This window comes from Gopherus evgoodei, chromosome 1 (genome assembly GCF_007399415.2).
Source record: "Gopherus evgoodei ecotype Sinaloan lineage chromosome 1, rGopEvg1_v1.p, whole genome shotgun sequence".
Classification (NCBI taxonomy): Eukaryota; Metazoa; Chordata; order Testudines; family Testudinidae; genus Gopherus; species Gopherus evgoodei.
Window position 1 is genome coordinate 199,044,212 of NC_044322.1, and position 279,552 is coordinate 199,323,763.

The 279,552-nt window shown below is 42.1% G+C and overlaps 1 protein-coding gene across 1 annotated transcript; it reads left to right on the top strand.

Moving 5' to 3' along the window:
- The first annotated feature begins 7,617 nt into the window (after positions 1-7,617).
- CBLB (Cbl proto-oncogene B) lies at positions 7,618-219,914 on the top strand. Its single transcript, XM_030582314.1, is given in 24 exon segments — positions 7,618-8,214; positions 8,815-8,994; positions 20,920-21,170; positions 107,847-107,993; positions 128,817-128,973; positions 135,824-135,945; positions 138,854-138,991; positions 142,369-142,456; positions 146,399-146,530; positions 150,948-150,962; positions 150,964-150,981; positions 150,983-151,156; positions 166,024-166,209; positions 173,117-173,138; positions 173,141-173,205; positions 173,207-173,248; positions 173,250-173,483; positions 185,988-186,082; positions 196,709-196,852; positions 201,222-201,310; positions 201,419-201,550; positions 203,683-203,823; positions 209,682-209,801; positions 218,055-219,914. Coding segments are annotated over 23 exon segments (2,943 nt in total). The 5' UTR covers positions 7,618-8,214; positions 8,815-8,826; the 3' UTR covers positions 218,318-219,914.
- The last annotated feature ends 59,638 nt before the right edge of the window (positions 219,915-279,552 follow it).

Sequence of the window (279,552 nt, forward strand, 5' to 3'; positions counted from 1 at the left end):
ATTAGAATGACAAGTCTTGGTTGCAGCCCTTTGTACCCACTTCAGCAACTGGATTCAATTAAAACCAGAAACGAAACATAACAATGCATATGTAATTACTCCCTCAGGGGTGGTTTGTTTCAAAATTAAGCTGACATACATTTTAATATATTAAGGTGAAGTGATCTGAAGTAGTCTGTCTTTTTGTCAAGTTTACAGCTACCAGCTCAGTGAGGTGTAGCCACACAGGTCTTGCTCTGTATTATTTAGTTTTCATTTTCAGTATCTTGCAAAGAGCTGCTATATTTTATACTGTCTTGTAGTAAAGCAAATTAGAAAACAATATAATAACACTTTGGTTTGTCCATTTAACTTGCACCAGACAAAATGGAAGGAAATGCAATCCTTGTGAAAACAAAGACCTTAAGCCATAGGACTTCTAACTACAAAACAGGTACAGCATAGAATGTGAAAGCACAAGTTTTATCACTCTGGCTTGCCACTCTGCCTTAAACTTGATCTTCACAAATCTCCTCTTAGTGGTTCAGGCTCCAAGTCTATGTCCATTTGATCAGTGATGTTTTGTTGAGACTACCAAGGACCACGTCTTTTAGCAGGGCCAGCCTTAGGGAAAATGACACCCTGGGTGAACTTGTATTCTGATTCCTGTGGCTCTCCAGACTCCCCATCCTCCCTTCACCCCTAACTCCTGCATTGTGCTCCGAACACCTGCATCTCCTTCCTGTGCCCTCATGGGGAAACTGACCTGGATGCATGGAACAGCTGGCATTGCTGCCTGTAGCAAAGCGAAGGCTCACCGACACAGCATCTCCTGCTTGTCATCCTGGGAATTAGCTCTTTTCCAGCTCCAGAGCACCCTCTGCCTGCTGGTGTCTCGCCTGACTTAGGGCCCCCCTGTCCCTCTTGGACCCCAGTGCCCTTTACCTTGGGTTTCTACCCCCGCAGTACCCCTGCTCTGGGTCTCCCCTCCCGGAGAACCCCTACCCTCTACACCCCCCATGCCTCAGTGGCTACTGCCAGTCATCATCTAGCCCCCTCTCACTGGGGCAAACTGCAGCCCATCATGGCCACTCATCATCAGCAATGGGGTTTGGACCAGCTGCCTCTGTCTAACCCCAGACTGCACCTCTGCAGCCTCAGTATCTTCTCTAGGCCTTGTACTTCTCTAGGCCTGCAGCCTGGGGAGTTGCCAGGCTGGAGCTCCCCAGCTCATCTTGCCTTTCCCCAGTACTGCTCTACCTCTGGTACCTTGCTCCCAGGCAGCTAGGTCCTTCTATCTCCACAGCTAGAGCAGGGGTGGGCAAACTATGGCCTGCGGGCTGGATCCGGCCCTTCAGGGCTTTGGATCTGGCTCATGGGATTGCCCCCATGGCGCCGTGAGCCCCATGCCACTCTCAGAAGCGTCCAGCACCATGTTCCTGTGATTCTGGGGCAAAGGGCTCCCTGCGTTGCCCTTGCCTCCAGGCCCCACCTCCTTCAAATGTTTCTCCTCTGCACCCCCTTAGGGGGCTGTGAGAGGGGGAACGAGGAACAACATCATATGCTCCCTGCATCCAGGTCACTTTCCCCACCTGGGTTGCATAAGGGGAAGACAGGAGGAGAACCCAGGTGGGGAAAGTGACCTGGATGCAGGGAGCACATGATGATGTTCCTCGTTTCCCCTCTCACAGCCCCCTAAGGAGGTGCAGAGGAGAAACATTTGAGGGGCAGTGTAGTGGGGCAGTCAGGAGGGGTGCGGACTGTGGGAGGGGGGCTCAGGGCAAGGGTTGGGATGCAGAAGGGGTGCGAGATGTATGAGGGGGCTCAGGGCAGGCTGTTGAGGTGTATGAGGGGTACAGGGTATACAAGGGGGCTTAAGGCAAGGTGCGGGAGAAGTTCGGGCTCCAGCCTGGTGCTGCTTATCTTAAGCAGCTCCGGGGTGGCAGCAGCACGCACCGGGGCCAGGACAGGCTCCCTGCACTCCTGCCCTGTCCCTGGCCCTGTGCCGCTCCAGGAAGTGCTGTGGCCCCTGGGGGCGGGGCAAAGGGCTCTGTGTGCAGGAGGAGAGCCCAGGTGGGGAAAATGACCTGGATGCAGGAAGCACATGATGTTGCTCCTCGATCCCCCTCTCACAGCCCCCGAATGTTGGGGGAGTGTGAGCAGTATCTGCGTCATCGCTCGGCCCTCCCCACGCATGTTCCACCAGGAGGACACATGGAGAAATCTGGGTGCCCCCACACTCGGTGCTCTCCTGCCAGCCTGAAGCAGCTTCAGACACTACACCAGCAGTGTGCACCTCTGCGCTGCTGCATGGTGCCTTCTTGATCATGGCGTTCCTGGCCGTTCATCCGGATGACCCACTCCTAAGACTGGCCCTGCCAGTGAGCATCAAACACAATAGTGTTTCGTGATGTGGATAATTGTACCTGATGAACCGGACTGACAATAAACTCATTTCACATAGGTGACACTAAACACCTATGAGACAACAAGTTTTACCATCTTGAATACAGCTAGAGTTCACCTACAGGTAAGAGGATCCATATTATAATACATAGATAAAAGACTCCTGAATTTGACCCAACATCCCAGTCAAGGAAAAGGGAGGCAAGTGAGTCTTTATCAGAGGGAATTAATGTTGCATTACTGTATTGATTATTATTATTTGCATTTTAGTAGCTTACCGTGTTGAAACAAAAATGGGTCCCTATTGTGCAGGCCAATGTATACAGATTAAAAGAGACAGCTTTGATGCAGTAGTCCTGTGGCAAAGCTTTAGGCCAAGCTATAATGAAATATGCTGTCATTGAAAGCCAGCTTTGAAATTTCTGGAAAGTATTAAAAACACAATTAAAAAAAAAAAAGACTAGAACTGAATATTTGAGAGCCATACAGGAGAAGATGTGCCTGATATTTAGCCCAAGATTTATTTTTAACAATTTGGTTTTAATACTTATCAAGTTACTGTGGCAATGTAAAGCCAAGTTTACCATAGTTATTACTGGATTTCTCTCTTGAAATATTAGCGTCTGTAATAGACATTGAGTCTATTAATAATACCAGCATTAATAATGGGTAAGAGATAATCCTTAATACCACAGGTGATTAGTTTTGTTTGCTGTCTCTGTAAATTCAGTGCACTAAAACATGTAAATATGTTCCACTCTAAATGCATAGTCAGGTATAATTATACTTAATACTGGCTGGCAGCTGAACTACTCCCAAAACCATAAATAAACAGATTATATTTTCTTATGCCTTTATAGGTCTGAATAAATCTAGCACAGCTAGAGGCATTAAAAAGTAGTTAATGATATTATAAAGTGTTTTTTTGTTACTTACTGAGCCAATTAAAGGTTCATAATGGTGACTGCATGACTAGACACAGTAACGTGACATATGTACTGTTTATGGACACAGTAACATATTATGTATTTTTAAGTTTAAGACATTACATTATACCTTTTTCTATAACTGAATAATTAAAATATATTTGAAAAAAAAATAGTTCTGGAGCTGTAAAACACCTGTAAGGAGAGTTCCCTTTCTTGCAGAAAGGTGGGAAAAAAGCACTTATTTATAGTCTCTCTCTTGATCTGGAATCTGGACTCATTAGTGCACAATGACGGGTCAGTGTAAAGCACTGTATAAGTGCTTGACCTTGTTAAACATGTAACCCATTGAGCGGCCATTGCACAGTGCATTGCAGAATCCATACATCCTAAAAGTGGTACTCTCATGGTTGCTTGGAAATACTCCGCATATCCAGTCAAAACATTGACAAATGCCTTTAAAAGTTTAAAGGTGTTTGGATGCTTAATGGAGTAATCAGTGTTTTAATTAGAGAGGAGCAGCTCATAATATTCTGATTTTGAAATAATTGATATTTGTTGTACAAGAGTAACTCTCATAAAGGCTTAAATCAATCTACTATATGCTAAAGTAGCTATGCTCTTTGGGAAACATACACAGGGCCAGCATACAATCTTATTTACAGGGGTATGAAGCCCCTTCATCTTTAGTTGACTGTACTTGCCAAAAGCTACCCCATCAGGGCTGGGGACAAGGAGGAAAGGCTTTCAAACCACATACACTGATTTAGTTGCACCTAGTACTTTAATAGCATTTTAGACTGCTGGTGAGAGGATATATTTATCTAGCTCCCCGCCACCTTAGAATGTATCTGATGAGATATAATCTCTGATGAGATTCACTCAGGAATACAACTGTAAATCTTAATCTTTCAGACTAAAGAGATCACAGAGTAGTCTCAGAGGTGGTAGATGTTATGGGTAGAGAAGAAAAACATTGAGGTAGTGGGAGAAAGTTGAATGACTTCTAATGAAGTTATGTTCACGCCCAAGGCAGCTATATTACTGCTGCAGCTGTGGAGAAAGTAACAAGGCTGGCCTACCTCATCTAACATCAAGTCAAATTTCTGAGCCTCAGTTCCCCCTTGCTCTTGAACAGTTGAATATTTCAGTCAGGCAGCAATTTGGCCCTCCAGCCAAGTGGCCAAGTCACGAGTCCTCTGCACTCAGGCCAAATAAGAAGTTAAAAACAAGGCTTCTACAAATGCTCCCTCATTTTCTCCAGTTGGAGTCCTTCCCTTTGGTTGCAGGGTTCCATCAGTACCCTGGAGTAGGTGAAGATCTCTGCTGGCAGGTTCCCCAACTTTTTCACTCCTGACATACAAAGGTTTCTGCACTACCACTCTAATTGGCATTATAGGCAGGACTTATGTTCTCCTCTGCTACACAACATAGCCCTGGACCCTTCCATCACAGAGCTGGTCTCTCCAGCCATCTTCCTAGCAGTCCTCTACCAAGCCCCTCCAGTATGCCTATCCCACAGGGGAATCACTACTCACACCAGCTACTGCTGTACCATCTAGCTTTCCCACAATGAAACAAACCAGATCTTGCCCCATCTCTAGTTTCTCTTGTGCATCTTTTTATAGGTTAACTCCCATCTCCCAGCAGGCCTTGCTTCTAACCCACATTCACATGACCCTCTGGGGACTGCACTTTCAAGACCAGAACACACAGCTGCGATCCAATGCCTGTCCTAAAGTGGACAGTACAGTATACGCTGTTTTGCAGTGAAAAGTAAGTGGCTGAGTCCTTGAAAGTCACACACCTTGTAGCAATCCCACAGGCTCTTCTAATGAAGCTGGTAGTTCTCCTAACAAAGCAACACACAGGTATAGGGCTGCAGCCCACAGAATCAAGTCTCTTACCTTTTCTGCCAGGTGTAACGCTGACAGACTCTGGTTGTCAACTGGCGGGATTGAACCTGGGGGCTCTGGAGCTTAGTGTGTGAGCCAAAAGCCATGGGCCTATTAGCCAAGCCTGTAGAGCAGAGTCATTAATCTCCCTTTCTCTAAGTGGTCTCAGTTCCACTAGCTGGGACAGAACACCACACCCAGGAGATGTGTGGGTTACATAGGCACTCATATAAACTGCAAAGGAATATGACCCACTTCTACGGAGCTAACAGTTGGCAACCCAGAGCATGTAGCTTTTTTCCTGCAAAGAGAACATGAAAAGAACCACAGAACCAAATTGCACAAGAAAACAGCAAAAAATAAAATGAGGCCAAAAATATATAATAAATTTTAACCAAAACAAGAGATGGTGATAGTTATAATAGCGGGTGGTTATGAAAGGTGCCACCAGTCAGTGTATCTTACGCAGGGCTCCAAAAGGGGGGGAAAAAAAAGGTTAGAAATTACATCTATAGAGAAAGTCATAAACTGGCATTTCAGCACAGGAAGCAGAGTTATTTGCAGAGATGACAGTGAAATGAGAAACCTTTCAATGCACGTAGGACTGTGTTCCCAGTTTCCATTTTAAAAATGCAGAGAAACAATAACCACTGAGCACAGATTTTATTAACAGGATTGTATAGTTGTACATGTGCCTAAAGTAATAACTAGACACATTTTAAATAAACAGAAAGGACATCTGTATTTACAATATTTAATAAATGATAATGTAAATAAGAATGATGATGAGGCAGACCTCTATTTGGAAATACAGCTGTTATTAGGAGCTGCCTCCCGTCGTTCTTCCTGTCCAATATTACTATTTTAATAGCTAAATTGAGAAAAATGGCAGAATGGTTTTTAATCCTGAGGGAGGGGGCAATCAGGAAAGAACATATTTTGAAGTTGATTTTCAGAAAAAGAAAACTAAAGCTTGGAAATAAGTCATCCCTAAAATAATTGACTTCCATGAAAACAAAAAATTGAATCAAAATATTGAATGTTTAACTTTTAGTGTCTGTAAGGGATATTTCATCCTAAGAGTAACAATCTAAGGAAACAATTCTGCTCTCAGATCTCCATGTTAAGTCTGAATTCCAATATTCTGCATCCATCCTATGCATGAAGCACATGTTTCAGAGACATACAATTTAGTTAATGTGAGGATAAGAAACTTTCACTACTAGTACTAAACCTTCAGAGAGAGCTCTGGTGAAAATCAAGGGGTATAGATGTAAGAGAGATACTTTCAAATAAATTTGTGGAACAAGTTTTCAGGTATTCACTATTACCTATTAAGATTTTTATTACAAGTCTCACAGTATATGATGTTTTTCTTAATTGTCCTGGAAGTTATAATTAAGGGAGACTCTCAGCTTTCATTTTTTTAAAAGTAAGTTTCTAGCCCTCATAGCTGTAAAGAAATACCTGAAAATGTGACACTTAAAGGTTCAAAACCTAGCATGCCAATATAAATATCCCAACTGATTATTGTTAAAAAATCTCATGACTTTTTAGCACCTAACTTTTTGAACCTAGGGCTGGAAATACAGTATATGTCAGTAAAACAGGCACAACAAAACCCTTACTACCCCAGGGGCAGATTATAAAAAGTTCCTCCTAATCTGAGGCAAGAGTCTTAGTTGCTGTAAATCAGCAAAGCCCTCTCCCAATGCATCAGAGGGCTTAGGGCTGATCCTCTGGGCCTGGCTCACCACAGGACTGACTCCCACACCCTACAGAAAACCTAGATCTATCCCCATCAACTCCTTCCTCTTTCTTTCTGTCCCCTCTTCCCTAATTCACCTTTCCCTCTCCTGCAGCTGCCCAGGCTCTCTAGTTCACTCACCTACCCACCCGTCTACACCCTTCCTCCCCCTCCTTCCACTTGCCCCTTCCCCCTCCCCTTATCCCCTGCTTCTTCTCTCCCCCCAAATCAAAAAGCGCAGAGATAGAAGCTGGGGGAGAAAGGTGTCACCGGAAGCCTCGCCTCTCCCAGGCTAGCCCTTTCATTGGCCCCTTCCCTCATCAATCCTACGCTGGGGGCCAGCCTATTCTCCCCCCGCCCCCTCTTGCCTTCCGAGCAGCGCCAGTCCGTTCAGCCCAGCCTTGCCTCCTACCCATTTGCTGTCTGACCTGTCAAGCAAACCCTTTGCCCTTTCTGATTGGCTAACGTTCAGAGCCTTAGGGTCCCGCCCTCCTGGAAAGCGCCTGTTCCCCGCTCCCGACCGCGCACGCGTGGGAGTGACTGTGGGGCTCGGGGGCGGGGTGGGTCAGTGGGGGTGTTTCAAGGAGCGCAGCAGCAGCGGCGGCCGGAGGGGGAGGAGGGCAGAGCGTTCGCTGTAGCCTGTACGTGCGCGCGCGTCCGCCCCGCTTTCCAGGAGCGGGTTAGCCCCGGCTCTGCGGGCGCATTGCTGTGCGGTGCCTCCCGTTGTTCGCACGCCCCCCGCGCCCCCCAGCCCTGCCCCCGGGGGGGCTGACTAGGGAGACACGGGTCGTGATGAATTAACTCTTCGTGTTTTCCTGCGGGGGCAGCGGCCGCCCCCGCGCAGCAAGCGACAGCCCGGAGAGTCCCACTGCTCTGCTGCCTGCCGGTGCGTGCCAGGAGGTGGGAGCATGTGTGGCTGCAGAGGGGCGGCGAGCTGAGCTAACCTCCGGAGCCAGGAGCGCGGCTGGGATTTAACACGCTGCTGGTGGGGTGGGTGGACGAGTCCCTGCCTCTGGGACTGAAGCCAGGCGCACGAGGTGGGAGGGAGAAAAGAAAGAGGGGAAGACTTACCGGGGGCACTTCTCTTTTGGCTTTCTACCCCCCACCACCATCCGCTCAGATTGGACAGAGAAGGGAATAAAACTCTCTCTCCTATGAAACGAAGCTTCAGGGAGCTTGGATTTACAGAAGAAATTTCCTTCCTGCTCCTTAAGGCTTTCCCCTTCTTCAGTTTCTCGCTCTTTATACAAGATAATACACCGTATGTATAGCTCATGTTATCCTAAACATTTGCTCGTCGCAGGCATGTTGGCTTTTCTTTTTTTTTTAACGTGGCAAATGGAAGTCCATATGCCTTTGTTGTCTGGTGACAAGCTTGTGTCCCTGGTGAGCTGTGAGTGTACATGATCATTTGTATGTTTATTGGGGTCTGGAAAACCAAACGGGAGTGTAAGTGATCTTCATTAGTGCTAGGTTCACCAGTGGCTTTTATTTCTTTATGGGGAGACTAGAGAGGGTGGAAACAGAAAGTGTGTACTCCCAATTGTGTATGTATGGGTTTTTGTTTTTTGTTTTTGTTTATGGGGTAAAATCAACTCTGTGTCTGTCCACTCGCAAGTGTAAATTTACCTTTAACTTATTTATGTATACATTGACGACAAATCCAGGGTCACTTGTCAGTGTAAACTCAGCCCAGATGGTTTTAAACTCTTCATCATAAAAAGTTAAGCCAGTTCCCAAACATACTCTTCTTGTTTTCTGACCGGGGAAAGCAAACGGTATTTCACTGTATGCTTTTGTTTTTTATGACAAAATGTCTTTAGGACACCTTATAATAATACTTTTATTTATTTTTGTTAAGATTGGATCCCAGATGGCCAATTCCCTGAATGGCCGGAACCCAGGTGGCCGAGGAGGAAACCCCCGCAAAGGGCGTATTCTGGGCATCATAGATGCTATTCAGGATGCCGTGGGGCCCCCCAAGCAAGCAGCTGCTGACCGCAGAACTGTGGAGAAGACTTGGAAGCTAATGGACAAAGTGGTAAGTTTTGTGTGTGTACATATTGTATTCTCCTGGTTGAGGAAGGAAGTTATTTACATGGGTCCATTTGAGAATCTACATCTTCCTGCAGATTTTATTCCTTTGCCATGTGTGTCCTTCTTTGAAAAGAGATGGACTTACATTTTAGTCAGATAAACCTATTTGTGCAGTTGCTGGCCTCTGGCTATGTTTTTTTAAAATAGTGTTTGAGTGAGGAAATGTACATGTTTGTCTGAAGTCCTGCTGCTCTTGTTGGTCAGAGTCCATCACAATAACTCAGACTTGTAAAGCTGTTGGGAGAAAACTACTTCATTTATTTCTTGTGCATCAAATATTCCTTATGTTTCAAAGTGGATCCCATTTAGTCAGTCTGCAAACAAAACCTCTTGAGCATGAAACTTCAGTTAAGCTAATCATCCTATAAAGCACTCTCATGACAGTCATATGCATACATGTTTGTTTGTTTGTTTGTAAGAATTGCGCCCAGAAGGAAATCAGTCTCTGATTATCCCTTAATGGAGTAAACAGATTAGTAAGCAATCCTTTTATTTTTAAATCTTTTGTCTGCATTTTTCATGGATTTTTTTTTTTTTTAAAAAGTACTCTTACATCTTTGCTTAACTATTTATTTTGGGACTGGAAATGTATTTTATTGACAGTTATTGTGGGTTGGTTTATAGATCTTGTAGCATCTACATGTGCAACTTTGAGAAAGCAACATTTTATTAAATATTACACAATGGAAGAGACAGCTTTCTATAAACTAAGTACAAATTAGCTAAAAAGGTGCTGTGCTAAAGTTAGGAATAGTTTGCTTACAGTCTGGGTAACAGTCTCAGGAGGCAGAGTGATTAGGTAGGAAAGGGCTTGATCAGCACAGGGAAACTTCCCTTTGAGATCACTGAGGATTGAGATTTTAATATCTAATGGTATCAGGCCCTAGAACCAAGGGAGACATAACCCTAAGGCTTGGTCTACAGTACAGAGTTAGGTCAACATAAGGCAGCTACGCTACAGTGTAAGTGCGGTGCCTGCACTACAGCCTTGCTCTTGCAGATATAAGTGCCCTGCTATGTGGACATAAAACTCCACCTTCACAAGAGCCGTAGGGCTTATATTGGTGTAGTTAGGGTGACACAGTGTCATCTTTATATCAGCTGTTGGGTGTCATTCTTGTCAATTTTATGGCTCTGGGCCGGGCTGTTGTCTCTGCTCCAAGCCAAGCTGCCACCCAGGCTCCCTGCTTGGGCTGTCACCCAAGCTCCCCACTGGGAGCCCTACTGGCCTCTCGGATCCCCGCTCCCTGCCAGGAGCACAGCAGCTGGACTCCAGCTGTGGGTCTCCCCACCAGAGATGAGAACCCCCCCGGTAGCTTCTCCCGTCTGGGAGCAGGAAGGCGAGAAGCCTGGAGGACGGCTGGGGTCCAGGCAGGCTCTCGGGCCCCCCCTGCTCCACACTGTACCTTGTAAGTTGGTGGAAGTGCTGTGGTGGCTGTAAGTCAATCTAACTTAGGTCGATTTAAGATTGTAGTGTAGACATGTACTAAGGATCTGACTCTGGAAAGTAACTAACTCCCTGTGGTTCAGTTCACTTATTTTTAAAATACAGACTTTTTAATGTAGAGGTCTGTGTGGTGGTGGTAAATAATTTGCATTTATATAACTTCAGGAAATCTTGATGCATCTTGCTAAACTAGAATGATTAGAATCATTTGTTGGAACCTTATTTGCCATTCCATGCTGATACCACTAGGACAGGCGTTCTCAAACTGGGGGTTGGGACCCCTCAGGGGGGTCACAAGCTGTCAGCCTCCATCCCAAACCCTGCTTTGCATCCACCATTTATAATGGTGTTAAATATATAAAAGTGTTTTTAATTTATAATGGGGGGATCGCACTCAGAGGCTTGCTATTTGAAAGGGGTCACCAATACAAAAGTTTGGGACCCACTGCACTAGAATATTACTTGTATTTATTAAAATTGCTGCTAAAGCTAATTCTAAACTGTGATGTAAATGGGTGCTACTCCAAAGACTTAGTGGAGTTGTTTCTATTACTGCCAGATCTGAATTTGGTTGAGTTCTGTAAACAGGGAATGTGTCATAATTAATTTCACAAATGTAGGCTCTTGGAGACAGACACTACTCTTCAGCAGGAAGATGTTTTCATCTTGAAAAGATGACATCTGTCTATATCATGTTTGAAACAATAGAGGGAATGTACAGTTTAATATCTCCCTCTTTGCAATAGTACGTCAGGCCATGCAAAAAGCCTTATAGTGCATTTTTCCTTTGGTTAGTTTGAATTTTAATCTCATTGTTTGGAATTATGGATTGCTGTCACTCAGTTTTCATAGAATAACGTCATTACTACATCAGTGCATCAAAACAGACTATGTGACCTGTTCTGCAGAATTATTTGGAAAGGCTGCACTTGTTTTCTTTTTGGTTTCACTGGATAAGTGTCCTCAATTTTGATCTTCAATGTATCCTCTTTAAGATGCTGTCAGTTAATCAAATTTTATTTTATTTACAAATTGCATTAAAGTATACCAGACAGGGTGATGTAATGGTGTTCAAATGCTGTAACTTGCTTGAGTTAAGCATTTGGTACTTGTAGTGAAGAGAGCACATTTGAATAAACATGATGTTAAGTCGTCTTGCCTTTCTCAGCAGTAGGCAATGGGAGGTAAATTTCTCCTCTATATAAATCAAAAACGGGGATTAAAACCAGAAGTAGTTAGAAACCTTCCCAAGTAACTGTTGGTTTAAATACTGTTGTGGGCCTGTATCCTGCAGTCTGGTGAACCTTAGCATATGCATGCCCAAAGTGTCCCAGTGAACTCAGTGGGTCTCTGCATAATCATAGGGGTCCCCACTCAGTGATCAGACTGCGGTTTCAAGGCCTAAATTACTAGCGGTAATATTTGTCTTTACCTATAATCTCTCCTCTTCCTCTATCTGTATAGAACAAGATAGAGAGGTTGTTTAGCCCAAGGACACAGGGGTCCACTGTCAAGACTGGGTTTAGATCTCAGAAATTTCTGGTTTCTGTTTCCTATGCTCATCGCCATGCTGTCCCTGCTCTTTCTCACTGGTTGAAATTTCATATCTGAAGTAACTTGAGTAGCAAAACATATTTGTTGCTCTATTTACAAACATTGTGGGATTATCCCAAACTACAAATCACTCTTGATAAAATCATGCAAAGTAAAATAACTGTATTGTGGGATTAGGGTTTTTGGAGACTATGTAACGGTGTATGTAAAGTTCATTAGCAACATCATGCAAATCTACATGTGCATACTACCTGTACTTGGAAGTACATATTACCAAGACTTGGAATTGTTATAGTTAAGGGTCTGTCAATTTTGAGACTTTATGATTACTCTGTATTTCATGGCTTTATATTTTAGCTATGAGAACAGGATTAAGGCTGCAATTTCATATACAGTATCTCATCTTGAAATCTCTTTGGTACTAGTTTAAAAAAAACCCACAACTTTCCTTTGGTAGTTGAAAGAACTTTGTCATAATTGATAGAACAAAATGTGATGGCATGACATTCTAGATAAAATCCCCTCTGGTAAATATTTACTTCTGAGAATACTTGCAAAAAATACAAAATTACTTGCTCCTGATCCAGTCTTGGCTGACTCTTGTAGTTACAAGTAAACACATCGGTGCATATGGGGCAGTGTCAAGCTGAATCTAAACTTACTTTTTATAAAGTTTGCTGATACACAATAAAGAGAGTTAAGTTATATGTTTAACAACTCCTATTAACAATAGATTTAATATCAATCAATTTTTTCGTATTTCTGTACAAACTCCTATTTTTGAATGGATAAGCAGTAGTTGCATCAAAATGTTTTTGAGCGTTGGTTTATTTCATTACCTCGCATAATACTAAGCTTTGGGTGATGCTCCTGTTTCATGTTCCAAAAGCTGGACATAATTTCCAGTGGTAGTTTTGTGCTAGTGAATACAGCATCTTTGGACTCATAATAAAGTTAATTCTTTGATATAGTGGATGACTGTTTTTCCCAAAATAAAATGCAGGACCTACATATGAGAATAAATTTCAGATTCAGTTAATATTGGTGCGATAGTAAAATAATTACAAATCGTTAAAGTCTTTCTATAAAGCATATTGAAGATACATTGGAAAGGCCTTCTAACATCTGATATTGCGGCAAAATCATAAGCATAATAGATTTCAGAATCTAGAAAACAAAAGTACATTCCTATAAGGAGCATGCCTTTATCTCAGAGGTGGGCAAACTAAGGCCCACAGGCCACATCCAGCCCATGGGACCGTCCTACCGGCCCCTGCGCACCTGGCTGGGGAGGCTAGCCCCCGGCCCCTCCCCTGTTGTCTCTGGGCGGCAGAGATGCGTGCTCCTGCCGAGCAGAGCAGTAGTGTGTCTGGCTCCGACAGGTGCGGCAGCCAGACATGCTGCTCTGCTCGGCATGGTAAGTGGGCCAGGGGCTTGTATAAGGGGCTGGGGGCCCCGGGAGCGGTCAGGGGATGGGGAGCAAGGGGTGGCTGAATGGGGCAGAGGTTCTGGAGGGGGGCGGTCAGGGGATGGGGAACAGAGGGGGTTGGATAGGTGTGGGGTCCCAGAGGGCCTGTCTGGGGGTGTGGATGGGGTCGGGACGGGGAGCAGGGGGTTTAAATGGGGGTGGGGTCCCAGGGGGCAGTTAGGGGACAAGGAGTGGAGAGGTTGGATGGGTTGGGGATTCTGAGGGGGGCAGTCGGGGTTGGGAAGTGGGAGGAGGTGGGGGTAGATAGGAGCAGGAGCCAGGGTATTTGGGGAGGCACAGCCTTCCCTACCTGGCCCTCCATCTGTCCAGTTTTGCAACCCCAGTGTAGCCCTCAGGCCAAAAAGTTTGGCCACCCCTGCTTTATCTTGAGAGTAGCAGGGGAAATACCTGCCATGTAAAGTGAGAGGAGATTATTGAAGGTGTTAGTCTGGCTATTCAGAGCTCAGAGTTCACATTAATTTTGGGTGTTTCAAGTTATGAAATTGTGAAATGTTTTGAAAGAAGATTGTATTTGTCATCCCATGTATGAGTGCTTCAACTTTCAATCACTACGGGATACTCTGAAGTACTAGGGGGAAGTATGGTTGTTAAGCAGCACGATAGAAAGTAAAATTCATGTATAACCTGTATTTTTGTTTTATCATGGTCCACACCGTAAATTTTATTGAGATAATGGAAAGCAGGAAGAGCAATTTAATTTGCTGTTTAATATAGTCTAAGGGCAAAGCACAATATGTACCCAAAGCTTGTAGTATTGGCATTGTGATTATGCAGAGCCACATTACTAAAAGAGTTATAGAAGTGATGCATTTTTTTAAGATGAGGGGATGCCAAAATCCAGTTTTTTCTGCTAACATCCAGTGTCTCTATTGAGTACAGTTAACAAGTGTGAAACCCAATGTATACATTAGTTATTCTTTATAACACGCAGTAAACCTTTTGAAATGTATAACCTTCCAAATCACTTAACTTCACAGTACCACAAAGGAACCAAGTAAGTAAATCATAACCACAGAATTCTTCAGTATATGGCACTGTCTTTACACTGTGTTTTAAATATTGATTGAAAGTCTTATGGTCACACACCTCTCTTGTGGAGAAGAAAAGTATCAAAATAAAAAAATAGTCACACAGAAAATCATGTGAAAAACCAGGGAAGCGTCCCTTTGCCTGTTTCTGAATATCTGTGTGGCAGATACATGGCACGAACAGTGTATCACAGCACTTCACCTTTTGCTTTTAAAGTAACACTGCTACATTTGCATCCCCGTGCCCTTATTAAGACAAGCACCGGTACAGTATGGAAGCTGTCGAATGCGGGATTTGACAACTCACTGTTCTCTCAGATGGCAGTCACCTAACAAAGTCCTCTTCATCCATTCTGGTAAGATGGCCTCTTTCAGATGTCTTCTTCTACCTCTTGGTAATTTATCTATCTGCAATGTACAGTGCCAATGCATAGACAGTTAATGCTGTCTTGGAGGCAGTGGGCTTTGATGAGTGATTCTGCACCTTGTGATCTCCCCTTGTGATCTCCCAGTAGCCAATCTGCCATTTCATTTTTCAGAATTTGTTCTTTGGAATTGTGTGTGCTGTGGCTTTCTGGAGATCAGAAGTGTTACAATGTCTTGCTGCATAGCCACTTTCAACTGTGTATGGTATTCTGAGCCAATTTGTTTGTATCTTGTGGTGTTTCTGCACTTCGGCAGAAGATGCTGGTTAAGTAGAGCCTTTCAAATGGTAACCTTGGAAATATACTAGTCACTGATACTCTAATTGTCACATCCATTGGGTTCAGCTGATTAGAGAGAATTTAGTAGGAGTCATAGTCATCAGATACTTATTCTGTTGCCATTAGTAACTTTTCTCACATGGGCCTTGACCAGCATTGTGGCATTTAAACATATCCTGGTGTGTAAGTGTTGCTGTGCTTTGCTTGTCAATGTAAAGCTGTTTTATCAAAGCATTAAACCTGTGACCTTTAAAAACAATTTTTCAGAAAGATCATCATGGAACAAACACACAGTTTTCTACATGAAATCAAATGGCTAAATAAGTGCAATGGAAATCTCTTCCCTCTAATGTGAAGATACTTTAAACACTGTCTGACTTAGTCATATTTGTTTAAAAATTTTTATCCTACTACTTCAAAGTGTTATCTGTCTAGGTACTTACTGTGTATGCCCCTCATCAGCATACTTACTGAGCGCCTCTCATGCAGTTAAAGAGAAACAAAGTGAATGCTCTTTCTCCCTTCCCTGCTAGTAAGATAGAACTTGAATAGATAACACCTTATTTTTGTATGTGTAGGATTGATTTTTTTTTTTTAAGCAGCTATTGGGAGGGAAAGCTACATAGAAGAAATAGGCTTTGCATTTGGGCCTATGGCCCTTGAAGTTTGTATTCCTTGTCTCTTGCAGAGACAAATTCCATAGTCTAGGTCCAGTTCCCCTGAAAGTTTGCCTCATGAGGGTCTCCCACACTGTTGACTGTTTGTTTGAGCCAGTGAAGGGAAGTCAGAGTGGTGGATAAAAAGGATGTGATGTCTAGGGTAGCTCTGAGCGATCCCATGGAAACGTTTGAATTTAAGGACCCCATTTAATTCTGCACTTTATGTGGCATCTTACTAATAATGTAATCATGTTTATTTCATTGTTGGAGTTAGGATACATCTCAATGTGAGAGACGATATCACAGTCTGCCCTTTATATCTAATGGAGAATTGTAGTGACGTGTTGTTCACAGTGATCCAAGTTGATGAATAGATGAGTTGTTGCATTTTTTGTGCTAACTGGAGATGGTTTTTTAGGGTGAGAGTTTCATTCCATGTGAACTGCAGTAGTCAAACCTGGAGGTTACAGATATAAGGATCACTATGATATCTGTTTCTGGTAGGATGGGTTGCATACTCTGGCCATGCACTAGAGGAAGTAGATGCCCCAGTATCACAGTGATAAACATGGTATAATATGTTGATATCCTGTTATGCATAGGATACCTCAAGGATCTTGTATACGCATTAACTTGTCTCAGTCAAGGAAAAGTTTTTTTTTTCAACTTGCTGAATGAATGTTTGTTTTTTCTTTGATAGACTAAATGCTTGCTAAATGCCTAGTCACAATAAAAAAGTAATCCGTGGTCTGATTCATACCCTATGTTATTGCTAATGTTAGATTTGTGTAATAAAGCTCAGCGTGGTGTGACTTTGTTTTTCAGAAAGGTATGTACTACGAGAGCTCCTTTGCTTTAGTAAGCCTTTTACGTCAACTGATGTCATTTCTTGTTGCTTACTGTTAATGTGAACCCTTGTGGTAAGTCTCAGGACATCCTGACTCTAGGTGCCATATGGTTTACACAACCATCTCTTTACAGACACATTTCCTCCATACTGAAATCTGGTCCACTATAAAAATAAGTGTAGAAAAACCAAGTGGGTGCTTGGACTCTTAAGCATTTGAACTAAACTCCAGCACTTGTTTTGTGATAAACTTATTAAAATGATAAAGTTAAGAGGAGTTGAGTTTTATTGTTGAAATATTTTCATATAACTGAAGGGCTAGTGCTAATCTTGAGGTGTCTAGTACTGTTCTGTAATTGTTTTCCATGTAGTCTGCAGAAAGTGAAGCATGGTAAACCAGACTGACCACAGAATCCTGTTGTTAGCTATATATGACTGTATTGGACTGAAAGAGACTTTCTAAAGCACCTGAAAGAGGAACTTGAGTCTTGTTTTTTCACAGTGTCCCCTTTGTTCAACTGTCTGGCCATCCAGCCATAGAAAATCCTCAACCAAAATAAGCAACTTGTGTATATACACGCAGCATACCCTGTGAAATAATGTGTTTACCTTTCTGGTATAAATAAAGCCACCTTTCTTTCACTTATACTAGTATGACTTTTCTCTTTGTGCAGCATGTCTTTCCACTTGAGAACTAATTATTTTAATCATCCAGTTTCCTTAGGAGGAGTTAGGAGTTAATAATATCAGTTTAATTTTTAAAAAGTGGATCAATTTTTAGCATGATTTTAACTTTCTGGGTTTGTTTTTTGCTGATATTTTGTCCGAATAAGCACTTTCTTGGGCTAGATGCTTCAGGGACGTCATCACCCTCTATTTGTGATTCTAAAATCCCTCCCATAAAAAGTAACTGGTGGCACAAATCATTTTTACTTCAGATAAAGTGAAAGGGCGGAAAGAGGAAAACTGCTGTTGAAAAATACACAGTGAATGAGGACCAAGAAAAATAAGGGAGAAAACCCATACAAATCTTATGTTTAAATGTTTCCCCTCTGTAATATTAAAAAATTCTCTTCAACAGTTGCCAGTTTGAGTTCTGTTGTTGTGTCCTACTTGGGCTAGTAATAAGTCTTAAGTTGGAACTGAATTAAATTTTGACCTTGTATTACCAGTACAAAAACCACTCTAGACCTAATTACAATATGTGTATATAACACTGCAGTTTTCTGGATGTAAATGTGCTTTCCTTCTGTCTCCGCTCCTGCCAAATATGGAATTTTCCACTCTGTTTATGTTGCAACATGGAATTAGTGACAATGTAAAGGTATGGTTGGTATCTCAAGACTTTGGAGGGTTAGGAATTCAGGCTTTGTACCACAGGAAATAGCTTAGAGTTTCTAGGGGGATGCCTCGTCCTCTGGCATTGTCCAAGATATTGGACTTTGAAATCATGACATTAGTATGAATAGAAAATCTGTCCCAGGCAATATTTGAAGGTTACTGTAATAGGGTCAGCACCTGCCTTTCGCAAGCACCCTCTTTCTTGTGAGCACTCCCTTTCTCAGTGCCTGCAGTCTTTCAGTTCTATTCAGCAGGGCGGCACGCATCTCTTAGCAGGTCTTCAGCAACTCAGTCCTCTAACCCTGCCACCTGCACTATCCCTGTAGGCCTCCCTGGGCTCTGATCCTCAGCCTGATCAACAGGGCCTATCTCAGTACCCTAGTTGGTAAGCTTACAGATGAAGGTTCCTACTCTGGGATGGAGCAGCACCCCTGTGGTTTCCTCCCTTGGGGCTTGGTGTCTGCCCTTCAGTTCTAGACTGACACAGTTGGAGAGCCAGGGTCAGAGATCAGTTCCCTTCCGGGGTTAGCTGTTCTACAGACAGTCTTTTCCCTGGGTCTGTCTTCAGTGGGTCCTGGTGGCTAGCCAGAAGCTATTCCCTTGCTTCCCTGGTCCTTCTAGCAATATCTACCTTAGCCCTCGCAGCCAGCCAGGAGCACCTCTTGCTCCCCGAGTCCCTGCAAGCAGACTGCACTCGCTCTGGCCCTACAGTTCCTTTTATATGAGCCTGCTGGGCACTCACTGGTTGCTCCCTGCAGCCACTGTAGCCTGCTCGGAGGACCTCTCCACTGCTCCTTTCCTGGGATGGGTGTGGCAGGCCCCTGAGGCTCCAGCAAGGGGCCTTTGGGCCTAGTCCACCCCATCCCAGTTACATATTAGTGATTTAGCCACATTACCCCCAAAAAAAGCAATCCTCAACTCATGCCTATAAAACCTGTATATCACACTACAATTTATTTTCTTATAAATATTTTCATTGATTTACTACATATACATATGTAGAGTGTGTGCATATGTACCACAGTAATTCTGTATAGAATCACACATATGGGGACCACTTAGTTCATCAGTGAAATACAACCATCTATAGGGTGGAATGCAGCAGCTCTAGGGAACTGTATGTGAAGCCTATATAATAGTTTAGAACAGGAAGATGAAGTAAAATACCATCTTCAATTAAAATTGCAAGAGAATTTAGGTAGCCAGAATAGAACTGCCTTTAATTGGTATATGGTCAGAACACAGGACTAACATTCTGCTCTTTCAAAGTGGATAGTAAGGGTCATCTTGAAGTTGGCATCTTTAGTGGCATAGTGTCCCCTGTGAACATATGGGACATTAGTTTAGTTTAGTTCTAGGTTGGAGTGAAGAATGGTGCTCACTGGGTCATTAACACAATTTCTTACTGCACTGGGATTTACCTGGATTTTTTTTTTCAAATCCAAGACTGGTCAGGCCTAAAACTACTTAGTCATGAGATCTAACAAGATCACAAAACAGTTCAAAAAAGTCAATTAAATTTTGAAGGCAGTAGTTTAAATAAGTGCATACATTCCCCATAAAGGAGCAGGCTGTCATGGTTGGTGTAAGAAGCACTTTGTATGGTAGTGTGACAAAGTTCCTCCTCTACCTTGATGGGTCCTGCGCTTATTGGTAGATTTGCTTGCCTCAGAGATCTTCCCCTCTGGTGGAACACACAGTCTGGGTCAACTCCTCCTGTGTCTGATCAGGAGTTGGGTGGTTTGGGGGGAACCCGGGCCCGACCTCTTCTCCAGGTTCTAGCTCAGGGCCCTGTGGATTGCAGCTGTCTATAGTGCCTCCTGTAACAGCTGCATGACAGCTACAACTCCCTGGGCTACTTCACCATGGCCTCCTCCAAACACCTTCTTTATCCTCAACACAGGATCTTCCTCTTGGTGTCTGATAATGCTTGTACTCCTCAATCCTCCAGCAGCACTCCCTCTCAGCTCCTTGCACCTCTTGCTCCCAGCTCCTCACACACGCACCTCACTGACTAACTGGGAGGCTTTTAAGTAGTTCCAGCTGGCCCTTGATTGGCTTCAGGTGTCTCAATCAATGTAGCTATCTCCACTGATGTCTAGAAAGCTCTTAATTGGCCCCAGGTGTCTTGATTAACATGGAGCAACTGCCATTTGGTTACCATGGTACCAGGGATTTGTTTAGCCTAGGGATAACATACCTGTTCCTCACTAGTTTACTGTAGAAATCTGGCCTTGCCCCATCAGAGTAGATTTGATTAAAATAAATATGTACAAAATAGAAATTTAACTATTCATTTGAAGCTTATTCTGTTTATTTGTTTTTAAAAGGAAATTAACTGAAGTGTTTATAATGGGTCCCATTTAAAAACTTAATGACTCAAGGTGCATGTAAATGCCATCTTCTTGTAGAATCCTGAAGATGCAAATGTTGAGTTTATAATAATGTATTTTTTGGGGTCTCTGTAGTATATGTGGTGCAGAGCAGGCAGGCAGAGGTGCTCCTATTAAAAGAACACATGCATAAAATGTGGAGAGAAATGGCTAGGACTACTGGATAGTTCTTACAAATGCCAATAAAAGGTTAAGTTCTCCATAAAGTAGACAGTAACAATGATGTCAGTGGCATTGCATGGGATATAAGTCAAAGCAGAATTTTTAGACCTCCCTGCTTGGAGGCCTGAGACGTATACTTGCCACTGCTTATTTCAAGATGTCAAATCACTTTTTGCCCTATGTATTTCTTTCAGATGTGCAGTGATCAGAAAGTGCCTTTTTAAACACATTGTTTTTGCTTCTAGGTCAGACTGTGCCAAAATCCCAAACTTCAACTGAAAAACAGCCCACCTTACATACTTGACATTTTACCAGACACTTATCAACATTTGCGACTTATACTGGGCAACTGTGATGACAACCAGAAACTTGCACAACTCAGTGAGAATGAATATTTTAAAATCTACATCGACAGTCTCATGAAAAAATCAAAACGGGCTATAAGACTTTTTAAAGAAGGCAAGGAGCGGATGTATGAGGAACAGTCTCAGGACAGGTAAGAGAAATATTTACATATCAGTGCAGATTGTCTTGTTTGTCTGCATTTTTAACATTGTTTATCTATATGCACAATGTTTTGACATTTTACTTATTTAAAGAGGAAAATATTTATTGTTTGACTTGCAGGATCACTGCATTCAATCAGTAATTCACTGGTTTTGTTCCACTAGGTACTCTTTGTGTCACTGTACATGAATTTAAAAGTAAGGGCATTTCCTGTATAAAACATGTATTTCTTTAGAATTACTGCTTCAGCTGACCTACAGTATGTAGCTCCTTTCCTGAGAGAGAGAGAGACCCTCTAGTTAGAGCACTTCCAATGTAATCTACTGCTTACAAAGAGAAATTGAGAGACCCACTATGGATATTAACTGACATTTTCCCCAGCAATAAAATGGAACAAAACTGCGATGCTTAGAACTTTTGGAGAGATCACGGGTCGCGTAGGGTGCTGATCCTTCAGAGTGGTGCTAAGAAGCCTTTTGAAAGGTCTAATTGATTTCTGCTTTGCTGAGAGTTGGTGCTGTTAACAGAACAGTGTTGTCCTGTTTGTGTGTAGCAGTCAGTATGCAACTTGTTAGCTTTTAGCTTAACTTATTTTTTCAGTTTTACTAGGTACTCACTCCTGATTTAGAAAAGGTTTGTATAGTGGTGCACTTGTATCATGGGTCTTTGCTTTTGTAATGCAAGATTCTTCATTGGAATATTCTTTAGATTAATACAAACAAACACAAGATGTTGTATTTTTAGAGTTGTAGCCTACTGGGGGAAATGAAGGATTGCCTCCCTGCAACTCTTTCTGCACCTGAATTCAGGACCAGTGCTGCAGTATAATACTTTCACTGCTGATGAAACTCTATGGATAGAAGCAGTGAAAATGAAAAAGTTTTTGTAAATGTGTCTCTGCTGTTGCTACCACTAATTTAGCGGGTTGGTCAGGAAAACATTCTAGTGTTAAAAGACCACAGCTTTATGATATACCGCAGTCCCATATATTAGCTCAAACTTGGTTAAATTCTAGAGAATAAAAAAATACCCTACTCCCATACCTGCAGTTGATTGCGTTTGAGAGACTCTATGTCTATGAAGACTTTCAGACTAATTTACTGAAAGAAAGCAAATGTGATATTTGGCTCATTTTAGTGGTAAGGAAGTTCTGTCTTAGCCATCTTTAGTATGGGTCCATAAGCATCTGAAGGGATGTTTTCACTGGAGATAATATGTGACCAGAATGCAACAGTGATTTCTTCTTTTAGTGTTCCATTGGTAGCGTATGCAGAAGTCATTGTGCTACAAAGGAAATGAAAACTTTTATGGTATGGGAGATAGGACTTAAAAAACTGCATTATGTAAACAGATTTTATTTTGGCTTCCCCATAGCATTGTTAGTTGTGGGTTTGCTACAGTACTTGCAATAAATTAAAGCAATTTTCAGTGTCACTTCAAAAACAAAGCCTGATTTGGTTTGTACAGGCTCTCAAACCTTCCCTTAGGTACTATATAGGTTAGAATAGATGTTAGAGAGGTTTCCCTTCAGTTTTCTACTTCAAATCCTGATGGCAACACAGAAATGTGTTTTGTGAAGCAGGTGGTGTATCGAACTCCACATTTCCCTCTTCTATCTTTTACTAACTATCGGGGTTTTTTTGGTCACTCTTATAAGTTGATCTAGGAAAAAGTATTTAAAAGTAAGCCATATCAATGCAGTGTATTGGCCACCAGTAGTTACTCAGGGTTTTGTTGTGAGTTAGTACCTCTGGAAGTAATGATTCTCCTCTTCTGCTTGTCTAATATGAAGTGAAGGTAGGAAATGGGACGACTACAGTATAGACGAGTTAAAAAAAATCAAATCTTCAGTGGTACACCCGTTACTCGTATTTAAATAGGCAGTGCTGGCGTGTGTACATTAGACATAATGGGAATTGTGGTCTGCATGCAATTTTTGTACTGATTTAACTATTTCAGTTAGGGATATGATTTTTCTACCTAAATAGCTAAATTGGTTACTCCCACAGCAGTATGGTTCTAGCTGTATTGGTGTAAAGGTGTGTCTTACTGGTATAGCCTATTCCCCTTGTGTGGCTGGAATAAGCAAAGTACTGTAAGCAACTTAATACTGATATGACTGCATTCACACTAGGCAGTTGCATCACTTTTTTCCTACACAGACTTAATTCTGAAATACTGTACAATTTAAGACATTAAGCTTTTAAATGCTTTAAAGATTGATATGTCACTTCAACAAGTCATGCTTCATGGAGCATTTTTGTTGACCATAACATAAATAAATGGTAATCTACATTTCCTAAACTATTTCAGTGCACACTCTATTCTATGAGTGCATTGCTGTGTATGTGAACATCTACCAAGAAGGTGTTAGCAATGATATTTAGTTCCATATATGAGTGTCCTGCTTAAAAAATTGAATGAAAACAGCTTACCTTGCCAAGTCCCATGTTCAGGGCTGTCTTTCCCCTACAATAATTTGACATACCTAACAATTATGGTCTTGGCAGGTAAGTAAAGGAGGCTGTTATTTTTAACATTTGTTTTTAAATGTATTTGTTTCAGGCTAATATAGGACTTATCAATGCTGTGAGAACATAAGAACATAATGTTTTCTATTCTCTCCACTCCCCTCACCTTTTTAAAGGACATTTTCAACTTGAAATCTAGTCAGTTCTCAGACAAGCAAACCAACAGCAAATAATTAAAGCAGTTTGATGATCCTTGGCCAGTTGGCCAATTTTTGTGGGTTTAAGGTCACACTTTCTCTTTTCTAATCAGTACATGTCTCCCTTTTTGCTGTAAAAAGGCCCTTGTGAAAAGGGGAAACTGACAGTTTGACAACATATATGTGTATTTCTTTGTTTACCTTTAATATAAAGGGAAACTCACTGGAGAAATAACTTTTTTCCTGATCTTTCAGTTTTAGTAATATTGTTACTTGTAATGATACAGTAGACTTAAGAAAATGCTGATAGAAATAATGACTTTTTGATCTGAGATGAACACTGTTTATAATGAAGAACTGGTAATAAATATTAGCCGCACTGTTTATAATGAACTGGTAATAAATAAGATCCTGTGAAGCAGGTAATATAGTCACCCTTTTGGATCATATGCTGCCATCTTAAATAAAAATTCACAATGAAATTCTAGTATCTGGTAATCCAATTATATCATACCAAATTCTACATGACCACTGTGTAACAGTTTTTGACTATCGTATATATTTTGATTGTCCTCTGGGATAAATGTCTTGCTAAACATTGATGGTAAAAGAAAATAAATGGCTTATGTTCACTAATTAGTTTATAATTTGGTGTATAATGATCCTAATCCCTTTTCTCTCTCCCTCCTGTATTAAACAATTATTTTCTCTTCTTCCTCTTTTTTATGAAGTAGGATATACAACTCTCTTTTCATCTAAAAGAACTTCCTGCTCAGTCAGCATCTAAAATAAGGGCTCTATTCATCACAATTCACTATGTACATTGTATAACTTTTCATATAAATTTTCTTTCATAATTTTAAAAGGTTATAAAAAGCCTATTAAAATTATTTGGGTCAGATACAACTTTAAAAAACAAACACACACAAAAAATATGGTAGATTCCTATGCTGCTTTGAGCCTTGTTTTTGCTTTTCATTTATTAGGAAGCTGACTAAAACTGGAAAGCATCATTTATGTGAAATATAAGCTTCCATCTGGCTTGCTGCATCCTAGAATTGTCCATCCAGAAAAAATAAGACTTCTGCAGGCTGCCTGTTTTTTCAGACAGTTATGCGTCAGGCACAGAATTTGAGTTATCATAGAAAGAAAGAAGAGGTTTGGAGAAGGGGTGAAGGGCAAGTTATATTTATGTTCATTAAAGATGTTGAACTGATAGGCCTTAAGGTTAAAACCACTTAGTTTCAGTGTAGTATATGAGATGACAGGATGAGTTTTCTCCAGTACCCTGCAAATCATGTCCTGGAACAGATGCCTCCTAGTGATATAGGTTATTTAGTCGTTCAGTTTGTGCTGTGTGTGCATACCTGTCAGTCTGAGAGGACAATAAGCAAATGAAGGGTAATTGAGAGGGATAAACTATACAGTCAAAATATATAACTGTTTTTATAAATCGTTCACTGCCCGTCATCTAGCCCAGTGGTCACCAACAGGTAAGTCATGATCGACTGGTTGATCATGGAGCCTCTGCCAGTAGATCGCAGTCTCTGGCCACTAAAAGTCCAGCAGTGCTGCAGGACTAAGGCAGGGTCCTGGAAGTGGCCGGCATGTCCCTGCATGGGAGTGGGGGGTGGGGGGAGGAAGAGTGGGAGAGGAGAGGGAGCGCACTGCTCCTGCCTATAGGCACCACTCCCATTGGCCAGGAACGGGGAGCTGTGGCCAATAGGAGCTGCGGCGACTACCTGCGGGGGTGAGTGGGTGCGTGGAGACCGCCCCCTAGACACACAGAGATGTGTGATCAGCTTCTGGGAGTGGCGTGGGGCCAGAGCAGGCAGGGAGCCTACCTTAGCCCCGCTGTTCCGCTGCCTGGCGGGAGCCTGCACCCCAGCCCTGAGCTCCCTCCTGGAGTCAGCACCCCATACCCCCGCCTGCACTCCCTGCCTCAGCCTTGAGCCTCCTCCCAGAGCCTGTACCCCAAGCCCTCTCGTGCACTCCAACCCTCTGCCCAATCTTGGAGTCCCCTCCTGCATCCAAACTGCCTCCTAGAGCTTGCACCCCAACCCCTGCCCCAGGCTCAGCCCAGAGCCCCCTCCCACACTCAGAATCTCTCAGCCCTAGTCCAGAGCCCACGCCCCAGCCCGATGAAAGTGAGTGAGAGTGGGGGACAATGAGTGGGGTCTTGGGAAAGGGGTGGGGTAGATCCTGGGTTGCACTTAAATTTAAAAAGTGATCTTGTGCGTAAAAAGGTTGGAAACCACTGGTTTAGCCAATGTCAGCTACTAACAAAAGTGGGTCTGGAGGAGAGGCAGGTGGCCTTTGGAGATGAGCTGAAATAGGGTGTCCCCAGTGTAATGGGAAGGTGTGAAAATGGTTGAGATAGATAGGGAGACTGAGTGAGAGAGGGTTGTGGCTGGTGGTATTGGTAGAGAAGGCTGGGTGAGATGAGAGGAGGCAAGTTAGTAACTAGGGAGGAATAGAATTGTGTAGGACTTCAAAGTTGAGGACAAAATCCCTTTCAGTTTCCATGGCCACTTAGTCTTTTTGCTTCTTTGATGAGGCTTAGCACTTTGACAGGCAACCCACTTGGACACTTCAGTTAGTGCAGAATGCAACTGCTTATTTGCTGGTGCCTTTTCATTATATGTGATGTTCATGCACTAGAAAAGCTTCCATTTTGTTTCTGGATGGTAGTGTGCCCTATAAAGAGGTCAGTGATTTAGGGTCTTTGCAGTGTATTCCTTTGTAGTGTGTTCCTCTTCTCTCCATGCTGTCTCTATTGATAGTTGAGATCAACTAAGAGTATGTCTACACTGCCCACGTTATAGTGTTGCTGCAGCAGCACGGCCATGCTAGCGCCGTGACGTAGGCAGTATAGACACTCTATATTGCTGGGGGAGAGCTCTCCTAGCGATTTTAAAAAAAACAAACAAACCACCATCCTCTTCCCCCCCCCCCCCCGACCCTGAACGAGCAGTGGTAGCTTTTCAGTGCTAAAACTTTTGTTGCTTGCGGTGGGAGTGGGGGTTTTCCACGCTCCTGAACGACTAAAGTTTTAGCGCTGAAAGTGGCAGTGTGGACACAGTGTAGGATGGTTGAATAGACCTTGAACTGGAACATCCAGATATTGATGACGTGTATTCTCAGTGGAAAGCTTTCTACTCTGGACATAACTGTCGTCCTCTCCTTCCCTATTGTGACAAAGTCAGAGTTTGGTGTTGGGATGTTTATGAGGGTATCTCAAGTTTAGGGGAGTTCAAAATTCAAGTTCAAATTGTTCTGGCTGGTGGTTTTCATTTTAGTAAAGGCACCTAGACTTTGATCAACAGATTCATTATATAATTTGAATACAGCCATTCAAGAAAGACACTAATTGGGAAGCTCACAGCTATCCTTAGGGAAATAGTCTTTGGCCACTAGTTCATTTCACATCGACTGCTGAGCAGCTGTTGAAAGATAATGAAATTTGGTGTCTGCCAACCTAGGCTGGATTTGAATCTGTGACCTTGAGGTGAAAAATTCCCCATCCTGCTAGCAGTCCCCTGAGCCATCCAGTTTTGCAGACAGTTGATGTCTTTTGTCTTCAGTAAATCCTGGACTGAACTTTTTAGTCCAGAGTTACATATCATAAAGTAGAATGAATCTGTGCTCTGTTGTGATCTGGCTATTCCTATATTGAGGCTAAGTCTAAAAATTAAATTTTATTTCTGAAACAAATATTTTATTCTGATCAGTTCAGAAAGAGAAGCTTTGAAAAGAAAGCGGAGCAGCTTTCACTGGAATCTAGGCTTCAGAGTCCTTCCCTGTGATTTAAGCAATCATTTGCCATTTTTATATGTTTATCTCAATTGTCCTCCTCCCGCATCTTAGATATTTATCAACATCTTGAATTTGTTTTCAATACCACAGGCAAAATTTTCTGTATCCATTTAAAATAGATTAGTAACTGGAAGATAATTAGCAATGTTACTTTGTAGAATAAAACTGCAAGGTGAAGAAAACCTCTTTTGAGGTAGGAGGGCAGGTGGGTGGGTATGCAGGAGGTGAAAATGGAAATGAGATTCGCTGAAAGCTTTTATGTTGCAGTGAGATTCCACTCCCTCCCTCCCTCAAGCCTGACCTGAAACAAAACAGTGTAAGAAAGCATTTTTGCATACCTTAAGCATGTGAATAATTGAACTTGAATTTTGCAGAAGTAAAAATCGCTTGCTGTTTTCTATAGCACTAATCTAAATTAAACAAGAAAGGTTATTTAGACAAAGACCATGTCTACACTAGCTGCCTGATCGGCGGGCAGTGATCTATCGGGGATCGATTTATCACTCCTCATCTAGATGCGATAAATCGATCCCTGAATCAACGCCCGTACTCCACCTCTGCAGAAGGAGTAAGCAGAGTCGACGGGGGAGCCGTGGTGGTTGACTTGCCGCCATGAGGAAAGCTAGGTAAGTCGAACTAAGATACTTCGACTTTAGCTACGCATTTTAGATCGATTTCTCTTCTCTTCCCCCCCCCCCGTGTAGACCAGCCCAAACACCCTCTTCAGAGAGCCAGACAAAGAGAGTTTTATTGCAGAGGGCAGGTGAGAGCATGTGGAGGCCACAAATAGTGACTTAGAGTATGACTACACTTACAGTTGTACAGCACTGGGAGTTACAGCTGTCTTCGTGCAGCTGTGTAGGGAAAGCGCTGCAGTGTGGCCACACTGACAGCTACCAGTGCTGCAGTGTGGCCACATTTGCAGCATTTGTAGCGTTGTTGGGAGTGGTGCATTGTGGGCAGCTATCCCAGCATTCAAGTGGCTGCAACGTGCTTTTCAAAAGAGGGGGGTGAGGGGGAACGTGGGGGAGAGAGAGTGGATTTTTATCTGTCAGCTCCCTGCCTTCCAAGTTCTAAGGACTGAAACATACACATCACCAACCTGCAATCAATTTAAAAGTTTCGAGCCCTTCCCCCACCCCTCTCTTATTCACTAAATGCAAATTATGCACTCCTAAATAGCCTTCAGACCACATAAGCAGCTGCTCAACACAGACTCTCCCCTCCCCCTCTGCCGTGTGACTTCTCTCTTCAAGCAAACAGCTGTGAACCTTCCAAAGCAATTCCCCTGCCTGCCTCTGCTCGATCGAGCAAACAGGAGCTGTGTTTATTTTTTAGATAAGCAGCTCGAGAGAGCTCGGAGTTCAGCCATTCTTCCGGTTTGTTGTGAGCAGGCATTCTGGGATACCTCCTAATACCCTGGAGGCCAATAACAGTGCTTTTGGTGGCCACACTTGCGGAGCAGCGCTGCATCACCAGTGCTGCAATTGTTACACCCCAAGCAGCGCTGCAGTCGTTACACCCCAGGTGTACAGCCAGTGCTGCAGCCAGAGAGTTGCAGCGCTGGATGTGCCTTGCAGGTGTGCACAGTTACTAAGTTGCAGCGCTGTAAACCCACCACCAGCGCTGCAACTCTCCAGTGTAGCCAAGCTCTTAGTTTTAAGACAATTTCTAGCTTAGGGTATGGCTACACTTACAGTTTTGCAGCGCTGGTAGTTACAGCTGTGTTCGTACAGCTGTGTAGGGCCAGCGCTGCAGTGTGGCCACACTGACAGCTACCAGCGCTGCAGTGTGGCCACATTTACAGCACTTGCAGCGCTGTTGGGAGTGGTGCATTGTGGGCAGCTATCCCACACAGCACTTCATCCCATTTTGGTGCTGTGGCTTGTGGGAAGGGGAAGGAAGTGTGCGGGTCTTTCCGCTTCCTGTTCCAATGCCCCGTGGTGCTTTGCTACACATTCCGAGCAGTTTGGCGGCATTGTGAGTCTACAGCGCGATTTCTGAGATTTCTGTTACAAATGGAGCCTGAGCTGCTGAGGACCTTGCTGATGAATATTGCCAGCACATCACGCATGGCAGTGGAGCTATTCCTTCAGCTGCAAAGTGAAGTGAGGAGTCAGACGATGATATTGAAACGCCTGACGCTCAAGACACTCAATTGCTTGTGGCAGTAACAAACATGCTCAGCACCGTGGAACGGCGCCTTTGGGCTCGGGAAACCAGCACTGAGTGGTGGGATCACATCGTCCTGCAAGCCTGGGATGACGAGCAGTGGCTGCAGAACTTTCGGATGAGAAAAGCCACTTTCATGGCACTGTGTGCTGAGCTCGCCCCTACCCTGCGGCGCAGGGACACGAGATTGAGAGCTGCCCTGCCAGTGGAGAAGCGGGTGGCTATTGCAATTTGGAAGCTGGCAACTCCAGACAGCTACCGATCGGTGGCGAACCAGTTTGGAGTGGGAAAGTCCACCGTTGGAATGGTGCTGATGCAAGTTTGCACAGCCATTAATCGCACCCTGCTAAGAAGAACTGTGACTCTGGGGAACGTGCAGGACATTGTGGATGGCTTTGCAGAAATGGGTTTCCCTAACTGTGGAGGGGCAATAGATGGGACGCATATTCCTATTGTCACCACCCCACCTGTCATCAGAGTACGTTAATCGCAAGGGGTATTTCTCCGTGGTTCTGCAAGCGCTTGTGGATCACCGTGGGCCTTTCACTGACATTTACTCAGGATGGCCTGGAAAGGTGCACGATGCACGCATCTTTCGGAACGGTTCCCTGTTCAGGAGGCTGAGGGCCGGGACTTTTTTCCCAGACCACAAGATCACAGTAGGTGACGTCGAAATGCCCACTGTGATCCTTGGAGACCCCGCTTACCCCTTAATGCCATGGCTCATGAAACCGTACACAGGGAAGCTTGACAGGAGCAAGGACCGGTTCAACTACAGGCTGAGCTGGTGCAGAATGATTGTGGAGTGTGCTTTTGGCCGTTTGAAAGCCCGCTGGAGGTGTCTTTTTATGGGAAGCTGGATTTGGGGGAAAGCAGCATCTCCGCTGTTATATCCGCGTGCTGTACCCTCCATAATATTTGTGAAGGGAAGGGTGAAAGATTCAGTGAGGAATGGACCTCCGAGGTTCGACGCCTAGAGGATGAATTTGCACAGCCAGAGAGCAGGGCTACTAGGGAGGCCCAGGAAAGGGCTTCAAGGATTAGGGGTGCTTTAAGGGAGCAATTTGATGCTGAGAGCCAACAGTAATGTTTGATGCCTTTGCTGTGCTTTGTTCTACCTTGGGGTACAATATTTACCACTTCCTGCAATAATAAAACGTAAAAGCCGTAAAATCCTTTATTCAAAGTACAGTATATAAAAGGCCACGGGGGTTAGGGTGGTGCACTGTACATTCAGAGGTTTGAATATGTCCTGTTTTGATTACTGTTCAATGTCTGCTGCACTTCAGGATTACTATGCTGCAGGGTAATGGAGGTGGAGTGCACAGGGTAAGAATTATAGTTATCAGGGCTGATAGGTGATCGTACAGTTGTTGGGGGCAGCTGGGGGTAATAAGAAACTGGCTGCTGGAGAAAGGTGTTTTGTGCAAATACTGGGAAACAAGAAAGAGAGCTTTGGGAGGGGTGTGGGTTACCACGGTACAGATCTGCCTGCATGGCTACGAGAGACTCGAAAGACTCAGTTTGGCGAGCCAGGAGGCTTATCATCTGCTTTGAGGTTTTTTTGATAGCCAATTCCTTTCTCCTGCTTTCTGTTTGCCTCCACTCATACATTTTCTCTCTCCATTCCTGCATCTTCCTACTTTCTCTGTTGTAGTGAATCATAACTGCTTTGATCAATTCTTCTTTTGATTTTCGGGGATTTTTTCTCAAGTTCCGCAACCGACGTGAGGCCGGTGATCCGGCTGCATTAGTCAAGGTCACTAAAAAAAACATAGATAGAAACGTGTAATACACAGAGGCTACATTGTTTATTATCACACAGTGAAGGAGTTTTTAGACTTTTTGTAGCATCTTTCCCACATACCTCACATAACACAGAGAGGCCAGGGAAGCGAAGGCATGGCGAGCAATGGGGTGAGTGTTTCTGCCCCGAGTGCACCTGGGAGGGGGAATTGACCGATGGGTCACTGGGGTTTATCTGCACTGGGTACAGGAGGTAGCTGGTGTCCTGCATAGGGGACAGTAGTGAACAGGAATGTGGCGAGCTGCTGGCGGGGGGGCGCGGTCCGCGTAACTGCCGGCCTGCTGGTGAGGGGGGGGAAAACACACAGCTGTGCTGGCTGCCTGCTGGGAAGGGTGGGGAAAAAACGGAGGGCACCGCGGGGCTGGCTGCCTGCTGGGAAGGATGGGGGAAGACCGGAGCGCACCGCGGGGCTGTTTACGTGCTGGGAACGGGGGGGGTGGGGGAGACCGGAGGGCTCCGCGGGGCTGGCTGCCTGCTGGGAAGGGGGAGGGGAGACCGGAGCGCACCGCGGGGCCGGCTGCCTACTGGGAAGGGGGTGGGGAGACCGGAGCGCACTGCGGGGCTGGCTGCCTGCTTGGGTGGGGGGAAGACCGGAGCGCACCGCGGGGCTGTTTACGTGCTGGGAACGAGAGGGGGAAGACCGGAGGGCTTCGCGGGGCTGTTTACGTGCTGGGAACGAGGGGGGGAAGACCGGAGGGCTCCGCGGGGCTGGCTGCCTGCTGGGAAGGGAGTGGGGAGACTGGAGCGCACCGCGGGGCTGGATGCCTGCTGGGGGGTGGGGGGGGGGGAAGACCGGAGTGCACCGCGGGGCTGGCTGCCTGCTGGGAAGGGGGTGTGGAGACCGGAACGCACCGCGGGGCTCGGGGGGGAACGCGAACCTGGCACCCTGCACTCAAGTATCCCTAAATTCTCAACAGGGTTTCCTACTGCCAGATATATCACTGCTGCGTGTTACCTGGGAAGAGAGGGAGGGTCTTCTACAGCAATGTGGATTCCGCCCTGGCCCCTATGCAGCTTGCCTGTGTGCAGCCATGGTCCCCACACTCCTCGCTGCACAGTGGATCGGACGAGTTAGCCTGACCAGGACAAGGACCACGGTGGCTCTCCCGATAAACTTGAGAAAGCACATTGCGCACGCTCTGGCTGCAACTTTTCAAGAGATTACCGAGGCAGATTACAGAGACGTGATAGAGCAAATCAATGGGCTATTCCACGTTTAGGCATGCCTGCAGGCAGCCATAACCCAAACCCTCCGCTCCCAAAACATAAAAATCTGCTTACCCCGAGCATGCTCCTGAGTTTCTTCCTCACCAGCAACTTCCAGCTGCTGCGACTGGCTAGCCTCCTCCTGGCTTGAGAAGAGCTCCTGGCTGCATGTGTACTGGGACTCCGGGGTGTCTCCCTCCACACCAGTAGCCTCACTGTCTTCTTCCTCTACACCCTCCCCCACTTCTCCCTGCTCTGAACTCTCCATCGTGGTCCTCGGATTGGCAGTGGGGTCACACCCAAGTATGGCATCCAGCTCCTTGTAAAAATGGCAGGTTGTGGGGGCAGCTCCTGAGCGGCGATTTCCCTCACGGGCTTTGCAGTAAGCACTCCTCAGCTCTTTTATTTTGATCCTGCACTGCAACGCGTCCTGTTCATGGCCCCTTCTCAGCAAGGACTTTGATATCTGCCCATAGGTATCCTAATTTCTCCTTCTGGAGCGCAGCTGTGCTTGCACAGCTTCCTCACCCCAAACACTGATGAGGTCCTGCAGCTCGGAATTGTTCCATGCTGGGGCTCGTTTGGGGCGTGGAGGCATGGTCGCTGATTGATTGAATGATTGATTGCACTCCACACCTGGCTGAGCAAACAGGAAGGGGATTTTTAAAATTCCCGGGGCATTTAAAGGAGGGGTCAGCTGAGCCCAGGGCAGTGGAGTGTGCACGATTACCAGAGAGGCTTCTAAGGTATGCTGGGATACCTCCTTATACCCCGGAGGTCAATAAAAGCGCTGGTGGGCGTCCACACTTGCTGACCAGCGCTGGATCACCAGTGCTGGAATCCCTACACCCAAGGCTCGACCGGGTGTACAGCCAGCGCTGCAACCAGGGAGTTGCAGTGCTGGCCGTGCTTTGCAAGTGTGGCCACATCCTAAGTTGCAGCGCTGTAACCCCCTCACCAGCGCTGCAACTCTCTAGTGTAGCCAAACCCTTACATATGGATAAGTAGGCTACATTGCCCCAGTTAAAAAGCAATTTTTCAGTTCCTCAGTGTAGAGTTTTTTTATCCTTTTCGCTACTTGGAGTACATTACAAAATGAGAACAACGTATTAATAGCAAAAATAACCAAATGGTAGGTATTAATTCAAATTGGAGAGAAGGAAGAACAAAGTTTAAAACCACAGAACTTCTTGATTTGAAAATGGTTTTTTTTGCTTTAACTCCATGTCCAGAAGGGCAGATGGTACATTTTGCCTAATTGCTGTTTTCATATGAACTTTATTATAAACATGAGGCAGCATTTTCAGCTTTAATATAAACTCTCCTTTAAGAGTTTTCCTGAATATGATACTGATGATCAAAACTGAGCACAGTTCAGTCATCTGTGGTGGGAAATCCAGGGCCTAATTCTCCACTGGTTGCACCTTGCGTAGTCACTTATACTGTGCAAAGTGGGTATAAAAATGCTGTCAGATCAGAATGGTAGCATTATACACCCACTTTGCACGGGTAGAAATAAGTGTTCTCACACACAGCAGTGAGAACAGTCTGGGCCCTGGCTAGACTCTCCATTTGCTGTTTGTTAATCTCCTTTAATGATAGATGCAGAGCTGTTGCTTGCTTTAGGATTAAGAAAGGCAACTAATTTGATGTCTGTCCTAGTAGTGTAGTTTCAGCAGAGAAAAGGAGGTTGTTGAGAGGGTTTCAGCTGGAGAAAAATGGGTGGTTTTCTGGGGTCTGACTGTCATGCTGCCTTGAGTGGCTCATGACAGTTGGAAAACCGTTCCCAGAAAGTAGTTATCAGTGAGTTCACAGTCAGACTGGAAGGGCATAATGAGTGGGATCCCACAAGGATTGTTCCTGGGTCCGATTCTTTTCAATATCTTCTTCATGATTTAGATAATGTCAGAGAGCGCGCACACACACACAGTTAGCAGATGATACCAAGCTGGGAGGGGTTGTAAGTGCTTTGGAGGATAGGATTAAAATACAAAATGATCTGGGCAAACTGGAGAAATGGTCTGAAGTAAATTGGATGAAATTCAATAAGGACAAATGCAAAGTAGTTCTTCCTAAGTGGAGTAATCAATTGCACACATACAAAATGCGAAGTGACTGCCTATGAAGGAGAACTGCAGAAACGGACCTAGGGGTCATAGTGGATCACAAGCTAAATATAAGTCAACAGTGTAACAATCTGGCAAAAAAAGCAAACATCGTTCTGGGATGTATTAGCAGAAGTGTTGTAAGCATGACACGAAAAGTAATTCTTCCACTCTACTTCATGATAAGGCTTCAGGTGGAATATTGTGTCCAGTTCTGGGTGCCACAATTCAGGAAAGAGGTAGATAAACGGAGAAAGCCCAGAGAAGAGTAACGGAAATCATTAAATGTATAGAAAACACGATCTGTGAGGGACGATTGGAAAAAAATGGGTTTGTTGAGTCTAGAGAAGACAAGACTGAGAGGGGACATAAGTTTTAAAGTACATAAAAGGTTGCTACAAGGAGGAGGGAGAAAAATGGTTTTTCTTAACCTCTGACAAGAAGCAGTGGGTTTAAGCAAGGGTGGTTTAGTTTGGACGTTAGGAAAAACTTCCTAACTGTCAGGGTGTTTAAGCACTGGAATAAATTGCATAAGGGGAGGTATTGGAATCTCTGTCATTGGAGGCTTTAAAGAGCAGGTTAGACAAACGCCTGTCAGGGATGGTCTAGATCAGCAGTTCTCAAACTGTGGATCGGAACCCCAGTTTAATGGGGTTGCCATGGCCAGCATTAGACTACCTCGGATCCGAGGCTGAAGCGTGAGTGCTTTAGCTTGGGGCTCAAGCTCTGCCCACACCCAAGGTCACACAGTAATTTTTGTTGTCAGAAGGGGTTCGTGGTGCAACGAAGTTTGAGAACCCCTGGAAGATGGTGCTTAGTCCTGCCATGAGTGCTGGGGTCTGGACTAGTAGACCTCTTGAGGTTCCTTCCAGTCCTATGATTTTATAATTGAGTGTGCCAACCTTCGGGCAGACTGTCAAAAGCAGGGCAGACATCCCAAACTGGTGCTATGTTCTCTCTAATTAGATTTCACCAATCCAGTAATAAATGTGAACTCCTCGACCACAGTAACAGTTTTACTATGGAGTCACAGTCTGCAGATCCCAAGGAGCCAGACAAGATGGACTTGGTGGTAAATGGTCCCTTGCACCAAAAATCACAAAATATTCAGGGTGCATCTACTCTCAAGAGACTAGTCACTTACCCAAGATCGATTTGTACCTTCCATCTCACACCAAAGACAGTGCTTGTAGCTAATCCTGTAATTAACTAACTATAGATTTTGTAACTGGGGAGGAGAGTAAAAGTAGGCAACATATATGCACAAATGAGTTCAGTCTATGGTTCGAAAAGATTACAGAGATTTATTGATCTGTCAATACTGAATGTCTTTTCATGGCTTAACCGGGGGTCTTCCCTGGAGATCTCTTTTTGTTTCTTAGCTCCCTCCTGTGAGATACTCCAAACAGCAAAGAGATGTAGAAGTCTTCATGTTAACTGTTTTTTTATTTCCCTCTTCCAGCATTCAGCCTAATGGGACGAGGCCTTTTGCATGTACTTGCCCATGGGCGTATGGATCTGTCAAAGCTTTTGTCCTATAATCGCCCATTTAATTTTTGATAGTCCTCTTGGATGTGCAAGGGGAGTTCACAAGTTCAGAGCAGGCATTTTTACAATTATAAAACAAGCTTATATTTTTCCTTCTGTGGAAGGCAGACATTACAAGTGAGATAGGTGCATGCAGCAATTCACAAGCATTTCATAGAGTCTAAACACTAAATACATTCTTATAAGACAGATGGCTCTTTTGAACTTAATCAAACCAGGTCACCTATATGTTTAGTTTTCAGCTTGGAGTTTCAGTTCTTAACTAAGCCTATGGCCTTGGCCAGAGCTAGCATTTAGCTTACCAGTGTCACAATGACACTCTCTTGGTTACTCAATTATGTTTAAATCTGCTTTGGGGCTTGAAGTGCCCATACCCGTTTCTGATCTGTGGCAGCCCTTGCTACCTCTTCCCATGGCCCACACTGGAATAGCCCCATCCAAGACTAACCTGTGCTTGTGCAAATGTGCCTCTACCTAGAGTGACAGATGAACATAGGAATGGCCACACTGGTTCAGACTAATGGAACATCTAGCCCAGTATCTTGTCTTCTGATGGCGGCCAAATGCTCACTACAAATACTGTTTTGTGTTCTGGGATTTGGTCAGAGCGGTGGTGACGACATACTGTGGCCTAGTAGTGTAGACAGAACTGACTTCTAAACTTATCAGAAACTGGAGCAGGCCCTTGGGTCTTCTATCTGTCTCATGAAGATAATCCCTTCACCCACAGTCAATTGTGTGGATGATTTTTGTGGAAAGACTGCTTCTTGTTCTTCTACCTCAGAAGATTTTTGCCTTAGGCAGTGTTCTATGTATAGGCCTATGATATCTTAATGCTGGTCAATGAGTGCTAGTGAGAGCACCTAATCCTGCCAGACGTCAGGACACACTGAGACAACCCATAAGAAAAGAGAGCCCAGATTTATGAAAAGTATGTGCTGAAATATTTTTAGCATTATCTAATTTTATCTTTAGGCTGTTTAAATGTTTTCCTTCACAGCCCTCTTCTTCCTCCCCACCCTCTGCATCTTGATACTGTTCGTAATTACAATTTAGAAACATGAAAGAATGACCTCTGTTTTTATTTAAAAAAAAATACAAAGGAAGTTGGTGAACAATCACTTTTCAGTGGCACATTTGCTGTATAGCTTATAAAAGCTCTTTTGGTGCTCTTCAACAAAAATAAAGTAAATATTGTTTATAAAAGCAGACTGCAATGATAATTCCATTGCCCAAAGAATTCCTGGTCAGAAGTCAGGCTAGGAATATACTTTTTTTGTTAGAAATTTAACTGATCAGAACAGGTGCCACCAGGAAGCCATACAAAGTCCAAAATAACCCTTATCTGAAAAGGAATGGAATTATATATCACCTGTTGAAATGATCCGTACAAATGGAGAAAGAAAGTTTGGGGAAAAAAATCTAATGATGGAAAATGTTAGGGATTGACTGTTCTGTTTATTAAAATATAATGTGCAAGAAAGTTTAAAGGTACTATTAAGTATTATTTCTTAATGTCCTATAATACTGTGAAAAAACATTTCCCCCCGTTATGTCCTTTAACATTTAGTGAATGTTCTTTTCTTTTATCATTTTTTTTAAAAAGGGGCCTGAGTTATCATAACTGTTACTGTCCAACAAGTCAAATTCAAAGGATTCTTTTATGGCAGAGCAACTTTATTTTGTGCATCTGCATTATTGATGATGTCCACACATTCGCAGGGTAGCCTTGTTTTTGTAGGTCTTACCATTGCATCACATTTTAAATATTTATCTAAGAGTCTTTTCTTGTGTTAAAATTCGGAATATCAAGATGTAATAACATTTTGTGTATAAAACTGACACTATCTCTTTTACACAGATGGTGAGATTAATATGTTGGCATTTTTCATCCTTTTCTCATTCACCCTTCATTTACTTCGTTGAACAATTCCAAATATGTTTTTTTTTTAAACAATGCAATTTGTCTACTAGGAACATTGTTTTGTTTGCTAGATCAGCATTAAAGGGGAAAGTGCTATTTGCAGAAAATAATGAAAAGAGTAAGGAAAGCAACTCTTAAGAATTTTCTCTTTTTTGAGTATTTTTAACTATATAAAAATGAAAAACAAATTGATAATTTGTCCCTTTTTTATGGAACAGAGAACATAGCAAGCAGTGAGCCGATTTACTGTCATCACTGTTTCATTTTGTAATGTACATGAATAATACATTTCAGGGCATTTTTGTTTTGCAGCCAATGTGGTGCTAAAGGATTTTTATTATTTAGATGTTCTTGGATTTGTCTGTGGCATGTGATAAAACACTTCATTTCAGCCATAATTTGATCAGATTACCTGTGCGGGTATTGTTAAGTGGTTCTGTATTATACTAAAAGACTGTTAACCATGATCTCTGTTCACCACCTAAATTCTTTTCAGTGTGTACTTCCATATGACTGAGTTGGTACAAAAAAGTGGACTGACCTTGTGAAATTAGTAAGATTTTGACATACCAGAATTAAATTAAAACAATTGTTTATTAAATAATATTTGGTCATAAAATAATAAAAATAACCAGTTTTTACCAATTTTCTAGCATATCTGTAATTCATTTGGCTCGTTTCGATATGTAGTGTTATACACTGAAGAGGAATCTTAAATATTACAGGTATACATTATTAGTGAGAAAGACAAACCTTTTGAGACTATGCACTGAAACCTGTGATAATAGGAGATTATGATTAAGGGTGGCAGATATTTTTATCCAGCTCAACTAAATTTAATAGGGCAGCTTCTGTGCAGGTGAGATTTCAATGGGCTCATGTTCCATTTTCCAACTATAGGGATATTTGTTTAGAAAGGGCTCTTGAGCAAGTAGAGTCGTCTTGGAACTATCCAGATGAAATGTAATTTCAGTTTAGTGTCTAATGCGCATCCTCTTCTGGGTGAATACATTGTGTGTGCCCTCTGAGGAATGGACTCTGACCTAGCTGGTCTCTTTCATCTCGATGATACTATAAGAGCTTTGTAATTGTACTGGCACAGAAAAATCTCTCCCTAAAACAAGCAATCAGGACTGTTACACAGTTTACTAGAATTGGGGAGATAATTCACAAGACTCTTCTCTCCCTTGTCCTAGGATAAAATAACAAAACTACATGGTTTTGAGGTTTTAGGTAAAAATTAATAATTATCATAAGAATTTTGTCTTCAGAATTGCCCCCCTCATTCTGTAATCCTAGTATGCCTCTACTAAACAGATAAAACTGGCTTCAGATACTTTCTTCTGGAGCTTTGGTACTAAACAGATTACGTACAAAATCAAACCCACAACCTTATCTTGTTTATCATGCTGGCCTTAGATTTGCATTGAAATGCGAGATTATATCATATAGGAGGGAAAACAGCAGCCAGAGTAATAGTTCATGAAAGTCACGTGATCCCTAGACAACTGGTATTGATCCTGTGCGTGGTTCCAGGCCTACAAGGTACAGGGCACCGTTCATTCTCATGAGTTTGAATGGAAGTTAAGAATGACCAGCATTTGGGAAGTATTGTGCAGTTTGCAGGATTGGGCCTTGAGTTGCTGCTGCCTGATGAAGGAAAGAGTCAACACAATTGATTAGAAATGGGTGAAGTAAGCTCATGTGAATGTTTTGGGTCTCTACAAGCCTGGCTAATTATATCTGGGCTCCGGTTTTCATCTGTTTCTAAATATACACAGACTAAACTTGTGCAGAAATCATATTTGGGTAAAGAAATGAGCAATTTGTGTATAGCTCTGATAACTGAGCCCTAATGGCTTCTGTATTTGGGTAGGAAAAATTTTGCTGTTGGAAATTTTAGACTCACCTGAAAAAGAAATTGAGAAACCTTTTAAACAAGTTTACTATGTTCCTGTTTTTGTTTTGTTTTGTTTTGGTACCAGATGTCAGTGGTATCTTATCTTCTACCAGCATCTCTTCTTTGTCCAATAAAATAATTATTCCTTGTAGTCTCCACATATAAAATGTTCAACACATTTAAGGAGGTTTACTTACATTATACTGTTAGGAACCTGATTTCAAGCTCTAGAAGTTATTTTGCTTAAAAAGGACATTTATCTGTACTGAATTGTTTCCAAAATGACTAAACTAGAAAAATCTGTGTATTATTATGATTGCCAGTTAAGAAGAATGAATGCATCTCAGACATGCTTGTATTCATTTCTGTTGTTTCTGGACTATTTTGCAATGGAGTAGGTTAGTAAACAAAGCATTCAATTTATCCATCTCAGAGTTGGTTCCTAGTCATGAATATCAATGGCAGAATAGTATAAAAATGTAAGATTAATAACAAAACCTGTTTTACTTAAACATCTAGGATTTGTTTTAAAGTAACATTATCACCAAACCAAATCTTCTTTCACATTAGTGGGATCTGTAGATGTGTACCTGAGGGCAGAATTTAGGCTATTTGTGTATTCAGTTTTGACACAGTGTATAATTAAAACCTGCAAGTTGAAGCAAACCCTCAAAGGGTATAATACATGAATACACTTAAAATGATATGTTATTGAATAGGTGGGGTTGATGAAACATCCAGAAGTTATTTGGTTTTGTGTTCAATTTTTAAAGTAGATACAAAAGGTTAAATGTGAGATGATACATTTTTTTATGTAACATTTATAGAATCATTCTATTTTTTGCTTTTTGAGTCCAAATTTGCCATGCACTGAATCTTTCAGGCAAACTATCTTTCATGAGATCTAGTACCTAGTTTTGAAGGAAAAAAAGCCAACAATTCTTGCAAACTCAATAGTTTTAATTTAGCCAAAATAGTGGGTGGATCTTTTTAAAGTGATTGCTGGATGTAGGGATGCATAAGTTGAATCTGCCCAATAGAAAAGCCTGGTTTATGCCTGGAGAGTTTAGGTTAATAAATGGTTCAGCTAGTTTTGAATCCATAGAACGTACAAGCCTTGATTATGGCAATGGAAGTACATTGGGAGTCTCTTATCATACTTTACTAAGGATGAAATCCTGCCAAAAGTAGACATTGCAGTTTAAATGTAGTCAATTGCTTTTGGACTCTGTTCATAGAAAGGAGATCCTGTTATCTTTTCTTAGCTAATCCCCCTTTATATTCATGCAGGTGCATAGCACTGAATGGACTTTTCTGAAAGCACTTTTTTCCTTTGTGGAAATCTAAAAAAGAATATAAAGGTGATAACTCCTAGTTATGCATTCTTCAGTGTTCTTAACTTAAGCATATTTGTGAGCTCTTAAAATACTGTCAGCCACTACATTGTTGCACTCATCTCTGGTGCAGCCGCATATTACTAATACAGAAGACAATGCCATTGCATTTTAGCTTTTAATTGCATCCATTCTCCCCATTTACCAGTTGTTTATTTTACCAAAGTGTTAATATGAGGGGGGAAACTATTTTTAACCATTAAATATTGTGCTAATTACTTTCATCTATTAAAAATTGTCACTGGAAACTGCAGGACATGTGTATAGTTGATACATTGCCCTAATTATTATTCTGTATTATTTATAATAGAAAGCAGAAGGGAGCGCTGTCTAATTGTTAGAGCAAGGACTCTGGACTCCTGTTTTTTTTCCCTAGCTGTGCCACTCGCTATTTGAGCTTGGACAATCACAGGTAAATCTGTCTATAAATTATCCCTCTGTAAACCTAACTATTATTATGAGGCTTAATTGTTTGTAAAGCACATCTAGGACCTCATATACGGAGTGATAAAAGTATTTTTATTAACACAGTACACCTCTACCCTATTATAACGCCACCCGATATAACATGAATTCTGAATTCATATAATGCGGTTTCACCTATAAAGCGATAAGATTTTTTTGGCTCCTGAGGATAGCATTATATAGAGGTAGAGGTGTATTGTTTTAATAAAGTACTCCTGGATAGAGTGGTATACCACATGTGATGTGATCATTGCTGTGGTAACCAAATAGTAGGAGAAACAGGCACAATTTACACAATTCAGTCCCAGGACTGTAATAAGTTCACAATTTTCACATTTGCTTTCCTGCTTAATGAATAATCTTCCAAGCAGGAACTAGCAGCACCTCTTTATTGGCTGAATTCTTCAATTTTTTAGCATGGTGTATACCCTATAGTCTGTGTGATGCATGTTGTGTGTAGCGTAAAACAGATTTTCCATAAGGAAATAACATGGGGAACTATATTCTAAACTGTTTTTTGTCTAAATGAGAGAGTTGCCTTTCACCAGACTTAAATAATGTTATGTTCTGTTTTTAAAGCAGGATAATGGCAGGTTACAATTACTTTATTTGATTTGCAATTTGGTTTGCATATCTCTTTCCTCTGTAATTCGCAGTATAGGCAAATAAGCCAAGTTTCAAAGCAAAAAGTAAGCAACATCCTGTTCATGTGTTTCCTTTCTGTTAATCCTCTTAATGAATGCCCTATGAAGAATGGGTTCTAATCACTTACAGAGCACAGTAATGTAAAAGGACAGTGCTCAAGTGGGAGGTGTTCAGCAATAGGGTTCACTAGGATACCAGCTGGTAAACAGCTGGCCTCCAGTAGGCTCATAAATGTGGCCATTAGCCATCTAGTTATATGCTTGTAAAAGCCCAGCAAGGTTTGCCTGAAAAACATGCCTTTTTAAAAGTGTGATCCTGCAAAGAGAGGGCTCAGTAGGTTTTCCTTACTCATTAAGGCAGATGACTGATTTTCCCATTCTTGATAAAGGGAATTGGCAGTGGATGTCTCTCTCTGCGGGGTGGGCATAGGGGAGAAGATTTCAGGTGATTGCTGAGCAGCCACTCCTGGTCAAATAGATTGAGCTAATCTTTAATCAAGACAAACTCCAGCAAAGGAGTGAGTTTGGATTTAGCATGGTTTTTAAAGCTGGCTGGTAAAGGTATCTGCATAGTGCCCCTCTGAAAGATTTATAAATGTTAGGGTTTTTTGTACTTGTCCTCTATATTGTGTGAATATAACATGAATAAGCAAAACTCTCACATTGTCAACATATGAAGCAACTGTTGCTGCTCTTTTTATGTTAACTGTGTGCAGGCACATGATTACTCTGATGTTTAAAAAGGCAATAAAGTTAAAATTAGGGATTTCTATAGCTGTAATGCATTATTGGAGGGGAGACTGAAAGAGGTTTGTTATAATTAGATTTGCTGGAATTAATTATGGGCTCAATCTAGCTACAGGAGAGTGAGTGGGAGGGAAGGTGATCAAAAGTATTAGGAAAGGAGGGGAAACATACACAAAACTTAGAAGAGAGAAAATGAACACTGGCATCTGTCAGGATATGGTGGAAGGTACCCATGTGCCAATCCATGGAACACAGGAATGGTGGTAACCACTGGTATGTGTAGCAGTTTGAGCAATGCTTTTGAATGCATTGTGGCTACACAAGTGTAAAATCAGTATCGGCTTATACTCTATTATAAACGTATGTGTCATCTGTTCTTTATATTTCTCCTTTTCCAGGAAATCTTCAGGCTATTGTTTGTTAGTGCTTGACTTTGTCGTTGACAAGAAATAGTATCTGCCCTAAATATTACCCTGTACAAATAAGCAGTGTTGTTTTTAAGAGCCTTGTATGGTGCCATCAGTTGACAACCGTGATGACATTGTGCTGTGTAATTATGCAACACCTGTAAAATCCATGCATGATCTTTCAACAGAATTATGCAGATATCTGTGAACTGACCCATTAAACATGAAGAAATAGTAATTTGACCCTTTCTGTCTTAATTGCATTTCTTCTCTTCTTTGTTTGTTCTTTCATTCTTCAAAGAACACGTCCTCATCTATTTTATCTTGTGCATTTATGTCTGGAAACTCATGACCTTTTCAGTTTTTAAAGCTCAGCTGAGATGGGAATCTTGTGTGGAAGAAAATGTACAGGTATTGCTTATTGTATTGGTTCTGCTGCACTTAGCGTGGGCTATTAGCAGAAGTACTGTAGCTCTTGGCTTTTCAGTTTACTTTGTAGCAGATGGTCTTTCTATTGTTCCACTAGGCTTCTGGGAGTCTGGCCCACTGTAGTGGGTGTGTACTGTAGCAAAAACAACGAAAAATAACAGAACTTCATTTATTTAACGGATGCAGTTTAATTTAGTAAACTGTACTGATTTAGCTGAAAAATTACCTTTCTGATTTTTTTTCCAATATGTTTAATGAAGATTGACACTTTTAAGGCTTCAAAATGCACCCACAATCAGGAAGGCACCGAAGTATCAAGGCTAAATCTTAATTCAAACGGATTAATTGTCATGCCCACTCTTTGTTGGGCATAATTGTAGCATATGTACTGGAGATTCATGTGAGATTATGAACTGGCCAGATGAGTGTTTTAAGAGGCATTCCTGCTGTCCCACATCAACCAGCTGGACTTTGAGCTAAACTTCCCATGAAGACAGCAACGTGTGTACACAATGTGTATATTGTACTGGCGCCCACTCTCACTCCTAAAGATGTGTCAGCATTTCCAGAATAGCTCCCTGTTTTAAAAGCCTTGTTTTTAGTTACAGAAATTGGCTCTGGGTTGATGCTTGATGTACAGTCACAGCCATCCTATCTTTGTAAATCTTGTTAGATTATGTAGAGACTAGACCTAATCTAATCTAGTTTATTTGATTGAGACACCCCCAAACAAGGGGGCAGAACTGGTGATTCAGTAGATGACCCTCTTCCTGCAGTTTAGTACTGAATCAGCACACCTGCATCTATGTGAAGGAAATTTGTAAGAGATGCTATCTTCTCAAAGAGCTCTAAAACACTTTTAGCAGAGAAGGCGGCATTATCCTTGGTGTTCTGCCCAAATTCCAATTGGGAATTGCATTGTGCCTTCCTAAAATTCCTCAGTAGACTCAGGTGGATTCAGTGTTTGTCACTTTCTGACCTCAACTTTCTCTGGTAATGTATTAATGAAATACTGTCATCTTTCATTCACTGCTCCCACTCTCCCGTGTTAGCTATATTTCTGTGGTGATTGTGCAAAGGGGATGCCTGTCTAGTGTGCAATTGGGTTGTCCAGTGTTTTGGAAGGGTGTCTCGGGATGAAAGGAATTGCATAAATTCCAGTAGCTACATTTCATCAAATCTTCAGCTTTTGAATATGCTGAGGTAAGATATGAGTGAGTCCTCAAATTAAATATTTCTTTGGTTAATACTGAACTCATGCCAATGACTGGCATGCCTAATTAATAAGATTTTTATTTGTTCTAGAGGAGTGTATTGATTCTCTAACAATTGTATGTTATATCTGAGTCTCAGGAACTTCAAACTATGTAAAATAACACTGAGGATTCCACTACTGCTGATTTACTGACATGAAGGACACCTTTTATATTTATCATATCAGTAGTTCATTAATTGACATCTCTCTTGCACATCAAATTAATTGTTAGAAACTCACTGAATAGTGAGAATTTGTTCTTTAAAAAAATCATTAATATCCTAAAAAGCCTTGGCATTCTTTTGATACATTGCAGAGATCTTTCTATATGAGAGAGAGTCTCCATATAGATTCTGCTAGGTTATCTTGATGGAATTAATACAGTCAGCAGGGCAGTTTAATTGTGGCAATTTAGTTGAGTCTGTAATCTGTGGGTGACTTAAATGAGAAAGGATTAAGGCTGGTTTTTTGCTGTGACTTACTCAACCAACCTTCCAGCATTTAATTGTAGATCATTTTTTAAAATACCATAATGTGGTTTATAATGGTCTATCTGTTCTTACTTATATGAAGTCTTACATCTGGGAATTGCATCTATCTGCTTATACTTGCTCAAGTGTTTTGTTTTAAACTAGTATGGCTTTAGCACTGTTTGAAGTGGTCTTTAGGTGGGTATGGATTTCAGCAACAGCAGGCAGACTGGACAAACGTGATATAATAAGTAGATGAAGGCTTTTCCAGTTTTTAAAATCTTTTTAGTTCAGAGTTGACACTGCTGGAAGCAGCTCCTCTGTAAGTCTCTGATAGGAAAGGCTGGCTTAGCAGAATGCAGCATCTGCAGGTAAGATCCATTCTGCGATACAATCAGTATGTTCGCATTACTAAGTATCTTGTTGGGTGCTCCCATGTTGCAGTATTGTTGCATATGGAATGAGTTTTTTCTGGACAAATGTTGCATAGGTTGCTTAAACCCTTGAATGGAGCTGAATGTGATTTTAAATCCCAGAACAAAGAATAGGGGAGTCTCTTTGACTGTAACTTTAATAGAGGAAAAGGATAACTGGGTCTATGGCTATGGCTACACTTGAAATTTCAAAGCGCTGCCGCGGCAGCGCTTTGAAGTGTGAGTGTAGTCAAGAGCGCCAGCGCTGGGAGAGAGCTCTCCCAGCGCTGCACATAAACCACATCCCTTACGGGTGTAGCTTGCAGCACTGGGAGCCGTGCTCCCAGCGCTGCGGCACTGATTACACCGAGGCTTTACAGCGCTGTATCTTGCAGCACTCGGGGGTGTTTTTTCACACTCCTGAGCACAAAAGTTGCAGCGCTGTAAAGTGCCAGTGTAGCCATGGCCTGAGACCACTTAGGTTTTTAATGACTATAACTTGTTCTCTGAACTGCACAGGGAAGTGACTGGGTAGCCAATTCAAGTCACAGTAAATCGATATTCTGTGCTCACAAGCAGATTGCCCTCTGAAGTGAGTGAATCTCTGTATTCTGCACTAGTGAAAGGTTGAGTCCCTTTCAGAGAGAGCCCTAAGGAGAACACATGGCAGTAATGTAGTCTGATAGTCACAAAGGCACAAGATTTTGTGTAAAGCTTTGTGTGGTAGATTCAACCTTAACTATAGATGGGAAAAGGCACTATATGCCACCGCTAATACTTACGATCACAGGATTAGCACCACACATTTAGGCAGTCTGTATCCCAGTTTCCCCATCTGCAAATTGTGATATACTTAGTTATCGTGAGGCTTAATTCATTCATGTTTGTAAATGCTTTGAGCTCCTTTTAACAAAAGACTGGTATAGAAATATGACTATATTGGAATACCGCTATATAGTTAATTCTTCTCAGATGTATAGTGATCGTATTTGCATACATTGTCCCAGAATCATCCACTACAAAAACATCACCGATTGACAGCAATCTCAAACAACATTAAGACTTTGCCATCGTGTTATTAAAAGATAATGATGGATTGCTGCTGGAATACTGCTGAATCGCACCAGTGCCAAACGCGGAGATAAAGTAACTCCTTCTACTGAAGATTCTTATGGTTATATATCCCAGGATCTCATTAACCCTTGTGGCCACTTTGCCTCACTGTGAGCTCATGTTCAGCAGAGGATCCACCACGACCCCCAAATCTTTTCAGTCACAGCTTCCCAGGACAGAGTTCCCCACCCTGTGAGTATGGCCTACATTCTGTTTTAGATGTGTACTTTTACATTTAGCTGTATTAAAACACAGTTTGCTTGTGCCCAATTACCAAGTGATCCAGATGTTCTGAATCTATGACTTGTCCTCTTTATTTGCTACTCTTGCAGTTTTTATATCATATATGCAAACTTTGGCCGTGATGATTTTACGTTCTCTCCCAGGTCATTGATAAAAATGTTAAATATCTTAGGGCCAAGAACAGATCCTTGTAGGACCCCACTAGAAATGTACACTCTTGATTCTGATGCTTAGGTGCTTTCTTACACTTCTGAGTTAGAGGTGAGCATAGTGTTACCAACTCTTGGGACATTATGTGCAAAAATCCATAAGTGAACTGCAAGATTGTAGCTACTTGGCACAGCCTTGAAATGTACACTCTCTCTACATTTTCAAGCCAGGGAGGGAGAAGCAGTATATTTGTTTTAAAAAAAAAAAAATTCTTTCTCCAAATATAAGAAACATATTGCTACAGTTGTTAGCATTTTGACTTATTCTTAAGTTGCTATTTGATTTTTCTACGAAGTGGGCATGGTGGCAGATGAGTTGTCAGTAAATCTAGTTTTCAGGTTGTCTGTTTTAAACACAAAAACGGTAGAGCTAGTTCTAGCATCATTAGTGTCACGTATAGCAAGAGTTCTCTGTTCTGTACCCATTCCCCACCTCATGGAAAACCTCTTGGAACCATATGTTTCAGATCAGAGGATCCTTTACAAGTTAATTTAAAAGAGAAAAAATCTTCATTTTTGGCAGGCTGTTTTAAAGATTTTAGTTTTTGAGATAGCCTAGGTCTTGCTACGCTTAATCTACAGCATGGGAATGCAAGTGTCCTGTAAATCAGTGTGAACAAAATTTCTTTCCTCCTACTGTTACTGCATCAGGAGGAGGATGAAGCAGAAATTGTTAGGACCCCTATTTTCAAAGGAAACTAAAGCTGCTAGACCCGGTCAGGAGGATACAAGAAATATATATATTTTGAATATCAGGGTTGGAAGGGACCTCAGGAGGTCATCTAGTCCAACCCCCTACTCAAAGCAGGACCAATCCCCAGATGGATTTTTGCCCTAGATCCCTAAATGCCGCCCCCCCCCCCCCCAGGATTGAACTCACAACCCTGGGTTTAGCAGCCAATGCTCAAACCACTGAGCTATCCCTTTAAAACTGGTTGGTTGTTCCATTGTGGGCATCTGTGCACAAGTCTGCTGTGTACCTGCTAATTGGTCTGACTTAATTGGAATTTCCCCAACAATCTCTAGTTAGGATTGTTGACTGGTGTCTTTCTTTGTCTTTCCATGTGTGCCTCACTGTAGAGCTGGCTTGATGGAGGACTCAGCCAGACAAGTTGAGTGTGATGTCTTGGGGAATAGGTCACAACTGGATTGATGCTATCAACCCACTCATCCTTTGGATTGTTGGAATCTTTGAAGCTGGGGGTGAGGGACAAAACCTAGTGGTGAGAGGGAGAAAGAAATGTAAATAGGAAGACCTTGTTAAGAACTGTAACTAGTGGTTGTTGCTAGATTTTTTTTGCCCATATTTTTGCAACTAATGCACAGTGATAAATTTACAATCAAATAACCTGTAGATCTTTGTTCCATTTTAGAATATTTAGTAAATGGTGACTCTACATCTAAATTTAGCTTTTATTAAATTTTATCAAGATTCATGGGTACATACTGTCTACAATATTACCTTATGTTTGCTTTTTTAATTTAATCTGCTACAAAAACTGATTTGAAATACATAATTTTTATTAGACTGCTTTCTTACCATATTACTTAATTATAGTAAATTCATTAATATCTAATAACCTTGAACTTGTTGCAAAAAGTTAAATTGTTTAGTTCTTCAGTATATTTGATATCTCGAGTGAGGGACCATCCATTAATAACATATAAGGTGGAATACTGGCCTTACTGAGGTAAATGGAACTGTGAATTTGCCCATAATTAACTTTTTTGTAGCACTTTTCATCCTTAAATTTCGAAGCATTTCACACTGGAGGGTAAAGTATTCTTTTCCTTATTTGAGAAATGGGTAAACTGAAGCATAGAGAGATTAAGCGATTTGTCCAAGGTCACAAGCAGGTCAGTGGTTCAGCCAGGAACAGAATGCAGGTCTTCAGATTCCTAGTCTAGCATCCTACTAATGGACCATGCTGAGAATTTTTTTTATCTACAAAGGTTTAGGACATAGAAGGACAAGATGAGTTAGGAGTTACCTGCTTTTAACTAGGAATACTGCACTGGACAAACATTACTGATGTAGATTCTGATTATAAAGTGAGTCCAAAGCAAAACTCTTTACAGAAGGGTTAGAGAAGGGAATAGAGAAGCACATTAGATATATCTTTAGCAGAGGAGAATTGCAATTTATGTGAATGGTTGCCAAAAATGTAACTTAATTTATACACTTGCATATATAGACTGTGGCTGTAAAGTGCCATGTACACACATGGTGGTGTGTAATCATTAAAAGTAGAACAGCAAAGCAGAAATTACGGAGAACCTGTGGATTTTTCTAACATCTGCCCTTTAGCAGCATAGTGAGATGACTTGGGATGCATTTTAAAGTGGCTGGTTTTAATTGTTATGCAAGAGGACTTTAGAGAGTGTCAGGGGTCAGGCCAGCTACTGGCCTGCTCCCTTGCTAACTTTGCTGCTAGGCAACTGATAGGTCCAGCTGGAGTGCCCTGGAACTCTGATTAATTGCAGTACCTGATTGACTACAGGCTCAGCTGCCTGATTCATACGCCCAGTGCAACAGTAGCTCAGCACCAGATGCTCAGTGTACATGCCTGTGGATTCTCTGCTTTCCTGTGCTTGTCTCACTCCTAGCGGTTCTCCTTCCTTGCTTCTCCCCTGCTCCAACCTAGACCTTGCCTTGCTACCAGCCTTGCTACTGCCTCAGCACCGGCCTTATGTGACTCTAGCTAACCTGGTTTTGACTTGTAGCTCTGATTCCTGGATCTGACTCTCTCACCTCTTGGCTATGATTACACTTCTGACCCTTGGCCCTGGTTCTTGGTTCCGACTCTGTCCTGGCTCTAGCATTCATACTCTGACTCTTATTCTGACCTCCTGCTTCGACCACTAGGACAGACCACCTACAAACCAGTCCTCTGAGAGGGAGAAGCTTTAGTGTCTGTTGCAATGAATGAAAGTCCATCAGTTTTGGTGTTAAATTATATGCAGTAGTGGAATGTGTCTTTTAAGCTATACTTTGTGAAATTTTCACACTAAATGTGTACAAAACCTTTACATATTAAGGAAACAAAGTGGAGCAGCAAGCGTTGACAGCAGTTCTTTTTATGATGAAAACTGTAGCTATTGACCTTTTACAAAAGCAAACAGATGTCTACAGAGGAAGAAAAAAAGTTTTAAAAACAAATGGTAATAGGTAAAAAATATTTTGTGGTGTCAACTTGCTTGAAAGGTCTGAATTCCTAAAATTATATTGGGTTTTGACTTTGCCAACCACATTGTGAAAAGCAGTGGTGCTATCTAGTCTGATTTTTATGGTTAGCTTGTCTGAGGGTAGGTCTTAAAACACTAGAGCAGCATAGCCGTGCCATTGCAGCTGTACTGTTGCAGTGCTTCCATGTAGACACTACCTAAGCTAATAGGAGGGGTTCTCCCATTGTCATAAGTAATCCACCTCTCCACGAGGCAGTATCTAGTCGATGGAAGAATTCTTCCATTAACCTAGCACTGTCTACACAGGGACTTACATTGGCTTAACTACACTGCTCAGGGGTGTGGCATTTTCACACCTCTGAGTGATGTGGTTATGCCGACCTAATTTTCTAGGCCTGAGAAACATTTAGGGTATGTGTACATTGAGAGGGAAAAAAACCGAGCCTCCCTGGCAGAGAGTCCGAACACAGATCAGCTGACTTGGGTTCGCAAGACTTGCGCTGCGAAAGTGTAGATGGTCCTGCTCAGGCTAAAGCCCAGGCTCTGAAACCTAGCGAGCGGTGTGGGTCTCCAGAGGCCAGGTTACAGCCTGAGCAGGAATGTCTGCTCTGCTATTTTCAGTTTTGTAATGTGAGCCCGATTCAGTTGCCTGCCAGTTTGTTTGTATGTATGTATGTATGTATGTATGTATGTATTTATTTTGTAATATAGATGTACCCATAGGCTCTGAGAGCAGCAGTCTTTATCCCTGTTTTAATTGCTGAAAACATGAAATTGTTTGAAAGGGTTTGGGGAGTTGCAGTTTCTCATTCTGGGCCTGAATGTCTTCTATGAGAATGCATTCATGAGGGACCAAACCCCATACATATGTTGTTCTTTAATGAGGGGGAAGAGGGAGGGTATCCTTTGCTTCCACCATTCTTTGCGGCTTCAGAAATAATGAGGTCCTAGAAGACACTCTTGGTGCTCTTCCTGTACTGCGCAATGGCCTTTTGAGGCTGTGCCCTGGGATAATTTATCAGGAAGTCAGTGGGGTTTTCCCTGCAAAGGGAATATTTTACTCACTCTTCAGATGTTAGTGCTGCCCTCAGTACTGAGAGGGGACACAGAGAAACCTGTATTTGGGTTTTGGCAGACACGTAGGAGGAAAAAGTATCATTTATGGGAAGAGGGAATGTGGTGTAATGAGTAGTACGGAGAAGAAAGTTCTGGGTTTTAATGTTATGCCACTAGTTGTAAGACCTGGGACAGTCTCTCAACCTTTCTGTACTTAAGTTTACATATTTTTGCAATGGTACAATGAGAGGTGGCTGTGTCCAAAACTTAGATCCTCATAACCTCTGCCCAACTTCAACCTAACCGTATAGTTGGCTAATTTCTCTAAGTGCCTAAACTTTTGCTAATATGTATGCACAAAGCCCCCCCAATGTAACCAAGCTGCTTCGGTGCTTTCTCTCACCTTTGGGGCCTGATCTTAGGCCCCATCGCTCTCCTCTGCATTTTCTCCTGGCTAGTTTAGACAGCTCACCAGTCAGCTTGCTAGCTTTTGTGAATCCCATTCTGAGGAGTCTAACTTTTTGCATGGACTTGGGATCCTGGGCACCTAACTTGAGGCTGTGAATTCCATTGGGCAGCAGGTGCTTAAAGTTACGTGTTGCAGTGCTCTGTGAAGTTCCCTTCATGGATTTAACCCTATGAATGAAATTAAATTCAGTTTAGTTCTTTTGAAAACCATTATGGGGATCTTGAATATTACTGTCGCTAAGATTGCTGCTATAATCTTTTTTTAAAGTCTAGTAAATTCAGAACCAAAGTTTACACCATCTGACCTTCTGCATGGGAGGAGAGGATAGTGGGGTTTTAAACTTGAATTCAAAGCTTGTGTTTTCAGCCCAGTGTGACTTAAGATGACTTTTTTGATTGGAAGTTTGTCCATTCCACACACACACACCATTCCTTTTAGTGCTGGAGAACTTAGTGTTTCCATTCTGCATTGTGGAAGATTTGCATTTCAAATGTACATGCTTGTGTTAGAGCTCTGTATAACTGAGAATGAGTTGTCTTCCTGGGGGTGGGGAAAGAATCCAGTGCTTTCACATGATCTCATTGCTTACAAGGAACAGTTTATAGTGCTGTATAAATGTGTTCGCAAATATTGGCTTTTCAAATGTACTGTGTTTTGTTATAAAAAAAATAACACCAGCCGGTCCTCAGACTGAAGATGTTCATAGAATTTGGATCTCTGTTTAACTCTTATTCCAACTGTGTATTATTTAGACTTGTGTGAGTGAGGTTAAACAGGATGTAGTCTATTGATAACAGAGATTTCCTGTCTCTTTTCTCCCTCCCTTCCCCTGCCCGCCTGAGTAGAGAGCTTGGGGTTGACGGAGGACTGTTGTAGCCTTCGCTGACCAATCATCTGTTCCATGTGTTAATAGAGACCAGCTGGACATCAGTATTCCAGCATACACATACTGGTGAAAACTCACTTAACCACATGGGGATATTTTAGGCCTGAGCTTCAAATGGCTGGATAGGACCCCTTCACTGCAACCTTTAGACTGACTAATGTGACTTATGAGAAATGAGTGCTGTGGGAACAGAGGAAACTGTTATGTGTGGGGGAAGATGTGTTTAAAAAAATGTTCCATAGTGATGAACAAGTGGCTCAGGCAGCATAATTCTTATGCAACCTACAAATTGTAAAAGCTGTTAAATATTTACAATTACATTTTAGAGGGAGAGGCAAGTGACATGATTTTTGGATAAATTGATTTTTGTCTGTTGCATACAGAAAAGTGTATGCACTTTAATTCAGGCAAATCCATTACACGGGAGTTACAATCAGTGTAGTTTTCATACATTTTTGATTGTGCAGTGTGTATGTGTGCATGCAACCTTAAACAGGATGTCATGTCTCATTGTCCTGAACTGGACTTCATATTTTCCAAGAGCCAGAGGTAGAGCAAGAGCAGTGGAACAGAGTAACAGTTTCCCTCCTATAGTTCAGAGAGAAAGGAATTGTGTAAATCTCGTTTGTGCCCTGAAAGAAGTGAGAAATTTGGACTTTGGGAGATGCCAGTTTAAATTTCCCCTTCCTTTATTTTATTTTAGTTTGAATTAAATTTTGGAGTTTTTCAGGGAAGGGAATACTTGAGGGTAAGAAATGAGTTTGATAGAGCAATAGCCATTGAGAGCTTTTGTGGGAGCCCTGCCCTGTTCAAAATAGTTGTTTAATTTAGAAAAAATGTGATTTGAGATTTAAGAAATGTCAAGGTCTGACCTATAGATGTTCCAACTGTTTTGGTTGGTGGGAGGAAAGAAGACATTTTAAAGGGCAAGATATAGTCTATTGTGTATACTGTAATTTTTCATTAAAAATCAATAAATTCATAAAGGTTTTGAGCTTGCAGATTTGTTTGAACTTGTACTGACATGAGATCACAACAGTCTGTTAGATCAATGGTTCTTAACCAGGGGTCCAGGGTGCACCAGGGTGCCACAAGCAGGTTTCCGGGGTTCCGCCCAAATAAATCAGAATAGGGCAGGTGTTAGACTCACTGGGACCTGGGGCTGAAGCCCGAGCCCCACTGCCTGGGCTGAAGCCGAAGCTCAAACAACTTAGCTTTGCGGGTCCCCTGTGGCGTGGGGCCCCAGGCAATTGCCCTGGTTGCTACCCCTAATGCCAGCTCTGGCTTTTAATCTACCGGATATGCAGAAAAAGAGCTGTTGTGGAACAGGTGGGCTGTGGAGTTTTTATAGCATGTTGAGGGTGGGGAGGGGAGAGGGCTCAGAAGGAAAAAGGTTGAGAATCCCTGTGTTAGGTCATTGATCATCACAGAGCTATGTACATAACATATTATGGTCATTTTGGTCAAAAATGCATTTGGTTAAGAAAAATTAAAAGCCAGCTTTTCAAAGCTACACCTGCACAACTGAGTGCATATTTTTGCAGGTGCCTAATTTACAGTGTGTGCATGTCTCACTATTACCTTCTGTTTCCCCGTCTGTCTTTATCGATGTGTTGTACCTAGACATGTACTGAAATTCAAAGCTCTTTGGGGAAGGAACAATCTCTTCACTACATATGCGTGTGGTGCCTACCACAATGGAATCCCTGGTTGGAGTTTATAGAAGCTTCCACAATGTAAATAAGTGTGTAAGAAAATCAGTTTACATATGCTCATGCATTATTGGCGAACTACCAAATTGGCTGTATGTATGGACAAATATGTGACTTACATTTGTACACACGTTGGGGGGGGTGGGAGCGGGTGTAGGCATGTGTGTGTCTGTGTAAGTTAGGTGAATACAAACATACATGCAACTTGTAGGAACTTAACTTTGAAAATGTGCCCACAGTAAATTAATTATTGTAAATTACATTAATTTACATTAATTTTATTTTCTTCCATGAAGAAATGTACTTATTCTGTCTCATTTTCTTTATTTAAAGCCAGTTAACAGGCTCCTCTGTTTAAAAATAAATATACCTTTTACCGATTATATTCTACTCCAAATGACATTTTTCCTTAAAGATTCCTAATTTCCGGATGTAATAAAACTGAAGGTCTCTTTCCAGCCAATCTCTGAGTACCTTGGGCTCAGCATATAAGGTGACGTTTTCCTTATGCTATAATGCTATAAAAATTCCTTCAACTTGAATGTTTTATTACAAAGAAAAAATGCCCTTTTTGCTATCAGATAGTTAGGATCAATTGGGTAGAAGCATTTTTCTTTCTCAACGCATATGCACAGAATAAATAATAATATAATTTAACACTTTGCTAGTTAAAAGCTATGAATTTTTTAAGAATCAACACTCCAGGTCTGTAGCTGCCGTTGAGTTTATTTTTCCATCCTTAACTTGAGAAATTTAGTACCCATCTCCCTGTTTGGCAATCTGTGGACAGTATAATGCTTACAATATCAAACATGGGACTATACATTTTAACAGGATTTTATGTGCTATTAAAAGGAATTTGTTCTGCAGGGCAGGCATATTTTTCAGTCTTTGAATAAATATAACCACTCAGGCTACAGAATAGAGTTCTAGTTTAATGCTTATTGATATTGTGTGTTGTGGTGTGTTAGAACACTTTGATCACTTACAACTTTATTTTGGTGCATCTTTTAATATAATTTTCCACGTTCCCTGAAAATATCTGAAATCTCTTGTGCCTCAGTAACTTGCAGGCTTCATTACTGGTGCTCCCTAGCAAAACACTCTTCTTTTAAAATCAGTAGCTCTTCTGTTGTGTACACTCACTTTCTAAGCAACAAATAATCACAATAATTGTTTATATGGTTCTTTTCGTAAGTATGAAGATGCTTTCAAAATACACTGCAACAAGCAGATTATTCGTGCAAGCAGGTTGTGAGAGACTCCATGGCCTAAAAGTGCAGAGCTGACTAAAAAAAAAGTATGAGTGATCACATGTGCCTCCCAGTGCTGCATCTACTCCCACTAGAGTAGGAGGGTAAGTGAGCAGGACTGACATCTGCTGCTCCTGAGTGTCTTCAGCTCCCATACTTGCTGGATGATTCTGTAGCCTGGACATGATCATTTGGGGTTGTGTATCAGCCTGGGTCTCATCACTGCTGGCTCATCTTAATTTCATATTCAGTGTGTTGTTGACATGCCGTTAACGTTGTGCTATTTGCTTACATTTCATTGATTAAAATAGTCTGTTTATAGAATCTCTCCAGTGTGCTTTTAATTCTAGAAAAAGGTCAAGTTAGTTGAAGCTGGAGAACTGGTGTTTTACAGACACTGAAATTGTGCCAAACAGCAGCACAGAAGAAGTTATTGCAACTTCTTCTGCCTTTTGGAGAGGTCACACAGCTCAGAAAAACTCTTGCGTTCCTTCTGCTACTGCCTAAAATAGAAGGCAAGTTTGTACTTCACCACAACAGCTGTTCATCACTATGTATGGTGCCAGTAAAAAGAGAAATATTTTTCATGGTTGGCTTCCTCTCTGTAACATGTTTTGGTGAATTCTGCTAGCACTGCAGTTAGCATTGCAGTCCTAATACTGTTGTGTAAATCTTGATGCTGTAAGGACAGCCTTCTATTAATCCGTTGTTATGGTACATACTGATCCTAATGTATATGTCTCAGTTCCTTACTTCCTCTCTCCTAGTAGAACTGGAAGACAAAAGTCAGAACTATGTTGTATTTTAACTGGTCATTCAGGGTGAGATTGTGTTGTCGGGATGTTGCACAAGATCTAATTTTTTAGGCTCATAACTTTTTTGAAAAGGTGCTTACTGTGTAAAAAAAAATCTTTTGGGGGCCTGTGATGAGTGCCATTTGCATTTGTATATTTGCTACTGCCACTTTTCTGTGGATAATGTAAAGTCTCTTTTATAATATTAAGAAGTGGGTAACTCTGATCTTTTACACTCTCCCTTTGACTAAAGAAGTCAGTGTAGCTAATTTACTCTGTGTTAGCTAGGGAAGTGGTATTGGATGTCTCCATAGCAATCTGTTCCATATGTTTCAGCCTGATTGTTTCTGGAAAGGTTCTAAAGCGGTTTCCCTGGCCTAATGTATCATTTACAAGCCACCCAAAATTTTGCTAAGCCTATAACTAGATAGGTGTATCTACCTTAGAGATTATAGTTAAGGCTGCGAGTCTCTCATGGAGGCTGCAAAAGTCACAGATTCTGACTTTCTGTGATCTATATGAAATTCCACAGCTGCAGTGTCTGGTGTGGCTGAGCCCAGGGCCACCAGAGCAACTGGCCGGGGCCAGCCACACTGGCCGGTGTGCCTGGCTCTGGGGGCTGCCTAAGCAGCGGCTGGGGGACTTGTCTCAAGGCCCCCCTCAGAGCAGTGGCGCTCTGGGGCAGCTAAGATTTAGTCAGAGGTGTTTATAGTAAAAGTCATGGACAGGTCATGGGCCATGAATTTTTGTTTAAGGCTCATGACCTCTCCATGACATTTTATGAAAAAATAGCCTTAGGGTCTTAGCCTTAATTACATTAAGGCTATATTTTAGTCACAGGGGATATTTTTAGTAAAAGTCATGGACCAGTCACGGGCCCATGACTTTCTGTTTACAGCCCCTGACTGGTCCATGACTTTTACTAAAAATATTCACTGTGACTAAAACTTGGGGAGTGGGGAGGTTTGGTCTGTGGGGGTGGCTCTTCCGGGGTGCCAAGGGTGCTGGGGGAGAGGTGGGGCGGGTTATGGCACGTGACCTGGGACACCCGCTGGGGGAGGGTGTTGGTGGGGCTTCCTACTGGCTCTGTCCCTGCAGCCGGTAGGGCAGTGGAGGCAGGGGCCAGGCCAGGGGCTCCTCTGCTGCTTCCGCCACAAGCGTCGGCTGCCGCAGCTCCCATTAGCTGGGAACCGCAGCCAATGGGAGCTGTGGGTGCGGGGCCTGCGGGTGCGGACGCTGTGTGGCGTGCAGACCCCCCTGCCTCTGCCTGGGAGCTGCATGGGGGCTCCCACTCCAAGTAAGCACCCCCCCTGCACCCCAAAGCCCCTGCCCATAGCCCTGACTCCCACACGCCCAAACTGCTGCTGCTGCTGGCCCAGGGCACCAGCTACTGCAGAAGTCACGGAAAGTCACAGAATCGGTGACCTCCGTGACAGACTCGCAACCTTAATTACAGTCGCTATAGGTGAAAGAAACAGGGATTGAAAAATGTTAAACCTCACTTCAGTTTAGACTGGTTGTGTGTGGAAGGGACACAGTAAATCAGGGGTCAGCAACCTCTGGCACACAGCTTGCCAGGTTGCTTACCCTGGCGGGCTGGGCCAGTTTGTTTACCTGCCGCGTTGTCAGGTTTGGCCAATCACGGCTCCCCCTGGCTGTGGTTTGTCATCCCAGGCCAATGGGGGTGGCGGGAAGCCACAGCCAGCGCATCCCATGATGCTTCCCGCCACCCCCATTGGCCTGGGACGGCGAACCATGGCCAGTGGGAGCAGCGATCGGCCGAACCTGCCGACGCAGCAGGTAAACAAACTGGCCCGGCCGTGTGCCAGAGGTTGCCCACCCCTGCAGTAAATGCTTTATTGCTTTCTCTTCTTCCATCAAAGCTATATGTTCAGTATTTAAGAATAATAATAAACTAGTAAAGTTTGCTTGTGATGGAAGAAAACAAATAATTTTTTTATAGTAACAAATTATATTATTGGAAGCCTTCAGAGAAGAACTCTTTAATCCGTTTTTTTTAAACGGAATGTGTCTGGTGTAAACTGAACATACATTCTGCATGTTGGTGTTTATTCAGACTGCAAAATTTTGTGTATCCACCTTAATTTAAGGTCCACCAAAATTTAAACAGCCTGAGAAGAACTTTGTAGTACACTAAATATTTTCCCTTTATCTCATTTGTACTTTATCAGTTCCTTCTACCAACAACTTCTTCCTATTAGAACTTTAAAAATCTTTGTAAAATAGCTTATTCATTGTAATGAGGAGGAAAATTGATTGAATTTAAATAAACTTCCATATTTTTTTAAACAAATATTCTTCTGGCTTTTTTTTTTTTTTTTTTGGCTAGTAAATTCATGCCTGTGCACAATGTAACAAAATTCTCTCCAAGTTTGGCCCTTACTAGCACTCCACTCCAAAACCACATGACCTGTAGAGCTTCAAATTTGAAAGGGGACAAGAGACATTTTCCTCATCTTAAGATCTTTAAAATCTTAAGTCTCAAGAGCAATAATTTGAATCCCTTCCCTAGTGTTGTGAAGTAGTGGACTTTCTTCCAGAAAAAAAAATGAAGCTTAGGAAACACAGTGAATGGATAAATTAAAATAGAAATCTTAACCCAATGTGGACAGGTTTGGCTCTTCCTTTTTCCTCATGTTTCTTTCATGAAAAATTCTTTTTCATTTCTGTATTCCAGCAAAGCATCCCTGTCCACGTTTTCTTTCCTCTTGTAACTCTCCTTTCCCTTGCTCATTATCTCCTAGATTAAGTCCATTTTCATGTCTAGTGTTCATAAACAGTCAAAGGTTTTAAAATATAATGAAAACTAAGATCTTGCTGATACGTTTGATTCATGGCTCCTCTTGAAGTGAATTAATGTTAAAATGTTCTTAATATTGGGGGCAGGAGCGAGAAGGCTACAGGAAAGCTGAGATTCAAGGTACACACGAGGGATACTGCTATTTTTTAAATGTCTCTTTGCTGAATTAAGGTCTTAATTGCTAAAGTATTTAAGACTTTGCTTAACTTCAAGCATGTAAGTCCATCCTTCTTTAGCAAGACACTTAAGCATATGAGCAGTCCCATTTGAAGTCAGTTAGCTTGCTCACATACTTAAAGTTAAGTACATGCTTTGCTAAATCGAGGGCCTAAATAAAATAAATATCTCTTCTGACTGAGGCTCCAGTCCTGCAAAAACTCTCTGATGTGGGTAAACGCACTAACTTCAGTGGGACTATTCATATGTATGTATGTGGGATTAGGTCCCAGTGCGCACTGGACCTTTGTTCAACATACATTTATTTACACAAATATTAAAATAATTTTCAGTCTTAACTCACTTTGATTCCCCTTCCCACCCTCCAAAAAACCAAACAATACAAAAGAAAAAAAATCTCTTGATATAAATATTTATGCTTTCATCAGTTCTCTTTTGTAACAGCCTCAGATCTGCAGTACAGTTACCAGCAATGCCAATTGCTATATATAACTCATCAGAATCGGGGCATACTCATATTTATTTTTGTAATTACTGTTGGAGTGAGTTGGTGATCCAGTTGTGTGTGTTTATTCCAAGAACTAATACATTCAAACCCCAGTTTGCCTATCTCGCTATCTCTATATTGGTACTAAATGGCTCCATCTCTGCGATATCTGAGCCTTTGACAGCCATCCAATGTACTTACCTCACTGGGTTGATGGGAGGGCAAGGAAGCATTTTGTCCTATTTTACAGAGGAGGAACTGAGGCATGGAAAGACGGCCTTGGCTACACTCACACTTTACAGCGCTGCAACTGGGGTGTGAAAAAACACCCCCCTGAGTGCTGCAAGATACAGCGCTGTAAAGCGTCAGTGTAATCAGGGCAGCAGCGCTGGGAGCACGGCTCCCAGCGCTGCACGCTACACCCGTAAGGGATGTGGTTTACATGCAGCGCTGGGAGAGCTGTCTCCCAGCGCTGCCGCTCCGACTACACTCATACTTCAAAGCTCTGCCGCGGCAGCGCTGCCGCGGCAGCACTGCCGGGGCAGCGCTTTGAAATTCCAAATGTAGCCATACCCTCAGTGACTTGTCTAAGCTCGCACAGGAAACCTGTGGCAGACACAGGAACTAAACCTGATCTTAGTCCTAGCCAGTGCCTTAGCCACAAGACCTCCCTTCCACCAGCTTTCTTTTTCATTATATATTCTTATAAAGATGAACTGTAAGTACATATTTTAAAAATCTGACTAAACATCCAGTTGTATGTTGGAAGTGCCGTAAATAGCAGGAGTAGAAAAGGTATTGGAAATATCTTAAGCCAACCATTTTTCTTTCTGGCCCCCAAGTCATGCAGTGTGGCTATGTGAAGTGATGCCAATCCTGCACCAGTTCACTCAAGAAAGATTTTTCAAGTAGAGTTACTTTATATCCCATAGGAAAACATGCTTATACTCTTTAAAATATGAAATAACATACTTTTTAAAAGAATGCAATAGAATTAAAGTGAAAAATGTACTATGGCCTTGTAGGCTATAGTGAAGATCTGATGGAATCTTCAGACTATAAAATTGCTGAAGGAGGTAAATGATAGCTGAATAGGAATTGGAAGGTTTGTCGATAGGGGAGCTGAAATTAAAAGGTCACGTTAATGTAAACTTGTACTGAAGGTGGTCTGTCTCCGTAGTGGTTTTTTGTTGGTTTGTTTATTTTCGCCTCTGAGAATTAGTTCTGCTCCTCTTTTGTTTGTTTTTGTCCTTTATTGTGAGAGAATGTGAATATGATATGAGCAGAGTGTGGAAGATACATTCTTCTTTTGTTAATCATTCATATTTTCGTGTTTTGGAAATAGAATTAGGATAAAATGATAGAAACAAAACTTCTTTCTGTCCTTGGAGGGCAGCGTGGTTTGTGGTGAGGGTGCTGGGGACCCAGGAGTAGGATTAGACATGGGAGTTCTATTTCTGGTTCTGCCAGTGACTTCCTATGGCACCTCTCTGTACTCAGTTTCCCCTCCCACCATTATTTTAATTGTAGGGTCTTTGGGACAAAGACTTTCTTACTATAGGTTGGTATAATACAGGGGTTGACAACCTTTCAGAAGTGGTGTGCCGAGTCTTCATTTATTCTCTTTTAATTTAAGATTTTGCATGCCGGTAATACATTTTAATGTTTTTTAGAAGGTGTCTCTCTATAAATCTTATCTATTATATAACTAAACTAGTGTTGTATTGTAAAATAAACAAGATTTTCAAAATGTTTTAAGAAGCTTCTTAAACAAGTAAATTAAAATATTTATCTTATGCCACAGGGCTCAGGACAGGGGCCTGGGAGGTGTGCGGGGCTCAGGGCAGAGGACTGTGTGTGTGTGTGTGTGTGGCGGGGATCGGGACTCAGGGCAGAGGGCTGGGGGTGTGTGTGTGTGGGAGGGGGTCAGGGAAGAGGCCCCTATTCCACTCCTGCGGCCCCCAGCCGGCTCACCCACTTGGGACCCCGCACCGCACGAGCGCAACTAACGCCCCTTGGCAAGAGTCCCTTCTGGCTGTGTCTGGAGGAGCCATTCTGGCCCCGCGGTATGCGAGCTTCTCTCCCCAGGACACTCTGGCCACCACCAATTCCTTCTCGTCCACACCTGCTACGCACTCAGCGCTGCCCAGTTGCGGGGCTCTCCACTCCTCCCAGCTCATAAACAGCAGGTACCAATCCATGGCCACAGCCAGGCACCTCCTCCGAGGGCCACCCAGCAACTGGTGCTGCTGCCGCTGCCAGCCTCTCCCGCCTCCACTGTCCCCGCTTCCGCGTCCTGCTGCCGGGAGTTGGGACCGGGTCCCGCAGCGAACCTGCTCCCCGACGTGCCGCCAATCTGCCATGGCCAGCTATAGCAAGTGGCCCAGGTGAGTGAGCCCCTCCATGCCCCCGGGCAGGGCTCCTTGCCAGGTGAGGGAACGCGGGAGTCCATGGGCAGGCTGCTGAGGTGGCTCCTCTCTCGGAGGGCACTGGCTTTGCCCCTCACCGGCTGTGTGTCCTCGGGGCTCCAGCAGGCAGCAGCATGCCATTAAATATTGGCTTGCGTGCCATCTTTGGCACGTGTGCCATAGGTTGCCCACCCCTGGTATAGTACCTAGCAAATAGGGCCCCATTTCAGCTGGAGCCTTATGTATGCTACCTTAGTACAAATAATAATCTTATAAAACTAGGAAAAGGGCAAACTTGTGTGTATAAAAGCTAAGGTTGGTTGTCAAATTATACACATGGAAGAAACCTCGCCTTGTACAGAAGAACTAAATGAAACGTGAAGCTAGAAGTTGGAACTTTGGATACAGTGGATTGAGTTTGTGAAGCTTATTTTGTTTTTTACTGCAGATATTAACAAATATTAACTTCAGTTTTTCCACATTTAAAGTTACTTACCATTTTAGATGTATTGGTGACTAACATGTAAACGAATTTACCCATGCAGACTAAATCATGTATTCACATTGCTTCCTTTCTAGAAAAGTGGTTCTTGAGAACTAATTAATTTTTTATATAACAAGACTGATATCTGTAAAAACTGCTTTGCCTTTGGGCGTGGTTGATGAATCTCTGAAATTTTATCAGCTTGCGTGGTCAGGCTCAAGAGCCAATCTCTTTCATAGCAAGATACATACCATATTATAAAATAGGAATTATTTAAAATAGGTACTGTCCAGTAGACTAATAGTTGGATGGAAAATACTTATTTGGTTATAGCATCCCTCTCCCTGCAAAGGCAGGGTATGGTTCCATGTGATTATTTCAGGCTGAGTATTTACATACCTTATGTTTGAATCTTCTTTAAACAAAGAGAGAAAGGGGAGGTTTGGATCTTAAAACACTGGATTGAAACCCAGGAGACTGCGGTTCAAGTCCTTGCTTTGCCACCGACTTGTATGTGAGCTTTAGTAAGTCAATTATCTCTTTATCGTGTAATTTCCCATCTGTAAAATGGGGAAAATAATTTTTCTCCCTCCCTTTGTCTTTTTAGAATGTAAGCTGTTCAGGGCAGGGGCTGGCTTTTTATTATATGTAGGGCACTTTGCACAATGTGCCTCTGGTTTTGGTAGGGGGTTCTCCTATTGTAATACTGTTTTTTTTAAAAAAAATGTGAAAAGAGCATTAAGGTTGCAAAGTCAAGTACTCAAAACGTAGGAAATACCAGAAATGAGGTTGCCTGTTCAATCTTAATTCACCTGATTTTATAAGTATGCATTATGATCCAGTCTAAAATTACATGAACACACACTATTTTTTCCACACTATCCCTGCCTCGTTCAGTGACTGGTTAGTTACTGAGTACTTTATTTTCCTCCTTCAGTGTGTGGCCCCATGTCTTATTTACAGCATACCATCCAAACCCTGCACTGAATATGAAATTAGTAATTTCCTCATGGAGACCAGACGGATGAGACCTAGGACCAACATGGCTACAATGAAGCTATATACAGTAATTTCCTTATGGGCATATGTCTGGCATTGTCATTGTAATATCTTGAGTGCTTAACAAATGTTAATGAGTTTATCTTCACTACATCCCTGTGAGGAGGCTAGGTATTGGTATTCTACCCATTTTGTAAGTGGGGAACTGAGGCACAAAGAGATTAAGGGCAAAATTATCAGGTGTCTGCTAATTTTAAAGGCCCAATTAGAGCAGTGGTTCTCAACTCACGGGCTGCTTGCAGCCCAATCAACACAAAATTGCAACTCATGTGACATCCTCAGGGCCTGTAAGGTAGTATATATATTTGTGTGGATGCGCCCCACGTAACACACAGAAAGCTGAATATGTGGCCCACAATGGTAAATAGGTTAAAAATCACTAAACAAGAGTCTGTCTCTCCTCTCACCCTGCAACCTCCCAGTTTAGAATTTTTATAGCATATCACATATTCAAACCATGGCTCTAATTTACTTCAGTTGTAGTTGAGAGTGCTTGGCTCTTCAGCTATTTTGGCCTGAGGTGTCTCGTATTTGGTATACAAAAAACAAAATACAGTGACCATCTGCGAAAACATAACTTTTTAAGTGACTTACCCAGCATCACATGGGAACTTCTGTGGCAGGGGCAGGGATAGACTAGAAGTCTGCAGGGCAGATCCCCTGCATGGTGTACTGTACACCTCCCGACTTCTGAATCATGTTAGACGGGGCCCTGTGAACAATAGCCTCCTTCACTGTGCAGCCTTGATTCATCTCCAGAGTACATCTATTCTGTGAACTTACTGAGGCAGAGGCCAAAGACCCCGGTGAGACTTGGTGCCTCTACATGTTAGGCCCTGTGGAAGCACGTGGATAGACATCATTTCTGTCCTGAAGAGTTTACAGTCTGTCTTACTGACCTTAATTTTAAAACTATATATTTACTACTAGAGAGGTGAACATATTGAGACCCTGTAGTTTTATTGGTACAAAATTTTTAAGGGCTGAATTTGAGGGCCAGTTTTTCTGGGTAGTATATGGTGCAGTGGTTCCCCACTTAGGGTTCGCGAAATGTTACAGGGAGTTCTCGGGGAGGAAAAAAAATCCCTAATGGCGGACATAGGCGTCGCTAGGGACTCTGGGCAGCACACGACCAGCAGCCCGGAGCCCCTGGACTGCTAAGAGCGAAGCAGATCAAAGCAACCATATCTATCACACTGAGGAGATTTAAACTTCAAGGCTCCTTATAAGAAATGGAAACGGAGGTGGATAGTTTTTGCTGTTTTTAAAATTAAATAGGCAGCTACTATTGCTTTTAAAATTATTATGAAGAACAAGTTTAAGATTTGTTGTAATGTGCGTTGTTTGTCTGGACTGCTCAAGACCTGAATGCTTGTGTAGGAGGAACTCTTTGAGTTAGCTTCTTAAATATCTTCATGCTGTTTCACATCTGATATTCCTTGATGAAACATAGGAGCCTTGTCTTATAACAAGCTTATTCAAAGTGATACAAGCCACGAAAGTGAGATCTTGGAAGAGTGTTGTGTTTTCATAATGTAATAAACATACTGTAATGATAAAAATTAATAAAATTTGTTTTTATGACATGCTTATTACACACTATTTATATTTCCAGGATCACTGCTTTTATAATTTATGCTCCGGTAAAGGAGAAAATCTCTGGAAATACTCATTTTTAGGAGGGGGTTCGTAAGACTTGACATTTTAGTGAAAGAGGTTCACAGGTTGTTAAAGGTTGGGAACCACTGATATGATGGAACCGGAAAGTAAATGAAGACACCAAGTTAAAACAATATTCATAGCAAATGAGTGGGAGCACTGTTATGTCCTTGTGAGTACTGGGGCAGGAGCTTCTGGAAGTCTGTCTTTAATGTGCCAATATCATCTTGGTCCTGAAATGGCGGAAGTGGCTATGGAAATCTGAGGCATGGCCAAGAGAACAGGGTTCTGCCACTCATGATGCTTAGCCAAGTGGCACAGAAACTTGTACAGGCTCGGATATGTTCACACCAGAATATGATATAAAGGAGCTTGGAGAGTAAAGCACGTTCAGGCTGCTGTGAATTTTTTTTTTTTGTTAATTTTATTTGACCTCTCAGGAAGTATATAAGAGCTCTGCATTAATAGTTGCAGTTGTGGTGTCTGGCTGTGCTGTTGTACAGATACTGGTTCCTGGCACGACTTCTGTACTGGGTACCAGTTCCTGGCACAACTTCTGTAATGTGTACTACTGCACAAGTCTGTTGGCTAATGGCACCCTCAGTGGATGTGTCTGATTCTGTACTACTGTGGGCACTGTTTCTTTTACACCAGGGTCTAGAGTGCTGCCAAGTGTCTCACTGCAGCTTGCTCCCTTTTCTAACAGTGACTTGAAAACAAGCTAGTCAGGGGAATTTCCCCATTGCTGATATCTCTTCCCCTACACTGTCCTCTATACTTCCATAACCATGGAAAACTACTTCCAGTCACTCCCATTGAAGGCTGGGTAACTGGCTACCTGAGCTTGATGCAGGGAGATGTATATAATGTTCCCCTAGTATAGTACATCCCCTCTTCCCAGCATACCTTTTCATGTGAGAGTGAACGATTAAGTCTGCGTATATATGAAGTGTGAGAGTATGGGGGGCATGATTGCTTTCTAATGTTGCTAACTGCTTTGCATTTAAAGAAATAACCTATTAATAAACACTGATCAGTAACTTCAAGGAAGCTAAATATCTCACATGTGCTGTGGAAACCTATTCATGTTATGAAAGACCTCCACAGCTTTTTCTGAAGAAGCATATGTAACAGATGTTTTGTGTAGGAGGCTGCATTGTGGTATAAAATGGCTTTTAATCTGGTAGACAGGAAAATGTTTATTTCATTAGTGTTCCTCTTTTTTTTTTTTTTTTAACTTTGATACTGGCCAATGAACAGCACAAGTTTACATTTATGAAAGAGGAAGTAAATAACTACTAATGGATGCAAATAGTTCTAATGAAAAAATGGCTTCTCACTAGGATCCACAAATTAAACTAAATATTTGTTGTAAGCTAAACTTAATAAATTAGGATGAAAAAAGAGAGAATGTATTGAAAAGGAAAACCTGTGCTTTGCTGTCCTATCAAATTAGTTCTAAAAATGGCGTTGATGTCTCTTTCAGAGGAACTGTCCTTATTTATTAAGTAAAAATATCTCAATTTTCCAATTTCTCCCTTTGAAAAGCTCTGTTAATCAATGGATTTCAGAGCGATGCTTTCAAATACTAGCAGATATAATTATATTTATTTTTTAGAAGAAATTTGAATGAAAATACTCATGTTAGAAGACTGGAAGTCACTTAGCATTTCCCAAAACTTTAGACAGAATAGACAGGTAAGAAAGGGATTAATATGAAGTTGTCTACAAAAGTTCAGCCAGAGGAAAATGGATCCCCATCCCAGGGATAGCATATGACGACCTGCAGACATGTGAGACCAAATGTCCCATTAGAAATGACAGAAAATGGCAATCCGAGACTAATATAGAAAATATGCCAATAGCTTTATTATTGAGAAGGAATGTTTGTTGCTGCTGCCATGGACAATGGATTTGATAATTTTTTTTGCAGGGGAGGGTGAAGGGAGTAATCAGATTTAAGAGGTGTGTTCTTTGGTGTGTGACTTAACAAGTGAACTGTTACAGAGTTTTGGAGTCTTGGAAGGGCAACCTACACAAGAGATTAGAGAACAGAATCAGTGATATTTCTGCAGGAGCACTCTTGATCAGAATTGTGGACTCGTTCTATTGATCTAAGCATTCCATACTTAAGGAAAAGAGACGCTAGCAGCAAGGTATTGTCTGAGAGTAAGAAAAGTGAAAGAATCCTTGGTGATGCTAATATCCGAAAGAATGGAAGCATGAAGTACCCAATGTATAGTGCAATATCCTAAAAATATTGTGAGGCAACCTGGGAATGCAGAGATAATTTTGTACGTGTCAGATTTTCCACTTTGTTACATAAACTTTTCTGAGACCAACTTGCAGGCCAAATTACTTTATTACAAACGTGACAGTTATAATGAACATATATTTTACATTTCAGCTACTGCAAAGCCCTTTTTCACCATTATCTATCTACCGTTTAAATAAAGGATACAGGAAAGCTTATGCTTTGGCAGGAAATTCAGCAGATGCATGGTGACCTTGGCTTTTACTGCAGAAGTACCAAATATCAGAGGGGTAGCCATTTTAGTCAGTATCCACAGAAACAAGGAGTCTTATGGCACCTTAAAGACCACCAGATTCCTCATTTTTGCAAAAATGATGTAAATCCTACCAAAATATGCAGGTGGGAGGTTTCTGAAAGGAAAACTTTTGTGAAGACTCCCTACAGGGTCTGCAAATTGTTTCATGTTTTAAAAGAGAGGAACATCCAAGCAACTGTCAGAAGCAGACTTTGTCTCTTAGAAGGAAAATGAATGAAACGTAGTTGAGAGGTTCCATTTTTGTTTAGTTTGAATTTGTATTACATACTTGTAATAGCATCCATTAACATAGCTTCTGAGCATTTCACACTCTGTAATGTGTTTATCTCCCCAGGGTGTTGGGAGGATAAACCAGAAAGAGTGCTGTAATCCCCATGTTACAGATGGGGGTCAAACTGGGTCCCAGACACACTGAGGGTATGTTTACATGGCAATTAGAGACCTGCAGCTGGCCTGTGCCAGCTGACTCGGGCTAAGGGCTGTTTAGTTGCATTTGTAGATGTTCAGGGTCAGGCAGGCTCTTGGACCCTACCACTTCGCAGGTTCCTAGAGCCCTGGCTTGGACCCAAGTTCAAATGTCTATGCTGCAATTAAACAGCCCTGTGAGCCCAGGCCAGCTGTGAGTGTCTAATTGCAGTGTAGACATACTCACGGTGACTTGTGCAAGGTCATGCAAGTCTATGGTGAAGCAGAGAATTAACTCTGGGCCTTTGTGTCCCAGTCTAGGGGACACCCACGAAAGCTTATGCTCCAATACGTCCCTTAAACTATAAGGTGCCACAGGACTCTTTGCTGCTTAGTCTAGGACCCGAACTCCTAGGGCAGGGGTAGGCAACCTATGGTACACATGCCAAAGGCGGCATGCAAGCTCATTTTCAGTGGCACTCTCACTGCCCGGATCCTGGCTACCGGTCTGGGGGGCTCTGCATTTTAATTTAATTTTAAATGAAGTTTCTTAAACATTTTAAAAACCTTATTTACTTTACATACAGCAATAGTTTTGTTATATATTATAGACTTCTAGAAATGAGAACTTCTAAAAACATTAAAATGTATTACTGGCACCTGAAACCTTAAATTAGAGTGAATAAATGAAGACTCGGCATACCACTTCTGAAAGGCTGCCGACCCCTGTCCTAGGGCAACCTTCCAAATGAAGTACAAACACTGATGCAGCAGTTCCCATCACAGATTGAGGGTAGGCTGAAATGGCTCATTGTTTTCTCTGTAAACCTTCTTGCTACATAATTTAATGTATGCCAAGGGCTTTTCAGATATTAAATATTCATCTTGCTTCAACTATCCAGAAGTATTTTAATGAAAGGAAGTTTTACCCCTTTTCACATAACTTTGACTGAATACTATACGTATTAGACATTTCTATTTTAACTTTAGATGCATTGGACGCTGATGATTTTTAGTGATCTGTTGCTTTATTACCAAATAGTAATATGATAAGAGTTTTATTGTATTTCTCTTTGGGAGGTAAACATTTTTAAGAGATTTAACCCGCCAGCCAGTTATTTAGGTGGATTTTTTTATGGGACTTTAATCCGTAACAGAGCTCAAGAAGAGAGGGATTCAGCATTATCAAATTAAAATTCACTTTGAATGTAAGTATTGTCTGCAATACTTTTGTAAAATATTTTAAAATTAATGATAGCAGCAATATTGTGACTAATTTTTTCTTGATCGTAAATTTGTCACAACCAACTACAAGTTTTAATTATCTACCTCAAACAATGGATGATGAGTTTTCTGACATTTATGCTGAATGTTGCTGAGGGAGACCGTGTTACATGGTTATGAAGGTGAACATCCTGTTTTATAGAATTGTTTTGTCCTCTGCTGTTTCGTGCTTTCATTTATCACATAGAAGGAAAAAATTGGTTATTATGGCACAAGTTTGACTAAAATGAGTTCCTTTTTTTAAAAAAAAATTAGCCTATCTATTGCCAGAGCTTCCTCTAACACAGAGAAAAAGTTAAAATAAGGGAGTCATTCATTTTCTATGCCAAACTTTGACTGACTTAACAGAGATTTTATTTTCTTAAAGTTAAAGTAAGCATGTCTAGAGAGCTTATTCATATAGGAAACTGATTAATAGATTGATATAAGTAAAGAAGTGCTGTTTCAGCTAAAACAATATTCTATTCCTTTTAATGCGAGGCAAGACCTGTTATGTGCTAATCAGATAGAAAACATTTCTTACCTCCCTCTCTCTTCCTCCACCCGCACCCCAAAAAGCCACAGGTCAGCCACATCAGGATATTTCAAAACAACTGTTTGAAGAAAGTTAGCTATTTTAAAGGGCAAATATAAACAAGATGTAGTTGGAGCTTACTTTACGTTCTTTCCTATGATTCCAAATACACATGCAGGAGCCCTGAAATGCTGTTAGAATAATTAAGTCTGTACAAAAAGAATCAAGCTCTAGTAGTTAATACTGGCTGTTTACAGGGTAATACCCTGCTAATTTCAACCTCATATAAGCAGTAATATTAGTGCTAGCTTTACTTGAATCACAGAAGTAACTTAAGTACCTGAATAATTATTTCACAAGTTATTGAAATCAGTAGACTAGAATTACACATGCAGTATAACTTTCAAATAGAATTTCTCATCCAATCTAGATAAAATGGGAGTAGAGGTCAGGGGCAGCTCCAGGCACCAGCACGCCAAGCGCGTGCCTGGGGCGGCAAGCCGCGAGGGCAGCAGGCAGGTTACCTTCAGCGGCATGCCTGCGGAGAGTCCGCTAGTCCTGCGGCTTCGGCAGACCTCCCACAGGCTGCCGCCAAATCCTCAGGACCGGGCACCTCCTGCAGGCAAGCCACCGAAGGCAGCTGCCTGCTGTGCTTGGGGCGGCAAAAGACCTAGAGCCGCCCCGGTAGAGATTTTTAAATTGAACAGAGCTCAGGGTAAAAAAAAAAAAAAAAAAAAAAATCTAAAGTTTAATAGTATTTCTGGCAACTTGATTCTTATTTTGCAAGGAAGCCCCCTGTATTTGCTCACCATGGAAACTGTTTAAGGCCAATAAACTTCTAGTACTTAATATGGAATAAATAAAGGTACAACTTTCACTAGGACAAATATCAGTATTCACTCAAATATACATTTATACATTATGTGCACTAAATTCAGAGAAGGCAACCTCCCTTTTGGAAGTTGTTTTAAGCACCAAAGACTAAAAGGAAGGAAACTGAACTAAAGTTGCTACATCTTATCTCGCTCTGTATACAGCTATAGGTCACTTCTGACACTGCATGTGCAGTAATACATAGACACCATAGGGTAAGTTAAGAATACCATGAGAACTTTAATGTATAATAAGCATTTCACTTTTTTCCAGATGAAAAGTTGTCTCAACATTAACATTATTTGACTTGTTTTTGTGTAAGTTTATTACAGTTATGTTTCCTAGAAACACTCTTGGACTCAATGTTTAGAGGTAATTTATGAAATCGCAGTTCTTAAGTGAACTAATAGTCCTTGGAGACTCTTAAATACTTACTGTTAAAAAAAAAAATCTAATAGTTGATAAAATTGCTACATTTTGTGTGTGATTGTCCATTTATATCATGTGCAGGATACTGTCACTGCCTGAGCTCCATCTACTGCTCCACAACAGTAGTTAACTAGGAAACACACACAAAAACAAAACAATAAGTTTTCTGTGTGTGTGAATTGGTTAGTACATGGCTGAGATTGTGGACATTTTTGGTGACCTAGTCTGACATCCTGGAACAAAGCAGTAAGCCCTAAGTAATTGTTTCTGCAGCTAAAGAAAGAAAATAAACAGCAAAATTATAATGTAATTTGTATCAAGAAGAAAATTCTGAAGGGTAATTGCTCTTTTCAGGTCCCAAAAGTAGACAATGGTATTAAAATAATTAAACATACTTCCAAGAAATAAAAATATCACCCAGTTTTTAATCTTGAAAATGGATGTGGACATAGTGGTCCCATTACAAAAACAGTTGTACCATTCAGACATACGTGTGTTAAAACTGTGCAACCACTTAATCATATCCATAGCTCCTGCCCTTTTCCTTCCTGGTTTACATTATAGCCTCAACAGTCTGCCAAGTCTATTGAGTAGGTCAAGATTGTGTAATCCTCCTTTATGCTAGTGTGCATTTACTCACATGAGTAGTGTAAATTAATTCAGTCATGAGTAAATGTTGTACAGTCTAGTCCTTAAATCATTCTCTTCACGTGGCAGGAACATGCCCTTTCTGTGAATCACCTACTTTGCAGGTTGGTTCTATAAAGTTATTAAAACTAATTAAATTGTGTTGTTTTAATTCATTAATTTAAACTGATTTTTGACTGTGTAAGAATGCTGCTGCAGTCTTGACAAATAAGTTATCCCAAATTCTGAGGGGCGTACTAGCCCCCTAGCTTCTCTGTTGTAGAGCTCCATGATGTCCTGAGTAATCTTCAAGAGTCAGTATAGTGTGGAAGGGGAAATGAAGTGCATCTGCCACAGCATGTGCAGGCAGGTCTTTGTACTTCCTGTCCACACCCCCAAACTGGGTGTGGCATGATATGTAGGCCCATCACCCCATCTGACAGCGTGTCACCTTAGACTAGATGGGGTAGTTCAATTGCACTGTGGTGGAATTCAACGCCACTGAATTCGGGAGTCTTTGCCTTCATGCAGAGATGTGGGAGGGTGGGGGTGGAGGATGGAACATTGAATTCCACCTGTGGAGAAGTGGGTGGGTGTGGAGGAGAAATTTTAGCTTTGGAGTTGTTTTGCGTGTGCTGCTGACTGCTGGGATGGATGAATTTCCCACCGTTTGATTTGACTTTGGGAGTGGACTCAAGCCAAGCCACAAGGCCCTGGCTGGGCTCTTTGCTCATTCAGTGCTGGATTCATGATTTAGCTCAGTAGCATTTAATGGCACTAATTTAAAGTTAATTTTACATATTCCAATGAGATCACACTTTATAAAACGTGCACCTGCAGCTTGATCGCGGTTGTACTTTTTGTAGGGTTTTCAGAATGGCTTTTTTAACTTGAAATCTGAAGCCATAATTTGACCTAAATGAACAGGTATGGCTTATCAAAGAACAGGTGCAGTTATAAGGGTATTCATGGGTATTCATGTAACTAATAAGGGATCAGTATCAGATCACTAAGTGATTTGAATAATTTGCTATATTTAATCTTGTTATACCCTCAGTAGCTGCTATTCCTGTTCCCTTATCTTTTTAAAAACTTTGTTCTCTTGCATTAAAATAGCTAGATGCTTGTTATAACTTTTTCCTTCATGACTATTAAAGGACATGATGAAAGTAATATATAGTTAATGATTTTGAATAAAATGAAGTATTTTTGCTTAACCTGTGATGTAGAAGCCAACATATGAAAGCTTGTGAATGTAGTTTGACTTTCTCTGATATTTGTCTTGAAAACCTTTTGTTGTTGAAGTGGAAATAACAGGAACGTTATCAGATTTGGCTACCTTAACTATCTAAAGCATCTGTTACCTTAATATGTGAGCATCAATTTAATAATCATTTAATTTTATTTGAGGATATTTTATCTTTTAAAACTCACACCGTATGAGTTTATATTACAACATGGGTAAATGAGATTCCCACTTGTCATTTTGATTTTTTTTTAAACTTTATATAAATATCAGAAATTTTCCCATTGTTAGCATTAACACACTAGTGACTAGATTCTGGCTGTCATTCGCAAAGGACAATATAAATTCTACTTTTCTTTTCTAGTAAATGCTGCTAATGAGTAGAGCACTGGACTGGGACTCAAAACACCTGGGTTCTATTCCTGGCTCGGCCACCAGCCTACTAGGTGACCTCATGCAGGTTGCTTCACTTCTTTGTGCCTCAGTTAATGGTAGTGATACTGACGTCCTTTTGTAAAGCGCTTTGAGATCTACAGATGAAAAACATTAGCTAAGAGCTAGGTATTTATAGTAGTGGTGGTACTGGGAACTTTGCTTTTCACTTGCTGGATTATTTTGTGGTGAGCATCTCTTGAAATTGTTGTGTTCACTTTCATTTTAACCTCATTTTGACTGAAATGCATGTAGCTTATTTGCATAAAGCAACAGTAGTTTGACAATTCTGTTTTAGGTCAACCGATAAGGTTACTTTCATTTAATGCTTTCTGTATACAAACAGGTGTGGACATACTATTCTTCATATATGGATACATATTTCCTATACCAGTGGGAACTTTTTAGGCTTCTGTTAAACAGGCATCCACAACTTCTAGCTAAGTGGTACCTAATTGGCTTCTTCCTTTGGATCTCTGGTCCTTTTTCAGTCTCTGTGAACATTAAGCATACTTCATATATCATGGTGAAAAAACAGCTTTACAGGGAGTGATTCTTTTTGCAGGTCAGTGCTCAGTTTTCAGTAGTGAGGGTCTGAATGCCCTATAAAATACAAAAAGAACAGGAGTACTTGTGGCACCTTAGAGACTAACACATTTATTTGAGCATAAGCTTTTGTGGGCTACAGCCCACTTCATCGGAAGCCTCCAATGAAGTGAGCTTATGCTCAAATCAATGTTAGTCTCTAAGGTGCCACAAGTACTCCTGTTCTTTTTGTGGATACAGATTAACATGGCTGCTACTCTGAAACCTATCAAATACAGTCACTTTTTTCAAGATTAGGAGCATAGAGCCGTCAGGTTCTCCCCAGTCAGCCTCCGGGCAACTCTTGGTCAAGCTTTCTCTGTAACAGTGGCATCTCTACATCAACATTCATGGTGGGACCAGTGAAATCCATTCATTGGCGCTTTGCTCCTACTGGAATGTAGACTGGAATATGCAGACATGGGCATCAGAACCATTGGCCCCACTTAGATCTTTTACCTTAGAGGGGAGATTCTGTTAAATAGCTATAAATGAGGCAAAGAATTGGAATGAAGGTTAGTTTATTTTACTCTTTTAATTCTTTTCTGAACAATTTGGAACCTCAGCTGCCCCAATGGCAGGAATGTCACTGCTTGATGCTTGTTGCTTGTAGAACACAAATATTAAGCTTTTAACCTCCTTCCTAGAGGTTTAATGAGGGAAGACCTTCACCCTTAACTGCTTCCCATTCCCAAGCAATTCTTGATTTTTCTGAGAGGTGTTTCCTCTCCTTTTTGGTCACTAGCCATTTTTCACTTTGGCCTGTTCCATTCTGGACATCACTAGGCCGCCTAACGTTCTAGAGCCCCTGGCTGTTCTTCTGGAAGTAAAGGTTTGTCTTTCCTTGTTTCAGGGATCTGTATTCAAATGAAGCACTTGTTTTAGACCAGTCTCCAAGCTTCAAAGAGTATTGTCCTAAGGAGATTTGAAAGGAAATTGTTTCCGATGCCACCTCAGCTTGGAAAAATGTATGAGTGACTTGTCAGTCTTTTGCCACATATTCCCTTTCTGAAATATTGGAAAACAATAGAGTTTTTTGTGGGGATGAGAGAAGGATTTCTCCTGAAATGGACGTTTTAAAATTATCTCCTGTTCTATCAGTTTCCCTGGAGAATGTCTGTCATCCTAGGGATGAGACAGCAAATGGAGCTGTCAGGGATAATACTAAACTTTGTAGCTGCTCTAGACCAGCCTAAAACCCCTTACATTACTGCACTTGCTCTGAAGACTTTGCTGGGGAAATCACCTGTATTTACCTGTGTGGTAGAGCTGACCCACTCCAAGGGCATAAATGTTTCAGAAGTTTGTATTCTGCACTGCCTAGTGCTATGAGACTTGAAAACATGCCTCTTGGAAGCTACCGATAGTTACAGTATGATTTTCTATTCACACCACTTCAAGATACTTTTACCAGCTTCTTCAAGGTAACACAGACATGGGTCATTTCTACACACTGGGGACTATAGCAGCATGTAAGTATGCCCACATAATACCAGAGAGTACCTGTAGCCTACAGAGATGGAAAGGGGTTTTCATCATTGTAGGAAAACCACTTATCTGAGTGGTGGTAGCTGGGTCGCTTGAAACATTCTTCCATTTACCTAGCTGTATCTGCAGGGGTGAGGTGGGCTTAACTGCCCTCCTCAAAGGTGTGGATTTTTCACATCCCTGAGTGCCATAGGTACATCTACCTAATTTTTTTAAGTGTAGAGTAGGCCCAGCTCTGTCCTTTTGAGTCAGTCTAGATCAGATTTAAGGACCTTCCTAAATTCAAGATGTCAATCAGTGTAAAAGGAATAAACAGAAAATTCTACCCAGTTGGGAGTCCAAACTTCAGACATGTTCTCCCCTCCCCCCCAATGCATTTTTCCTATACCTCAACTCACTTCTGTTGGGTTGCTGTGCATTTCTTTTACGTGTGCTCTGTCAGAGGAATAAAAAGTAGATTTTTAAAGGTCAGCTTTTTTAAAAAGATTTCAGAAGTCAATTTAGCATTTGAGTGTACTAAAAAAGTGATTCAAAATTTTATTTCAGTGGTACCTTTTTATTGCACACAAATCAAAAGACTACATAGGAAATTTTTGTGTTACAAAAATTGCTTTAACTCTGAAAGTTCAGCTATGAGATGTCAACAGGAAGTTCAGCTGCACCATAAATGGTGTTCTGTGTTCTGAGATAGTAGCTGTGTTTGTGTGTGTGTGTTTTTTTTCCTAAGTAAACACTGATTTACAAACACTGATATGTTTCAGTCAGAATATAAAACAGAAAAGCAACTGCATGGCTTTAGAGCAGGTAGACCTTAGAATGCCTTGGCCTGCTTACATAGCTAACGCACAGTAATGTTCATGTATTTTTTGTCATAGAAACAAGGACTCTGCAAAATATATATTTCTAGTGATTGTCTGTGTCTCATTGCAAACTGACAGTACAAGTGGGAACCATCTATTTTTCATTTCATAATAATAGGTATCTTTCTGTGTACACAAAGATGAGCAGGTTTAGGATGCTCCTTAACTGATCAAAGGGCTGATCAAACTTTTAAACATGAAAAGCAAGTCCATCTCTCCCTTACGTGAGTTTTAAATGCACTGCCTTCACAGCCATATCTGTGCATAAAGAAGGTATTTCAAAAGAAATCTCCAGTCAGGATTTATGAAAGATTAGAAAACTAGTAGATTATCTCCTTAGATTTATTGGTAATTGAATGTGGGAGAAAGCCATGCTTTAGTTTTCACTGCCTTATATTTTCTACTAAATGTTATAATTTTTATAATTATTCATTGGCAAAGGCAATCATCTTCTAGTTGGACTCTAGTTTTATTTCCTGATATGGACCGAGACCTTCAGCAATGAACACACTCACAAAGTGATCCACCGTTTGGTGACTTGCTGATGCAATACATGTTTAAGGAAGTATTCTCCTGATGGTGTGTAGGAAATTCATGCACATCTCTTAGATTAATATTAATAGGAATCTCACGTGTAAATCCTCAACATGGACTTTGAGAGCCTATTTCTCCACCATTTAGAGTTGGTAACTACATTTGTGCAATTTGGGCATATAAAACCATACTATTTTAAATTGACAGTGAGTGTCTTACATCCTCTCTGTGCGCTCATGTTGTACAGGAATGCAGGGCAGTAGAGGATCAGATCCTATTTTTCTCATTTCTTAAGGCTAAATATATGCATGAACACATTCAAATGTCTTTATTTATAAATATAAGTTTTTTTGGTCTGTATTATAGCCCTCAACCTGCCTGAGGGCAAAAGCACTATCAACGATTTTAAACACAAAGAAAAATAAATGTCCTATGGATACATAGGACTTTACAGAGAAAATCTTTATGCATGAAGGAAGAAAACTTCCTTTAAATGGAAAATTCTCATAAAGCAGTATAGCCAAGCTGTCCAGTGTGGCTGTAATTAAGGGTATGTCATAGTTTCCATTAGATACTTCTGTATTCTGAAGTCTGCAACATGGTAGTAAGCCTACAGGGAAGAACAGTTTTTGCATTGCTTACAAAAATGCAGAAGGGAAAATTTGGAAGTTGGTACACTCAAGCATTCACTGTAGCACAGAAATGTAAATAACATTTTGTTTCAATTTAAAATTTTTCCTTATCCTAATTTCTTGTCTTGACATATTTGTCTCTGATGGTAAAAGCCCAATCTTCAGAGCGGTTTTCTTTTTACTATAGACCATGTTGTGACAACTTCAATGTGATTTCTGGGATGTGCCTGACTCATTTGGGGTGGGAGAAGTCAAGGGAGCTGTGCACTGTAATTTACCCATGATAGCACTCCGTGCACAGTGGTTTTTTTGTTTTTTTGGTGTGGTGTTTTTGGTCTGGAGCACTTAAGAAGTTGTAAATATTATTAATCAAAAGAGAAATATAGATGCCTTTTAAGCATTTTATTTGGGCTGAAAGCTCTTAATAGTGCCATATAACACATACATTGTGACTTAACAGGTGATTAGTTGAAGCTTTCTAAAACCTTCAGGTATTGTTTGAAGTTATTTCATATGGGAAAGTGACTAGCTTCTTCTGCAGTGCTTACCTTCCAGTAAAAATGCATTGCTTGGTATATAACATACTGAGTGAAATCCTGACCTTATTGAAGTTTTGCTGTTAACATAAATGGGACCAGGATTTCATATACTATGTTTCAGTATGAAAACTATTATTGATTTACAATGCTAAGTGTCACAAAGAAGAATGTCGTATTTCTCAGGCCCTGGCTACACTGGCGCTTTACAGCGCTGCAACTTTCTCGCATAGGGGTGTGAAAAAACACCCCCCTGAGCGCTGCAAGATACAGCACTGTAAAGCGCCAGTGTAAACAGTGCCGCAGCGCTGGGAGCGCGGCTGCCAGCGCTGCAAGCTAAACCCCATCAGGATGTGGAGTACATGCAGCGCTGGGAGAGCTCTCTCCCAGCACTGGCGCTGCGAACACTCTCGCACTTCAAAGTGCTGCTTTGGCAGTGCTTTGAAGTTTCAAGTGTAGCCATACCCTGAGTTTGTTTCAGCTGCTAATACAAGTTGAAGTTAAAGTGATAGGCAGTGGGCTCTGTGATCGTCTTTCTTGCTGACTAGTATTATCTCATTATTCACATGCGCTCTCCTGTTTGTCTGTATTCATCGGTTGTCTCTTGTAAGCACTTTGCAGCTAGGACCATCTATTTTGTTCTGTTTGTACAGAACCCTCAACCAGGACTGGTGGTCCTAGGCACTACAGTCGTACAAATAATAAATGATCATATTTTCAAAAGAGATTCAGTTTGAGCTGGGTATCTAATTTCCTTGATCTCCCTTGGAAAGCCAAGCCTTTGTTACTACTACTTTTTAAATGGTATGTGTTTTCAAACAGCTTGCATGTCAGGGCAAATTGTTGGAATGTGGACACTGATAAGTGTGATGTGATTAAATGACCGTGTCATTTTGGAGGAAGAGGTCTTGTTGTTCTTTTCTGACAAGTGTTCCAGTAAATGTGCTCCAATAACATACAGCCTGAACAATTTAAGAACTATTTTATCTCATAATGTTGCTTTTATAATAACTCTTATGGTAGGTACTGTTGCTATTTAGTGTTTGGTTGCATTAATCCTTTTAATAATTCATTAAGGATAATTGGATCAGAAATAGTGGATGTGTATCTGTACGTCTAATGGAGAAAATATCTATCCATTCTCCGTTTTAGGATTTTATACTGCCACCCATTGCTATATTATCTGTGCACCTTCCATGTAAAATCAATAGCAATAATGAATCCCATATGGACTGCTTGGAGGCTTGACATTTCTCCTTTTTGATGATAGAAGCTGGTCTGGTTTAATTTAAAGCAGAATTTAATACAATATAAATCCTAGAATGTTTCCACCTTTATAAAAACCTGATGTTTTCCTCCTGGTTTTGATAGTTTCTTTCATAATGTCTTGATGAGATACACATGTAATTTTACTTACAATACTGCATATTTGTGTCACAAAACCTACATTTTATCTTAACTGGAATAATGCAGTATTTTAAATGGATACTTAAGTGATGTTTAGAACAAATATTAAATCCTCTCTTGCACTGGAGAACTTCCAGTAGGTTTTTATTGGAATAGGTACATGCCAGCATTTCACACCCACTAATTAAAAATACAAGTTGTCTCTTCCCACCCTTGTTTTATTTTTTTTTCTATTGATACCAGTACTGTGGGTATGAGCACCACGAGTTGACTCAGGACCTACAGAAGTTTGAGTTGAATTAGTATTTACTTTGTTACAGGTGAGTCTGGAAGTTTTTGCACTTTAATTCAGTAAACCATTTAAGCATATGTTTACATTCATCTCTAGCTGTTAGCTCTATATGCTAAATTCACATTGAAATCATTGAGGCATGTGCTTAAGTACTTTGCTGAATTGGGGCCTTAGTGCTCAATTCAGCACAGATGTATCTTCCATAGTTTTTCACTATCCTGGTTTAATATTACCAAATTGTTAACTTGCTTTAACTGTTGAAATCTTGTTTAAACTCCTCATTTCCATAATGTTTAGGAACTAAATATTTTTATTATTATTTACTCCAAAACATATCAAAAATACTGGAATCAATGGTTAGCTGAAACTGGTATCAGTGTTTAGCTAAAACAAATGTATTTATCTTGACAAATTTTTAAACCCTTTAGTTTCAGCTCAATGTCACTGGAACTGTTTCAGAATATAGAGTGCTCACCACACTTCAGATGTGTTATCTATATAATTATAAGAAGAATGTTATATGTAAAATGAGTCAAATTTTCCTGTGAAATCTTTTAAGGCCCGTTAGGTGAGATGTGTTCCCCGATGAACTTGATTCTGTTCCATGATCTGTTGCAGGGATGGAGCTATAGGGCCCTGACCTCCTTTTGGTGCCCTTCACCCCTGGAGTGAACATAAACCAGCACCTTGTGCTTCCAAAAGCATATGTACTGCTATAATGGTTGAACTTTGTACAGAAGTACAGGGAAGAGGGGAGTTTTCTTACTTTTTCATGAGTGTTTTAGGTGCATTTCCAATGCTTGAGCATTACATGACCTACAGCTTTGAAACTGCACTATGCAGAAGAAAAATGATACTTTTAACCATCTTAATTTAAATGAAGCAAGCACAGAACATTTCCTTACCTTGTCAAATCTTTTTTAACTTTCCCTTTGTTTTTTAGTTGTTTACATTTAATACGGTATTATATTTGCTTTTTTGTGTGTCTCTGCGGCTGATGAGTATGTGCTTCCGGTTCCAAATGAGGTGCGTGGTTGACTGGTCAGTTCGTAACTCTGGTGTTCTACTATATATGTATGAATAAAGACTGCAGGATTATTATGGTGAAATCCTGATCCTGTGCTAAACAGGAATGAAAGACCTCTTATTCCCAAGTACAGGAGAGCTTTTCTGGTGTCACGTATCTCTAGGACAGTAAGGCTGGTACTGAAGGGGTGCACAGTGTCTCTGTGATCAGATCCTACAACAAATGAACTCCTCACCACTGACTGAGCCTTTGTGCATTTGGTCTCCCTTTTCCCATGCAGGCTCCTGCAGAACTGTGTGGGTAGTAAAGAGGGGATTGAGTAGTGAAGATGGTATTAGAGATGAGGGAATTAAGTAATCCTTTACTGACATAACAGAGAGCCTGGGGACCTCTTCTTCCTTCTGATCCCTTCTCTGGTTGCCCTATGGGACATTGCAGTAGCCAGCTGGGCCTGCCGTTTGGGCATTGTGGCCCTTTCAACAGTACTGCAGCTGACCAAGTCATCTTTGAGGAACTATCATTTTGGAATCAAGAGACTCTGCACACGCATTGTGCCTTCCAAATGTTATCCTTTAAGGGTCTGAAGGGTGCTGACTCATGGACTCTGCCTTTTCACTGTGGAAAGTGGAGGCAGGGGATTGACTTGCCTTGTACTGGTTATGTACGGGGTGGATTTCAATGGCACGTCTTTGTGCTGTAGAACTCAGGCTAATCTTGTTCCCACAATCTCTTTGCTGTCAAAAAAAAGTGGGGATTTTACGCAAAATAACTAAGGGGAAAGTTACCTCACTGTAAAATCCTGGTGGAGACAGAGCACCTGTAGATTTTAAGGTCAGCACTACACCGTCTCTCTCCCATCTGAGGTTGACCTTGCCTAGGTATTTACTTTGTAATAAAATCTACAGCGCCTTGACTCTACTAGGAACTTTACTGAGGGATCGGTGCTGTAAATTAGTTAACCTGATGTGAAACACTCCTCCTGTTTTTTTAACAGTGAAAACAAAGCCTCATACTGCACATTTGTCACTGAAATACTTAACCTCGAATCCCTTCTACATCTCCTTGATTTCTGGCTGCCACTAAAAGAGTCAGGTTGCCCCTATCCGCTTGATCTGTGATTAAGCATATTCTCTTGTGAACTATCTGTGAGGCATTAATCATTGTTTGTTTTCTTGGATAACGTTTAAATTGCAAATACTATCATCACTACTCTATTAGTGGAGTAGGCTCTAAAGTTGCATACAGTTGTTGAAATCTTGCCCTCACCAGAGTTTGTCTTTGTATTTGAAACTGTTCACAAATATTTCAATGATGAAATGAGTTTGTAAACAGGGCGTGTGTACACACAAATAAGATAAGGCTCAGAAGTGGTGTCTTTCTGAAACTTGGGAAATAGCCTATACCATGGCTTCAGCTAACACAGTTCTTTAAAAGAAAGATAAAGCCTGTATACTGAAACTGTGTTATCAGTTAGAAAGCTGTCAGCCATTAGCAATCCTTGCAGGTAGCACGATTCTGTAGTAGTTTCAATGTGGGCAAGGCTTCATATTTGATACATGTTACAGGTGTCATAGGCTCATTCTGGCATCTAGCCTGAAGCCCAGAAAGGCCAAACACCATTTAAAAAAAATTAACTTCAAAATAAATGTACCCAGTGTCTTCATGTTGAGTGAGTTTTTCTTACCTACCTGTACTTGAACTAATGGATTGTGCTAAATGGGTGTTTTCCTTCATAACGGGATTCTTTCCACTAACTTCAACTATGTTTATATTTCCATTGCTGTAATACCCTCCTCAAAGTGTGAAAACAATTTTCTTGCCTGTTTTGAGTTTGTTTTTCCATTTACCAAACATGCACTTGCTGAGCACTACATCAAGTAACTTGCATCATACCATCAGTAGTGCTTTTTTTTTTTTGAGTGCATGGATTTTCAGAAAGCGCTGATCAATCACTACCTCATTTCATGTTGGTGAGAGAAGTATGTAATCTATATTTCTAAAAATCCTGTTCAAGATGTCTAGCTGGGTACCCAAAAAATTGAAGTACCCAGAATTTCTGGTCACTGATGAAAATGTTGGCCTAGACAGTATGTCCTACCCAGATTTAGTTATACTGATTGAAATATTACAAAATATAACTGATACAAGTAATTGAAAGGCCTTCTTCAACACTTTTTCTAAGGCTTCCTTAAACTCGTAGATTTAACAAGCACATCTAGACTGCCAAAATTAGTTTTGTAAATTGTAGCTGGAGTGTGTAGCTACACCTGTATTTTAGTTTGCCTGATCACTTCCATCCTAAAGCCGTCTTCTTATTTGCTTATAACTTTCTTCAGTTTTCACTTGTTTGGCCTGAAATTTTCCAGACATTTTTTTTGCTTAAGCAAAAATCACCTGTCCATTTTTCATGGGGGAAGCGGTATGGAAAAACTTAAAATTCCTTTTTTTTTTTTTTTTTGGTGTGGCAACGCTGGGTTGGGATAGAAAGCTGAAGTCCACCAAGGAGAAAATCTGCAATTGGGATATGTGCCTTTTCATGGTCTTCTGAAAAATCTGTTCTGATTTGGGTCAAGAATAACTTGCAGCGTGCATGTGTACTAACTTTTAAATAGATTTTTAAAAAATTATATAGTAGTATAATGACATTGGTCACGTGCGGAAGAGTGGAATTATAAATCAGACAAAATATGAAAAATTTGGAAAAGGTGCCTATTGAAAGTTTGGGTTCCACATTGTTTCTATTCAATCTTTTAATATGTGTATTCAATAAGGCAGAGATTCTTCAGGAAGACTTGACTCAGTGAATTTGCATCTTGAGTATGATGGAATGTTCTAACGTTATCTAGCAAATAGTTCCACATTATGGAGTAACCCAGCCCCTACTGGGTAGGACGTGCGTTATGATATAGTTTTCAGTTACATCATCATATACTATAATTTTTGCAGTACCCTGCTTCATTCAGTGCACAGATTGGATTTTACATAGTGAATGAGGCAGGGAATATGTAGTGGAAGAGAGACTTGATCTGCAAGTGTGCATATCATTTTGAGCCACACCTTATGTGCAGTGTAAACAAGTGCAAACCAACATACTTAGAAATTTGCCATGCTGTAAATGAAAGGAGATTTGGACCTTCAAAACTGTGCAAGTTGGACAGACTGCTGAATAAGTCCAAGGTCCACTCATTGAGCAGTGATGATGAAAATTGTATGTATTTAAATATTCACTGTGCACAGTCCAACATGTGCACTGAGTGAGGAAGGTTCCTGCTGCAACAGTAGCATGTGGTCATGCACTCAAAAGACTCTGTACAGCTGTAAATAACTACACAGGTGCAGCTTAGTGGAGAATCAGGCCCAAAGTTGGAATGGTAGAGTTTTACATTTGCTTTGCACTCATTTGAACAGGTGTAAATGATTGCACAGGTATAAGGCAGTGGGGAATCAGGCCCCCACAATACATAATCAAGAACCAGATCCTGCAATGAGATATGCATAGAGGAATTCTGACAAGTTAAGTTGTTTCACTTTGCAACTGTGACATTCTTTAATGTAGTTTTAACTGAAAAAATGTATATGGATAGCTTGATTTTCTTCCCTCAGTAGGCCTGCGGCTCGGGGCCAGAGCCTGCAACCCACCACCCAAGGGCTGAAGCCCAAAGCCCAAGCCCCAACACCCCCAGGAAGGTGGGGAACTCACACTGGTGGTCTGCTCCTACAGTGTTTGTGCCTCCAAACGGACAGGGACCAACCTCTGCTGACAACCGGGGGGTCCATTGCTCCATCTCCCCATCACTACCCATGAGGCTGTAGCCAGAAGAAAAGTTCCTGTTGGCCTCATGCGGCCATGGTGGCTGCATTTGAGAAACACTAGTCTAAACACCAAGGCATAAAGGTGGGTTCCAGAAATTCAGAAGTTTTCACACTTGCCTCTGACTCTTTCTGGCTTTGAGCCGGTCCCTTCACATCTCTTTATCACAGTATCCCCTTCGGTAGAATGGGGATAATAGTTACCTACCTCAGAGATGTTATGAAGAGTAAATTATTATTTTCACAGTGCTTTGAAGTTGCAGAGTTCTATATAAGGCTATGTATAGCTAAAAATGCCCTGATCTCACTAACAGAACAGTAGTACATTTCCAACAGTACAAACAGCTCAAGAGGCAACAGGCCAGGAATACAGGTTAGCTTTTTATCTTTATTTAGTGTTTGCATGCTTATTATAATCACAGTTTGGCATTTCCTGGATGTTAGTTCATTACATCACAGGAAATGCCCTGCACTGTGGTTTTTGCTTAGTTACTTCACAGATGAGTGTTAACACAATGGAAAATAGGATAAAATATTTAGATTGCCATAATCAAACAACTGTTTGAAAATATATTAGGCAAAATCTTGCCCTTTTGAACAGAGTGGTTTGAGCTGTGATAAAATTCCCAGCAACTGCCTGTTGACATAGGGAATGTGTGATGTAGTCTTATTTCACCTCTGTACCAGAAAGGAGCTGTGCTGGTTCCTACTAGTGTGTACTGTAATATATGCACAGTGAGTGGCCATTATAATAATATATATATAAAATATTACACTATGTCTAGACGCCCACCGAGGATCAGAATCCTGTTGCACTAGGCACTGTATAAACACATAAAAAGAAACAGTCCTACCCCAAAGGGCTCACTGACTAAAAAAGGATGGGAAGGGAAACCAGCATGGAGAGGTGAAGTGACTTGACCCAGGTCACACAGCATGTGCACGGGAGAGCTAGGAACAGGACCAAGGTCTCTGTGTTCCATGCCTCTTAACTGGCAGATCATCCTCCTTAGCATGCTAACCAACCCCCATGGCTCTCTTGAGCAGTATCTGGGAATCTTGCACTGCTGGTGCACTAAGGTGTAAAATATGCTGTCGTCCCCTCACGGCCCTCGTGCATCTGCCATGATGCAAAAGCCTATTCCAGACCCTCATCTACTTTTCTCCTCGCATGCAACAAACATAGTGGCCTTCCCTGTATACAAAGTAAATGCAGGAATTGAATGCACAGTGTAAATGGGGAATTAACATTCCTTCCTCACCCCAGCAGTGATGCCCTGAAGCATGATACGCTCCTGTTAGTGCATATAACTGAAAATGTTGATCATAAAATTATTCATCGCCTTGTTACTAAAGTGCGCACACTTCTTTGCTGCTTTAATCACAACACAAAAGCAATTTGGAGAAATTGCAATGAAATTGCTTTAAAAAATAGAGCAATACTACTTGCTATAATTTTAACCTAAATAAAATGTTTTCCCATACTTTGCAGGTGGCGGGAAGTAGTTCTATGCAGACTGTGCAAAAGAACTAAAGCAAGCTTAAGGTGATCCACAAAACTGTTGCTGTTTAGAAACTGACTGCTAGATTTTACAGTATCTAGAGATTTCATATAAAGAACAGGAGTACTTGTGGCACCTTTAGAGACTAACACATTTATTTCAGCTTGAGCTTTTGTGAGCTACAGCTCACTTCTTTGGATGCATAGAATGGAACACACAAACAGGAGATATTTATACATGCAGAGAACATGGAAAAGGTGGAAGTATGCATACCAACAGGAAGAGTCTAATCAATTGAGATGAGCTATCATCAGCAGGAGAAAAAAAACTTTTGAAGTAATAATTAAGATGACCCATAGAAGGTGAGGATAACTTAACATAGGGAAATAGATTCAGTTAGTGTAATGACCCAACCATTCCCAATCTCTGTTTAAGCCTGAATTAATTGTATCTAATTTACATATTAATTCGAGTTCAGCAGTCTCTTTGGAGTCTGTTTTTGAAGTTTTTTGTTGCAAAATTGCCACCTTCAAGTCTATCACTGAGTGGTTAGAGAGGTCGAAGTGTTCTCCCACTGGTTTTTATGTTTTTTCATGTTTTCACTTTTAGGCTGAAGCACATGAATTGATGTCTGATACTTTCCCTGCTGTTGTTTGCCTTGGTAGCGAGAGCGAAAATGTTTTGGGCTTTTGACAGAAAATTCCGTCATCCTTGGTTTTAAGGTCCTGTTTCAGAGTAATTTGTGTTGATTGAGAGAGGTTAGCTAATACATCCAGGAGTCCATAATCACCACAAAGTGTTTACTTTTAAAGGGAAGTATCAAAGTAAAGTTGAATGCTGACCAAAACTGAAATAGTGTTTTACCGCATGGAAGTAAAAATTAGATGCAACTCTTACAAGTTTAATGCTTTTTTGATTTTTATTGAAAGAATTTTATTCCAGGTAACTTTTGTGGCTTTTTTAAAAAATGGTGTTCATATTAGAGCATATCACTTTTAATAACGTCACATTAGAATTAGCAATGGCTACAACTCAGAAGTTCCCAGTTAGTAACTCAGGATTCTTGTCTGCTCCTGACCCTCAGGCAGCAATTTTTTCTCCCTGTGGTTCTTGGGACTCTGTTTTCCCCAGGCAGCTCCCTTTCCCAGCAACTCCCAGCTACTCTATCCCTTACCATCATGTATCCCCTTGGTTTGCCCACTATACCTATCACTTCGACTGTAGGTATCTCTTGGAGGAAGTAAAGCTGGTCAGTCCTCTTTCCTTAATGCTGCCCGTTTCCCAGGTCTCAGATTACAGCATGTCAACTTGCTGCAGCTATTGTGTTCAAACATGGCATACGTGTGTTTCTTCTGTAGAAATCTTCCTTGCTGGTTGCCTCATTCTACCACAGCCTTCTGAAACCCTGTTAGATTAGGGAGCTCTCATGAAACATTGAATGTTATGAGAATGGCATGTAGATTTTTAGGGTGAAAATTACAGGACAATTTGGCAACTTGTAGGAGAATTCTGTTGGCCATGCCATCATAAAATAACTTTTTAGCTGATGTAGCTTGAAATTGTCGATGGCTGTTGAAACATTTCAGTTACTATCCTTGGTATGCTGTGTCTGTAATGCTCACAGTGGAACCTGGAAGCAACATTTGTGATTTTAAAGATTTAAGTAAACTTCAACATCTGAAGGGATAGGAGAATGGTACACGGTATATCTGTTCAATATAACAGGGTAGTAACAATCTAGCTGATTCAGATTGTTGTTTTGGTGGAGAGAGCTGTAACAAATATTATTCATTGAATGAGAGCCAGTTATATTCTTTCAGCAGAAATATATTATGATCATTCTGTGACCAAAACACAGTTCTTACCCTAAATATATCTTTTATTTAGTGCCTTTGCATGCAGTACTTGTATGCACAAGTCATAGCTTAGATATGTAACCCATAGATTTTTGTTACTGAATTTAACACACACACTTGAGCCAAACCCCATAAAATGTAATGGGGAAAATGTTTGTTTAAATAACTGTAAATGAATGATTTCAAGTGGATTTGATTAATAAATAAATGTAGATCTGAACAATGAGAAATTTTATGTATATTTGATAGCTGTTTTATAACCTTTGACTCTAGAATGTAGGAGTGTGGCTTGCTGGACAGTTGCATTTCTATGAGGTAACATGGCAATATTTTTTACTCATTTGGACTATTATTATGGTACATATAATGTATTCTAGACCATGGGAAAAAGATGAAGCACTCCTATTACAGTACCACATGTGTAGTTCATTGGCTGAGTTGTCTCCATGATGTGAAATAGGCACAGAGGAATTTTGAAATAAAAATGAGCCTCTTGAAATGTAACAGTATGACTGTAAGTATTGAAAATTGTAGTATAGTGATGGTGCCAAAACAGAATCTCTGGTACTTAGACATAGGCCACTAGTACTCTTATATATGTAAACATTGATTAAAAATAGAATAAACATAAACCAGATTCCATGTAAATACCTCACAAACTACATCCACATGATGGGTTATATCATTACTATGTGTAACAAAACAAACGGTAGTAAAAGCTATTGAAAGGAGAATGACTGACAGATATTGCTATAATTTTCAAATTGGTAGCTGCAATACAAAAGTCCCTTAATGGAGGGAAGTAATTATATATTAGTAGCAGCAACAATTCTAAGTAAAAGCAAAATCAAATTAATTTGATCTATTAAATCTCCTCTGTTGGGCTAAAGATAATGTATTCTGTAAGGTTTCAAAATGTTTTCATACTTACCAGAACTCAGACAGACATTGGGTGCAATTCAAGGGAGCAGGTGTTATACCACAAACATAGTACTTTTCCTCTTGAAAGCACAATACAAAACTGGTCTGGGTGAAAACAAAGATTCTAGCTCTGGTGTAAGCATTTTTAAACTCTTCGAAAAATATGCAGCAATCAAGAATGATGCAAAACACTTAGAATTGTAAGGGGCATAGATCGGGGAAGGGGATGATAATAATAATAATAATAATAAAGTAATAATTGGAGATATACCAATCTCCTAGAACTGGAAGGGACCTTGAAAGGTCATTGAGTTCAGCCCCCTGCCTTCACTAGCAGGACCAATTTTTGCCCCTGATCCCAAAGTGGCTCCCTCAAGGATTGAACTCACAACCCTGGGTTTAGCAGGCCAATGCTCAAACCATTAAGCTATCCCTCCCCCGCCAATGTATGTATTTGCTGTCCACTTACTGAACATAGGTGCATGGAAAAAAAAAAATCTACTAGATAGATCTCAGTGATTTAAGCACTGTACATACCTCTGATCCTGATTGGAGCCTCCTGACACTACTGCAGTACCACTTACTACTAATAGAGACTTACACCAAAACCTTGGAACTTTGGAGAAGTTCAGCTCCCAAGCCAAAATTTGCAGCTCTGATCCATCTCTAGATGGATACTCCCATAATATTCTCTTCAGGCCAGGCCCTTAATGTTGAATAATTGCAAATCCTGTTAACTTGAACTCAGTGGAAATTGTAACTGCAAACAACAGTGGGTTATCAGAACCTTTTGGATAACGCATATATTTATTTTTTAAAAAAGGCCCACCTTCCCAAATATATACCATATTGTAGTAAGGACTTGTATAAAAGTAGATCTTTCAAAACTGAAGAGACTATTATGGATGGGAGTATTTCTTCCACCCAAGCCTTACTCAGAACCTTTATTGAGGTCAACCAGTGTATATGATTTGGGTAAAAGAGCTATTATAATTATTATTACACATTCTTTGTTAATAGAATATTATGGTTACAAAATCAAGTTCTCAAAAGTTAGGAGATGCCAGAGTTAAGATTGCCTGTGCAACCTTTATTTGCCCACCTTGTGCATATGCATTATGATAGGGTTCAGTTGCATGATGTCATACAATTTTTACCTCTAGGAGCCTGCCTCATTTAGTTCCCAGGATTCAAGGTGCTCTACTTATGAGCAACTGCTAGATTTTTTTTTTCCCCCCTTCTCGTTCAGTGCGTGGGCCCTAGGCTTATTTACTGCATGCTATTCAAACCCTGCTCTGAAGTTAATAATTAATTTTCTCATGGACTTTTCTATGGTGCTGATGATTATAGTATCTGAGTACCTCACAAACATTAATGAATTTATCTTCACAATATCCCTGTGAGATGAGAGGGTTGTCTTATCCTGACTTTATAGACGGAGAGCTGAAGCACAGAGCAATTGAGCTCAAAAGTTTTCGTTAACTTTGGGGCCCAAATTTGAGATGCCTAGGACCTGACTTTTCAGAATATCTAGAATTAGATAGTCCTTTATGTTCAGAGCACAGCTCCCATCAACTTCAGTTTCAGCTGTGAGTGCCCAGCACTTCTGCAAATCAGACCTCAGAATCTTTGGGCACTGAAAAAGAGGAACACACAACTAATTACCACCTGTGAAAAGTTCTATGCCAGTATCACAAAGCATAGATAAGGAGGGAAGTCAGTTCTCCAGAACAGCATTCAGCTACCTTATCCATGAGATTTTCCTTTCTCTTCTTGAAATGCCGTTCCTCATTTACTGCACACCTTCCAGATTCTGCAACAAATGAGGCTGGGGTCCTATAGAGAACAGTCTCCTTCACTGCATTCTCTCTGATTGATCTTGTGTGCCTGATCCATCGTACACATTGAGTGAGGCAGGGATCTTGTTGCAAAAATAGTACGTGATCATATAATTAAAGACACTATCATAATATCTATGCACAAGGCACTCCCAAATCCTTTTCAGATGTGACTCTCCTGTCCTTGGTCCCCACACCTGCTCCCACTTTCCTTGCTCTATTCCCAGTCCAAGTTGTTCTCTCCTCTACCCTCAGCCCATTGTCATTAGATTTCTTGTTACAATCTCTTTTCCCTCCCTCCTGATCTGTGTTTTCTCTACTCTCCATTTGAATCAAATGGCATCTTTCTCTGTGCTGCAAGAGTGGTCACTGAGAACACAAGAGAGACAGGTTCTCTGCTCTCTGTTCCAGTGCCCAGCCCCACCCAGGCCTTGAGCAGCTGAGAGCCACCATTACTGGGAAAATCTGGCTTCAGCGGTATAGCCTTGAGCTGGAACATGTTCAGTCACTCTGTGGGGATGGAACATGAGTGATCTGGTCAGCATTAGGAACTTTCAGAGACTTTGAGCTTCCTCAGTCAGGAAGGAATCTTTGAAGGTCACTACAGAGTGTGTGTGAACTGCAGTTTTTTAAGAGCTTCTAAATTTGACCAGATTTGAGCATATTGTGTCAGGGATGGCAAAAGACACACCCCTGACACAAAGGCCACTGACTGCCAAACTCCAGGTCCTTGCTGCAAAGCTTAAATTCCTCCACCCTCCCTAACAAACAACCAGATTTTTTGTAAAATGATTCTTTCATTGATTTAAAAACTTTCATGGATTTTTAAGACTGGGACCATTGTGGTAATCTAGTTTTACTTTCTGTATAACACAAGTCATGCAACATCCCCAAAGTAATTCCTAGAGCAATGGTCCACAACCTTTTTGTGGCCAGTAGCACATTCGTGTTTTCAGAAGAGGGTGGTGGGTACCAACAATTTTTCAAAGCTTATTTTGCATTTGTACATTAAATACAAAAATCATATTTAATATTACATAATATATGAATCCATAAGATAAATAGGTAATTTTACATGTAAAAGGTATTAACTAAATTATTCTGCAATTACTCTTTCACCTTACCATGTGAATTTGCTCTTTTTTATCTACCGGTAAGAAAAATTAAGGATTTTTTTACAAAATAAATATCATGAACAGTTTTCATCTTTTTTTATTTTTAAAAAGTAAAACATTGTTGAACTGCTGGTCCAAATATATTTATTATTCTTACTTTAACATAGAATGAAACCTTCAGCCGTGGAGTTCTCTGTCCCCGGCAGGTGTGGGGCCGCGATTTCTCTCCGTCTTAAGCCGCGGCCCTGTGCCTGTCGAGGGCAGAGAACTGTGCCCGCAGCCTGCAGCCCTGGAGAAGCCGGAGAGAAGTCGCAGCCCCGTGTCTGCCGGGGCAGAGAACACTGGCATCCGCAGCCTGCAGCCCTGGAGTTCTCTGTCCCCGGCAGGTGCCGGGCCGCGGCTTCTCTCCCCTGCTGGGCACTAGGCGGGCGCACATAAATGCCCCGGCGGGCGCCATGGCGTCCGCGGCCCCCGCGTTGGGGACCACTGTCCTAGAGTGTATTTTATTGAAAAATATCCAGTCTTGATTTAAAAACGGTCAGTAATCGATAATCAACTACAACCCTTCGTAAATTGTTGCAATGGCTAGTTACTTTCACCATTAAAATTTTACACCTTATATCCAGTCTGAATTTGTCTAGCTTCAACTTTCTGACATTGTTATACCTTTCTCTGCTAAATTGAAGAGCTCGTTCAGTGTTTGTCCCTGAAGATTTACTTGTAGACTATAATCATGTCACCCTTTAATATTCTCTTTAAACTAAATAGCTTGAGCTTCTTGAATCGGTCGCTGTAAGGCATACTTTCTAATCCTTTAATCATTGTTTTTGCATCTTCTCTGAATCCTCTCTCATTTATCAACATCCTTTTTGAATCGTGGACACCAGAACCGGATACTATTCCAGCAGCAGTCGCACCAGTGCCAAATACAGAGGTGAAAAAACCTCTTTACTCCTACTTGAGATTCCTCTGGTCATGCATCCCAGAATCACATTAGCTCTTTTGGCCACAGCATCACACTGGGAGCCACCCCCATAAATCTTTTTCAGTCACTGCTTCCCAGGAAAGAACCTTGATCCTGTAAGTGTAGCCTACAATCTTTGTTCCCAGATATATGCATTACATTTAGCTGTATTAAAATGCCTATTTCCTTATGTCCAGTTTACCAAGTGATTTAGATCACTCTAAATCAGTGAACTGTTCTCCATTATTCATTACTCCCCCAATTTTTGTGTCATTTGTGAACTTTATCAGTGATTTTGTTTTCTTCCAGGTCATTGATAAAGTTTAAATAGTATAGACTAAAAACTGCTCCCTGTGGGATCCCTCTGGAAACAGACCTCATCAGTGACTGTTCCCCACTTACACGATCAGTTAACCAGTTTTTAATCCATTTCATGTGTGCCGTGTTAATTTTATATCGATCTAGTTTTTAGCACCAAGTCAAAACATCTAGCAGAAGTCTAAATATATTATATGAATGCTATTACTATTATAAAAAAATCAAGTTAGTTTGACAGAATCTAGTTTCCATAAACCCATGTTGATTTGCTTTAATTACATGACCCTCCTTTAGTTAATTATTTATCAAGGCCCATATCAGCTGCTCCATTATCTTGCCTGTGACCCATTTCAGGCTGATGGTTCTATAATTGCTTGGGTCATCCTGTTTAGCCTTTTTCCAAATTGGCACATTAGCTTTCTTTCAGTCTTCTGGAACTTCCTTGTGCTCCAAGACTTACTGAAAATCAGCATTAATGGTCCAGCAAGGTCCTCAGTGAGCTCCTTTACCTTTGCTGCATTCTTGGAAATGACTTAACCATTTTGGTTCAAATTTTGCCCCAAAAATTTACTAAGGGATACACTTGGCCTGTAACATTTTTGAGCAGCTAATCTGACAAAATTATAAGCAACTGATTCTGCCAGCCCTGACTATAATATATTGGTAGCATGTATTATTTATAGCACCCCAGTCAAGATCAGGGCACCATTGGGCGAGGCACTTACTGTAAAAACACATAGGTAGACGTTGTCTCTGACACGTCAACATAATTCACTTCAGCAATGCTGTTTGAAAGGTTTTATATTGTGTTTAGTGAAGTACAGCTCTCTTGTGAGCTGAGAGCATGTTAGGGAAATCATCTCTTTTTGTTGGTCATAATTGTAAATAAACATATTTAAAGCCCACTGAAAACAACATGATTGTCACATCTCTACATATTCATTATTTATTCAATTAATATATAAATAGAAAGCACCTATCCTAATTTTCAGGCACTTTGGACAAACTTCAGAACTGTTTATAGATACATCATTTGGCCTATAACATAAATCAATATTAAATTAATGCATTCAGATCTTAGTATTCATTTTAAAGGCTGTCTAGAGAAGTGCCAAAGGAGCAGAAAGAATGATTCTAAGCAACTATTCATGAGTAGAAGGGTGTAATAATGGTGGTTGGGTGAATAGAACTAGACAAATTAACATCCACCGTGCTTTGCTTCTAGACACATCAGCTTTAGTTACATTAAATCATGTTTTTTCTGTAGACAATTTAATAGCTCAATTAAAAGCTACTGTGGTAAAATCAATAAATGTTAGTGCTTAGTTTGTTGTTACCGATAATGTAATGAGATTAACTGTTTACAAAGTATTTAGATTTGTAAATATTAAACCATTTATTTAGTCAGTATTAATTAGTAGATTTGAGTTTGACTCTCTTCTCTCTTCCCCCATTTTAACTAAGATGTTAATTTTGGCTGATCATCAGCTGTTGTCTTTGTAAACTGTTACTTACCTAACATACTGACTTACTACGTGTACTAAAGTAAGTCTTTGGGACTTGTTCAACATGACTGTGTCTGGTGTCTCTTCAGCTATATAGGGAATGGAGGGGTGTGTGTGTGTGTGTATGTGTATGTATGTATACGCACATTAAAGCTACAACACATGTCATGGCATTGTTTGTTTTCCCCACCTTACTCCATCATTGTTTCTTGGTGTGACCTGAGAGATGAGCACACACTTTGGTTTCCATAGACATTCAGTGTTTGTCGTCTTTGCACTATTGATATGGGTTTGAAGACTAATCAGATTTTATTGATGTGGATGCTTACCATTACACCGAACTGAGGCTGCTAACCAGTATCACATAGAACATCAGATAGGTATGACACGTTTTATGGGCTGGATTTAAACTGGAAACTTAAAGATGAAAGAGTCCATATGCATTACCTAGTACATGAGCTATGAAGTCTGCCCACAAAATCAGTTTTAGTCAACACGTCACATTTATTTCCATGGCTAGTGCTCTCTAGATTTTTTTGTTAGCTTGATGATGAGCTTGGTATAAGCTTACAGAGTTTATGGCCACTTGTGGGAACATGATTGAGGTTTTTGGATAATAGCACAAAACTGATCTCATTTTAAAAATCCAATTCCTCTGAATTAGCTATTCTATTTTGTAAGGACTCAGTTTAACTTTGGTTATGGTTCTTTCTTTGCGAGAATAGTGATTACATATTTTTCATCCCATGGATAGTCTTGTGGTATAGTGGCAATGAGACCTATTCACATAAATATATTAGGCATTGCCTCAACAACCTCAATTTTTGTACTGGGGGAGCTGTGTAATGTTTACTGTCTGGGTAACCAGCTTTTGGGCTTGTGGGCTGCACAGCCTCAGACTTCAGGAGAACCTTTAGTGCTTATTGTTAACAAAGGTCAGCTTATTTTGGGTATGGAGTGGCTGCTTTTTAGCCACCCCAAATATAGTCCACTGATAAAAGACCTGATTGGAAACTAGACAGTTACATATCACAGCAGTTTCTAACTGAAGAAGAGGGGAGAGGGGAAGAGCTGCTAAGGAAAGAAGCAGTACTCTAGAAGTAGTACTTGTGGTATAAGAGTTTCCAATGGCAAGGATTTTCATTCTTTGCTTACCTTGTTTGTTTCTTTTTGGCTTTCTCTTTTCATCATTCCTCCTATAGAAACAGGAAAAGGGAAGGAACACCAATAGGGGAGTCTTTAAAAGTGGTTTTTAAATTATGAGGGGAAGAATGAAGGTGTGAGGTAACACTGGTGAGCAACTTCTTTTGTTTCAGCAATCCCCGCCCCCTTAGGAAACTTCCAGTTCTTCAAGCACTGAGATTGTATGATGCTCGCTCAGCGTTTGGCAGAAAAGGACTGGTTAAGCATTTACTCAGGGGATAAATGTATGAGTAAGTTCTTTCCTGTTATTGGCAAACTCAACTTTTCCAGGATTCATGAAAAAAATGGTAGTTACTTGTGTATAAATGACTGGTTATGCATATATGAGATGACACAATACAATTTACATTTATGCAGTGCTCAGTGTATTTATTTGTTTGTTAAACCTCACAGTACCCGAGGTAAGGAGGTATTCTCATTTCCACTTTACAGGTGGATAAACTGAGGCAGAGAGAGTTTAAGTGACTTTTCCATGCTGTTTTGGCAGAACTAGGAATTAGTGCCCCAATTATTCTGACTCCCAGACCCATATTTCAGACATCGGACCATGCTCCCTCCATTCCCATGCTTTTAAAAGTGATTTCTGTGCATATCTCAGAGTTGAACTGACCCCCAGAGGCTAGAAACAATTTTCTCTCACAGGGCATACTGGCAACAATCTTCAGTTGTTTTTACTTCCCTCAATGCATTGTATAGTGATAATTTGTTAACATTAGATGGTTGTATCCCATGTAACCAATCATCTACAGTTACATGGAATGGGACACTGGTCCACTTTTGATTTTGTCCCCTGTTGTCCCCCCACACACACTCATTTTCTGTCTATATGACAAGAAGAAAGTTCTAGGGGAGTAGGAGAAAGGAATGAGGCTGGGGCCAGAGTGGCATCAGGTTGCAGAAAGTGAAATGTTACTGTCTGGTATCACAGACATTGGCAGCCCCATTATGTATGTCTTCTGACATTCGTCCTAGGTAATGTATGGATAAACTCCAGTGCAGTCCTGATCATGGCATTTCCTACAGTATTGGCAGTTGATTGACAGCCTGGCACTCATGTCAGAAGGAGACAGTATTTCATTCTTTGCAGGAGGAAAGCTGTCAGGTATTGAAGAAATATGTTAATTTGGGATTGAAGGGGAAGGAAGAGATACTCAGCATTTATAGAAGAGGCACAGTTAGTTTTACTGGCATGTCTGTGGTTCTAACCACCATGGTAACGGAACATCTAAAAATACTATATTAATCAAGAGAGACAAGGTGGGTGAGGTAATATCTTTTATTTGACCAGCTTCTGTTGGTGAAAGACAAGCTTTCAAGCTTAAGTCTCTCAATGATTTTGCAAGATAAGGAAGTGTTATCTCCTCTTTACAGATTGGGAAACTGAGGAACAAAGGCTAAGTGACATACATGGTCACACAGGAATGGAGCCAGGGAGAGAGAACCCAAGCCTTCCTGACTCCAAAGCCTCTTCCCTAACCCCAAGACCATCCTTCCTCCATTACTGTTGCAGAGTGCAATACCCTGTGAGTCTTACTGTATTCAGAACACATAGATCTGAAATGTTTATTTTAAATATGACTGATCATGGGAAAATTAACTTTGTGTGCGCTTTGGATTTTAAAGCTTTATCAGCTTGCTTTTTATATTTTAGAGTTTAAAAAAACCATCAGTTCATCTTATGAATGTTCTCTAAACTTGCTTCTAAATTCATAAACACTTATGACTTGCAGGTTTCCAAGTTAACAGAGCTTTCTTAGTGTATGTATATATTCCAAATAAAATTATTATACAGTGGCTTATTTTTCTTTAATAGTAGATTGAACTACTTTTGGTTTAGACATGATTTACAAGAGTGTTTGCTGATTTAGTCTTGATCTAAAATGTCTTTATATCTAATAGACTTCACTCTGGTGCTTTCCTTATGAAAGAGGGATTGTGTTGCATTTTTTAAACTTGAAAACCTGGCAGTATGAGTGATCACATAACTTACTGTGGCAGATTGCTGCCTAACAAATATGTACTCTCGTGCAAAGATGAAAAATCACTTATTAAATGCATCAAAGGAAGCAATCTCATAGTAATCTAATTTTCGGCATGATGTAACTGCACAATTAAACAGTCTGTCATTCATGTTATACCTCTTAGAGATTCTGACTTCTCTTGCACATGATTAGAGATTTCTAGGACTATATAGACGTTTATTGCAATAGGAGAAGCAGAGCAGTTTCTTTAATCAAGAGGCAACTAGTCGCATACAATAAAAGCTGTCTGCATAGAATGGACTCTAAAGAAAATAATAGGCAGGCAGATGGGTGTTGTTTCAGTTTATTTGCATACGTTTAAGTACAGTTTATCAATGTGTCTTTGTAATAAAAACTGTCTGATTTATTTTATCGGTCATGCAGTGATTACAATGATGGAAGAAGACATGGGGACCTCTGTTTCACTTTGTATATTTAGGTACATAATGGTCCTATCTAATGGCTATGATGATGAATGTATTCTCTGGGGCTTTTTGATCTGTAGATCTCAGAGTGTTTATCATTATTCCCATTTCAGAGACTGGGAAACAGAGGCACAAAAGTGTACTAGTTTATCAAACATACAGCACATCAGTGGCAGGACCAGGAATGGAACTCAGGTCTTCCAACTCCAAGTCTACTGCTGTCAGCTGGACTGCACCACTCCCATAAAATAAAATTTGCTTTCATGTGCAGCATGAAATGTTGGCACAGCCAAGTTTTTAATGTTGTTCCATGCCAAGCATGCTTTAATTTCCTATTTTATAGAGACTGAGGGGTAGAACTTCTCTTTAAAAATCTTTATTACTTGCTAGTGCCACTCTAGCTATTACAGTTGACATACCATAATATTTTCTTTATTAAGCCCCATTTTCAGATGATTATAATAGAGTGGTGAAAATTCCTTCTGAGCTGAAGTGTATGTATCTCAGATGGCTTTGTTTTAGAAAACTGCTTCTGACAAGCAATTGCTTCTAATGTAGGCTAATTGCTTTGAACATTTATATACTCTTACAGTTAGAAATGGAAAAAAAGTATAGTCTCTGGAGAAGATCCTCAATTGGTGCAAGTCAGCAGAGCTCCATTGACCATTGTGCATATCCCTTGACTGCGCTGGAACGCTACCAACTGAAAATTTGACTCTCCATAGATTATCTATTAGATACCTATACCGCTACCTCGATATAACGCCACCTGATATAAAATGAATTTGGATATAACGTGGTAAAGCAGTGCTCGGGGGTGGGGGGGAACTGCGCACTCTGGGGGATCAAAGCAAGCTTGATATAACGCAGTTTCACCTATAACGTGGTAAGATTTTTTGGCTGCCAAGGACAGCGTTATATCGAGGTAGACTTGTATGTGTTCAGTGTGAACAAAATACAGACTTTACTGCAGCATACAGGGTTTTTGTCAAAACACGTTTCCAGATGCTCATTGACTCTGTCAATGCTTTAGGACTCTATCTCTGCGTAGAAGTTGAAGATACTGAGTGGGTTCAGGTGAGCTGTGGAAACTCAGCCTGAATGGGGAATGGAAAAGTCTAATTGCCTATGCGTTGGAGATCAGGCTGACCCAGCAGAGGAGTACTTGCATCTAAAGTAGGTGCTGAGCAGGTGGCAGATGGATATGGGGGAAGAGTGAGTCATGCGGCCTATAAAATGCAGTCTATATACAGTTAGTTAGTGGCAAGATATTCCTAAGTGTTACCACAGAGTAACTGTTTTCTGGTATAAGATGACTGAAATTTTTACTTCTGATTTCAATGTGGTAATCCAGAAAAAAGGATATGATCCCTTCCTGCATCATGGCTTCCTCTATTCTGCCATGGATTACTTGGTGAACACCTAAAACTTAGCTTCACCTGGCAACGTTATGGAGGGCTGTGAGAAATGTCATACCCTGTGCAATGTAGTTAGGTCAACTTCACCCCCAGCGTAGACACAGCTAGGTCAAAAGAAGAATTCTTCCATTGACCTTGCTACTGTCTCTCCGGGATGGATTTACTGGAGTGATGTGAACCCTTTGTCGCTGTCGTAAGTGTATGCTACAGGGCTACAGCAGTGTGGGTGGAGTGCCGCAGCTGTGCCAGCGTAGTGCTTGTAGAATAGACATACTGTCATGTGCTCACTTGCACCGTGCCTTCTGTGAAGTACAATATGGGATTCCTATATGAATTTGGGACTTTGGAAAGAAGGGCTGCCTGGATCTATAGAGAACTTAAAAACCCAAATGTTATCTTCTACACCAGTTGAGTATTTGGGCCCTTAGCATTTGAGCACCTCACAGTCATTAATAGAACTCTTCATAACACTCCTGTGAGGTAGGGATGTATTAAAAATAAAGTGATTTGCTCAGTGTCATACAGGACATTGGTGGCTGAGGTGGGAAATGAAAACAGGTCTTTGGAATCTGTTCAGTCCCCTAGCCACTAGACTACCTTCCTTACACTATGGTTTATTAGCCCTAATTAATGCAGGGGAACTGCTGTCATGTATTATAATGAACTGTGCTCTGTTTATAAGATGACAATTGAGTTTTCTAGCCATCACCACAACTTCAGTTCCTGAAAGAAGAAAAGACATTCGCATACAGAGTGAAATTCACTGCACTCAAAAGCAGGGATATTTAGGCTCTATACATGTGGAGTGTGGGACAGTTCAAGAGGGAGTTAACACCTCCAAGCCAGTACCAGGGTGCCCATATGCTTAAATGGTAGCTGTAGACCCTGCAAGCCAGTTACTTCTGGAGCCATATAAATGTGGTTTGAAGCCTCTTTTCTGGTCTGCACTTAGTACTATACCAGTGTGGCTTCTTGGCTGTCACGGGGAGTGCACAGCCAGCATTCAGGGAGTGCGCAGCCACTTCGGCAGAGCAACTCCACAGGGAGATCCTAAGTGTAGCTCCTCTGTGGGGGGATAAGAGTGGTAACAGATTTTCCAAATCAAGGTGAATTGCACCCCCTGAAAAGAAGACAAGAAGCACTAAAGTCCTACTTCCATGCACCACCCTTAGACAACACATTACACTCCATCTCAGTTTCAGTTTCTTATCCTTCAAATATAAACACCATAGGCAAGATTCTGGCCACCTGATCCATCTGCTGAGGGCTGCATTGGTGGTATAAGGCAGGCAGAAAGCCATCTTATTCAGCTTTTCCCCTAGCATAGAGGAATCCCCAGATGATGTAGAATCTGCATACTTGGCTTTGTGGTGCCTCTTTCCTTCTGGCCACAACATAGGGGGCATATTGGGAGCGTAGTGGTGAAGTAATGGCTGAAGTTCTGCCACACTCTGGCAATCCCCTGCTGTAGTAGAGCCTATTAGGAGGACTGTGCAGCTGAGCATGATTTAGAGCTGCCCCAAGATTGTTCCTTAATTGGTACACATTTCTTGTGTAGTATTTCAGGTTTGTTTTTCCTTCATTGTTCAAGTTGGTTAAATTATTAGAAGGGAATTGACGTTGGTTTGCATTTATCTGTGTAAATAAGAATAAGATTAGTTTGCCTTTTTTTAATATAAGGGAATTCATACCAGATTTTAAGTGAGACATCTTACATTTATAACCCTTATGGTGCTGTCACTTTGGGGGAAATATTATATAACCTGAAAAGTTATTAACGGAAACATCTTTAAAGTGAATTACAATCTCTGTTGTGTTTGGGTCCATAGAAATATCGCTCTAATTTTGGTATAAGATTACTAGTCCTTTATCATGCAGTGATGGTGACAATGTATTGCTTTCTTTCATATGATGTATTTGTTGATGTATGTGTTAGACAATTTTACCTGCTAATGTTACTGTTTTCTCTCTCATTCCAATACCCTGACCACAAGTTTTTATTTAGAATCATAGAATCGTAGGATTAGCAGGGATCTCGAGGTCTTCTAGTCTGGTTCCCTGCATTCAAGGCAGGACTAAGTATTCTCTAGACCATCCCTGACAGGTGTTTGCCCAACCTGTTCTTAAAAACCTCCAGTGATGGATACTTCACAACGTCCCTAGACAATTTATTCCATTACCTAACTACCCAGACAGTTATGAAGTTTTTCCTAATTGTCCAACCTAAACTGAACTTGCTGCAATTTAAGCCCATTGCTTCTTGTCCTATCCTTGTTCTTCTCCCTCCTCCTTGTAACAACCTTTTATGCACTTGAAAACTGTTATGTCCCCCTGTCAAGGCTGATTTCCCACTCTAGCACTTTGAGTGCAGAAGGTGGGGACCCGCAAGGACTCTGAAAACTAATACTGGTCACTTCTGGCTTGTATTAAACTCCCACAGTTACAGCTTTGCTCTGACCTTGGATTGGTAGATGCTGCCACCCCACAAGTGCAAACCCAGGAAGGTGCACTTGAGAATTCCTTCCTGTGGGGTACCCTCAAGCCCTTTCACCCCTCCTCTGGGGAAGAGCTGAGAAGAAAAACGAAGGAAATTAGCTGTTGCCACCAGCTAATTAAACACATGCACAAACATGTTAGGACATGCAAATCCAATTCTCATTTAAAAGTAAATTTTATTAATAAACAAAAAAAAAGAAAATACATCTGGGCTTTAGGTTTTGGCTAGATTAAAAAAAAACAATTACAAGGATTAAGCATCAAGAACAGGTCCAGCTTAAAGGTTACAAGCAAAACAAAAGCACCTGGGCTTAGCACAGATGAATCCACAAGCCATAACTAAATAAAAGTGATAAACCTAATCACGTCTTCCTGGACATTTCCTGATTGACTTACATATCTGGAGTTTTAGATGAGCAGTTTCTAGGTATGATACTGATAATTTTTCATACCTGGCCCAAGCTTGCTCCCTGTCTGCCTCTCCCTGAGAACAACAGACAGACAAAAGAGGAGTCTTTATTTGAATTTTAAAAAGTTCTAGCCTTCCCATTGGCTCTTTTGGCCAGGTGTCTACTCACTTCCTTTTACCTATGCATAGCAGTGAGACTTTTTAACCCTTTACAGGTAAAGCAATTAGAGAACCACTACTAAGAGGGATTTTTATAGGTGCTGGCTGGGTGTTCGTAAGAGGGAGCTCCCTCCCTTTCATTTATCACACACTGCCTCAGTCTTCTCTTCTCCAGACTAAACAAACCCAGTTTTTTCAATCTTCCCTCATAGGTCATGTTTTCTAGACCTTTTAATTGTTTTTGTGTCCCCCCCTCCCGACTTTCTCCAATTTGTCCACATCTTTCATGAAATAAGGCACCCAGAGCTGGACACAATACTCCAGTTGAAGCCTAATCAGCATGGGCTAAACCAATGGTCTCCAACCTTTTTACACCTAAGATCACTTTTTTGAATTTAAGGGCAATCCAGGATCTACCCCACTCCTTCCCCAAAGCCCCTCCCCACTCACTCCATCCCCCTCCCTCTGTCACTCACTCTCCCCCACCCTCACTCACTTTCATTGGGCTGGAGCAAGAGTTCGGGGTGCTGGCTCCGGGAGGAGGTTTGGGGTGTGGGCTCCCACCTGGTGGCACTTATCTCAGGTGGTTCCCAGTAGACAGCGCATCAGGGCTTAGATAGGCTCCCTTCCTGCCCCATGCCACTCCTGGAAGGAGCCAATGTTCCTCTGTGGCCCCTGGGGGGAGGGGTCATGTGGCTCCGTCTGCTGCCTCTCTCTATTGGCACCACCTCCACAGCTTCCATTGGCCACAGTTCCTGGTCCCGGCCAATAGGAACTGCGGGGGTGGTGCTTGCAGGCAGAAGCTGTGTGCGGAGACCCCTTCCCCCCCGCTGCGGGGGTGTGCTGGCTGTTTCTGGGAGCAGCATGGGATCAGAGCACACAGGGAGCCTGCCTTAGCTTAGGCCAGTGGTCACCAACCAGTTGATCAGGATCTACTGGTTGATCCTGGAGACTCTCCTAGTCGATCGTGATTTCCGGTGGTGCATTGGGGCTACTGCTATCTACTATAGATTCTTCTGTAAAATATGTATTAAGTACCTGTTGCACTAATTGTGCTTCAAAGTTTATTTTATGAAATAATGACTTAGCTACTGATTAATAATAATGATCTGTAAGTATATTTTAAAAAAACCACTTAAACTGAGAACTCATCAACTTTAAGTAATTCAACATGTCCATGTTACTTATTATGTCCAATCTATTTCAGTAAAAATATGAAGTTTAATAACTCTTACCAATAATAACTTCAGGTTTTTGGGAGGTTTCATTGTGGATAGCAGATAGAAAATGCATAGGGGCCAGCATGGTGTAGTAGATAGGACTTTGGACAGAAATTTAAGAGACTTAAGTTCTATTCCTGGCTCTCCCGTTGGCCTACTTGATTTTGAGAAAGTCACTTCACCTCCCCATGCCTCAGTTTCCCCCATATTTAAAATGGAGATAATGATACTTACTTCCCCCTGTAAAGTATTTGAGGTCTACTGATGAAAACACTAAATAAGAGATGGGCCTTAATATATTTTTAATGAAACCAAAGAAAAACTTTTTCCTTTGAAAATAATGCCTCAGACTACTTACCTAATTTTTCTGTAGCTGAGTTGTTTGCAGGGCAGAGCCACTGTTGTATAATTAAATGACTACCTGATCATAGAACAGACACTAATACTTGGCCTGTGTTCAGCATGATACTTTATCACTGGCCTCACTTTCAACGCAGCTGGTCCTATTGAAATCAGTGCACTGTTTGACCATGTCAAACTTTCTGTCCACTTAACTGTTCCCGAACTGGTTGAATCTGTAATGATATGGACATCAGTCCTCCAGATGTGGAGAACAGATGGGAAGTGGGAGGAGGATGTGATTTAAAAAATATAATTTACTCTGGGGTGGACCCTGGTGATTGAAAAGGTCACTGTAGATGGTCGTTGCTTGCACTGTGTTTCAGGCCTGAGTCCTGAGAAGTAAAAATAAAGAACATAGGGATCTAATTAAAGAACAAAGGAACTAGGGAGTGGAGGAGAGATGGAGGGGAACAAATCCAGAAAATAAGAAACAGTTGGACACCCTAATTATAGGCATCTGATTTTACCGGATTAATTAAAGACTGCATAAGAACTAACCCCACAGCCATTTTCGGGATGAGGCAAGGCAGTATATTAATTATACTTTTTTAAAAAAGACTTGTTTTTATTATTCTTTTTATCATAGCTTTCCTGATAGGAAAACCTATAGTAAAAGCTTCAGTTCAGCTTCCATTCTAACTCTCTATTTTCAATTGCTCATGAGTTCTTCAGTATTCTTCTATTTGGGCTGAAATTTTCCATGTTTATTTCAGTCCTAAGTTGCATTTCCTTTTGGGACGGCTTTTGGAAATCAATTCAACTATTTGAGTTAGGTGAGCAGGGAAAATTTTTTTTCTTGTTCTGAAAAATATTTATTTTGTCATGGAACTTCATCAATTGTACTTCTCATGTATCTAGAAAAGTAACTTTGTAACTTAAGAAACTTTGAATTTTTCTCTTTAAAAAAAAGCTACAAGCAATTACAAAATAGTTACACATAGTAAATATATTTTATTATGTTTTGGTTTAATTGTTTGCAGCACTATAGAGTTGTAAGAGAAGCTTTTAATTTGTGTAGTTAAAATGGTTCTTCCCTTTAATTTTAAAGATTAATTTATCCAGAGATCTGCTGCATTTGTGGGCTGACCCTGAGGCCTTTACCACAGAGTTAAAAACCCTGGATCTTTGTAGGATGATAAATGATATCCCCACATGAAAGCCATGAGGGGAATTTTTCTTCCCAAAGCCTCTTCTCACAAACTCTTTCACAAGAATGGATGATCTGATTTGAAGGATGCATTCATTGTTCTTTTCACTATACTAAATGGGATTTTTTTTCACCAAAACTAAATTGCTGCTGTTAATGAACGGATGTGAAACCTGAAAATTTACAGAAGTGAACTAGTAGCAAAAGTCTTGATTTTGTTTGCCACTGAAAACTTGAAGGAAACATTAATACTAGAGGAGGCATGTTAAGGAAAACAAGAAATAGGACATATCTGCAAAAAGAGAAAAAAAGTGTCAGGTAGAATGAGTGGGATGAGTGGACAGTTAACACTGTCCTTACACCTCTGGAAAACTGGATTGGAAGGTGGTATGTCACACATGAAAAGATATTTAGTGATTATCCAAGTCCATAGTAGTTGTCTGTCTGATATTCAGCAATTAAACAGTACAAGGATGGGGCTTATAGGCAATCCTAAAATACCTTTTGATTAAAGAACTTTGAGATCCCATGAACTATCACAAACAGTTGCTAAACAGAATCAAATTCTATTCTTTTGTTGAAAGTTGTAGCTTAAAGCGAAGTATAAACTATCAGTGGAATGTATGTGAATACTTGCATTGCAAATACATGTTAAAACATATGAAAAATATAATGTGTTAGTCACTTAGTTACTGGGGCTTGAATTGGAGGTTCTTTTTCCCTTTTATCAGACAATAATATAAACAGCAAGTTGAAAGACCTATTAATAGTTTTAAGGTTTTCCCTCTTTATTTTTCTTATAATTACAGGCGTAACCTTACAAAGCTGTCCCTGATCTTCAGCCACATGCTGGCGGAAATCAAAGCAATATTTCCTAATGGCCAATTCCAGGGTGACAACTTCCGTATCACAAAAGCAGATGCTGCAGAATTCTGGAGAAAATTTTTTGGAGACAAGTAAGTATTGCTGGTTAGAAGGATTGTGAATTCTGTCTTATAACATGCATACAGAGAAGTACTGTTTTAAAGAATGCAAATAGAATAGATACAATTTTTTTTTGCCAGAGATGCCATAAAGATGATTTTGCATTTAATTTCTTTATGGTTGTTAGTTTCAAGAATTAAAGGTTGTGTGCATTAGTTCTGCTTCTGTGGGTAAAAATACACAGAAAGAAAAATGAACTATGGGCAGTCTGAAGGGAAAATTAGGAGAAAAGTTTTTTGTTTTCCTTTTAGTCTTTAAAATTGTGTTGCTGTAGAGGGTGCAAAACCCATGACCCAATATTTTTTTCATTTTCTTAAAATTACTATGAATTTTGATCCTTTTCTCCAAATCCCATAAACGAGTCCTGTCTGCTTTTCACTTTCCTGGTGGTTTCCATTTCTAGTTTATCCTTCCATGTGTTAAGCAAAACCTTAAATTTGGAAAGTAACGTAGGCGAAGACCAAATTTTCAAGCAAGATAGGAATATAAATTTTTGTTCTTAATCTCTAGGCAAGAGAGTGGAGAATCTAGGGTGACCAGCAGAAGATGCAGGTGCTGCTGTCATGTGCTAAGTTGCATACTGCTTAAGTTGTTTTGAAAATACTAGCCTATACTTCTGCTTCATAGTACCATGTTATAGAAATTATGGTTCTCTCCTCTAATCTCAGACTAAAACCACTACTTGCCTCAAAATCCTCTTCTGCTAACCAGTGTAACATTAGAGGCCCCATAGTGAAAACAATAGCACACTTACTGTCCTTAATCCCTTTCATATCAGTTTAAGGAAATTTTTTCACTGAAACATTGACACAGTATGTTAAATTATTTCATCATTCTTTTACATCTGAGAAATTAAATTTGAAGGTGAATATGAATGTTGGCTCTGATCCTACAAACACCTACTGCTGAATGTGTCAAAATGAGAGGAAGATGCACTGGTGGAGGTGAGATGATTTAGGTCCTTGAAGGTGAGAGTGAGAAGCTGCTGTCTCATTACTCCAGAAATTTTTTCTATCCTTCTAGTAAACTAAAAGGCACTTGCTCCAAACCATCAGAAAAAGATAGTTTCACCTTAATTAGATACTGGCACTCCAAAGATTGTCTAAACTATATAATTTAGGTTAATTGAGACTCTTGAAGTAAAATAAATACAGTTTATCATTTTTGATGGGCCATTGCATCTAAGGTGAATTTTAAGATCCATTGGGTGGGGTGAGGGCAGAGGACCACAATGCATCGTATAATGTATATTATTCCTGCCTTCATGTCCTGCTACAGGAGAATTACCATAGACTGAATTAGGAACTTTAACTGAATCTGATGTTCTCTCCCCATATTGTTACATTTTCAGTGAACAAGTTTACTGCCTAACACATACTCACAGATTAGTAATGTTTGACTATATTTGTGTGCTACTTTACAAATATGTTAAGATGGAGTTTCTGCACTGAGAACCTTAGAGTCCAATTCTGATATGACAGGTGGAATAACAGTTAAAGTGCAGGGATAGATGGAAACAACACATCTGTGTAGATGAGTTCTGGGAGGCGTAATGAAAGAAGCGAGTTTTTAGAAGAATACGCTGAACAAGGAGGAGGGGATTGTGACCATACAGGATTGTTTAAAAAACTGGCAACTAAACAGAACACTTTAAAAAATGTTAGAATTGTATTTAAACACTTTATGGGCTTTACACTGGCTGTAGATTAGTATGTGAACACAGTCTTGTCATGCCTTCATTATCAGTATTTATCATTACAAAACACTTATAGTGGCAGGAACAGAAAGAGGTTGGCGAGCTTCATAGATTTTTAAGGTCACAAGGGACCATTATGATCATCTAGTTTGACTTCCTGCATAACACAGGCCATAGCATTTCACCAAGCAGTTCCTGAGTCAAGCCTCTAACATCTACTTGAGCTAGAGCATGTCTTTTAGAAAGACACCCAGTCTTGATTTAAGACACTTCAAAGGATGGGTAGTCCACTATGGCTATAGGTAATATATAAATAAAATAGTCTTCTGTCTCAAATCGTCTCCCCATATAAGTACTTATAGACTCTGATCAAGCTACCTCTTAATCCTCTCTTTAAGAGAGGTGAACCTGAGCGTGTTTTATGCTGCCATTGGCCCTGCTCAAAAGATCTTTCAAAACATCATCAAGGGTCAGAAAATTTTTTTTAAGGATTTTTATTTTCAAAACTTCCTGTGATAGAGCACTCCCTTAAAAAAAAAAAAAAGTCAATTAAAAATGCCTAGTTGTAAATATCAAGTTTTTAACATGCCTGCACATTTCTACCTTTCATTTAGTGTGCCCTTCTTTTCTTAGTTATCCTTAGAATTTGCTCCTTGGTCCCTTCCCCTTTTTCCTTTTGTGCGCTATCCTTGGATAAGTTTACCTGCTATCCTAGTTGGAACTTCCATTTCTTTGCTGGATACTTGCAGATCACAACCATAAATCTAAATCCAGCTCTGAACTCCACCAATGCCTTGTTCATTTCCTTCTGACCCCTTCTCTTTCTCTGCTTTTCCTGAGCCACCTGATTTATTGCCACTCTTCTCTGTCTTGACTCTTATCTTCATACCTCTTTTTGTGCCACACTTTCCTGGTGATCTAATTTCTCTGTTTAAAAAACAAAAACAAAAAAAACTTTCCAGGTGGATTCTAATTTAGACTGTAAATTCCTTTGAGCTGGGACCATGTGTGTTATGTTTTGCATGGTGCCAAGCATAGACAGACCTCAATAAATAGCTGCTATTGTTAGTAGGCTGACTTTTTAAGAAAATGCGACTCGCCCATGATTAACAACCTCACTTCTCAGTAGTAAACAGTTAATCTGCACTCAGTGTCCTTGGCATTCGCCCAGGTTTAGTTAATTGTGTTTAAGTAACAGTAAAGCATGTAACAGCATGAATGTTGAATACACAGATGAGTAAAAGTTATTGTCTTGCATTCCCATTTAATCTCCTTATGAAATGAAATGCCTGAAGCCTTTTAGGCATGAATTGTCTTTTAATTCATTGAGTAACACACGGTGATATGCCTTTGGGGGTCACATCCTTTTAAAGTGGGCGTGTTATGACAAATTGGTCTGCAAGTACTTAAGTATCCCTTTCCTAGACTTAATGCATGCTTCGAGTTTTAGGGTGTTGCACGCAATGTAATAAACGATAAAATCTCCAGTGTTCATACTGGTAAATATGTTCAATATTTAATTCATTGCTCAAACATAGACAGTATTTTCAAACCAGCCTGCCGAAGTTTGGCCCCTTAGACCTAAATTTAGATCCAAATTCTGCAACTGGCTTTCTGCCATCAAATTCCTGTGTCAATGCTGAACCCTACTGAAGTGAATGGGGATTTGCATGTGATCAAACGTCTACCTCTGTAGAACAAATGACAGGATTGGGGCCTTAGAGACTTAAATACAAGTGATAGGATTTTTCAGGATTGCTGGCCACCCAAAAATCCTATTGAAGTCGGCGGGAGCTGAAGGACCTATGGAAAAACAGCCCACATATTTAGGTTACCAAATACAGCTTTAGAAGCCTAACTTTAGGCACCTAGATCTGAAATTTTTGGCCCATATAACCAACTTCAATGAGGTGCCCTTCAGAACTGTTACAGACATATGCATTGTAAGCATATTAGTATGTTGCTTCAACATAGATACAGCTGCCTTGATGGGTACTGGTTCATTGACCTCCTGTGTCAAGCTCCTTTGGCATCAGCACTTTTAAAGAGAGCACATTGTGAGTGAGATTCTAATTGCAGAGGGAAAAATCCCAGTAACTTCTTGAACAAAAATCTTATTTTTTGTTTAAACAAATTAAAATTTTGGAAAACAGCACTATTCAGGGCAGCATGTATGCACATGCTTCATGGTAAGCATCTGTTTAATTGCCTTCCTGAATTAGGGCTATCGGATACCTACGAGGATTCCGGTATGTGCATAATTCATAGAATGCCTTCTCCGGAGATCTTTTACTCATTTTTACTTTACTTTATTCTTATTCTGAGGACAATGGGAGTTGGCTCAGGTAAACACTAGGTAAATTACCTAGAGATTTGGCTCCTAGAGAAACGTGGAAATAATTGTCTTGTGTCACCTGAGCGCACAGATGGAATTATTTTTGTTTATAGCTGATCATGTTATGATTTTTCAGAGAACAAATATAAATATTTTCTAGTTTCTCTGAAAAAAATAATTGGAAACCATCCCACAGTCCTTTCTTCACCGTTTTTTGTTGCTGGAAGCACATCAGGGTTTTTTTTCCTGACTTAAAGCTTCATTTATGATATTTCAAATTAACAAAAGTCATGATCCATTAAGTCCTAGGCCTGCTCTTTAGATTATTGTGCCTTTTGGGTTTTGTCTAGCAGCAAAGACAGACATGCTGCTCTTCTTTTTTAATGTGGATATACAGTAAATTCTCAAAGCTCAATTCCTGGCATCCAATCTGTGCTGAACACTTATTTTTCTCTTTGACTGCTCTTCCCAAATGAATTCGAAACTTTTAATTTTGTTGCTCTATAACAGGGGTGGGCAACCTTTCAGAAGTGGGAGTCTTCATTTATTCACTCTAATTTAAGGTTCCACGTGCCAGTAATACATTTTAACATTTTTAGAAGATCTTTCTATAAGTCTATAATATATAACTAAACTATTGCTGCATGTAGAGTAAATAAGATTTTTAAAATGTTTAAGAAGCTTCATTTAAAATTAAATTAAAATGCAGAGCCCCCCCGGACCGGTGGCCAGGACCTGGGCGGTGTGAGTGCCACTGAAAATCATAACCATACGTTGCGTACCCCTGCTCTATAATAAGCAAAGTGTTATTTTTCCAAGAACATGTGTTGCTGTAATTATTCTTTTACAACCATCAGGGCCACTACAGCCACTTTAAGGCACATTCTGCGAGTTACCAATATATGTATCATAGCATGCTTGTCTTCCTTCAGAATTTACAGCGAGCTGTATGCACAGCTAGATGGTTTCAAATTGTTTAATTAAAAATACATTAATAGCTAAGTTAACCATTAGAAGTTCTTACTGACCATTTATCTAGCCATCATCAGTTGACAGTTTCCCTTACCCACCACAGAAGTGGGTCTCACAGGCGTATTTGAAGGAAGACAGGGTTTAACAGATTCATTCATGGAAGGCATTCCATTAATTTCTCCCTGTGATGGGTTGGATCACAGAAACCCCTTTGGGGATGCCAAGACTACTACTGCCCCTGCTTTCCCTGCCAGTTTGGGACTCCAGAGCCCTGCCTGGTTGTGCCAGACACGCTTGCCGGCCACAAACACAGACCCAGGCCTGAACCACATCCCACAAACTGCAAGCTTAACAGAAAGCAGCTTAAGGAATGGTCCTGTCTTCAACACTTAGATGCCCAACTTCCAATGGGGTCCAAACCCCAAATCGTTTACCCTGTATTGTTTGCCCTCTATAACACTGATAGAGAGAGATGCACAGCTGTTTGCCCCTCTCCCCCTAGGTATTAATACATACTCTGGGTTAAATAATAAGTAAAAAGTGATTTTATTAAATACAGAAAGTAGGTCCTAGTAGTAACAGACACAACAAAGTGAATTACCAAGCAAAATAAAATAAAACTCGAAAGCCTATGCCTAATACAGTGAGAAAATTGAATACAGATAAAACCTCACACTCAAAGGTGTTCCAGTAAGCTTCCTTTTACAGACTAGTCTCCTTCTAGTCTGGATCCAGCAATCTCTCACACCCCCTGTAGTTACTGTCCTTTGTTCCAGTTTCTTTCAGGTATCCTTTGGGGAGAGGCTATCTCTTGAGCCAGCTGAAGACAAAATGGAGGGGTCTCTCAAGGGCTTCAATAGACATTCTATTGTGGGTGGAGGCCCCCTCCCCTCTCCTATGTAAAATCCAGCTCCAAGATGGAGTTTTGGAGTCACATGGGCAAGACACGTGTCCATGCATGACTGAGTTTTTACAGGCACCCACATGCTATCTTGAATGTCTCCAGGAAGACTTGTTATCTGGATTGGAGACTTCCAAGATTGTTCATTAGGTGTTTCTTGCTTGGGCACTTAATTTGCACATTCCTTTCTCAAGAAGCTGGCCAAATGCCTTACTAAGGCTATTTAAAATTAAACAAGTATACAGCCAATATTCATAACTTTGAATACAACAATGACGTGCATACAAATAGGATGAATATATTCATATGTTACATGGCATATGTAACATAAAACATATCCCAGTTATGTCATAGTTACATTCATAAGCATATTTCCATAAAGTCTTACGGGGCGCACCATCACACCCTCCTCCTGAACATACTGCCAGAGATTTGGACACTGTCCACGGCGGAGGCAGTACATGTAAAATCCCTGTTTCTTTGGTCTCACTCCCTTTCAGTGCCTTTAAACCATATGATGTCATTCATAAGTGTTCTAGCTATTTTTGGGGTTCCTGGTCCCCGGGTGCCTGAAAACAGATTGGAGTGTAGTATTGTTAACAGAATGCAGACAGCAAATCTGTTAAAGTGTAGGTGTCATGGCATTTAGCCACAGATGCCATGAGGTGGTGTGCCTCAGTTTCTCCTTCCACACAGCAACATGGGCCTGTTGTGCTTTTGCTGCTGTGCCAAGTTTCCAGCCTGTTTACAGGTATAAGCTGAAAAGGCTCAGAAAACTGTCTTGCCACCACCCCTAGCATGTGCATATGTTTTTTTCCACAAATCAGGTATGTTCTACATTTTTAAAGGGTCTACCACTAGTATTAATTCCTTTGTCTTGACCCATAGATGTAGTAGCAAAAGACATACTACAGTGTGTCAGGCTTCGTTCACACTATTTAGCTTGTTTAGTGTCTACTGCAGTTTCCCACTTCTTTGTGCACCCTGATTCTTCTACCTCTTTTTGGGGAAGGCGTTTAATTTAGGCATGTGTTTTGAGGCTTTGGCAAGGAAAGGGTGTACTGCAACCATGTCTGCCTTCGTCCCCTCCCTCTGGAATTTCTCTGGACCCCACTCTCTTGTGACGATTTACCTATGCAGAGATTTTTTCCTTCCTGCCTTGGACACAGTTTTATCTCTTATAAGCATAGCAAGAATAACATATATTTCAATAGGGTGCTTTGGATTGGTAAGATCCCCTTGGATACCCCATTCTCTGTTCCCAAAAGGTTAGCTGGCGGGGGCACTCCCCTCCAGGAGACCTGACCCTCAGTTTTCCCTTAAAGCCTGATCCACTCCGCAAGGACCATTTATTCCTCAGGTGCTCAGTGGACTTACAATGATAGCACCTCTCGGGCTTCTCTGCTTGTACAGGAGATTTGGGATGAGTAATAGGGCAATGGGAAGGTGAATGCCCAGCCTCCTTTTTCCCAGGGGTAAAACGGTGATTCTGCTTTCCACCAACCCTGTACCCCTTTGCCAGTGGTTTAATTGCAGCTTGTAACTGCTTGTAAGAGTCTGAAAACTCAGCTAATTCTCCCTCTGCAACCACCTTTTTCCCCACAAATACTGTTTTACAACTTCACTGCACATATTCAGGAACTGTTCCTGAGTAACCAAATCGCACATTCCTTCAAAGCTTGTAATGTCTTTCTCCCTCACTTACTTATCTACCAGATCTCTCATTTTATTTACTTAAGCCACATTACTCCAACCAGATCCCCTCTTAAGACTCCTGAAGTTAACCCTGTAAGTTTCAGGTGTAATCTGAAACTCTTTCAAAACCAGTTCCTTAAATTTATCATAATTTGAAGTATCATCAATAGGCATCTTATTGACTATGTCCAGAGCTCTGCCAGTCAATTGTGTTATCTATGTGGTCATCTTTTCATCTTCAGGGATTGCATGGAGGGTACACAGTCTCTCAAAGGTGATGAATTATTCAGCAGTATTGCTGGATTCATCATACTGTGGACATAGTCGCTCCCATTTGTGGATTTTTGGGGCAGTGGCACCAGCAGCTGGAGGGTTTTGTCTCTTCAGCTCCATAACAGCCAGTTTATGTTTCTGGCCTCCACCTGGGCCTGTATTTCTTTCTCTCTTAAATCCAGGGCTCTTTTGTGGGCAGCCTCCTCCCTAGCTGTTTCTGCCTCCGTAGCTCTTCTGTTTGCAGTTGCCTCTGCTTCTTTGAGTTTCAGTTGAAACTCCCAATCCTTTGCCTTCTCTTCTGCTTCCAGTCTAGCCAGCTCTAGTTTAGTTGCTTCACTGGTAGTCATTTTCCTGCTTTCTTTTGCTGGGCCACACCCCTTCTGCAGTTCACTGAAACTGGGATTTAATCAGCTCAGGGGCTTCTTAGTTAACAGAGATTTTCCCAGTGCCCAGTGTTCAGCCTTTCTGGGCAATTTGCAACCTGTGCAGTTCTAGCTTCTTCTGATCTTCACTCTTACTTATTTTGCTTCCTTTTCTGTCCCTATTTCCCTTACCTGAAATAAGCAAACAGAAAACAAACAAACAGATCCCTCCTCAAGATCCATTTAGATGGTTCCTAAAGGAAACTGCCAAATGATAGTGGCCGGACAAATGGCCATGAAAGACTTCCGCATGGAAGAATGTGTGAAGATGCTTGTGAGAGAAACAGGCAAATTGACAGTGAAGGCTGCCATCCTCCACGGACCAAAGTGAGTGGAAAGTTTGTGGCACATTAAATAATAGACAATTACAAATCAGGGCTAATTATTGAAGGAGCCTAAATGTAAGGGTCAGAACCTTTTATATGACACAATGGGGAAAGTCAAGCCAGTGCAGGGACTCAAAGGGTTGACGTGGTCAGAATGGGGGCAGGAAGATGACCTTAGTAACAGTGTTTTGGAATGGGCCTTCAGGGAGCAAAGAGGGTGTCAGGCAGGCCAAGGAGAAATAAGCTATATTAATCAAGATAGCAGTTAATGAAGGTGAGAATTCTGATATGTGGAGAGAAAAGGCTGAGTCTTAGAGGTGTTACAGAGCAAGAAATGACAAATAGGCATATATTTATATATCTTAGGCCTTGTCTACACTACAAAGTTGCAGCGCTGGTGAAGGGGTTACAGCGCTGCAACTTAGGATGTGTACACACCTGCAGGGCATTACCAGCGCTGCAACTCCCTGTTTGCAGCGCTGGCCGTACACCCAGTCGTGCCTCGGGTGTAGAGGATCCAGCGCTGGATCACCAGCGCTGGTCATCAGGTGTAGACACTCACCAGCGTTTTTGTTGACCTCCGTGGAATAAGCAGGTATCCCAGCATACCTGAGGAAGCCTCTCTGGTAATCAAGCAAACTCCACTGCCCTCCAAGCAGGTCTCCTTCCCCGCGGTGTGCTCTGGCGTTCCCCGACCCCCCCCTCCAAGCAGGTATCCAGCCCCGCGGTGTGCTCTGGCGTTCCCCGACCCCCCCTCCAAGCAGGTCTCCTTCCCCGCAGTGTGCAACAGCGCTGCAGCGTGGCCACATCTAACACCACTTGCAGCGCTGGTTGCTGTAAGTGTGGCCACTCTGCAGCGCTGGCCCTATACAGCTGTACTAATACAGCTGTAACAACCAGCACTGCAAAATTGTAGATGTAGACATACCCTCAATCTAGAAAAAGAACACAGTCAAAGCTGGTATCCAGGTTAAGGGACCGAGTCACAAGGATGATGGTGATTATGTCCGTGATGGTTAGGGTGAGTTTTAGGGATGGAATATCAAGAGTTGTGTTTTCCATAAGTTTTAATGATAGCAAGATATCCAAGAGAGACAGGCTGAGATGCAGGATTGGATAGATGGAGATAAGTCATGACTGGAGAGAGCAATTTGTGGGTCATTTGTGTGGAGATAGTTGAAGATATGAAGAGTTAGCCAAGGAGAGGTCCTTGTGGAATACCCATGGAAGTTGGGAGAGAAGGAGGTGGAGAACTCCTGAAAGGAGCTGATGGAGCTGTCAGGAGAAGAACCAGTGGACAGATTCACAAGAGCTAAGATAGGACAGTATTTCAATAGGGAAGGTGTTTATCGATTATGTCAGTGTATGATAAGGGTGGAATAAAGACTTGGTGATCCAGGGGATAGTTGGAGATCTTGAAGCAAGTAGTTTCAGTAGTGTGAAAGCATCTTTTTCCCTAGTTTGTTTTATTTACAGTGAAGCTAAATGTACAGCTTAAATAGTAACATTAAATGAAACTGTGAAATTGTAGGGCATGTAATCAGCAGTTCCGTTTGTTTACAGCAACTTTAGTAACCCCAAATGGGTTGTAAACATGCACATAAAACATATTCTGATATTTTTTTCATTATCCATATTTTATTGCTCCATAGCACTTTAAGTTAATATTTTCCAGTTCCTCACTCATTTTAATAGTGTTTTTGCAGCTCTTATTTAGTTTCTGCTCTTTTCAAAAATGTTCAGAACACGGTAGAGAGCAATCCTGCAATGACAAGGAAAGTGGGCTAGATGACCTAACAGATTTTTTTCAGTTTCCTAATTTCTAAACCACTATGAAGTCACACATTGCTTCCAAGTGATTTGAATGCTGTGATTTGACTCTTTATATTGCAGAACTAATCAGTAGCACAAATGTAAGTGTTCTTCAGATTTTCATTTCTATAATTCTATTATTTGATATCTGTTCAGCTTTCATCTTGATTGCTGAACCTTCACAAAAACCTGCATTTTAGTTATATGGATTTTTGTTATTTTTTGTGAGGCAAATAGTTATTTCCCCCTTCTTTGTGGTTTTAATGGAAATGGAACTGACTTGGTTCTTTGCTCCTTTGGGCATGTACATTACTGCTGCCATTACAGCTGTGAGCAAAATAAGTAATTGCCACTTCTATGAGACCAGATTTTTTTCCCCATGGGACTAGAAAAATTGTGGTTATTGACTTCTCAATGGCAGATAAGTGGGGTCTTTTAAATTGATATTTAAGGCTATAAGAAAATGGTAGGCCACAATTTTGTTGCAGGAACCACAATTTAACACACGCTGCAACTTTTTATAGTTTCTGCAAGTTTGAGTGGTATTGCGACCTGGTGCACAGGATTGCAGTGCCACTCAGATGTGGGGTTTGATGGTTTGCAGGGTTTTTTGTTTTTTAAATAAACTTTTTTTAATGATACTGCAAGTTTAACAAACTGGCTGAAACTTCTCAACCAAAAAAATCCCAAGTTTCGTGCAGCCTTCTCGATACTTAAAAATTGGAGTAAATATTGTGTTGGTCACTGTATTGGCTGAAGCATGAGATGCTACATTTTAAGCTATATCAGACTTATTTCTTCTATGAATTGGGCACAGAGGGGAACCTGTAATGCACCAGTGTGTTGTTTTGCACTATGTTGCTTGAATTTGACAATGTTTGTAAAACCAGAGAGACAAGCCTCAAACAAATTTGTTTTAGCAAACTGCTGCTTTGACTAAGTATGACTCGGTCTGTTAGATGTCGTTTCCCAATCAGTCATTGCACTATGGTCTTGATGTCACTAGGCCTATAGCAGTCAATTCTGTGGGATGGGATGGATTCCTTGTTGAGGCCATGTTCATGTAAATTAACATGGAAGCAGGTAGCATGGCCTCTTCCCAATCTTTTAAAAAAACTTTGTACTCAATGAGTAGATCAGCCACTAGCATGGGTTCCCCAAATACTTTCAAATGAAACAGGAGTATGGTCACAAAAGCACCGTGATCTGAGATTGACTTTGCAGAAGGCCTAACTTGGATCCCTGGTAGCGTGTGTTGCAATTCCTGATGTAGACAGAGAAAGGAATTTGGAGAAATGGGGACTGACCCCACGTAAATATAGAAGGCTCTTTTTTTCCCAGCCCCCGGCTGTTCCAGAGCATGCCCGCCCACAGATGATTGTGGCCCTTGATGACTGTGGGTGTTTGGAAGCCATTGTTCACTAGTGAAGCCATGGTGGGTAGACTGCTCTGTGTACAGCTGTGTGCTGTGCTGCCTCAGGAAATACTGACATGTAGTCTCCAAAGAGAGACTGCTTAGGCAAGGGATACATAGTCCCTTACTCCTTAATTCCCAGAGCCTTGCCCTCCTTTCCCTTCTCTACCCTCCTGCATTAGGCTTCAGTTGTATTTCTGACACATGGGGTCATCATTGTAACTGTTGTATAGAATGGGACGGCATGATGGAGCAGAAGTGCTTTTTCCTCCTTGTGACTGATCTTCTCAGGCCTGACTTGTACAGTAGTTTGCTCTGAGCTTCAGAACCAATGGAAGCATGAGGTCCATTTTTCATACTGCAGGGCATTCAGAGCAATAATAGGAAAGCTGTGTTCAATGAAACCCACATCAATTGCCTCAGACATTCAAAGAATTTTGTTTAGATCTGGGTGACTTAATTTAAAAATTCAAGCATTCGCTTTGGGCACAGTCATGCCCCTTTTGTGTTTGAGTTCTGCAGCATTTCTGAAAGAGTCATGCTGGTGTGGATGTTGGCAGAATGTCAGTTTCCAAGTTACACATTCACACCAGATGTGCTTCTTAGCTCCTCTATTTTGAGAGAGGAGAAACAATGGCATGTGCCCATCTGACCAATGCAACTCAGATATTGCACATTGAAAGTTCAGAGATAATTTAGATTTTAATCCATAGTTGTTGGTTCTTTTAAGCAAAACATGCAAATACTTAAGTTTCAGAAAATCTCGGTCTGCTCCTGGATATTCCATGAGCAGAAAAAGAAGCTAAGGGTATGGCTACACTTGAAATTTAGCGCTTTGAAGCATGAGTGTAGTTGGAGCGCCAGCGCTGGGAGAGAGCTTTCCCAGCGCTGCACGTAAACCACATCCCTTATGGGTGTAGCTTGCAGCGCTGGGAGCAATGCGGCACTGATTACACTGAGGCTTTACAGTGCTGTATCTTGCAGCGCCCAGGGAGGTGTTTTTTCACAACCCTGAGTGCGAAAGTTGCAGCGCTGTAAAGTACCAGTGTAGCCATGGCCTAAATCCATCTGTTAAATTATTTGTTGTGAATTACTTGCTGAGCTCTAATCCTGTTGCTTCAAATGGCTTGGAGGAAGCTTGGCTTGGTGTTTTAGAGTATGATATATCTTGGAATCCTGAATAACCCTACCCTTAGGGGCAAATGCTTACTGAAGCTCCTTTTTACATAAGAAGGTGTCTAAAACAAAGCTTTTACTCTGCCCAGAGCACACCTCGTGCCACCAATTTGTTTTAAATGCAGTTACTACTGACACTCTATCAGAGAAAATAGAAAGGCAGTCTTCTCCACTAGGAATGTTTTCTTCTGGTGGGAGCCTCAGATGAGAGGAAGACCAAAGGTGATTATCAAGATACAGTCAGGTCTGCAGTGAGGGACAGTGTATATGAGAAACTTTTTCTGCATTGGGATCAAATACAAGCTTCCTGAAGCTTGAAAGAGGACCATTTTGTTGTGGTTAAACCAGCATGGGTACGCTCTGACTGCAACTGAAAGGGAAATCAGTGCAGAGATTCCCACTGATTTCAGTGCGAGTTGGATCAGGCCCTAAACGAGCTTTACATTTTTTCAGTTTAGAAAAGTTCAGTTTCAAATAAATAAATAAGACACACCTAAATACATAACAGATGGCCCTCCTTAGCTCCCTAGTGTTTTAATTCAGGTGTACGTTTCAAGCCACTTCTCATATTTATTCCTTTCTTATATATTTTATCTCTGATTTTAATTAATTGTACAACAGCACATCCAAGATAACAAAATAGCACATGTAATACATGTTTATGTAAACAAACGAAAACAAACATACAGCCTGATACTTCCTGAAATTAGTACTGCTTCCCAGAAGACATCCGAAAAGAGACAAACTGTTGCTAAACGTATATTTAAAAAAGAAAAATCCCATTTTTTGAGCAACAGTTTGAGTGAATTTACAGTGAGGATAGTATATTTGTACTATCTTCTAGTATTCCTAATATGAAATACTCCCTAGAATAATGCCGCATTAACAGTACATCGTACAGCCAGTAATCACTTATATAATTCTTAAATATAAGAAACAGAGAATGCACTTATTCAGCCTAATTCTGTAGAGAGCCTAACATGGTACGGGGTTGTAAATTCAATCCTTGAGAGGGCCATTTGGGGCAAAAATCTGTCCGGGGATTGGTCCTGCTTTGAGCAGAGGGTTGGACTAGATTATCTCCTGAGGTCCCTTCCCACCCTGATATTCTATGGTAGGCGGTGTCATGTTGCATCTGCCTGATGGGTTACGCACCTCTGCTGTGTTCCTCTCTCTCCAGACAAGTTCCCACTGCTCTGCTTCATCTCATCAGGTATGTGCAGAAATACCTGTCAACATCTAATGCTGGTCATCATTAGTAGCATGATGCAACAAACAAAACAAAGAGCCTGGACAAAGAGCCTGGAAAGCATTTGCTGTAAATACCTTGTACAATTCAAGGCAGAAAAGAGGCAGACTGCATTTGGTTGTAAACCAGATCCTGTTTTCTTTTTTTGTAAAGGCAGCAAGTTTTCTCTAATGTTATTTAGTAGACTTGAGAAACGTACTGTTCCGTATAAATCCTTACCTCAGCATTCATTTCCTCAGTTTCCGTACCAGCATCTGAAGTAATATTTGGATTTAAATAATAAAGACACCTGTACAAAATTGTAGACCCCTAACACGTAATAATATACCTGAAATCACAACAGCATGAAAATGATCATTCAAACAGGAACTCAGCCACCTACCAAAGCTCCTTTTCACTGCTTTTCTGTTGTGGGAAGTTTACAGTCAGCCTTTTCTGAATACTCTCATATCCCCATCTTTTGCAGTGTGCCTGGGAGGTTGCAAAATTCAGGCTACGTTGGACTAAAGTGGTGGTGCAGGTGGTGGTGGGGAAACAAGTTTCATAGTCCTGGAGACCTCACAAAGAACACCCTGCTAGCCAACAAGGAGGGCTCTAGATCAAGGACTTCTGTTGACCTCAACTGTCAGTATGGCATAGGGAAAAGAGGCAGTCCCTCAGGTAGGCTAGTCCCAAGCTGGTTAGTGCCAAAAGCTGCATAGTGACTTTATCAGAAGCAGAAATGAGAATATTTCAACAACACAGTTCTCAGCCTTCCTAGGGACAGTAAATGGTGGTCAAAGCACAACAGGCCAGATCCAAAACTCATTGAAATAGCTGGAAGGGCTCAATCTTATTTTTATTTTTATTTTTTTAACACCTGTTCTGGAAGATTATCACAAAAAAATTCAAACGTTATTTCACTGGCTTAGTCTCTCGACTGTGAATATTTCTGTCATAGGCTGAGTTGAATTGTGCATAAAGGTGTCTGACCTTGAAGTTTTGTATCTATTTAATTTTTTAATCAGGTGAGGGGTAATAGCATTAAGTGAATAGAGCATGGTAGGTCCTGTACATCAGTCACATCTAATAATAATTTTCTTCATTAAACTATTGCAGATGGAGAGCAATCCTGACAATCCTGTCATCACTAGTTTTTGCTTGCATTGTATTGAGATTACAATTGCATATGAGATTAATTTTAGCTTTAACGGTTTGGATTTCCTCTTCTAAGACTTGCTACTCTAGTACTGTGATCTTGATGCTGTCACCATTCAGAAAGTTTAATAAGAGACTCAGAGGAAGTCTAATTTATGATTACCGGTTTAATTCCTGTAATTGTGACACCTAAATTCATACATAACTGTAGTTTTTAACACCACGGATGCACAGAGGTTTTCCATCTTTGTACTTTAAAGTCAGTGCAACATTTTGTTCTTTCTTTACTGTGATCAAAATTTGATGTGCATTGTTTTTTAAATGGCATCTGATGTGGTATCTCTCTTCAGTTCTTTGTGGTTTTCCTGTTTTTCATACACAGATGAACATATCTGATGAGATCTGTTCAGCTTTATCATATATTGTGATTTATGATTTTCTCAATACAAGCTTCAAATTAACATTTAGATTTCTAGATCCAAAGGCTTTTATGAATATAGTAAAGGCCAGATTAGGGTTTTTCCCTGCAGCAGAAATATGAATTCAAGTCCACAGCATTCTGCTTTCAGCTGAAAGCTCCTTTTAAAAATTTAGGTGAATTGGCAAGTATTTATTTAGTGTGGAGCAATCAGATACACCGCTGCCCCGATATAATGCGACCTGATATAACATGAATTCGGATATAACGCGGTAAAGCAGTGCTCGTGGGGTAGAGGGGCCTACATGCTCCAGCGGATCAAGGCAAGTTCGATATAATGCAGTTTCACCTATAACCAGAGGTGAAAGTAAGCAGGTACGGAGGATCAGTAAGAAAAGGAGACTGCCTGAGGGAGGGAGAAGCCTGCCCCCTGCATAAGAATAGTTTAAACTCAGTTGTTCCCTGAGTGGCTTGGCCCTTGGGGTTAGGAGTGGTTTCTGGCATCTTTGGCCATGTCTACATCTAAAATTTTGCAGCGCTGGTTGTTACAGCTGTATTAGTACAGCTGTATAGGGCCAGCGCTGCAGAGTGGCCACACTTACAGCAACCAGCGCTGCAAGTGGTGTTAGATGTGGCCACACTGCAGCGCTGTTGGGCGGCTTCAAGGGGGGTTCGGGGAACGCGAGAGCAAACCGGGAAAGGAGACCAGCTTCGCCGCGGTTTGCTCTCGCGTTCCCCGAACCACCCTGCAAACCGCAGGGAAGGAGACCTGCTTGCTCGGGGAACGCGATAGCAAACCGGGGAAGGAGACCAGCTTCGCCGCGGTTTGCTCTCGCATTCCCCGAACCACCCTGCAAACCGCAGGGAAGGAGACCTGCTTGCTCGGGGTTCGGGGAACGAGAGAGCAAACCGGGGAAGGAGACCAGCTTCGCCGTGGTTTGCTCTCGCGTTCCCCGAACCACCCTGCAAACCGTAGGGAAGGAGACCTGCTTGTTCGGGGAACGCGATAGCAAACCGGGGAAGGAGACCAGCTTCGCCGTGGTTTGCTCTCGCGTTCCCGGAACCACCCAGCAAACCGTAGGGAAGGAGACCTGCTTGTTCGGGGAACGCGATAGCAAACCGGGGAAGGAGACCAGCTTCGCCGCGGTTTGCTCTCGCGTTCCCGGAACCACCCTGCAAACCGTAGGGAAGGAGACCTGCTTGTTCGGGGAACGCGATAGCAAACCGGGGAAGGAGACCAGCTTCGCCGCGGTTTGCTCTCGCGTTCCCAGAACCACCCAGCAAACCTCAGGGAAGGAGACCTGCTTGCTCGGGGTTCGGGGAACGCGAGAGCAAGCTGGGGAAGGAGACCAGTTTGATTACCAGAGGCTTCCTCGGTGATGCTGGGATACCTGCTTATTCCACGGAGGTCAAGAAAAGCGCTGGTAAGTGTCTATACTTGATTACCAGCGCTGGATCACCAGCGCTGGATCCTCTACACCCGAGACAAAACGGGAGTACGGCCAGCGCTGCAAACAGGGAGTTGCAGCGCTGGTGATGCCCTGCAGATGTGTACACCTCCTAAGTTGCAGCGCTGTAACTCCCTCACCAGCGCTGCAACTTTCTGATGTAGACAAGCCCTTTGTTAATTTCACTCACAGTAGCTGGGGGGAGTGGGGATGTTGTCCATGGCAGGGGCAGTCCTTATCTGCCCCCGGGATGAGCGGCTCTTGTCTCCAATATTAATATACATAACAAATACAAGCATTTGGCTGCACAGCTTAAATCCAGAGCTAATAAAAGCAGGTAGAAGGGGAAAACTCACTGTCACATTGGTTTCTAGTCTCCTCCCTCCCCCTCCTCCAGCCAGGCTGCAGATAAGACTCTGCATTCCTCTCCCCCCTCCCCAGCAGGGGTTCTCCTCCAGGCTCTAGCTTGCAGTAGGGATACTGGCTGAGATGCTGGCTGCTGCTGCCTGCATAAGAACAGTTTAAATTTAGCTGTTCCCTGCACAGTTCAGCCCCCAGGTTTAGAAGCCATTTCTGGCATCCTTGTTAATTTCACTCCAAGTTGTTGTTGTTGGGGGGAGGGGGAGGGTGTGTGTGACCATGGCAAGGGCAGTTCTTTTCTGCCCCTGGGATGAAGGGTTCTCCTATACACAAAAAGCACAATGAAAATCAGGAACCATTTCCAAGTTCAAATCTATCCCATTCCCTCCCTAGCAGAGGATCATGGTTGTGATGTCCCAACTACTTGCAGGTCCTCTTTGAAATGTTACTGAACTGTGCAGGGAACAGCTGAGTTTAAACTGTTGTTATGCAGGAGGCAGGCTTCTCCCTGCCTCAGCCAGTCTCCCTGCTCCCTGCTGCAAGCTAGAGGGAAGCCCCTGCAGCTGCTGCTCGGTGCCAGGCAGGGAGAAAGCACGGAGCCTAGTGTCCGCAGCCTGACTGGAGGAGGAGGGAAGACATGGAGAAAAATGTGACAGTGAGTTTTCACTTTTGCAGGCTTATTCCAATAGTAAAGTTTTATTACAGACAGTCCTGGTAGTAGTAGTAATAGCTTTATTTTCTTTATCTGTCATGCAGTGGGAGGGATCCATGAAGTATGTAGGAGAGGTGGGTTGCTTGCAATTGGACCATATGGATAAGAAATGTAAATTACTTTTACCCCTGCCCAGACCCCAGAGCTCCCAGTCACCTCTGCAGCTGGTAGCTCCGGGGGATGATTTAAAGGGCCCGGCTCCTAGCTTCAGCTGAATCCCTGAGCCCTTTAAATCCTGATTTAAAAGCCTGGGGATTTAAAGGCCCTACCTCTTCCAATAGAGGCCCGCCTCTTCTGGTTGAGGCCCCTCCCCCTCCGCAGGACTCTGGAGTACCGGCAAGTCCTTTAAGTTACTTTCACCCCTGCCTATAACACGGTAAGATTTTTTTGGCTTCTGAGGACAGCGTTACATCAGGGTAGACATGTATAACTATCATTTTCTTATACAACTCCATATTGCTAAGTAATCTGAATTACTTTGTACATGTGACAAGGAGATGTGAAAATATCTGTGGAATAAAAATGTTGTGGGGCTTTTTTGAAGTTCGACAGTGTAAAGAGCCGAAGCCCATCTGTAGCATGTGTGAGGGTTGTGTCTGTGGCTCTTTAGACTTTTTTAGCATCCATACACACACAAACACGCTTTAAAAACACAAAAATCTTACACATTTTAAAGTCTTGCAAATAACTACAGATCACCTAGAATGTGATCCTGTAAAGTAGGCCATTCTCTACTCCTACTGGGCATTGAGGTCAGTCAGGGGTTTAATGCCTCACGGAATTTAGACAGTAATCTTTTATAAGGACGTCTGGGGGAAGAGGAAGCAGCAGCAGCTGTTGACAGGTGGTCTGCCATGGCTTGTAAAGGGTTCCACACCTCCCAAGTGGTGGGCATCGGGTGGGGTCTCAAATCTCACCATCTTCATTGATAGTGGTTGGCAGAAGAACCTTTCAGTTTGATGAGTTTGAAGGGACGTGGGATACAGAAGGATGGGGAGGGGAACTGAGGTGAACAAAATGCGACTTTACAAAAGAGAATCAGTTTATCATGTCTTTGTTCTGAACTGCTCTTTCCACACCTGCCACACTCTGCTCCAGAGCTACAAATAAAAGCAGGGGCAGGTACTGCCAGTGGCAGAGGGGTAAGGGGCTCATTCCCTGTTAACGCTGACAGGATATGTCAAAGCTCTCAGCCGGCCTCTGTCTAGCTGAATGAGGCCTTTGTTGCATTTCAGCTGTCCTTCCACCTTAATGGTAGCACCTGTTCATCCTCCGTTGAATTCATTTTCAACAGGCTGCTTTTTCTCCATGCTGCTAGGATGTGGGCTGAGGGGTGCCTTCCCCCAGTTCTTATTGCATCCTTCAGAAAAGAGGCAGGATTTCCCCCCACCCCAGTAGCAGGCTCCCAGCCTAGTAGCATCTTGAACTGTTGATTCCTCAAGTACCAAATCCCTTCCTTAAATGCTCAAGTAGACCTTGTTTCTAGTCTGGAGAATAGAGCAAGATGATTGAATAAAGTCTCAAACATTGCTTCAAAGTTAGCTACTAAATTGGATTCAGAAATAGTTTGGATTATTTATGGAAGAGCTTTCAAATTTGTGGAGCTGTAGACATGGTAAGAGCTGCACTCCAATATCCATGTAACTGTTCTAACTCATTACCATTGCTGTTGTCCTGCAGTTTTTCCTTTGTTTGTCACTGCTACTCAATTCTGTAACAATTTTCTCATTTCTAAAAGCAAATTCTTTGGGAGGAGGTGGGGGTTGGGAGAACAGCCATATAGTCAAATAGAGCAAGCCACACTCGTGGGCAATAAGTTAAAGAACCTTTCCCTTCCTTAGGTTGCTGATCTGAACTAAGCCTTGAGTAATAATGTCATAGCAGTTATTATCTGAAGGTTGTTAGCCTGTACAAAGTGAGCTGGTATAAATGAGCCTTAATTACAAAAACTGAACTCACGGTAGGCACTAAGTAGCATGCTTGTTAGTCTGCACAGAGGCCAAGGACGGTGAAGACAGAACTTCCTGTCCATTCCAGAGGTGTTTCCTTCAAGTCAAGATTGGGATCATGTGGGGTGGTTTGCTAGACCTGTTCTGTGGATAAATAGAGGATTTCAGTCTTGGCACCAGAGGCTCCATCAACTTTCCCTTGCACAAAATTCACTTACAGTAAAAACAAACCAACAACCCCCCCTCCCCCCCCACACACTATTTTGGGAAATAATTTGGCTTGAATATTTAGCATAAAATAAGAGGGAGATGAGCAACATCATTTTAATGGAAAATAAGATGTACTAGCGTTTGATTGAATCCTTGCAAAAAAACTGAGCTTTGGTTTTTGTAGCAAAATCAAACATAATTAAATTAATGTCAATCTTGAGTTGTGCTGTCTAAATAAGAAAATGTTTTCAATATGCCATCTTATTAAATCATTTCTCTCCCCCTCACAGAACTATAGTGCCATGGAAAGTGTTCCGGCAGTGCCTTCATGAGATTCATCAGATAAGCTCTGGTTTGGAAGCAATGGCTCTTAAGTCTACCATTGACTTGACCTGCAATGACTACATTTCAATTTTTGAATTTGATATCTTCACTAGACTATTTCAGTAAGATTTTTAAATATTCAGCATTATGGAAGAACTTAGGTCTGTAAGTCACCAAATGAACAACAAAAGTCAGATGGTTGGAAAATCGTGAATAACTCAAACATTAGACCGTGGAACTAACTTTGTTTGTTTATTTTTTTTGGTATCAAAGCTTACATTTTAAAAGATACACCCATGAAACAATATGTGCATAGTCTGTGGACATGGCTACCCTAACTGTGATGCAGTTGTGGCAACTCATGCATTTTTTTTCCTGCATTCAGATTTCTCTAAAAAATGTGGGCCTGGGTTGCTAATCTAAAATGTGTATATAAATGTATAATTAATGTGGCATATACATCATATCTATTCTAAATGTGGGCCTGATTCTGCTCCTGTTTAATAATAGTATTTTTGCCATTGAGTTGAATGGGAATAGGATCAGGTCATGTGTTTGGCAATGTCATTTTAGTTGCTGAAGAATTGTTGAGAGTTTTACTGTCTGTCTGAACTAAACTAATACAACTAATTGTGTACATATGCTATACAACTTTTGTATATGTGTATCCATTCTACATTATGTACTTTTAATGTGGACACCATTCTAATGATTGAGTTTTCTGAGGACTGGATAAAAATATCCATATGGACATATTAATTCTTCAATTTCCTCACTTTAGCCTCTCCTTTGTATAAAGGAGTAATTATTAGGATGCAATTCTGGTAAATGAAGTCTCACTTATTTAGGCATTGGCTGTTTTTTTTCTTTGTCTGAAGTGTGCATTGACAATTTAATGCATTGTTTGTGAAAAATTTTGTTCAAGATGTACTCAAAATGTGAAAATTTGGATTCAGATCTGTTGAGTGTTTTTGAACACACACAATATTCTGGCATGTTCGTTTCTGGGGATTTGGTGTAGTCCATTACTGGGCTAGGGACCGTTTGCAAAAGTTGGGTGATAGTAGGGTATGTTGATTCCAGGGCTTTTGTTTCTTTATCATCTCTTATTTTCACTAAGTGAAATTGCCAGAACCAATATAAGTCAAAATTAAAATTGTTCAGGTGTAACCCATCTCTGTTTAAGCTGAGAGTCTCAAAACACAGTCAAAGCATTCCCCTTACAGAAATAACCAAATGCATCTTTTATCATTATATTTCAAGATTTTTGAGGGTTGGTTGGTTTGTTTGTTTGTGTTTTACTGGTGCCTTTGCTAGAGCTAGTGCAAAACTCAGCTATTTTGGATTTCAAGGATTTGTGTGAATTTTTGTCTCATATGATTTTGTACCTTCTGAGCTTTGCGTTTGAGTTAAACAAAACACTCATGGCAAAATTCAGTTGAAAAACTAAGCTTTGCCTGGTTTGAATAAGTTTCTATTCCACACAAAAACTTCTGTGTTCAGTAGAAAGTTCTGAAACCTTTTTGTTGAAGCTGAACATGGTTTTTCAGATTGGTAACTGTAAAAAGCTCCCTGGGGGATACCAAGAGCTGTGGGGGCATTGTATTACCTCTCCTGCTTCATTAAGAATGAGTTTTGCTAGCAATTACTTAGACTGTCAGCTACCTGCCCCTCCAGTCTATCTTTCCACCAGCAAACCTCTCAAGGCTCTCCTGGCCCAATGTTGCTATTAGGTAACAATGGGAGCATTCCCAGCCCATGAGCTCCTCAAAGAGGTTTCTCTGCCTTCTGCTGTGCATTTACAGAATATATTAGGTTTCCTGCTGTGTTAGTCAGTACATCACAATTTATTAAATACACTCTTCCCTTCAAACACAGCACTGAATTGGCCTCTAGTAAAAGTAAATCAAGTTCAACAAAAGAGCAAAGATAAAGTGATACCAAGTAAAAGAGATAAAGATAGAGATGGTTACAAGCAAATAAAAGTGAAAACACATCTAGAAGTCTAAAACTTCATCTAGCAAGATACTGCCTTTGTTCAAGATGGTTTCTCTCACAAACAGTCTCCTTTGCAGCTTTTTACTGTCCATCCAGGCCAGGAGCCAAAGATCAAATCACCTGGCTTTGTCTTCTAGGTGAAGGATAAAGATGGAGTTGAGACATTCCCCAGGATACAAGCTGTCCGATTTAACAGAGGTGTCCCCTTAATTCTGTAGCCTGGTGTGCCTTTTATGCAGCCACCAGCATGTAAAATCACTCCCAGCTGTGTTACACGAATGCTATCCCAGCCATTCATGAAGTACGCACAGGATGACACCCACATATTCTTTAGTCCAAGCCTTGTTCCCCAGAAATGTGCATCTTACACTGCTCAATACCCTCCTGGACTGTATAAGCTCATAGTAACTCCATCATTCCAACACTGGGTAATGATTATGTACCAGCCTAAGTAGAGATTCCCAAACACTTCAACCAAACTACACTGGTTTAGAGAAAACCATTAAAACAAGTTTATTAATGATTACAGGTAGCAATGCATATAGTCAGGATTGCTCACAAAGAAAAAATGGATAAATACACAAATTAATTCCTAAACTTTACAGAGGCTAATAGGTTTAAAGCAAAAAAGGGTTACCTCACATCAGCAGTAATACATTTCACATGCTGCATCCCTTTCCAGTCTGGGACCACTCTTCCCTTCCCCCTCTTTGTTCAGTTCTTCAAGAGTCATTGTCATGAGCAGAGAGATGGAGAGAGGAGAGGGGTTACGTGGAGGTCACTGTCTCTTATTGTATAATCTCCTTTCTTTGAGGATTACTCCCTGCTGGGGTGTAGACAACCAGTTCCCCTGTGTACTTGAGATTTGAACCATATCTTGTTTTACATCTCTCATTGCTGACGGATGGCTTCTTAAGTAACACGATAGCCCACTTGACTTTGATACCTGTCTGGGGATGCTAGTATGTCTTTGTCTCTGAAAACTGTTACTTGAACTCACAACATTTTTCAGTAACAATGATATAGCAAAATATCATAATTTTATATGCAGTGATGTTACACACTTTTCAACGGGATACTAATATTCAGTAGATTGAGTTTTCACATGATACCTCACAAGGCATACTTTGTACAAAATATATCATAACCTTCTAGATATAGTGAACATGAGATACAGGATATCACAGGATTCTCTCTCTTTTTTCCCCAAGGGACTGCCTTTGTCTTACAAGTCAGGAAGGCCGCCTGGGGATTCAGGCTCTGAGTCTCTAGGATACAGGAGCCATGTCAATTCTCTGGGCTTGGCTACACTGGCACTTTACAGCTCTGCAACTTTCGCGCTCAGGGGTGTGAAAAAACACCCCCGTGAGCGCTGCAAGATACAGCGTTGTAAAGCCTCAGTGTAATCAGTGCCGCAGCGCTGGGAGCGCGGCTCCCCGTGCTGCAAGCTACACCCGTAAGGGATGTGGTTTACGTGCAGCGCTGGGAGAGAGCTGGCGCTCCGATCACACTCACACTTCAAAGCGCTGCCGAAATTTCAAGTGTAGCCATACCCTCTGTCTCTTGAGTTCAGGCAGGTTTAGCTTCAGAATTTTGTTTATGACTAATATGTAAATTGAGGTAAACCCACACTCCTTTTATCTACGACAGATGTGTTCATCATCTTTACTTAGGCTAAACGGTCAAGTCTTAAACATGTTCCAGTAACACAATACAGAGAAAATTCATAACTTTATATATAAGGTTAGCACATTCATTTTACAATGATATTGATAACTACCATGTTACTAGCTTTGATATAATACCGCACAAAACATATTTTGTACAAATATTGCAGTAGTGTGTAGGGCAGAAGTGGGCAAACTATGGCCCATGGGCCACATCCAGCCCACGGGACCCTCCTGCCCGGCTCCTGAGCTGCTGGTCTGGGAGACTAGCTCTCTGGCCCTTCGCTGCTGTTCCCCCTTCCCCGCAGGCTCAGCTGACTGCACCAACGGTGCAGTGCTCTGGGCAGCGCAGCTGCTAGCTCCTGGGGCAGCGCAGTTGCTAGCTCCTGAGGCAGTGCAGCTGCAGAGCCCAGCCTGACCCAGTTTCGGTGCTGCGCAGTGGCGTGGTTGGCTCCCGCTGGGCAGTGTGGCTGCCCGTCCTGCTGTTCTGGGCAGCACAGCTGTAGTGCTGCCAGCCACCAGTGCTCCAGGCTGTGTGGTCAGGGGGCAGGGGAGTTTGGGGTTGGTGGTGGTGGTCAGGCAGTGGGGTTGTGGATTGGGGTTGGGGCGGTCAGAGGGCAGGGAACAGGGGGGTTGAATGGGAATAGGAGTCCCGGGGGGGCAGTCAGGAAAGAGCGGGGGCGGATGGGGCGGCAGGAGGCAGTCAGGAGTATGAGTTTTGGGGACGATCAGGGGACAGGGAGGAGGAGTGGTTGGATGGGGTAGGGGTCCCGGGGGGCTGTCAGGAATGAGAGGAGGGGTTGGATGGGGTAGTGGGGGGCAGTCGAGGCAGGGGTTCCAGAGGCAGTCGGGGGCCAGGGAAGGGGGGGTGGATGGGGCAGGGGTCCGGGGGGGTATCAGGGAACCGGGGAGGGTGTTGGATGAAGCAGGAGTCCTGGGGGGTTGTCAGTGGAGAAGAAGCAGGAGGAGTCAGATAGAGGTCAGGGGCCAGGCTATACCTGGCTGTTTGGGGAGGTACAGCCTCCTCTAACTGACCCTCCATACAACTTTAGAAACCCAATGTGGCCCTCAGGCCAAAAGTTTGCCTGCCCTGCTGTAGGGTGTGAATATAGGGATGCCTAGGGTCACAGTAAACAAACCCAAACCTTGGCTTGGGGGTTTGACTACAACAGGTTCTAAGAGGAACACTCCTACTGGCTATACCATAAATTAATGTAGTTTGGAGTAACGTACAATTATTCTTCGTAAGAAAGCTGTCCTGTTTTTTCTGCTCTGCTTACAAATCTGACGCACACATTCCTTTTTGCTCTTTTAATCTCTATATTAGCTATAATGATGAAAAGGGAAGGCAGTGAGCTGAGAGATACATTTTGTTTCGGCCCCTGCGGTGTCTTGTAGATTGTGTTACACTGCGGAGTTGAGTCTGAAATAGGATTTATATTCCTTGATCCATATACCAACAAATAACCGATTATATTAGTTTATGTTTACTATATTATCTGAGCATTGCCTCTGATTCATTACCTTGCTTAACTGTTAGATAAAGTGGATCAACAAGACCAATTTCTGTAAGGACAGAAGATTGGTTAGGATTAATTTTTAATTTAAGTACAATCCTTTTTGAAAGAAGCAGAGAGAACTCTTGGCTTAGAGGGGTGAGATTCTCAGCTATTGTATATCTGTTTCATTTTATTGAAATCAATTTACGCTGGCTGCGAATCTGGCCAAGAGACTACATGTACTTCCCTAGATTTTTTTAGTAGATTTTTAAGATACTTCTCTAACTTATTTGTATATGTATCAACAGTGTTAAAAGTTAAGTTGCTTTTTTTCTCCCCATGCAAGAGTGTCACTATAAGTGTAGTGCTACAGTTGGTAGTGTAACATTTGGATGCTTTAAAACAATAGAGCCTTTATTCTGTCATTGTAAGCAGGTACCACGAAGTATAGTCTTTTTGTAGTACAAAATATTTGCATATCCTTCTTCCCTTTTTTACAACTAACTTTCTCCTCCTGATTAGGCATGATAGCACTCAACTTCTGCATTCTGCTCTCACTGAAGATAAGGATGTAGGGAGGAAGACTGAAGTTGGACAAAATGCAAGAACTTTTCTCAGCATTGCATTTGGATTATGGAATTCTCTTGCATGTGTCATTTTGTGCAAATTTATTTTTAAAGACATTAATCATATTGAAAGCATTTAAACTTTCTTAGGCATCTATTTAAAAAATCCACAGTTTCATCTTGGAATATCCAGTATGAAAAGTTCTAAATAAAAATGTTTGTGTTCTGTTGTTTTAAACAATGGGAGGATAAGTTTGATTAAGAGCTCTTTGACTTGTGAACTGGAGAGTTGGCCTGAAGAATTGTTACTCTGACAGAGAGAAGCTACCAAAAACCTTCATAACTGATACATTTTATCCCCACTTTTCTAGCATAAGCAGCGTGTTTCTAAAAAACCTGTAAATGGAATGCATAAGAAAGAGTTGAATAGACTGTCTCATCCCGATTTCCCTCTTCTATTCTGTTCCTCAGCATGCCTCAATCCACCCACGCACCCCCACAAATTCTTTAACCACTTAGAGGCACTACTATCTTTCAAAATGTTGGTTGTTGAACACTCACTATTTTTATGTTGGTACGTGAAATACCTAAATAAAAGATGTTTTATTTTGATTGAGGTAATAATCTGGCCGGTCAAGTGTGCTTCAGTGCTAGCTCTTTGAAGTAATTGTAACTCAAGTGAAGTGGCAGTGATAATTCATCAATACCCTGAAAGTAATACTGTCACTATTCATCTCATTTCCTGGCCATAATGCTAGTATGACAACAGACAGGATCAAGAAGTGTAGAATAATAAAAAGGATGACAGTTCAAAAATCAGTGCTTCACTAGACTTAGTCTATTAGTATAATAATGCAGCGTCTTGTATGGAAAAGTAAAGCTGTAACATGCTTCTTTGCTGTGCATTCATACAAACTGTGCAGCTTTCATGAGAGACTTTTGATGCTATCTTGGGGCCCAGTTCTGCGAACACTTATGTCAGAACACTTAACTTTACTGGGACTACATATGTTATTATCAGTGAACCCTGAGATACTGATCCTGCAAAGATCTTATACAAGTGCTTAACTTGACTCATTGAAGGACTTTGAAGGACTCCTCACAATGCATAAAGTTAAGCACATGTGAAAGTCTTTGAAGGAGCAGCGCCTTAAACAGCATCAGTCTTGAGTTTTTTATTCTAACACATACTTATAATTATCTAACTGGATTTATCATTTCATTATTTGTGTGTTCTTTTTAGCCTTGGGGTTCAATCTTAAGGAACTGGAACTTCTTAGCTGTAACACACCCTGGGTATATGGCATTCCTAACATATGATGAAGTCAAAGCAAGGTTACAGAAATACAGCACCAAACCTGGGAGGTAAGAGGTTTCACTCATTACTGCTTTACAAATAAACTTGCTGTTTCTAAAGCTAAGTAATTCTACTGGATCCATATTCCTGGATCACATCCATTTGTTGTCTGGTTCTGGGGGAGTGAATTCATAACTTGATTAACCAACATCTTTTTTTTCCTTGTCAAAGTAAAGCTGTATGATCTCGATTACATAACAGTTTCTATATAAAGACTGTGTAGCTGAAGCAAACTTCAAGCCCTTTTTTTTGTAATGGGATGCAGTTTTGCCACCCCGAATGCTCAAAAAGCAAGAGTGAGGCCTCAAGCTTTTTTTCCTTTGCACCCTCAAGGGCTGGAAACTTATTTTGAGAAAATGCTGAGATTCCCATCACTTTAAGAAACACAAAATGAATCTGTGTAATATAAATAAATAGTAACAACATCTTGAGGCTTGGGATAACATCAGGAGAGTTAGTAATATGAGGGATGACTGATCATGCATCTGGGGTTTAAAATGACAACTTGTGTTGAAAGCCAGTGGTCCCCAAAACTTTTTACTTTGCACCCTCCTCACCCATCTGCGTTCCCCCACCCTTCTGGAGCCACGACCCAGTCCTGGCCCCAGCTCTGGGGAGAGGGGGCTTGGACTGGTGCAAAGTAAAAAGTTTGGGGACCACTAGCTTTCAGAACCCCCACTGTGAAGTGTTCCAGCGCCACTGTTGTAGTTTAATCAGTATTACTTACAATATGTTGTTGTCAAAAGCGCATACTTGCCTCATCAGTAATTGTCTGATATCAGAGGAGCTGTACATTGACAAAGTTAAAAAAGATCAAATTTGTGTGTGTAATTTTTAAATAACTTGTCTTACTGTACCTGTTGAATTATTCAGCTGAGCTAACTTTCACTATTTTTGTTTATACTTTGTACTATTTGTGCTTTCCCTTCACTCAGTTTTGGCAGATGCAAAAACATGAGTCATTTCATTCTTGTTCAGTTGTTTTCTAGCCAGTTTAGAGCGACCATATTTCCCAAAAGAAAAACAGGACAACACATGGGACTAGCCCAGGCATCCCCACCCCACATGTGGGGCTGGCCCGAGCTGCTTGCCCTGAGCCCTGCATCCTCCACCCCTCTGCTGGCATCATTTCCGAGCATGCCTGCCCTTACATGGTGTTGGGCTAGTGTCGCTGCTCGCCTCAAGCCAAACCCCTGCCTGAGCCCGGGCCTCTCCTCCCTCCCCTGCGAAGCTGGCATTGCCACTCGCCCCCCTGCACCACTTTTTTTGACAAAACTGGCATTTGTTCCTGTTTGCTCTTCCGAATCGATCACCATTACATGAGCAAGGGACAATGCCCATTTTTGCCCAGATAGTCAGGACAGCCGGGATAGGTCTTAAAAAAGGGACTGTCCCCCAGAACAAGACACATGGTCCAGGCCAGCTCCAGGCAACCGGCAAGCAAGCAGGTGCTTGAGGCGGCCAGCAGAGGGGGCGGCATGTCTGGCTCTTCAGCAGCAATTCAATGGCAGGTCCTCACTCCCTCTCAGGCCTGCGCCCCTCCCCCCCACCTTGGGATGGCAAAAACACTGGAGCCGGCCCTGTATGGTCACCCTAAGCCGATTTTCACATTCTTTTCTCACCTTTCACGTTTAATGTTTAGATTTCTGACACTTTAGGGGCACACTTATGTCTGACGAAGAAAACAAGAAAATCTGAAAATGGCAGGATGAGGGAATGTATTGGAACATAATTTCCAGTATTGGATTTTCTCTTTTAACAAAACCTAAATGATCTCTTGTTACCTGGCCTGTAAAGGAATCTGCTTTACCAGTTTAAATAACAAGTTGATGATCTCATGCATGTATGATAAAACCCAAAGAAAGATTCATGATGATTTTCAGAGTAGTGTGTTTTAGTTGATCATTAGTGAAGTAAAAATAGACTGTGGGATTATGAAGCAAAAAATGGTCTTTAAAAGATGCATAGATTTTTAAGGCCAAAAGGGATTATTAGATTATTTAGTGTGACCTCCAGTAGAACACAGGCCACAGAATTTAATCGTTATCACTTTAAAGTGTGCAATAACTAGTGATTAGCTAAAGCATATCTTCCAGAAAGGCATCCAATCTTAAACTGAAGACTTCAAAAGAAAATCTTATCCAAAGGTGCTTTAATGTTCATGTTACATAGAATTAATTTTAAGACAAACTTCTCTCTCTCTGATTAGTATCACTAGGGAACTTGTTAGGTTACATACGTGAAATATTAAACCTTCCAGAGAGAGAGAGCTGATATAAAGTAAAATTGCTTGTTCACTTTAAAATGTTCTGGCAATTCTGAAGTTTTTGTTCAAAGCCAGTAAGAAACAAGTTACTCTTCCGGTGAAATCTTGGCCTCACTGAAGTCAATGGCTGTTTCCTCATTAACTTCAATGAGGCCAGGATTTCACATTTTTTATTTATTGTGGAGGAGGTACAACTTTCAGTGGTGATATTTCGCACTACAAATCAGTTCACCACTCTGTGGCTGGTTTTCCTGTTTGAGCAATTAAAAACTGGGTTGCTGTCAGACATTGAAGATTCCATATATTTTAGTAAGAGCAAGAATTTGCTCCCACATTCTTGCCTATAATTTTCCATTCTTTTCTATTGTGCAATGTGCTGTGCATGGTTTTTACTCCTGGCTGCCACCTGTTCTACACAAAAGTGGCTGAATTTCAGTCATGCTATATATATGTTATCAGAGAAGCTCTTTTGAGTACAGTACTTCAGAACAAAATAGGCTATATAAACATTGGGGCTGATCAGGATTTTTTGAAGTGAATTTTAAGTCCTAGAGTCCCAATCTAGTGCCTTAAACACAAGACCACCTTCCTTTCCATTTGTTTGCCAAGCATTTTTATTAGAATTGACTTTGTAACCCGTTGTCCTCCAGCTACATTTTCAGACTGAGTTGCACTCGACTGGGGCAGTGGGCCATTGGATACGTAACTGGTGATGGAAACATTTTACAGACTATACCTCACAACAAGCCTTTATTTCAAGCTCTAATTGATGGCAGCCGGGAGGGATTGTGAGTACAAACGATAACTTTCATTTTATAAAATATTGATGTATTGCTTCGCTAATTCATAATTTAAAGCTTCAAAAGATGCTTTAAAGTATTAGAAGTAATGGATGATATGGCTGTTTTGTAGTCATTTGGAAATCCATGACTATTACTTTTATTCATCTATAAGACACTTATTTCAAGGTAATACAGTTAACCAAAGTTGACCATATTTTATGGCAGATAAATTCCAGGGGAAATGAGATTGGGGAGTTATAATTTAAATTTTGTTTAATATAAAAGTCACAAGTGCGTAAGCTGATCATGCAGTTAGTTCTGTTAATTGCTCCTGTGTAATACTGGACAATGGATATTAAATATATTTGATAGCTTTGCCTATGCCTTATAGGCCAAAAATATCCCAGGTTTTAATATTTTTGTGTGTGTGTGGTGTGTGGTGTGTGTGGTGTGTGTGTGTGTGGTTGTGTGTGTGGTGTGGTGTGTGTGTGTGTGTGTGTGTGTGTGTGTGCACGTGCACCAAACTTCAGGTTTTCTGGAGTATTCCCTGAGAAGTTTGATCTTTTAATAAGGTCTCAGGAATTTAAAAGTTCTTTGCAAAATTGTAACTTTTCTAAGAGTACATTGGTTCTATGTGGTGGTGCCACAAATAGGCATCTGTGTCACTCTTGGGGGGTGTGTGTGTGTGTTTTTACACATATGGATTACTTTTAAAAGTAAATCCGAGGTTGTTGCTCTACTTCATAGAATATCAGGGTTGGAAGGGACCTCAGGAGGTCATCTAGTTCAACCCCCTGCTCAAAGCAGGACCAATTCCCAACTAAATCATCCCAGCCAGGGCTTTGTCAAGCCTGACCTTAAAAACCTCTAAGGAAAGAGATTCCACCACCTCCCTAGGTAACCCATTCCAGTGCTTTACCTCCCTCCTAGTGAAAAAGTTTTTCCTAATATCCAACCTAAACCTCCCTGACTGCAACTTGAGACCATTACTCCTTGTTCTGCCATCTGGTACCACTGAGAACAGTCTAGATCCATCTTCTTTGGAACCCCCTTTCAGGTAGTTGAAAGCAGCTATCAAATCCCCCCTCATTCTTCTCTTCTGCAGACTAAACAATCCCAGTTCCCTCAACCTCTCCTCATAATTCATGTGCTCCAGCCCCCTAATCATTCTTGTTGCCCTCCGCTGGACTCTTTCCAGTTTTTCCACATCCTTTTTGTAGTGTGGGGCCCAAAACTGGAGGCAGTACTCCAGATGAGGCCTCACCAGTGTCGAATAGAGGGGAATGATCTCGTCCCTCGATCTGCTGGCAATGCCCCTACTTATACAGCCTAAAATTCCATTAGCCTTCTTGGCAACAAGGGCATGCTGTTGACTCATATCCACATTCTTGTCCGCTGTAACCTCTAGGTCCTTTTCTGCAGAACTGCTTCCTAGCCATTCGGTCCCTAGTCTGTAGCAGTGCATGGGATTCTTCTGTCCTAAGTGCAGGACTCTGCACTTGTCCTTGTTGAACCTCATCAGGTTTCTTTTGGCCCAGTCCTCTAATTTGTCTAGATCCCTCTGTATCCTATCCCTACCTTCCAGCATATCTACCACTCCTCCCAGTTCAGTGTCATCTGCAAACTTGCTGAGAGTGCAGTCCACGCCATCCTCCAGATCATTAATGAAAATATTGAACAAAACTAGCCTCAGGACCGACCCTGGGGACACTCCGCTTGAAACCAGCTGCCAAATAGACATAGAGCCGTTGATCACTACCCGTTGAGCATGACGATCTAGCCAGCTTTCTATCCACCTTATAGTCCAATCATCCAGCCCATACTTCTGTAACTTGCTGGCAAGAATACTGTGGGAGACCGTATCAAAAGCTTTGCTAAAGTCAAGGAATAACACAGCCACTGCTTTCCCCTCATCCAGAGACCCAGTTATTTCCTCATAGAAGGCAATTAGGTTTGTCAGACATGACTTGCCCTTGGTTAATCCATGCTGACTGTTCCTGATCACTTTTCTCTCCTCTAAGTGCTTCAGAATTGATTCCTTGAGGACCTGCTCCATGATTTTTCCAGGGACTGAGGTGATGCTGACTGGCCTGTAGTTCTCCGGATCCTCCTCCTTCCCTTTTTTAAAGATGGGCATTACATTAGCCTTTTTCCAGTCATCCGGAACCTCCCCCAATCACCATGCGTTTTCAAAGATAATGACCAATGGCTCTGCAATCACATCTGCCAACTCCTTTAGCACCCTCAGATGCAGCGCATCCGGCCCCATGGACTTGTGCTCATCCAGTTTTTTCTAAATAGTCCCGAACCACTTCTTTCTCCACAGAGGGCTGGTTACCTTCTCCCCATACTGTGCTGCCCAGTGCAGCAGTCTGGGAGCTGACCTTGTTTGTGAAGACCTAATTAATTCAATTAATATTCAATTAAAAGGATAATTTAAAATGTTGAATGCTAAGTGGTTTTATCTGAGCAAAGTGTCAGAGTTCCTGTCTTGTAAAACAGAAGATGTTTTATTGTAGCTACTATAATGTTTCTAGACAAGAACAACAGAAAAATAGTTAAGGTTAAGAGTACATATCAGTCATTTAGGGTGAATGTATTACAGAAATGTTGTAATTATCCCAAATCCAAGTGTTTTAAACCCAGACATGTTAAGGTATGGAAATACCCAGTCAGGAGACCCAGGCAAGCTTAACTCTGCCATTTAGTGGCCCCATGCAATAACAATATCATTATGATTTATCCATTTTAATATATGGTCCCAGAAGAGATTAAAACTGGTGTGTGTGTGTGTGTGTGTGTGTGTGTGTTAAATAACTCATGTCACTATAAAATGTAACTTTCAATGAGGTCGAATCCCTGCTTTCAGTATGAAACTCAACTGAACCTTAACTAACATCAAAATAGTTTTCTTCCTTACCCTACTATTTTAATATCCCTAGCTATTCTCATTTTAAGCCCATGCACTCTAAATATAGTTTCTGTTCATTATTTACTTAAATATAAACATAGATACAGTATTCGTCCCTTGCTATCATTTGTGTTCCATTGTGCTGAATTCTCAGCTACATGCATCACACTGAGCAACTAGAACTATGCAGATGGTCTTGAGATCACTGAGACTCTGTGAATATACGGGCCCAACTAAGCATATTCTGTTGCAAGATGACCTAAGATAATGCCAAGGATAATTTTAGTGTAGTTAAATTCTGTTTAACCAATTGTCAGTTGCCCAAAGAAATTGGGTGTATGCTCAGGAGAGATAAGATACATTTTAATCAATATCTGATATTTCACTTATTGGCTATCCAGAATTTCATAGATTTACTTTAACAATGAAAATTGTGGGAATATAAATCTTAATAATAATTTGTGTAATTCAGCTATCTGTACCCAGATGGACGAAGTTATAATCCTGATCTGACAGGATTATGTGAACCTACTCCACATGATCACATAAAAGTTACACAGGTATGTTTCATGTTACAAATTCTGTTGCATATTTGCTTGCTGCCCTATCCACTAATGATAAGTTTTTATTAAAATATTAGATAAAAATTAAGATTATGTGGTTGATCAAAAAAGGGGTTTGAGAAAAAACTGGATGGCAAGTCTTAAAATCTAAAGGTAATGGTAATGCCGATGTCTCTTTTTTTTAAAGTTGTTTTGATTTTAACCATGTTTTGGGAGGGGGAAATTTTCACAGCTTTTGATAAACATTTTCTTACATTGTGTGCTGAAGGAGTCATAAAGTTTAATATTTTGTAATAGTGATGTGGGGACAGGGAAGTAAAGTAAGGCTTGGAAGTCTCTTTTAAGTCTGAATATCCAACTGTATAGAGCTTGCAGAAAGAAAGTACGTGGGGTATTATCGGAAGGTTTCTATTTCCTAGTGTGTGTCTTATTTTTCCCTGTGTGTGCTGTACAAACTGGAAGGAATTCAGGGGAGAAGAATACATTATTAAAAGGCTGAAGGGAAGGACTTATTTGGGAAACTTAAAATATCTATATGTATAGTTTGGCTAAGCAGTGGCATGAGTGCAGACATTTGAAACTAGAGGAAAGGGAATTATACTACTTTGTAGCATGGCACACAATTAGAAGGCAAGGAAGATTATAGGCTAGTTATTAGGAGAATCTTCCTGACAGTGACTTTTATAAACTTTTGGATAGTCTCTGGGGAAGTTGTGGAAGAGCTGGAAAGCTTTATATATTGACCAGACACAACATTATACAATGTTTGATGAATTATTCTTGTGTTGACTGCAGAGGAAGGCCCAGATGACAATTCTAAATGCTGTTTGTGTACCATGTTTGCAGAATTTACAGGAAGAAAAATGTTGTTTGCAACACATAGGATTAGTGGGAACTCATTATTAAAATGTTTGTCCCTGAGTAGGAGACCTTCTAAAATGATTGTCTGAGGAATGTGTGGAAAGTTCCAGAAGGCTGGCACCCTTCTTCTCCGTGTTCTTTATACTAATGTTGAAAGAATGAAGCCTAGGGCTATGTAGATGTTTTTACATGCAGGAAAAGGCCACCTGGCCCAAAATTCTTGCTCTTTTTGATTAAGAACCCCCTACTGAATAGTTCCCTTCTTCTCCAAAGGTCAGTCTTGATGTATGTTGAAGTCAAAGGGACAAATCCTCACCTCTTATTCTAGCTGCATTGCTTGGCTCTGGCAGCGGGAAAGCTGTTTAACTGACTGCTGCTGATTCCCCTGTTATGAGGGAATTCCTAGGTAGCATAAATCCAGCATAGTTGGCTCTATTCTAGAACCCTCCCAGTCACCTTCTCCAGTACTGGGGATGGGCTGGAATGCTGCTGTTGTCCATGAACCCGGGATCCCTTCAAGCATATCTAACTGGTATAGTTCAGAACACAGCTGGGTTGCTAGAAACTATGACACAGGCAATGTAGAACTGGCTCCAGGAGCAAGTTGCTGCTCATGGCTCATCTGTGGGGAAGCACCACAACTGTGCTTGGTGCATACTGGTGGCAGCTGAGAGTCTGGGGCATGCTCTTTACTTTTTCCCAGTACCTTATTCCATCTGCTTGTTGTCATCTGACTTGAGTCCTTAATTTAGTCGATTTTTCCTAAATTTGTGAACCTCCTTTCCTTAGTACTAAAACTGTATCACGGTGTAAATAATTTCCCTGCCTACCTTCAAACCCTTTCTCAATTCTGGAAGCTTTTGCTACATCTGTGTTTCATCTGTTATATATAAAGATTGCAGAGTTGTCTTATCTTGTCTGTCTTATCACTCTGAAGACAGAAAGTCCGTTGAGTCAGTGTGAAGCAATGGAAACCGCTACCAGCACGGTTGAGAGTGTTTTGTTTAGCATATCACCAGGTTTAATTGTCAGTGGGCTTTGTGGTCTGTTATCATTCAATTTTTAATTTCATAGTTTTTTTGACCTTAGGTATTACACCCTGGGCTGTGTACAGCTGCAGTAAGGCGTGTATCTATGCCATGCCGAGAGTCCTAGACCACTGTGATGTCAGAGATAACTCAACCAATCACCATGCTCAATTTACAGGCAATTTACATGCAACAGTTGCATTGGTTGTATGAACAAGACTGTACAAATGATGGATTATCTGGATTATTCTCCAAAACCACACAACATACCCCTCTATATAAGAGAGCCCCTCACCACAGCACACACCCCACTTGCACAAATCAACACAAAATTCTTCAGCACACTCCCCCGCACAGTAGCCCCTCACTGCAGCATGCCCCTTTATTTGCCACAAATCAACACAACCAGGACCCTTAATAGCCCCTTACTGCAGCACATACCCCTCATTTGCCTCCTGCACAACTAAACAGAAACCTCCCAGGGCAATCAACACATCTCCCAGCACACCCGTAGACACGAATCACCTGAACTAACACATAAAATGACTCAAACCACACACACACTCCCTCACTGCAGCACACAGCCCTTATTTGCTACCACAACAAATGAACACAACCACACACAGAGTAACACCAAATACATGTAGCCCCTCACCTTAGGACACACCTTTCATTCACCTGCACAAATCAGCAAAAATCTCCCAGAACTACCCACACTCGCCCAAGTCATCAGTGTGCAGTTTGTTACAGTTGGCTGCCTGGGGAGTCGGGTGGCGCTGCCTGCCCCAACAGCACAGCAAGCGCACATAATGCTTCTAGACACACAGCCATAAAATTGGTACCCATGTTACCCAAATACTCTCATGAAGCCATAAACTTGAGTTATTTGTATTACAGTAGCTCCTAGTGGCCTCTACTGGGATCAGGGCCCCATTATGATGATTACTGAACAAATACACTATGCTAGAAAGAGACCCTTTCCCCAAGAGCTTCCAGTTGAAATAGCATACAAGAAAGAAGTTCAGTCTTTATTCCCAAATAGACAGTGAGCACATCCCCATAACCACCATCGCAGACGGCACCCACGTTGGCATTCTTATGGGGAGGCTAAGGACTGAATGAGATGTGCAGAACGAGCTCTTCTTACGCTAAGGGGTGGTCTCTCTGCATATATGTTGAGGCACGTGAGGGCAGAGTGGAGAAACTCATGTTTCCGTTGACCGTACTATGTCTGTTCTGTGCATAAATAAAGGAATTGGTTCCTCACAGCTGTCAGTCCAGCATTTTGCACCAGCACTAGATTCACACTAAAAATAAACTATATAAAAATCACTATTATTGTGATTCATAATTTACCTCCTGTTCATTCTCCACTGTGACCTCCAGACTCTTGTTCATTTTCCTCTTCTGAATTACAAACAAGGAAGACAATATCCTTTTCTTGGCATTGAAATGACGATTGAGAAAGGCATAGCCCTCTGTAATAGCTGATCACATGGAGAAGCCGGGTCACACCTTCCCAGACTCCAAGCTATGGAATGATGGAGTTAAAGCAACCTCAAAGCTACTTACACTTATAAAACCTGAGAGCCAGAAACAGAGCTATGCAGTCCAGTGCTTTTTCATGTTTCTGATTTTATTAATGATACTTACTATTAGATTCTGGACCCCTCCCCCCTAAATTTTCCAAAGTAACTTCTTGTCCTAAAAGTTGATGATGGAGTTAATACTGTTCCTTTTTATAATTTGAATATATTTCCAATAGTGAGATAATTTAGAAACACACATTTTATTTTATTAATAATGTTTATAGAAATGGCATTAGAAGAACAGATCTATTAAATGTCTTTTTTAAGAAGAAAAAAAATTGGATTGTCTGTAATCTCCATATGGCTGTCAAATAGTTGTTACAATAGTACTATGTACTGCTAAGAAAGGTAAGCCGGGTGGGAAGTCCAGTATAATGTGCTTGCCATAAGTAGTATTTAAGCATATTTCACAATTTACTGATCATACTAGTGACACTGACCTTGACTTTCTCTTGTTTCAGGAACAATATGAATTGTACTGTGAAATGGGTTCTACTTTCCAGCTGTGTAAAATCTGTGCAGAGAATGATAAAGATGTGAAGATTGAGCCTTGTGGACATCTCATGTGCACTTCGTGTCTTACAGCATGGCAGGTACAGTCATAATTCAAGCAGCAGACAATAAGGAGGGATTGCTTTATTATTGCCCTTGCTGTTTTCAGTGTGTCTTTATTGTTCACCTCATCCTTTTCTGGCATTCAGTAAGGTCACAACCAGTGATACACTTTTAAAATGGTAAACTCAGTACAATTTATGGGCTTAATTCTTGCACCTGGGAAAGCGAATACAGGAATCCTTAGCATCTAAGTTGCGTGGCCTGGTGACTGCATTTGCTGATTACAGCTATTAGAAACCCCAGATCAGGGCCTAGTGAGGAGATGAATGCTGGGCCACTGGTTGCCCACTCAACCATGAGGGTTGCTTTATGAAGTAAGCCGAGGGAAAGGTGAGGGCAGGCAGTAGCTGGGAGTTATATAATTGACTATACGGGTTTTGTGATGCATGAGATCTTTATAGTGTTCCCTAGTGATCAGTTCACATGAATGAGGGGACAAAATGCATTTGAGAATTTTTAACTACTAGGTCACTGGTTCAGATTGCACTCATGATGGTAGTAACACGTTTACCTTCTGATAGTGATTGGCCTGTAAAAAATGAGTTCATGATCTCGGTCCACTTCCCAGCGGACGGTGCCAGCATCACAAAAACCTACCTCCACAGTTTTTTATTACAGTTGTTGGCCATCTGTGCACTCACTTCTCTCACTTACAGAAGCGAATGTGCTGGAAAGAGCTTGTGGTGGCACAATTTGGGGAAGTCTGTCTAGCTCCTGTCCGCGCTATATCAGTTCTGTGGAGAAAGAGCGTTAGTGCCTTTAGTTCAGCATATTTAACCAGCAGGATGACTTTAAAAATTGCAGAGAGAGTGGGTTGCAAAACCTTTAAAAATGCAGAGAGAGGTTATTCCTCATTACAGATCACAGCTTTAGGATTTCGCTTGATGATTCTTTTGAAAATGAATCTTTTCAGTATTACTGAAAAGTTGCCTCATCTTTCCTCTGCCTCTGTTTTGCTGTCACTTAATGTATTTGTACACGGTGTACCACAATGAGGTGCCAATCTTGGGGTGCAACTGTAATACAAATAATGAATGAGAAGAACAGAAATAGAGGCCCTGATTCTTGTCTCATTTTCATTGTTTATGCTGGCGTACCTCCACTAACTTCAGTGGAGCTCCTTCTGGCTCAAAATCTGATCAGAAATCTTTTTCAGATTCCCAGCTAAAGTGTAATCATTAGCAAGGCAACTCTTAATGAAAAAATGAGCACTGGGTTTTTCTTCCATTAGCAATTACATTTTCAATTTAATCAAACTTAATTGCAGATTTAACTCCTGTATAATTAATGAGAAGATGAAGAAACATACTGTAGCAATGTCAGTTGTTACAGGCTGCCAGTGGGTTAGTGTTTAATTGCTGTCATAATGGCTCATTAGACATGCCTCAGGAGAGGTTTCCAGTACTTTTTTCCCTCAAAGTGAAACATCTGTGTTATTTAGTAAATTGAATAAGCAACTTCAGATCTTCATAGAATGCTAAACGTGATACAGTGGAAGTCACTTTGCAACGGTCTTTTATTTGGGAATCTTTAATTTAGCTTATTACTTTTACATTACACAGACAGTAAAAGGGTCATTAACAATTCTTCCCCCTCAGAAAACTATTTTTTCTGAACTGTAACAGTCTGTTCTGTTAGCAGTGTAGATGTATACAAAATTGCATTATTCTACATCATATCTAAACTTATGCAGAATATGGGAGCTACATATTCAGTTTTTGCCATAACATAGCTATGTACATGTTTATGCATGGGTAGGTATATTTTGGCATGTCTATACCTGTAGATATCACTTCTTGTTTTCATTTACTATTGTAGCATGCAAAACTCGGCTGATGGCAATTTTATTTTTGTGTTACTAGACATGATTTAATATTTTGGAACAGGTGAGGGCAGACTGGCAGTCATGGAAAATGGAATTCTCTGACAAGCAAAGTACAGTACAAGCAGCATAAATAGAAGCCTTCTTGCACTGCCATTTTAGCATGCACTAACATTGTTCTGTAGGGCTACTTCTATGATATAACTGTGCAAGGGATGCTAGCCCTAGGGAGATATTTCTTGTGACTGTGTAACGGTAACCACTGTAGGTTCATGCAGTTCATGGCATCTCAGACTTTCAACAATGATGACAATTGTGATGGTTTCTTTTATGATATGGCCACAAATGCTATCAGAAGTAATTAGTTCAACTTCTTTCACAAAAGCAGCCCAGTGGTACTTAGGTGACAATTTACATTCAAGACAGATTGGATTCGATTGAAACCAGTGTTCTGAAGGTGAAAGGCTATGTATTTCAAGGCAGTTTCCTTAGCTGATTATTTCTGAGATGTACCATACTTGTGTCACATGATATTACCATTTATGTAAAACCGTTTTGTTCTGTGGCATGTATTTTTATAGTATAACTAATTGCAGTCAGAAATACGTTCAATTTTAGAGTCTCTAAGGACCCTGTTCAGGAAGATATGTAAGCACACCCTGAACTTCAAGCTCAATAGTAGGACCATTGATTTCAGTAGGAGAACTCCATGTGCTTAAAGGTAGGTGCTTAAATATCTTCCTGAATAGGGGTTTGTACATTGAATTTGTAAATGCTATGAGCGTGTATTACTTTGTACAGTATATTCATATTAAAAGTTTTCATAAGTCTTTGCTCATTATTCAGCAACACAATGGTCATGTGCAATTGTGTATGTGAAAAATGTTGACACTTTGTACTGTTTAGTTAGCTTGGCGAAGAGAAACTAGTTTGACCGGAAGCATCCTCTGTCCAGGTGAGGAACGTAAAGTGTCTATAGTCCACTGTGAACACTGCTGACATCAGTCGGTAGCAGAGAAAACAGAGTAGTAATTACTTTTTGTGGAGGGAGAGGGGAGTCTGCTCTGCAACATGTTAGTTGCCTAGAAAAGTAAAAGGAATACATGATCCAACCACAAGAGATTCCCTCAAAATGAAGTTGTGTTTAAACTGTTGGTTAGGGTTTTGGGCCCTAGTACTGATGTCAGCCCAATAAATCAAGAAATGTGTGGGATACTATCTAAAAAAATAGGACAAGGATGAAAGTCTGTCCTTATTTTTTATTTAGCATTAAAGGATAAGTATACATGCTTGCTTTACATAACTCTGCTTAGTCGGTGAGTAACATGCCTACTCCCCTTAGTTAGTAATTAATGTATTGGATCTTCAGATACAGAAGTGAAATTCAGCACTAAGCTTGTAAATGGAAGCACATGAGGGGAAAAAGTGACTGCAGACATGATACAGCACTCTAGTTTTCTTGCCTTAAGGGGTGGTACACTGATAGACTGTAAAGCATTAGTCAGAGGACTAATGTTGACAGACTATAGGTGACAGTAAAGTACTGCCAGATAAAATAAGGTCTGTTCTTTCATCCTTAAGAATTGAATTGAGCTTGCTTGAAATTTCAGGATAGTTTTTTGTAAGCGGTGAGTTAATACTGATGCTCTTATTGCTCTTTACCCAACTCTTTATCTAACATTACAAATAAAAGGTGTCAGAATTATAGACAGGAAGCCCGGAAACCTTAACATAATTTCTGAATTTAAATCAAATTAGTTTTGACTTCTACAGTTCAGATGCAGATCTGAATTAATACAATGCAGAAGTGGTCACATACACATCATGCCAGTCAAAAACAATTTTTTTTGGTAGTTACTTTTACTGCTACTCTGTAAGATGTGATCTTGTCCATTAGAGCTTTAAAATATAGTTGAAGGGCCAAATCTTGCTTGCTTTACTCACCAGTGTAGTCTATGGGATTACTCAAATAAGAGAGGCAAACAGTCTGCCTTTTTGAAAGCCACTGGGTATACTACCTGGGCATTTCTTAAGAGATGTTTCATCAAAGATTTTGATGACTGACACAAAAATCATGTGTGTGAAAAGCTCTTGACCTAATTTCTTGCAGAGCTAACAAACAGAAAAGCTTCTGTTCATGTGTTTGTTAACAATGCAGTCAAACATCACTGAGAACTATGGTTTTGGTTTTTCTGATGTCTATCTGTGAATGAGCATTGAAATGTAAGCCTAAAAGGCAAAAAGTTATATTTGGCATTTTGGTGGTTTAAGCTGACAGTTTAGAGAATTATGTTTGATTATTTTATTAAAAAGTCAACTTTTAAAAAAACCTCATTTGCAATGATGACCATGTTTTATTTGTGTGTGTGTGGTGTGTATGTATGTATGTATGTATGTATGTATATAAAATTCAGGCCACTAGTGGAATGATTACTTTGTCCAGTAAAATATCTGTGGATGTTTTTCTGTTTGCACCAAGATCTCTTTACACATTGCCAGGAATCCGATAGAGGGACCTTAGCCATAAACAAGAATATGACCCTCTATTAAAGAGTACTTTTGTTTTTGTGCAGGAATCTGATGGTCATGGCAGGCTGTCCTTTCTGCCCGATGTGAAATCAAAGGAACTGAACCAATAATTGTAGACCCTTTTGATCCGAGGGATGAAAACTCCAGGTGCTGCAGTATTATAGATAGTTTTAGTATGCCCATGCTAGACTTGGACGATGATGATGACAGAGAAGAATCTTTAATGATGAATCGGTTGGCTTCAGTACGAAAGGTAAATGTTTAACAATTGCATCATGCTGAATCAAAGTACATTTGTAAATCTGTAGTAACCAGTGAGTAGTGTAATTGCACATTAAAAATTCTTGTAGTTTACTGAATAGATCTCAGGATGGTGAAGAACTATGCATTTCATAAAAACAACAGCTGTAAAAATGAATCAAAACAAGAGTAGAATATTCTTGTCTATTGAATGGGGAAAATGAGTCACCTTCTCATATTTGGTAAATTGGGTTAACTCATTTGAGTAAAGTGGAGCTACATCAGTTACCAGCTAAGAATCTGGCCCTGGTTTGGTATTAGGCTTTAAAAAAAATAATAAAAAATCAACTTGTAGCAGGTTATCTTTGGCCCTTCTCCCCCTTAATCATTGACCTTAGTTGGAATTCTTTGTACTCTTTGTTTTGGTATAGTTGGCTGGATATTGCGAACCTTATTGCTTTTTTATTTACACATTTATGCCAATTTATTTTTAAATTTGTAATATTCAGATTTTATTACTATACTGGGGTCCAGGGACTCTCATGGAATGTTATCTTTTTTTGCATACACTGTCCTTTTCAAATGTGCTTTTTTTACAAAACCTTGTACAAAGGCCACATACTAGATCAAATATTAATTTTGGAATTATTTCTTCAACCTGTAACATCCTTAATTGATCATTTCCCAATCATTGTGTTTGCTTTTATTAAAGAGCACTCTATTCTTTATCCAGAATGTACATCAATCAGTGTCCTCATTTACGTACAGTATGTTGGGGTTTAACTGCCATTTCTGATACTCTTCCAGACCTGTGTCAGAAGCATCATTATCTCATCTCTTGAAAAATTGACTGATGTTGGGAACCTATTCACCACCACATCTCTGCCTTTTTATTGCCAACCATACCCTAACTTCTGTGTGTGGTACTGAAGAACTTTAGCCTTAAGTTGATCGGCTTTCATAAGATTACTTTTATGACCAGGTATAATACGATAAGCTTTTATCAGAGATAAATTGATTAAGAAGACCATCACAAACCATTAAGTACCCAACAGTAGTATGTAGTACAGTGAAGAGCAAGGCATAAACTAGATTATTTAATTTGAATAGTCAGTGTTCAGCATTTCACTCAGTTGCTTTAAAACTATTTTAAAAGCTTTCAGATTCATCCCGTCCACTGCCCATGAATCTTACTTTACATTCAACAAAGGCCAGATGCTAATCATTTTAGTTCTGAAGACTGGAAACATTGTCTTTCCAAAGTACTCCAGCCTTTTTCAATTCTTGTTTGCCCCTGAAATTTACAATTCTGCATTTTCCACTTGAAAGTGAGTTGGATGATATTTCAGGCCCAATGTTCCCAGTCCTGATCTGGAGATGTTCTTGCAATGGCCTCTGCTTGGATTCAGTGCCAGTTAAGGGGGTGCAAATACCTTTTCTTCCCCATGGCTTTTTGCACTGCTCCAAATCTTCTCGGGTTGCAAAGCCAGAGACAGGATATGGTCCAACCACTTTTATCAATACAGTATCAATCAATCAATGCAGCTGCTACAGGAACAGTCTGGAGTGTTACCCACACACAGTTCCGGAGCAAGAGAGAGAGGGCGTCCCAAGGTCCCTGCGAGGTGGTGGGGGAACAGCTTCAGGGTTTATACAGAGCCTTTGGTAGTGCTCTTTCAAACATTTTGCTTCTGTCTTCAAATCACTTCTATTCAACATTTCTTCTGAGCTTGTTAGAAGAAAAACTTTTCCCTGTTTACAGGTTTTAATTTTTTGCATTCTTTATTGTGTTTCAGTAAGTGCTGTTTTAATGTTGTTTGAGGCTACATGATGGCTCTGTCCCTCATGGCTTTATTGCACAATGTCACTTGAGTTGCTTGTGCAGTAGAGATGAGATGATAAACTCATTCATTTAGTTCTTTCAGCCAATCCATGCATGTGCCTTCCCATACTCTAAAAGTAAGTGTCTCAGAACAGATCATGTGTATTTCCAGAAAATTGAAGAGCAGCTTATAGGGACTGAAACTGATTTACTGTTGTTCCCATCTCTGTGGCTGAACTGTGACCACCCATTTCTTCTGTCTGCTCCTAGAAATTAAAATTGCTATGATCCATTTGCTTTTTGCAGGGCATCACATAAGGTAGTAAAGACTTTCTTCTTACTGCTGTAGAGTATTGCTGTATCGGGATTCTTGCTTTCTTTAACTAACACTATTGTGTTTTTCTATTGTATTATTATTTCAATTTGTTGGTTGGCCTCCCAGCATATGGGATTATAAATCAAATCTACATTGCTGATCCAGACTCATATTGTGCATATGAAATGCAGCAGCATAAATCTAGCTCTTACTACTTCATTCACACATGCTCATTTATTCCAGGGATTTGTACGGCCTCCACTCCATAGCTCCCTATTTGTGGCACCATTAAATTAAAGCACAAACGCATCATCTCTGAAGAGCTAATAAATTGACCGTGTCCGAAATCACACATTGGCAAGTAAAGGTCACCTAGCTGAGAACGCTGCAGTTATTTTATTTTTAAACTGTCTTGCCCCATGTCCTGACAGCGGCCAGATGTGGGCTGTGACAGGCGCACAGGAGGAGGCAACTTCCAGAGATATGTCCACTCCGCTGGGAAGGCTCATCTGCCCGGCATTCATCCCTGATGATAAACAGCAAAAGCATTCTGTTTGATCACTAATATCCTGGTGCTGTATCAAAGTAGAGGCAGTCTCAGAGCTAAGCACTGTCCTAAGCCACCAGGATGAAGCCCAGGAATTGCACTTGGAAGCATATTATGAGATAGCATAGAACATGAATCACAGATGCTATATGCTCATATCATCCTGCTCTGAGGAAGGATGAGTGGGCGTGTTCATCATTAACTGAAGCTCCTGAGTGGTCTCCTTTGAGAACTCTGAATAGAGCACATTGCAGTTGTTCAGCCTAGAGGTAAGAAAGGCCTATGTACAGTGACAAGGTCTGCAGTCTCTAGCCAGCCAAAGATGGTTAAACACTTGGAACTGTTTTTGGGGAATCTAAGACCTCTATGCTGAGGCAGTAGTTATTATAGCCTTTGTGATTCCCTCAGGATACATTTTCCTACTCACCATTGTCAGCTCCATCTTATCGTATTAAAAGTAAGTCATCTGTCTTACAAAGCCCTATCTCCACTGAGCAGTGTGGAAGCAAAGAGAACACAGAATCATAGTGCAGTAAGGAAGCAGCATGTTGATGATACTGCAACGCAGAATTGCTCACCATGACCTAGCAGCTTTGACATACATGTTTTAACCAGGTGGAGGTGGCAAGATAAAATCCTCCAGAACCCCTCAGTAGAGATTCTATGGGAAAGAAGAGTAGTTGCTTATCACAAACCACCTTGGTTTTTCTAAAGGAATCAGTGGAATAAACAGTTCACTTTTCGGTGGATCCTGTCATCTTAGCTAGGTACAGTAGAGCTCCTATTTTTCCAAACTAATTGGGTATTGATAAATTCATAATTTTTAAAAGGTTAATTCTGAGATGTTCAATTTTATAAGAGTAGGTGCGGTCCATAAGCCATGTGATGCTTTACATCACTTTCTTCATATTCTTTGAACCATTGCAAGATAATTTCCAACGCATTTAAGGCATTGGAATGTGAAAGGATGTTGACTTGTTCGTCAACATCAATTTCATCTTGCAATTATTATTTTTTCCTTTGGAAAAAAATGGTTCATATAATTGGTCTTTTGTAAGATTAGTGCTCATAAAACTGAGGATCTACTGTATTGCAAATGAATCCTCAGCATCAGTTGTACTAAAGTCTGCTGAAAGATCCAATAAAATTAGTGTGTTCACCTAATCTGTCTGTTTCTCACCAGGAAGCTTAATTCATTAATGTTTCCAAGATGTGTTGAGATCATTGGATCGCATCACTATGAAATGCTGGTGGGAGATAACGCTGTGTCCATTGTGATTCTAGGCTTTGGCGCTCTCTGCCTCCATGGAATCAGATCAACTAAATCAGTCACTGCTTGCAACATTCCTTTTCTCACCAGTTTTGTTTTGTTGTAATTAAGCTTTGTCTGACCTCCTTTTTTTTTTCCTTTATCTTCTTTAGATGCATATCAGGGAATATATCTTTATAAATGTGTATGATACAGGTCTGGGTAAACATGAAATACTGTTTTTCTCTTTACATTTAGAATAAATAATCTCTGTAAAGAAGATACTTGAATCTCCAATAGGTGGTTTGAAGTTGGGAATAATCTTTAGTACTCCATTATCACAATGGTTGAAATAAAATTGAGTTATCTGCCATATTATCTTCACCAGACCTGGCTTGATTTGCAAGCTGCTTGAAAAAAATAAAATTAAACAAAACAGAAAAAAGTCCAAATAAAGTTTATGGTTAGAACAAATAATGTAGATTTATAGATGCTAGGATAATTGTATCAGCTGAATAAAAACATTATTGCTATGGTAAACCACAGAGGGGAAAGCACTAATTGAATAGGAGACCCATGCAGATTTTAGTAGGTCAAAGTAAATTAATATGCGGTGGGCACATTTTCTGCTCTAAAACCATGTGAAAAGTTACTTTGTCTGGGGATATCTGCAGCTGTCTAGAATTAATTTGATAGTTGTCTCAATGCACCAAAAATGGACTTTGGTTCACACTGTTGTCCTCAGAGTAGTTATGAGAAGTCAGCAAGACTGAAAGCTGCTATTTGTCATGAGAGCAGACTCTTTACAGAGGATGAGTAAGTGTGTGTTTAATGAATCATCCATGACCTAAAGATCTTGGCTCTCAAGGTTTTGGAGGGGTTTTTACTTCCCCTTGAACTGATGGCAAACTATTGTTTGTGCATTATTAATTCGATCTTAATTGCGGTGACATATATGTTCTGAAATGTTGTATTGCCATAATGCTAGAGCAGGGATCGGCAACCTACAGCACACATGCCAAACACGGCACGCAAGCCGATTTTGAGTGGCATGCTGCCGCAGTCCCGGACCCCAGCCCCATTCAGCCCCCCTCAACCCTCCCGCCCACCGCTCTCCCCTGCGGAGGGCAGGAGGCAGAAGCTTGGTCCTGCAGCAGCCAAGCTTCCCCCCTCCCCCGCCTCTTCTCCCAGCATGATGCTTTCCTGCTCCTCCCCCTCTCCTTCCCTGTGCCAATCGGCTGATGGCCCTAGCTAGGGGAAGGGGGCGTGCACACAGCTCCGTAGAGGAGACAGAGAAGAGGTAGGGACGGGCCTTGAGAAAGGGATGGAACCGAGCATATCCCTTCCAGCCTCCTGCCATGAGCTGCTCATGGCAGGGGGCTGGGAGCACCCCTATGAGTCGAGCATCCCAGCCCTCTGCCCTGACCCCGTCCCCAGCCCCAGCCCTCTGCCCTGAGCCTCCCCCCCCCCCCAGGTCTGGGGTCCCAGTCGCAGGCCCCACTCAGCCCACTGCCGGTCTAGGTGAACAGAGCCCCAGGCTGGCAGCGTAAGATCAGCATTTTAATTTAATTTTAAATGAAGCTTGAACATTTTGGAGAACCTTGTTTACTTTACATACAACAATAGTTTAGTTATATTATATAGACTTATAGAAAGAGACCTTCCAAAAACATTAAAATTTATTACCGGCACACACAACCTTAAATTAGAGTGAATAAATGAAGACTCGGCCGCCACTTCTGAAAAGTTGCCGACCTCTGTGCTAGAGTTTCAACTTTGACACAATGTATAAGAGAAAACAATGGGGGAAAAAATGGACTCAAACATTTATCTTAGCTAACTTCCTGCCTCCTCACAGGTCAGTGTCTTCTTGATGACTCACCTATTTTATTGCAGTTTTGATCCAGAGATTATACCAAAGAACTGGAAAATCTTTGACTTCATAGTTCCCAGTGTCTGAGAGCAACTGGGGAGTTTCAGGAGGCATTGCACTGCCCCTTACTGTGGGATCTGACTATCAGGCTCAGTTTATCCCTCTGTAAGGCTCCCTTCACTTGTATTTGTAATTAACCTTCTTCTGCTCCTTCCCCTGTCATTTTTTGGTGGTTGTTTTATTTATTATTTGTTTTCTGTCTTCTGCTCTGTCTTGTCTAATTTTGGCCTCAGTCCTCCTACCCTTTAGGTACATAGGCCCAGATTTTAAAAGGTAGTTCGATATGGCTGTGCTCAGCATCTCAACACCTAGCTTATTTAGAAGCCCAGATCTTGTTTTCAAAAGGGACTGTCAATGGACTTCAAACTCCTAAGTGCTTAAATACCTTTTGAAAATGAGATTTGGGCTCCTAAGTCAGCTGAGCATTCTGATGCTAAGCACAGTAATGCTTAAATGCCTTTAAAAATCTGGGCCCTACATATTAACTCAAGTGTGTAAGTAATTCCATGGTTCTGCTTATGCACTTAAAGTTCAGCATGTGTTTGCAGGATCATGACTTTGGACTGCAAATACTTTAGGATGGGGATTTTACTTTTTTCCCCTAATTCTGTAAAGCCCCATCGAAACTTACAGTGCTATATTAAAGTTAAATGATGATTAACTTTTTAAATTACCCCTTCCCTCCCTCAGGCCATTCTGTCTTCTGACATAAAAGTCAGGGGCACAGTATTCAAATATACTCTTTTTGAAAGGAGTAATAAAATAAATTTCAATAGGGGAATTTCAGATGTGCAGACCCTCTCTGCTTTCTGATGTAGCGTAAACCAAATTTGTGCCACTTATTTTTCATTTACTGCAGGCTGGCTAACCTGCGCATCAATTGCACAACTTGAAAAACTTTTAAAAGGTTTTATTTAAAAAAAAAAAAAAGAATGGGTCTGGCAGGCTGGAGTAGACAGCTGGATCTCATTTTGTGCCGGTTTTGTTTTGCTCAATTGAGACCTCAGAGCAGATAGAACAATCTGATCCAGCTGTCCTTTTTACAGTTAAATTACTTCACATTTAATAGTATTAGATTCACATGGTTACCAGTAGGTTTTGAAGTTCACAAACCAGTTAAGATTAATGGTGATGTTAACCATTTCAGTGATGCTATAGATTCAGAAAGAGGGAAATGCTCAGTTACAGAATATAGGTGATCTCTAACCAGAAATACTAGATTTTAGGAGAGCTTAAACTCTGAATTAGAGATAATTTAATTAATATACCAAACCCAAGACATTATAAATAATGCATTTGGTTGGACTAACTGGGCAAGATCAGATTGGCAGCCCTGTTTATGTAGAAGAATGTGTACCTAGCCATGTTGTTTCTATGTTGTTTTAAGTCCTCATTCAACCTTGAAGTAATTCCAGATATTAATGCAACTGGGGTGTAATCACCCTTATGAAAACATGAGCTGCTCTAAATAAGACAAGTTTCCAGTAGGTTAATGAAGATTCAAGGAAACTTACTCATTTAGTAATCCCAAAAAGTCCAGTGCTGGTGCAGATCTGCTCAGAATGTCTTGGACATTTCTTCTTGCAATCCTTAAAATATTATTGTGTCTCCTTGCAATACGTTGTGATCCTCACAATTGTACTGAATCTATCATGTTTTCAGGCTTTAAAAAAAGTGTGTCATGCTAAGATTTGTAAAAAAGACTCTTGGATTCAAAAGCAGCTGATTTAGTAATTGGATCAGAACAAGATCCTCCAGGAGTTGTTTAGTCAGTAATAGTTGCATTCTTATTCTTTCCTTAGGTCTGCATCCACTGAGAGAGAATAGACATTGCATTTTGCTGCTAATTAACACATCAGACTGAGTAGTGCAGTTTTGGTTCACTGCAAGCCTGAAAGATCATTCTGTAGTACTATTGCAAATTAAGTTGTAACTGCTTTCCTTTTGCAGCACTTGTGCCTTATTGATGAAGCTCATGTTGTTACAAAGGGGTCTGTGCTCTTTTCCTTAATATAATATTTATTTCACAGGTCTATATTGCAGCAGGCCTGCTGAAGGGTAAAGATTTCTGTAGTTTGTCATTGTCAGATTTATTTGTGCTTGTTTGTCTATTAATCACTTGTTATTTTATATACTGTTTCCTAGTCTAAGCTGATTAATCCCTCTATTTCTTTCACTGAGTAACATGTACACAGAAATCTCCATTGACATACACAAAATCTGGAATTCCCATTGCCTTGTATCTATTTTTAAGAAAGCATTTTGAAAGAGCTCATCTACTAGCTTCATATGTGTACTCATGCTGTGACCAAAAGCCTTGTTCTGCATACCCGTCAACTTTCATTTAAAATGCATGGATATCTATGCACAGTTATAATTACTTCACGTGCAAATGCAGTGCAGCCATCTCTGTGGTGGAATGTCACAAAGTTTAACATCAAATAGCCAGAGAACACTGTTAATGTAATTACAAAAATTAGAATTTTGTGAGAACACTTGGTGCCATAGCCTGTCCTAGCTAAAGTACCCTGGAATCTTTGACTGTAAATAGTCAGGACCTCAACTTTAAGACTTATCCAACATTCCAGGCTCCCTTTTCTTAGCACCATGTAGTAATGTTGATTTAGTGCTGCCTTGAAGGAAAGAGAAACAGTATTTTTGCAGCACCTGGATTTTCCTTGTAGGTCATCATCCAACTTCTGGCCAGCACCAGCTCACTTTAGTTTGAGGTCTTATGTATTTGGTGGTAATAGTAAGGCTTTACACAATGACAGTTTCAGATGGGCTGAACAATTTCCTGGTTGAAAACAGCAGAAAAATTAAAGTAAACACTGAGAGCCTTTAGCAGACTTAATGATGGTATGAATATTTCCATAGATGCATAAATTCCAAGGCCAGAAGGGACCACTGTGATCATCTAGTCTTACCTCCAGTCTACCACAGGACATGGAACTTCCATAAAATAATTCCTTGAGCACGTATTTTAGGAATAACGTCCCATCTTGATTTAAAAATCGCCATGATGGAGAATCCACCATGACTCCTGTAAATTGTTCCAGTAGTTAATTACCCTAATTGTTAAAAATGTATACTTTATTTCCAGTTTAAATTTGTCAAGCTTCAGCTTCCAGCCATTGGATCGTGTTATACTTTTCTCTGCTAGATTGAAGAGCCCATTATTAAATATTTGTTCCCCATGTAGGTATGTATGGACAGTAATCAAATCTATTAGAATTCTTTGAGGGTTTCAGCAAGCATGTGAGCAAGAGTGATCCAGTAAATATAGTGTATTTGGACTTTCTGAAAGCCTTTGGCAGGTCTGACACCAAGGCTCTTAAGCAAAGTAAGTAGTCATGGGATAAGAGGGAAGGTCCTCTCATGGATCAGTAACTGATTAAAAGATAGGAAACAAATGCTAGGAATAAGTGATCAGTTCTTCGAGTGCTTGTTCATGTCCATTCCAATCAAGCGTGCGCACGCCACGTGTTTGACAGCTGGAAGATTTTTTGCGTAGCAGTATCTGTAGGGTTGGCCTGAGCACCCCCTGGACTCACGCCTTCATGGTGCCCAATATAAGGCCCTGCCAAACTGACCCCCACTCAGTTCCTTCTTACTGCCTGTAACAGGTGGCTGGAACTCCCTACTGCTCTTGCCTCGGCAAGCATGTGCTTCGCAGTATCTCTATCCCTGTGTACATAGTTAGAATAGTAGTTATAATTAGTGTATTTTTTTCTTATAGGTTTCCTTTTCGGGGGAGGTCTTCCCTCCCAACATTTTCCCCTGGCACCAGGGTATGCCTCAGTCCCTGGGCTTTAAATCACGATCGGTCTGTGGCAGGCTATGCCAAATACTGACCCACACTCATTGTGCCTTAAATATCTGGGTGAGGGACATCTCGGAGACCTCTCTGTAGGATATGTAAGGGTTTTTGCCCTACGATCCTTAAGGACAGAGAGCAGTGCCTCCGAGTTCTACTTATGGAGGCAGCTCCTCAGCCCAAGTTCGAGCACGCTGTGCCTGACTCGGCCTTGAGCACCACATTTTCAGTGCTCAGCATGCTGGCACTGTCACCATGTGAACCAGTGCCGAGATATAAGCCCTGAAAAAACTTGCCATTTAAAAAAAAATTTACCAGTGTAAGGTGAGTCAAAAGACATTAGTGTCCTCTAAGACCGGAGCAGTTGAGGTACCTGTCACCGCCTCGTCCGACAATGAAAAGGAAGCTGGTACTGGGGTCTGATCACTGCCCTGTGCTCCTCTGGGGTCCCGTGTGCAAGGAGCGATGGTGCCACAGTCGGTGCCTGGGTCAGTTCTCTGAAGTCATGTATTATCTGAGAGAGATCACATGATGCAGTGTCATTAGTGCCCATATGACCCATCCCCAATGGATCCTGGACCAGCCGCTTCAGAATATTATCCAATCTAAGTGACATTTCATGTCTGGCTCCAGGAAGGTACTACGCAGTTTTATTATCCATCTGTTCTTTTGATTCTTCTGATTATTGAATCCCCAGCAAAGATGGGGTCTCTTCCTTGCGTGGCTGGAGAATTCTTTGTGGGTAAGCTTGCTTTCCTTATAGGTTGGGCCGAGCTACCATCGCAAGGTGTGTTCTGTACATATCACCATTTCCTTGAAACAGCTGAATCTTGAGAAGTATTTTCCACAGTTTCCATGCGAGGACTTGTTAACTGGAAACTTGCAGCTGTGTGGAATTTCTCCTGCTTCTCTTCTTTCTAGTACTCACAGCCTGTCCAATCTTGCCTGTCCCCAGCCATATGGAATGCCAATATGATTTACAAACTGCCAGGCCTACTCTCTGACATCCTCTCTTTCTGACTCTTTGGTGGCTGGCTCCTTTCTTCCTTGAACCCGACGTACTGATGTTTCCCAAACGTGGCTGTCATGGAACTCTTCAAACCAAGAATCTTTTCCTCCAGCATAGTCACCACCTTGCACTTCATGCACAAGAAGTATCTTCTGGTTTCAGGCAGGGGAGAAAACATGGTGCATCCATTGCAGGTCATCATCACTATCCCATCCCCATCCATCTTGAAATCACATGTAGAGCTGAAACTGGAAGGCAACTCTTTCACACTTCCTCTCTCAACTCCCTCTGGAGCTCTCCAGCTAGCTACCTCTGTTCACAGTTCTTGTTTGCCTAGAACAGGGATCGGCAAACTTTGGCATGCAGCTCGCCAGGGTAAGCCCCCTGGCGGGCCGGGCCAGTTTGTTTACCTGCCACATCCGCAGGTTCAGCTGATTGCGGCTCCCACTGGGTGCAGTTCGCAGCACGTCCCTTGTCCCACGCTGCTTCCCACATCCCCCATTGGTCTAGAGTGGCAAACTGCTGCCAGTGGGAGCTGCAATCAGCCGAACCTGCGAACACGGCAGGTAAACCAACCCGCCTGGCCCACCAGGGTGATTACCCTGGCGAGTCGCGTGCCAAAGGTTGCTGATCCCTGGCCTAGCAAATGACTTTATATACCAAAGCAGCAAAGAATCCTGTGGCACCTTATAGACTAACAGACGTTTTGGAGCATGAGCTTTCGTGGGTGAATACCCACTTCCTCAGATGCGTCACCCACATCAGATATCAGAATACATCAGATGTATTCACCCACGAAAGCTCATGCTCCAAAACGTCTGTTAGTCTATAAGGTGCCACAGGATTCTTTGCTGCTTTTACAGATCCAGACTAACACGGCTACCCTCTGATACTTTATATACCAAGTCTCCCTGCTTAGCTTAGCTCAACTCAGCTCCACCCCTCACCATCAGGGAGTGATTATCCACTCAGACTTCAAACAGCCAGGCTGATCAAAGCCTGAAGGGTCAGAACAAACTTCCTTATTGCTTTGACACTTGTGGGTTACCAGCCATGGCGTATGGAGTAGAAATAGTCACATAACAAATAGATATGGAGCTTAAAGCTTATCACAAAGCGAAATGGGAGAATAATCTAACAGATGGGAAAACATCTTGAATTCTAAAGAATAAAGTGTTGGGCTGATGAGTCAAGAAAAAAATGAGGAGCATTCACAATAGTGTGCTTCACATAGAAGCGCTGGAAAAAGATTCATATAGTGTAATAGATTGTAAGGTGGCACGTACAAAACCCAGGTCATGTTGCTATCAGAAATAATTCACTGCACTCCCAGATTTTCTGCTGTCATCTGTTTAGGCATTTTATATAGTGCTCATCACCCTCTTTTCACAGAAAAAATTAAAAAGTTTATTCAGCAAAGTTAATGTAATGGTATACTGAAAGTGCAACTCAAACTTTTTCTAACCCTGGTTTCTATATTTGACTGATTTTAACTTTGGATTTGCTCAATGTACAGGTCAGGTGTCACTCCTCCCTCCCCCCCCCCCCCCAACTCCTAAGCACAAACTGAAATCTGAGAATCAAGCTGGGTTCTTCCTTGGTTATGTATCAATAAAGATTCTGCTGGCCAAATCTTATGGATGCTTGTGCAACTCCATTATCTTCAGATTAGGCTTCCACAGGTATAATTGTTAGGAACTTAAACATAATGGTTTAGTATGGTATGCTAGAAAGTAGAGTAACCGGTTCGTTCCCTCTTAGCTGTGCTAGTTTGACAAGGCTAACAGAAGCAAACGCTCTTCTCACTTATTTAGGTAAACTCTGTGCTAGTCATTCTTTCTTAACCATTCTTCCCCCACCTCCCCACCCTGCACAACTGTTGATACGATAGGGCAGTGGTCCCCAGCGCGGTGCTCACGAGTGCCATGGGTCCCACCAGGGCATCTGTGCGCACCTGTGTACTGTCCGGCGGACCAGCATCCACCGAAATGCCGACGAGAAGCAGCAGCATCTCGTCGCCCCCGAAATGCCGCTGATGCCTCTAGATGCTGCTGCTAGTCAGCAGCATTTCGGCAGCGATGCCTATTGATGTTACCAATTTCTCGGCGGCATTTCAGCAGATGCTCGTCCGCCAGCCATGGTCCTCGGTGGCTCGTTGTCCTGTGCCCACCAAACAAAAAAGGTTGGGGACCACTGTGATGGGGGTAGAAGTCTTCCCGAGTGGTAGCAAAGGCATGAATGCTAGTATTAACTGACTACTGGCGTATTAACTGTTGTGTTGGAACCACAACTCAGAGTTGATCTACATGATACAGTGGTTAAAACACCATCAGCTTCCAGTGACCTTTCTGCAATGATGTTCCTATCATTGGTCGATCTGCAGGTAGATACGGAGGGTGAAAAAAGTGCAATGCAAATGAGGCCACAATGACAAATAAGAAGAGTAATTTTACATAGTCACTTTTCAGAGTAGAACCATGTGAGAGAAGGCCATAACGAGAAAAAGTGATCAGTCTTCTTGGAGATGCACTCTGAAGATGGTTGTTCTATCTGGTATGGCCTCAACGCACACAGGTGTCACATTCTAGAGTGCAATCCAGACCAGCGAGGGGCTGTCACCACCTGCCCTGCAACCTTGGGTGCCTCACAATGCTTTGTTTTTGTAGCTTCCAACCTAGGCCTCTCACTAACACCATGCACGTCACTCCCTGAGTGTCTGTGTGTAGCTACAGCCCTGATCCAGCCACTCTGACTCCAGCAGCCTGTCAACAACACACCAGCCACGCTCTGGCTCTCAACAGCCTTGGTTACTACCTTCAGGGTGAACCCAAAACACTCCCAGTCCCTGATTTTCCCAAAAAGCATGTGTTCTGCACTACCCAGACCTTTTCTGGACAGTTCAAATATCGGAGATCCCTTGCCCCTGTACTGGGGTCAATACACAATAATTGACTGCTGTAATTGAAGTTCCCAAACAATTCAGTTTTAACACAACACAACTGGTAAAAAGACTGAGACTAAACTTGTTTACTGCAATATTGAATGCCTCTGTTCTAGTAAAATGGATTTTTTAAATTATGGCTCCAGAATGAGGAGTGTAGTTATGCACATGCATGACTTTTAAGCATGTGCTCAAGTCCCATTTAATTAGTGAGCTTAAACACATACTCAAGTGCTTTCCTGAATAGGTTCTTGAGGCCTTGTCTGCATGTGATAGTGTGGCTGATGTGGTTAGGTCCTATGATGGCGTCTCTTGAATAGATACTGTATGTGGATAGAGTTGGCACTGTGTTATAAATTAGATGAGTTTCAGGAATGGGTTGCAAAGCTGAGTATATTAGTAGCACGGACAGGGCCTAATATGAAAATTGAAACCCTGGGAATTGGATTTATCTTTAGATTACAGGGTACATTTGCATTCCTTTTTTCTATATTTAGATTAGCCTTTTGAAAGAAAGCTACTTAATTTGCAATGTCAATGTGTGTTTTATGAATCACAGGCTGAGACAAAAATAAGCTTAACATTTATCATTATTGGACATGAAAAAAAACTTATACTAAATGTAATATTGGTTTACAAAAATTGAATTTGGTCAAGGGAAATTTATAAATCGAATGAATCAGAAATGATTGTTCTGATGCATCCCGGCTTAAAGATTTTGTTTACTGAAACCTTAGAATAACTTATTCAGCTTTATATTGAAGTGTGATTTTAAAATGACCTATGATAAAGTGTGGTAAGTGAAAGATTCAGTCTTCATTGAATAGCTTTTAAAAATAATAAGTAGAATCCTAAATGGAATGCTGCATATAAAATAAACATTTACCAAGAGGAAAATACAAGTATATAGTGAACTTTCCATCCCTGTTCCTCTATATAAACCTCTTTTCTGTTTCTGCGACTGCAATAATACATAATTTAATTGTTGTCTATTTTTAAATCTTTCAATAATCTTACTTAAACTGTCTCAGTAAAAGTTGGAGGAAGAATGACATTGCAGCAGTTCATTAAATAATGCTGTCCTTGCAAAGTGAGTGTCTGTTAATCAAGAGAAGCGGGGTGGTGAGCACTTCTAGCAGATGGCTAGAGCACCTTCCAAATATCAAATGCCTTAATCAAGCAATGAAAGCTGTAATCTTAATGGGATCAGGTAAACGCTAGTAATGTGCTCTTTTTTGTATTGAAGTGCAATGACAGACAGAATTCACCAGTGACCTCTCCAGGATCCTCTCCACTTACACAGAGAAGAAAGCCACTTCCAGACTCCCTGCAAATTCCCCATCTTGGTCTCCCACCGGTACCTCCCCGTCTGGATCTCATTCAGAAGGGGGTAGCACGGTCACCTTGTGCTAGCCCTACTGGCTCACCAAAGGTAAATCTTATTTTATCATGTTTCTGTCTAACTGAATTATGAGAGATGATGCTTGTTAGTTTTAGGGTGCTTTTTTTTTTTTAAAGATTGGCCAGTGCATTTTTTTTAAAGTTGGCTACATCCAAAATATTCCCTAGGCCTTCTACCAAGTCTCTATGTACTTCTAACATGCCCTAATTCACCAAATAAGGACCTGATCAAGGCATCCTTTAAATCAGTGGAAAGACTTGTTGCCTTCAGTGAACTTTGGATCAGATCCTGTGGCTGTCCCCCTATATGACATCTTGCACAATCAGCTAATGTAGGGTCACCAGATGTCCCGATTTTATAGATATAGTCCCAATATATGGGGCTCTTTTAAATATGGGCTCCTATTACACCCCCCCACCCCGTCCCAATTTTTCATACTTGCTATCTGGTCACCCTAAGCTAAGGACACATAAACGTGATTTCTTACTTTGATGGCAGTATCACACAGGCTTAGCTCCAGGTTATATTTCACTGTTTTGATGGCAGTATTACATGTGTTTAGTCCCATGCTTATATTTCACTATTTTAAAACCATGGTATTGACATACTCTGATGGAACAAGTCCCTCTAGTAGTCCCTCATTTGCAACATTAAACAGCAACTGAAAGTACTCTAAAGTATATTTAAAAGATTATCTGAATTAAAATTGCATGCTGTAATCAAATGATGATTTACACTCTTTTCCATAATGTCTTAGCAAGAAAAAATTATGCAACTGTCTGGCTATCAAAAACTTCAGACGTGATAAATTAGGCTCCATGTTTCAAGTGGGTTTAGAAAAGAAAATATGTGTACACTGAATATTTACAGGATTTGTGTATGAAGAAATCTGGTGATTTAGAACAGTTTTAAAAATCATATACTTGAAAGTCTGAAGGAAAACATATAAAATACTGGATTTAAGTGTCTTGAATTTTCTTGATTATGAGAGAACCATTTTTATGATGATTGGTGTACAAATGTAAGAATTAGCTTAAATGTTGAAGGCGTGTTTTGAAATCTGTATTAGCATGTATGTGTGCATGACAGTCCGATGATAAACACGCTATTTAATCAGCATTTTGCCTTTACATTTGACACTCAGCTTCCTTTTGAAATTGAATTTAATTCTAGTAGCATAATACTTAGCCAAAACAAATGAAGTATATAAAAATGTTTTCTCATCCCTATCATTTTTTATTAACTCTGTCATTTAACTTAAACTGGAGCTAAAGAGGCTATGGTCTCACAGCTATTGCTCAAATTCACTCAGTAGCACAAACTTCTTTGAGTAGCGGCCCTATGGGCTCCACTTCAGGTGTGCATATTTTTAGTTAGCCATGTCCATTCAGCCCATGCATGCATCCTATATCTCCTTGTGCTGTTACTGAGGCTATGCAGGAGTGCAAGGGCTAACCATCCTCTCCTCCTTTTCAACTGCTTCAGCCTGAGACTCAGCCCTAGCGTGTTCTCCTTGAGTGCTCCTTGACTTTTCTAATGTTTCTATAGTGGTTACGATATTTATTTTATTTTTTTTTTTTTTTTTTTTTTTTTTTTTTTTTTTTTTTTTTTTATAGTTAGTTAGTTAGTTAGTTGTTATAGTTAGCTAGATAAGTTGTGAGGATTCCCCCCCCACCCCCCGGCAGGACATGCCTGGCACGCCAGGTTTCAGATGTTGCCTCTCTTGCCGAGAGGCTATATCTCTTTAAAATGGCCACTTTAAGTATGTCCATTGCTTGGGGGAGTCCCACGTCTCCCAGAAGTGCAACTTCTGCCTGGCCCTCAAGTCCAGGGCAAGGAAAAACATGGAGATTAAACTCAGATACCTAATATTGGATTGCTCACTTTGGCCAGCTTCTGAGTCACATCAAGAGGACTCCCTACTCCTCAGTACATCTGCCTCATGACAGATCCAGTACCTCTTCTACATCGACGCACCCTATCCCTAAGAAAGGTGAGACTTTGGAGGCTTCAGGGAAGACTTCCAAAAAGAGGAGCATGGACAGTCACTTTAAGGAAGCAGCTCAGAAAAAGTCCAGGTTCCTGGAGAGATCTACAGCCTCCGAAGACTTAATCTCTCAACTTGGTACTATTGAGTTGAAGGACACCTGTCTGGTATGAGCTGGGCAGTAAAATCCCTGAGCATGAGAAAAGAGGTGGCTTCGTTAGGGCCTTGCTACCTTTCACCAGTAAGGAGGGCAAACATAGACACTCGGGACTGGCACCATTGAGTCCAGCCAAAGGTCAGTACCTATGCATTCAGCTCAGCTGTCAGTACCCAGGCATGCAGCGCCCTCTGCACCAAGCAAGGAATGGCACTAGACACCATCGGTGCCTGCTTTGGTATGCTCGCTTTCGGCGGTATCATCAGCTTTGGTGACTGTGCCCTTGGCTTCCAAATTGGTGCCAATCCCCTATTTGGTACCGCAGGAGTTCAGACGTACTAAGGACCTCTTAATAATGGATGAACCCACTCCTGGGTACTGAGTGTCCTTTGATACTGAGACTCAGATTGCTGGACTACCTCATCTGGGGGTACCACAGGACTCTTCGCTGTTTTCTGTGGGTGCTCATCCTTTAGAGGAGATAAAGGAGAATGAAGGAGACCTCCAGTTAATATCCTCTCTTTCTTTTGAGGATTCTCCAACATATCCCTTCAGGAATCCATTCTCTGAAAGTCATAGGAAAAATCAGGCTTATTATCAAGGGTGGTGGAACCAACCCTGCGTGCCACCTCCACTTCCATATTAGGCCCCCCAACGGCTACCCTGGGACCCTTGGGCTGCCTATTGACAGCAATTTGCCAGACCACTGGTACTGTCTCAGGAAGGCCAGAATTGTACAGCACTTTCCTCCCCAACCAGCTCCCCCAAAGGAGGAGACATTTGAGGAGCAGGAAGCTAAGGCAGGTAAGGAGGCCGCCCCTCCAACACCTATTTCATCCTCATCTCTGGAGGAGGTGATTATGCCTCCATCACTATCCATAGTAGATTATTTTCAACAATTTCAAGACCTCATAAAAAGCATTGCTGTCATTCTTCAAATTCCTCTGAGATCAAGGATTCGCAGCACAAACTGTTGGCTATCTTGCAGTCAGCAACGCCCAGGGTGACATTACCCATGAGCGAGGAGCTCCTAGATCAGACTAAGACAATGTGGCAGATATTTGCCACTATTCCACCCACGCATAAACAGGCATGTAAGAAGCGTTATGGTTTCCAACTGTGCAATGTTGATCTCAACAGAATATGTGGAAGAGTGGAGATTCTTCTGGGCATTGTTGAAAGTTTCTTCGGAGTTCACACTGGACCTCCTGGCATGTTATCTTATCTGTCAGTGTCTTGCTGTTAGAAAGAAAATGAGGCAACAGCATTTGTTGTCACCTTGGCTGAGCGTTGCATTACTGGCTGGGATCCCATTCCTTAAGGCTCAAATGGGTGAAATCAAGGCTTTCAGTGGTCTTTTTCCACCTTTCTAGGCACGCCAAATTCAAGGACTCAAGTAGTGCAGTGGCTTTATCTGTGTTGCTGCTCTTTTCTTATTCCCTCAGGTGAGACTCACATTCTTCTGTCCAGCAGGGGGTGAAGGCCGTGCGGTGACCACATGGGATGTACTACTTAGCGGCTGATTTTTTAGGATGTTTGTAAAACGACCGTAGCTTCACTTACCAGCCACATTGAAGCAGGATTCCAATGCAGGTTGAAGACAGAAATCGCCCTTGTTGATCTGTCCTCAGCATACAACACTGTCTGGAGGCAGGGCCTCCTCTTCAAGGTCTCCTGTGTCATTCACTGCCAGTGAACGATCCTGGCAACGACTGGGGACTACTGTTTTAAGTTACTCCTCGATGGCCAGATCACTAGACCAAGAACTCTTAACTTGGGCATCCCTCAGGCCTTTGTCCTGGCCCCAATACTTTTTAATCTATAAGCTGCGGACATACCAGCGACAGAGTTGAGGAAATTCATGTATGCGGATGATATTGCCCTAGCAGTTCAGCATACAAGCCTCCATACCATCAGCTGCACCCGAACCCGAGATCTTAGCACAATGGCTGATTATTTCCAATGCTGGAAATTTACTCCTAATCCAAAAGAAATCCACGGTAACTGCTTTCCATCTGAGCAATAAAATAGCTAATACCAAACTTGATGTGCAGTTCTGTGGTGAGAGCGTCAGCCATGACACTAGTCCAACGTATCTTGGCGTTATACTGGACTGGAGTTTGACCTTTTGACAACACCTCTAGAACACCTGCGATAAGGTCAAGTGTGTTGCACTTATCAGAAAATTGACTAGAACATCATGGGGCTCGAGTCTATGAACCTTACAAACCGCAACAATTGCCTTGGTATATTCTGCAGCTGAATATTGTGCATCAGTGTGGTCTCATAGCAGTCACACCAAACTCCATATCTATTCAAGAGACACCATTTTAGGACCTAATCACATCAGCCACACCATGAGAGACTCATTCACCCGCACATCTATCAATGTGATATATGCCATCATGTGCCAGCAGTGCCCTTCTGCCATTACATTGACCAAACCAGACAGTCTCTGCGCAAAAGACTAAATGGATACAAATCAGACGTCAAGAATTAAACATTCAAAAACCAGTCGGAGAACACTTCAACCCTCCTGGACACTCAGTAACAGATTTAAAAGTGGCAGTTCTTCAACAACAAGGGGATGGTTTGAGTGGAGAAGGAACTAAGGACAATTCGCCTGTGCACCCCTAGGTATCTTTCACAAGAGGCATACAGGCCCATTCATGGGCCGAACAGACACTGATCACTGAAAATCTCTGATCAAGGCTCAAGGGGTGCATGCACCCCTGACACAGAGGAACCTACTCTTTAGTGTAGTACAAAGGCAAAGAGACACACTACTCCTTCTTTTTGAAGTATATATTGAATTCTTTGCACTCCACACAGAAAATGTACTTTTCAATATTGTATGTAGTCCACTGTTCTTCTGTCAAATCAAAAAATGTCAGCCACCTCCGCCAAATACCATTTGCTAGAAAATTACATTTTGTTAAAACTTTGCAGTAAAGCTGTTTGAAAAAAAGTTGACTTTTAGTCGAAAAACAAAACTCTAAATATTGAATTTCCAGGTTTGCAATGAAAAGTTGGAATTTTTCACAGAAAGACACTTTCCACAAAAAACGTTTAGTCAAAAGCCCAAGTTTCTTTGAAAAACAAATTTTTTACACAATTTTTTTGACCAGCCCTACCTGTAGCCTTCTGAAAAAGTTCATTAAGTAGAAGCTAGATTTAGCCACTTTTACTCATGTTGAATAGCACCTTAGAAGTAGTTTACTAGTGGAGTAAGTTTAGTATTTAGTGTGATTAAAGGACTTAGACTGTTGCCCTAGAAATTCATTGAGGGAGTTCCTGCAGTGTAAGGCTAAATTCAGTGCTTTCTCCTTTCAGCAAAATTGTGGGTTATTTTTCCTGCAGTGTTAATATTCGTAGATTCCCTGGCCAGAAAGGACGATTGTGATCTGGGTCTGGCATGCTGTATACAGTAGAACATCAGAGTTACGACACGTTGGGAGTGGTTGTTCAGTACTCTGAACAAAAGTTTACAACTGAAGATTGATTTAATGCAGCTTTGAAAATTTACTAGGACAGAAGAAAAATTCTCTGCTTTTCCTTCTTTTAGTAGTTTACGTTTATGCAGTACTATACTGTATTTGTTTTTGTCTGTCTGTCTCTCTTTTGTCTTTGCTGCTACCTGATTGCATGCTTCTGGTTCAAAATGAAGTTGAACTGGTCAGTTCATAATTCCTGGTGTTCATAAGTCTGAGGTTCTACTGTAGTAACAGGTTATAAAACTTGCCCAAAATAATTCATAGAGCATATATTTCAGAAAAACAATGCAGCCGTGCAAAATTCTATACCATCCAGGCACAAATTTGCATACCTTTTACCATGATGATTACTAGTAATGATTCTGTGGGGTGGTGGACACCTCAGATGACTGTGGAGCATAATTTTGCAAGGTGGTATTAATCTAATTCTTATGAAAATACCTTATTTTCCCATATACTTACATTTATAGGAGCTTTAGAACTCCATAGATATATTCCTTTGATCAGCTTCCTGCTTTTTAAAATATACTTGGATTCATTATTTTGTGAACAGTTTAAAGTATATTTCTTTAATATCTAATGCTGTTCAAATCTGAACAAGGGAATGCTTTGACAGAGGAAATGTACTGTATGTGGACTGCAAGCATAAATATACCAGCTGAGCATGTCACCTGAGTGTGACTTGAACAAGTTTGTTCTAGTAGTAGATGACATGTAAAGAGCAGAGTTGACCATAGGTGCATGTGTGTCCTAAACAAAAATGAGACCTGTCCATTCTGCCTTCTGGTCCCTAACCACTGCTGCTCCATGCTCCTTTCCTCCCTCCCTCACCACCCAGTCCATTTTACTCCTGTTATTCCCCCACTCCAAAAATGGCGGTTTTTCCTGCAGAAGACATTTGAGCTCTCAAATATGTCCCAGAATCCTTTGCATGGCCTGTAGCAGTGCTTCAAAGGAGGTATTGTGGAAGCCAGAGCAAAGGAGGATTCTGGAGAAGTTTATCACTCAGAGGTGCCAGCCCTTCCCCCTCCTACCTCCACCCCTGAAGAAATGGGAATATATTTTCTGAAGAGAGAGTTACTGATCAAGAACACCCACCGGTGTAGCAGGTGGGGTTGGGATTGGCATATTGATGTGTCCCAGTACTATTATGATGCTACGGTAAGATCTCGCATCTTAGAGAAATGCCTGCTTAGCCTCTGCCTGAAGTTTGTCCCTTAGACAAAAAAGGTAAAGCGGTACATTTTCATGAGTTGTATGTCCATAGACTTAACTTAGTTTAATTTCTGGTTTTGTTAGTCTTCTCCATGTATGGTAAGGAAACAGATAAACCCCTCCCAGCACCACCACCTCCCTTGCGAGATCCTCCTCCACCTCCACCTGAGAGACCCCCCTCCTATCCCGCCGGACAACAGGATAAGTAGACATGTTGCATCATCCTGAAAGTGTGCCTTCCAGAGACCAGCCTGTGCCACTTGAAGCTTGGTGCCCCAGAGATGTGTTTGGGACAAGTCCGTTAATAGGATGTCGAATCCTAAATGACAGTTCCCCCAAACCAGGACTCACTGCAAGTTCAAATATAAATGGAAGGCACAACCGAATGGGTTCTGACCCAGGATTTATGAGAAAACATAGATGCCATGATTTGCCTTTAGAAGGTGCCAAGGTAAGAGATGCATGGCACAAAGTGTGAAGCCTAATTTTATATGTTAATCCAATGTGAGACTTCGCATTGGATTAAGTGTCATTTATGCTTGCTGATGTTGATCTGCTTCATTTGAAGTTTTCCTGTCGATACTTAATAGAAAGCCTGTAAATAAGAGAGGCTCATTAAACTCTGATTTAAAGCAGCAGTAAATGAGGTTCAGTTAAGATTTAATTTTAACTTGAAGCCGTCACAAAAATGGCAACGCATGAAAAACTGTTCTAGATTTGCTATATTCTTCTAGCAAGTGATCCTTAGAGTTGGTGCTGTTACTGACTTCAGTCATATGTTGTCTTTGGAAATACCATATTAAAGTTACATATACATTTATTGATAAATGCTCCAGTCTTAGATGAGATGCAGACTCTGTAACCACCGCAAACCACAAAATGTGTAAATAATAAATGCACATCATAGCTTATACATTTAAAAAAAATTAGAACAAATTATAAAACAGATACCCTGTACGTGTGTGTGTGCGTGAATGAATATATATATATATATATATATATATATATATATATAATTTATATGCATAAATTGAATGTATAAATTGCCTTTTTAACAGTAAAAAGAGCACATCTACATTGTGATTAAAAAGCCACAGCAGTTAGTCTCAGAGCCTGGATCAGCTGACTTGGGCTTGCAGGGCCCGGGCTATGCACCTATAAAACTGCAGTGTACGTGCTCGGACTGCAGACCAAGCTCCGTGACCCTCCCCTATCATAAGGTCTCAGAGCCCAGGCTCCACCCTGAGCCCTAGCATCTGTACTGCAATTTTATAGCCCTGCAGCCCGCAACCTGCAAGCCCAAGTCAACTGATCCAGGCCATCTGCCGCCATGCCATGGGTATTTTATCACAGTGTAAACGTACCCAAAGTCACAACCCCACATGCTGCAATCCTCAATTTGATATTATCACTCCTGTAGTATTAGCATAACTAGAACTGAGCTATGCTTGTATCTCTGCTCGTTCTTGTTGCAGTGATTGCAATAACATCCATTTTTGCAGCTGGATCTTTGTCTGTTCTCTGTACTACTTCTGTGGTACTGAATAGGGAGATAGAGGGTACCTGCTTTTGGAGGTGCAGTAACCAGCATGGGCTAGTAAGGCAAACAGTAGCAATTTTTGATGTGAAGGAGCCAGCCTTAGAGGATGCCTCATCAGCTCTCTATGATGAAGGGGATTGGGAGATGGAAGATGATGCTATTGTAACTTCCCTTCAAGACCCTGGCTTTCTGGTGGCCAGACGAAGGGAGAGGCCTGTTGTGATCCTCTCCTGGCTGGCTGAGTAGTATGTTGTGGCACGGGCACTTCCCCTGTTCACAAGTATGGCACAAATTTGTTCAAATTATTCTACAGCCACTAGCATTTTGAGCCAGTGAGTTCTTCTGCCTCCAAAACTGCAAGTAAGCTCAAGATTCATTATGGAAGCTCTGGACAATTGCATATAGATGTCCAAATAAATGTGATTAATTCTGAAATGGAACAGACTTCTAATGCTACTTTTTAGTACTAGCGTCCTGATATTGAAGCTGTGAAATTGGTGGGTGAGGCATAGCCACCATTATAGCTGACATTCTGATGTGATCAAAAATCACTCTAGAAAATATACCCAAAGCAATGAAAATCTAGTGAAACTCTGCTGACATCTTAATTACCCTTAACGGAAACACAATATCCAGATTAGTTAAGTTTGGAGAATGTGTTTCTATTTTAACTACCTTTCACTGTCTTACAAGCTTCATAAAAGAAATGATACACATTTTACTGTATTGTTAGCATCTTTCCTGAGAACAGTTATGTATAGGGCCATCTAAAGACCAGTAGCTGGTATGGGAGGTAGAAGGTCAGATACAGTTTGCCTCTTTCTAAGAGTAAATATCCCATAGTAGAGCAAAAGAACAGGAGTACTTGTGGCACCTTTGAGACTAAAAAAATTATTTGAGACATAAGCTTTCGTGGGCTACAGCCCAGTTCATCGGATGCTGTAGTGGAAAATACAGTAGAAATCTCTACACACACACACACACACACACACACACCCCCGTACGGAGAGTGATCAGTTAAGGTGAGCTATTATCAGCAGGAGACAAAAAGAACTGTTTGCAGTGGTAATGAAAATGCGCCCCATTTCCAGCAATTGACAAGGAGGTGTAAGGAACTTGGGGGTGGGGAGAATAAGCATAGGAAAATAGTTTTGCTTTCTGTACTGGCCCATCCACTCCCAGTCGTTATTCAAGCCTAGTTTGGTGGCATCCAATCTGCAAATTGATTCCAATTCAGCAGTCTCGCTCGTTGGAGTCTGAGTTTTGAAGTTTTTTGTTATAACATTGCTACTTTAGATCTGTAATTGAGTGACCAGGGAGATTGAAGTGTTTCCAACTGATTTTTGAATGTTATAATTCTTGACATCTGATTTGTGTCCATTTATTCTTTATGTAGAGACTGTCCGGTTTGGCCAAATGTACATGGCAGAGGACATTGCTGGCACATGATGTCATATATCACATTGCAGTGCCCCTCTGCCATGTACAGACTAACACGGCTAGTACTCTGAAACCATATTAGAGCTGTTCTTCTATATTAGTAATGATTTAATGTTAATTCTCTTGTTCCAAAGTGATTGTGAGTCCTTCTATAATGGTTTAGATGTAGGCTTTTTTAGATATTTCAAAATAATAGGATATCTCTTCCGTAAGGGTCAAATGTTGCCCTCAGATGCATGTCCATGACTCCTATGGCAAACTTGCATGCACACAAGTCAGCAAAAACTATTTTTGGTAATATACTTTCAATGAATATAGAACATCAGACAGAGCCTTAAGGATTTACCCAGTTGACTGCTAGTACATGGTACTTAAAGCAAACATACCGCATCTCTGTGGCCAATGTCACTGTAGAGCACATCATAAAACTTGTCAGAAGTCCAAGTTTGTGTTACATGAGTATCATTGTGGTTGTCTGTCATAAAATACAGCTTTCACAAAAGGTGCAGTTGCATCCTTCAGGAAAATGAATACATTATGCAGAGCTTTTCATTCACTGGAATATTAAGATGTGACTTTCAGCCATTAGGCCTCGATTTGTGCATGTGGAAAATTATGTGAGTGCTTTCATGTATCTTTACTACCGAGTTTTGCGGGTGCAAATTCTAATAATGGTGCATGTAGATGTTAGAATTTTTAATGTATACATTGCAAATGTTTGCACATGTAAAGTACAGAGGCATGTATGTATATGCAGTTTTACACATGAATAAGTTCAGAGCCAGCACTTAATAAATAGTGTGGAGGACTGGCTTAAAATTTGTCCCTTAAGCAATGTCTTTTTTTTATTTTGTATCTTTACGTACTGTTCCATAATTGTTATAGTCACACATCAGCAAACCACTTTCGAGTAAAAGTGGGATTAAAATGAAGAATTGGCATGGTACCAAAAAAAAAAGCCCGAACATCGATCCTTACGGAATTTCTTAACATTGTGCTTCAATGAGAACATTACAGTTGATTTGTAAAGTGACAATAGGAATTTGAGCCTTAATGAAGTTTTCTCATTTGCTCTTAATGTGTTATAGCTATGTCAGTAATGCACAGTTCTGACACTTCCCCTTATTTTTAGTCTCTAAACTCAGTTTAAGACTAAAATGACAAGCTAGGTACACTGTATTCCCAAAATACAATGCTTTGGTAATTAAAGTCACCTGGCCTTGTGGTTATTGCCAGTATAACTGGAAAAGTGTATATCCTAAGAACATAAGAACAGCCGTACTGGGTCAGACCAAAGGTCTATCTAGCCCAGTATCTGTCTACCGACAGTGGCCAGTGCCAGGTGCCCCAGAGGGAATGAACCTAACAGGCAATGATCAAGTGATCTCTCTCCTGCCATCCATCTCCATCCTCTGACAAACAGAGCTAGTGGCACCTTTCCTTACCCATCCTGGCTAATAGCCTTTTATGGACTTAACCACCATTAATTTATCCAGTTCTCTTTTAAACCCTGTTATAGTCCTAGCCTTCACAACCTCCTCAGGTAAGGAGTTCCACAAGTTGACTGTGCGCTGTGTGAAGAAGAACTTCCTTGTATTTTTTTTAAACCTGCTGCCTATTAATTTCATTTGGTGACCCCTAGTTCTTGTATTATGAGAATAGTAAAATAACTTTTCCTTATCACTTTCTCCGCCTCACTCATGATTTTATATACCTCTATCATATCCCCCCTTAGTCTCCTCTTTTCCAAGCTGAAGAGTCCTAGCCTCTTTAATCTTTCCTCATATGGGACCCTCTCCAAACCCCTAATAATTTTAGTTGCCTTTTTCAGAACCTTTTCTAGTGCTAGAATATCTTTTTTTAGATGAGGAGACATCTATACACAGTATTTGAGATGTGGGCATACATCCTAACTTACATTGAGCCCTTCCTTCTAGTGCTCGGTTTTGTTTTTTGATTAACATTTATTTGTGTATTCAGGTTTTTTAGCTTGAATTTCTCGGTCCTTTTAAGACAGGTGAGAGGAATACTTCCATGAAAACAGAGTATATCCATTAATTCTTCTTCGAGTGATTGCTCATATCCATTCCAGTTAGGTGTGCGCGCCGTGCGTGCACGCTCGTCGGAAGATTTTTACCCTAGCAACTCCGGTGACTCAGCAGGTCGCCCCCCTGGAGTGGCACCGCCATGGCGCTGGATATATACCCCAGCCGACCCGACTGCTCCTCAGTTCCTTCTTACCGCCCGTGTCAGTCATTGGAACAGTGGAGCGCGGCTTAGCTGTCCTCCACTTCCCTAGCTTCTCCTTGTTCATTTGATTTCTTGTTGTATATAGTTGACTTAGTCTATAGTGTAATTAGTTTTATAGTTGTTAGTTACTGTATATAGTTTAGTGGGGCTTAGGCTTTAGCCCTTCCCCACACCCGGTGCCGGGGCCCAGGCCTGGTTCACCGGGGTTTAAACCGTGCTCGGCCTGTAAAAAGCCGATGCCCACGAGCGATCCCCACGACTCCTGCCTAAAGTGCCTCAGGGAATCGCACATCTCCAAGTGCTGCATTTGCAAGGCCTTTAAGCCGCGGACTAAAAAGGAGAGGGACTTTCACTTAAAGACTCTCCTTATGGAGGCAGCCCTCAACCCTCTATCCTCGGCACCGAGCGCTGACAGCGTTCCTCCGGCACCAGATGGTGCCGGATCCGCCAAGAAACCTCAGCACCGGCCTTCTCCATCACAGGGACCTGATCGAAGGCCCTCAGCTTCCTCCACACCTTCGACGCAGACTCGTTCGGATCACCCAGCACCTACTCCTGCTGCGGCACCGACTGTGGTACTGTCGACTCCGGTCCCCAGAGGGCCGTTGAGTCCGGTCCTTGAGAGCTCCTTGGTGAGACCTGTGGTCGAGCTTACAGTCCCCTCCACACCAGAGACATTCTCCTCGGCCAGGGACCTTATCACAATGACTGAGTCTGCCCTGCCTCACCCTGGCACCGCCGGTGCGGGTTCTGCATTCTAGAGGCAAGCCTGCAGCTATGAGACCACCTTCACTAGAATCGATGAGCCGGCACCGATCTCGATCCAGGTCCCAGCACCGCTCACGGTCTCATGGACAGTCCCGGTCTCGACACCACTCGCACTCCTGGCACTGCTCACCTAGGCGGTACTGATCATACTCGCGGCACAGATCCACCTCTCGTCCCGCCCGGTACTCTCGGTACCGCTCCGGCTCTAGGCACCGCTCCTGGCACCGAGACTCTCGCAGCCGGTCCCGCCGCAGATGTTTGAGATCCAGGTCGACCTCCTGGCACCGCGCTGGTTGCAGGTCCCGGTCTCGGTCTCAGCACCGGTATGATTCCTGGTACCGATCCCCAGCACGAGAGATCTCCAGCAACGAGAGTGAAGGACTCATACCAGCCTCATTCGGCTCCTCCATGGCCCTCCCGACACCTGTCTGTGTCTTCTCGGGCGGACAGTGCATACGCCCCAGACACCGACGTGCCTGCTGCGTTATTCCATGATCCCCGGCCTCAAGATCATGGACCGCAGCAGTGGGGGTTCTGGATGCCTTGGGCATACCATCAGGCCCAAGGCCCTCACCCAGGTCCATCACACTCGACCGCCTCAGAACACGGTGCTGGAGGCCACGATTACCTCTCCTCCTCCTCCTCCTCCTATGGAGGAAGGGTTGACCCAGCCTCAGGACTCCGAGCTCCCCAGGAAGACACCAGGCGGAGCCCTCATCAGACCCGCTCGTTCCAGGTCTCTCCTCTTCATCCTCCCCTGACGAGGCTGTAGCTGGAACCTCATCTGCCAGCCTTACACCAATTGACCTCAGGGCCCATCAGGACCTCCTCAGGCGTGTTGCACAGAACATGAACTTGCAGGCCGAGGAGGTCCCAGAGGTACAGGACCCAGTGGTGGACATATTGTCATCGGATGCCCCCACTAGAGTGGCCCTCCCATTCATTAAGACCATACAAGCCAATGCCACTACGATCTGGCAGTCTCTGGCCTCTGTTCTGCCTGCTGCGCAAGGTGTAGAGTGCAAATACATGGTGCCCTCCAAGGGTTATGAATATCTGTATGTCCACCCTCCTCCTTGCTCCCTCATCGTCCAGTCGGTTAACGAGACGGAGCGCCATGGCCAGCAGGCTCCAGCCCCTAAATCGAAGGACGCAAGGTGTGTGGACTTGCTAGGGCAAAAAGTCTACTCTGCGGGGGCCCTCCAACTCTGCGTGTCCAATCAGCAAGCCCTCCTTAGCCGCTATAGTTACAACACCTGGGTGGCAGCGGACAAATTTAAGGAGTTGCTTCCGCAGGACGCACGACAGGAGTTCTCGACGATCCTCGACGAAGGGAAAAAGATGGCAAGAACTTCCTTGCAGGCTTCCCTGGATGCTGCGGACTCAGCCGCCAGGATTCTGGCCTCTGGCGTGACTATGCGCCGTATCTCGTGGCTGCAGGTCTCCGGCCTCCCCCCGGAGCTCCAACACACTATTCAGGATCTTCCATTTGAGAGCCAAGGGCTGTTTTAGGATAAAACTGACCCTAGGCTACAGGGTTATTATGCGCTCATTAGGAATGCACACGCCAGTAACTCAGCGCAGGTCCTTCTGACCCCAACCGCACCGCCCTTACCCTCAGCCCCGGCAGAGACAAGATTTTGCCATACGGCGAGGCAGGAACGGTTGCCAAAGGCAATCGGGCAACCAAGGGGGCCAGAACCAAAGCTCCTCCAAGCCTTCCTCGGGGCCAAAACCTTTCTTTTGAAGGTGCGCCCGAGGGCGTTGTACCAGTTTCTTTAACAGATCCGTCCCCTCCTTTTTCCAACCGTCTTTCCTTTTTCCTCCCTGCATGGTCCCAGCTAATATCAGATCGTTGGGTCTTACGCATGCTGGAACTTGGATACCACCTCCAATTTATTTCAAACCCCTGCTTCCACCCCCTTCCCTTGTCCGTCTTCAGGGACCTCTCTCACGAGCAACTTCTCCTACAGGAGGTGCAAACGCTTCTCGCCAAAGGGGCAATAGAGGAGGTACCAGAGCACGAGCGGGGCAGGGGTTCTACTCCCGCTAATTCCTAATCCCCAAGGCAAAGGGAGGTCTTGGACCTATCCTCGATCTGCGGGAACTCAACAGATACATGATAAAGTTGAAGTTCCGTATGGTATCCCTGGGGACCATTATCCCATCCCTGGATCCTGGAGACTGGTATGCCGCCCTCGACATGCAAGATGCCTACTTCCACATAGCCATCTTCCCAGCTCACAGAAGGTTCCTCCAGTCCGTGGCCAACCGCCAACATTTTCAGTTCGCGGTCCTCCCGTTCGGCCTCTCTACAGCCCCAAGAGTATTGACCAAGAGTATGGCTGTAGTCACCACCCACCTTTGCCGCAGTCGGATACACGTGTTTCCGTATCTAGACGACTGGCTCATCCGCGGGACCTCCGAGGCGCGAGTCCTCAGTCACGTCCGCATTGTCAAGGACCTTTTCCTACATCTAGGTCTAATGATCAATGTGGAAAAATCAACTCTAATCCCCACTCAGAGGATAGAATTTATTGGCGCCACCCTGGACTCCACTCTTGCCAAAGCCTGTCTATCACTGTCATGGTTCCAGACTATGGCAGCCATCATCCAGAGGCTGCAAGCCGTTGACTTCGGTGCGCACTTGCCTCACTCTCTTGGGCCACATGGCAGCCTGTACATTCGTAACGAACTACGCAAGACTGCGCCTCCGGCCCCTCCAGTCTTTGCTCAACTCACAATACCGTCTAGCCAAGGATCCTATGGACATGGTCGTCACCATTCCCCCAACAGTCCTAGACTCCTTCGAGTGGTGGCTAGATCCCTCCATGGTGTGTGCGGGGCTACCGTTCCATCCGCCCCAGCCCTCGGCGTTCCTGACAACAGAAGCACCATCCCTGGGTTGGGGGGCTCACCTTGGGCACCTATGCACCCAGGGCCATTGGTCATCTCAAGAGCTGACCCTCCACATCAATGTCCGGGAGCTGAGAGCGGTCTGCCTTGCTTGTCAGACATTCCAACAACACTTACAGGGCCGTTGTGTGTCAGTATTCACTGACAACACAACGGCCATGCACTATATAAACAAGCAGGGCGGCACAAGATCTTCACCCGTGTCAAGAGACCTTACGACTCTGGGACTTCTGCATAGCCCATTCTATACACCTCATCGCATCCTTTTTCCCGGGAGTTCGGAACACGCTGGCAGATCGCCTCAGCAGATCCTTCCTTTCCCACGAACGGTCCCTTCTCCTGGATGTTGCTTTTTCACTTTTCCAGAGGTGGGGGTTTCCCCGGATGGACCTCCTTTGCGTCCCACAGGAACAGGAAATGCCAGACGTTCTGCTCCTTTCAAGGCCTCTCACCGGGTTCAGTGGCAGATGCCTTTCTTGTACCGTGGATGACACACCTGCTCTACACTTTTCCACCATTTCCACTTGTCCACAAGGTCCTACTGAAAGTACGCAGGGACAAAGCCCTTGATCATGATAGTTCCAGCATGGCCTCGGCAGCACTGATAAACCATGTTGCTAGACCTATCCATAGCGGACCCTGTCCCCCTGCCTCTTCACCTAGACCTGATCACCCAGGACCACGGCAAGCTGCATCACCCGGACCTTCAGTTGCTCCACCTCAAGGCATGGTTCCTGCGTGGCTGACCCAGTCTGAGCTGCGTTGCTCTACCCCAGTGCAAAAGGTGCTCCTGGGTAGCAGGAAGCCTTCCACTAGAGCGACATATTTGGCCAAATGGAAGCATTTCACGTGCTGGTGCGTGGAGCGGAACTTCCTTCCCACTGAGGTCTCCATTTCCAACATCTTGGATTACCTCTGGTCCCTTAAACAACAGGGTCTGGGTATCATCTCTGAGGGTCCATTTGGCGGCCATCTCTACCTTCCACCCAGGGGAGGATGGCCGCTCGGTGTTCTCTCACCCGATGGTGTCTAGGTTCCTTAAGGGCCTGGAGCGCCTCTACCCCCAAGTACGCCGCCCTGCCCCTACATGGGACCTTAACCTGGTTCTTACCAGACTCATGTCCGCCCCATTCGAACCGTTAGCAACTTGCTCCCTTCTCTATCTCTCCTGGAAAACCGCTTTCCTGGTGGCCATCACATCCGCGAGACGAGTCTCAGAGCTTCGGGCCCTCATGGTAGATCCCCCCATATACTGTGTTCCACAGGGACAAGGTGCAGTTGCGACCGCATCCGGCATTTCTCCCCAAAGTGGTATCGACCTTCCATGTTAACCAGGAGATCTTCCTACCTGTCTTCTTCCCAAAACCACATTCATCTTGCAGGGAGCAGCAGCTACACTCCCTAGACGTCCACAGAGCGCTCGCTTTTTATATTGAGCGAACTAAGCCATATTGCAGTACCCCCCCAACTCTTTGTCGTGGTGGCGGAGCATATCAAGGGCCTACCCGTCTCCTTGCAGTGGATTTCCTCCTGGGTAATGTCGTGCATCCGTGCCTGTTACGACTTGGCTCACGTCCCCTCAGGCCACGTGACTGCGCACTCCACCAGGGCTCAGGCCTCATCGGCTGCTTTCCTCGCTGATGTGCTCATTCATGAAATCTGTCGCGCAGCGACCTGGTCCTCAGTCCACACCTTTGCCTCCCATTATGCCCTGGTTCAGCAGTCTAGGAATGGCGCAGCCTTCGGCTCCGCAATGTTGCACTCTGCGACATCTCACTCTGACCCCACCACCTAGGTAAGGCTTGGGAATCACCTAACTGGAATGGATATGAGCAATCACTCGAAGAAGAAAAGACGGTTACTCACCTTTGTAACTGTTGTTCTTCGAGATGTGTTGCTCATATCCGTTGCAAACCCGCCCTCCTTCCCCACTGTCGGAGTAGCCGGCAAGAAGGAACTGAGGAGCGGTCGGGTCGGCAGGGATATATATCCAGTGCCATGGCAGCGCCACTCCAGGGGGCGACCTGCTGACCCACCAGAGTTGCTAGCATAAAAATCTTCCAACGAGCATGCACGTGCGGTGCGCACACCTAACTGGAATGGATATGAGCAACACATCTCTAAGAACAACAGTTACAAAGATAAGTAACCGTCTTTTCTTTGCTAACTCTATTTTTAAAACAAGACAAAACAAATAGCTAGAATCCTATATTGTAGTACTTGAACAACTAGTTTCAAAGGTTAAAAAATGGCTTTGAAAATTAAGATGGTCATAGAATGCCTTAGGAATAAAGAGAACTTGCATAATTTTCCAGTAATTACGGGAGATCATCTTTAACACTGTAAAACAGAGAACTTCTCAAGTATTTAAAATGACCAATTTGAGACTTTCTCCAATGGAGGCTGATTGAATTACTCCATTTGCTTTTCAAGCAGGTGAAAAAATGTGTTTTGATTAGGAAAATATTATTTCTGAGGTGTTGGTTTTCACCTGCTGTATATGCCTGAAAACTGTAGGTTCTAAAATTAGGTATCAAGGTAATGAACCTGTCCTTCGTCAGAGTGGAATGTTCAACTTCCCTACTGATATCAGAGACTACCTTTTTCATGTGAGTTAATAAGTCTTTTTAATGCCCCTGGGACTTAAAATGTATTGCCTGAGTATTGTATAGCTTTGCCTTTTAAAACTGAAAAATTACCATTTTTGTATTGTCAGTGTTGTTTATTTGCAGCAAAGCACACAATTGAAAATACTGATTGGCAGCACATGTTGCTACTTTTTTGGCTATCAAATTTGAAGCGAAAGTATTGTAAGATAAATATTTAAAATTGTATTTAAAATTATTTAAACATATAGCGTTGAGATTTTATTGACTGACGGCCCTATCCTAAGGCCAGTGGGGTGAGTGGGCTTTGTATCTTGGCCTAAAACCTCTTTACTCTTAACGATCTTCATCTGATTTTCGTGAAAACTGAGAAATCTTTTCCGTAAGTAGAAGATGCTGATTTAAAGCTGTCCAGCTATAGATGTAAAGACATTGGATAGCTGTGGCCTTAGCAATGACCTAAGAAAAATATTCTTGATTCCACTGTAATCAGTTTTATCAAGAGGTTCAGTAATGATTCTTGGAGCAGTCTATTAACTCTGAGCTGCTCTACTGTAATTTAACTTTCTTTAGCTTGGAAAATATATAACTTGTATTATGAAGAGAGAGAGGATGGATTTGTGATTTAAGTCACTACAGTTGAAAGACATGAGTTGCCTCTTCTGTTTGCTGTGTGACCTTGCGCAAGCTGCTTAACCTCTGTCTCCATTTCGTAAAGTGGATATTGTACATACTTCAAAGGGGTGAGGTGGGAATTTAATAAGTGTTGGTAAAGTGCTTTCACATGATCCAGTGAAAGGAGCTCTAGAATTCCATTATATTGTTTACAGAGTGACTACCAAATTCACCCAGAGAAAGCACCAACCCTTACATCCAGCTAGACTCTTGTTTAAAGCCCTTTAATTTGAGTCATGTTGTAAGAGAGTGTTGGGTTTACATTTACAGTTCCGATTATAGCTTGGTAGTAATGTTTCATGGGTCCAGTCTCATGGCTGGTAGAGGTGTCGTGTTACTCAATCCGAGTAGCCAATCAATGTGAAAATGCCATGCCTTTGAGCTCTGGAGAGGCCATATACTGGCCATTTCACCAGTTGACATCTAAATTGTCATCTTTAGGTTTCAGGCTTAACCCGTTTGGATGAACAAGGCCATTCACACCTCTGCATTGCTGTTCTAAGTCTGTCTGCCAGTTCTCAAAGTTAACATTGCACGAGTTTTAATACTTGATTAGTGTTTCAATCTTTATGTACAATTTAATGAAAGCTAAGATTCAGGAGCACAAGTCTGCAGCAAGTGTTTGCGCTGTGTCCATCAGTTCAGACTTCAAACTCCTGGCCGGGTGGGCGAGTAGACCTTTCTGAACTTGTAAAGCAGTACACTCCTGTGATACTGTATAAGTAACAATAGCCGAGTAACATTTCTGTCCATTTTTCAGGTATTTTCAAATGGCCATCTAGGAAATGAAGAATATGATGTCCCTCCTCGACTTTCTCCCCCTCTCACAGCTGCCTCCATCCTCCCTAGTATTAAGTAAGTTATCTTTATCTGGTGTTCTATTATAAAAGAAATGCATTAATTACATAGACAATCACACTGATTCTGAACCTCTGTAAAAAAAAAAAAAAAAAAAAAAGAATTAACTAAGTTCTCCTGGTGGATGTATTTCCCATGGGCATTTTCAAAGGTAAATTGTGTTGACTAAATGGGAGCAATTGTAATGCTAATTTAACATGTCACATACATTTTATAGTAAAATAGGATGAATTCTGGCAGGCGTTGTGTATAGGCTCCTGGCAGTGGGAGTGCAGAATGGAAGTTAGTCGTTCCTGTTTCAGTTCCCCTCCTAAGCCCACAGAGAAGCTACTGAAAGTCATTCATTAGAGGAGTTGTAGGACAAGGTCTAGAGGTAAAGAGCATGGGGTGTGTGTGTGTGCGTGCGATTCCCCAACCCAGCAATTGTGTTTATATTTTCTGTGCTCATTCCTGCATCTAATGCTTTACCTGGGGTGGCTGGCCAGACGATGATCCCACAGTATGGCCATTGTTGCAGAGTACAGTATAGGCACCCATTTAGTTGGGATCAACAGATGTCACTTTCCTCGCACTAGCCAGAATGTGGCCTGATGAATTTTGTCGTTTCAAGATGTAGGCTACTCTTGAGCTTTGAGTTGTATGATTTGTTATTTGATGCCAAGATGTTCTCGGCAACAAGTGAATCTTCTGATTGAGCTGTGATTTCCCCCAGGATTTTCTACAGAAGCAATAGATTCTACAGCACTCCAAACCTTCTTTTGTAAATGAGTTGTACTCTATGGATATTTTTTCTTTATAGATCATATTATCCTAATATACTTGGCCCCTGTGATGGGTTGCACCCCTTAGGAAGAGGGAAGGATAGCTCAGTGGTTTGAGCATTGGCCTGCTAAACCCAGGGTTGTGAGTTCAGTCCTTGAGGAGGCCATTTAGGGATCTGGGGCAAAATCAGTACTTGGTCCTGCTAGTGAAGGCAGGGGGCTGGACTCAATGACCTTTTGGGGTCCCTCCCAGTTCCATGAGATAGGTATATATCCATATATTATTATTTTAAGTCACCTGATGTACTGAGATACCACTGAGTCTACCTGTTCTCCCAGCCTGGGCCTCCTTTTACCTGTCTTGCTGAGCCAGGCTCTTAAAACCTCCTCTAACACGCACACAGGCAGGTCCACACCCAGTTGCAGATCAGCTCTGAAAAGACTCAGTTTAAGGGACTTGCACCAGCATTTAGATGTGCACCTCCTTTGAAGTACAGGCCGAAAGATATATTATAGTTGCCTCTTCCCTCAGTGTGGAAGAGGGTATGCACAATTTCTTGCCCCCTTCCAGTTAGAAATCATATAAACTGGGTTATATTATAATCCAGAAATAAATGTATTAACTATAAATATGTATTTTAATTAGTTAAGGTAGTCGCAGACAGAGCAAAGCAGATTACTAAGAAAATAAAACAGGCCATGCAAACTGATCTTAATACACTAAAGAAACCGTTTACATGTAAATTCTCACCCTAAATGTGGTTTTAATAACCTTCTTCACAGGCCAGATGCCCTTCCAGCTTGGGCCCATTGCTTTCCCCAGTTGTTTCCAGCAATCATCTTGGGTGGGGTAGCAGGGGAGAACTGATGATCTGGATTACCTCACTCCTCACCCTTAAATAGGATTTGCATAAGGCAAGAGTCCTTTGTCTCCCTAGTTTGACCCCCCTCCCTCCCCTTCCCTTAACAGTGGAAAGTTACAAAAAGTCCCTGGTAATGTTTTAAAATCGGGTGACAAGACCATTTGACTCTGTAGGGCCCTTGTAGCCATTCTTCACAGGCTGACCCACAGGTTCACAGGAAGACTAAGCTCTTCTACAGTCTATTGTTCTTGTTGATTGGCCATCTGCCCTGTCTGGCTTTTCCGGTTTCATACCCAAAGTAGCATAGTTGAAATACAGATACATAGTCATATTCCTAATTTAAGATACAGAAATGATTCTTGCATACAAATAGGATAATCACATTCAGTAAATCATAACATTTCCAATGATATCTCATATGACCCATCTTGCATAAAGTATATCTGTTATATCATATTAATATCATGACACATCACAGCCCACATACACTATGTAGTTCTTCCTTCAGCACCGAAATAGCGTAGCTGAAGTTGTGCAATAAAATAATCACATCTGTCAACATGGCACCTATTGAAACAAAAAGAATTGTAACAGTAGAATGTGACATTACAAAGATTTCAAAAGACTTGGCAAACCCAATTTGCTCTTATATTTAGACACAGCAGGAAGAGAACAGCATTAAGGGTGAATGTAGCTCAGAATGTCATTATTCTGCCACTCGTTACCAAATCATAAAGGTTATAATAAAGCTGCAACTGACAGGAGACACTTTCATTATAACTAAGGCTACATTTTAGTCATGGATATTTTTACTAAAAGTCATGAACAGGTGACACACTGCCTCCACCTGGGAACTGTGGCCAATGGGAGCTGCAGGGGTGGTACCTGCAGGCGGAAGCAGTGCACAGAGCTGCCTGGCCATGCCTTTGTCTAGGAGCTGAGGGAGGGAAATGTTGCAGTTTCTGGGGAGTCCCCCGAGGTAAGCACCATCCAGAGCCTTCACTCTGTCCTTGTCATGGTACAATTCCCCACTCTGAACCTTAGCGTCCAAAAGATGGGGTACCAGCATGAATTCCTCTAAGCTCAATTACCAGCTTAGAACCTGTAGCGCTGCCACCAACCAGGAATTCCAGTGCCTGGTGCACTCTGGTCCCCCCAAAACCTTGCCCAGGGACCCCCAAGACCCAGACCCTCTGGATCTTAACACAAGGAAAGTAAACCCTTTTCCTCACCGTTGCCTCTCCCAGACATCCCCTCCCTGGGTTACCCTGGAAGATCACTGTGTGATTCAAACTCCTTGAATCACAGAACAGAGAGGACAATTCACCTTCCCCCCTCCTTCTCTTTCCCCCTCCCAGACTCTTCCTGAGAGAAAGTAATCCTGGCACAGAGAGAAATCAGCCCCTTTCTCCCCACCAATTCCCTGGTGAATCCAGACCCAGTCCCCTGAGGTTTCACCAGAATAAAAAAACAATCAGGTTCTTAAACAAGAAAAGCTTTTAGTTAAAGAAAGAAAAACCAGTAAAAATTATCTTTGTAAATTAAAAAAAAATGGAATAGGTACAGGGTCTTTCAGCTATAGACACTGGGAACACCCTCCCAGCCTAAGTATACAAGTACAAATTAAAATCTTTTCAGCAAAATACCAATTTGAACTCCTTCCAGCCAAATACACATTTGAACTTCTTCCAACCAAATACACATTTGCAAATAAGGAAAACAAACATAAGTCTAACTCGCTTTATCTGCCTAGTACTCACTAGTCTGAACTTATAAGAGCCTGTGTTGGAGAGATTGGAGAGAAACCTGGTTGCACATCTGATCCCTCTGAGCCCCCAGAGTGAACACAACCAAAACTAACAGCACAGCACAAAAACTTCCCTCCCTCAAGATTTGAAAGTATTCCCTGATTGGTCCTCTGGTCAGGTGACAGCCAGGCTCACTGTTCTTGTTAACCCTTTCCGACAAATAGATATGAAGCACTTCTGTTCTATTAACTCTTACTTATCTGTTTATGACAGTCCTGTACCCCAACTCCTGTCCTCTCCCACACCCAAACTCCTGTTGCTGCTGCTTGGGGGGTGGGGGGTCGCGGTGGCCTGAGACTTGCCCCAGCAGCAGCCAGTGCAGCTGACCAGGGGTTGCCTGAGCTGCTCAGGCAGCCACCGGACCAGGTGCATGGTTGCTGCAGAAGTCACAGAATCTGTGATTTCTTGTGACCTCTGTGACAAACTTGCAGCTTTAATTATAACACATTTCATTTGGTCACAACTTTCTAGAAAACGTCACCCTTTGAGTTGAAATTGTTTGTATTTATTCCCAAGTTCAAAGGTGAATATATTTTGGACAAATAACTCTAGCCATTTTAGTTTGAGCTTTGAGTTTGAGTATAAGAAAGAGAGGAAAGCTTGCTTTTAGCTAGATATCTCCAGTATTGAAACTGGACATCTGTATATTGAAATAAATGCAGGCATATATAGTCCAATTTAATTTCAAATAAACACAATATAGTACATGCATATATTTAAAGGTTGATTCCTATAGACTGTGTGAGAGAGAATATTGGGTAGTGACCACTTCAGAGGTAGTTAAAAAATTGAAATTTTTGTTGCATGAGGAAACTGTGATATTTCAGCATTTATTTCATACTGAACAGAGTTCATCAATGACTAAATTTGGAAATGTCAAAATGCTTAGTTTTGGCTTAGTTTGACATCTGCTGAAATTGTCACTGGTGCCTCAGGGCCCCATTCTCTTCTATGGTCTGGGCTCCCTGGCCGTACCACATCTCCCATAATGCACCACCGCCACATGACTTCCATTGTGCACCACGCAGGCAGCCAGAAATGGGATTGTGGTGTATCATGGGAGTTGTTGTCCCACCAGGGAGGTCTGATGGACAGAGGTGAATGGGAGCATGAGCGTTGGCACTACAGCTCCCCAGAGACACTGCCGCAGCTCAGGCAGACAAAAATTAGTGTTGAATTGATGCAAATTAAATGAGTCAATTTGGTTTGACAAACAGAAACATTTCAGTTTAGGTTAATCTGACCAGAAACTCTATTGTTTTCCTTTTGCAGAAATATTTTCCACCAAAAAAAAATTGATGGAAAATAGACCACCAGCTCTAGTTTATTTCATGATTGATGACTCACTTTTTTTTGTTTTATGTAATAAAATTTGGATATCCACACAACCACTATAATGTGCTGCATGGTATTGGTGTTAAGGCAGAAAAATTATCACTGTGCATAATAGCAAATACTACATATGTCCCATTTTAAATTGACCCAATAAAGATCTTACTTTGTCAAGCTTGGTCTAGATTATTATATGAAACCAGGTTGACATTGTGTTGCACTTTTTAAAACTAATCAGCTTAATGAAACGCAGACCATATTTGCACCAAACAAAAATTGCTTTCGTAGCATATAACATGGATAATGTTGAGCCTGATGTAACTGAAATGCTTGAGACTATTTTTCAGATTTTTTTTTCGCTCTAAAATTTGAGAGCTGTTAGCCCTCATGAATATGTCAGGACTGTTTTCTGTTTGGTCAAAGATATTCTGTCTTCCCATAGCTGTTCTGCTGCGATCCGACCATAAATCTACCCATCTTTCCTATTCTCAGGCCTCTGTTTAGCCATGGCTGGCAGCGAGGTCACATTATACAGAAACTTGCTGGGGTTTTCTGTTGTTTTCACAAAAGTAATTCCAGCGTCTGGACTACAGACACTAAGATCCTTTCCTTTATTATTTTCTGTTCCCAGTTAGAAACCAGATCTTGCAAAGTCATGGACTAGGTTTTTTAATGTTACTGTTCTTGGAGCCTGATCTCATTTACACTAAGTCCCCTTTTCCACTGCAAATGTAAATGAGAATCAGGCTCAATGTGTGCCACCTGAAGTATCAGACAGCAAACTAAATTTACATAGAAATTAAGGAAATATTTGAAAATATTTTTACCAAGTATTAAATATCATTAAGATAAAATCACCACTGCTATTCGTTGTGAGAGAGAACCGTTTTAAAAATTGATTGGATTTTTTAAAACCGTCTAGTAGTAATGAAAAATATTGGGGGGCACAAAATGAACAAGTTAAGGCTCTTTGAAAAACTTGTGAATAATTGTCTTAAAAACAGATTAAAATAAACACTTCAGACCAAAATGCCATGATTAATTCATTAAAGAAAAACGTGATTAAAATAAGCAGCTCAATATAGCTGTCATATGTAGCATTTTAATTAGTAGATCCTGGTAGTGCTTTACAAAGGAGGTCAGTATCATTGTCCCCATTTTATAGATGGGGAAACAGAGGCACAGAGGAGCGACATGCGTTGCCCATGGTCATCCAGCAGACCTGTGGCAGAGCCAGGAATAGGAGCCAGGCCTCCTTAGATCCAGTTCAGTGCTTCGTCCACTAAGTCGCACTATCTCTCTTCTGAAATTTCACATTTTTGTATATTACTCATCCATTTGTACCTTTCTACAACTTAGGGAAGATATTCCTATGTCTCACTTTCCCTGCCTCTGCCATATTTGAATACAGTAGTCTTAAGTATTCTAAAAAAAGTACAGAAAAACTTTTGAAAGAACCTTAACAACAATGTTTTGCTGTTGCAAAAATTGTCAATAGTTGCAGAAGGGTTTATATTTTTCCTTGTCCGTTATTTTTTTTAATTTTTTTTTAACTAAATGTGCTGTATCATTTGGGCTGCTGTTAACTTTATGATTTCTACGTGTCCTGCTAATTCATCTTCATCTTAGGCCCTTGATCTTCCTGCAGAATCTCAAGTTTTGTCTAATACCCTTTGAACATGCTGAGTTGACTTTATATCGCAAAAGAACATTCCCCTCATAATTAAGTAAAATGCATACCCCACTGGTAGCACCTTCACGAAGCACATGGCTTGCATTAATTTGTATTTTCCACTCTGTGACTGAATTTCTGACCTAAAGTGCAAAAATAATTATGTTGGTATTGGACTGTTCAAAACTCCATATTATTGTATGGATCACTAATGAACTGCATCATTTTTATGTCTCAGTGTTCCTTGTTAAGTGGAATTTAGAGTGAACTTTTCTACCCTTTCCTATGACTTGCATACTCTCAAATCTGCTTTTTCTGTTTTGCAATTTCAATTAATGGGCTAGTTTGCATTGAAGAAAGTTATGAAAGTAATTTTTCAAATCATGCATACAATAACGCGTCTTTGCTCAAAAAGCTGTCCTATTTCTAGCAAAATCATGCTTGCGTTACTTATGTGAGTAAGTCATTTTTGCTTTTTTGCTAATATGTGGTTTTTATCACAGCAGGTTTTTCTCTGTGAGAAGAGGCTTGCAATGTAAATAATTTTGAACAGTCAGTGTGTTCAGAGTTCGTCCGGTAAAACTGAGATGGCCTCAGAATGACTTGACAACTAGTGACAAAAACCTATTTTGATTTAATAGCTTTCTCTGATTTGCTTTTGGCCATCAATACTCTTCATGAAAAAGAGAGTGACAGCTGGCTTCTTTTCAAACAACCAGAAAATATTGACACACCATTGATAAGGATTTGACTCAACCTTTCAAATGACAAACATTGCCAAATGGGGGTGGGAGGAGGGGTCGGACTAAAGATTACTTCAGTGGGTTTTGTTGTTTAATCCTTTGCTTCTCTTTACCTCTAAACAAATCCTTCCAGAACTTTCAAAGTAGTAGTAATCTTAACAAAATGTAAATATCAAAATAAATTTTAGAAATAACCTTTCAAATATAGGCACTACGTACTTCATATCCATCATATAATGGACTGTACATCTGATATAAGCAGTTTTGTAATTAAATCTCTGAACAATGTCTAGAACTACACCTGAAGGAAGCAATCAAAGCCTCTCCTAAAGTGTCAAATAAATATATTTTGGATAACTTCAAATAAGTCAGTAGTAGATATCCATATTATAAAATCCAGCTCTGAGCACAAGAATCTGTTTGTGAAACACAAAATAATTTTTATATAACAATTAAAAATTCCATAGAAATATCTCCCTGCTTTGGTTCTGTATTCCTATCTCATTAGAATAGCATTAGGCTAATAGAATAATGAAGGCTTAGTAACAGTCAGTTTTTTTTTTCAAGAATAGCCTTCTGTTCTTTCTATAGTATTCTCGGTTAATTTATAGTACCTGGTATATATACCAGAAGTCCAATATGTTTTCATAAAACAAAGAATAGCAAACTATTTCTGTACTGTTCAGCATTGGACATCTTTTTTTCAAACTATGGTGTTGCAAGAGTTTTTGACTTAGAGTGGTTTTAAAGGTTAACAAATATAAAATAGTCTTCAGAGGAACTTGGGCTTCAAGGTAGCAGTACCTACTGATCTACAAATCTGAGAGAAGTCCGCTTGTGCAGATCTTTGAACTTCCTCTGTATGGATTCTGACCTATCCTCATCCTTCTGTTATATTTTTCCATTCCTTATGTGGTGAGCGCAGGGCAGTGACACAAAGATCTTTTCAATTTTAACTAGGAATATGAAATCAAAGATCGGAAAAAGCCATTTTAGCCTGAACTGCTATGTTTAAAAAAGGCCTTTTGCTCCCTCTACAGAAGGTGGTTGAAAACTACAGTACAGAAGCTATAGAGCTTAGTTCCATAAATCTTATTCTGTTTTTCAGTAGAGATCTGCCCTCAGTTACTGTGTTCACAAAATAAATTGGATTCCTGCCATTCACAGCTTGTTTTTTATAGTCAAAAGTGTATTAATGATTGCAGGAAAGAATATCTGAGAACTAGGAAGCTCCAGACTTCGAATATATTTAGCAAATGCAGCACATACATCACTCTAGTGCAGCAGTCGTTTTGCTTTCTCTCTGCTTTTGCAGGCTCATGACCTGCTAGATCTATAGTGGCCACACTTACCCTTTTAAAGTAGCATCTGGAGTTTGGTAGTCATGTGGCACTACGTAGTATAAATGTGCACTTTCCATCAAGTAGAAGTGCACTATGTGCCAGATGCTTCAATACTTTTTGTTTGTTTTTGGTGGAGATTGAGTTTGGGTTTTTTTTGGTGAAAACAGGAAGACTGGCATGGCTTGATAGGGGGTTCAGTTCAGCTCTGTTCCCATAACAAAATCAGCTGGGCCAGAGGACTAGAAATGAAGCCCACTCCCCTTTCAAATGTAAGTCTGTCTGACTCTCAGCTCTCCTGCAGTACCCCATTAAACATATGTGCCTTGCAGTGTGGCTTTAATGTCAATAGATTTGAGATTTTATAGACTGTGTAGTGATACAGTGCATAGAAATGGTCAGGAACATACGTACATTTGTTCTAGGTCTCTTAAATCAATTGTGCACCTTTTCAGAATGAGCAGTACACCCATTATTGACTGCATGATATTTCATAAGCTGATATCCAGATTATTTTAAGGCAGTTCACTCCTTACTATTATGATTCAATTAGTTTAAGACTCAAGCATTGTCCATGACAGTTTCATTTAATGTTGGAAGTAAATGATAACCATAGTAAAGCTTTAACATTTCCTACTCGGGATGTTTTGTGAATTTCTTTTATTAGATGTGTAATGTAATCATTATAAACATAGGTTTACAGTAAGGAGCAGAGACCCAAAAAAACTGTTGTTCTCTAGAGATAGAACGTGTCTAGTCATCACTCACGAAGAAGAATAGCAGCCTTATTTGTAAAGATTTTCTCTTTCCATAGTCTCACTTCCCATGTGTTGCTGCTAGCCGAGGAATTACATTTTGTGTATACTCAGTTTTTGAGTAGAGTACTTTTTTCTGTTTTTGTATTTTTAAAGCCAGTCGGATACTTGTTACCAAGGCCAGGTAGAAGGACATGGGACTGACTATATGGAAGGAAACCCCTTTCCCAAGCTATGTATTAGTAATATTTAACTGCTCTTGCAACCTCCAGCACTGCAATAGTGATTGCTTTGTTTGTGTTTATCCCTCTTCCTTTAGCAGGGGACTTGCTGGATTTGTGTGACTACTGACTCACTGCCAGTGTTCTGCTATTCCTGCCCGATCCAGTCCCATCCACATGAGTGTAAAAAGGAGATTCCATTGGGCTGAGCTTTGCCAAGTACAAGCAGTGTGAACTCCCCAGAAAGTACTTCTGTGCTTCTCCTCCACAATTCATCAAGACTTCATTGAGTTTGCTGAGGTCGGGGCCCTCTGCATCAGAATAGGGGGGTGAAAGATGAAAGGGACAAGGTCCTAGAAGTGCCTGTATTTTTATTGTTAACTCCAGTGTAGCATGCGTTCAGTCTGATCAGAAAAAGCAGATCTCTTTATTGCTTCAGTAGCGAGTGAGGCCTGAATCAAAACCTGAATTCTGGGGAAGTTTGGATCTGCAGCCAGATCTTGTAAGTCAGGCCACACACCAGCACTGATTTCCAACTGGTAGCTCCTCAACTACAAATGACATCTTCATAGACATACTAGAATGCACCACATCCTAGTAACAATGAAGGCAGTTGTCTGGAAGATAAAATGACAATTCAAAACTAAATCTGAAAAACACAGACAAACATGTGACGGGCAGTGACATTGCTAGAATCAGACTTCACAAAACTGGTGGCATACTGTGAATGTCAGCTCTCTTGTTGAGCCCTTCAAAATACTGTTGCCTTACTGTAACCTTCATTTAGCTTCTTTGATAAATATAATCAGGTTAAGCTTCTTACATGGATGTTTTCTGTTCTAAATCTATTTAATTCTGCACATCTCTATGCAACTCCATTTGATGACAAAGTAGCTCTCTGGCTGTCCAAGGTTTACCGCCTGCTCCGCTGGGCAGTTTAAGAATGGTAATATGAGGAGGGAAAAACAATCTCATAATTTTGTTTAGTCTAACAGGATCTCTCTCTGTGTTACAGTTATTATAAACTGGTGACATTTATGATAAATTGTTTTCTTTAGTGTTGGATGAAGCATGGTTCTTCAACAGTTAAACTGACGCTGGGCACGGGTTTCTTTCACCCTCTCTTAGATGTGTCGTTCCTGTAACAAATTCCCTTGCTGAGAAATCGAGGGATCATGTAGAAGATGATGATGAGTACAAGATTCCTTCATCCCATCCTGTATCCCTGAGCTCCCAACCACCTCACTGTCATAACATAAAACCTCATATTAGGTAAGGTAGTTTACAGCATTGCACTGCTTTGGAGAGGAGAATAAAATCATTTTAGAATGAACTTTTGACAGGTTTTGACAGGTTTTCTAAAATCTAGTTGGTTATAATCATGGTGAAGCTGCTTGCCTTCTGAATATCTAATCTTTTCATGCTTGGGTTATTCATGCCCTTTTATTCCCCTGGTGGAGTTGAAGGAGAATAGAAGCCATAAAACTCTGTGGTTCAGCATAGTTGTATCTCTGTGGTTCAGAATTTAAGTAACAAAATGCAGAACGCAGTTGAATCAATACACGGCGACTATCAAAATACAGCAGTACTTCCCACTGTTTCGCACTCCCCTTGTCTCCTATGTACCAGTATTATAGCAACTTCTTTAAATTTTTAGAATCCATTTCACAGAAGACCTTCCTGTGTGTTTCACAGGGAGAAAACATTTTTCATTCAGACTTAATATCTCTCTTGCACTTTAAATATACCTTAAAATAATATCCCCGAACACTCACAGTCTCTGAACCATTAATGGGTTGTGGCAAGTAGATTGGAGTCTAGAGAAATTGCAGATGAAGGCTGTGTGGCTCTTGATGAACCTCTTGGTCCCTAACTCATACGGCTAATCTGAGTATGCGGAATGAAGATAATAATCAGGAGAGAGGCTGAAATATCAGAAGGGACCAATTACTAGTAGTCTTATAGGTCAAAAGTACTATCTTAAAATCAGTTATTGATCTACTAAGTTCTGACTCTTCTGCAGCCTAAAATTCATTGATACGTTCAGACTTTTTTTCTTTCAGAATGTGATGTCATTGCAATAAAACTCAACTTTCTCCTCATTCCAGACTTGACCAGTTAAGATCTGATTTTACACGTTTAATAAAAGAGATTTAGCCCAGTGTGGTGAAAAGGTCACGTTCTGACTACTTCATCTGTTGAAGTTATAAATTCCTGGAAATATAGTCTATTGTTGTTAACAGAAATGCAGACATGACCTTCTGTGCATAGATGTGAATGTTCCACTGGTCTTTGAGTGTTTTCTAGTCATATACCCTTAAACTCCCACCTATTCTTCTGGGAAAAGATGTTTTGATTTTTTTAATAGACATTCAATGTTACTGAATAGAATTGACTTTATGGAACAGACAGGATTTTAAGACTTTACATGTATGGGCCTATTTATCAGAGGTTTGATTTTGTTTGTCCCACTTGTGAACCTTTCCACCAAGTCAGCCATGTAGTAGAGAGATGAGTTGCCGATATGAATGGAGGAAGAATGGATGAACCATGAACATGCAGGAAAGAAGGAGAGTGCTGCGTAGGAATAAACTCCATTGGCTCTACAGCTGCTTAGGACTCCTACACTAGAGGAAGTCCCCAGATAGAGAATTACAGGAAGTTTCCATTCCCTTGGTATCTCCTGTGTGGCACAAAAGGAGTGGAGTAGGACTGAGAATCTTGTTCAGTATTTTGCAAACCATCACAGTTATACATTTCAAAGCTGACTTTCCCACCATTCCATCTGGCCTTTTATTTTTAGCTTGGTTGATCCATAAAAGAGCTTACCTTTAGCAGGTCATGGGTCCCTTGGACTATCAGTACTAGCCTAGTGCTAATCCAGGACATCCCACACAGAAAACGTCCTTAATTGATAGTTAAAGTTGCTGCAATGATTTCGTGTAATAACTCTTGTGCAAATTACATATATAACAAGAAAGTGAGGCCTAAAATATAAACCTATGACACTTAAGAAAGTATGGAAATGACCTGTTGAATGAATTTATATAAATATTCCAAATGTTACATTAACTTTCTGCTGTTAGCTAATGTCAGCGCTGAAGTGTAAACATTCAAAATTATACATTTCACAAACAACATTGATTCCGACCAGCAGCACATACTTAGGAATTGGAGCTAGGCAATATTTTTCATTCAAAAAAGGTTTTTTGACATAAAAGAACTTATTTTGTAGATATGACAATTTTTGTGGAAAATCGCTCTTCCTTTAATTTTTGTTGCTGTTGAAAACACAAAATTTGAAATCTTTGTTTTTCAGTGTCTGAAAATTTCATTTTTTCACAAAAATTAGAAAAAAGTTAAATGACTTTTTTTGTTTTCATTAAAAAAAAAAAAAAGGCACCCCTTCTCACCTCTTGTTTTTCAGTAAGCTCCATTAGGAGCTTTTTCAATGCGTTTTTCATAAATAAGTGAATTCATTCAGCTGTGTAACTAGTATACATTTTACTTGCTGAAAGAGCTTGTAACTTTTTGTGGAGTCATACCAAATTCCCGATGTCACCTTCAAAACACATCACAAATGTTTGGTAAGCATGGGTATGCCTATTGGCCCATCCATTTTGAAGTTAAATTGAGATTTTACACTCTGGCTGGCTGCCTCATGAGAGTGCCTAGTTTTCTAGCTGTAATCAGGACTTCGTAAAGGGCCAAAATAATCTTAAAATTCTGGATTGAGCCCAGATACCTTAAAGGAGAGAGACACAGCAGTTGTTATTGTGGATGTCATGTAGTTCTGTGGCTATTTCTCCGCTTTTTGAATACATGTTTAATTTAAGACTTTGTGCCCCTGTACTAGTATTATAGTACTCTTCCAAAGGTCATACTATAATATACCAAATTGATTGCATTGTGGTTTTCTGGCTAGATTCTTAGTCAATTGATTTGTTTTGTAGCTGACTTTTTATCTTCTTGCCAGATTTGTCTGTGTTGTGGAAAGGAAAGGAGAGAAAACACGAGTGCCTCAGTATAACAGTCTAATTAGGCCCCTACTAATGTAACACAATTGAATCATTCTGTTTGCAATATTTCTCCAAAAAGTATTTCCTTAAAGAGGAAAAAAGTACCTGAGATGTAGGATGTGAGGTGTTTAATACTTGCTTACCTTGTATTTCTAGTGCAAAGGATATACTGTTATGGCCAGGTCACACTGAAGACTTCCTCGTTGGCAGGGAGTTGTATTAGGGCACTCAGTTGTCTGTGGAAAGTCGTCTTTCCTCCTCGATAAGGAGCCAAGGATGGATTATTCCGTACAGTATATTTTCAAGTGACTTAATCAGTCTAGCTTCAAGGGACTCAAGCAATGTTTCTTTCTCCACTTCCATTGGAAGACTGTTCTACAATATAATAGGTCTCACCAATAGGAAGGTTTTTCTTCAGATACATAATTATTGTTTATTTTCATTTAATTATTCTTATTTATAGCTCCTGGGACCACACACAATTCCATTTCCTCTTTCCTGTTTATATGCTTTAAATAATTGCACATGCTTTATTCATCCATTCCTTCCATATGACCAGCACGTATAGATTTATTTACATTCCTGCTAATGGTGAAACTCTAGATCTCTCTAGCTTGAAAGGGTCAATGATTTCTGAGAATGGTGTATGTAATGTGACCTATAGCCTTCCCCTAACTGAAGAAGCTTATTTTGACCATTCCTGCCTATACAAACTTCGCAATTCTTGTCATATAGTTGAGGTGCCTCCATTCCCCTGTTGGTTTTTAACACTTGTTCAAATAGCACATAATTCACTATTGGGTGATTTTAGTGTCCTCTTAGTATCTTGAGCCTTTTAGCAGAGTTATCATATTATCTACTAAGGATAATTTGTATTTTTATGCCAGGATTTTCCATAGCTTTTTACTTTACTGCCTGAATCACCAGGATTGCTAGTTCTGGGAAGTTTTAGCAACCAATTTGAGACTTACACTTCTTTTTACAGAACACTTTGTTTCCCTTTGGAGGCAAGGATAAAGCTGAACATAAAAGACAAAACAATACATCACTTTTTTGACAACATTGGATCTGATGGAGACTCGCTAAATTGTTTTGGGCAGAGTTAATTCTTTTATTTTAAGTGTTTGACTAGGAATATTAAGGACGTGCGTTATTTCCATGGGTTTGTTCTTGTTTAAAGGGTTTTATTTCCAGTGTATTTGCTGTTTGATTTCAGTAATAAAATAAGGACGAGTTTACATATGTAACTTTACAATATGGAGAAGTAGCGTATGCTAGTAGACTGAGCTTTGGGTTGAGAGCCAGGGATTCCTAAAGTCTAATCCCAGCTCTTCCACTATTTTGCAATGGAGACTTGCATAAATTACTTAATTTCTGTGCCTCAGTTTTCCCAGCAGCAGAATAGTATAATTTCACAGAAGGCTGTTGTAAGGATTAATCTATTGCTGTGTAATATGCTTTGAAAGTGAAAAACACTATATGAGTGCTTAAAAAGTTGTTATAACTTGCATTCCTCCATTTGTTTTGATGTAATCTATGTAGTGCTATAGTATTCATTTTGTGATTTGTGGGATGAAAACTCAGGTGGTTGGTTGACTTCTTCCTTTGATCTCTGCTTTAAGGGTGTGCGAGAATGGTCAGTGTGCTGGTATAATGAATGGAACACACAGTGCTGCTTCAGAGATGAAGAAATCCAAAACCCCGGAGTTAGGTGTGTTTTTATTTATTTGTTTGTAACTCTAGAAGAAGCCAACCAGTCTGACACAATTAGAGGTGCCATAAGAAAGCATTCACTTCTTGTTGTTTCTGTGTTATTCAGGAGATGGCTTTGATGCATCCACTGCTCCAGTATCTTTACCACCTGCACGGCCTCCTACCAGAGACAACCCAAAACACAGCTCTTTGCTCAACAGGACTCCTTCTGATTATGATCTTCTGGTGCCCCCTTTAGGTAGCAGACCTTTTGCTGTTAAATCTTTAATGGTTAACTTAGTTAAAATCAACCAAATACCACGCTTACTGCAAAACAAAATAAAATAAACTCATAGGTTTTATTAAGAGTTTCAAATGATATGAGCTAGATTATTTGAAGAAAACGAATGTAATTATGCAGTGATCTGCAGTCAGTGCCTATCTCAGTCCAGGCACTGAGCTCTTTCATCTTTACACATTAACATCCAAATCCCAACATTAGTCAGTTGGTGAAGACTGATCCCATCATAGAAGGTGCTACACCCGTTCCCTGCAAAATGGGAAAGTTTACCATGGCTGTGTCAGGATTTAGTCATGCCAGAAACGGATGCAACGGCAGTTTAAATTCATCTTCTGATGGTAAACAATAGAGAAACCTTTTACTCTAAAAATCAGATTTTAGTCACTTAATATTGGAATTAGTCAAATTTCAAGTTCTCTAAATTTGGGGAAGGGGCTGACGTTTTGTGTGCTAATTTGAGTTTTCATTTTATCATATAAAAAGGAGTGACTAATAGCACCACTGGAGATAATAAATCTGGAGTTTGTTTCCTTTACCTCAAGAGATTAAGGTCTAAAACAGAGTACGATCAGTGCCCAGAATCATCAAACGTTGCCATTCCCAATCCTAGTCCTCCCCAGTTCCCTCTCCTAGAACCCCTCAACTACACCTGTTCAGCAGACACCAACCAAGCCACCCTCTCAGCCACGCTGGGGGTCTTATGCTTTCCCTCTGCCATCTTCTGTAGCAGGTGCAGGCAAACTATTTTGGTTTGAGGGCCACATTGGGTTTCAGAAATTGTATGGCGGGCTGGTTAGGGGAGCCTGTGCCTTCCAAAACAGCCAGGCATGGCCCGGTCCCCACCCCCTATCTGACACCCTCCTCCTGCTTCTCGTCCCTGATGCCCCTTAGGATTCCTGTCCCATCCATCGCCCCCTGCTCTCTGTCCCCCGACCACCCCCGGACCTCCTGCCCCTAACTGCCTGCCGCCACCCCATCCAACCCCCCTCTCCTTCCTGACTCTCCCCCCCCCCAATCCCTGACCGTCCGCACCCCTGGTCCCTGAGCACCCCCTGAACTCCCTTGCCCTCTGTCCAACCCCCCCTTTCCTACCTCCTTACTGCGCTGGCTGGAGACAGCCACACTCCGCGCAGCACAGAGCACTGGGTCAGTCCATACTCTGCAGCTGCATTACCCCAGGAGCTCTCAGCCCTCGCAGCCTATGGCGCAGTGAGCTGAGGCTGCAGGGGGAGGGAGGACAGCAGGGGCGGGGCCAGAGGCTAGCTTCCTGGACCAGGAGCTCAGGGGCTGGACAAAATGGTCCCATGGGCCGGATGTGGCCTGCAAGCTGTAGTTTGCCCACCTCTGTTATATAGTGTACCCAGAGCTCAGTTGTAAAGTGTTGGCTCCACTATGCATGCACCCATTTTTTTTGGTCTGATTGCTTTCACTCTTGGATTTCAGTATGCTAACCCACTATGCATTATAAGATGTCTTAGCTCACACTCCAATTTCATAGTGCAGTAACAGAGAGTGCAGAGAGCAGCAGAAGGGGGAGGGGTGGGAATTGCACCTTTTGATAGCCCTGAACTTACACCTGCCTGCTCCTCTCACATAATGCAGAGGGTGAGTTCTCCCACGAATCCCCAGGACTGCACTTCTTGGCCTCTTAGGCCAGATCTGCTTATCCTTGTGTAAGGTAACACACAGTATACATCAAATCCAGTATGGTCAGCACATTTTATTTATTTATTTTAGTTCACTGAGTTACTGGTAACATAGCTATCATCCTACGGTAATTTTCAATGTGCTCTTTTATTTCACTTGGGTGCAACATCTGCAGACTGGCCACCAACACGCTGATTATTTTATAACCTAGAGTAAACCTTTTAAAAAAAAAAAAAAAAAAAAGAGTATACTAAAAGGTCATTCACAGCATGTTTTAAAGCATTCAGTTGTGCTTAATAAGAGCCAGTCTTACAATTTCATTATTGGAGTCACTGAACTTCTGGAAAACCCTAGGAGTAAGAGGCTCTGTTAGCAGCCATGGAAAATCAATTTTAAGCTTCACTCTGTACTATTCTTAATGAAGTTTTGCTCTTTAAATGCAGGAGAAGATTCATTTGACAACTCCCCACCATCACTTCCTCCACCTCCACCTCCTGCTCGGCACAGCCTCACTGAGCATTCCAAACCTCTGGGCTCAGGAAGCAGACCCTCTTCAGGACATGAACTGTTCCTTCCTCCTTCGGGTAAGAGTCGGCAAGCAAACCAAGTTTTTAATGTATTTTCATTTACAGCAGAAGCTTATATGAGCTGATAAAGTTGTGATTGCCTGTTAGAAATACCTTTGCCCATAGCTAACTGTCTAGAAACTGGAGAGGTTAGTTTTTAAAACTATAGAGATGAAACCTCTCAGAGAATATAAAATAGTCTTCACTTTTCTTTTCCTCATGTAATAGATAAAATCAATATTTTCGTACTAGACATGACATTTTGGTAAAAAAACATTTTTCTAATAGGAATAGTTATTTTGAAGTGTCAAGTTTTTCATTGAGTTCTGTGTTGCCAGTGTGCATCATTTGTCTTATCGCCACAGAGTATTAGTTTCTATAAGACTATATAGTATACACTTCAGTCGTCTTTTTGACTGGGGACAACACCAGAAAAGAAGGGCAAAGAACAACAACTTATATTTGATAGAACTGTCGCTGTCAAATCTTACTTCTAAACCATATAAATTGTAAACCTCCCTGATTGCAAGGAACTGCAGTTCATCCCATTTTTGTTCATTAAATTCATATCCCCAAATCACTGTTTATTTCTTTCAGTCCAGATTTCAGCCTGCATATGGCACAGAAACTGTGCTACTGTCTTGATTGGTTTCCTCCTGTTAATGTACAGTGGTTAGGGCTCCATGCTGATTAAGTTGGTTCTGTTTGCTGCCTCTGATATAGATTAGTCCCAAAATGATTGTGGACTTGTGGGCTGGGATACATACTATAGCTGTTGAGGGGTCCCCTTCTTTCTTCTTTGGGAGGTTTCAGAGGATTTTTTGGCCAATTATCTACCTATCCTAAGGACTCTGTTTTGTGGTGATCTGCAAGGCTCTGTATTGTCGCGTCTCTTCTTTCAGCAGGTATGTGAAGCTCCTGAGGGATACCGTAAGGCATTTTGGGCAGTGGTGTCAGCAGTGTGCAGTTGACAGGCAGTTCTGTCTTGTTTTCATCACACCCTGCTGGAGTGTAGTCTTTTCTTTCCCAGGGCATGGATGACATTGGTTGTTAGATTGAGAGCAAGCTGGCTGAGGCTCCAGACAAATTACACTGCTCTACAGCCAAAATGCTTCTGAAATAAACGTAGTCCAACTTTACTAATTCAGGGGCACTGAGAACGAAAATGATGCTTAAAATTATTGATTGGCTCTAGTTTTCAAGATATGCTATTGGGTCAGTATATACGACCCTTGACTTGGGAATGGCGGAGGATAAGTGAGTTATAAAGGGAAGGGATCTGAATTTAAACCAGAAATGACTAAAATACATCTTTGACTGGATCTATGTATAAATCTATGACTGGGTTTGGACAGTACTTGCTTTTTAGGCAAAACAATGGATGATGCAATCTGAAGCTGGTATTGCGTCATACATGATATGAATTGCATCATGTTATTCCTAGAAGTCATGGATGATGCAATCGTAACGAAGCTTACATCACTCTGCTGAACAAATTGCCCTATATCAGCTCTAGAAATCATACAGTGTCATGCTCTCATTTGTCAGTGTTTGATTTTGCAAAGGGACACATTTCTGTTTAGCCAAAGTGAGCAGAGATGCCTCGGAGTTGTGTGAACAGTGCAGGTAATTTCTGCTGTGTTTGTGGTGAAGTGACTTTTTTGCATCACAAAAGCACAGTATAACCACTATGGTTAAGAAAGCCAATCACCTTTATTTTGGCTGCAAAATTGGAGATCAGGACAAGAGGTGGGCCCCACACATATTATGCTGCAACACTTGTGCAACAAATCTTCGCCTGTGGTTGAACAGGAAAAGGAAATCTATGCCTTTTCCAGTGCCAATGATTTGGAGAGAGCCAACAGATCATACCAGCAATTATTACTTCTGCATGGTGCCTCCAGTTGGGAAAGGTGTGTCAAAGAAGAAAAAGTGAACTGTGCATTATCCAAACATTCCATCAGCTATATGCCCAGTACCCCACGGAGAAGGACTGCCAGTTCCTGATGCACCAGAATCATTCTCACTTGAGTCAGACGAGAAAGAGGAAGAGGAGGAAACTTCTGGTCCTGAACCACCAATGTCACAGGACCCATATTTTCTCCCATCCTCCTCCTCTGAACCACACCTCATAACACAAGGTGAACTGAATGACCTTGTCAGGGATTTGGAACTACCCAAGAGTAAGGCAGAGCTGTTGGGCTCCAGACTACAGCAGTGGAATCTCCTGGCAGGCTATCAGGGCAAATGGAGCCCATCAATGCTTGCAGACTATTGCTGGACAGTGACAAGAGATGCTCCATTTAATGAATACAAGAAACAAGCCAAGAAACGCCGAGTAGACACTGAATAGGACTAAACTATGTACATAATATTTTTTTGCCTTTTGTTTCATAATACATTTTATTTACATAAGCCTTTTGCTGATTTTTAAAGTGTTACATAAACAGGACAAATATTATCATGTAAAGCAACCATAAACACATGAAAAAACCTAGGTTTACAATTTATGATTAAAACTCTATCTACACAATATACATAGAGATAAATGTAAAAACTTAAATATCTTAGAAACAGTAGCCAATTAGTTGTTTTAATTGTCATATTTGAATTCAGCACATCAAAATACATAATAAATATCACATTTTATCTCTGAAGCAGACGACTTATCAAAAACTGTAGACCAGTGTTAGCAGTGACGCTAGTGGGTAGCAGAAATGATCCCGGAAGATGGTTTGCTTACCTGGCAGAGAGGTTTTTGGTTGTCCCTCTCTTGTCTAATAGGCTCACAAATTAAGACCCCATATCTGCCATCCTGCCAAGATAGATAATTAGTTAAACTTTATTTTATTTTTAACACAACCCCACGCCCTTAGCTCTGATTCAGAATACTGTTCTTTTACCAGTAATCCCCAAATATAAACGCAGTGAAAAATCTGTTTGAAAAAGAAACATGTTAATAATACACATTGATCTGCCTCTACTGCATGTCAATATAAGTGCATAATTTTTACCATAAATCAACAATCTTATGTACTTTTCCTTTTATATTACATTACAGACACAACATTATTCTCCAGGAAGAGCAATTATAGAAATACTTTACTGAAAAATTTTACCATAATTTGACACCTTAAATTTGGATATTTCCCACTTAATTACATCGCTTAAAAGAAAATAGTTAAATTCTGAAATCAAGATGATAAAATAGAATACACAGTAAGAATCCATGGTTCAGAGTTGAGGTGGTTGTGTTGTGTTAAATGTGTATTCCCTTACACTGTCCACATAATGAACAAGTTATTGTAAGGTTTATTATGTCCTTAACTATTCATTTCTTACATTAAGTGCTTAGGTCATTAGTTTTCAAACTGTGGAGTGTGCACCTCCTGTGTGGGGCAGGGGAGGCAGTGAAGTTTTCAGCCAGGCCAAAGGACCTGGTGCTGTCCAGCTCCCACAGAAACAGCAGATCCTTTTGTGAACTCACTTCCCTTTCTACACTCACGCGGTCTCTCTCGCACACGTGCGCATGCACTCCCTCTCCCACCCACCCTCTGGCTGTGCTAGGAGTCAGCGTGTCTTTGCCTTCAGCATGCGCATGTGCACACAGGGAAGAAGGCAGAGCCACCTCACACATGCACTAGTGCTGCTCCTGGCAGCGGGATTTCAAATGGGGCACATGAGCCTTCTTCCGACACGTGCTGGTCATGTGGAGATTTTGTGCGCCCCTACCCTCTGCAGGCTTTGAACTTGGCACCATCCAGATTCCCCTTCCCCTCTGCCAATGGGAGGCATTCCTAGGGCATGAATCTCCAAAGGCGGGTGAGTTGAGGTACTTCTGGCTCAGGTTTTGTTATTGTTGTCATATGTAAAGGATGTTGTCACTTAACAACCTGGACTGGGCTTTGAAATGTTCAGTAGTTTTTGGAATGATCATCTGTAGTGGTGTTTGTCTCCCAGGGACAGTAGTTAGTGAGCCAACGTTTTCAAACATAAAGTAGCAAAATTAAACTTCTAAATCCAGGCACTTAAACTGACCTGATTTTTCAAAAGGATTGAGCTCACAACAGCTCCTGTTGTACCCAGTGTCAATTTAGGTGCCTAGATATTGAATCAGGAGCCTAAGAGAACATGTTTTTGAAAATCTTGGCATTGATGATTATTGCGTTGTCGTTTATTTGTCTTGCAGTAGTTCCTAGGGGCCCCAGGCATGGACTAGGACCCTGTTGTGCTACACGCTGTACAAACACAGAACAAAAAGACAGACTATGAGCTGTCTGGGGCATGAACTATCACTGTAAGGGTCAGTCCAAAAGTCATGTATGTATTTGGATATTTAAATGTGTCTCTATGAAATACCACATTTTAAGAGACATGGCTCTAGAGATATAGACATGCTTCAGCAAAAAAGTTAACAGGGTCTGCCAGACCATTACGTAAAATAGTATTTTCAATACTTCTAACATCACTACCTACTGTTAATGCTACAAATAGTTTTGTTGCACTTTTTCTGTTTGTTTAAATGCTGCATTCCTTTTGCTCAGCAAAAAAAAGTGGGGGGAATAATTATCGGAAACGTTTAGAAATCAAGTTTACATTTTTCAGTTCACATCACGCTATTGCGAGGAGTTGTATCAGTCACGTAGTGAAATATGGCAGATTTACTATAACACATAGCAAAAAATAGCAAAGCATAACAATGCACGAAGTGTTTCTTTTAACTACTCTTCTGAAATGGCTAGCTCATTTAAAAAAATACCCCTCAACTAAAAGCTTCAAGCAAATATGTTACAGTACAAGTACCTGAGAATAATTAGATGAACCCAGGAGATACTTTCTGACATTTTCTGCTATCTGTCAAGATCTGAGTGTTGAATAAAGTGCTAGTACTCTGTACTTTTATTGTCACAGTTCAATTCACCATCCATCTTGTCAAATAAGCCACTGCATATGGGTGACTTTGCAAGTTACAAGAATCAAAGGTTCATGCTTGTGAATTGCAGGGACAAAAATTACTCTAAAATTGAGTACCGTTGATAAATGAATGTTATCTGCAATTCACAAGGTTATGTGTAAAATTATTTGGAAATAACATAATATAATAATTTAATATAACTTATAAATGTTTACATAAAATCTGGAAAGTACATTTTATGGTCACTTAACATTCTCCATATGTACGTATTAGATATGATCTGTACTGTCATTGTTCATTAATCTTATAAGTGCCTTTGACTACACGGAGACACATGCTTGTGTGGATTGATATTTCATTCTTTTTCTGAATATTTCTTTAGACACTGATTTCCAAAGCCTTATTATGATTGGTGACATTACAAACCTTCAGGTGATTTCCAAGCCATGCAACAGATCTAGTGAGTGTACAGCCAGGACCTGATCACCACAAAAAAACATACATATCCCTACACCCACTGTGGTAAATGGATTGAAGACTCAGTTGAGGAACGCAACCTGTTCAGGACAGCTCTTAAGCATTGCTTAAAGTTAAGCACTTGCTGAAGTACTGCCTTCAGTAGGGGCCTAAAAATGGAGAAGAGAGAATGTTCTAATCTTCTGCTTTGACTTTTTAATCTGTCTTCAGTAACTGGCAAGGACAGACACAAAGCTTGCTTACTCCTATCACTAGTTTCTTTAATATGTGTTAGGGAGGGAGACTATTTTAAGTTAACCACCTCCCCTGGTTATCGCTAGGCATAGTTACATCCCCACTGTGTGTGTGAGTCAAAGGGAACACTCCTGTTTGCATTCACAATCCCTTCTCTCCTGAAGCTGCTTGTTCATACAGCTCTAATCTGGCTCCATGTGCATGAACCTTGCAAATGTTTTTAACTTTAAGTATCCTTTTGTTTTTATAGATCTCTTTTTTGATCCAGCTACTAGTGTAATTCCTTTGCCTCCTACTCGAAGATTAACAGTGGAAAATGTCAAAACTAATAGAACATCCCAGGACTACGATCAGCTTCCATCCATCTCAGGTAAGAAGAAAAACCGTGCTTAGACAAAGTACCAGCCTAAGAAAGCAAGTAATCTTGGCTCAGACTAACTGGCAGAAATCAGCCAGTGCTCATGCATCGCTATCCTGCTTGTTTGGAAAGGCTGCTGTTATTCACAACAAGAGCTGGCAATTCTCTTCCTACATAAAAACAGCTAGGTAACCATCAAAGGAACAATGGAGATGGATCTTTTGAAAGGACATAAAATCCTAGAGTGGCTGGTCCATCCTATGATCTGTAGGGTGGGTAGACTAAAAGAAAAATTGTTTTCCCTTTTAAAGGTGAGTCCTTTTAATCCTAGCCATAGACATTAAATGCTTATGTGAATTCTGGTATCCCTTTTTTTTCCTTCTTCTTTTTTTAAGATAAAGGATTTTCCCTGTTCTTTTGGAGATCACAAGAGATCAGAAGTCATGCAGGGGCCACTGTGCCTCTTGATTCCAATTTTATTCTCCTTATATTGCTCTGTGGACAAAATATAATTTAAACCTCTATATTGTTCTCTCAGATACGTACCAATGTGACTTCTGTGGGCACCGTAAAACATTTTAAAAATACACAGGAAACCCAAAAGCAACTAAAATGCCATATCTAGTTTGTAACAGCCCAGTCAACATAATGTAACAAATTGAAAAGATGGCCATAATATATAACTTCTCTGATCCAGAAGGAACCTCAGATGTTTCACAGTCTAGTTATAATGGATCCAGTCCTGCAATTGGATTCACATGGCTGGACCCTTGCCCCCACACAAATCCAGTGACAGACTAAAAGTCTATAAGGAGCTACTATGAAGGAGCTACTATAAGGTGGGTGTATAACTGGTTGGAAAACTGTTCCCAGAGAGTAATCATCAGTGGTTCACAGTCAAGCTGGAAGGGCATATCAAGTGGGTTCCCGCAGGTTCTGTTCAATATTTTCATCAGTGATTTAGATAATGACACAGAGAATACACTTAAAAGTTTGTGGACAATACCAAGCTGGAAGGGGGTGCATGTACTTCAGAGGATAGGATTGAAATTCAAAATGATCTGGACAAACTGCGTAAATGGTCTGAAGTAAATAAGATGAAATTCAATAAGGGCAAATGCAGAGTGCTCCACTTAGGAAAGAACAATCAGTTGCACACATACAAAATAGGAAATGACTGCCTAGGAAGGAGTACTGCAAAAAGGGATCTGGGGTCATAGTGGACAAAAAGCTAAATATGAGTCAACAGCGTAACACTGTTTCAAAAAAAAGCAAACATAATTCTGGGATGTAGTAGCAGGAGTGTTGCAAGCAAAACATGAGAAGTAATTCTTCTGCTCTACTCTGCACTAATAGGACTTAACTGGAGTATTGTGTCCAGTTCTGGGTGCCACATTTCAGAAAAGATGTGGACAAGTTGAAGAAAGTCCAGAGAAGAGCAACAAAATGATTAAAGGTCTAGAAAACATGACCTGAGAGGGAAGATTGACAAAACTTGGTTGGTTTAGTCTGGAGAAGAGAAGACTGAGGGGGAACGTGTTAACAGTTTTCAAGTACATAAAAGGTTGAAGTAGGAGAGTGAAAAAATGTTTTTGTTAACCTCTGAGGATAGGACAAGAAGCAATGGGCTTAAATTGCAGCAAGGGAGGTTTAGGTTGGACATTAGGAAAAACTTGCTGTCAGGGTGGTTAAGCACTGGAATAAATTGCATAGGGGAAGGTTGTGGAATCTCCATCAGTAAAGATTTTTAAGAGCAGGTTAGACAGTCACCCATCAGGGAGAGTCTAAATAATAGTCCTGCCATTAGTGCAGGAGACTGGACTAGATGACCTCTCAAGGTCCCTTCTAGTCCTGAGTATATCCTTTTATGTATAGTAAAAAACACTTAATACACCAATTTACTGTACTCACCTTTGCAGTACAGCACAGGAGCTATTTAAAGAGACACTGTCAACTATAAACCTAGTCAGTTAAAAAGAAATAAAGTAAAAGTAGTTTCATTATTACCCCGGTCGCTGAGTCCTTAGCCTATTTGCAGTCAGTTTTCCTATTCTTTACAAATGTATTTTCTCTCTTTTTGCTTCATGAAAGCCCATATAATCAGGGGAAACTGGCTAACAGAGGCCCTGAGCTAATCATGTGAGTAGTTTCACTGAGTTGTGTGCATGTAGCTGTTAGGATTGGGCCATGATAAACAGTTCAGGGCAAACAGTGAAATTGTACGTATTTAAACTATTCTGAAATGCACAAAGTAAACATTGAAAAATATCGAAGAATCCTGTGGCACCTTATAGGCTAACAGACATTTTGGAGCATGAGCTTTCGTGGGTGAATACCCACTTCGTCAGATGCATGCATCTGACGAAGTGGGTATTCACCCACGAAAGCTCATGCTCCAAAATGTCTGTTAGTCTATAAGGTGCCACAGGATTCTTTGCTGCTTTATACTAACACAGCTACCCCTCTGATAATTGAAAAACATGATTTTTTTTCTTGTCTGTCAGTTTTAGCAATTGTAGGTGTTACTTGCAACAACAGTAGGTGATAGATATTTCCAACCAAAGTGTGAGATAGATAGATTTTTAAACAGTAAAGTTGACATTGTTCCTTTAACAGTATGTTACACCAGTATACTGCAGTATAAATCAGGAAGTGAAGAACACTTTCCAATTGAAATTACAGGCAGGATTAAGCATGAAAAGTGTCAGGGGGATTTTTAATGATCACCTCAGTTTGATGTCTCAAATAAATGATAGCGTTTTCAAGACTCCAATTCCCCTAACAGAATGCTGGTGCTCACTATTTAAATAGCATTGAAAATGGGTTTTATAGCATGTGTGTTAGTTTATAAAATCTTAAGGACAGGGCTCTTGCCCCATTCTGCTAGGCAGAAAGACCCTAATTCTTACTGAAGGGCTTCTAGGTGCTGTTTTAATATACATATTAAACAAGCTAATCATCTTCAAGGTATTAGAGAGACAAGGTAGGTCAGGTATTACCTTTTATTGGACAAACTTACGTTGGTTAGTGGGACAAGCTTTTGAGCTTACGCAGAGCTCTTCTGAAGAAGATATTGCCTCACCCAACTTGTCTCTCTCTAACATCCTGGGATTGACGTGCCTACAACAACGCGGCATACCATTTTACCTCTGCCAATATAAAAACACAATGGTTGCTTCATCCATTCAAAATAGAAGATAGTGAATTTTATATTATTTCTAAGGCTTTTCTTTAAAGCTCACTTAAAAAGGACTTGCTTGCTTTTCACACGGTAATTTACATTTCTACATAGTCTTTTAATGGATATGCTTTTTTTCATGGGACTGGTGTATTTTAAAGCCCTCCACAAAGGAAGCTGATGTAGAGAAGTTGTTAATTTCTGTAAAATGACTGCAAGATGCTTGTTGTTTAAGATTTCAAATAGTTTTCTTGATATTGCTTAGTAAATACTTCATTACGTAGATGTTTTGCATAACCGTCTCCTAACATATTCATATGCTTTAACCTATGCTATAAATATACTAATCCAGCATGCTATGTACATAAGTTTTCAATTTAATTTGAATTAAATGACAACTGTTTCCAAATATAGCATAGCATGATTTAACAAAGTTGTATTTGTAGTGGTTATAATTCCATCCTATGGAATTAATAAGTTTCAGAATGAACAGATTCAACTTACTTCAGGTTTCCAAAAGATAACCTTGCATGGAGACTATAACTTAGTGTTTGAGTTATTCCTTAACCATTCATCTCTGATAGCCAGCAGTTGTTCATTCAAAACCTCTTTTAAGATTGCTGTTGGATCTGTGTTAGAAAGGAAGTGAATGTAGTCCACTCATTAGAGCAAATTCTATTCCTAGCACTGCCACTCACTCACTGTACACCTTGTCACTTGACCTCCCTGTGCCTCAGGCTGTCTATTTAAGTAGGTTGCGTATGGTGAAATATAGTATATGTTTTTTGTCTTAGATACCAAAGTGACAGGTGTCAAAGTACCAAACACAGCAATTTATTTAGCACTGAAAATTTAAAAAATGGCTCTCAATTTCCACTTTTTCATTGTTCCAGAGGATTTATATATAACACAAACATTGTGATGGTGTAAATTCTGAGGGAGTTCAGGTAAAAATAATGAGAGGGGAGAAATCGCTAATTCTAGAATGAACACACACACCCACACACACACACACACCCCACCTTCTCTTGCTCAGCTGCGATTTCCACTGCCTTGGACCTTTGTGCAGTCAGTTACACCTGTGGAAAGTGGGTGTAACATGCTACAACTGGTATAAGTGAATGGAGCAGTCTGACTTCTGCACTCACTTTGCTCAAATGTAAATGACTACCCAAAGTGCATGGTAATGGAGATTCAGTCCCCTTGTGTATACATGTATTGTTTCTCCTTAGCGTTGCACTTGTATGCTCTGTGCGAAATGGGTTCAAAGCTGTGTGCCTTTCGGAGCCCTGCCTATGATCTGGCCTTTTTAATGCACTGTTATGCCATTGTCCACATTGCTCCGGGGTGCGCTAATAAATATAAATGTAAAATCATGCTTTGCCCTCTTTACATTATTTATAAAAGAGAAAGGAAAAATTCATCTGGCTCGGTGCATTTTTGCTATTGTTACATACTTAAAGGTTGATTTAAATATAGTTCTGACTCATCTTGTCTGCAAGCATCTGCATGAGCACTGTGATGCCTTGTAGAGCCCCAGGCTTTAGGGCTCTGAGGAAGATTTACACGTTCTTAGCATCCTACAGTAAGGCACTGAAGTTCTTCACTCAGGCTCCCTGAGCTCCTCAAAATGCGAGATCCCCTTGGTTCTCTAACATCCCCTTGAAGGTGTTTTTTCTTCTACCCCAAATAGACTTGTCTGCCTTTCTCCACTCCACAGAGACCCTCACGTGACAAGCCTGCTTCCTCACTCTCACCCACCAGCAGGCATGTTTTCATGGTGCTGCTTATCCCTGCTGCTTCCCAGACTCGTAGTAGCAGCTGATGGGACATGTTTAAAAAGCAGGAAGGGAACAGAGGGGGTGGCTCACTGCAGGGGGAAATGAAGCTATTTGGCATCATTCCCCGGGCAGCAAGAGTCCTGATTTATACCTGCCTCTTAGCAGCCTAGGAGGCCTCTTTCTCCCTGCCACAAACTTTCTCCTCCTCACCTTCTGCTAGTGAACCATAGTCATTTATTAAATTAGCTGGTCCCAGGGCGTTATCTGCTTTTGGATTAGTTAGTTTCCTCAAGGTTGAAGGCAGCATGGAAACAGAAGTGTCCGTGATTGAGGCTGCCTGCTCAGAGGCTGAAACAATTAATTGAAATATACGAATATACAATTAACTGAAAATTCAGCTAGAGATTTTTTTAAGAATCCAAGGTGGCTGACGCATCAGTGTGTGTGGCAGGAAAGAAAGGCCTGTTTAAATGCCTCTGATGGAAGTGCAGTTTAAGCTTAGATTCTGAACTTAAAAATACTAACAGGGTACTCATATTCCGCAAAAATTTTATATGGACATGAAGATATTGAGAGAGGTGTCAGCATTTAAAAAAACCAGGGAATTGAGTTACATAGAGAGTGAGGGCTGGAGATTTAAAAGGGCCTGTGCTATAGAGACATTGGTGGAGTGAGAAGAAAATGCATGTGTTGTAAATCTTGAAAAAGAATTTAAAATGGTCTGCCTAAATGACACGGTTGCTTCAGCAGGTTTTAGGCAGCATGAAGTTTTTAGTCAGGAAAAAACTCCAAGTTTGGGTTCAGATTGGAGATGCCAGTATTAGTTATTCTCTCTCTCTCTCTCACACATACCAAAACTGTATCAAATTCAATTGTATTATTTGTTCTTTAGATACTGGTACTTTTCCTCATAATCATTTTTCTAAAATTTTTTTGATAGTCATATTTTTAGCCTCAGATTTACATATGTTATATTATTTGTCTTGTAAATTTCTAATATTGTACATACTTTCATTTTAATTATGGACCATATTCTTCAATAATACTGTAAATTGAATTTTGCAAAATAAGCTTGAATTCCTGATTTTACTTATTCCTCTCTGGTAACTGGTACTGGTAACTAAATTTCCTAAAATATTGCTAATCACCTAATCCTACAAGTATTTCACACCCCTTTCTCTAGTAGGCTCAAACCTGCCTTGTGTTGTCTTTTTATCATTAGCATTTACATAGCACTTTTCATCTTCAGTGTCCTTTATAAAGACAAAATAATCCTATCTGCTGTTTTTCTCATCAGCATGTTGTGTAGAAAATAAGCAATGTTTCCAGCACAAGATTAAACCCAGTCTTTTAATGTGAAATCTGAATAAAATTACTCTCATCTATTTGTTATATTAACTCCACCATCTTTCTAGAAAAATATTTCCTGGATCTTGTCTGACTTAACAATAGAATTCCCATACTGATGCATTCAGAAAAGCTTGTTGGCATTAAAACTGAGTCAGGAAATGCATCTTGTAAAGATCTACTCCAAGGGTCAGCAACCTTTCAGAAGTGCTGTGCCGAGTCTTCATTTATTTACTCTAATTTGAGGTTTCGCCTGCCAGTAACACATTTTAACGTTTTTAGAAGGTCTCTTTCTATAAGCCTATAATATATAACTAAACTATTGTCATATGTAAAGTAAATAAGGTTTTAAAAATGTTTAAGGAGCTTCATTTAAAATTAAATTAAAATGCAGAGCCCCCCAGACTGGTGGTCAGGACCCAGGCAGTGTGAGTGCCACTGAAAATCAGCTTGCGTGCTGCCTTTGGCACGCGTGCCATAGGTTGCCCTACCCCTGATCTACATAAATGACTAGGTTGATCCATTGGAAATGTTTAACATGCTCTGTGGGATTACAATCCAGATATTCTCCCTGTATAAAATTGAATAGCTGCATAACTTTGATGATGAAATTATTATGCTCCTTTGCATTAACATGATATGTCTGGAAGATTTGAAAAAAACAAAATGCTATTGCCACCAGTATAAATAATGTATAAATAACTGGAAAATGTTATTGCCATCAACTTTCTCTAATTACTTATTGGAACACTATCTATTGTCAGAACTTTTCAGAATTCTTCTCAAAGGTTTGAAAGCCTTAAAAAAAAATAAATAAAAACAAACACTTCCGACTCAAAGCATTTTTGCTGTATGCCATCTTGTATTTAAGCTTCTTAGTGTAGTCTCAGCAAGGATAAAGAGGTTTGGGCAAAGTCCTAAGTTTACTCGAGTCCTAACCCCTTGACTCTGAAAAGATTAGAAGCTGTGGCTATTAGCTCTTTGCATCAGCACATCATGATTCTTAGTGGCAATGTTAACTGTGAAGGTTAACGTTCCCGTGAAGCACCGCATACAGGCTGTAGCATACTCAGCCAACATCTGAAATGTATGAACTATGATATTTGGGGAGGAAAATTTAGGGATCTTTTTCTCACCACTGAAATTCATTGGACTATTAATTTTTTTGAGGGACAGAATGAGGAAATAATGATTTTCCTATGTAGCAAGCACCCTTGACATGCATGAAATAAACTACAAATGACTGAAATATGTGCTCATGATGTACAAATGAGTGCTAGTTTCTCCTCTTCAGGTTTATTTGGTGAGAGTCTTCTTTTACATAGTCTACTGATTTGTACAATTTCCTGAATAAAAATGTAACTAAATCCTTGTTGGTGGTATTCAGTTTTAATTTTTACCACTTATGTTGGTTTTTATACTTTTTTGCCTAGTTTGGACAATGCAAATATAGACTAGTCCAGGGGTTCTCAAATTTCGGGGGGGGGGAAACCCCTCAGTGGGTCATGAGGTTATTACATGGCAGATCACAAGCTTGTCAGCCTCCACCCCAAACCCCGCTTTGTCTCCTACATTTATAATGATAAATATATTAAAAAGTATTTTTAATTTATAAGAAGAGGGGGGTCACACTCAGAGGCTTGCTATGTGAAAGAGGTCACCAGTACAAAATTTTGAGAACCACTGAACTAGTCACTTCCACTTTCAGATTCTTACTGCATTATTAACATAAGGCTGCACTGTTTAGGTTGTGAACACTTCTGGCGAATGTTCTAATACAGTTTCCACCAGAATTTCAAAGCTAAAGAAAGGAATTCATTAGAACAGTCCTCTTAATAGACTTTGTAAAACTTGGTTTTGAGTTCTCCTTTAACTTGAGGCCTGAACTACCGAGCACTACCTTGTTACATCATGTTTAAACCAGTTTGTAGTGATTGTCTCTCTGTGTTTTTTAAGCAGATGGTTCACAAGCACCAGCCAGACCCCCTAAACCACTTCCTCGCAGGACTGCACCAGAAATCCATCACAGAAAAGCATACAACTCTGACACCTCCTTGGAAAATGTGGATGCAAAAATTGCAAAACTTATGGGAGAGGGCTTTTCTTTTGAAGAAGTGAAGAGGGCACTTGAAATAGCCCAGAATAATGTTGATGTGGCTCGTAGTATTTTAAGAGAATTTGCCTGCTTTCCTCCTCCAGTCTCCCCACGTCTCAATCTATAGCAGCATGCAAGTCCCTGCAGCAGATTAATTCCATGGATGTGTGTGTGTGGAAGTGAGAGCAGGAGAGAGAATTTGAGAGAGTTTTCTTCTCTTGTCATCCTTAGAAGAGGGTCTGTTTCCAGCAGTTTATCAAAGGAAGATGGCTGCTCTGATCAAGACTCATAGATGGGCCGAGACGTCTGTATTTTTGCTAGCCATACTTTTAAAATCAGGGTTGAACTGACAAAATTATTTTAAGAAGTTTACTTCCCTTGAACTTTGAATCTGTGAAATGCTTCTTTCTTGTTTACAAGTTGGCAAGTTGACACTTGTACTGTGTTCCTGTTTAGATTCCCTTGTACGGTGGTCAGTTCAGCTGTAGCATTTGCCACATTTTCCATGCTGACCACCCCATCAACTAAATCATTTTTTTCCAGAAGCTCTGTATTTCCATTTCTCCTTTTATAAGAGGCTTTAATGGTTTTTGCATTTCAACTTATCAAACAAATGCGCAAAAAAAAAAAAAAGTATGTGGCCTTCACTACTGAGTGTTTTCTTCTGAGATTGCTTTGTTATTGAGAGAGGAAAAACTGAATGTATAATGCATTATTTTTTGTCTATGAACTGCCTTTTTAAAGGTATTTTGACAGTGACGTTGGGCAGCTTTTCTTTTTATTATGGAGTGTGTTACCTGTAGTCTTCAAGGTCTTGATCCATGTAGTTTCCAGTTTAAAAAAACACACATGCAGTAATGAACCTAAGAACATGACATATGACAACTTTTAAAAATGTGAATGCAGATGTTGATGATGTACTTAAGTAACATATCAAGGGCACTTGTTGTTCATGCCTTACGTATCCTTAGGCATACTGAATAATGGGGAATCTTGCTGAATTATGTTAATGATCAGGTAAATTACAGTCCTATCTTCTGCAAAGTGGATGACAGTTAATTTCCTGTTTGAGTGATTGTCCTCTGGTTCATCAGTTCATATTGACATGGGAACTTTAAATCTCTGATGCACTGTTAAGTCCTAATGCTACTGTAGGAATACTTTTTACAAAGCTCTTTAGTAATCTTTCTGTTCACACTATTGCATTAGACTGTTTCATACTCAATTTCACTATCTTTGCATAGATGGAAACATCTTAGATCTCTTTGCCATGGGTGGAACAGTGTTACCTCAATCTGATTTTATTTTTTTTTTTTATTTTTTTTTTAGTTTAAAGCACAGATTGATGCAAGCTAAATCAAGTCCTTTGTTTTTTGTTCTTGCTGGACTCTCAGATTAAGAGTCCAGACTTTCCACAGTAATTCTCATATTGCTGCTTTCCTGTTCTTGTGGAAAACACTGAAATTCTCTTTTTTCCACTCCTCTTACTGTTGAACAGATGAACCATGTGGAGGGTAGAGTAGTTCCAGTATTTTAAAATATGGCCAGTACATGATCTTGCAAGTTGTGATAAACTTAGGTTGTGTATATTTATTTCCTTTTTATCTTTTGGTTTTCTCCTTTACTCATGGCAAGTTGTAAAAGTTACACCACTTAGAACAGGCCTGCACAACATACGGCCCGCGGAGCCTCACTGTGCAGCCTGCGGGGGGATTCTAAATCCCCCGCACACGGCGCTCTGCGGGCAGCCCAGAGCCCTTTAAATCCCAGCCACAGCCAGGAGTCAGAGGGCTCTGGGCTACCTGCAGAGATTCCCAGCCGTGGCTGGGATTTAAAGGGCTCTGGGCTCCCCGCGGCTGCTGGCAGCCCAGAGCCCTTTGAATCCCAGTCCATGGCCGCTGATTGCCCCCTCCCCGGACCTCTACCTCAACTGCCCTCCAGGACCCCACCCCCTATCTAAATGTCGCTGCTCCTTGTCCCTCGATTGCCCCCTCCTGAGACCCCTGTCCATATCTAAGCCTCAGCCTCCCTTCTCCTTGTCCCCAATGCCCCCTCCCCACAACTTCCCCCCAGGACCCCACTCCCTACCTGTCCCCTGATAAACCCCTGGGACTCCCATGCCTATCCAACTGCTGCCTGTCCCCTGACTGCCCCCCCTAACCTCCACCCCATCCAACCCCCCCGCTCCCTGTCCCTTGACTGCCCCCCTGGAATCCCCTACCCCTTCTCCAACCCCTCAGCCCCCTTACCATGCCACTCAAACCAGTGTGTCTGGCTCCATGCAGCTCCAGACAGTTGCTGCCATGCTCCCCCGCAGAGCCTGCAGCCCCCCCCCCCCGCCCCCAGCACCTGCCTTCCAGATTTGAACACCTCAAAATTCAGCAGTGCTCAAGCTCAGTTTGGGCAACTGTTACTTCATTTCTCCCAAATCAAATATACTGATCCACTGTGACTTGCTGTAGAAAAAGTAGTAGTAAAATTGAGCAAGAAATGCTTATTAGGACTGGAATTGCTATTTTCAACAGCCATTGCCTTTTTGTTTGTTTGAAAGGAAGACAGTGGTATTGCATTGGCAAATTCCCCATAGAAAGAAAGAGTGGAACAAAAGAATAATAAAGGCACCTCAACTTTTCCTCATTTATGTAGGACAGTCTTATAATATGCATCCAGATATCCTCCAATCACACAAGCTGAAAATTGTTCCACTTTACTGCAGGTCTGTAACCATATGGGAACCAATCCTGTCTGTGTTTTGTGCACATCCAAAATTCCTGCTGAATGACCTGCCCTGGGAGCAACTTACCAGTGACCCAGGGCTGGGGCGGCAGGAGGTGGGGGGCGGGGCAGTGGTGGGGGGGAGCCCAGGGCTGGGGCAGCAGCAGGGTGGGGGGAGGGCACTGGTGGGGAAGAAAGGGGGAAGCCCAGCGCTGGGGCGGCAGGGGATGTGTGTGGGTGGGTGGGAGGAGAGCTCAGGACTGGGACAGCCAGGGGGTACAGAGAAGAGCCCAGGGCTGGGTCAGGGGGCAGCCAAATTTTTTTTGCTTAGGGCAGCAAAAAAACAGAGCCGGCCCCTGCTGGGTTCCCCCAGCCACTGGAGCCCCAGGCCCTTTAATTTGACCCTGAGGGCTCCCAGCCACCTCGTCAGCTGGGAGCCCCTGGTTGATTTAAAATAAAGTATCACTTCCCCACCCCTCAACCTTCCTTTTTGGCCCAGAGCTGTTTTGGTGGGGCAGCACTGGGGAAGGAGGGTTTGTTTCTGCAGGGCTGGGCAGCCCTGGGGCGGGGTGTTTCCGCAGGGCTGGGAGGTTTCAGCCCTGAGCTGTTTTCTTTGGAGTAATGTGGCCCTCGCTGCTTTACGAGTTGTGCAGGCCTGACTTAGAAGACCAGATCTCAGCGACAAATGGATTTATTTTAAAGATTTAAGGACAGTCAACAAACATCTCAAGTAAAGAATTCAAAGTCACTGAGAAAACCCAGTGGAAATTACCATTATATATCTAGACTTTCATTTCATTAACAGCTTATTTGTTTTAAAAGAAAGAAAACATTCCTTTTCAGGATCACAAAGCATGGCATGATGGCCATCATTAATCTGTCTTGGTCCAGTGAAACAAGATGATCAGAGGTATTTGAGCTACAGGGATGAGTTTCTGTTCTATTTCAATCTAAGCACATGATTTCATGTACTAGAAAAGGGCATTTGCAGCTTCCTTTCAGTGTTCATTCTTCGGGTAGGGATAATAAAAGCTTTTGGCTGAAGTTTTACTCAGTGCTCTCTGTTTAAATAAATCCCCTCCCCTTTATTTTTTTTCACAAAGTATGCTGTTTTCAGCTCTTTTAATTGGTTTCTTTCCTGCATCATATTGATGACATTCTAGCATTTCAGCCAAATATAAAGTCAAAATGATACATGCTGTTAAGATAAATGTTGCAATTTTATTAGAATTCCTTAATTATAGCTCTAACATAACTACCAGTAATAGCAACAATGGAAAAAAATGCATTGCACGGAGAAGCAAACAATCTGCAGATCATGTGTTGGAATTTCCAATCATATTGGATAAAACTGGCACAGATGCTTTCATTTTCTAAATTTTATTCAGGAGTTTATAATAAATGACACCACCATGTTTCAGTTAAGAAGCAAGAACAGTCATGTAAAATATTTTAAAATTATTTCTAAATTATTTCAACACAAGATTTTTCTAATTTTTTAACAGCATTCCCAGCCTGTTTGACATGACTTGTTTTTTGTACATGTGTTTTAAAAACCTTTATAATGTAATAGCATAGGTAGTGGCTTTACACTCTAATAATTCCATTCAGATTGGCAGAGGCCCTGGTTTTTTTTTGCCTTCCTCTGTAGCATGTGGCACAGGTCACTTGGTGGAGGATTCTCTGCACCTTGAAGTCTTTAAACCATGATTTGAGGACTTCAGTGGCTCAGATATAGGTTAGGGGTTTGTTACAGGAGTGAGTGGGTGGGATTCTGTGGCCTGTGTTGTGTAGGAGTTCAGACTAGATGATCATAATGGTCCCTTCTGACCTTAAAGTCTATGATTTGCTTTATTGTCTAAAGATCATAGTAGAATCAGACACTCTTACATAATGGAATATGAGATGCCTCAGACCTGTTTCAGTTAATAGCTTTAAAGCCAAATTGAGTGAAATTGCCTTGCTAGACTGTCAATGTTTACTGCATAGGACTTAATGGGCTTGAGAGGGGTAAATTTGACAATAATTTGATTCCCTAAAATGTCTAACAATTTAAAAAATAAAGGTTTAATCTTGCAAATTCCTGTGAACATATGTAACTTTAAGCACACAACTGACTGTAGTGGGTATACTCAAATGAACGAAGTTGCTCAAATGCTTGTGTGTAAAAGTGGGGCTTATGGATGTATTTTCTGTAATAGCCTCCTTTAGACCATCATGCCAACATCTGCATTTATTTCCTTGATGCAAAATTGCTGCATTTTAACTAGATTTGCTGAATCTGAAGGTGAGGAATACTAATGAACATCAGCAGCATGGCTCCTTTCCAAAGATGATAGGTTAAAAACTGAAACTGCACTGAAATAAATTAATTCCATGTGATTAACCAATCAATACGTTGGCTAGAATGGAAACCTAAAATGGCCACTGATCAAATGGGTCAGTGTTTCATAATCCAAGTGCACATCTGGCAAAGACTTTTTCATAATGTGAATTTAGATTTTTGAATCCAAATCATTTCCTCTCATAATTTCAGCTTGAAGCTTTACTTTGCACTGATGATTCTGAGCTGGTAACCATTTGAATTTGTGTCTTAAAGCTGGACAAATTTGGAACCAGATGAATGGGTGTATTTTAAACGGATTCAGGTACTGCTTGTTGACCTGGAATTTAGTGCTTCTAGGAATGATTTCCTGAAAAGGACTGCAATAGTTTCCATTTTGAAGGGTTTTCTTCCAAATAACTATTTTATCAGAGAATGCCTTTTATAAACTTGTCTAACATGATAAACATAGTGATGTGTTCAATTAATTTATATTTTATTCAACATTCTTTTTCAATTCTGGTTATTATGTAACCTCAAGTACTTTATCTGTTCTTGTAAGATATTTTATAAAATTAATGTTAACAGAATGCCAAGTTGGTCCTTGATTTTCAATGGTTTGGCTCTGATCTGAATATTGTTGCTTGTGGCTTCAGAAGCACATAGTTATCTTCAATTATACTTTTATAGAGGTTGGGCACTGTCTTAAAGCTAGAAAGACAAGTGAAATGGTATTAAAATATGGTGAATCAAAGTATTTAAAACCACCCCCATTGCTAGTGTATCAACTACATTCCAGTTATTTCACTTTCCAAATTCAGCTAATAAATTAAAACAAAAAAAACCAAAGAAACCCACAGCCTAAAATGACATTTTACAACTTAAAAACAGTGCAGAATAAACATATCTGTATAGTAGAAGGAAATTGAATCATAAATACTTAGTGGTTTATTTAAGCATCGTTATTATTCTGTTTTCTGAGGTGCTAATGAAATTCCAAAGTGAAGAAACTATAATGCCAAAGACAAAGTACTTTATCACAATGAGGTAACTGGGTTTTTGCTGAGAAAAAGTGCACCAGAGACCGCTATTGTTGCTGTAATAAAACGTTAGCTCAAATCCTGCTTGCTTTACTCATAGATCCGAAAAAAAGTAGCCTGTGCACATAGGTGAGCTAGATTTCCCCTTTACATAGCATTCAGATTCTGAAAATGTTTAGAGATGATGCACTCTGGGGAGGAAAACACGATGATCTCTATTAAAAACCTCACTATTTGCCACTTCGCCAGTTACACAGGTAAGCTGAGGCCTGGAATGCTGAGATTTCAATGGTTCTACCTGCACGTGCTCAGCCATTTTCAGAGGCGAGGGTGCTGTAGTTCACTGGCCGTATTAATACAATATCAAATATATTAGCCTGTTTGGTTTATATTTTAGTGCAGTGGTTTTTCATGTTTTCATTTTCTGTCACTTCCTTTGTTTTGCCTCTGATAAGTGTGAGCAATTGAGGCCACTTGGAATCTTTTAGGGAGATTTTGAGGTTGGAATCCTAGTCACTTTATTCTGGATGAAGTGACTGGATCCACTTATCCCCTGCGATGAAAAGACTGCAACCCTGTATTCCAGTCAGACCAGCGGGTCCACCTGCAGGACAATTTATTTAGGTTTGGAAATAAAATGTGCTATCCTGGAGCTTTAAAAATTACACTTGCCCTTAAGAGATGTTTCCTGCCCCTTAAGGTGAATTCCACTGAGTTCCTATTCAAAATTAATAAATAATCCCACTCCTTCCCTGCAGGACAGAAGGAATTTCAAGGCTATGAGATTGTATGCAGGATACTGTTTCTTCCTAGGCCTACTTTTAAAAAATAAAAATAAAAAATCATCCTAAATGAGACTCTTAACTTCCCACAGCTGCCTGTGATAAAGTTACCATAGAGAAACCAGCCAATGTAACTACATTGGCACTGGTTTCAGATAAATCAGTTGGCCTTTTTTGTATGAGATAACGGCTTTGGTAACTAGCAGCCTAGGGAGAGAAGGTATTCACACAGAAGGAGAATCTTTGTATTAAAATCCCTAGGCCTGTCTCGCTCACATGCATACAAAATATAGTTGTTGCGATGGGCATATTTTCAAATATAAATGTTTCATCATGAACTGTTTTGAAATGCTTGAGCGTCTTAGAGAATATCTGGCATAAATGCTCCAATCCTGAATTAGTGTGTCTTCCCTCAAAGAGATCTTCTTTGAAGAGATGTCTGCTGTGCAACAGAATGTCATGGCATTAAGTGTCAGAGGACAAAAATGCTAAGTGGTAGAACACCTGAAAATCCTAGCAAAATAACCAGGAGCCTGATACAGTGTATTGGAGGAAATCCTCCTAGTAAAAAGCTCCATTTATTAATTTGTGTGTAGGTTGTGTGTGTGTTAATCTAATGAAGTGGAAGAGGGGAATAAAATCAACCAATGCCTGCTAAAGAATTAGACTTGGAGTAAAAGACTAGGCTACTGTATTTCCCTTTGTTAAACATCTGTTCCATCTGGACAGCTGAACAGAGTGTGCGTATAATCAAGCTGCTTCTTTGAGTGCTGTCCCTGTGGGTGCTCCACTGTAGGTGACGGTGTGTCCTGGCGCCGTTGATCGGAGATTTTCGGTAGCAGTGCCTGGTTGGGACGCACACACTCAGTTGGTATCTCCCGTCCCATTGGAATCTTGCTGAACGTGTGCGTCCCGTACCCTCCTCAGTTCCTTCTCTACCATCCTCGGCCAAAAACGGGATTCGGAGCAGTGCTGATCCTCTTCCCTGGCATTTGAAGGAAACAATTGCAAAGAACATAGAAAGAGTTAGAACATCCCAGTTGTTTCTTTTCTTTTAAAATAGTTACTTAGTTTAAAAAAATTTCTTTCCTCAGGTTTGTCTCCCACTGAGACTCTTTCCTCTGGCATTACTAGTGCAATAATGCCCGGGGCTTCAGGATTCAAGGAATGTGCTTCCTGTCAGGACTTTATGCCAATGTCCAATGCGCATTCACGCTGTGTGAAGTGCCTTGGTGAGACACAGGTCCCTGCCAAGTGTGTCCACTGCACGAGTCTCAAAACCAGGGCTCGTCCTGACAGGAACCTGCCGCTGAAACTGCTTCTCATGTAGAAATCCTTCCAGCCGCCTCTGGAGACGGGCAATGGCAAATCCTCTCCCTCACGCTCCCTGGTCAGGTCTGAACTGACCAAGAGCATGGCTTCACCCTCTCTGGAGCAGGGCAAGAAGCTCTGCAGCTGCCTATGGAGCAGGGCAGTAAACCCGCTCCCTTGCCAGGTCAGAACCGACCAGGAGCCCGGCTTCACCCTCTCATGGGAAGAGGCAGGAAGCCCTAATGTCTCCTCAGAGACACTCGAGAGGGTAATTGATCTCCTGCAGGATCTTTACCCTTGGTGCTGTCAGTGCCGAGAGTGGGCAACTCTGACCGCCCCTGCACTTTACAAGCAAATCTCATGGGGCTCTAAAGCAGGGACCCGACTTCCCACAGCAGGAAGCTTTCCTCGGCACCGACAATGGACCCGGTGCTGACAACGAGTTCCACCTCCAGCACCGAGCCTGCCTGCTACCCCCAGCAGATTCAGACCCCCTGTGGGGCTCTCACAAATGGCTCTTGGTGCCTGCCAAAGTGAAACTAAAATCACTCCAGGCTGCTGCTCAGACTTCATGCTCTGCAGCACACCAGCCTAGGGAGCAGCAACAATTCCTGCATCAGCAGGATATCTCTGTGGCCCCTAGGCCTGACTCTCCCCTCCGGGACAGGGAGCACTCATTGTTTGAACAGCAGCTCTTCCCACGTGACCTGGATACTTTCACTGATAGTGAGAACGGCACACAGCAGCAGGCAGGGTTCTCCCTGCCTGAGTCTTCCCCCCCACTGGAGCCATACATACCATAAGACATGGGGCATCATAAGAATCAGCCTCAGTTTCCCTACTTTGCCCCCAGTGGCCAGGACCCATCTTTTTCCTACCCGGGCCCTGGCCTCAGTGGTACCCGTGGTCAGCTCCTGTCACCACTCCTTGCGCCCCTTCTACTAGACCGCAAGCTTGTCCTATGCCTATATCCCCAGCTCTATCAACATCTAGAGCTCCTGAACCCCCTCCTGAAGATGTGGGCTATAAACCCTTCCCTGTTTTACTGGCTCCTGCCTCGCCATCAGCTGCAGAAGTTGCCCTTATGCCTTCACTTCCGCAAAACGTGGACGACTTCATGCAATTCCAGGAACTTTTTAAGAGAATGGCACTCAGCCAGGAGGAAGTCCAGGAGACACAACATAGGTTTCTTAAAATCCTCCAACCCTCTGCACCTTCAAAGATAGCTCTCCTAGAACCACCTGGTACTCTCTCGCAGACCCCTGCCTCCATTCCACCAACATGCAAGAAAGCTCAACATAAATACTATGTGCCCGCGAGGGACATTGATTTCTCATTTTCCCACCCACAATTCTATTGTGGTGGATGCAGCGACACACAGAACAAAGCAGCCACACTACTGGCCCATTCTGCAGGACAAGGACCTCAAACGTCTTGACCTCCTGGACTGCAAGGTTTACACTCTTCTACTTTTGCAATTTTAGAATTGCAAATTTATTCTACCCTCCTTGCAAGCTATGACCATGACAATTACAACAAGCTCTTTGATTTTGCCTCCCATATACCAGAGGACAGAGAGCAGACTTCCAGTTAGTCCTCGTCGAAGGTCAGTTGGTGTCTAGGATGGCACTACAAGCATCCATGGACATGACTGATCCAGCAGCCTGCACCACTGCAGTGGTGATGCGCTGGTTGTCTTGGGTTTTGGCATCCAGTATCCCCAAAGATTTGCAGTCCAAAGTGGAGAGTCTCCCCTTTGACAAAGATAACCTCTTTAAAAAAAAGAAGAGAGAGAAATCTTTCACACTATGAAGACTCTAGAGCCACTTTGCGCATATTGGGCATATACCTGTCCCTCCCCTGGAGACAATGGTATCAACCTTACGAAAGGCCCAGCGCACAACAATATAACCAACCCCAGTCCAGACTATATGACACTGGGAAAAACTGCAGCAGACTTCCTAGACTCAGGCAAAACCAGGTGCAACCAACTACTTCCCACCATCGGGTAACAAACAGTTTTGAAGTGCTGGCTGGGAGTCTACGCAACCACCCCTTGACTCTGCCGCCTATTTGCCCATTTGGCTACCACCTCCAGACTTTCCACCATGTCTGGCAACAGATCACGCAGGTCCACTGGGTCCTGGAAATAGCTCAATCAGGTTACTCCATCCCTTTCCTATTTTTCCCGCCCACCCTTTCCCCTTCCCCATCCCTCTTAGGCACCCCTTTCACGAGCACCTTCTCTGCATAGAGATGGCTCATCTTCTCCACCTAGATGCAGTCGAACATGTGCTGATGCAACATCGGGGAAAAGGATTCTACTCCCAAAAGAGAGGCGGGGGGTGGAGGCCTATATTGGACCTACGCCAACTGAATAAGTTTGTACACGTACAAAAATTCAAGATGGTCACATTGGGCACAATAATACCCGCACTGCACAAGGGGACCGGTTCACAGCCCTCACTCTACAAGATGCTTATTTCCATATATACATTCATCCAACCCAGCAGACACAGTATAACATAACACTGACTCCGCCACCGAATGTATTGGCCTCCCTACATTGGTAGACAAAACCAGAGAACGTATGCATGGACGTTCCCTTCCATCCGCACTCCCCAATACTCATACTGACCATGGTCGCTTCCTAGATAGATCGCAGAGCGCACTTACGTGACCACAAGGCATGGGGCCACTGGTCCCTATCAGAGATGTGTCTGCACCTCAATCTCCTAGAACTCCTAGCTGTCAGGCAGGGAGGAGCACAAACTCACTCCCTATGCACAACAGCCATTAAACTATGGAATTGGTGCATACATCATCACATAAGTCACCGCTTCCTATCTGCCGACATGTCACAACACTACCACTGACACACTCAGCAGACACTTCTCCAAGAAACATGAATGGGAATTACATCCCTCAGTACCCCGACAGCTCTCCTCCCACTTGGGCACTCCATCGATAGACCTGTTTGCCACTCCTCAAAACTGCAAATGCCAGCTATTTTGCTCCAGAGCGGGACTTGGAAATGCACGTCATTCCTTGGAACTTCCTCATGTACGCTTTTCCACTGATTCCATTCATACACAGGGTTCTATGCAACATCACAGAGGACAAGGCCCAGGTCATACTTATTGCCTCAGCTTGGCCCAAGCAGACATGCTTTCCTTACCTGCTATGCATGTCCATCCATCCTCCCCATGCTCTCCCCGACAGACCACATCTGCTCTCCCAGAACTGCAGTCGGCTTCTTCATCCGCAGTTCTGGAATCTCCATCTGAAGGTGCTGTTCCTTCATGGTTTCAATCCCATGAATTAGTCTGCTCAGAACAAGTCCGACATGTCCTCCTGCACAGTAGAAGGAACTCCACTCCTAAGACTTACCTGCAGAAGTGGAAATTTTCTCCATCTGGTGCTTCCACAGATGCATAATACCCCAGACTGTAGCCCTCCCTGACATCTTGGACTATCTTTTCGAACTAAAACAGGACGAGTTTTCACTCAGTTTTATCAGAGTACACCTCTCGGCCCTTACCACCTTCCATGACACTCTGGACGGCTTTTCACTTTCGCATACCCCACCATGAAACGCTTCCTTGCGAGCCTGCAAAATCTCTACCTTGAGATTCATTCACCAGTAGCCTGGTGTCTCAGCCTAGTTCTCTGCACTCTTATGAAACCCCTTTTCGAGCCCCCCGGCCACCTCATCCCTGCTGTACATGTCCATGAAAGTGGCTTTCTTGGTTACCATAACATCAACAAGAAGGGTTGGTGAAATAAGCTCCCTGATGGCCTACCCTCCTTACCCCATTTTCTCTAAACACAAGCTTACCATACAAACCTGCCCCAAATTCCTCCCCAAGGTGGTGTCTACCTTCCACCTTAACCAGTCAATACACTTATTGTATTCCATCCCAGCCCTCACATGACTCCACAGGAAGCTGCATCACATACCCTTCACGTCCAATGGGCTCGTGCATTCTGTCTTGACAGAACTAGGCTTTTGTTTCTACTACCAAGAGATCAAAGGGTGATGCTATCTCTAAGCAAAGACTCTCCCAGTGGATCTCTGCCTGCATCAGATCCTGCTGTCAGGCCCAGAATATTCAACCACCAGAGGGTGTTAAGACTCATTTTACTAGAGCAATATCAACATCCATTGCTTTCCTCCACAGCGTACCTGTTACAAACATATGCAAGGTGGCCATGTGGACATTTGACCACACATTTGCCAATCATTATGCTATCACATTGGATACCTTTGTTCCTCATACAACTCCAAAATCCGACGAACCATAGTGGGTACTGCTTCACATTCACCTACAGTGGAGCACCCACAGGGACAGCACTCGAAGAAGAAAAAGTTACTCACCTTACAGTAACTGAAGTTCTTCGAGATGTGTGTCCCTGTGGGTGCTCCACTCCCCATCCTCCTCCCCTCTACTTTGGAGTACTAGTATGTTTTCTCCATGGTAGAGAAGGAAGTGAGGAGGGTGCGGGGGACACACACTCAGGAAGATTCCAGTGGGACGGGACATACCAACTGAGTGTGTGTGTCCCAACCAGGCATTGCTACCGAAAATCTCTGATCAACGGCACCAGGATGCACTGTCACCTACAGTGGAGCACCCACAGGGACACATATCTCAAACTTCAGTTACTGCACGGTGAGTAATTTTCTCTTCTGTAGTAGTCCAGATCAATGCCAAGGGCCAAGTTTTCTCCCCAGATAGAATGAGAGATTAGGGTGATCAGCTGTCCGGTTTTATAGGGACAGTCCCGATATCTGGGGCTTTGTCTTATATAGGTGCCTATTACCTCCCACTCCCTGTCCCAATTTTTCACACTTGCTGTCTGGTCACCCTACAGGAGATGAATACGCTTGCCCTTCTCTATCCATCTATATAATGATTGGGAGGAAGATGCTGGAAATGATAATAGCACCATCTTCAGATTGTCCTGTAAATGTTTATCCTCACAATAAAAGTGCAATAAGGAAGGCTTATTTTTCATCTGCTGGTTAAATATACCAAACTCTCAGGATTGGGAAGCACTCCTATTATCAGGTGTCCAAATATACCTCTTTGCCCTAGATCTGTTCCTCTAATTCAACCTTGCATAAATATCATCGTTCAGATACTACTTCTTGGAGCATTCACCATCATCTCAAACTCAACCAGGGCAAAATAGCATCCCCCCAACTCCCTCTACTATCTACATTCCTTACTATGTCTGTTAACACCACAATTTTCCCTATTATGCAGGCCCATAAACTGGGGGTTGTATTTGACATTTCCCGCTCCTTCCCTCATGTTCAGGCTGGGGCCACCTATTGATTCATTCTCCTCAAATACTGCACCCTCGTCCTCCTCAGGTCTCTTTGCTACCAATCTCATTCTGCTTCAGACCACCCAGAATGTTGCTGGAAAAACCCTTTTTAAGATCCTGTGCTCTCACAATCTTTGAGTCACTCCATTGACTATTACCCCATATGTAACGTCTAGTGTTTGTCTTCAAGACCACACAACACCTGTCCACATTTCTGATCCTTTCCCTTTTTCCTCCCAATCCCTCTGCCCATGACACCAGCAGCGCTATCCTCATCACCTCTGGGCCTCCTTCCATGCTCCCCTTTATGTTTAGAATGCTCCTCTGGAACTGTGTCAGGACTCCTCGGTCACCACCTTCAAATCTCTCCTGCTTGGGAAAAAAATACAGTAATCAAAAGGCTTGTGTGTCTAACTGAGTAACCTCCTCATTTTATTGCTGTCACCCTCATCCCCACCAGTTTATAACTCTCTGGTGGTGTCATGCTGAGTTTGGGCTGTAAGCTCTTCCAGGCAGGGATGGGTCTTTTCTTGTTTGGGACAGGTAATTAGCACATTTCTGGGATGCTCAAAACAGCTAATGAATAATCCCAATAACAGCCCTTCTGTTTGAGATGGCCAGCTTTTGCATTAGAGAGTATGACACTTGCCTTGCAAATGTGGTTTATAGTTTCCTGAACCATAGGGAGGTTGGGGGGGGAGGGATCACATGTAAATCTGACCTTTTACTGTATTTCAAGATCCGTTTGGAGCTCATTACTTCCAGTCTTGAAGGAGTAGAGGAAGAAAAGCTTAATTTAATAAAACAGAACAATTAATAATAGTAATACCTAACTCTCATATAGCACTTGTAGCAGTAGATCTCAAAGCCCTTGATAAAGGAGGGTCAGTACCATTATGCCCATTTTACAGATGGGGAAACTGAGGCACTGAGGTGGAGTGACTTGTCCTAGGTCACCCAGCAGGCCAAGAATGAAACCCAAGTCTCAGTCCAGTGCTCTATCCACTTGGTCATGCTGCCTCATTAATTTGAAATGAAATCGCTAGCCTGAGGTGGGTGCTTATCCTGTTAGGGCAAAAGACTATTTCAGGGGCTTGATGTCAGGGATTGGTGGATACAACAAGACTTCAAAGTTCTTTTAGAGGGAAGGTCTGATGGATTGGGTTACAGAGACCCCCTTGGGACTGCCACCTGATGTGCTGAGACTACCTCTTATCCCGTTTTCCCTGGCAACTTGGGACTTCAGTACCCTGTCTTGTTGAGCCAGATATGCTAGCCTGCTACAAACACAGATCCAGGTCTGAACCACGTCCCCCACAAGCTGCAGACTTAACTGAAAACAGTTTAAGAAGTGCTCCTGTCTCTAGCACCCAGACACCCAGTTCCCAATGGGATCCCAATGCCAAATAAATCCGTTTTACTCTGTATAAAGCTTATACAGGGTAAACTCATAAATTGTTCGCCCTCTATAACACTGATAGAGAGAGATGCACAGCTGTTTGCTCCTCCAGGTATGTATTACTTGCTCTGGGTTAATTAATAAGCAAAAAGTGATTTTATGAAGTATAAAAAGTAGGATTTAAGTGGTTCCAGGTAATAACAGATAGAACAAAGTAAATTACCAAGCAAAATAAAAAACATGCAAGTCTAAGCCTAATACAGTAGGAAACTAAATGCAAGTAAATCTCACCCTGAGAGATGTTCCAATAAGCTTCTTTCACAGATAGACTCCTTCTTAGTCTGGATCCAGCAATCACTCACACCCCTGTAGTTACTGTCCTTTGTTCCAGTTTCGTTCAGGTATCTATTTGGGGTGGAGAGGCTGTCTTTTGAGTCAGCTGAAGACAAAATGGAGGGGTTTCCAGGGCCTTTTATATTCTTTCTCTTGTGGGCAGAAACCCCTTTGTTCTCCTGTGCAAAATCACAGCAACAAGATGGAGTCTGTTGTCACCTTGGCAAGTCACATGTCTATGAATGATTCAGCTTTTTGCAGGCAGATGCCATTGTTTACATGTTAGTTTGAATGTTCCCAAGAAAGCTCAGATGTGGATTGTTGTCTCCCAAAGTCCATTTCTAGTTAAGTACTCCTAATTACTTGCATAGCCCCTATGTTGACAAAATTTGCCTTATGTGCTTTTTACAACAAACATTTTAAATACAAGCATAGAGCCAACGCTCATAACTTCAGATATAAAAATGATACATGCATACAAATAGGATGAATATATTCAGTAGATCATAACCTTTGCAAAGATGTTACATGGCATATCTAGCATAAAACCTATTCCTGTTATGTCACATTTACACTCAAGCATATTTCTATAAAGCATTATGGGGTTCAACGTCACAGAAGGTAACGTACAACTTCTGGATCATTTTGCCAATGGGCAGTGAGACTTTTATGATCCTCCTTGTTCTTGGGTCACCTTTCTGTGTAAGTTATTTGTGGTTAAGTTATTTACTCTAAGTTGACTCTTAAGTTTTCTCTGCTTTTAACCAGATCTGCTGTTGCTGGTTCTTTGTTTTCCCAGGACCTAGCTGAGACAGGGACTTGAATAAGCTGGCTGAGGCTCAGGCTAGGAAAGATGGACATGGTAACTGGTAAGGGAAGGAAACTGAGGTTGATCTATCTGTTGGTGGATCGTATCTGCCAAAGAGCATCCCAAGAATACAATATTCTTGTAGTCCTAGGTGACTCCTGTTATTATTGAAATCTGCAGTTATGATCTTCCCTTGCTTTTTCTGGCCCTTGCCACATTCACCCAGGTCTTTGTCATATCCAAGCTGGATGGCTACAAAGCATTCCAGAAGCCATACACTCAAACACTTCCGGTAATGCAGAACATGCACTTGGCCCTTGCTTAGTAGAGTGAGACAATATTGAGCATGTAGTATCCTGTGCTCTAGCAACTACACTAGTTTTCCATGATAGAGTATAGAGACTGCAGGCTGAGCCAGAGTAGGAAAGAGTTAATTTTCTGCCCTGGAGACAGGGAATTAAATCACTCCAGCCCCCACAACACCTGCCAGAATCAAGCCTGCAGGGAGGGGAGAGCCCTCCAGCTGCAGTAAATAATCAGGTAAGTAACAGAGTAAAAAAGAGAACAACTCCTCTAGGGGATTACCCTGCTCAGGGAAAACAAGGCTGCCAGGGGATCAGAAGGAATTGGATTTATAAGACTGAGGACTGCAGCCAGCCTGGGACACAAGGGGCTTCCTGGGGAAGAGAAGCCTCTTTTTCCAGAAGATAAACAGAACTGGGAGGATGGGACAAGTCTGTATTTGGTAAGTTACAGCTGGTTTGGGGAGAGGGCAAAAAAGGTGAAAATATCAAAAATGTTCCTGACCTTAGTTCAGCATCTAATTTTGCAGCAGTGTCAAAATGTTAAACTTCTATTGGCTGTAGCCATAAGGGATTTCAAGGACCAGGAATTGTCATGGTGGACACAGAGTAATACTGTATTCCTCTGATTGTCCCATGGGTTTCAATGGAATTACTAGAGGAGTAAGATACTGCTCAGCATGAGTGAGGGGGTCACCCACTGGCCCTATGCAGGTCTTTATAACTTCTCTCTAACCCTAATGATAAGAACTTAGGTCCAGACCCTCAAAGCTATTTAGGCACCTAAATACATTTGGGATCTGGCCCTCAGTGCTCCCACCTTTTCTGTGTACTAACAGCTAAATGTCAAGTTTCCCCTTAGTAATTAGTATTGAATTTGCAGGGAAAGGTGAATGACTGACTATAAAACATTTTTTTCTTCTTTTGGTGAGGTTGCAGTTCATATTTAAACAATCTGTCTATCTTAGGGTTTTATATTGCTGCCTGTCACTGTGGTATCTTCCATGTTGTATCCTATGGGCATTTTCCATGTAAAATCAATGGCAGTGGCATAGTTCCCAGTGGACCACAGGGCGTCTCGGGTTCTTCTCCCTATTTGGATTATTGAAAATCTGCCTTAGGCTGCATGGTTGATTTTCATCTCATTTTTTTTGGAGGGGAAAGGAGAGTGAGCTGGAACTGTGTTGATTTTGTGAGTGCCATTCTTGTTCTAGTGGAAAGGCTTTATCAATCAGTTTTTGTAAACTATCTCAAACTCTTTTAATGGAAGGAAAAAAGGTGTTAAAATCAAATGGATTTTATCTGTACATCTGTGGATAGGGTGGTGGGTGGGTTTGAAAGAGAAGTGCTCTCCAGCTGTTTTTCCTCCTTGATTAATCAACAGCTGACAAATCTTCTGCTCTCTAGTCAGTTACTGAAATCATACCAGCTTCCCAGTGCTGTCTTTTTGACATAGCAATTACAGTGTTTCAAACAGACATTATCCGTCTCTGGGTGGTAAGCCAATGACGGGGGGAAAAAGACCTAAAAAACAAAGCAAGAAACTGTAAATCAGAGGAAATGGGGGTGGGGAGACAGAGAAAGCTGCAAAGAGTGAGCGAAAAGGAATAAAAATGAAGAAAGATGAAGCAAATGTTCCCTCCTGAAAAAAGAGTAAAGCAGTTAAATGGAAAGGACAGAAAATGTAGCACAAAGCCCAGTATGAAATTTTTTTTCAATGGAGGTAAATGGGAAATGTAAATTTTTAATGCAAGCAATTAAATGAGTGGATAATTAAAAACATCATTAAAAGGGGATATTTGAATCCTATTAACTCCAAGCCACAATACAGAAAGGCAACAGCTTTTTGTTCCTGATAAAATATTTAGCTAGGATTAGAAAATATTCAGAAAATGTAGTGATATTTTTAACTTAGTCACTGGAAAACCTTCAATTTACTGAATCCCACAAATGAATGATTAAATGAATGATAAGGAAGCAAACCGTGGTAACACATGACAAAATGTATTTTGTTCCTTAGTTTGTCAATTGTCTTATAACCTAAACATGCTATAGTAAATGTACTGTAGTAGTTTTGTAGAACCTATGAAATCTAAACATTGAGATTCCCACTTCAGCACAGCATCTGCTCTTAGATCTTTGCAAGGATTATAAAGCAAATGGGTTAGTGTGGTGGCACTATATTTGGACCTGGAATCTTAGGTGTCAGAGGAACATCATTTAGCCTTATCAAGACACATTGCTCACACAATTTATCAAGGATTTGCCTATCCCATCTATTGTACTGTATGTCACTGTTAACCATCTCCTCCTCCTCCATGCAAAACTTCAAATGGTAGTTAGATTTTTTTTTCCACTCTGTATAGAAATCTAGGTCTCATTTTCCGTGCAATGATTGTAATTGCTGAGCAATAACATTGTACTCATGCTGTGGGATTGCTTTTTTTATGCCTATCATTACCATGAGCTCATGACTAGAAAAGGCTAACTACGTAACTGAGAAAAATTAATATAAGTACAATGTCGCTAATGCTCATACATTTTGGGTGCCTCCATTTTTGGACACTCAGTCTGAGGCCTGATTTGCTGAGCACTCAGCCTCCTTTAAGGTGTGTCTAGTAGAGCACCCAAAATCCCAGATCACTTTTGATAATCTTGGATTTTTAAAATGTATGTATTCAGAATAACACCACAGAGATGATGAAAATCGCTACATAAAAATTAGCTATTATCATCCATAAGTCTCAAAGCACTTCACAAAGGATTAGTACTGTTATCTCAATTTTACATATGGGGAAACTGAGACACATATGGGGTGAAGTGACTTGCCCAAGGTCAGTTGGCAATCCAGTGGCAAAGCCAGGAATGGAACTCCAATCTCCTGAGTGTCTGCCTGGTGCTCTGTCCAGTAGGCTACAATTTAGTCATGTAGCTAAACTTCTGGTTATGTTAACTGGTGGTAGGTAGTGGGAGGCACTGTAATTGAAATGTAACTACATAACATAAAATTTAACCAAAATTTACTTGTACTCTTGATATTGGAGATTGGGTTGCACGTTTTGTGAAAGGTGGTGGATATAGAAATCTGTAGAATACTTGTTCCTTATTCTAGATTATTTAAAACTCTAGCAATGATTTTAAACTTGGTGGCCCCCTAACAAATGTTGAATGGAGGTGCAAACCCCTTTGGAAATCTTAGACATAGTCTGTGGACCCCGAGGGGTCCATAGACCACAGGTTGAAAACCACTGTTCTATGGTAACAACAACCTTTCATGGACCCCTTAGACAGAATCTGCGGCCCTCCAGGGATCTGCGGACCATAGGTTGAAAACCACTGCTCTGTAGCATCTGGTCACAGTGCAGCATAGATGGACCAAACTTTGGTACCTCACATACTGATTTCAGTTCAAATTCTCTCATTAACTCCAGCAAAACATCTGATCGTCACACAACATAAATTAGATCAACTTAGTTTAAAGGAAAGTCAAACTATTGTAGATTATGCTATTATGATCACCAGTGAAGTGTTGAATAGATAGGTGAAGCTAATGACGCTTACCCTATTGTACTCGCAGTCCAAATTGACTGTGCGCTGAGGGTTATGGCCTCTCTTCAAAAGGTTGTCTCATATTTTTCTCCTCTTTCCTCCATAGCTGTTCCTCCTCCTCCTTTTTTTTTTTTTTTTTTTTTTTTTTTTTTTTTTTTTTTTTGGTCACTTCTCTTCTTGAAATTTTAAGTACCTAAACCAGTGGCAGTCCTGTCCATTAGCTTTTGTTCTTGTTCCTACTGCCCTAGGTCAGCATTCCTCTCAGCAGCAGACATAAATGCATTTTACAAAGGGCTTGTTAGAGCATGGGGAGGAACAGAAAAGTCAAGTTGAACAAGGCAAGTGTGGGGCTGCTGTGCAGAATGATGGGGAAATGTAAGGTGAAAAGCTGATGTGGGACAAAGAGCAACAGGGAGAAAAAAGGACTTTGCTAATTATACTGATCTCTAAAATGACGTGAAATTGTACCAGTCTTCCCTCAAAAACACTGTTGAGGAGCATTTCCTCCAGTGCCCACTCAGTGGGACCCTGTAGTATTGCCATAATAGATTGAATATTGGTCCATCAGGTCTGGAGTCTATTCTCAGGGGTTGCCTTAATACCTGATTTGAGCGAGAGAGAGAAACATCCCTTAATGTATGTGTTGTCATAGGACAACACTGGTCCATTAAAAAGGAAAAGGCTAGTGCTCCTGTGACTGGTTAGTTGACCCTTCCCCTACCCCTCCAATTAGGCTTGAGTGGGCACCCATTTGCATTCTCCTTCCCTTTAGGAAAAGTCAGAGATCTGGTGAGTCAGACCCTGTGAGGAGTTGGACACACTGGGGGTGAAGGTAAGAGCTGAGACAGACAGGAAACAGCAGGTAAGAGCTGCATGGGAGAGAGCTTCAGGAGTCCCAGTGGAGATTGCTGAATTTGGATGGGAGCTTTGACAGGAGCATTGGTGAGAACTGACTAAAGCCAGGGACTCTGACAAGAAGATGGGTGGGGTGGGGTGGAGGGTCCTTAGGAAAAAGAGGCAGATCCAGTTTGGTCAAGCTGATCCAGCAAGAAGGTTCTTGCAATAGGGTGGATCTCCTGAGGGTAGGACTGCCAGGTAGGGATACCTGGAGAAGTGGAATGCTGCAGGAAGGGGAGCCCTCAGGGCAAAGATCTAAGTGAAGGGCTGTGGGAAGACTGGTCACCCTGCAGCAGCAAGGCCTGGCTGCTGTTGCCTCTCAGGTGGGTAACCTTGAAATGATAACCTTGAAGAAGGGAAGGGGAAAAGTCAATTATACCCTTATGTTCATTGTGGAAATTGCAGAATGGTTTTACTTCAAGCCTTTGGGGGAATTATTGCACCTGTGTGTATGAATACATTAAGCCCAGGCAGGCTTTGTATTGGACAGTGAAGGAGTATGTTCTTTGTGGGTGGCAGAAAGGGGAAATTGACGCAGGTGCACCTGTCATGCTGCAGCTTGGGTGCTGGAGGGTGCCCTAGGCAGGGCCATCCTATGACATCTATACACAATTGTGTAATGCAGTATGGTGGAGGCAGTGGTGACCAGCCATGTAATAGACTTGAATACCCCTATCTTAGCACCCATAAGTACCACTTTGTAGTAGTCATTACAAAACATCTGGTCTTTTTTCAGTATCCAGCACATTGTCTCTCTTTGTTACCTTGAGGAGATTGAAAACAAAATGCCTCACAATTTTATAACTTTATCGTGTAAATTGACCATGTCTAGTGGTATCTTAGATGTGGAGATTGTTCCATGAATGACTGTCACACAGACAAGCCTAGCCTAAATTCTTATAATTGGAGAAAAGCCTCATTTAAGGCTGAAACAAAGACATAACTAAGCCTATTCAACATATAATTAAGGATTAAAACTCTAAGTGCCAATGTCCTATTTTTGGAAATGATTTAGGCAGTTAGTCTCTCATTGAAAGTCAAATGAACTTGGGTTTTAAGTGCCTAGGGTCCCTTTTGAAATTGGGATGTAGATGTGACGCTGTACCCCATAATGCTTTGTGGGAATATGACATAACTGGAATATGTTTTGTGCTGCCTGTGCCATGTAATACATCTCTGTAAAGGTTATGGTCTACTATATCTATTCATCCTATTTGTACACACACATCATTTTGTACTTGAGGTCAGGAATATTGGCTGTATACTTGCTTGATTTCTAAGTAAGCTTTGTGAGGTATTTGGTCAGCTTCTTTAGGAAGAATTCTCAAGGTTAAGTACCCAATCAGGAAGCACTTGGGGAATAATGCATCTTGGAGTGCTCCAATCCACATAAGAAGTCTTCCTGGAGACATACAAGATACCATGTGGGCAATGGCTTCTGCCTGTAAAGACTGAGAGTCATACATGGACATGTGACTAGCCCAGGTGACTCCAGAACTCCACTCTTGGAGCTGGACTTTGCATAGGAGTGAGGAAGGGGATCTCCACCCACAAGAGAGAGTCTTTTTAAACCCTTTGGAGATCCCTCCATTTTATCTTCAGCTGGCTAAAGAGAGAGCCTCTCCATCCCGAAAGAGACCTGAAAGAAACTGCAAGGGGGTGAGTGATTGCTGAACCCAGACTAACAGGAGATTAGTCTGTGAAAGGGAGCATTCTGGAACTGGTGAGGATCTTATCTATAGTCAGTTTCATCAGACATAAATTTGCACGTTTTATTTTATTTTGCTCGGTGACTTACTTTGTTCTGTCTATTACTACTTGGAATCATTTAAATCCTACTTTCTGTATTTAATAAAATCATGTTTTACTTATTAATTAACTCAGAGTATGTATTAATACCTGGAGAGCAAACAATGCATCTCTCTCTCTCTCTCTCTCTCTCTCTCAGTGTTATAGAAGGCGAACAATTTATGAGTTTACCCTGTATAAGCTTTATACAAGGTAAAACGGATTTATTTGGGTTTAGACCCCATTGGGAGTTGGGCATCTGAGTGTTAAAGATAGGAACACTTCTGCTAGCTGCTTTCAGGTAAACCTGCAGCTTTGGGGCAAGTAATTTTGCCATATTTGGGGTTGGGAAGGAATTTTCCTTCAGGGAAGATTGGCAGAGGCCCTGGAGGTTTTTCGCCTTCCTCTGCAGCATGGGGCATGGGTCACTTGCTGGAGGATTCTCTGCACCTTGAGGTCTTTAAACCACGATTTGAGGACTTCAGTAACTCAGACATAGGTTAGGGGTTTGTTACAGGAGTGGGAGGGTGAGATTCTGTGGCCAGCATTGTGCAGGAAGTCAAACTAGATGATCATAATGGTCCCTTCTGACCTTAAGTCTATGAGTCTGTAATTCAGACCTGGGTCTTTGTTGGAGCACACAGGAGTGTCTGGCGCAGCAAGACAGAGTGCTGGGTCCCTGAGCTGGCAGGGAAAGCAAGAGTAGAGGTAGTCTGGGCACATCAGGTGGCAGCTCCCGGGGCAGGTTCTGTGATCCAACCCATCACAGTAGACTCTTTTAATTCAGTAAAATTATTAAATTATTTGCATGAGGAATGATCCTGATTTTCCCTGGCACCTATGTTATTGAGTGATGACCAGAAGATCCATAGTTGTTATGGAAACTCAATTGCTCTTTCAAAAGTCATAATGGCCCCAAAATTGGTAGCTTAGACCAGAAGTTGATGTGGGTTTTTTCTATAAAATGTGAAGTGACTTTGACAAGGAGTTACAGAAATGATGAACCTTAAATACAGTGGTTTAACTATTTTTTTTTTATGTTACTTCTGATCAGAAAAAGAGAGGAATGCCGCTTAGCTTACTGGACTCAAAGGTAAGAGAGTCCAATGAACTAAGTTTCATTTCCCTCCTAGCTTTTTCCCAGTTATAAAATGACAAAAGCTTTAATTGACAGAACGTAGGTGCTCATTTTAACTTTGAACTTCAGACCATAGCTAAAGATGGCTGCGTCTAGTGATCTTAGTATCTAGCATAGGAGCAGGCAGGAAGAAAAATTCAAGATGCATATTAATAAAAAATAATTTGATCAGCCTTAGTGCACACTGGTGACACCAAGGTCAATCGACCAATCAGAATTGTGGCAGTGGTGTCCCAGAAGATATTTTGATTTCGTTTCGGATTTCTCACTTCCTGTCATTTGCTCATGGTTAAATAGCTGCTACGTTTTATTTCAAGGGAAATTTAGCAGTGGGTGAACTATTTGTATGTGATTTTATAAACTTTTGGGGTCCTTCTGAGTAAAAGTTGCTACTGCATATAAATGGAAATTCTTCTTCGAGTGACTGCTCATATAAATTCCAATTAGGTGTGCAGGGGACATGTGCATGGTGGTTGGAAAGTTCCCCCCTCCCCCAGCAGCAGCGGTTGGGTCGGCGGTGGAGCCCCCTGGAGTGGCACCTTCATGGTGCTCAACATATGACCCAGTGCTGCCGACCCAGTGCTGCCTTAGTTCCTTCTTACTGCCAGTGACAGTCACTGGAAAAGTGGCGTCTTGCTTCACAAAACTCTCCACGTTTCCCTGGCATGTTTGTACTTTGTAGTTCTTAGTTCTTAGTTATTATAGTTAGTTAGCTGTTGGGCTTGCGGGGGGGGGAGGTTACCCTCCACCCCAACTACATTCTCCTTGGGGGGCTTACATGCCCAAGTCCCAGGGGTTCACAAGCCCATGCCAATGGGCAACCCCCATGACACTTGTCTAAATCATAGAATATCAGGATTGGAAGGGACCTCAAGAGGTCATCTAGTCCAACCCCCTGCTCAAATCAGGGCCAATTCCCAACTAAATCATCCAAGACAGGGCTTTGTCAAGTCTGACCTTAACTTCTAAGGAAGGAGATTCCACCACCTCTCTAGGTAACCCATTCCAGTGCTTTACCACCATCCTAGTACAAAAGTTTTTCCTAATATCCAACCTAAACCTCCCCCACTGCAACTTGAGATCATTACTCCTTGTTCTGTCACCTGCTACCGCTGATAACAGTCTAGATCCATCCCCTTTGGAACCCCTTTTCAGGCAGTAGAAAGCAGCTCAGAGTCCCACCCCTTTGGAGCTGGCCAGTGGGGTGCATCCCAGAGAGGAACACTGTCATAGTATAATTCCCCAATCTGAACCTTAGAGTCCAAAAGATAGGGTACCAGCATGAATTCCTCTAAGCTTAATTACCAACTTAGATCTGATAGGCTGCCACCACCCAAAAATAGTGTTTTGGGGCACTCTGGTCCCCCCAAAAACCTTCCCTGTGGACCCCAAGACCCAAATTCCTTGAGTCTCACAACAAAGGGGAATAAACCATTTCCCCTCCCCCTCCTTTCTTCCTCCCAGATCTTTCCCATCCTGGGTACACTAGGAGATCACCGTGATTCAAACTCCTTGAATCACAATACAGAGAAATCAGGTTTTTTCTCCCCCTCCCAGGCTTTCCCTCTCTGGGCTATCCTGGAGAGAGAGACAGATTCAAGCTCAGTGAATCTAAAACAAAGGGATTCCACCTTTCCCCCCTCCCTTCTCTCTCCCTGTCTCCCACCAATTCCCTGGTGAGTACAGACTCAATTCCCTTGAGCCTCAACAAGGGAAAAAAATCAAACAGGTCTTAAAGAGAAAAACTTTTAATAAAAAGGAAGAAAAAAAAGTAGAAGTTGTCTCTGTAATTTAGATGGTAAATATTACAGGGTCTTTCAGCTTATAGACACTAGAGAGAAGCCTACCCCCTGCAAAAATACAATTTAAAATACTTCCAGCAAAATACACATTTGCAAATAAAGAAAACAATCAAAAAGACTAAACTGCCTTCTACTGTTACTTACTATTTGAATAGAAAATGAGAGAGACTGTAGGTACGTCTGGTTACCCTCTCAGAACCCAGAGAGAACAACAGACAAAGAAAACACACACAAACAAAGACTTCCCTCCACCGAGATTTGAAAGTATCTTGTCTTCTGATTGGTCCTCTGGTCAGATGGTCCAGGTTTACTGCTTGTAACCCTTTACAGGTAAAAGAAACATTAACCCTTAACTATCTGTTTATGACAAACACCCAGTGCCAAAGTCTTTGGAGATGGCACCTTTGACTTTGGCCCCACAAGGAGGACCGTGGAGTCTGGTGCCATTGGATTCCCCATGCCAGGTCATTGAGGAGGTAGAATTGCCATTCACCCTGGACACCTTTCAGGCTGTGAGGGACGTCATCGCCATGACAGCGCCGAGGTCCCCCACACTCTGCGCCAAGCCTCCGGTACCACAAGGCATGGCACCATCTTGAGGCAAACAGACGATGCTCCGTCCCTTGGCACCACGGAAGGAATCACACCACCGCTCACAATCGTGGCACCAGTCAAACTCGCAGCATCACTCCAGGTTGCACCAGTGCTCTTGCTCATGACACTGATCCTCATGTTGATCACCGTCACATAGCAGGTCCCTTTCCCAGCACTGGTCATCCTGGCTCCGATCTGTGACCCCGCACTGATCCTGATCGTGGCAGCACTCCTCATCCTTGCTGCACTGCTCACCAGTCTACTTCCGTTTGGCTCCACCCTGGCCATTGCAGTCCCGGTCCCCATCTTCGGACTCTGAGACAGGTTCTAGATACTCGGAGCGAGGCCGTCACCGGTCGGGCTGTGGAAGGCCTGAGGTGGGGGCAGGGCCATGGCTTGCGCAGTGGCAGGGACCAGCACAGTGGCCATTTTGGACCCCATGGCATACCACCAGGACACCCAATCTAAAGGTTCAGGGTCAGTGACCTCTGAACTGCAGGTGCTTGAGGCTTCCGCCAGTCACCCCACCCTAGGGGTGCTGAGGAGTTACTGTTTCATCACCTTCCCCTGGAACCAATCCCAGTTCCTGAGCCAGATCCAGGTGTGGCTGGCCCAGTCAGTGAAGGAGGACAGGAGGCCCCTGGAGACCAGGGAAGTTGGGTGGACCTTGTTCCCCTATTAACCTCCTCCTCATCTTCCCCAGACAAGGCGGCTGCAGACAGCTTCATCTTGGGATCACCCCCCATAGACAACTGTGCCCACCAGGACTTTCTTCTCAGGATGGCGCAAAATATGGGCTTGCAGGCCGAGGAGGTGGTGGAGTCGGCGGACCCACTGGTCGACATCCTGGCCCCAGAAGGTCCGTCAAGAGTGGCTCTGCCCTTCATCAAGACCATATAGCCCAATGCTAAGACCATTTGGCAGATCCTGGCCTCCATCCCTCCCACTGCGAAGGGTGTGGAGAGGAAGTGTTTTGTCCCATCTAAGGGATAGGAATACCTCTTCACACACCTGCAGCCTTGCTCATTGGTGGTTGCTGCAGTAAACGAGAAGGAGAGGCAGGGACAACAATCCCCAGTGCCTAAGTCCAAGGACGCTAAGAGCCTGGATTTATTTGGGCACAAAATATACTCCACCGGGGGGTGCAACTCAGGATTGCCAACCAGCAGGCAATTCTGAGTAGGTATAGCTTCAACTTCTGGAACTTGATGCTTAAGTTTAAGGAGCTGGTACCTACTGAGTCCAGAGAGGAGTTTTGGAGCTATAGTGGAGGGGGGCAATGTGGTGGCACGGACCTCTTTACAGGCCTCGCTGGACACTGCGGACTTGGCAGCATGCACCTTGTCCTCTGGTATCGCCATGAGGTGTAGCTCCACCAAGGTTCAACAAATCATGCAGGACCTGCCTTTTGATGGGGCAGGTCTGTTTGCAGAGCAGACTGACACTAGGCTGCATAGCCTAAAGGATTCAAGGGCTACAATAAAATCCTTGGATATGTATACCCTGGCAACCCAACGCAAACATTTCAAGCCTCTATACCAGCAGCAGCACTCCTATCCTCCTCAGCCGAGGCAGAACTTTTATAGAAGAAGGGGCAGGAATGGCAGATGAAAGCCTTCCAACCCTTTGTCCAGGTAGGGCCAGGGCCCGACTAAACCATCATTGGGTCCAAGCAGGCCTTTTGAGGGGGCCCCTGAGCACAGCACAGCACGCTTGCCTCACTTTCAGATCCTTCCCCGTCTCTTTTGAATAGTCTATCCCACTTCTACCATGCTTGGTCCCAAATAACTTCGGACCACTGAGTCCTCCATACAGTAGAAGTGGGATATTCTCTCCAGTCCTCCTCCTGCCCTCCCTCCTACCCCCCTTCACTGTCCCTCTTCAGGGACCCCTCTCACAAGCAACTCTTCATCCAGGAGGTGCAGGTGCTCCTCGCCATTGGAGTGGTGGAGGAAGTTCCTCAGGGGCAAGGGATTCTACTCCTGATGCTTCCTAATCCCCAAGGCCAAGGGGGGTCTCAGACCCATTCTAGATCTGTGAGGACTCAACAAGTTCATGGTAAAGTTGAAGTTCCGCATGGTCTCCCTGAGCACCATTATTTCCTCCCTAGATCCGAGAGACTGGTACGTTGCCCTCAACATGAAAGACATTTACTTCCATATAGCAATTTGACCTGCACACTGGCAATTCCTATGCTTTGTAATTGACCACAAGCATTATCAATTCAGTCTTTCCATTCGGCCTCTCAACAGCCCCCAGTGTGTTCACCAAGTGCATGTCAGTCGTGGCTGCTTTTCTCCATTGGAGGCAGGTGCAGGTATACCCCTACCTCAACAACTGCTCATGGGCTGCACCAGGGGGCAGGTGGAGTCTCAAATCTGATTAGTCAGATCCACATTCGAGTGACTGGGTCTCCTCCTAAACTTGAGCAAGTGAACCTTGGAACCCACTCAAGGAATAGAATTTATCGGGGTGGTGTTGGACTCGGTTCAGGCAAGAGCACTTTTGCCAGAGCCACCAAGGCCTCCGGCAATACCCCACCATTACAGCAAGGGGATGGTTGAGTCTCCTCGGCCACATAGCAGCCTGCATTTACATGACCCAGCATGCCAGACAGGCTCAGGCCTCTACAGACCTGGATTGCTTCAGCCTGCCGCCGGGGATGTGAAAGTTTGAAATCAGCGGTCATGGTGCCAGGGCAGGTGCTCGAGTCCCTTCAATGGTGGCTCAACCCTCAGGCAGTGTGCGAAGGAGTCTCAGCCTTCCTTGTCCTTGGTAATGGACTTGTCAGCTCTGGGATTGGGTACATGTTTTGGAGACCTCCAAATGCAGGGCCTCTGGTCACAGGACGAGCTCTCCCACCACATCAACTTCAAGGCACTGAGGACGGTGCAACTAGCATGCCAGACCTTTCAGGCCAGACTACAAGGTCAGTGTGTAGCAGTTCTGATGGACAATACCACTGCCATGTTTTAATCAACAGGCAGGATGGGGCTTGGTCCTCTCCCCTATGTCAGGAAGCCCTACAGCTCTGGGAGTTCTGCACAGCTCACTCCATTCACCTGGAAGCATCCTATCTACCAGGAGTGCAGAACACACTGGCAGACCACCTCAGCAGGTCCTTCCACATGCATGAGTGGTCCATCCGGCCAGATGTCATACACCTCATCTTCCAAAGGTGGAGGTTTCCCCAGGGGAAAAACTTTCCAACGACTGTAAATGCGGCGCGCGCACACCTAATTGGAATGGATGTGAGCAACTCATCTTGAAGAACAAGAGTTATAAGAAGGTGAGTAAGCACTTTTTCCCCCACCACTATGAACTGAAGTTTAATAAGACTATTCTGCTTCCCTTTACCATCCCCACCAATGGCATTCATATGATCTTGTACAGAATTGTGAACTCTTTTACGGCTATGTTCACCACTAGGCTGATGTTTTCCAGTTGCCTCCCTTTTAATCTCTACATAGTGTGCTGAACATGTTCATCCTAGTTCCTTTTAAACTTCAACTTGGTTTACCTCGTTGTCTTCTCTGCTCATTAAAAGAACAATTTTTCATTTCACAGCAAACTTTCCTTGGGAGATGTGAAATCACTTTGATCTTCTCTCCCATCCTTGCCATGTATTGTGCACTAGTTACAGTAGTCTATGAAAGCACTTCAACTGCTCTCATCTTCCCCATTCAAGATCTTGATGTGCTTAACAAAGTTATTTCTTTTTTTTAAACTGGATTCTTTCTCAATGGACAAGGGAACATTTAGGGGCTATGATGGCTCCTTTCTTTACAGTTGCTTTTTCCTTTAGAACTGAATGCTACCATTTCAATAGAAGCAGATCATTAGCTGTTCCTTTAGTTGGGCAGTTGGTTATGCAACTGTTGGTGACTGTGTCTGTCCCAGTCTCTGTGAAATCTTGTATGTTTTTAAGACAACATTTGAATTGCTCTACTTCTCTAGACACTTAAACCCATAAAATGCTGGGGAATCTTGCTCTTATTCTTAGGCCTGGTCTACACTGGGGCGAGGGGGGGGTTGATCTAAGATACGCAACTTCAGCTACTTGAATCTTAGATCAACTTAGATTGACTTACTTTGCGTCCTTGCGGCGCGGGATCGACGGCCGCTGCTCCCCCATCGACTCCGCTTCTGCCTCTCGCTGTGGTGGAGTTCCAGAGTCAACAGGGAGCGCGTTTGGGGATCGATGTATTGCGTCTAGATGAGATGTGATACATCGATCCCCAATAGATCGATCACTAGCTGCTGATCCGGTGAGTAGTGTAGACATATACCCCTTGTAGTTTCTATGCTGTTTAGACTTCTGTGATTTTTTTTTTATTTTGTATTTTCATGGAACATGTTGGTAGAAGCCACAATTATAACCTTGTATATATTTGCTTTCCTCCTTTCTCCACATCATGTCCCTTTACGTGTGTGCTGTGATAAGCTATTTCCTCCTTTTTGTTATTTGTACTGACCATATTATATCTAATGATATCTCCTAATTCTAGAGTCTACTGCAGGCACTTTGGGTGTAAACTTGTCAAATCTCTCATCTTAAATAGACAAATAGGGAAGTCCTGGGATGATGCAAGTGTAACACTGACAGACCCCGGTCTGGATCGAACCTGGGACCTCTGGAGCTTAGTGCATGAGCCTCTACCGCATAAGCTAAAAGCCAACTGGCTAGCTGGCATTAATTGCTCTCTAAGTGGTCTCGGTGCCACTAGATGGGACAGAACACCACACCCAGAACGTGTGTGGGTTACACAAGCAGCAGTGTTGGTGAGGCAGTACTAAACTCCCAGGATGGCACTAGAGAGGACTACAGTTGTATAGTGCCATCTTTGGGACCACTTGTCATTAAAGCTGCCATGGCAATTATAATGAGAGTAGAGGAACTGGCCTCCATGTCTGCCCCGGTGATTGTAATAAAGGTGTGACACACAGAAATGTTGGTAAGAAACTAAACTTTTTCTTGGCTCAAGTAATGTGATGTAGATCAGGGTTACACATGGTAAGGGAATATCAGCTGATTGCAGTGATTTTACAGTGACTGTATTATTACTAGTACTGCAGTAACAGTTAGAATAGGTTCCCACAGCCCCTGTTCCTAAAACGCTTATAATTTAAATAGACTAACAGACAAGTGATGTGAGAGATGGCGTAGGATTATCCCTGAAGTTGAGATGGGGAAGCTGATGAAGTTGTGATGTAATTAGTTATTTTATTTTTAGTACCACTTTGCCCTTTATCAATTCTCAAATAGTGAAGCGAGCTTTTCTGAGCATGAAAACTGTTAAATGAAAGGGCCTAGTGGATGTTGTGTATGGGGGGCGGCGGAAAGGTTGTGTTGAATGACCTAGTCACTGGCTGGTTAACAGCTTTTGTCACCATTGACCTAGGCAGAATTTTAACTGGCTATGAAGGGCTGAAAATTTTCATAGCGCATTGCTTTTTCATTGAGCCATTCACCTTGCCTGAAATGTACTTTTAAAGATCTAAATGATATCTTGTGCATTTCTTGGTTACAGTGATTTTAGCATTTCTTATCCACCCTCGGAGGGAAGCACTGACAGCCCTGCTTCCTTCAAATATGCTCCAGTGGATGACATTCATTATAGCTGCATAGCTTCTCTGCCTCAGATATGTGCAGTGTGTTCCTTGAATGCTGTCATTCCTGCCTAACACAACCCTCCCTTTCTCTCTGCACCATCAGTCATTGGAATTCTTTTCACTGCACTTTACCTTACTCCCCCCCACCCTGTGCAAGATCTCTGAAAGTTTCCTCCCTTTCTCCTAATTACTTGTGTCCTGTGCCAACAGGGCCGGTGCAAGGAAGTTTCGCGCCATAGATGAAACTTCCACCTTGCACCCCCTACCCAGCTAACCCCGCCCCTCCCCACCTGGGGAGCCCCCCGCAGCAGCTACTCCGCTCCATGCGACAGCTAACCCCTCTCCCTCCTATCCCCCCACGGCAGCTAACCCTGCCTGGGGAGACTTTCCCCCACTATCATGGCAGCTAACCCTGCCTGGGGAGACCTCCCCCCACGGAAGCTAAGCCTGCCTGGGTAGCCTGCCCCAGCTCACCTCGGCTCCGCCTCCTCCACTGAGTACGCTGGTGCTGCTCTAATTCTCCTCCCCGCCCAGGCTTGTGGTTCTGATTGGAGGAGACTTAGAGCTGGGCTGTGTGCTCAGCGGAGGAGGCAGAGTGGAGGTAAGCTGGGGCAGGGAGTTGTTCCCCTGTGTGCCCCTCCCCTATTACTGCGGGCAGCCCTCCCCACGCCCCCCCCCAGCTCACCTCTACCTCCTTGCCTGAGGGGACTTTTAGGCGCCCCCAACCACTAGGCGCCCTAGGCGGCCGCCTAGTTTGCCTAAATGGTTGCACTGGCCCTGTGTGCCAATCACAAATCAAAATCTCTGGCCATGAGACTGAAAACAATGCAAGACAATGATCAAGTCAAGTAAGATTGAAGATCAAAAAGTGTGTGGGGAGGGATTGCACCCAAAGTGAAGATGAATGATAAAATTATGATAAATCTATGAAGTTGGAGAGGAAGATTTATAGGCCCTTTGAGGTTGAACGAAGGGATTTTAATGACAAGCAAGAGCTGTATTGCTGAGGAAGTGAACCTCTTTCCTCCACTTTTCATCAGGGAGAGGGAGGGAAAATCTGCTGCAGAGAGGCTTTCAAGGGTGGAGATCAAATAGAAACAATGACTGGACTAGTGGGTCACCTCAGCCCAGGCTGTTTTATATATTTAAAGAACAAATAGAAACCAAAATGGGGCCCCAATTGCACTTGTAAAAGAATAGGCAGCTGTTCTGAAACTACATGTCGCTTTTGTAGCTAAGTACAGGCACAGGTTCCCATTCTCCATTCCAGCAGAGCTGAGCTCACCATACAGAGGGGATTGGGCAAATGTGGGTTTTGAGCCTTCTGGATCCTGGAGGTGCCTGGGACTAAGAATGGGGGCTGCTGTAAATTATGTTCTGCTGCAGGGTCTCCATGGGTCAGTATAGTATAGAATAGCTAGAGTGCAGCTCCACTGATCCCAGCCGCAGCCCTGTTTTCCCTAGCCAATGTAGATGGCATGGAGCCATCTCACCAGCCTCCCTGACGCTGAAGGTACTCCCCGGGATTCTGTTCCTCCAGTTACGCAGCCCCTCTCCATTGGCTGAGGATATGTGATGGGCCCATGGTGACCATTTAGGAACTCTGCCTTTACCTGAGAACTTTTAGCTAGAGATCTTACCAAAAAAACCCTCTTCTTTCAGGTGGCATTTGGATGCTTCCTCCTTCTTAATCCTGACATAAAAATCCCCTTCCAGGCAGAAATCAAAACATGCTATCCATCCATAGCATGCCCAGCATTACTCTCTGCTTGTGGAGGGGGAAAACAAAGGTAGCTGAAAGCAGAGAGGACCCATGCCTGCCGATAATAGTGGGGATGGGGGAGCAGAGTCAGAGCAGCTGGCTTCAGCAGTGTTCCTAAGCATGCTCAGCACATAAAGCTGTGGGGGTACGTAATCCTGCATGCCGCCACCCCACCCCCATAGCCTTTGCCTGAAAAGTCACTACCAAATAGTTTTAGTCCCTGAGAAGCAGTTTTGGATATTCCCTGGCTGTTTCCAATATCACCTGTCTTCTGGTGCCAGAGAATTGGTACTATGGAGTAACAAAAGTGAAACTGATAACACATTGTCCATACGGAGTGAAATGTAAACAACTCAGACTGAAGTTTTCAGAAAGATCCACCAATATTGGGAGCTTCTGTTCTTCAGTACCCAATCCGAAACACCGAGGAACTGATTTTCAGAAATGCAGAACACTTGCAGCCTCAAGTAACTTCACCTGGGAGGACTCATGACTTCTGGAAATCAGGCCCCAAATTATTGTCATTAACTGAAGCACTCAGAATTAGTGGATACTTAAAATTTGGGCTTGAATCATATGCTACAGGGAGAAAAGTAAATTAGATTCCCCCCCAAAAAAAAAATTTAGATGATGTCAATCTAAAAGCCATTTACAGCAAGCATTTTTGTTCATTATTAATAATCCTTTGAAGGCCTTTTCCACAATCTTAGCCTAGGAACATAAGACTTAAAAGGACCTCCTGGGTCATAGAGCCCAGGCCTCTCCTATTGCAAGCAACTTCATCATATAATCCTGTTCATAAATTCATCTAGCACCATCTTAATACTAGTTAGGTTGTCTGCCTGCACTAGCTCGATTTGGAAGGTTGTTCCAGATCCACACTGCACTGGTGGCATTGTTCAGAGAAGAGATTGTGTGGAGCTGAACAAACTCATTTTTACAAAGGTAACATCTCCCAATCCTCTTCAACAAATAGCAGTTCTTCTACTTAGAGTTTTCTCTTCCCTTTTGGTATCTCAGGCCAGAGATCATTCACTTTCCTACCGTGTGATTTTTAAAAGACGCAGAGTGCTTACTTTGATTTGCCCTCTGTTCCTTTGCATCTACCTTGAGTTGCTTGCATTGGTCATATTAACAGTAATGGCATTAAAATTGCCAGGTTTTAAAGTGTTACCAAAATGTCGGGTTTGCCTAGCTGAGAGCCAATGACAGCCAGACAGGGATAAGGAAAGTGTTGTTTTATTTTGCAGAAGAAAGGAGAGTTTTTTGTACCTTGGTACAAAGACTCTACTTTATATAAAAACCCAAAAATTTTTATATACACTTATATACAGGCTTTGGTTGTGTTAGCATTTGATTGGTGGTTAGGAAACCCTGCACTTTTGCAATTTGTTTAGCAAAAACCAGCTTCGGACCAGCTTTAACTGCCTTAAGACTGATAAGGGAAGACAGTTTAAAAGTTTAGGCTACTGTGTTTGTGAGATGTTTAATTTTTTTTAATGGTTGCCAGCTCTTATAAGGCTACTAGCTGTTTGGGGGTTGCTGCTGACTGTTACAGTCCCCCCTTTGGGCCTGATAATTTAAATTGTTAGGCCCGATACGCAATTTGCGATTAAGCTGGAAGGAAAGAGATTGTGTTTTTTTACGGACAATAGAGCTTTTAGTAACAGCATTATATAAATATTTTGCACATTTCAACATTATTTAAATGACATATAGAAAGAAAAGAGAAAATAATTTATTTGACAATTTTACGGAAAAGGCCAGTAAACCATGACTCAAGGTTTGGGAGGAGGTTTTTAAAATTAAGGGTATGATTAAGAGAGACGGTGTGGAAAACAACAGCTGCATTTTTGATGGCTTGCAAATTTTTTAATTAAATTAGAGCGATTAATATAAAAACAGCATTTTTTAATGCGAGCACAGGCTCCCCCCACCTTAGCATTTATGACGTTTAGTACATGCTTATTTTGCAGTTATTTTTGCTATGTTGTTGATTTTTTGTTGTAATTTCTGGAAAGCTTTTAAGGAGGCATTAGCTGCTTTTTCAAGTTCTGCAGAAATGTTTACCACTGCCCTTTCCAGCTTTGCTACTTGTAGTTTAGGAATAAGTTCACATATAAAGGAATGAAATTCCGTTTGCTTGATTACTAGGGTTTTTTTGGCATGTTTAACCCGAGTCCCTAAGGGTGTGAAGAGCTTGTGAGAATAAGTCCCCAGGTTGAGGATTTGGCGTGAGTTCAGTGTGGTGTTTACTTGAACGTTTGGTAATACTCTGGCCACACCACACTGGCCATGCCAACCCGGCGGGAGAACTTTATAAGCATTATGGCCACAAATAAAATATAGACCGGGGCTTTGTAAATAAAGGGTGAGGGAGCTTTTTGCTACTTGGTGGCACCAATTTACCCTAACATTTTGATGTTTGGAGTTGCCAAATACCTGGCACCGGCACCACCAATGGGTTGCATTTAAATGTTTTATGGCGTGGGTGTTGTTTAAGATACCCCCACAGTATGTAACAGCAAATAAGTCTGATGTAAAGCATACTAGCGGCTTTTTGGTATTTAAAAATTTTTACAAGGGATGAGTAAGGTGATAAAATGCCAGAGGAGACATTCATATAATATGCATGGGTCTCCTTTATGGGACCCAAGGGAAGGAATGAAGGAAACCAATTTTTTTTGATAAAGTTTGCTTGTTAATTTTGCAATATAGGCTTTTTGAAACTGGCAGGGAGGTTTTTTTGTGTTTACACCAATTTTTAAGGGGTAAAAGGTTTTATTTTTAATACTAAATTTAAGGGTTTGATTGCAGGCGTCTAAGGGGGTGTAACCCAGTTTTTTTCCAGTCCCATCAACCGCCTCAAAACATAGGGCCATCTTATACCCAAACCCAAGGATATTGAAGAGAGGGATCCCTTGGGTCTCCCAACTATGATGCCAAACCTTAGACTTTTTTTATATTTATTGGACTGGTATATTTTTTAATTATTATTTAGCTTTTTGCATTACTTGTAGGGAGAGAGTTTTAGAGAGGTTTAAAGGTATGGCTTACAGTTTTATTCCTTACTCAGAATGAGGTCGATGACACAACTAACAGTTAGACAAGTGTTTTAATGTGGCTAGTTGCTGAAGAGGTTTAGCCTCTGGGTGCGAGTTAGCTTGTATAAGGGACAGGCTTAAAAATAATAGCTACCGCAGCACTGTCTGAGAACCCATAGTCACAAAGTCTCAGGATTTTGTTCGTTGGAACAAAAGCTTTAGTTTTTTGAGAGGTTCAGTTTTCCAGGTATAGTTTGCTTTTGGCTTTTCCGGGTCATGGTGGGAACAGCTGGCGGTGCTTCCTTGAAGTCTGATGTTGTTTGCTTCTGGCCCCGGCCTAGGGACTAGCTTGATTTGGGTGTGGTGGATTTAGGTATTTTGTTTTTTTACTTGAATTGCAGTGTGGGAGGTAAGAAGGACTTGAAAAGGGCCAGCCCACTGGGGTTGGAGAGGCTTGATTTTTTACTTTTTTACATAGACTTAATTTTTTGGCTGGATTCGGTGAGCAGGTACATCAGCGGGTAAGGACTGAAATTGGACTGCATACCTATGAAGAGACATGAGAGTATTTTGGAGGGAAACAACATATTTGGTTAATTTTTTGTCCCCTCAAGAGGCTAAATTAGTTACAGGTCCTGGATCAGCAAATCCAGTGTATGGCCTGCCGAATAAAAGTTTAAAAGGTGAGAGACCAAGCCGACCCCTAGGGGCAGTATGAACTGCCAAGAGGGCCAAAGGCTGAGCCTGAAGTTATTGTAACCCAGTTTGTGCATATATTTTGGAGAGCTTAAGCTTTAAAATTTGTTTTTTTTATTTGCTTAGAAGATGGTGGATTTTAAGGAGTATGTAGAAACCAGGTGATACCTAGGGCCTTTGCAATGTATTGAATAACCTGGGCAGTGAAATGAGTTGTTTTGATTAGAGTTAATAGACCTAGGAGGACCAAACCTAGGAATAACATGGTTTAATAAGTTTTTTGTTTGTTTTTTTATTTTGTTTTTTTTTACTTTGCTTGTTTGTTTAGTTGGGTATGCTTTGGTTCAGCCAGTTAGTTGGTATACAATTACAAGAAGATACTCGTAGCCTTGGCACTTGGGCATTTTTGAGTAGTTAATTTGAAGCCATGTAAAGGGCGTATATGCCCATAACCTTGTTTCGGGGGGCCTTTTGGTTTTCCCCTTGGATTGAATTTGCACAAATGTTACAGGTAGAAAGGACTTTTTTGGCTTTTTGGAATACCCCAGGGGCATATTAAAGTTTGTTTACAATAGCTGCTATGACCTTTGCTTCACTGTGTGTTTCTTGGTGTAGTTAAAATAGGGCAGGCCGCAGATCAGTCCAGTGCAAGGCTTTTCTCCCATCAGGTAGCTGCTACTTTTTTTTTTTTTTAGTTTTTTAGTGGTTTTTATGTTTTCCCAGTGACTAACCTCTGATAGTTTAGGGACAAATGGGACCATTGTTGATGGGAGAGAGAGTGCGAGCACCATTTGGTTGGTAATATAAGGTTGCAGGGAGGCTGTTTTTGATGCTGCATTAGCCAATCAGTTCCCACGGACAGTGGGATTATTTTCCTTCTGGTGGGCATGAACATGAATAATGGCAATTCTGGATAGCAGATGCACAGCCTTCAATAGTTTTAGGATTAAGGGCCCATGTGCTTCTTTAGTGCCATCAGAGGTAATAAAATCTCACTTTGCCCAGAGTTGACCCATGGCATGGCAAATGCCAAAAGCATATTTTGAATTAGTATAGATGTTTACAGACTGACCTGCTGCCAGCTTATATGCTCAGGTGAGTGCCGCCTGGACTGAGGTGGAGGGTCCCAGGGGTGCAGACTGTAATACTTTAAACTGGGTAGATACTGCAAATTTAGATATTTGTTGGCCCTTTACAACCCATGCTGAGCCATCTGTATACAGTTCCAGGTCAGCATTTGGAATGGGGACATTTGAAAAATATACCATATCAGTGGTATTAAATACCAGAGTTCAATTTGCTGTGCTTGCATATTAATTACAAATTGCCTGAGACTGCTGAGGAAGCTCAAAGAAATGATACACTCCCTGTATATAGTTGTTAATTTTGTAAAAGCTCCCTTGTAATGCAAGATGTATCTTGTCATAAAGCAGGCTGTGATTAGAGAGCTGCATCATAGATTCATAGACTCTAGGACTGGAAGGGACTTCGAGAGGTCATTGAGTCCAGTCCCCTGCCCTCATGGCAGGACCAAATACTGTCTAGACCATCCCTGATAGACATTTATCTAACCTCCTCTTAAATATCTCCAGAGATGGAGATTCCACAACCTCCCTAGGCAACCTATTCCAGTGTTTAACTACCCTGACAGTTAGGAACTTTTTCCTAATGTCCAACCTAAATCTCCCTTGCTGCAGTTTAAGCCCATTGCTTCCTGTTCTATCATTAGAGGCTAAGTTTTCTCCCTCCTTCTGATGACACCCTTTTAGATACCTGAAAACTGCTATCATGTCCCCTCTCAGTCTTCTCTTTTCCAAACTAAACAAACCTGATTTTTTCAGCCTTCCTTCATACGTCATGTTCTCAAGACCTTTAATCATTCTTGTTGCTCTTCTCTGGACCCTCTCCAATTTCTCCACATCTTTCTTGAAATGCGATGCCCAGAACTGGACACAATATTCCAGTTGAGGCCTAACCAGCACGGAGTAGAGCGGAAGAATGACTTCTCGTGTCTTGTTTACAACACACCTGTTAATGCATCCCAGAATCATGTTTGCTTTCTTTGCAACAGTATCACACTGTTGACTCATATTTAGCTTGTGGTCCACTATGAAGCCTAGATCTTTCTACCATACTCCTTCCTAGACAGTCTCTTCCCATTCTGTGTGTGTGAAACTGATTGTTCCTTTCTAAGTGGAGTACTTCGCATTTGTCTTTATTGAACTTCATCCGGTTTACCTCAGATCATTCCTCCAATTTGTCCAGATCATTTTGAATTTTGACCCTCTTCTCCAAAGCAGTTGCAATCCCTCCCAGTTTGGTATCATCCGCAAACTTAATAAGTGTACTTTCTATGCCAACATCTAAGTCATTGATTAAGATATTGAACAGAGCCGGTCCCAAAACAGACCCCTGCGGAACCCCACTTGTTATATCTTTCCAGCAGGATTGGGAGCCATTAATAACTACTCTCTGAGTACGGTTATCCAGCCAGTTATGCACCCACCTTTATAGTAGCCCCATTTAAATTGTATTTGCCTAGTTTATCGATAAGGATATCATGCGAGACCGTATCAAATGCCTTACTAAAGTCTAGGTATACCACATCCACCGCTTCTCCCTTATCCACAAGGCTCACTATCCTATCAAAGAAAGCTATCAGATTGGTTTGACACGATTTGTTCTTTACAACTCCATGCTGGCTATTCCTTATCACTTTACCACATTCCAAGTGTTTGCAGATGATTTCTTTAATTACTTGCTCCATTATCTTCCCTGGCACAGAAGTTAAACTAACTGGTCTGTAGTTTCCTGGGTTGTTTTTATTTCTCTTTTTATAGATGGGCACTATATTTGCCCTTTTCCAGTCTTCTGGAATCTCTTCCGTCTCCCATGACTTTCCAAAGATAATAGCTAAAGGCTCAGATACCTCCTCTATTAACTCCTTGAGTATTCTAGGATGCATTTCATCGGGCTCTGGTGACTTGCAGGCATCTAACTTTTCTAAGTGATTTTTAACTTGCTCTTTTTTAATTTTATCTTCTAAACCTACTCCCTTCCCATAAGCATTCACTATGTTAGACATTCCTTCAGACTTCTCAGTGAAGACCGAAACAAAGAAGTCATTAAGCATCTCTGCCATTTCCAAGTTTCCTGTTACTGTTTCTTCCTCCTCACTGAACAGTGGGCCTACCCTGTCCTTTGTCTTCCTCTTGCTTCTAATGTATTGATAAAAAGTCGTTTTGTTTCCCTTTATTCCCATAGCTAGTTTGAGCTCATTTTGTGCCTTTGCCTTTCTAATCTTGCCCCTGCATTCCTGTGTTTGCCTATATTCATCCTTTGTAATATGACCTAGTTTCCATTTTTTATGTGACTCCTTTTTATTTTGTAGGTCATGCAAGATCTCGTGGTTAAGCCAAGGTGGTCTTTTGCCACATTTTCTATCTTTCCTACCCATCGGAATAGCTTGCTTTTGGGCCCTTAATAGTGTTCCTTTGAAAAACTGCCAACTCTCCTCAGTTGTTTTTCCCCTCATGTTGATTCCCATGGGACCTTACCTATCAGCTGTCTGAGCTTACCAAAATCCGCCTTCCTGAAATCCATTGTCTCTATTTTGCTGTACTCCCTTCTACCCTTCCTTAGAATTGCAAACTCTATGATTTCATAATCACTTTCACCCAAGCTTCCTTCTACTTTCAAATTCTGAACGAGTTCCTCCCTGTTTGTTAAAATCAGGTCTAGAATAGCTTCCCCCCAGTAGCTTTTTCAACCTTCTGAAATAAAAAGTTGTTTGCAACGTAGTCCAGGAACTTATTGGATAGTCTGTGCCCCATGGTGTTATTTTCCCAACATATATCTGGATAGCTGAAGTCCCCCATCACCACCAAATCTTGGGCTTTGGATGATTGTTAGTTTTTTAAAAAAAGCCTCATCCACCTCTTCCACCTGGTTAGGTGGCCTGTAGTAGACTCCTAGCACGACATCACCCTTGTTTTTTACCCCTTTTATCCTAACCCAGAGACTCTCAACACTTCCGTCTCCTATGTCCATCTCCACCTCAGTCCAAGTGTGTCCATTTTTAATATATAAGGCAACACCTCCTCCCTTTTTCCCCTGTCTATCCTTCCTGAGCAAACTATACCCATCCACACCAACATTCCAATCATGTGTATTATCCCACCAACTTTCAGTGATGCCAACAATGTCATAGTTGTATTTATTTATTAGCACTTCCAGTTCTTCCTGCTTATTACCCATACTTTTCGCATTTGTATATAGGCATCTAAGATACTGGTTTGATCTTGCCTCCCAGTTTTGCCCTCACCCTCCTTTCTCTCTACCATTATAGCTCACGCTCCCTCTTGTTTCCGACCCATCTCCCAGGTCTTCATGTTCTCCACTTACCTGTGGGCTTTGCTCACCTGTCCCCGTCGAACCTAGTTTAAAGCCCTCCTCACTAGGTTAGCCAGTCTATGTGCAAATAGGGTTTTCCCCTCCTTGAAAGGTGAACGCCATCTCTGCCTAGCAGTCCTTCCTCGAATAGCATCCCGTGGTCGAGAAAGCCAAAGCCCTCCTGGCGACACCATCTTCGCAGCCAGGCATTCACCTCCATGATGCATCTGTCTCTGCCCGGGCCCCTACCTTTGACGGGAAGAATTGAAGAGAATACCATCTGCGCTCCAAACTCCTTAACCTGTACTCCCAGAGCCCTGTAGTCAGTCTTGATCCGCTCAGCGTCACACCTCACAGTATCATTTGTGCCCACAGTAGCATGGGGTAGTAGTCAGAAGGCCGGATAATCCTCGACAATGCTTCTGTAACACTTTCGGATACAGGCCCCTGGCAGGCAGCATACCTCCCGAGATGAAATGTCAGGGCGACAGATGGGCGCCTCCTCTATCAATTTTGATAGAGGAGCCCAAATCCTGTAACTAAAATTTGCAGTAAGTAGAATGACTCTGATTCTGAGACTTTGTTTACGGTACTGTATATCATGACACATCCAAAGATGGATTTGTTTACACCAAAACGTAACTAATAATTTTTGTAATGAAAAGCTCATCCCATCAATTGCAAAGTGGGCTCTGATAATTTGTGTGTCGCTCTAGGCTCTGGTTTCTGTGTATGAAGGGGTCTGTTGTGGGGAAAGGTAATGTTGTTTTTCAAATGTGCCTTTTTCCTTTAGCTGACATCAGTTTGATATTTAGAAAATTAATGATGCACATGGTTCAGAGTGATCTGGATCACTTGGTAAACTGGGTGAAAGTAAACAATGTGTCTTAATACAGCTAAATGTAAATGTATTCATCTGGGAACAAAGACTGTAGGCCATACTTCCAGGGTGGAGGACTCTATCCTGGGAAGTAATGACTCTGAAAAAGAAATCATAGTGAATAATCAGCTGAACATAAGCTCCTAGTGTGATGCTTTGGCCAAAAGGGCTAATGCGGTCCTTGGATCCATAAATGGGAATCTAGGAGCAGAAAGCTTATTTTATCTCTGCATTTAACTCTGTTGAAACTTCTGCTGGAATAGTGTATCCACTATTAAGATTAAGGAGTGACTTGACAGCATCCTGTTACTATCTGCATGAGGAACAAATATTTAATAATGGGCTCTTCTATCCAGGAGAAAAAGGTATAACATGATCTAATGTATGGAAGCATAAATTCAGACTGGAAATAAGGCATACATTTTTCGACAGAGAGACTAACCACTGGAACAACTTATCGAGGATTGTGGTGGATTCACCATCACTGACAATTTCTAAATCAAGATTGGATGTTTCTTCTAAAAGATCTGCTCTAGGAATTATTTTCAGAGAGTTCTATGGTCTGTGTTATACAGGAGGTCAGACTGTTTGATCACAATGGTCCTTTCTGGCCTCAGAATCCTATGAAACTGTGTGTGCTACAAAACTTAAGGTGAGATCCTCAGCTGATGTGAATTGCTTTAGCTACTTTAAGGACAAGTTACACCAGCTGAGGATCTGGCTTGTAATATTTGAGATCTGTATAAAAGATGCAAGTCATCTCCTGGAAGAATTTGAACCAATTACTAAAACAATTCGTTTTGTAACAATAATGTCACTGCACATTTATAATAATGGCTTTTATGCAAAAGCGGACTCTGTGACCCGGAAAATGTATACCTGGAGAAAGACCGCTTAGCTGTCCTCAGTATGGAGCATTTTTAATTCTTTTAGTTTCAGTCCTGCAAATATGCATGCAAAAAACCTAAAGATGTAAGCATTGAGGTTATAGTTTTAAATAAAGTGTCAACCACACAGAAATGGTGAGTAGCAAACTGAGCCACTAATTTTTTCACTGGAGAATGCACAGTGGCTAGCAACCAAGAGAACCCAAGTTCTTTACCACAATAATCAGAATAGGTAGCTAGTCAGAGGTGGTGTTCTAACACAAGTGCTCAAATGACTCCTTCCATCCCAACCCTTTCCTCCAAACACTCTCATTTAGTGTTCAATAACAATTAAAAGTATGGGTTAAAATTCACTAGACTAAGTTTGTTGTTTGTTTGTTTGTTCCATGTTTCTCTCCTTTTATCATTTCTCTTTATTCCCATCATGTTTCTCTGCACACGAACAACAAGTACATATTTTCAGTCTGACTTTTTGATTGAGGTTTTGTTGTTATAAAAGAAGAAAACAAAAATAGTCTTACATGGGAGCACTGAGGAGTAAGTGCGTCTGTCCTCTATCTGCCCTAACCTATGCATCATAAAATAGAGGCTAGAGCCAGTAGGCTCCAAGAAACCTGAAGGCATAGTATGCTGAAATCAAGTCCTATAAGATGAAAGTGTTATACACCTGTTCTATGCCTCTATTGCCATTCCATGTAGCCCCAGGTGGGTTTTTTTCCCCCTTCTTTCTTCAGAGAGCAGCATCTCCTTCTCTCTCTCTCTCTCTCTCTCTCTCCCCTCCCCCCATTGGTTCATTCTCTATTCTCATGGTTGCTACTGTGGTGTTCAGCCTCCTTCCTGTTCTGCTGTGTTGTTTCCTCTTCCACTACACTTCCTTTCTTCTGTAGTCCCTGTTTATCTGTATGTATCTTTCTATTGTCCCTCCCTCCACAAGGTCTCTTCCCCTCAGTCATTCTCCAACTCCTGGGTCTCTTCCTCCACACTCTCTCACTCTGAGCTGTCTGTCTCACATTGAGTTACCAGCTCACCTCAGGAGTTGCTTACACCGTCTCTTTAGAATGTTTCCCCTTGTCATATTGTGTAGGCAATGGGGTATCCCTTTCCTGCCTGCTTCCTCTTGAGATTCTTTCCTGGTTTTTCTCAACTCCTGTCCTATTCTCTACCCTCTCATCGTTAAAGCATTAAAGTCAGATGGAAAATACAAGGTTTGGGGGCATATATGGCAACTGGCTGCTCTCCCTCAATGGCACCTTCACTCTTATGATGTTGTAATGGGGGAAACAGAGAAGCAAAGATCAGTGTAGCGGGTAGAGAGGTAATAGTTTCCAGTGGTAGAGCAAACAGCAGTAAATGTGGTTCTTGGGGGAGGAGGCTGGAGAATCAGGGATTTAATCCAACACGGCTCTCTTTCTGACAGATAAATGTGGGACAGATAGACATGGAGCTCCATCTAATGGTGGAATTTTATCCAGGGGCTTTTGATAGTCCTTTCAGCACTCTGCTAAAGCACTGGCTTAGAGCAAAAAGATACACATACCAAATACCCAACACCATCACCTGATGCACTTTGGTGTTTTAAATTCATATCTCCCATTGGCTTTACTCAGCATTTAAGATGTGACAAGACCATAGCCCAAGGAAGCATGATTTGCTGGTATGGAACTGGTTGCACTAATGCTGCCTCTATTATAAGTGTCTGTCTGAAACGCTGCCAGATAGTGTCCTGAATTTATGCTATGTGGGTGACAACCCATCAAAATGAGATGGTTTCTTGATTAGCAGGCTAATATCAAATGACATTCACAACTAAAATTTGATTAGGTTTTTTGACCAGAAAGAAGCTGATGAGAAGTCTGACATTGGCTGCGGATTGTAGTGTCAGCAAAATATACTAACTTCAATCTACTTTTCTGCTGTCACCAAGGCATTAGCAATATACTAACTGCAATTATCAGTCTCAGTTTTGATGCTCTAAACCTGAGAGAGTGAACTCTGACCTAGTTGCCAAATACCGTAGGCTATGCGTCTGGAAATATGTTGGAACTTAACCAACAACTATGTGAAAATGATTTCAAATGGCTTGATTCAGTAAGGCTAAAGATTATTTTTTTCAGTCAGGTGTGACATATACTTTTGTAACAACTGATGGAGTATTGACTTTGGTCTGGATGCTATTGGGAAAGGATGCCCCAAAATCCTGTGATACATTACTCCATATTCTGTTTTGGGAGTGTAAGGTAGGAAGCCGAGTCACAAATCCACCTGTTTTAGCCTTAATCAATTTTTGCCTTTATTTAATCCAATTTCAGATAGAATTATTGTAACTTATACACATATTTATACAGATGTTTGACTGCTTAGGTAGGGAGCCCAAGTTACTGCATTCCAGGGCACTGGAAAGTTCTCCTGTACTTTCTGATGGTCATTATGCTGCATTTGACTTCTCGTCTGATCCTTCAGTCCTGTCCTTCGGTTTCTGGTCTGCTGTTTCTCTGTTTTATTCACTTGGATCTTTTTGTACATTTCCTCATTACATGTTTATTAACCTTTCTCCATTCAGCTTTAAGCACATTAGGCATTTTTTACATAACTATACACGACGAATGCACAATTTTCAATTTTTGTTTTGTTTTTTTTTGCTGTTGAGACAATTTCTGTATCATTTTGGTCCATGTCATTGTGCTCCTGGGCTTTCTAGTAAAGAGGGGATTTTTTTTGGTCTTTACAGTTTTGCATACCTTCGCTTTAAATCTTTCAGCACAATGTTACCTATGTCCTGTCAGCAATAACACCATTTAAAGCAGATTAGCAATTCTATGTAAGAATTTGGAAAACTACACTCATATCAGCAACAGAGTGTGAGACCTTGGGATATCACTATCCATTATTATGAAGTATTAAAATATAACTAATAAATCTTACCATTTAGCTATTCTTCATTTTCATATTTCTGTATTGGAATTCAATAGATGGATATTATTAGTTAGGGTGACTAGATGTCCCAATTTTGTAGAGAGTCCTGATTTTTGGGTCTTTTTCTTATATAGAGTCCTATTACCCCCCCCCACTCCCTCTCCCAATTTTTCATATTTGCTGTCTGGTCATCCTAACTACCTCAAAATGTTAATACTACTTTTATCTTCTTTAAATAGGGGTTCTATGAGTGGTGGCCCCTTAATATTTCTAAATCATTACCAAAAAATAAAAACATGACCACCTTGTTAGTACTTTCCCCAGCATTTTTAGGGGTGTCTTTATTTTAGAGCCTAATAATTAATTGTTCTCCAACAGTTATTCCACTACATCAGTACCCTTGAAAATATATTTTCGAAGGGTTTCGCTTATGTTACTGGAGTAAGGTGTTATAGGCCAATGCTTGTTTGCTTTCCTGTTTCTTTTAACGATCCTTTAACATATAGCTTATCTTAGAACGTGTTATAAGCAGTGCTACAATTATTATTTGTATCCATAATGAATGTTTAACACATCTTAAAACTAACATCCACAACACAGCTGGATGTTCCCCAATTGAATTCACTTGATTCTCACCCTCCAGTTAACTGGCTTTAAACTTTGTGTTCTATTTGATTATTCACTGTATCTAATTAATCCACATGCAGGAAAAATGATTTGCATTTAATCTTAATAAAGAATTCAAGTACAAGTTTAATTTAGCAATAGCCTCAGGACCAGAGTCTGGTCAATCTTTTTTTACAATGGGTCAACAAATTAGGGTATAGGCATGATTTTTGACTGATCTAATTACAGTTTTAAGTTTAGAGAGAAAACACCAGTTGAACTGACTACTCAGACATGCTTTTCCTCCATAATGGTATTTTAACTGTCGTGCGACCACAGAGTACTCTCCATTTCCCACATGGGTTTGATGTCCATTTCAGGTGCTCAGCCATACTGGGCAGTTGAAATGAGTCCTTTCTTGTATTTCTGGTTCATTACTGTGATCTATACCACAAATGGGTTGCATAGCCCATAAGGCATCACATCAGCAGATCTATCTGGCTTGCACCTCTGTGCAGCAGTCCAGACAGGGTGCCTGCCACTATCCATGCGACTGTCTTTCCAGTGTCTGAGGGACCTGGGCACATTCCTTAAAAATGGAATATTCTAGGAGCCCTATTGAGTGGACACATGCTCTTGTCTCATTAATAGCCTTCTTTTCAATTATTGGCAGGAAATTATTGCATGTCTTCTATACATTAACTGTAATCAAGAGGTAACATAGTTATAACAGCTAGATCCTGCAGGATGTCAGCCTCCTTGATTAGCTTGGTTTCATTTCTGTATCAGTCCAGCAAATACTGGGCAGTTGAAATGAGTCCTTTCTTGTATTTCTGGTTCATTACTGTGATCTATACCACAAATGGGTTGCATAGCCCATAAGGCATCACATCAGCAGATGTAGGTTAGCTATCATCCCATTTGGTAGATGAGGTTAGCTATCATCCCATTTGGAGATCTCTTAAAGCTTCTTGAATGGCTATGAATGTGTGTGTGTGAGTGCCCATTATTTCTTCAGCTGCAGTATGACTTCCAGCTTCATCATTATCGTGTTTGTTTAACTGTTAAACTGTTTCTTGGGTTTCTCTTAATGCCTGGGCAATATCATGCACATTTATTACCATAAGGAGTTCTTCATCCATTAATCTACCCTCTGCCTTAGCAAGGAGATGGAGTATTTTATTTTTTATACTTTGTTTTAATTTATTTAACTGATTTTGCAGTGCCTCTATATCTCCTTGAGTCTATGGATATGCCTGTCCCAAACAACCCATGATAGTTCCTGTTATCTCACTATCGTCTCTCTCTCTCTTCTAGTAATTGTTCCTTTGATCCTGGGATTATCCCAAAGTTGTTTAATAAATTCTCTATAGAATCCCCCAACTTGACTACCATGACCAACTTCAATATTGATGAAAATCCCGTTGGGTTAAGAATAATTGGAACATGGAACAAACATACCTTATCATATAAGGCACTGGTTTTGCTTTTGACAGGAGAAAGTTTTAATCCATTTTCTGGTCCTGGTGTTACTACTGGACATAGGGAAACTTCAGAAGTGGAGTTTACATTTGTTTGTGTGCTTGTGATAATAGGAGGAATATTTGGTTTAATTAGTTGGTCTGTAACTAATAATTTCATCTCTACTTTTCCCATTTCTGGCAGTTTTTACTGTATCTCAATAAATTCCAGTGTCCATGGTCTGGACATCTGAAATTACCATAGAAACATCTCCCTGTGTTATAACTTGGTTTACAAGTTGTGCTCTGCTGTGCTCATGGAATTCTCTATATATACATTCTGTCCTTTCTTTAGCGCATGGCCTATAGTTTCCCCTCCTGAACACATTAATATTATTTCCTCATTTGCTCCCTTTGGTATGAATTTCCACGTTACAGGAGGGATTCACGTTTTGCCTTTTCCTTTTAAAAAAATACAGTGCAGCGTTACATTGCTCCCTTCGGATCCTAAAATTATTGTTTGAGTGATTGGGACTTTCATAGGCATAGTCATGAGGATTGGTTTGATCCCTTCTACATTTTCTCTTAATATCCCTTCATCATGTATGAGTTCTCGAATTCCCTATTTCTCTTCTGACTTTTTTTATGCTTGTGTAAATCCTTCAGTGAAGGTGCAAGATAACCAATGTGTCAACTGAGATTGGCCATTGCCACCATACGGTAAATGCCCAGCACTTTTCTGGGTATAAATAATAATGCTCAGCTTCCTGCTCTCATTGGAACAGGTGACAGCATGATTAATCATAGACCTGCTCAGAATCACTAGAGGGGGAAAAAAAAACACGTTAGCATTGTGCTGTTATCCAGATGCTGAGACTGGGCTGGAAGGAAATGAGTTCTGATGTGATGAAAAAACAGTCTGTTTAATTCAAACCACAAAGTTGTACCTGTTGCTAAGACCTGTTCAGTATGGGAAGAGCACATCTTGTTTCCATTGCTCATTCTTGCTGTTAATAAAGGTAACACTTTTTAGCCAATGCTCTGTAATATTGATTGCAATGTTTTACCTTTAATCCGTGTTCTCTCCCTTAATGGTTATCAGGATGATTCTCCCTCCAAGTTTGCTCTTTTAATAATGATAAAATAAAACACTTCATGTTTGTTTGGATATAAATAAGAGACCAGCCAAAACACTGGAAACTTGCTGAACACATGTGATGACTTGTCTCTCTTCGCCTACAATCCTGCACAGACAGTGTGTGTGAGCGGACTGCTGTGCCTGTGTGGAGCTCCACTGAAGACAGTGGGTTTCCCTAGGGTCACAGCAGTCTGCCAAAAAGCTTAAATTGCAGGATCAGGGCCTGCAGAAGTGTGCCTATAACGAAGGCTACAGTTTAGTCATGGGTATTTTTAGTAAAAGTCATGGACAGGTCACAGGCAATACACAAAAATCCATGGGCTTGTGACCTGCCCATGAGTTATACTATAACTACTCCTAACTAAATCTTAAGGGGGCCACTGCTGGGGGGCATCTGGAGGGGCTGGTGCTGGGGTTGTCTCAAGGAACCACCTCGGGGGGGTGGGGCCAAATGTGACCACTGCTGCTCTGGGCTGCTGGCAGCGGCAGCACCAGCTACCTGGGCACCACTGCCAGAGGCTGTTGGCAAAGGCTACTCCAGCCACCCAGGGACTGCCACTGGCAATGGCTGCATCAGTCACCTGGGGACCGCTGCTCAGGTGGACTCTGGGGCCAGGTGCACTGGCCACGGCTGCCTGAGCAGCAGCCTGTGTGGCTGGCCCTGGGGCCACTCCAGAAGCGGCCGGGGTGTCTGGCTGCGGGGCGGCTGGTGGTGTGTTCTGTCACTAGATTTCACCAAGCCAGTAACAAATGTGAGCTCCTGGATCACTATACCAGTCTTAGCATGGAGTCGCATACAGTCCCCTTAGACTCTCCAGCCTATCTTGCCACTCAGACAAACTGGACTGGTCCCTTTAAACCCAAAATCACATCAGGTTGCTCCTAGTCCCAAGATACCAGCCACTTACCCCAGATCAGTTGGTACCCTAGATCTTACACCAAAGACAGTGTTGATAGCGAAATCTGTAGTAAACTAACTAAAGGTTTATTAGTTAAGAAAAAGAATGAGAATTATTGAGAGATTAAAGCAGATAAAATATAATTGGTGAGTCGCAGTTTGTAAATTCAAATTATGGCAGTGCTGTAATAAACTGCAAGTCTCCCCAAAGTCTCTTCAGGATACCCAGATTGACTCGGGATCTCTGGCACACTTCCCTGTAAGAGTCCAAATGGAGATGAAGGATTTTTCCTTGAATCCATATTATCTTCTGACAGAACACAAGCTGACCATATCTCTACCCACATGGGCTTTTCCTTTGCTGCTGATGTGTGCATTTTATTCCTTTGACCTCTGACCATAATACATAATGGCCACTTGGTTTGAAAATCGCATTTTCAAGTCCTTAAATCCTTCATTAGCATTTCACAAGATTTCTTTATTTATTTACAGGGGTATACACAATTTAAATTCTATTACATCGTAACACGAACAGATAAGTGAAAACAAGGCATGTAACATCCCATTAGTTTTCATGAAGTTTAAACACCCAAAAAAGACGGTTACTCACCTTTGTAACTGTTGTTCTTCGAGATGTGTTGCTCATATCCATTCCAGTTAGGTGTACGCGCCGCGCGTGCACATTCGTCAGAAAACTTTTACCCTAGCAACTCAGTGGGCCGGCAGGTCGCCCCCTAGAGTGGCGCCACCATGGCGCTCCATATATACTCCTGCCGGCCCACCCGCTCCTCAGTTCCTTCTTGCCGGCTACTCCGACAGTGGGGAAGGAGGGCGGGTGCGGAATGGATATGAGCAACACATCTCGAAGAACAACAGTTACAAAGGTGAGTAACCGTCTTTTCTTCTTCGAGTGATTGCTCATATCCATTCCAGTTAGGTGAATCCCAAGCCTTACAAAGGCGGTGGGGTCGGAGTGAAATGTGGCAGAATAAAACTGCCGAGCCAGAGGCTACAGCCTCTCTTGACTGCTGAACCAGGGCATACTGCGAAGCAAAGGTAAGGACCGAGGACCAATGGAGCTTCGCGACAGGTCTCGTGGGTAGAAACACGAGCCAGCAAGGCGGCAGATGAAGCGTGAGCCCTGGTAGAATGCACGGTGATGTGGCTTGGGGAACTATGAGCCAAATCATAACAAGTGGGGATGTCCGTCATCACCCAAGATGAGATCCTCTGAGAGGAAAACAAGCAAGCCCTCCCTTTGGCCCGCTACCGGGGCAGAGCTGGGGCGCCTTAGGCAATGATTCTGTCAGCACAATATAATGCGAGCACTCCACAGATGTCCAAGGAGTGCAACGGTTATGCCCATTGCGTTGAGCTGTGGGTAACATGAAAGGCCAAACACTTTAGGGAGGAAAGCCGGGTGCGGTCATAACTGCACCTTGTCTTTGTGGAACCTTCGTAAGAGCTCTGATCTCAGAGACCCGTCTGGCCAAGACTAGGTTGAGGCCCCAGGGCGGGGCTGGGCGGCGCACCCGAGGGTGCAAGCGCTCCAAGCCCTTGAGGGACCTCGAACCCATAGAGCGTGGGACACTGAACGTCCATCTTAGCCTGCTGGAAGGTAGGGACGGCTGCTGAGAGTATCCTCAGCGCTGATAGCGCCAGATCCTGCCGCTGAAGGCCAGAGGCAGGCCAAATAGAGGGGATCGAGACCTCAGCAGGAGCAAGATCGAGCGTACTGCAGCTGTAAAGGAAACGCTTCCACCTGGCTCGGTACGTTGACCAGGTGGAAGGCTGCCTGTCACCCCAACTCAGGTACGCAGGAGCCACCGTGAGGCGAAGAGGCTGCAGGTCCGAGTGACGAAGCCTGTCATTGCCCTGAGTGATGAGGTCTGGGCTGACAGGCCGAGCAACGTGGTATGTCAGTGCTGCCTGGACCACTCTGGAGTGATCATGATGACGCACGCTCCGCCCCTGCGGAATTTGAGCAGGACGTAACGAACCAGTGGGAACAGCGGGAAGGCATAATGCAGTTGGCCGTTCCACGGTATCAGGAATGCGTCCAAGATCGATTCCGAGGAGAGACCTTGGAAGGAGCAGAACACCTGGCATTTCCTGCACTCGCGGTGAGCGAACAGGTCTGTGTGAGGAACCATTTCCACCTCCGGAAAGCGGGACGCCTCACATGGGGCAGAGTGATGACTCGTAAGACAGGAAAGACCTGCTGAGTCAAAGAGATAAGACGTTCCGAACGCCTGGGAGAAAGGACGTCGCCAGCTCCATCGAGCGGGCCATGCCCCTAGAAGACCGAAGGCCTTAAGCTCGGAGGTGACCATGAGCACTCGAGCAGAGAGATGATGCGTCCGCCGTCAGGGGCAGTGAGGGCTGGGGCGGATGAAACCGCATCCTGTCCACACCAAGGAGGGGGTTAGCCACCACTCTAGGGAGCCTAAGGCGTTCGAGGGAACGGTGACTACCATGACCATTGGCTCCCTGTCCAAGCGGTACGCTGAGGTGGGCCGGACTTGGAGAGGACGGAGGCGGAGCTTGGCGTGCTTGGTTACAAACTTGCGGGCAACCATGGACCCAGGAGACTGAGACAAGAACGAGCTGAGGTCGTTGGGAAAGCCTTCAGACCTCAGATGATTGATGCCATCACCTAAAACCGCAGTTGCGATAAGCAGGCTCCGGCTAGGTAGGAGACCAAGATAGCCCCTAGGAAGCCCAACCTCTGCGTGGGAACCAGAGTGGATTGCTCTATAGTAATCATCAGGCCTTGATCTGTGAATAAGACCGTGACGATGCCCACGGCTGAGTGGGTTGTGCGTCAGAGTCTCCTCGGATAAGCGAATCGTCCCAATACGGAAAAACGCATATCCGACATAGCTACGGTAGGCGGCGACTATGGCCGTAAACCGGGAGTATTCACCGCTGGCTATAAAGCGGAGGCATCTCCCGTGCGGAGGGAAGATGGCATTGCGAAAGTACGCGTCCTTCCTATCCAGGGCGGCATAGTAGCCCCCAGGAGGCAAGGATGGAATAATGGTTCCCAGGGATACCATGCAGAACTTTAACCTTATCCCAAACCGGTTGAGTCCATGCAGGACCAGGGAGGTCTGAGACCTGTGTTCGAGTGGGGAACTAGGGCATAACGGGAGTAAAACCCCTAGCCCCTTTCGCCCGCTGAAGGGGGACAGGGCTGGAGCAATTTAAAGGTGGTACCTATGCTCCATCGTGCGCAGGACCCAGCGATCTAAAAGTAACTGGGGCCATGCCAGGAGAAAGCGGGATCAGGACCCCGTCCTGCGACTGGTACACCGCCCTCCGACGAACCTTGGAAGGTCCGTCTTTGGTCCCAGTGGTAATTGCGAGGGACCTCGACTCTGGCTTTTTAGGGGGCCTGACGTTTGTCTGCGACCACCTTGGCCTTGCCGTTTTCCAGAGTTCTGCCTCTGGCTAGGCACAGAGTATGGCGGCTGGGGCCATAAAGGCCTGCGTTTGGTCGCAAGCGTATACACGCTGAGACGCATTAGGACCCTATTGTCCAGCAGGCTTCGCAGTCTGGGGCTGTCTCTGCCGCGAAGATGCCTTTACCAACAAAGGGTAAATTCTTTCCCCCGTCCTCCAAGACGGCAGCGAACTCTAGGTGGGAGGTTCGAGGGAGAAACTCCTCCACCCAGGTGCTATAATTATCGCAGCTAAGCAAGGCTTGTTGCTTTGCTACCCAGAGGCGCAGGGCCCCTGCAGAGTACACCTTGCATTCGCCAAGGCTCTTTCTGCTTCGGGGCTGGCGCCCGCTGGCCATGATATCAGGATCGTGGTCCTGAGCATAAAATCTGCGCATATGGGATGACACGGATGCGTGTCCGGATGGCCATGGAGGTACTAAAAGAAGGCACGGGCCGAGTCTCTGACTCACTCGGACCTTGCCCAACTCGGCACCGGGGACCGGCATCGGGAGGCGTATCGGTACCTGGAACGAGATCCAGACCCGCAACCAGAACGGTGTCGGGAGGTCGACCGAGATCTCGAGGCTCGGAGAAGAGCTACAGGAGTCAAGGTACCTGCCCCGGTGCCAGATGTCGGAACGGTGCCGATAGCGGGTCGGCGAACGGGATACCGACCGGTGCAGCGAGTGTGACCAGTACCGAGGAAAACAGTACCGGGACTGCCAGTGGTGTCCGGCGTGCCGACAGGACTTGGAGTGTCTGCGGGACCGTGATCATGGACGGTGCCGCTCTGCTGTACTGACAGGGGACAGTCCCTTGAAGAGACTGTATTACCCGTACCGGCGGTGCCCGGGTCAGGCAGCACTGACTCTGTCATGGCACTGAGAGCCCTCGCCGTTGGTAACATCTCCGGCGTGCAGGGAACAGCAGGCTCAACCACAGTGCGTACTGGGGAGCTGTCAGGCACCGGATTCGATGGCCCTCGTGGGGCCGGGATCCACGGTACCGAGGTCATTAGAGCTTCGGTAGGTGCCGGTGCCGGGCGAACCGAGTTAGATAAGCTGTCTGGCTGCGGTGCCGTCAGCACTGAAGCAGCGGGAGTAATACGCTCAACCACGGCGCGTGCCGGGGAGCCGTCGGGCACCGGATTCGATAGCCCTTGTGGGACTGGAATCGACGGTGCCGATAGAAGCAGCCGGAACAGGAGCTCAACCACGGCGCGTGCCTGGGAGCCGTCAGGCACCGGATTCTACGGCCCTTGCGGGACCGGGATCGACGGTGCCGACGTCATCGGTGCCGCAGCAGGTGTCGGTGCCGGGCGATCCGATTTAGACTAGCTCTCTGACCGCGGTGCCGTTGGCACGGAAGCAGCCGGAGCATTAGCTCGACCACGGCGCGTGCCGGGGAGCCGTCAGGCACCGGATACTACGGCCCTTGCGGGACCGGGATCGACGGTGCCGACGTCATCGGTGCCGCAGCAGGTGTCGGTGCCGGGCGATCCGACGTAGACGAGCTCTCTGGCTGCGGTGCCGTTGGCACGGAAGCAGCAGGAGCAATACGCTCAACCACGGCGCGTGCCGGGGAGCCGTCAGGCACCGGATTCTACGGCCCGTGTGGGACCGGGATCGACGGTGCCGACGCCATCGGTGCCGCAGCAGGTGTCGGTGCCGGGCGATCCGACGTAGACGAGCTCTCTGGCTGCGGTGCCGTTGGCACGGAAGCAGCAGGAGCAATACGCTCAACCACGGCGCGTGCCGGGGAGCCGTCAGGCACCGGATTCTACGGCCCGTGTGGGACCGGGATCGACGGTGCCGACGCCATCGGTGCCGCAGCAGGTGTCGGTGCTGGGCGATCCGACGTAGACGAGCCCTCTGGCTGCGGTGCCGCTGGCACGGAAGCAGCAGGAGCAATACGCTCAACCACGGCGCGTGCCGGGGAGCCGTCAGGCACCGGATTCTACGGCCCTTGTGGGACCGGGATCGACGGTGACGACGTCATCGGTGCCGTAGCAGGTGTCAGCGCCGGGCGATCCGACTAGACGAGCTCTCTGGCTGCGGTGCCGCTGGCACGGAAGCAGCAGGAGCAATACGCTCAACCACGGCGCGTGCCGGGGAGCCGTCAGGCACCGGATTCTACGGCCCTTATGGGACCGGGATCGACGGTGACGACGTCATCGGTGTCGTAGCAGGTGTCAGCGCCGGGCGATCCGAGTAGACGAGCTCTCTGGCTGCGGTGCCGCTGGCACGGAAGCAGCAGGAGCAATACGCTCAACCACGGCGCGTGCCGGGGAGCCGTCAGGCACCGGATTCTACGGCCCTCGTGGGACCGGGATCGACGGTGCCGACGTCGTCGGTGCCGGGCGAGCCACCTTAGACGAGCTGTCTAGCTGTGGTGCAGCTGGCACAGAAGCAGCAGGAGCAGCAAGCTCTACCACGGCGCGAGCCGGGGAGCTGCCAGGCAGCGGATTCCCTGGTCCTGGGGGACTGGAATCGACGGAGCCGAAGTCATCGGTGCCTCTGCAGGTGACGGTGCCGGATAACGCAACTGAGGCGAGCTCTCTGGCTGCGACGCAGGTGGCACGGAAGTAGCGGGAGCAGGGGGCTCAACCACGGCGCGTGCCGGGGAGCCGCCAGGCACCAGCAGGAATCGTAGACTCTCTCGACCTCGGAAGAAGGGAGCGGTGCCGAGTCGACATCGGTGCCGGCGACGGTCGGTGCCGAAAGGCCTTGGTGGTACCGGCGGGGTCCGGTGCCGAGGAGGCGCTTCTGCCCGCCGCTTGAACATCGCTCCGCGCCCAAGGTGGAGGGGCAAGTGAAAGTCCCGCACCTTCTTGTTCTCGGCTTAAAAGCCTTGCAAATGGGGCACTTATCTGTCAAGTGTGATTCCCTGAGGCACTTCAACAGGAGTCATGTAGATCTCTCTTCGGCCGCGGCTTCTGGCAAGCCGGGCCCCTTTTTAAAACCCGGTGAGCCATGCATGGCTCCGGCACTGGGCTCATGGAAGGGGCTACTTCCTGAACCCCGCTAACTAAACTAACCATACAAATATATATATAAAAGTGTTATAACTGCATAATTATATACGAGAAAACGAGTAGCTAGGGAAGTGGAGGTCAGCTAAGCCGCGCTCCACTGTTCCAACGACCGACACGGGCGGTAAGAAGGAACTGAGGAGCGGGTGGGCCGGCAGGAGTATATATGGAGCGCCATGGTGGCGCCACTCTAGGGGGCGACCTGCCGGCCCACTGAGTTGCTAGGGTAAAAGTTTTCCGACGAATGTGCACGCGCGGCGCGTACACCTAACTGGAATGGATATGAGCAATCACTCGAAGAAGAACATGAATTGCTTTGATCTATATAAAGATACAGGTGAACTGACCTGAATACACTCTCGTGTGACCTGGTCTGCTAGTGTCACATTTGGATTCACCGTACTGCCGAGGAAAGCTTTTATTTCAACGTCATTGAAATTGAAGTCATGGAAATATTGTTATGGATATGAGATTTAATAGAGTTCTTTAAGAGAATCTGAATTTGGGAAATAAAAGTAGCTATTTTCTCCCTTTATTTTCATTGTATGATCTGTGCTGGACTTGCCCCTTTCAGAAACCGTTATGCAGCTATTAATGGAGTCTCAAATCTATATATGGACAGTGTTGAACTACTTACAACATTACCTGAATGTGTTTGCCTTCTGATATTGGAAAACAAGTCAGTCAGTGATATATGCATGCATGTGAGCCAGTGGTTCCCAAACTGTGGGTCAGGACCCCAAAGTGAGTCGCAACCCTGTCTTAATTGGGTTGCATGGGCTGGCTTAGACTTGCTGAGTCTTAGGGCCCAAACCTGAGCCCTACCATCTGGGGCTGAGCCCCACTGCCTGGGACTGAAGCCTAAGGGCTTCAGCTCTGGGTGGAAGGGCTCAGGTTATAGGCCCCCCTGCCCAGGTCTGATGCCCTTTGGCTTTGGGTGGGGTGGGCAGTGTCTGGCAGGCTCAGCCTTCGTTCCTCCCTCCTAGGATTGTGTAGTAATTTTTGTTATCAGAAGGGGGTCATGGGGCAATAAAGTTTGAGAACCCCTGGATTATTCAATGGATCATGTGTGCATCTGTGTCATGAAAGCATGATTAGGAAGGTATGATTTTTCATCTTGAGAAGCTGTATAGATCAGTGATGATTTTTGTGTTTAGGTTTGGAGTTGATGTTCATTTGGTGATATAACCCAAGGTATGTAGAACTTTCCGAGGATTTGCTGCTGTTTGTTTCTCTCACACATCACTATCTTCTAAGTAGATGGAGAGGATGAAAACTACGTGCTTTTGTGAATTATGATGACCCACTTTTCAGTTTTATAGTAAAACATCTGTTTTCCTCGCTGTATGTGTATTGTTAGGTGTTTTTATAAAAGTCTTAATCTGCCTATATTTGAATATTTTAAGATGCATTGACATTTCTGAACAAAATATTCTCCTGTAATTAGAACAGATCGTGGGGGTGAGGGTGGAGGGAAGCGCCACATAGAAACAAGGGATAGAAAATGGCCATCAGGATATGCTGGGAGAGACTATGCAGCCCTTAGCTGATGGCACAGGAGAGTGAACAATGGAAAAAGCCCAGCATGCCTCCTGTCTACAGGAGTAAAGTTCAATAACAATTTTGTCAATCCCAAGTTTTCTACCTTTTTTGTTCTGAAGAGTACCAGCATATCCATTGCAGATAGCAAGGCACTTCACTGCAAGAAATGTCTCTTTCCAAGGTGTGAAATTCAGAATATTCACCAGAAATAAAGATTGATTCTTGGGATGGGTGGGAATATGTTCTCGCAAGCTTCTCCTACATTGCATTCAGTGTGAACTGGGACTGTCTGATTTGATTTTCTCTGATTCTTCTCTTCTTTAAACCTTTAGAAAATAATTTGCTAACCACTGATGAGCACAACTATCTGAATTTCAGATTATTTAATCCAAAATGGACGGTTGCTGCTGGTTATTAGAAAAAATAATTGGCAAGATGAGACAGCGTGTAGCATAATACAATCACTATCCATTTCCGTGTGTGGAGGATGTGAACTCAAACCATATATATAGTTTGCAAACAGGCTAACTAAGAGTGAGAGAATATAGCCATGGTCACACCCTACATGCTATTGTAGTAATGTTTGAACAAGATGGCTTCTGAGGTATCATTTAAAAAATCATAATATGCTGAGCAATAATATTATGGCAAAATGCATATGGCAGCATTATCAGTGAAGTTATAAACATAAACTGAAATTGTGACTAAAATGTTTTTTTTTTTTCCAGGAAAATCTGGGGCGTGGTCAGAGCAGTTCCTCAGAGACAAAGGGCAAGTTGATGCCCAAGTGTAAACAAGGCTGATGGAGCAATTATCAGGTAAGTGGCCATTCTTTGGCAGGAAAGGAGACGGGGGCAAAAAAATCAACATCTTACTAGGGAAACAGTTTCCTTTCATGTAGTCTGCTTGCCACCTTGCTCCCAGCTGGAAATGCTTCTCCAAGGGGGACAGGACTATAAAAAGGAGCAAATACCTTAAAGGACCCACCCCTCTCTCTCCATGCCCATCACATTCACTGCACCTGAAGAGACCAAGGCAACAATCATTGGAGCTTGGGGGAGGGGTCCTGATCTAAAGGACGTGGTCAGTCAAGACTGCTGAAAACATGTGGTGAGAGAACTTGGCTTTGAATCTTAGTTTTTATTGCGTTAGGTAGCAGTAAGCATTTTATCTTTTTCTTCTAACCATTTCTGATTTTAATGCCTCTTTCCCTTTCCCCACTTACCATCTCTCTTTGTAGTTAATACACTTGTTTTATCTAATCCAGTGTGTTCAAGTTGACTTGTCAGGTAACCCCATTTGAGTTAGTGAGTTTTGTGCATAGTGTTTCCTTAAAGGAGTATTGGACTCAATAGATCTGAACTGTCCAGGAGAAGTCTGGGCAGTGCAGGACATAGTTTCTGGGAGTGTGTTGGGATCACCCTGTGGTAATGTTTAAGGCAAGGGCAAGAGCCAAGACATGGCTAGCTGGCTGCAGCACACACAGACATAGCTGGGAGTGACTTACATGCCAGAGGGCTGTTTGTGAGCAGTCCAGGCTGGAGGCTACAGAAGCAAGGTAACGCAAACGGCATCCCAGGTCACAAGGCAGGGGTGACACAGCTACTCATAGGTCTGAATTGTACCCTGGTATGTTACACTAAGTGGGTTGTGTGCTGGGACTTTTCTTTCCTTCAGACTGTGAAGTATCCTGCATCTTCTTTGCAGTGCTCTGCACCCTTCTATATGCCCCTTTTCTGGGCAGTAAATCACCAGTGGAACTGTATCTCCTTTTCCTATCTGTCCCCTAACACAAGCTCCTGAGTACTGGCTGGCAGGGAACCTGGGCAGTGCTGTCCTGTGATCTGCATTGAGTATACACCACCTGAATGAGCTTCCTTTCTCTCTACTCCCCATATGCAACCCACTCACTGTGAGGTCTGTCTCCTCTTGCTAAGGTAAGTCAAGTCCACACTGGTGCTGTGTTGATTTACGCCTGCTAAGGATCTAGGTCTTAATCTTTTGCTTTCCTAAAAGAGGGTGGGAGTCCTCAAGGCTACGCAACAGAATAATAAAAGCACATATTGAGACTGAAAGGTGTGTTTAGCTGCCTGTCATGCACCTTAACAAGCTGGAACAAGTTATGTATCAGCAGCCTTTACATCTGTGTGCAAAGATGTGTTTGGCTTTCTTGTAACATCAGTTGATTTGCAGAGCCAGGAAACTGCAAAGTCCCAAACCTGATGTCGATGGTTTGCACCAAACTCCAAAACCATTCCGTGACACTGGCTGAAACAAGGTATTTCATGTGTATCGCTGATAACCTCAGCTAGAAAATTATATACATACAGCGTCTTAAATGTTAGCTAACAAGAAGTTATCTGGCTTCATGGGGTAGTGTTACAAGTAAATCAGAGATTTAAGTGGATTTGTGACACTTCCTGGAGGAATTTTGGTCTAAGACCAATGAATGAACTTCTTATCTATGGTGTATACATTATAATGATTTTAGTATTTCATAATGTTAAATTAACATTCCCAATATAGTTTTAAAAACTAATTGCCACTACAAACACACTACTTTCATTTTATGTAATTGTTTCAAAACTCAGTAGAAGAAAAATTTCCTGTCCAAGAAGATGCAATACATACTGGATAAGTAAAGGGTAGTATTGGGGTTGTGCTTTTGTCACTATAGTAAGTCAGGAAATAAAAATATCTATTCCCCATTTGTTATGGGATCTCTTATTTGTATTTCCTACATGTATTGGTTACCTGAGCCCTTGCTGTTTCAGCTGAAAATTTATTCCATATCTCACAGCAGCCTCGGTTGCTATAGCTTTTGGCTCTGTGTTGTCTGACAGATAAATGACTAGGAAGCGCATGTTGGATTAGAAAGTCAAAACAAAGCCTGTGGGTTAGGACAGATACACAAAGGGCGAAGTGAATACCCAGAGATG